The 262,694-nt window shown below is 60.8% G+C and overlaps 1 protein-coding gene and 1 long non-coding RNA gene across 5 annotated transcripts; one reads left to right on the top strand and one right to left on the bottom strand.

Moving 5' to 3' along the window:
- Positions 1–7,340: 7,340 nt before the first annotated feature.
- On the bottom strand, positions 7,341–159,280 carry TAFA5 (TAFA chemokine like family member 5). 4 transcript variants are annotated; one of them, XM_035696160.2, is made up of 5 exons: positions 159,087–159,280; positions 68,332–68,481; positions 33,690–33,817; positions 33,093–33,179; positions 7,341–9,337 (listed from the first exon to the last, which is right to left on the bottom strand). In XM_035696160.2, exons 1-5 carry the CDS (start codon positions 159,196–159,198, stop codon positions 9,329–9,331), a joined length of 486 nt encoding a protein of 161 aa, XP_035552053.1. In that variant the 5' UTR covers positions 159,199–159,280; the 3' UTR covers positions 7,341–9,328. The 4 variants fall into 4 exon arrangements, with proteins under 4 accessions (XP_035552053.1, XP_025311921.2, XP_025311929.2 ...); XM_025456136.3 differs by lacking the exon at positions 159,087–159,280 and adding an exon at positions 101,621–101,786; XM_025456144.3 differs by lacking the exon at positions 159,087–159,280 and adding an exon at positions 100,820–101,073.
- A 3,916-nt stretch (positions 159,281–163,196) lies between these two features.
- Positions 163,197–167,953, top strand: LOC112665912 (uncharacterized). Its single transcript, XR_004803111.2, has 3 exons — positions 163,197–163,272; positions 164,077–165,893; positions 167,594–167,953. It is a non-coding gene; the product is annotated as an uncharacterized LOC112665912 (long non-coding RNA).
- Positions 167,954–262,694: the final 94,741 nt, after the last annotated feature.

The following is a 262,694-nucleotide window of genomic DNA, read 5'->3' on the forward strand; positions in this document are numbered from 1 at the left end:
TTCTCCGTTTCTCAGATTGGATCTTTTTTATTGCTTTATCTTCAGGTTCCCTGGTTCTCTCATGTTTTCTACAATCTGCTGTTGGGCCCATCTGGTAAAATTCTCAGGTTTTTTTTCCCCCCCGATACTGTATTTTTCGCCTCTAGAACTACCATTTCGTCTCCTTAAAAAAAAAAAAAAATTTCCACTTCTCTGCTGAAATTCTCCACCTCTTCACTCATGAACACCACATTTTCCTTTAATTATTTAGACATAGCTGTAGGAGCGACTTTGAAATCTTTGCGAAACTCAACCTAAGGGCCGGCTCAGAGTTGGTTTCTGTACCTGGATTTTTCCCGAAGTACAGGATCACAGGGCACGCAGTTAACACACTTCACTGTTCCTTAAAATTTTGGTGGAAAGATCATCACTCTCATTAATATGTTGTGGACACTAGGACTGTCTGTGTTTTCCCAAGGGTTATTGGTTTTTGTGACGGAAGGCAATTATCTCGCCGGCGCTCAAACTGTGACACCCGGCAGCAGAGTCTGCTCGGGGCCGTGGCTTTCTGGGTTTGGCTTCCGTCTGTGCTTATTTTCTACCCTGACCCCGGGTGTGCATCCTACACCTGAGCGTTTGGACAGGGCTCACACTTGGATCTGGGGGCTCGTCCACTCCCAGGGTCGCGGGCTTCTGAGGCTACCCCTAGCCGTCACTCTGCAGGCCGCCCCGGGCTCCTCCTTGGAGCCCTTGAGCCAGACCGTGCGGGTCGGGGGACGCGCCTGGTCACAGGCATGGAACTCTTACCCTCCCCAGAGCCATTTCCTCCTGGCCTTCCTCCCGTGTGCCCCTTGGGGCAGGACTGGATGGCTCGTGAGACCTGTGCAGGGAGCCGGTTCAAGTGCTGCTTGGGCCGTTGCTCGGAAAGGCCCCAAGCCAAACCCTCCAGGCCCCCCCAGGCCCATCCAGGACCCCTCCAGGCCTCTCCAGTCCCCTCCAGGCCCCTCCAAGGCCCCTCTAGGTTACCCCAGGCCTCTCCAGGCCCCTCCAGGGCCCCCAGTCCCCTCCAGGTCCCTCCAATCCCCTCCAGGCCCCTCCAGGCACCCCCAGGCCTCTCAGTCCCTCAGGTCCCTCCAATCCCTCCAGGCCCCTCCAGGTCACCCCCAGGCCTCTCCAGTCCCCTCCAGGTCCCTCCAATCCCCTCCAGGCCCCTCCAGGCCCCCCCAGGCCTTGGCCAGCATGGCAAGGCCTGAGGAGCCTCTTGCTGTCGTCCTCCCAGCCCCTCCTGGTGACCATGCCCAGGAGGGTCAGTCGGGGGGCCAGGCCTCACCCCATCTCGGAGGCAACACCTACCACCCGCTCGTGGGCCATGTGCCCTCCCGACCCCCGGCCGTGCTGGGACGGGAGCCCCTCCAGCTGTGGACGGTTACCTGCTCTGCTCCCTGCCGTCCCAGGGCTGCAGTGAGCGGCCAGTGAGTGACGCCCCATGTGAGACGAGCGGCGGCTGCTGAGGGAGGAGGCCAGAGGGCAGGGGACACCTGGGGGGTCGTGGCCCTGGGAGCAGCTGGCCGCCAGCAGGGGCAGCCACGGCACCTCCGGAAGGCTGCAGCCTGGCTGGCTCCCCGGGGCACCTGCTCCTTGGGGCGCCCTCTGTGCCTTCTGGTTTGCGGGAGTGTCCCGTGTGGCCGAGCGGAGGCGGTGTCCTCGCCGCACGCCCAGGACCGGAGCAGGCCGGGCACACGTTCAGGCCCCTGAGCCCCTGGGACAGGCTGGGCCCGCCTCCGCCTCTTGGGGACCACGGCCGGGGGCACCAAGACGCCCCGACACTCACAGCCTCACACACAGAGACACAGACTCCTCCCAGGATGAAACAGCCACGCGAAGGCGCATCAGGAAAATGAAAATGCCCAGCGCAGCCAGAGCCTGCTGACGGGCCCGACGGGGTGGCCGCGGACGACTTCCCACCCTGCACGCGCTGCCCCGGGGCAGGTGTTTCCCTGCCTGGCCGACCCGCACCCTCCAGACGGGCCCTGAGGGGTGTTTGCAACCATACTGGCCGGAAAGGGGAGACGCCTGCTCCCTCCTCCTGAGACCTTAGCCTGTGACCCCGACACCACCTTCGCCTCCAGTAAACCTCGGGCCCTCCTGGGCAGAGCCCGCTGGCCCCCGGGCCCCTGCCTGCAGCTCTTCCGAGCACCCCTGCTCCCCCGGGGGGGGTCCCAGTTCCTGCAGGGTCGGGGTGCACCGGGGCTGAGGCTTGGACCCTGGGGGCGGCAGGGACGGGCCTGGACAATCCCCTGGGGACTCCTGGCCTGTGGTCTTTGGCCTTGAACATGGAATCTGGAAACCAGAGCACCTGTGGGCACAAGCAGCTGGTTGAGCCACTCCCGACCTCCTCCCACAGCTTCTGGGGGTCGCGCCCTGTCGGGATGGTTTTACCTGGTTCCCTGCTGAGCCGAGCACCTGTTGCCCTAGCGGGAGCCGCCCCGGGGCTCAGGGTGCACGCTGGGCTTCCCCCGAGGACCCCTGCCCCTTGCCGCCTGGACCGGGGAGTGGGGGGCTGTGCGGTCGTCATGACCGGCGGGTTTATGAATCCAAAGCAGAAAAGTACCTTTAATTACCTGGGAGTCAGGAAGCTCATTCTCTCCCGGTGACTGACGATGGGGGCTGCCCAGCCTCGGGGGTCCACGTGGGGGAAATGGGGCCACTGCCACATGTTGGGAATTAAATTGGTAACTGGACCAAATTGATTTCGTTAGTGAAGGTGTCATCTGTGCGGTTAATGATGGCGATGCCCCAAATGGGGTTGACAACTGCCCCCGAAAAACTGGGCGACGGAGATCCCTCGGGCCGGGACCCCCCATGCCCTTGGCTACCCCCGCGACCCCGCTCTCCGTGCCCGGGCCGTCACCTGCCCTTCATCCCTCCGCCCCGCGTTCGCCGGCCCCAACCGGAGGGAGCCCCTTGCCCAGGACCTCGGCAGGCGCCGGGTGGGGGGTGACCAGCTGTGGGGGATGCCCAGGGCACCTCCTGGGGGCATGGCCCCGACCTCCCCACAAGCACGGCCGCATCTCAGCCGTCTCCAGAAGACGCGGGTGCTCCCTTCCTGCTCACGGAGCCCAGGCCGGCGGTGGCCTCCCTGCTGCGGCCCAAGGGCAGACCTGGGGGTCCTGGCAGTGCCCAGCCTGAGCCAGAGCTCCAGGCTGCCCCGGGCTTTTGGCCCTGTGTGTCCCCACCTTCTCTGGGCTCGACCGGAACATACCCCGGGCCCCGGGGCTGGGAGTTGAGCAGTCGGGGCTGCTTCTTGGGGACACACGTGTGCGTGTGAGTCTAGGGCTCCCCCGAACCCTGGAAGGGAAGCCGGCCCGGCCTGTCTGCCTGGTGCTGAGGCCCTGTCCCCTGGGGAGGCTCCTGGGATGTCGGGCCCATGGACCCCCGCGGGCTGAGGTGCACCCGCCCTCCCGGGAGGAAGGAGGTTGGGCCTCTGGAGTGCGACCCTCCTCCCCTTTTCTCTGCAGCGGAGCGTCAGCGTTGTGGCCGTGACCGTGGGCTCAGCACCATCAGGCCACCTCCCCGGGTGCAAGCTCTTCCTTCTCCCGTGTGCCCAGAAGGAGGCCGGGCTCAGGGAGGGGGTCCTAGGTGCTTTCGCGTGGAAGCCAGTGTCTCACTCCCGTGTGGAGAAAGCTCGTGACCAAGACGCACCCCTCGAGCAAAATTTAGTCAGGCTCCCGGAGACCCCGGCCCGGCTTGCACCACTGGGGCTCCCACACGGCCTTGCCCAGATGCTCCTTGCATGGGGTGGCAAGGCCTCATCCCACCCTGGTGTCACGGGCTGTGGACGCCGCCGTCCGGGAGGGACTCTGGAGGCCCCTTTGCTGCCTCGGCCCTCGGTCCTGCTCACCTTCCTGCCGTCTCTCGAGCACAGAAAACACCTGACGTCTGCAGAGCGCTTGGGCGCCGTGGCGCTGGAGGCTTCCACAGGCTTCATGTTCCACCCTTGGGACAGGATGGGACAGGACAGGATGGGATGGGACGGGACGGGATGGGACAGGATGGGATGGGACATAGTGGGATGGCCTGGTGGACCTGGGTGGGTGCCCCTGGGCTCGCTCCTCTGGGCTCACGGGGTGAGTCTCCAAGAGCATCCCCATGGGGACAAAGGCCTCCATCACCCGCAGATCTACCCTCCCAGGAAGGAGACCGATGTACTCCCTGCAGCGCTGGCGGGAGGGACAAATGGGGTAACACTCATAAGAGCAGAAAATAAATGTGGTTATTACTTGAGAACAATTCCATGACTCTGGGCACAGAAGGAAGAAGCAAAGGATATTTCAGATGCGGCATGTCCGTTAGAGAAGCCCACTAGATGGACACGGCACGCATGGCCGCAAAGGTGGACCCGCCAGCACCAGAAAGGGTCTCCGAGGCTGCTGGGCATGTCGACAGCAGGTGCCCGACGCTGGGCACGGGGACTGGGGGTCACATGCCAGTGTGAGGCCAGTGGGGCGGGGCTAAGAGACAGATGGCCACACAGACAGACCACGGGGCTCCGGCGCTGACCCTGCCGGGACGCAGTGTGGAAACCGAGGCAGCGTGGAGACCCTGCGTCCCGCGAACACGGCAGCAGCAAAGGGCCTGTGCAGGGTAGGCGTGTGGGTGTGTGTGACCCGCCTACAGCCGTGTCCCCATCTCCCTGGGTCCCTCTCCACCAGGGGCCACAGGGGGGCTGCGGAGAGGCCACAACACCCAGGCAGCGTGTGCCCTGTGACCTGCCAGGTGGGTGGGGAGGCCGCCAGCGAGTCACAGCAAGGGGTGAGGATGCTGGGGGGCCGGTGGGGGATGACAGGGGGCAGGTGGGGGCCGACGGGGGGCCTACGGCCAGACACCTGACATGGGGCCTCAGGACTCGTGTGCGTGGGGAAGGCAATCCGGCCCTGCTCCCCCTGACTGGCACCCCACCCGCGGCAACTGCCCCCTCCCCGACCCATCGGCCTTCTCTGGTGTCGCCCACCTGTGCTCACCTCCCGTGGCCTCTCTAAGCGGCAGGTGGCCCCCTCCCTGCCCCATCATTGCCGGGGAGCAGTCCCTTCCACGGCCACACCGGTCTTGCGGGACCTGTGACCTCCCACCTTGGCAGCAGGCGAGCTGGGGCTGGGGGGCGCATGGAGGCCCCACTGCTCCTCCCTGAACATCTCGAGGTCCTTCCGTCCACGAGCCGCTGTCAAGGAAGCATGCTCCGCTCTCCACGGGCACCAGCTCTCAGGGTGACCAGGAGAGCCAAGTGGTCACCTCCTCAAGGCCCAGCAGGAGAGGCCCCGGGAGACGCAGGGTGGAGGGAGGCGCCCGGCGGGTGGTGTCCAGGGACGGCCCGAGGCTCAGACAACGGGTCCCAGGGCAGAGCCCATCTCAGCCACCCTCCCGATGGACGCCTCTGAGCGTGACCTCGGGGTCCCGGACCTTGGCAGGGGGTCAGGAGTTTGGAGGGCTCCTCCTCGAACCCTGGCCCACGAGGCGCTGGGCACACGCGGGTAGTGGTGAGAAGGGCGCTCATGGGCACCCACGTGTGGACGCCCCCCCCAGGCACGCAATCCCTGCCCCAGACGCACTCCCTGCCCCTGCGGGCTGAGCGCATCCACTCCTGGCCCAGCCAGGCCCCGAGCAGGACAGCCCCCCGGACGGCTGCTACCAGGTGGTGCTCTGGCCGCGGAGCCTCAGCTGAGCCCAGTGGACACACGGAAAAACGGCCCCACGCTCCCGGGTCACCAGGCTCCAGAGGCCCCATTCCCGGGGCTGTAGGACGCGGCCCACTCACTTCCCTCTACTGCATGGATGGGGAAGTCCAGGCGCCGCAGGAGGTGTGAGCCGCCGACACCACACGCCTAAAGCACGATGACGCAGCCAGGTAGCCGGCCCGGGCCATGTCCAGGGCAGGGGGGCCTCTGCGGCTCCGGTGCAGATGCTCCAGCCCGGCCTAAGGGCTGCGTGGACGGCCCTCCGTCCCTCCGTCCCACGGCAGCGTCTTCCAGCTCCGGGACCTGCTTGCAGCACGGCGGGTGCCGGGCACCACGGAGGGAGCACTTGCCACACAGGCCATGCGTCCGGGACAGGCCTCTGGCGGTGAGGCAGGCCCCGCTCACCCCGGCTGGGCCTGGGGGTGCGAGCCCAAGAGGACGCCTCTTCACATCCTGGAGGCTGTCGGGTGCGTGAGCACACAGGCCAGACGCTCTAGTGCACAGAGGACACAACCTGCGGCAGGAGCGGGGAGGCGGGCTTACCTCTGCACGGAGGCCAGGGGGCGGGGGGCGGGGGATGCTCGGCATGCGTCCCCGGATCTCGGAGACGGGACACAGGATGCCTGTTCCCACGAGGCGCCCTGGCTGTGGCACCAGGGGAGACGTGTGAGGCCGGGCTGCTTGTCACGGCGGCAGGACCCAGCCCACCTGACAGATACACCCTGGCTCTGGCTGGAGGCCATCGTCCTCGTTCACGAGCCCCGGTGCTCACGGCGCTCACCATCCTTTCCTCCATGGCCACGGTTTCTCGCCTCGGGGACAGCGACGTCGAGGCTCACGGGCCGGGCAAGCAGCTGTCAGGTGGCCGAGCCTCCCGGGAGCTGCCGCTTGAACCCCTTCTCGTCTCCACGAATGGACGCCACTCCCACACCTCCAGGCTCGTCCTCTCTCTGCATGGACAGTGCGAGGAGGAGTGGGGACCCTGTCCTGGTCACACCGGCCTGCCCCGTCGTGCTCTGACGGCACAGCCCCAGGCTGCCCCCTGCCGCCCAGGGGGCCCGTGGCCACCGCAGGACCTGCCTTCCGCCTCAGTCCCCCTCCCAGGACAAGCGCGCTCCGGGCCTGGGCGCGGGGGTTCGTCAACCCCCCACTGCGGCGCCAAAGCCGGGGACGTCACCTCAAAATCACGCAGCCCACCGCTGACCCACCCAGCCATGCTCCCAGGGCCGAGTTCCGTAAAGAGCAGCTGGACAGACAGACGTGGCTCCCTCCATCCATGTGTGGCCCGAGGACCCGGGTGGCAGAAACAGTCTGACGCCAAAACCACTGTTTGCAGATCTGAACGGGCTTCCCCGGAGAGGGGCTCCTCCCGACGTGGGTCTCCTTCGGGGTCCTGCTTCTCCGTGTCCAGGCCCCGGCCTCTGCGTGGGGCGGGAGCGGGCGCCCACCCACAGGGCGACCGACAGAGGCCCCCAAGCAGCGCCGTCCACGCACCAGGCCCCGGAAGACCCAGCCGGGCCCCAGGCCCAGGAAGGGGGTCCCGTGGCCACGTGCGCTCTGAGCCACCCCGCCAGCCGCACCTGCTACGCCCCCTCCCAGGACACCCCAGCCCGTGAACAAAAGCCATGCTTACCAAAGGATTTTTTCTTTATTTTCATAATTTAGCTGAATCAACACAAAATTGAATACTGTAAAACAAGGAGGAAAAAATAAAAAAAACGCTGTAACATCTTAATCCTCCAGTGTCTGCCTCTGAAGGAGCCCACGCTCGCCGTGGGAGGACGCGGGCTCGGGGAGGCAGCCGCGACCCTCCTGCGGCCCCGGCACCTGGCCGCGTCGCTCCCTCGGGGACGCTCAGCCCTCTGAACCTGCGGTGACCGAGAGGTGAATTAAATACTCATGGACATCGAAACGGGTCTTAAATAAATGGGTCTTCTCTCCTATCTTTAGTCTATGGGTTGCTGGGACGGCTTCTATATACTTAATATTATTATTTTTTTTACTTTTTCTTTCCTTTTTTTTTTTTTTATTTAGTAGCATAGAACTAGCAGAGTGCGCCTGTTAATTGGACTGTCAGGTAGTATAGTTCAGCACAAACTCAGGAGAATGAGGGGCCCTGGCGGACGACGGCCCGGGGTCGGAGACGCAGGAGTGTCCCTCGCGCGTCGGCCCGGCGGCCCCGTGCCATGGGGAGGGCAGGAGGCTGGGGCGCCTGCCATTCTCCGCGCGCCCTGGCCCGTCCCCGGCGACTCGGCCGCCGGCCGTGAGGACGGAGAGGCAGCGGGGCGGGCGGGCTTCAGCCCCAAGAGGAGGTCGGCGGCAGCGCCCGCGGATGGGCCCGTGGGAGGGAGTCACACAGAGGGACACGGGATCTGTCGGGAGAGGCGTGACCGACACCTGCCCCCTGGGCCTCCCCGCGGCCGGGCTGGACAGGGAGCAGCGCCTGGGCCCACGGTCGGCCGCGCACGACGGCCACCTCCCCGTGGCGTCAGGCGCGTCCTCGGCTGCTGTCCCCGGAGTCCGGCCCTCGGCGCCTGCCCCGCAGCCCTTCAGAGACGCCGGCGCTCCCGCCCGCCGCGCGGGCCGGGCAGGGCGACCACATTAATTGTTAAATAGGATTTTTTTTCTACAAATATACAACATATAAAAACTGTTAAATATATAACTTTAGGCTTTGCAAAATACATTTAATGATCTCTTTCAAACAAGTGTTACTTTAGGTTTCTTTAATTTGCTTTCTGGAGCTAAATGGTGCGTCGTTGCAGACAGCAGTCACGGGAGACCCAACATGCTCGCGGCGAATACTGGATTATCCCACTATCAGAAATGAGCTGTAGAGAGGCATGTGTAACTGGTTAAAACAGAAAGTGATTTTAGTCGGTCAAGTCCATCTAAGTACAGCGGGGCCGGCCGCGTGTGGCGGTCCGCGTTCCCGGCGAGGGGCGCTCGCCCGCGGGGCCGGCCTGGGGGCATCGCCGGCCGGGCCTGGGGTGCTGCCGCGGGTCCGCCCCGGCTGGGCCCCTCTCAGCACGCCCCGCAGCGTCCGTGGGGGGCACGTGTCTGCCGGGGGCCGCCCTCCGCGCCCTGCCGGGGCCGCCGGCGGATCTCGGCCCCCGTGTCCCCCAGTCGAACCCACGGACTCTGACGGTGAGGGCGAGTCCAAGTTAAAATAGATTTTGCTCTTTGGTCTATCGAGTATGCTGAAAGGGTACGAAAATAAAAGTGATTCGGACAGTCTGGGGCACAAGGCGAGGCCGCTTCGGGGCCCAAGGGCCAGTCCTCCCGCGGGCCCGGCGCCGACGGCCGCTCCCGGGCTGGGCCGCTGCGGCCGCCGCCTCGTCCTCCTCGCCAAGGCCCGGGAGGGCGGCTGAGGCCGGGCTCCCACGGACGCCCTCGGGGCCCCCGCGCGTGTCCCGGGCCGGACTCCTCGCAGCGGCGGACGCGCTCAGCTCAGGACGACGCCAGGGAGGCGGGCTGTCCTTGACGGGCTACACGGAAACAGGGTGGGCGGGTGGTGGAGAACAGGTGGCGTCCACAGCGGACGGAGGACCGTGGTCGAGGTGCGGACGCGCCGGGGAGCCAAGGCCACTCCCGGGGCCCCTGGGGGGCGGCGTCTGTCAGGAGACCTGAGGAAAGAGACAAGAGAGCGTCAGCCCCGCAGACCCCGCAGTCCCCACGGGCACTGGACGAGCCCGGGATGCACCCACCGGCCACGCACATCACAGGCCAGTCCTGTTCCTCCCCGGACCCAGGCAGGCACACCTGGCTCCCCCCGACCTGGGCACAACCGGGGGGTCCTGCCCTGAGCGCCGCGGGCTCAGCGAATCAGCCACTGTCCTCCACCCCACACTGGGCAGGGTTTGGCTCTGAGGCCCACCCTCCCGCTGCCCCAACAGCCTCTTGCTCTGCACCATGTACACAGCAGGGGCCGCATAACTGCAGGATGACAAGTGAGGGGAGTGTGTGAGCCACACACTATGGAGCCCACGGGAGGCCACGGCGGTGGGGTGGCATGTGCGCCCCTGGTGACCGGGCCCCTGCCCCCCGGAGCCCCGGGAACCCGTCAGACCAAGCACACGAGCTCGCGGCCACGGAGCACGCATGGGGGTCCCAAGCTGCTGCTCTGGGTGGGAATAACACGACCCTGAAAACCACGAAGGAAGAAAAGCGGGGTGTGGTTTGCACAGAGCAGCACACCCCACACCACAGGCCCCGACCCAGGTCCCCACCAGGCTCCTGTCACCCCCCAGGGTGACCCCAGTCCGAGGCAGGGATCCCGGGGTCCTGGTGAGTTTTAGGATCCCTGGGCTCGGGTCAGGGGCTCAGGGGCTGCTGGGCATTCTCCACACGGGGCCCCCCAGTCGGGGGAGAGGAGGGTGTCACGCTCCCCCCCACCACGTGGCAGAGATGGGACACAGCATGGGCGGGCCTGTCCTTGGCAGGTGGGGGAGGCCCCTCAGCAACCCCAGGTCAGCGTCCTTTGTCTGCACCCTGGCACCTCCCACCCCCGGCTGGCCCCATCCGCACCCCAGCCCTCCTGAGCACCCCGGCCCTGTCCCACCTGCCTGCGCTCTCACTACACTGCCCCCAAACTCCGCCCGCACCGCAGATCCCCATCCTCTTGCACTGGCCGCTCCGCGGCCTTCCCTCCACTTCTCGGTCCCACCAGGCTGGGCGCTAGGCGTCCTCGGTCACCTGGCCTCTCCCCGCAGGCCCCCTGGCAGAGCGGCCCCCCTAACGGCTGCCCCAGAGCTGTTCACAGGGCAGGGGTGGTGGGGACGCCGTCCTCAGGCCGGGCCCGGGGCCAGTCCTGTCCACGCCTCACTCATCTTTCCTGTCCCTGGACACCTGGGTCCCCCAAGCTGCCCCAGGCGCAGGAGGCTTCTCGCAGGGACAACTGGGTTGCACCCATCCCCCGCAGCCCCTCGGCAGCACAGCACAGGACAGCCAGCCCACTGCCCCCAGGGCACCCTCGGGTCCCCATCCCCCGGGTCAGATCCAACCTGCCCAACCCCAGGCCCCAGCCTGCCCTGACAGGGGCCCTGCCTGCCGCCCCGTCCTCCCCGTGAGGCCCCCCGACCCCGGGGTCTGGCCCGGCTCACGGCCTCCCCAGCACGCCCGTCTTGGACGCTGAGGACGGCTGTCACCCGTGGCTCCTTCATGGCTTTAGGCAACATGGTCCTGCCTACGTTCTTGCTGTTTCTCAGGGCCACGGGGTCCCCTTGCTTGTAATGTCGTGGTCTGGGTTCTCTTGGGCGTCTCACCGCCGAGCAGGGGCCGCGGCAATGTTCATGGCGAGTGACGGCGCCGGACTCATGCCTTGGCCCCCGTGTCACCCTGGCCTTCCTCTGGAACCGTGTTTTCTCTGGCTCAGAGCGGCCCCCTCGAGACTCAATGACGGGCACTGTTTCCACGTGGTCGGCGTGGCGGGGGCCGCACCACAGCCCGAGAGACGCCCAGACTCTGTGGGCCCGAGGAGGAGCCCGTCACTGTCCCCAGCGACACCGGTGCCTCCCAGGGCTCCACCGCGGGGGCCGCTGTCCCGGGACCCGGGCGACCCTGGCACCTGGAGCCTCCGTGACGATGCAGCATCTCCTCCTGCTTTTGCTCGCCGCGCCCACGGCCCCCACGAGGCTAGGAGGGGGACCCCAAGAGCCGCAGCGACCCCGTCTTGCAGAGCTGCGGTGACAGGGTCCCGGCGCTGGACGCAGGTCCTCAGAGGTGCTGGGAGGAACCAGCAGAGCCTCTGGCCCCGGGGACGCTCAGCCGGAGGCCTGTCTCAGGGCCTGTGTGGCCATCAGCGTGCCACGGAACCTGGGGGAGCAGATGGGTCATGGGCTGGGCCGGCTGCCCTGGCCCCCGGCCCCCTTCCTCAGAAATGCTGGCCTATGGCCCAGCCTGGGGACCCCGGGGGGCCCTCCTGCCGTCCTGGCTGCCATGCTCCTGGGGCCACACTGCTGAGCCCCCACCCGCTCAGGGAGCAGCACAGCCCATGACCCCCCGGCTCGGAGGGGAGAGTCCCCCGTGAAGCTCCCTGCCTCCTGAGAGCTCGCCCAGGCTGGGGGACCCTCTTCACCTGGACCCCGGACATGGCCCCTGGGTCAGCAGGTGGGTCTCTCCGGCCAGGCCCTGGCCCCCGGCGGGTGGTTTGTGTGCCCTGTTGGCCCCCAGAGGGTCCTCACGACACCTGACACCCGTCTGCCCGCCCCGGGCATCCCCGCAGCCCCACCCCAGGAAGCGTGTGTTCCCCACGGTGACGGGCAGGTACTCGGACACGACAAGCATCGTTCAGAAAACAGAACTTCCCAGCCCCTGTGGGTCCTACGGCGCCTTCTCTGTTCCTCATTAAAGGCTCGCGTGTGATGTCCAGTGGGGCCGAGTGTTCCGGGTGAAGGAGCACGCCGTCCTGGATCGGGAGCCCCGCACAAAAGGTCCTAATAAACAGCAGGCATGAGACACAGAGGCGGCGGCCCCCGGTGCCGACAGGCTCAGGACGACAAGCGCCGTTGCCATGGAGAAGGTAAAGGCACAGCCAGGGAAGAAGCTTCTGGAAGGGCGGCGCGTCGTCCCACCCGTGCCCCGCCATCCAGTTTCCCTGAAGCTTCACAGCCAGGCCCAGGCCCTGTGTCCTCCCCAAACCCACAGGGAAGCTGCAACTTGTTTCTTTATTTAAAAACAAACAAACAGGGGATCCCCGGGTGGCTCAGTGGTTGGGTGTCTGCCTTCGGCTCAGGGCGTGACCCTGGGTCCTGGCATCGAGTCCCGCATCGGGCTCCTCGCAGGGAGCCTGCATCTCCCTCTGCCTGTGTCTCTGCCTCTCTCTGTGTCTCTCATGAATAAATAAATAAAATCTTTAAAAAAAATAATAAACCAAACAAACCAACCAAACAGCACACCGAGGCTGGGGCGGCGCCTTCTGGTCACACAGCCAGCTCACGGCCTCAGAGAAGCCCCCGGCCACCCCCCCCCCCACACCCTCTCTTCCAACTCCAAGCAACACAGGTGCGTCCGGGCCGGGAGGACGCAGCCCCTGCCAGGCCGGCAGCACTGGGGACCCCGCACAGGACGTTGGTGTGCCGGGCGCTCTGTGCACGTGCACGTGGACAACCCCTCCCCGGGTGGAGGGTGACCGTCTACTGTGCCCCCGGGGGTATTTACCCAAGGCCTCGGCAGGGAGGAGGCCATGGGGGCCTCTCTGCCCTGCGGCCTGACTAACCTGGTCCCCCAGCAGCCTGAGAGCCACATCTGTCCCCTCCTCCGCTGTCCCCTGGGAAACAGCGCCCTGCCCTCTCCGGCCGCCCCAGGGACCCTCAGGGGCACAGAGGAAGCCCCTCATCACCCGAGGTCCCAGGCCAGGCCCCTCCTCTGTGAAATGTCCCCCGACCCGGGCAGCCAGCCACGAGGACCCCCGACACACAGCAGCCCGCGGGCTCTGGGGAATCAGTCCCGGGCTGTGGCCGCTGGTCGGAGCCGGCCAGGCCTCCCCTGAGGGCCTCCGTGGGCCCAAGGCCGTCTGGGGCGTCCAGGGCCCGGTGCACAGGGCAGCCAGGATGGGGCACCTGTCCCTGGCTCCTGGTGTGCCATGGGATCATGGGTCACCCCCTTGTGACCGCAGTCCGCGGCTGGCGCTGGCGTGTGTCGTCCCCCCTGAAGCTTGGGACAGGCCTGCGAGCAGCCCCTCGTCTACAAGGCCTGTACGCTGCCACCTGTCCCGGGGTCTGAGCGGACAGGCGGGTGACTGGCATCTCACCATGCAGGTCAGGGTCGAGCACGAGGTGGGAGGGCTGCCCACAGCCCCCGGGGGGAGCCCGGTGCGTCTCCAAGTCAGCATCTCTGGTGCTAATCAGACTCCCACTCGCGACGCAGACGCGGCCATCCCAGTGCAGGCGCAGAGGCAGGTCCCCGCGGGCTGACTCAGCACTCGCCTGCCTGGGCACGGACGGCGGCGGAAGCATGTGGGGCGTGCAGGGCGGTGTGCACGCACATGCCGTGCGTGAGGGCGCCCGGAGGACAGGCAAGCAAGCACACAGACCGTGGACGGAGCTGCCACGAGCCCCTCGGCCACAGCCGCCTTAATGTGCGTCCCTGTTAGTCATTCTGAGCATCGGCGTCACCTCTGGGGCAACTGACCTGCTGCGGACATCTGAGCTGTGTCGCCCTGGTGGCCCCCGCCCTCGCCCCCGTCCCCTCCACTCTGGCCGCCGACACCCAGCACCTGGACACAGCAGCGTCCGGTGGGGCAAGTGGCCAGCTGCTCTAGCCTGGGCCTCGGGGTTGCGCAGCCCTTTTGTGCCACGAGGCAGGGAGCCCCCTCCCGCCCTGCTCGAACGTCCCAGGCAGGTCTACACCCACAGGAGGGTCCCCGCGGAGGCCTCCCCCTTGGCTCCCTGCAGGGCACGGCCTGGGAACCGCCTCGTGCCCTGATCCCATCACTGGCAGGATCTGGGGTTTTACGAAGTGTCCGGGCCTTTCCTGCTTGTGTGGCCCTGGGAAAAGGGCTGTTTCTTTCTTTTTTTTTTTTTTAAAGGGCTGTTTCTACCTCCACTAAATGGGAATCTGAAAAGGGGTCGACCACATCTCCCCTCCACACGGGAGCAGAGAACGTGAGGATGGAGGCCGGTGTGCACACGTTCCCTGCGCGACACGCCCGGGGCGGCCAGGCTGCCCTCTTGGCTCCTGTGGGTCCGCGGGGCCCCCCAAGGAAATAACAGGAGGCTGGTCTCTCAGGTCCCAAACAGAGGGACTTCACCAGGGGCACAGCCCACCCAGGACGCCTGTTTTCACTGGAGAAGCTGGAGAAGTCCCGCTGTCAGGCGGCCGCTCCCCGCGGCCTGAGCCCCCCCGGCCTGCAGGCGCAGCTCACCGGCCACCAGGGTGCGGGCAGCCAGCAGCACAGCCTCGGGTCATGGGCTCGCGGGACGCTGCGGGGGCCGCGGAGGAAGACGGCTCTGAAGATCCAGAAGGACCCTGCTCCAGTTTCATAAGGAGCTTCAAGTTCCTATCCTACTTCTTAAAAACAGAAAGCTGAGCTCAGGGATGATGTCAGTGCAAGGAAGCCCGTGAGGACGCCACCTGTGGGGCCTGCGCGTATGAGGACAGGCCCTGGAGGTGACGCAGGGCGCTGGGAGTGGCCCCCGCCGGGCGCTGCAGGGAGCTGGGTCTGCCCAGAGCTGCAGGAGAGACCCTGCCCGGCCCTCACCCAGTGAGCACCTGTGACCTCAGTCCCGGGCTTCCGACCTCAGAGCCGGGATAGGGCCACCCCGAGTCGTGCTAGCTGCTGCTTGCAGTGATGCATTATGTGGCACAGAAAACCGGGGACACCCTATGTGGAAAACTCGGCTCGTAAAATTGCATTTTACGTTTTAAATAAAAACAATGCATAAATAAATAAATTAATTAATAAATAAATTAATTAATTTTTTAAAAAAAGCAATGTGTTTAGGAGACGTGGGTGGCGCGCGGTCCAGGGCCACCCCCTGAGCCTTGCTGCACCTGCTGGAGGACTCCGTTGCAGACGGCGTCCCAGGCCAGACCCCTCGTGCGTCTCCAAGGTGACACCACCCCTCCCCTGCCACACAGGGTCCTGCACACGCCACCTCTGCTGGAGGAGGAAACCCCCACTCGGCATCCAGCTGGCAGGTGAAGACCGTCCACCCTGAGCCAGGCCCCCAGACCCCAGGCTGCATCTGCCCTGCTGGTGGGTCAGACAGGCAGGTCCCAGGACTCGTCCCTCAGATGCTGATTCGGGGGGGGGGGTTCCTGGGAGGCTGGGGCCCCCACAGCCTCCTGCCAGGTGTGGCCCGGCTCCTCCAGGGAAGCATCCCTGCTGGGTGAGGACCCCAGGCTGACACTGACCCTGAGTCCCCTCGGGGCTGCTACAGAGTCTGCTCAGCCCCGCCCATGGTCCCCCCGGGAGGACGGGACCCCCCTCCCTGCCGCGCCGGCACCTCCAGCTCGCTGCCTGCAGGACTGACCGGCCTTCCGCCTCCCCTAAGTCTCGTGTGTGTTTGCACGAGCCCAACTCGCCACGCAGTTTTTCCAAAGGGAGTGTCGACCACTGGGGACAGGCTTTGCGGACTGGATTCCTGTCCTCTTTGTCCCCAAGGCAGCGCCGGCTTTGAAGTCCGTCCCTCGCCTGCGCTAATCCGGGGCCACTGCCCCTGCGAGCCCCGCACGGCAGCCCGGCCGGCAGCAGACCCGAGGCCCGCGTTCACGGGCGGAGGGATCAAGGGGATGCAGAGATAACAGGGCGGGCGGGTGGCGCTCTTCAAAGACGACACCAGAAACGTTGGGCTGCCACCTTGCTATCCACCGTCCGCAGCGCTGAGGGTGGCCCCGTGTGCTCGGGGAGCTCAGGATCCAACCCCTTCCCCAGTCTCCCTCTGGGGGAAAGCAGCCCCGCACGGTGGGGAGGTCACCTCGGAGCTGGACCAGGCACTGCCCGCAGTGCGTGGAGCCCTGCCAGGCTGCTGCCCGCCCGCAGCCTCGCTGCCCCACGATCACACTGTCAGGGTGGAGGCCGTGCCTCCGTGCAGCGAGCTCCACGGCCAGCGTGGAGCCCCCCACCCCCATGAGCACCTCCCGTGGGTGTCCACCGCCGCTCCCCGACGGGCACCTCTCTTCCAACAGTTGTTGGCCGTTCCCATCCGGGGCTGTGGGCTCCCTGTCCTCGTAGGCTCTACTCCTCTGCACCTGCAAGCTGTCCCTCCGCCACATGGACTAGAGCCAGCCGGGCAGCTCACCTGCCTCTGCTTCTGTGAAAGTGGGTTTGGGACACGGAAGTGAGTCTGGGCTGCCCTTTGAAAGCCGGCCCAGCGTGGGCCCTCGGTGTCCGGCCGACCGCGGGACAGGACTTGGTGCCTCTGTGGCTCCACATCCCTGTCTGTACCATGTGGATGACGATAGTCTGTAGCTCACGGGCGCCTGGGCCTGAACAGGTGGATTTACGCACCTGCTCAGAACAGCATCTGAGCACGCGTGGTTAGCAACAAGCGTGCCTGTGGTTTTTCTGGATTTTCCAGGCTGGATTTACAACCCGAACCCAGAGATTCCCTGGCGTTTTCTCCAGCGGCCCCTGCTGTTTGTGGCGCCACCGTCCTGTCTGCAGGAAAATCCATGGAAGGTGGTGGTAGTAAGGCTCCAGGTCCAGTTACCCCCAGATATGAAGCCTGTTACCACCACTTCTGCCCTGGTCCTTGCAGTTCGCCGCACCCCACAGTCCACTCCCCCCAACGGGGGCCACATGGTCCCCTCTGTGGAGCAGAACATAACAGGAGGAGGACCAACACTCTCAGGTTGTAAGTGCGTGTGTGGGACGGGGACAAGCCCTGTCCCTGTCTCAAGGACAAGAGGGGTTGGTCCCCAGAGGGGTGCAGCCCGGGGCTCAGCTGCTCACAAGCGTCACCTGCTCACCCGGTGGGATGCGGACATCGGGGTGGCTTCTGTCCCAAAGCCCTCCTATGCTGCGGCGGGCCCACACTCCCAGATAAGACGCAGAATCACTCGTAATGTTCCCAAGATGTCGCCGGGGACCAGAATGAAACTGTATTAAATCTAAAAATCAAATTTGAAAGGACAGACAACGAACGGCACAGGGTTTGGGCACCCCCCGACTTTACCCTGGTACGCGTGTGACAGCTTTGTTTACTGATTCAAATCGCTTTAAATTTCTCCTGGAAAGACGCTGCCATTATCTTTATACAGGTGACCAAGCTTTTCTTACCCAAGTTATTTCATACGTTTCCTGCTGGGTTTCAGCAGAGACCCCTCCTCCCTCTCATTTACTCAGGTTTGTTTTATTTACGCATCTTCATAAACCATTACGCTTCTGAAACGTATCTGCCCGGAGGTAAGAGCACAGCTGACTTCGTCGGGCCTCTCCCGTGGACACAAGGCTGTGTTCCAATAAAACTTTATTTATAAACATAGGTAAGGGGGCCGGATCTGGCCAACAGGCCACAGTTTGAGGACCTCTGATCTAGACCGCGACGTGTGTCTACGAAGACGTACGGCGGGATGAATGCCAAGTGGAGAGCCTTCTGTATTCACAATTGGTCCAATTTAATAAACTCTTTAATTAGTTTTCAAGGCACTTCAGCTGCTCCTACAGAATTCTGGAAGCACCTGTGCACCTCATCTGTAATAATGATTGTATTTTCTCATATCAAATAATTATGTGATTGCATTTGCCAGATCTTCCAAAAGGTCACCCTGGGAATGTCTGCAGGCCCGTGCACGCAGCCTGCCTTGGTCCCGATGTGAACAGGACAGGGGGCCGGCTATAAGGGCAATGCTGGCTTTCATTTCAGACGGACGTGGTGCCTGTCTGGTGCCTTTTTCAGCACCTACTGAATCAGAGCACATTTTTATCCGGTCATCCTTTGGGGTTGGTCACCTTTCCTGATTCTAAAATGTAAAAATGAAAAAAAAATTTTTTTTAAAATGTAAAAATGTATTTTAATCTCATATAAATCTATGGTGTGGTAGCCTTCTGCCTTGTTTTCAAGGGCTGCAGAACTCCCTGCACCATTACCTTGTGCAGGGATGCATCGCAGATGTGGCCACAACCCCAAGGCCATATGCGGTTTCCCGGGGGCCTCAAGGGCACTTGGCTGAACGAGCCCAAGGCTGGCACACTGCCGGACCCAGTCACAGGCTCGAGGTCCTTGTGGAACACGCTGGCTCCATGTGCACTCTTCGGGGACCCTCCAGCGTCAGGGTTCCACCAGGTCTCACAATGAACCAGGCAACTTTCCAGTACTTGGGGAAAGGGTACCTGCAGATCAATGGGTTCGAGAACGTGTCTCCTAAACCAGCTCTGTCTGGGATTTCTACTGGGGGACGTTCCCATCTTTCCACTCCTGAGATAGGTTGGTAATTTTCACCCCAGAAAGTCACTTTTATTTTATTTTACTTTTATTTTTTATTTTATTTTTTAAGAAAATCACATTTAATGACAGCCTGCAGATTCAGTGATCAATACGCTGGCCGAGTATGCACTCCTGAATAATCTGAGACCCCAATACAGGCTGGGTTTCCTCCTTCCTATCAGATATACTTTCTAACAAGAAAATCTGCACATGACAGAGCTCAGAGCGTGTGTTTATGTTCTTGCCAGATATACAGTGAATGATCGTGTCCACGTCTTTCTTTTAAAAGTTCACTATTGAGGCGCCTGGGTGGCTCAGATGGTTGAGCGTCTGACTCTTGATTTCAGCTCAGGTCATGGTCTCAAGGTCGTGGGATGCAGCCCTGTGTCGGGCTCCGCTGAAGGCAGATGGTGAACCACGGAGCCCCCCGGGTGTCCCTCCATTCTTCCTGATTTAAAACTAAAGTTATTCAAAGGCACAAGAATACCCAAGTCCATTTCTCACCGTGCCTGCAAACACACCGTGTGTCATCCTCACAACATTCAGAATGCGATCCAACGACTACGACGCGTGGACTTTATCGTCGGGGACGCGTTGGCTCCACTCGGACAGCGTTACCGCTCTAGCCCCTTCGATCCTAAGGCAGCCCCTAGGAGGCGAGGAGCAGCATCCTGCCCATTTCACAGATGTGGACACTGAGGCACGAGAGCCAGGGGACGGGAGCTCCACCAGCAGCATGACTTCAGACCCTGTGCACGGCTGCACAAGTGTGACTACACACCTTCCTTCCCCTTTCTGTCCCTATTTGACCAAAACATTGCAGGATGGTGCTGGCTGCTACGGTCATTATTAATTTCTTTTTTTTTGCTACATCTTTAATATAATGTAAAATGACTGGAAAAGAAGGTTGCCACATTTCTCTTCTACGGAAGTTCAATCCATGACTTGGGTTATGGATTCTTCTGCACAGATTTCATGAATGTCGAGAAATTAGAAGCACCCTGTTCGAATGTTATGATGTTCAATATGTCGGTGCCAATTCAGTGCTGGTACTTTTATTATTCAGAAGATTTACATCCTGGTTCTTTAAATCGTTGTCATTGTTGGTTTTTACTTGACCTTTACGCAGATTTAGGGGTTGTTTGAATTTCCAACTAAACACTGTGTTCCCAATCATTTTGTTAATCTGCAATTGAGCTTGCTTCATATGAACTCACACCAACCTGTGCACAAAGGTTTCCGTGACACTTGCAATACTCTGAACAGTAACCTATCGATAGGTGCCAGTAATCGCATGCACTTGTATGATCTCACGTGGAGCATCTCCACGTATCTTGCCTGTATCAATATATAACCTGGGACACCTGGGCGGCTCAGCGGTTGAGTGTCTGCCTTTGGCCCAGGTCGTGACCCTGGGGTCCTGGGATCGAGTCCCACATCGGGCTCCCCACAGAGAGCCTGCTTCTCCCTCTGCCTGTGTCTCTGCCTCTTTCTCTGGGTCTCTCATGAATAAATAAATAAAATCTTAAGAAAATACATATATACATGACCTGTTGTTCTGGTTTAATCATTTTACCTACCGATTTCCTTTTCCTGTCCTTGGCCTGGCATATCTTGATTCATTTTTTGCTTTAAAACTTGGTTTGCAGAAATGTACTTAGAAGGCAATGTATATTTGACTATCTTAAAAACCTGATTTAAATAGTCTTTGCCTTTTAGGAGGGGAGATTAACCTATTTACGTTTATTGTCACCGCTGGCATGCAAGTTCCATCAGGGGCAGCGGATCCCATTCTGATTTCTGATCATGTGCCTCCTGTGGTTCATTTCTTCACGCACACACACCATGTGGTTTCACCTGCTTTCTCCTCTGCCATGATTTGAAGAAATCATGTTCTTATTTGCATTAGGGGTGGCCTTCCTGTTAATCAAATGCACTTTTAATGATTAAGCCATTTCTCTAATGACTTAAGTCATTATGGCTCCTTCTACTCCACAAACAGACATTAAGTGGCTCTTCTCTTTACTTGGCAGCTGCTCCCCACCCTCAGCTTTTATTAATTTAGCCGGAGGTTACAAATCAGTTTACTGTTACACAGACGTTGTTTTTCCACAATATACACAGTAGATTACACAATACACTGTGGATTCTGTGTTCACTGTCGTAGCCACAGTCACGGGAATGATTCAATCAAGCTCCGTGTGTTTGTTGGTATCAAGAGTCACCATGATTCTTCTTGTCTGTGACCTTCTCCATCGTCAGCTCCTGATTTTTAATTCTTTGATTGGCTTGAGATGAGCTTTCATTTCATTTCAGGAAGGGGGTACACTTTCTAAATCCTTGCAAATTGGGCACCTGGGGTGGGGGGCTAAGTGGTTGAGCATCTGCCTTCAGCTCAGGGCGTGACCCCGGGGTCCTGGGATCGAGTCCCACGTTGGGCTCCCTGCATGGAGCCTGCTTCTCCCTCTGCCTGTGTCTCTGCATCTCTCTGTGTGTGTCTCTCATGAATAAATAAATAAAATCTTAAAAAAAACCCTAATAAATGCAAATTTAAAATCGTCTGTAGTCTCTGGGTGTGAAAAACAACCAGAAGTAGGATTGAATTTGTAAGTGAACGTATTTTTCGGTCGAATCCCTGGCTGTGGTCCTTCCTTTCCATCTGGTGCAGGGGGTGGCTGGTCCATGCCTTCGGAGGGTCTGTGGGTTCCTGTCCTCTCGTCTGAGTCTCATTTCCCTGAGTTAGCCTGGATTTTAGGAGGCAGCTTTCTCTCCTTCCTTCAAATCAAACACACCCGTGGGGTGTGCGGGTCGTGATGGTGTGGTCTTGTTAACTGGGGGTTTCCTTCCTGGTCCTATTTCCGTCCTGATGTGATCATCCCTCCTCTCCTGCTCATGGTGGCTTCACCTCCAGAGCACCCACTCTCTCAGCTTAGGCATCTGCCCTCCGTCCTCCACACCTGCCGACTTTTTTTCCTCCTCTTTCTCCTCTGAACCATCTCTGGGCTGGAGACCACATTGTTTTTCTGCGGGGACAGTTCCTTCATTTGCAGCTTCCAATACACACCTCAGGTCCACTCGTACTTTGGGCAGCTTAGCGTCTGTCCCCAGTTCACCCGCCAACCTCGATGCTCACCTTTGCCCCAGGGCTCCTGGGGTTCCTGGGTCATGGCAGCCGCAGCCCCCGTAGCTCTCGGATTCCAGCCAGCAGCATCTGTGCGCAGGAGAGGACTCCTTGGAGCTCACTCCGCCGTTAGTTCTTTAGAAGGTATTCCTTTCCAGAGCGTGCATTTCCCCACAGGCTCATGTTTGAACTTGGACTCTGATGCTTTTTTAATCTCCTTTAAATGGGCAGAGGCCTATCGTGGGCTGGAATGAGCCATGAGGCCCAGCAGTGAGCGAGTCTTGAGCCTTCGTCCTGGCTCCCTGGGGGTGTGGGAAGCCCCTCCGGGCGGGTCTGGAAGGTCTGGATGTGCAGGGACTCTCAGCTCCCATGTGACCCCCAATAGGCTCTCGACCAAGGGGAGGCACCCCCCAGGAGAATCCCACCCCCCTGGAGGTCACGGACTCTGCCTCTGCTGGACAGGTCCACCTTCTCTTGAGGATGGAGAACTGAGTGGGTAACACGGCCCCAGTGTGCCGCAGTCCTCTGCTGCTTCCTCCCGCTCACCCGACGGGCTCTTCCTGCTAACCCTGCCTTGCCCGTGATGCTCACCTCCACCCACCACCTCCTGTCCTGCGTCCCCAGCAGGACGGGGAGCGCTCCTGCTGCCCATACCCCACTGCGGCCGGCTGGCTTCCCGGGCAGCACTGCAGCCTCCATGTCCGGGTCAGGCCAGGCTCCTTCTGAATCTTCGGGGGTCCCTGTCACAGCCAGGGCTCAGAGGGTTGGGCACCCACAGGATGTCACCGGACTCTCAGCACGGGGCTCTCGGAGTCACGATGCTATGGACAGTTCTTACTTCTAGAAATATTCGAAATTGGGCAAAAGCTGGGCCGAGGCAGGCAAAATAAGCCTGCCGCCATATTAATCCAGAGAGCCAGGGCCACTTCTCTACACACTTGCCGGGAGGACTAGACGGTTCCTCTCCTCCAAATGTTGGATGAGCTTGCTTCCTCGTGGTGTGGATGGCCCGGTCATGGGGATGGGGGCAGTGGTCCCCCTGACTCATCCCACACGGGCCGCGACGACACAAGTGAGATGCGCCCCAGATTCCAACAGACCTGAGAGACACAGCAACACAACAGCGCCCTGGGGCCTTCCCAGATGGCAGGGGGAGCCGGGAAAGGGCGTCGGGTGTGGAGTCTTGCTGATGCAGGTGCAGGTGGTGGGAGCACCTCGGATACTCCAGGAGCCACTCAAGGGAGACAGCAACGCTTTACCCTCACAGAGACTCCCTGGTCTGTCGCAAACCCTCCTTTTCCGTTCCCACCACGCCAAGGACCCATGGTGAGGCCAGCAGGGGTGGGGGGCACTCTGACCCCTCCACGGGTAAGGAGATGGAGGCTAAGCATGCACCGGGATGGTCACCCTATGGGCAGGGGACACAGCCTCATGCGGTATGTGGACACAGTGGCTCCAGGGCACGCTCATCACCCTGCGGGCATGGCAGGTGCGCTCACACCGAGCTGAGCACCATGCTCTGGCTCGGGGGGGAGAAGACACCGGAGGGGATGGGCCCCAGAACCCGGCGACATCACCCAGCCAGCACTGATGCCACCCAGGAGCCCCGTCACGCAGTCCATCTCGGGTCTAGCAGGGAGGTGACATTTAAAGCAATTTGAGTTGAGACACAAATCCTCCCATTTCAGTTTTAAAGACTCATCTGAAGTAAGCGTCTGTGTCAAATGGTGCACCTCGGTCCCCGAGCCGTGAGCAAACACCGCTGGGAAGGGGCCGGCCTGGCTCCTGCTCCGGGTGCTGCCATCGGAGCGGCGGAGCTGGGTGAGGGTGCGGCACGTGGACCCCGCAGTGACAGGTGCAGCGGGACCAGACCAGGGGCATCGGGGGCAGGCTGGGGTGCAGGCGGCAGGGATGAGGCCGGACGGGCTTCCGCAGGTGCAGACTGACCCACTTCTGGCTTCCGGGATCGCCCCGTCTACCGCGCGGCTGAGAGGACCCGTGTTTACCCTTGTCCTTTCCAAAGAGACATAGCCCTGAGCAACGTCGCTTGGAAGATCATAAGGACTTATTAAACCAACAGGAAAAAAACATGTTTTCGACCACTTTGCCAGTATTTCTGCCCAATAAGCTCATGAAAGTGGATCAGAGGACAGAACGAACTCAAATGGCTCCTCCGGGGGCTTGGGGTCACTGTGAACTGCTCCATCCTAATCAAACGCTCACCGTGGACAAGGCGACTGCCTCACGCTCACGGGATCACAGAAGCCCTGGCTTCCGGCGTGGCGGGTGCGCTCCAGGCCCAGGGACTTGGCGGGGCAGGCCCAGGGCCGGCGTGGTGGGCTGGCCCCCGGAACGGGCAGCCTGGGTCGCTCCCACACGCTGTCCCATCCAGCCCGGTGTTCTTGGAAGGTCCCCTCAGGGCAGGACCGTCCCCTCCCCTGGGATTGCGAGGTCTGGGACCATTCAACGCTTCCGGATCCAGAGCAACCCCCATCAGGATGAGCTGGGGGCCTGGTGTGCGGCCAGCGCCCTCGGGTGGGGGGGGCATTCTCTTCCGTTTATGCAGCAAATACTCTGACCTCGCGTCTAAGCAACGGCCACCTGTGCAGCTGCGGATGGCACCACACGCCGCCCCTCCAGGGATTCCCCAGGGGTGCCCATCAGCGGTCGGAGAGCCAGGGGCTGCGAACGCTTCGCCCCTGCATCCCGAACATCCCACGTGGGAGCCAGAAAGGATGGGTTGGGAGGGAACGGCTTTGGGGGAGGGGGGAGAGGGCCCGTGAGAGGCCGGGGGACAGCAGGACATGGCCTCCCAGGCCCCCTCGCTTCTCCACTGGGCACATGCCCTCTCTGTTCAACCGCTTCCCATTCATGTATTTAAATCGACTCAAAGAACAACCACTTTAAGGAAAATCGGGACTAACACGGCACCATTGCCCTGAAGAGCCCCCTGCACGGAACTGGCCGAAAGTACCCACGGAAATCACGCGGGCTTGGCCCAACTGATTTTTTTGTTTCTGGGCTCCTTTCTGCCGAGAAAATGAAGCATGTTGCAGCTCACGATACCCACCGATGCCACACCGGCCAGAGACGTTTTGTGTTTACCCACGGAATCCATTAAAACGTCCGGCTATTACCGTGGTGATGAATAGCAGTGATTCAGAGAACACAAAATGGATCGCGGACACGGATCAGAGTAATGACTCGGGATTTTTCATTGTTTGTGCGGGAGGAGGAAGGAGCTAGGCGCAGGCACCGAGGTCCCCTGGGGTGGGCCCTGCCATCTGCCCTGCCTCCCTGGGCACTTCTCCTGGAAACCCGATGAAGGCCCCTTGTCCTTGGGAGGACGCCGTAGTCACTGACCGGCTCCTGGGAGGGCAGGTGAGAGGGGCTGGTTTGGGCTGGACTCTGCCCCAGCCTCCGCCCGCCTCCTCTCTTCTCTGGGACGAGCCCTGCACCATGTGGGCTCCTGCAGACCCGCCATAAGTGCCACCCCATCGGATTCCATGTGGGCGACGGATAGCAGCCCCTCAGCCCCAGACCTTGCAGCCCGCTGGTCCCCTGGTCCTCACCAGACACACAGCAGGAGGGACAAAAAATGCCAAGGACCCTCCCCAGGAGCAGAGGCAGAGCCGAGGAGCAGGGGCTGGGGCCGAGCGTCCAGGAGCTCTGGTCTCATCCCAAGGAGCCACTGCCCCTGCTCCACAGCGGAAGCTCCATGTGGCATCGGCTTCGGGAACAGACTCCAGAAAGCACGTCCTCCTGGGCGCCTGCAGGGCGGGGGCAGGGAGGAGCTCAGCCACAGGCCCCCAGCACACGGATTCAAACAGAAAATCTCCAGCCGAAAATCCTGTTTGTCCATTAGAGGCAAATCCATTATCCCCCTTGCTCTCATGCCAAGACGTGTCACGGCGTTCCACAAGTGGCGCGGGTGTTTGCTAATTCCCTCCGCCGGGACCCACGGCGTCCAAGGTGGGAGCTTCTCATGCAGCAGCGGCCGCCGGGCCGGGGATTATCCCACGCGGCCCCTTGTGCCCCCTTGAATGGTGAGGAGTTTCCTGGAGCCCCCGCGTTGCCTCCCGCACCCCATCTTCGACCCCCGTGGCCTGCTGGTCTGCACCGTCCTACCTAGAGACCCGTTTCCCAAGCCCCCCTGGGGCATCCTCACTCGCATCCCCAGTCTCCCAACGGGGGCCGAGCTGAGATGTTGCCCAATGTGCTCTTCAGGTGACTGGATGGACACAGAGCCCTGACCCCCCTCTGCCGTTTCCCCTCTGTCCCTCAGCATCGCGGGGTCCCAGGGCATGTTTCTCCGAGGTCGGCCTAGGGCAAGTCTGCAGAGGAAGCCCTGTCTCCAGGGAGGGGTGTCCTGGGAGGGGAACATGGCAAATGAGCCACCCCAGAGGGCGGGCAGGCCAGGAAGGCTCTCCACGCACGGGGCCGGGGGCGGCAGGACTCTGCTGGGGCCTGGGCCAGCTGCCCGGCAGGCTGATAGAGACCCCCGGATCCTCGGGGACCCCCGTCTCCCTGTTCCCGAAGGAGACAAGGGAAGACCTGCCACCAGGCAGCTGGCTGTGGCCTCTGGCCAATGAAGCCCCACGCCGCCTCACTCGGGGCCCAAAATCATTTCTCTTTTATTGGTTTTCAGAATGAGCAGCGGAACGGCAGCTGAGACTCGGCTCTGTAATAAACGCTTCTAATTGCTGGGATGGCTCATTCGAGATCAGAGACAAACCCAAGGTTCCCGACGCCTCCAGGAGGCACCGCACTGCCGCTCAGCAGCGTCGGGGTAATCCCGTCTGCGGGGAGGCTGCAGCCCTGAAGGCCTGGGCCCCCGAAATGGACCAGCAGCGAGCTCCTCCACGTGAGGGACCCAGAGGCGGGCTGGCCTGGGCCACTGGGGGGACAGCCAGACAGCGAGGGGAGAGTGGGCCTGGGAGCACAGTGCTGGGGGCCGTGACGACAGGGCGCAGTGTTCCCAGAAGTCCTGGCGCTCGGAGGGAGTCCTGGAGCTGCAGTCCAGTAGCTGCAGACAACGGGAGGAAGACTCTCGGGCATAAACCCCCCGGCGCGGCACAGACCCCTCGGCTGCCAGGTCAGCAAGGCCACAGGAGTCTCTAGTGGCCCATGGACCAGGGAATCTCTGGCCAAGACAAGGGGCGCAAGCACAGTGCACGCAGGCTGGCTGCTCTGTGCTGGGTCTGGCCTGCCAGGACACCTCTGGACCTTGCTCTGCAACCGGGGCCGCCACCCTGCCCATTGGGGCTGTGCCATGCTGGCCTCCTTTGGACCTCTGATGGCCTGTGCAGCCCACGAGGCGCCCATGGGCGTCCCCAGGAGTGACCAGGCCGGGAACCCGAGTCCATCCCCGTATGTGCCCCTCCTCACCCTGTGCCCTGCACCACATGGGCTGTCATGGGGACCCCTTGCACACCCACCTGGTCCCTCCTCTCCTCTCCAGCCACAGCTCCTCAGCTGTGACTCTGTTCTGGCCAGGGTGACCTCCAGCCCTTGGCCCCAGCCAGCCTCCCGGAGGCAGAGCTCACTGTGTCTCTCCAAAGCTGCCCGGCGACCCCAGTGCACTCAGAACGGACGTCCCCGGGGCCCTGCATCAAGGTTGGAGACGACCCGACCTCTGCACTCCTACGACGCCGGGCTCTCGTGGGAGGGGGCCGCAGGGCAGGCCCTGGGTGGACCTCTCTCTCCTGACAGCGTCTAACCACTTCAAGCCAGCTGTCACCTCCCGGGGAAGTGGTGCCCCACCACCCACGCGAGGCAGGCTCGCACCCACTGGCAGGTCCCGGGTCTCCCTGATGGCAACCGCACTGGCCCACACCCGCCGGGCTCACGGGGGAAACGCTGGATCCGCCTTGGAGACCCCACCCCTGCAGGGGGCTGTGCAGGGGGCTCCCTGGGTCCTCGTCCCAGATGGGGAGCCCTCATTCCCAGCTCGGGGGCGCACAGAGCAGAGGGGCCCTGCACCCCGGGGCGTCCCTCCAGCCTCGGATTCCAGGCTGCAGTCTCCTCTCTCCCCGAAGGGATCCCAGAGGTCTAGGTCCGGGAAGACGCGGGGCGAGGAGTCTTCGTATGTGACCCACTTTTCCGTCTGGGGTTCCACCTGCGGCCCCACGGGGACGCGCCCCGGACAGATGTGCACTCCTGCCCCCTCGGCGGCAGCCACGTGCCCTCGGAGACCACACCTGGGAGCTCTAGGAACTCTAAGCACTGCTCTTCTCCGTGTTTCTCTATTTTTGGAGCTTAAAGTCTTCAGAACCCCTGAACGGATAGTCTATTTTTTTCCGACTTCTCTTAAAAAATCAACTCCATGGTTTTCTGAGACTTCCTCCTGCTACTGGATTAACGAAATCTGTTATACACACGTGGGTGTACGTGCACAAACGCATGCTGCATCACAACATTACGGGTCTGCGTGCTCATATGTGCGATTTTTTTACGTATTTTATAGCTGCGTTCTTATAAAAAATCGTATCTATCCTTTCCGCAAGTGCTTCTGATCTTCTCAGCGTCCAACCCCGTGTCCTGAAACGACCATGACTCTTCTGCGCACACATCTGGGGCTCGGGGGCGTGAGCGTGACAGCTCACCCCTGCGTCACGGGCAGCCCGGCCTGGCGGGGGGCAGGTCGGCACGGCGGCCACGGGGTGACCGCACCTCCCAGGTGGGGCCCGGGAGCCAGATGCCGCCCAGGAGGGGCAGGGCCGAGGCCGGGGTGCGCAGCCAGGTCCGTGTGCTCCCCTGCTCCCACTTCCTGACCCGCCTCGGCTCCCGCAGGCTGCGTGCTAGCTTCGCTCCCCGCTTCTCCGTGTGGTGCGGCCTCTTCCCCCAGAGCCCCGGCTTCTCCAGCTCCGGGCTGGCGGCCCTTGTTCGCGCTCCTCCAGCCCTGATGCTTTGCTTTCCAGTTGGTGAGCGTGGTGTGAAGAACCGATGGGCAGCTGGCGGGCTTCCCAGAGGGTCCGCAGGCCCCAAACTGCAGCGACCACGGGTTCCTGCCTTGGACCTGGTGAGTGAGAAGCGATAGGACGCCCCCACCCCCAGATTCACGGTCGCCTGGAACCTCAGAAAGTGACATATTTGGAAATGGAGCCATTTAAGGTGCGATCAATGAAGTTCAGGGGCGGAATCGTTCTTGACTCGGCACGGCCTGGAAGCGACAGTGTCATCAGGAGGGAGGTCTGGCTCTCACGGGCTCACGGGTGACGCGTGCACACGTGCAGGAGCGTCTGGAGCCCCAGAGGCGGGATGAGGCCGGCCGGACCCTCCCGCAGAGCCTCTGGAGAAGCACGGCCCGCCACAGCTCGGCTTCCAGCCCCGGGGCCTCAGAACCCAGCGGGCGTGAACGTAAGCCTCCCGGCGTGTGGGCACTTGCTGCGGGGGCCGCGGGGCATGTCTCCAGAAGGAAGCTGGAGCGTCCGACAGACCCCGGGAGCTGCGGGGCCCATGGCTCAGGACATGCCCTCCATCCCGGTGTCGGCCTCACGGTGTCCAAGGGCCAGGCTGGTTCTCCCCTCGGTGGCTGAGCCCCCCCATGGGTCTGTCTGCTGTGGGGCTGGGCGGGAGGGCCTGGGATCTCCCCTGCAGGCCTCCCGGAGGGTCTGCAATCTGACTCCCAAACACCGGAGCACGGGCCTCGGCCCAGCTCATCCCCTGAGAGCATCCACATCCTGTTTTCCCCTTTTTGTGCGTCCAGATGGCAAACACGGGAAGCACATATGCTCTGTTCTCTTAACTGGGAGCCTGGAACGAGCGCTTGATAAGTTTCTACCAGCAGCCCCTGTAAGAATCTCAGCACTGGTGTGTGGGGCTGGGTCCAGGGTCCAGCACTCGGAGCCTCGTGTGCTCGTCCTGCACGACCACCCAGGCGCATGCCTGCACGAGACCCCTGCTTGTCCACCTGGGCGTGTGCCTACACGAGACTCCTGCTTGTCCACCTTGGGCGTGTGCCTGCACGAGGATCCTTGTGCGAAGACCCCTGCTTGTCCACGGAGGCGTCTGCCTGCACGAGGCCCTTGCTCATCCACCTGAGCACATGCCTGCATGAGGATCCTTGCACAAAGACCCCTGCTTGTCCACCTGGGCGTGTGCCTGCACGAGACCCCTGCTCGTCTGCCTGGGCATGTGCCTGTACGAGGATCTTTGCACGAGACCCCTGCACATCTGCCTGGGCACGTGCCTGCACCAGGATCCTGAATGCGGCTGACTGGAGAGCCAGGAACCTTGTGCCGCAGGTGCTCCCGGAGCAGAGGCCCCGCGTGTCGCTCTCACGGGCCGTCAGGGGGGCCCATCTGGCATAGGCTAGGCCCTCGCGTGATACGTGTAGAATCCAAGAACACGGAGACCTCCCGGTTAACTGAGCTGCCCGGACGGGGCACGTTGTCTTCAGGATGGTGCAGACGGGCAGTGGAAGTGGCAGCGGCCCCCAGCCTGTCCCACGCTCGCTTGCTTGTCCAGGACGTGGGCTTGGCACACAGACGCTCTGGCCTCTGGGAGATGTTAACCGGCAGAGCTTGACACGAGCACCTGAGAACATAACCCACCGAGGGCTTCTCCACTGTGTGGACGGTCTCCAGCGAGCCTGAGCCTCCGGCCAGGCGGCCGGCGTCCCCGCCCAGTGTCGTCCAACAGGCGCCCGGATGTGCGGCCCACCCCTCCGCTGGCTGCACTCCTGGGACACGTGGGCACAGGCGCTCAGGGCAGCTGCCGCCACGTCCCCTCTGGGAGCCTGGTCTTGGGAAGTGCGGTCTGGGGGATGCGAGTTTCCATGAAATCCGAGCTCCTGGATGCTCCTCACTCCCCACAAAGGGACTGAATTCGAGGATGGCGCAAAACAGCTCCTCAGAAACACGGGGTTCGGTCTGGCTGGTTCACTCTGATGTGGGAGATGGCACAGCTGCTCACGTCGGGCGCTGTGCACGTTCCAAGCTGGGGCGGAGTGCTGCGGATCACAGCATCCCGAAGGCCACCAGCACATGCAGCTCGTGGTGTCAGCAGCGACCGTCTGGGGAGATGTGCGCCGTGTAGGCTGGGGGGCGCCCCGCTCCCTGGGTGGACCCCGACCCCGTGTCGTCAGTGCCCACAGTGCTGCAGTCGCCTGTGGGAGAGCCTGCAGCGTCCCCCGCGTCACCTACCTAGTGCAGACCGACACCCGCGGGGCCAACACAGCGCGGGAAGCCGAGCACGAGAAGCCGAGCCCGGAAAGCCAACGCAACGCGGGTGCCAGGTGCTGCCCCAGGGTCGCCCAGGATGGTGGGGTCCCCGCGATGCCCTGTGACCTGCGGCAGCCCCCACGTCTCGGCTGGTGACCCCGTGCAGGCGCGTGAGCCTCAGGAACGGGCCCTGACCCTCAGGACACGGGATGCTCTGATATTTTTACTCAGTTTCTTCCTCCTCGTCTGAAACGCTGATCGTGATCCAGTAATTTCACGACCCACCAGTGGGGTGAAGACCTGCCCTCTGAGAAGCAGCGCTCTTGGAAATACACACGTCAGCACATCCTGGGGTCCCTCCAGGGAGCCGCACAGTCCCCTTATCACAGGTACTTGCGTGGCCCTGAGCAAGGGGCGCCTGTGCCTGCCCCCGGGGCATTAGCGGGCGGGGCCCCTGCGGAGGAGTGGGGCAGGACGCGGCGGGAGCGGGGCGCCACTCTGGACTCTTCTGTGGTCTCTAGGGGACAGGAGCCGCCACGCAGCCAGGCGGTCACGGGCGCTCTTGAAAAACCTCAAGGGGAAACATGAAACCGCGGTGCCGACCGACCAGGTGTCACAGCACCGAGATGCCATCTGGAAAATGGGCCTGTACGCTCCAGCCACATGGTGTTTGGGTCCAGGGCTCTGGTGACCGTTTACGAAAGCTTCGCAGGCAGGTCACCGCAGGCCAGGCCTGCTGCCAGAGCCCGAGGAGAGTCTGCACACCCCTGGGGAGGCCCCGGCCCGCCAGCACCATCACGCAGCCCCCGACGGGATGCACCAGCCCAGGATCCACCCCACGTGCCCTCCACGGCACAAGGGCCCCTATGGCGCACCCCTGGTGGGGCCGGGAGCCCCGAGAGCAAGCACTTGTCACCGACTTGCCCCGGGCGTGGCAGGTGTCCTGCACGCACCCCGACCAGCTGTGGCACGCCAGCTGCCCCCAGGGCGGGCGCCCCCAGGAACGGGCAGATGGGAAAACGTCTTCAGAGCTGGAAGACACGTGGGCGCGTGCAATCAGACCCGGCTTCTGGGGGGAGGGGAGCAGGGAGAGAGTCCACCTCTGTGGCCGACCGCCCACTGGGGTTTTCAGGGCCGTGAGACCAAGGTGCTGGTCCTGAGCGGAGGGCCTGGGAGGCCGCGGGACTGGCCCCCTGGCAACTGTGGGTGTGCAAGGAAGGGGGCACGCTGACGGACGCTGGTGTAACAGGGCTGCAGGGGGGCTGCAGGGCACAGCGGGCCTATGACCCCGATTCACCCGTGAGGTCAGGAGGGCACTGCTGGATCACTTCCCCTGGGAGAGCGACCTTCAGCACCCTGCTCAGGCCTGGGAGCACCCCTGACCCCCAGCCACGCCCGGGGCCCTGCCGCGGGTGGGCAGCCTGGAGCCTCCCCATCACCCAGCAGGTGCTGCACTCGGGGCTGCGCTGGGTGGGGTCTCCACGCGCTGACCTGCAGGTCCCGGGGACGGGGACAGCGGCCCTGAAAGCGGCCCTCTGCGTGTCCCCAGGTCTCTGCCGTCTGGGAACAGCACATGGGGGGACCTAGAGAGCTCAGCCTCTCCGTGATGCCCTGGAGGCAGCGGCCACCTGCGAGGCCCCAGGTTCCCCAGGGCTGCCAGGCAGGTGGTGGGAACAAAGCCCGCACACCTCCCAGGGTGAGGACGGGGTGGCCAGCTTCCGGCCTGGGAGGCTCCCGCACCCCTGCCTCTCGGCCCCCAGCAGCCCGGGTGCCCTGCCTGATGCCCGCAGATGGACGCCCATAGCAGAAGGTCCCCCGCAGGGCCTGGGTGCGTCTCCCTGAGGGGCCGTGGCAGCCAGGCCCCTGTGTGCACAGCTGACCCCCACCCTGGGCACCCCTGCAGGGCCCAGCCCGCAGGTAGGGGTGAAGCAGGCAGGGTCTCCCTCGGGTCCGTCTCTGAGGTCCTGCGAGGAGACTTGGATGCCCACAGGGCTTTCCAGATCCTTCTCTAGGGGCCCTGGGCTTCCCTGACTGCATGTTCCCAAGGCACGGAGGTGGGAGTCACAGCCAGGGGCGCACAGCCCACTTCGGTTCTCAGCTCCTACAAGGAGAGCCAGGGACGGGGTGATGTCGGCCAGAGAGGAGGAGAGGCCACTGCTGGGGGGGCGCGGTCTGCGGGGCCGGTCCTTTGCCCCACACCGTCGCTGCTGTGCCCGGGGGAACTTACCTTTGGAAGAGGGACCTCAGACAGCGGGCCCAGGACTCTTTCCCGTCCTTCCCTCTGGCCCCCTGGGGACCAGGTGGGTCCTGGCTCCTGGAACGGAGGGCGCACCATGTGCCCCTCAGAGGGATCTGGGGGTGACGGGGGCGCCCTCGGGGGTGTTCGGGGTCACTGTTCTGAACGGCCATGATGCAGTGCCCAGGGCAGGGGCGACCTGGATGACCCCCGCCCCTCCCCAGCCCCTGCTCCTTACAGAGGCGTCACCTGCCCCAAGGGGCATCCTAACCCATCCTCCTGCCCGGAGTCGCGGGCACGCTGTCCGCCCCAGACACAAGACGACGTTACCAACCACCTTCTGTGTGGGCTGAAGCCCCGAAGGCGGGTCTGTGCCTCCCTGGGCCCAGACGGACCCAGCCCCAGGCATGCAGCGGCTGCGGAAGGTAGGCGGCGAGGCCGGTGGCCTCCCCATACAAGGCAGCCAGGTGCTGCGTCCCCGTCATCCTCACCGGCGTGGGGTTCACCTTCCCCTCCCCCACCAGGACACAGCGCCCGAGGCCAACCCACCCTCCCCGTGTGGTGGGGCGAGCAGGGCCGCGTACGCACCGTGGTGGTCTTTATCCGGCCGCCGGGCTGTGTGCACGTCCAGCCGGACCTGTTGATCAGCAGGTCACAGCCCTCGCCCTCCAGACATGGGAGCATGTCACACCACTGCTTCGTCTTGATGATGCGAGCTGTGGAGAGAAGAGAGCGGTCAGCCGCTGCTCACCGGGCGCCCAGGCAGACACGGGGGACAGCAGGCGTGGCGGGCAGCACCCAGCGTCCTCGGGGGCGGCCCCTCAGGTCCAGCTCTGCACCGGCCCATCAGTAAGTGGCCAGGGGGTGCTGAGGACAGTCTCCTCTCCGACAGAAAGCCCTAGAAGCAGGGGCTGCATCCCGAAGCGAGTGAGGACTGTGACCCTCCCTCGAGGACCTTCAGAGGACAACCGGCTGGTCGTCGAACTGGGCCCGCACGGTCCTACGGTTGACTGGCTGCACGTCTGTAAACGCGGGACTGATACAGGGAGAGGGCGCTGCAGCGACGGAGTCTGGGCGGGCAGATCGGACGCCCACCCAGGCCGACGCCAGGTCAGCTCAAGGCTGAGTCGTCAGCACGCTGCCCACTGCCAAACACGGCATCCTCCCCAGCTCTGGGAGGATGCACAAAACCCGGGGTTTTCCAGGAGACGAGGAGTCAGGTCCTGCGAGGACAGACGCGTCTCAGTGCATGTGCCCGGTGCTCGCCGTGTGGACCATCCCCTCGGGGGCAGTGGTAAAAGGCAAGCGGGCTGGGGAGAGAGCCCACCGGGCCACGGTGTGAGTCTTGGGGCCGTTCCTCCCCAGGCTGTGCCACGGACGGGACTGTGCCCCCCGGAGTCACATGGGGAAGCCCTAATGCAATGTGGGGGTCCTCGAGATGGTGCTTTTACAGAAGTAACTCAGCTTAAGAGATGTCACCAGGGTGGGTCCCGATCCCATAGGATTAGTGCCCTCATGGGAGGAGCCTTCAGGGCTCCCTTTCTCCCTTGGCGCCGAGTGCAAGGACGCGGCCAGACAGCCAGGGGAGGTCGCCCCAAAGCCCCGGCCCCCAGGGCCGAGAAGCCGAGTGTCGGGTGCTGAGGCCGCCCGGCCCGGCCCGTGGTGTTGTCAGTGCAGCCTGGCAGGCTGTGACCCGGGGGGGTACCTGCCACCCAGACTCAGCCGGCTGGGAAGGTGCGTGGAGACACCGCAAACGAGCACCCGCACGGTTCCCCAGGGCGCGGCCAGGACGCACCAGGTTTTGCTCACGGCTTCCCTGGCACGGTGGACCCCTCGGTGAGAAGCGGGGCAGGTGTGAGCCCCTCCCAGGAGGGGCTGTGCCTGCACGTCCCCGGGGCCTCCCCTCCGCTGCTCATCATTCCTGCTGGAGCCCGAGCACCGTCGCCATCCCCGAGGCACTGTTTTGTGAGAGTAAAAGGCCCGAAAGCCTTGCTGGACGTCAGCGAACGTGGCCCTTAGTGGATCGAAGCACACGCACGGCCAGGCCCCGGGACGCCATGAGTCAGGCTCTGGTGGATCAGGGGGCATCCGAGGGATCCGCATCAGGTGCTCCCCGCCCATCCCCGAGCCGCGCCCAGGGCAACGCCATCAGCGTAGCCTGTAGCACAAGGAGGCCGGGGCTGCGCCATCCCACCCCAGCCACCAGGAGTGGGAGTAAGGAGACCTACCTCCTGGGGCCAGAGAGCAACGGGGCTGTGGAGGCCAGAGGGCCGAGGCCCTGCACACTGGGGCCAGGCCCATCCAGACGGGGCTGCCCAGACGGTGTTGGGGGGTCCTGGCCCGGGCTGCGCGGCCTGGCCTGCAGGACACGCAGTGATGCGGTCACACCCCGATGCCAGCAGGGGAGGCAGTGAGCCAGGCCTGGGTTGGCCCCTGCAGGCATAGGAGGGCCTGGGTCCGTGACGCTCATCCTCATGCTCGGTCCCCCCCGGGTCCATGGTGCTTACCCCCACCCCCTGCTCGGTCCTCCCAGGGTTGGCAGCGTTCACCCCCTGTGCTCAGTCCCTCCGGGGTCCAGGGTGCTTACCCCCACCTCCTGCTCGGTCCCCCTGGGATCAGTGGGGCTTATCCGCCCCCCCCGCCTGCCATGCTCAGTCACCCCTGGGGTCCGCTGCTCTCATGCCCCCCCCATGCCCAGTCTCCCCCGGGGTCCACTGTGCTCACCCCCACACACTGTGCTCGGTACCCCCAGGGTCGGCGGTGCTTACCCCCATGCTCGGTCCCCGCCCCCGGGGTCCGTGTGTTTACCCCAGTGCTCAGTCCCCCCAGGGGTCGGTGGCACTCACTCCCCATGCTCCGTGGCGCTTACCCCGCCCCCCATGCTCCGTCCCCCCAGGGTCGGCGGTGCTCACTCCCCATGCTCAGTCCCCCGGGGTCTGTGGCGCTTACACCCCCCCCCCCCCACTATGCTCAGTCTCCTCAGGGTTGGTGAGGCTCACACCTGTGCTCGGTCCCTCCAGGGTCGGTGGTGTTCCCCCCCCCCACGTGCTTGGTCCCTCTGGGGTCGGGCATTCCCCCCCCGCCCTGTGCTCAGTCCCCCCAAAGAAGCACAGTACAGAGGTGGAGGAGAAGGTGCAGGTGGGAAGCACCCGCACGGGGCTGGACAGGTGAGCGCACAGACACGCAGCCCTCACGGTCACGGTCAGGCCACCCACGGTCAGGGGCTGAGTGGGGACAGATGCTGGGGGTCCCCGGCCGTCTGTGCTGAAGACCAGGGGATGCTCCTGTCTGTGGCCCAAGCAGCCTCCGTCTCCCTTGTCAGGCCCTTGGCCGAGGCCCCCTCATCCCGCGTGCCACCCTCGGCTCCACACCCTCGGCTCCACGGGTGCCTGTTTGCCTCTCGAAGCCCCGTGGGGCCGCCGAGCCCTCTCCATTCCTCCCTGACCGTCCCGCCCTCAGCTCTGAGAGCCAGGGTGCGTGGGAGGGAGGGCACTCGTGGCCCCATAAGGCCGGCGTGACCCGCACGGGGTCAGCGGTCAGGAAGGAGACGGGAGGCAGGACGGGATCCTGCGGCGGGGGAGGCCCGCGTCCTGCCCCGGCAGCCACGGCGTCCGACCGCACACGTCCTCGCCTGCACGCGCACGTACACACCCCGTCATATGTGTGAACACAGGCACACATGCCTGCACAGACCTCGAGTGTGCACACGCACACATACGCGGAGTCAGACCCCCCCCCAGCAGCGTGGCCGCCTGGGCGTGCCGAGTGCCAGCCCTGTTGGGGACACCGCGGGGCCACCGCCGAGCACACACGCCCTTTGTCTGCCGCTGGGCTTAGCTCACCCTGCCCGAGCCCACTTCCTGCTGGAGGCGGTCGGAGGCACAGCGCTGGCCACCACATCCCAGGGACAAAGGGACCTTTCATGCCACACGTCACTGCTTCGGTGACACAGAGGCAGCTCCAGCGCCGCGGAGGGCACCCACCCTCCAGGAGCCGACCGTGCACAGGGGGCACGTGCGACGGAGGCGGACTGCTGGCCTCTGGGGGTGTGGTGCAGCCCCTCGTGTGCCTCTGCCACGGGAGGCTCCGGGCCCAGAGGACATCAGGGGTCATCACCCAGGCCTAGAGGGAGGGTGGTGCGGGCGGCCGGGGACTGGCGGCTGGAATGGGGCAGCTCCACTAACCCCGAGCCTGACGGTGCTGCTTGGCCTTGGGGTGGCCCCACCGTCCCTGTGTCCCCAGAGAGGCCACTGGGCACCCGTACTCGCTCCTGCACTCACCAGCCGGGTCTTGCTCATGAACACGCTTGCACGTCCACACGTGCAGCCGTGGCGTGGGCTCTGTGCACCTGTTGCTGGCCAGGCCCGGTGGGAGCTCACCGTGCTGCCCCAGCCTGGTGTGGGGGGCACTGAGGGCCCCTGCTCTTGCCCCGCACAGTGGCTTGGGGACACGACGCGCACAGCAGTCCTGCCACTGCTCCCCCACTTTCCACCGGGCCACCCTCGGTGACGCGGCCTGAGACCCAGGGCTGAGCAGCTCTCCTCGGGCCGACCCCCAGGGAGACTGAGCCCACTGGCTGGCGTCAGGGCCCCGTGACGGTCTTCTCCCGCGAGAGTCCCAGACTTTAGACGCCCGGCGAGGTCACATGCCTCCCCAGCTGCTCCTGTCTCATCAGGATGACGACTGTCACAGAAGCTCGGTGGCTCCTTCCAAGGCCTTTTCTAGAGACAGTGAGAGACCTGTCCCTACCGGGAACCAGCTTGGCCATTCTTTCCCGGGTGAGCACCCCACACCAGTGAGTAGGGCTCTGCAGTGTTGGCACAGGGAGGGGGGTGAGCGCCAGGGCACCCCGAGTCACACATGGGGCCATGGGGCGCAGCGCCCGGGGGCCACACGCCCCATGCACACATGGCTTGCTCCCTGCCCGCTCCAGAGGAAAGAGCGTGGCAGGACACCCGCGGTGCTCTGACCCCGTCGCTGTCGTGACGGGACCGTGCCTGTTGGAGGCAGAGCTGGATGGCACAGCAAGGCCAACTCTCCTCGTGCGTGAGCAGCTTGGGAGAGGGACCGGGCGGCCTCCGGGTGGCCTGGGAGGAAGGCGAGACTGCAGCGACCCGGCAGGTACGCCTCTGCGGCGAGCCCCGCGCTACAGCTGTTTCTTCCCCAAACATCTGCCTCGTAAAATGAATGCTGCAAATTTAAATTTTATTGGTTTTGCAGTTTTGTTTGTGTTTAATTTGTAAATGGTCTCAGTTTATTCCAGTTTATAGTCTGGTGAGGGCTCCCAGCTTGGCTTTTTTGCTCTTGTTCCTGCAACATCATAATAAAAACGATTTAGGTCAATAGTGAGGGGCCCAAGGAAGTAGGTTTCCCTTAAAAGGAGTTTTCAAATGATGTAAGCGTGAGGAACACAGTTGCCCGCCCGGGGCAAGCTGGTCAGAGAAGGAAGCAGAGCCGGTGCCCGACACTGTCCAGCGAGGGGCTGCCCGGGGCGAGCCCTGGCCACACGCGGGGGCTGCAGAAGTGAGCCCAGGAGGAGCCTGCGCTGCCCACACCTCTGCCCCAGGTAAAGGGGCCTCGCTGTCCTGGGACGGTCTCCTCTGGGGTCTCCCCGCTGTGGCCCGGGGCCGGAGCCACATGGATGTGGACGCAGATGTGTGCGGTGCACATGGACCGTGGGGTAGCCTGCTTCCCGCCGTCCCTCTAGTCCCTCCGGGGCAGGGGGGAGGGGAAGCGTCTCCCCTGGGATTCTAGTAGATTCCACATTTATTTTACTCATTTGGGCAACAACGTGCTAAGTTGCTGGCAGCGTCATGTGGTAATTAGATCTGGCCCCAAACTCGATTAAGCACTGATCGATCCCTGCCCGCAGCGGGGCCCACCACTCCACGGGGCCTGGTCAGCCACCTCCTCCTCCTTCATCCCGATTGACCTGCGAAGGGCAGGGCGGACGTGGGCATGAACTGATGGTGCCACACGGCAGCACCACGTGGAGCCCGGAGGAGGCTCAGTCCTGATTCTCTCTTTCCAGAGCACATTCCAGAAGCCTCAAAGGCCCAGGAGTCTGGCTGCAAAGTCTTCTCTGGTATTTTATCCCTATTCTCGGCAGATCTAGCTTCCTTAGGCTCAAGGCCTCCTCAACACCACCACTATCACCACCACCATCCCCACCATCATGACCCCCACCATCAGCACCATCACCATCATATCAGCATCACCACCATCATCACCACCATCATCCCCACCATCAGCACCATTATCATCATATCGGCATCACCACCACGACATCATCATCACTATCACCATCACCACTATCACCATTATCACCACCACCACCATCACTACCATTACATCACCATCATCATCATCCTCATCATCACCCCTATCACCACCACCACCACCATCACCACCATCACATCACCACCACCATCATCATCACATCACCATCCTCATCATCACCCCTATCACCACCACCACCATCACATCACCACCACTACCATCATCACCACCATCACCACTATCAATACAATTACATCACCATCACCACCATCCTCATCATCACCCCATCACCACCACCACCACCACCGCCATCACATCACCACCAACACTGCTGCCACCACATCACCATCCTCATCATCACCCCTATCACCACCACCATCATCATCACCACCACTATCATCAACCATCAGCAGCATGAGCAGCTCCTGGTTTGAGCCCTTGTGATGCTGGGCACACTGGCCCCTGGATTCCCACCACAGTTCCTGGTGGAGGCTCTCAGGAGCCTCTCAGACTGTAGCTTGAGTGCCCCCGGGGACATGGAATTGTGAGAACCTGGGGCTCGAGCTTAGCGGCCAACCTGTAACTGACCCTGTGGCCCCTGTCATTCCAGCCCAGGTCTCCCCCTCTTTTCAGATACTCCCGCGGGTCTCAGCCTGGCACCTCTGGCCTTGCGCCCACAGTGCAGCGTGGGCAAGGCCGGTAAAGAGTCTCAGACCTTTTCCACAGCATGTGGATGGAGGAGCGCCCTGCGTCTCATTCCTAACCACCTCCAGCCTTTGGAGGACAGCTGAGTGGGAGGCCGCAGAGCTGAGTCTGCACAAACCTCACACCCAGCTTCCTCCCACCAGCGGAGGACTCTGTTGGAAGCAGAGAAGCCTCAGCAGCTGCAGGAAGCGGGGCCCCAGCTCAGCACACCCCAGGCCCAGTGGTGAGCACACGGCCAAGGAAGGCCCACGGGCACAGGGAGCAGCCAGCTGGGACCTCCCACCTGCCCAGACTCAGCCTGCAGGGCCCACGTGTCCTCCCCAGCCTGCGGATCCTCAGGACTCACGGTGGAGGGCGAGCGGGGCCAGGAGGCAGGAGGCCTGGGTTCGAGTGTCAACCCTGCCACCCTGGACTCCTTGAGCCTCTTGATTCAGCTCCTGCTCGGTTTCTCCAAATTGGTCAACAGAGAACGCCCCGCACTCAGCGCTGGATGCTCACCAAGCAGGACCTCCAGATGCCGGGTTCTGGACAGGGCCTAGGGCTCCCGCCTTGTGTGTCCAACTGGCAACACGCCAACCTGTGTCCCCACTGCACAGACAGCAGCCCCAAGGCCTGACCCTGGACAAGGGGTAAGACAGTGATGCCCCAGGTCACCCAGGAGCCTTGCAAATGCGATGCCATCAGCTGCAGGCTTCCAACATGCCCCTGAGCAGCTTAAATGAGCAGCAGGAAAGGGTCCTGTGCTGGCACCGGCTCCCCGCTGTGTGTGCCGGAGGACACCTGGCCCTACAGAGAGGCTGGTGGGCACAGCGGGGGCGCATGGCAGCACCTGTGCAGCGCCCACCTGAGCAGGTGCTCGGCAAGTACAGAGGAAGCGCCCAGACACACCCACGAGTGAGCCACCGTCACCACAGCCAACTTCACGTGTCAGCTGCCTGCGCGCGTGTCCCTGGCAGCCCCAGGGGACCACCAGATCCAAGCGCAGACTTGCCTACTTGGCCCCTAACGTCATGAGAGCGCAGCATCCCAGAGCCGGGGTTCTGGCTCCATAATCTCCGGCCAGCCTCTGGGACCCTGTGCCCTGAGCCTAAGCACATCTGTCCACCTGGCCTCCCAGGCCACCCTCTCCTCTGGCCCCTGAGCCCATGGGGCCACCTGCCAGCCCAGTAGGCACCACTCCTCGGAGACACAGCCCACTGTTGCCCCCAGCCTGGCCACACTGGCAGCGGGACCCAGAGCCCACGCAGAGCCTGGTGCACCTGCGGGGGTGCAGCGGGCGTACCAGAGGTCACAGAGCACCCCCCTGACTCTCATCCTTCCAGGGGGAACCCCTCCATCTGACGCTCACTATACAGGCAGGAATTAGCATCAGACCTGAGCCCCTGACAGCATCCTCATCCCAGGGAACAGGTGAGCAGAGCCTGCCAGGGGCTCTCGGCCACCCCCTCGCTGCCTGGGGTTCCCCGTAAGATCCGCCCTGGGTTCACCCGGGTCTGCGCTCACCCAGACCCAGTGACAAGCAGAGCGCTGAGCTGTTTGCTGAGCCACTTGCACCCCCCACGTGTGCCTTCCCCCGAGTCCCCCGAACAGCCGCACCTGCCTGCAGGAGGCCCAGGAGACTGCTCTTCATGGGGGCTCAGCCGAGCACTGGTTCTGGGAGAGCGGCATCCCCCAGCCCCGGGCCACCCGGGCCCCTCCCGCCTCCACCTCCGGGTCAGCCCCGCTCCCCCATGTTGCTCCGAGGCGGGCTGTGGGCCTTCCGCGAGGCCCCGCACCCAGCCTGTGCACCCACTCATCGCTCTGTGGTCCCTGGGGGAGGAAGGGCGACGGGTGGAGGGATGGGGACATGGAGGACAGGAAGGCCCCCGGCCGCCTAAGTGGTGGTGGCTACAAAGGGGCTCAGAAACGGTCTGTGCGGGTCTGCCCCCGGCGTGGCATCGGCGTGAGGGGGCCCAGGGCTCATAAAACCACCTCGATTTCGCTCCTCGTTCCCATCGATGGGGGTCCTCGGGACGTGGGGGCCAGGGGCTGAGTGGACCCCAGTCCACTGGGGTGAGCAACCAGCTCACCATGGGCACCTCCTGTGGCCAAGGTGCTTGTGCATCAAGCTGTTCATTGTGTCCATAGGCGACTGAGTTGGGCAGTACAGTTGTTCGTACACGTGTGTGCACATGTATGTGATGCTGTGCGTGTGTGTGCATGCGAGTGTGCCCCTGTGCACACGGGCACACACAGCTGGTGCATGCACACGTGTGCATGCACAGTGCACACACATGCGCTAGCGTGCAGACGTGTGTATGTGTGTGCAGGTATGCACACGTGCGTGTGTGCCCCGTACCCGCCATCTTCTGCGGGAACTGAGCGACACGGGTGCGAAATGTGGAGCCGGCCACAGCCCCGCCAGGTGGGAAGGGCGTGGATGTGCCCTCCTTGCTCACAGGCACAGAGACGCTTCAGCGCGACCTGCAGTGCAGCTCGGACCCCACCCCAACCCGGGGGGCCGCAGACGCCCCCGAGGGTCCGGAGCCTGGCGAGGGCAGCGTCCGTGGCAGCAGGCACAGTGGCAAGCACGCAGCCGGCTCCCGTCTGGACAGACGGACGGGGGAAGACGCGCTAATTTGCCCGGGGACCCCGCATGGCTCCTCGCGACGCCAGGCTCTTCGCTGCTCATAAAGCGCACGGTTCCCTTCGGAATAAGCTGTGTCTTCGTTTCCATTAGCAGATGAATCTGCTTACTTTACTCAACAGCTTGGAAAAATGAATCATCCAGAACAAAGCCAGTGAGGCCGCAGGAGAGCTCGGCCCCGTGCCCCGAGGTGAGCACACATGGCCCGGCTCGTCCGAGGCAGCGGTTGGACCCTCTCCGGGAGGCCTGGCCCCGAACGCCCGCACCCCCAGTCTCCCAGATCTTGCCTGTGACACGGGGTCAGGCCGCACGCCGGGAAGGGGGTGGCTGACACCGAGTGCACACGCACAGTGGTCAGTATGCACGCTGAGTGGGACACACCAGGCTTCCAGAACAATCTCCCCTAGGAAGACCCCAAAGTCTTAACTGAGCCAGGATCCTGGAGCGATGGTTTTGAGGATAAGGAGGGCCCTGGGCTCCCACCTATCGGCGCCTCGGGGCCGTACATTAAGGGCCTCCTGGCAGGAAGGCCCACAGGGCTGGGAAGTCAGAGGGCACCCTCGGTGGCCCCCCAGCCGTCCGCAGGCAGCTTCCCCCAAAGAGCCCTCCCTGGGCAGCCGGGCCCGGGGACGCGGGAGCGTCAGACGAGCACTGCCCCGAACGATGGGACAAGGACAGGTGACTGGCACACAGGGACACGTGTGCAGGGTGTGGGGGGCACGGCAAGGTACCGCCCGGCCTGGGGGTTGGGGCCATGGGGCTGAGCTAGGACACCCCGATCCCCCGGAAGCCCCCAGGCTCCATCCTGCCGACCTGCCGGGTCAGCCACGCCGGACTCAGATGACGAGAACAGAATATCCGCAGGGACACCGCCCAGAAGCACCTTCCATGCCCCAGAAACGATCACTGGGAAGGCCAACGCCTAAACACGGGGGGGGGGGCGGAGCAGGGCCACCCGGTCCTTGGGGACGTGCAGGAAGCCCGAGGACACAGGGACACCGTGCGGGTCCCCACAGGGACTCCCACGCTCCTCCGTTGCTATAGTCGCTGCCGTTACTCAGGAGGGATCGACTAGCCGCATCCTGACACCACGGGGACACGGAAGCTCGGACGGCTTAGGAACTTGCCAAGGTCCCACAGCCAAGCAGCGACCGTGTAGGGAGCTGAGCCCCAGGCTGTCTGTACCCCGTGAGGCCCTTGGGCGGGAACGTCCAGGACCCACCGACCGGCTCCCACGGGCAGCAGGAGCAGGAGCAGCCAGATGGGGCGGAAGGGCACGGGGGACCGGCCTGAGGAAGGGCCCGGGTCAGCGTCGGCAGGGCTGTGTCCATCCTCCGTGGGACCCGCCTTCCCCTGCTGCCCAGACAGCACGACACGGCGGGGCCGGGGAGGACGGAGCGGGCGGGCATACAGATCCGAAGCCAGGGCCCGGGTGCCCGACACTGGACGGACGTGGCACGCTCGGTGCTGCACGTGGCCCACGGCCCGGGCGGGGGTGGAGAGCCAGCATGGCCACACCCCGTGCCCAGCACCGGGGCCACCCGGGGATGACAGCCTGCTGAGCCCCTCGCCGGGGCAGATGTCCCTCCCCGTGTGCTGCAGAAAGGGCCCTGCGGTGGAAGCTCTGCAGTGACGGGGCCCCCCGGTTCCACTACAGAGGCCCTGTCTGCGTGGACGCCGCCTGTGGCCCGGCACCAACCTGCAGCCAGAGAGCCAGGGTGGTCCCCGCAGGACAGGTGACTGGCCACCTCTCTGCCTCGTGCTAGCGCGGCCACAGTACAGAGTAAGCAGGGGGGTGAAGGATGGGCGCCCCAGCTCGGGACGGCCACGGGGACGCTGGCTTGCCCTCTGGAAAGGTGGCTGTGGACACCCGGGCAGGGCCAGTAGGGCAGGCAGGGGCTGGAAGCACAGCAGGGACCCGGCGGGAGGGCTGGGCTGGGCCTGCAGTCCACGGCACCGTCCTGGGCTCCATCCCCTCTGTTCCTTCCCAGAGCTGGGGGTATAGCCTCTGCCCCGAGATCCACGGGCTAGCAGGGGGCGGGGGGCCCCGCAGCCCCTGACACAGCGGACATGCTCACAGCGCTGTCAGTGCAAGTGCGTCCATGGAGAACGCGGGGCGGCGAGGGTGGTGGCCACAGTGACCGCACCCCAGAGCCAGGCCGGAGCGTAGGCCAGCTGAGGCGGGGTGGGGGCAGGGGGCAGGCTCGGGGTGCCCCCGTGGTGCTGCCGGCTGCCCTGGGTCCACACACACCTCCCCCTGCAGCCCAGCTCAGCCCCGGCCCCCGCACCGCTCCACGGCCACCTGGTCCTGCGCCACGCCTCTCCCTGCTCTGCAGGTCTGCATGCCATGGAGGGAGGGCACTGTCACCGCCAGGCTGCCGTGTGACGCTGCTACAAACATGCCTGTCTTCCCTGCTCTCCGATTTTCTTTTTTTTTTTTTAAGATTATTTATTCATGAGAAACACAGAGAGAGAGGCAGAGACACAGGCAGAAGGAGAAGCAGGCTCCCTGCAGGAGCCCGGCGCAGGACTCGATCCCAGGACCCCGGGGTCATGCCCTGGGCCCAAGGCAGACACCCAACAGCTGAGCTACCAGGCGTCCCTCTCTGATTACTTTCTCGAGACAGACTTCTAGGAGTGGAATTACGGGATCAGGGGTGTGAGCATTTCCGGGGCCCTGGATGCGTCCCGCCAAGCTGCATGCGGAGTGGCCTTGACCCCGAGCGCCTCCCTCCATGCGCCCGCCCGTCTCCCCACGGGAGCTCGGCCCCGAGTCACATCCCGCCCCCGCGTGTGAGTGTGGGCAGCTTAGGGTGCCCTTGGACCCGAGCAAACGCCTCCCATGAGCCTCTGACCTGGCGTGGCGTCGGGGACAGTGAGCATGGACCAGAATCGCACACCACGAACAGCGGGCCCTGCCGTCCTCAGAGGACGTGCGCACTCGGTCCCTGCGGGGACCCGGGACCACCCAGGGGGCCGCCCCTCCCCACTCAGCACCTGAGGGGCGCCTTGCCCCAGCCCTGCGCGGTCGGCACGATGGGAAGCATCCGGGGTGTAAATGAGGGTCTGGGGTCCCCGGGGCCCCATCGCGGCGGGAACACGGCAGGATCATGAGGGAGCATGGAACCCTGAGGGGCCTCCAGGTGCCACCCCAGGCTCCGGCTGCCCCTGCCCCCGACACCCACAGGCCCTCGCGAGCATCCCCCACAGAGACACCCTGTCTGTCCATCTGTCTCCTGCAAAAGCGTCCAAACGCTCCCTACTCCCCCTTTATTTCCAGTAACCGCAACCCACCGCGTGTCTGCAGTGCCTGGGTCTGGGGGTGCTTTGCTGTTTCATCACGACCTGGAGGAGTCGTCTCACGCTCTCACCCCTCCCCACTGCCAGGCTGTGGCTGACTCCAAGGAACTGGGTAAATAGGACAGCCTCGAATGGCCCCCAAATATGGGTCGGATTCTCACCTGCAGCTGGGTCTCTGCCAGTGACTGCGGCGAACGTGGGGCGCTGGGGGGCAGCGAACCACAGGGTGGGTCCCCCCCATCTGCCCACCTGCCGTCCCAGTGACAGTGTGGCGTGGCTTCCCCGGGCGGCCGGCCAGCGAGCGCCCTGGGGAGGAGGGTGCTGGGAGGATCCCCGGAGACTCTGGCCGCCCGGGGAGGGTGGTGAGGGGCCGCGCGGCGGACGGGAGCAGGCAAGCGAGCTGCTGAGAGCCCGCCAGGTCCAGCTCCCGGTCTGAGGCCCCACCTGGCAGCAAGAGGACTTCAGCCCAGACTCAGGGCACGAGCGCAGGGCGCCCAGGGGCCCCGCTGGGGAGGTCTTGCTGGGCTGAGTTGGAAGAGGTGAGAAGACATTGGCTTACTAGTGTCCGGGCAGGGGACGTGGCCAGCCCTGGCCATCCTAAGTCCTTTACGCGAGAGCACCCAGCCCGGGTGACGGTCGAAGGGCTTACTCTCTGGCACATGGGGTGTGCACTAAAGGAGGTCCGTGGGTGCCAGGGGATGGGAGCAGGCTGCCGTCACACAGAGGGGAGCCGGCCAGCGGGAGGGCGGCTAGGACACAGACCAGGGCACACGGGAGAAAGTCAGGAGGTGCAAGAAGGGGTCAGGGAGGGACCACGTGCAGGGTCTCAGGCAGGGCCTGGCCCTCCGTCTCCTAGCCTTCCAGAATCTTCTGTGACCTGCCCAGTTATGCTCCTGGTCCAGGGTGGGTGCCCCTGTACATGTGCCCACCGTTTCCATCAAGGTGTGGGGGTACCCGACAGCAGGTGTGTCTGCTGGGTCACAGCCTGCCCATGCTCACTGCCGCACGGGCCCCCATTTCCCCAAACCTCACTCAGACGGGCATGAAGTTGAAGCCAAAATCATCATGGGACCCTCATCACCTCCATAAACTGGTTTGCAGAGAGGTCCTGTGGACCCCACGCCCCTGGATCCTCAAGGGGCCACAGCAGGAAGGATGCTCCCTGCTGACCGACGTGAGGCTGCCCAGTGTGCACGCTAAGGCAGGAGCCCGCAGGCCTGTGGCCTCCCTGGGATGGGGCCTGGCCGAGTCCTGACCCCTGTGGTCTCCTGGGTTATAGGAGCGGGGAAGGGGAGATGGGGGGAAGGGGAGACAGGGGGGAGGGGGAAATAGGGGAGGGGGAGATAGGGGGAAGGGGAGATGGGAGAAAGGGGAAATGGGGAGGAGAGACAGGAGGGGTAGGGGCGTGGGAGGAGGGGAGACAGGAGGAGGAGGGAGATGGGGAAGGGGGAGATGGGAGGGGGGAGATGGGAAGACAGAGGTGGGGGAGGGGAGGTGGGGGGAGGAGGGAAAGGGGGAGGGGGAGATGGGGGAGACAGGGGAGGACGGGGAAGGGGGAGGGGAGGGGAGGGAGGAGGGAAGAGGGGAAGGGGGAGGCGGGGGCAGGGGGAGACAGGAGGAGGAGGGAGATGGGGGAGGGGAAAGATGGGGGAGGGGAGGAGGGTCTCAGGGCTCACAGTCCGTTAGCCAGGCCTCCCCGGGCCCCGGCCCTGCCAAACCGGCCCTGGACCCTCAGGCAGCACTTTCTGGAAGGTGGTGCCCATCCTGGGTGCATCCTCTGTGGGTTCCAGCAGAGGCAGTGACACCCGGTCAGGGGTCAGCCCCCTCAGGCTCATCCCCTGGGGAGGACTGGGCCCGGCTAGGAGCCCCCACCTGCGCAGAGAGAAGGGCTTTGCTGGGGCAGCGTCCCGGCCCAACAGCCAGACGACAGAGCAGTGACACAGCACCTCTGGGGCCCAGGGGAGGGCGAGGGAGGGGCACCGCCACCTGCCAACCCCAGCTCCCATCGGAGGAGCCCTGTCTCAGGACACACAGGCCAAGGCGTCTGCTCACAGGGCGAGCCCCCTAGAGCACCCCTGCGCCCCTCCCACCGGCCTGGGGACCCCGCCAGCGCCAGCAATGGAGGAAAGCATCTAGCTGACGGCGTCAGAGGGAGGGAGGGAGACACGGAGCTGGCAGGTCAGTGCCATCAGGCTGACCAAAGCAGGCCAGGTGCCCTGAGGGGTCGGGGAGCATGCCGGGGCGGGGAGGACCCCCAGGCCCCCCGCAAAGCTACACACCGGCCGGCGCCTGTCCACAGCCGTCCCTACAGTGAGCACACCTGCTTTCCAGGACCTGGTGAAGTCAAGGCCCGCCCCCCCATGCTAGGAAGGCGGCAGGGGGCTCCCCACCCCCGGAGAGGCCTGGGTGGTGAGCGGCTGCAAGGCCTGCTTGCTCGGGGGCATGTCCCCAGGGCAGCCGGGCCCTGGCCCACGCGAGGCTGGCCCTCCACACACCCGGGGCCCTGCGGGCAGGAAGCCGAGGCCACGCTCTCCCCCTGGCTCCCCAGCGCCCAGACCTTTAATCACTCACGAGAAGAAAAATTTGCAAAATTCGGATTCCATCTCAAAATTAGACAAAATTTTCTTTCTACAACTTCTAGACAGCATAATTTAGCGAGAACAGTCTCAATAATTATTTTTTCTTTAAATAGTTACAGTAGAATGTATTAATTTTCAAGATGGTTCTCTGATTAGCGTGATTCATTAGCTGCCGAGGAACTCTCCCCAGCACTCAGGAGTGCAAATCTTGCTTTGTGATGAGTGTACCGCAGCACACCAGTGGAAAACACTCCAAATTTGTGTAATCAAATTAGATTGAGAGGAAGAAAGGGGAAAAAAACACAGTTGTCATGAGCTAGCTGTTTCATTATTTCATTAAGATTAAGAAATGTAAGTAGAGGGGGAAAAAAAACACTCCAATCATTTTTCTTGGGCAAATTCCCACAAATTGACAGGAGCTGCTTAACAGGGAGGACGGGAGAGGCGGCCGGGTTTTAATTCCAGTGTTTGGAGAGGAAAGCGTCCCCACTCTGGTTCCAGGAAGCTGCTGCAGCTGCACCTGGAGCCTCCTCGTGTGGGGACCGCCCCCCCCCTTCCTTCACGCAGAGATGGGACGTGTCCTCATCAAGAGGCTGTCGAGGGCCGCTGTGTGTCAGTCTGTGCAGAGGTGGAGGAGGTGGGCGAGCAGCAGCAGGGGGTGGTCCTGCCTGTACAGGGACGCCCAGGCCTGGTAGGGAGAGGCTGGGGCAGCAACACTGACAGCTTCCGGGAGGCAGCCAGTGCCCTGCTAGCACTCGGACTCACTCCAATCACAGATTTCATTCACTGTGGAGCCCATAAGATATTGAGAGGGCCACCCTCTGTCCATCCATCCCTCATCCCTCTATCCATTTATCCAACCACCTCCCCACCCATCATCCCTCTATCCATCCATCCATCCATCCATCCACCCACTGATCTATCCATCATCCCTCTATCCATCCATCTACCCACCATCCAGCCAGCCAGCATCCAAATAAATAACCATGCATCTATCTACCCATCTATTCACTTACCTATGCATCAACCCACCCACCCACCCACACATCCATCCATCCATCCATCCATCCCCCTCCATCCACCTACCCATCATCCATCCATCCACCCAACTATTCATCCATCCATCCATCCATTTTCCCTCTATCCACCCAGCTACCCACTCATTCATCCGTCCATCCCCCTCCATCCGTCCATCTACCCATCATTCACTCATCCACCCATCTACCCATTCATTCATCCATCCACACATGCATCCTTCTATATTCCCTCCATCCATCTACTCACTCATCCATCCATCTACCCTCCAACCAGTTACCCACCCATCCATCTATCCAGCCATCATCCATCTATCCACCATCTGTATGTCCACCTGTCCATCCACCAATCCATCCGTCCATCTGCCCATCCAAACCTTTGGTGTGCTGAGCACCAAGAACCCTTGAACTTGCTTTACTTCCCTCAATGGCCTGAGGTGTCTGGCGGCCTCAGATGGGGTCATGCCTGCTGCTAAGGGCCAATGAACCCCCCCCGCCCCCGCCAGGGATGTCTCCCCTCCTCCCACCCTCTGAGCAAGCTTCAGAAGGAAAAACAAGGAGGCTGGTGTCCCTAGCCGTGCAGCCACTCTGTCTCCCTCTGTCTGACCCTGCAGCACACCCGGCCTACGTGCTTGTCAGGCCCAGCATCCTGGACTCCCAGCTCCTCCCTCCCCTCCTCTGGGCTCGTCCCACAGTCCACAAGGAAGGTCAGCGGGCAGCGATGGGGGAGTGGCCACAGCCCATGGGCTCCGCAGCTTCTGCCCGTGGCTCCCACCTGGCTGGGGGTGGGGGGTACTGTGAGGAAGGACTACGTGAGCACCTTGTGGGGGCAGCCGGGGGCAGAGGGCTTGAGGTCTCCACTCTAACAGGGAGAAACCACTGCACGTCCACAGAACGAGCCTCGACCCCCCGAGGCTCCTGGAGCATCTCCTGCAGGCCCAGCCCCTCCGTCCTCTGACAGCCCTGCCCTCTCTGCCTGCTGCGGGTCTGTGCCCATGGGGTCCACTGTCTCGGGGACCCTCACCTGCCCCACAGAAAGGGCGCCCGGGGGCCTCTCGGGCTCAGGACGCTCCAGGGTCATGGCGGGTCCTCTCTTAGGGCACAGCACCAACCTCGCTCCCCTGGGGAGTCCTCGGTGCCCTGAGCTCTGAGCGGGAGAGATGGCGCTGCACTTCTGGGCTGTACTTGGTCACGTCCCGAGAGAAGGAGCCTGTTCATACCGAACGGTTCCCGGAAAGTCTCCGGGAGCCCACCCTGCTCAGCCTTCCTCAGGAAGGCAGGAAATGGGAGGACTCTCCAGCTGACACTCCCGTTTCTGGGTTCAGTGCTGCCCATTTCCCTGCTGCCCAGCCTCAGGGAGCCTGCACCTCGTGGTCCAAGGGGCATCCCCACAGCACAGAGGCCCGCGACTGGCCATGTCCTGGTCCCTGGCCCCGGAGTGACTGTTGCCTTGATTTCAGGATCTGCTCCAGCATGAGAATCATGGCCCCTGGAAAAACCAGGAAATTGAGGAAAAGTCTGACAGCTTGTAGTTATTTCAAAAGCTTTCTGAGACACAAAAGCTTGAATGAGACAGGTTGGCCTGGCTGGGGAATGGGGGTCTGGCAGGGGACTGGGGTGCCATGGTCTTGGCTGCAGGCATAGGTAGGGGTGTGGGCAGGGCAGGGTTAGGGGGTGGGGACCTCAAGCTGGGGCAGGGTTAGGGGGTGGGGACCTCAGCCTGGGGGAGGGTTAGGAGGTAGGGACCTCAGGCTGGGGCAGGGTTAGGGATGGGGGTCCGGTGAGGGGTGAGGTTAGCTGGTGGGAACCTCAGCCTGGGGCAGGGTTAGGGGGTGGGGGCTGCAGCCTGGGGCAGGGCCTCCTCGGAGGAGAGGAACAGTTCCAGCTCCCCGAGCAGCAGGGCCACCCAGCGAGCGGTCGCCCGGACCTCCCGAGAGGCCGCCTGCAAGAGAACTCACACAGCTGCTGCTCACTCCCTGGTGGTATTGGACGAAGAGAAAGCAGGTGGACGTGGACGGCTGGGAGGAGCGGTGTGTGCAGATCCCAGGGCCTGGGCGTGCGAAGGGACCCTACAGCTGTGGCCACGTGGGGCCCTTGAGGGGCCAGGGCTGCCAGGGAGGAGCAGACTTGTGGCCCAGGTGTCCTGTTGGTGGAAGAGGTGGGGCCAGGGCACCTCCTGGGACAGACATCATGTGCCAGGGTCCTGGGGCCTCTGTGACACAGCACCATGGAACCACCGGAACGTGTCTCCAGGGCTCTGGAGCGGGAAGTCTGAGACCAAGGTGTGGGCAGGGCCAGGCTCCCCCGAAGGCTCCGAGGAGGGTCCTCTGTGCCTCTTCGGCTTCCAGTGGGGCCGGCACCCTCGGCCTTCTTGTTCCTGGACCATCCCTCTGCCCTCTCCCCTGCTGACCCATGGCCTCCTTCCCGTGTGTCTCTATTCACAGGGTGCCTCCCTCTTCTCACAAAGACGAAGGCCCAAGCTGAGGACCCATCCTAACCCATTTCTCCGCGAGTCTGCGTGACCAGGTGCCGGGGTCAGAACTCGGCGCATCCCTGGTGAGTTGAACCCCTCAGACCCTTCCTGGGGCTCTGAGCTCCGAGCATGGTGCGAGCCACCTGCCATATGCTGTGTCCCACGTCCACAAAAGGCTGTGGCTCTGGGAAAGCAGACTGAACTGGGTGCCAAGGTGCCCGGGATCCAGGACCCGTGGAGCACGGACCTGAATCGAGGGCGCTGGGGTCTGACCAGGCATGTGCAGAAGACGTGGTGTCTGGACGACACTCCACGATCCCAGAGCCGACCCCAGAGCCGACCCCAAGAGGAATGGGGCAGTTTGCTGCATCTACACCTGGACCCCGAGGCAGGTGTCGCTACCGGAAGCTGCTTGCCCGCTCTGAACTTCACAAAGCTCGACTGAGTAAGAGGAGGTCAGATCTTCCAATGACCCGTCTGCTCACTGGTGTGACCCCCGCGGCGTCCGAGTCTCCCAACCGGGGCTGAGCTGGGTTCTGGAGGGCGGGTGTGGGTTCCCAGGAGATGGCCCAATCCGCGGGCTCCCTGGAGAGGACCGTGGCCGCCTTGCTGACTTTCCGAGGCGTCCGCAGGGCCCTGCCCACGTCCTGAGCTGGGCCATGCCGCCAAGAAAGGGCCCCAGAGACCAGACTGGCCTCCCACTGCGACTTCCGCGGACCCTAAGACCACCTGCTCGCAGGCCAGGGCCCGTCTGGAAGCGCTGGGCACCGCGTGGGGCTGGGGCCTGAGCCTTGCCCTGCACCCTGACCCCGGGGATGGCTCATGGCTCCGAGCGCCCCCGAGGCCCCGCAGCAGGTGCAGCCGCCGCTGCGGGACACACCCCAACATGTCCAGGTCATCTGACTCCACCCCAGCTGGACTGTGACCCTGGCCAAGGGAGGGCCACGCCGGCCCGACCCGACCCTGGACACTCTCGGCGTCCGAGCACAGCTGGAAACTGCCAGCCCAGGGCGGCCGCTGTGCCCAGGCCCTACCCCCACCCCCGGCCGGGCCCCCCTCGGGCCGCCCAGGACTCCACGGGGATCCAGTGCCCCGGGTTTCGGGCAGGCAGCGCAGGGGCAGGCGCTGTGAGCAGGGGGCAGAAGCTGAGCTGTCTTGTCCATCCTTCCCTTCCTCCGCGCCGAGAATCGGGCACGGCTGGCGGCCACCAGGGCCTTAGGGCGATGGCTCCCAGGCCTGGACGGAGCCCCAGCTGGGGATGTCCATGACTCTGCGCCAAGGGCACAGCCCGAGCAGGGGCGCGGGTCTGGGGCGCAGCTGGTGGCTCTGCTGCTGCCCTGTGTGCACGTGGCGTCCAGACACGGCTCGTTCTCGGGACAGAGGCCCGCAGCCTCCCGGAGGTAGTAGCACTGCCCTCCCCCCTGGCTACAAGGGGAAACTGAGCCTGGGGGTCGGCTCCAGGCCCCACAGGGGTGGGGGTGGGGGTATCCCTGCATGCAGGGTTCCCCCAGAGGACGGGGGTGTGCAGGCTGGGCCCAAGGTGGGGGCTGCACTCGGGGGACGCCTCATTTTGTTAACAATGTGGTGCTTCCTCAGTGTCGGCCCTGAAGACGGGGATGAGACCCATCCTGACACCGGAGGGGAGCCCCTCGGCCCCTCCCCCAGCGTGGTCCCCGTGTCCCCCTGCGTGGTCCCCATGTCCTCGGGAAGCTCCGACCTAAGTACTGCTGCTTACTGTTCTTTCCTTTTTAAAAGTTCAAGCCTGGGGGCCCCTGGGTGGCTCAGAAGTTGAGCACCTGCCTTCGGCCCAGGGCATGATCCCGGGTCCTGGGATCAAGTCCCGCGTCCTGCTCCCTGCTCTGCCCCTCCACCTGCTCTTGTTCACATGCTCGTGCACGCGCTCTCTCTCATATCGATAAATACAATCTTAAAAAAGGAAAAGCTGAAGCCCGTGTGGGGTTTCCCTGCATCCTCAGCCGTCTTTCCTGCACGTTTCCAACAAGTGCAGGCTCCCGCCCTGCGTGCGCTGGCTGGCACCGGCTTGCTGTGGGACCCAGACCACCAGCCCCTGGCCTGCTGGCCGCCTGTCCCTGCACATCCCCCCTCCTGGACGTGCAAACACACGCACGGTTTGCAAACTGCGAGTCAGCCCACAACCCTCTGCCCCGGGTGTGCCCGGCCAGGCCCCGGTCCCAAGCGCCAGCTGCCGTTTGCACCACAGTCCTGTGACCTACAGAGGCCCCACCTGGGCGTCCAGGTCCATGTCCCACAGATGGGATGGACCAGGGACACGGGTGGCTCCCCACCCACACGTGTGTTCCTTTCAGGTGCCTGCTGTGGATTAACGTTCTTCGCTGACCCAAGGATGCCCCTGAACCTACAAGTTCCAAAATTGGAAAAGGCCCTGGGTCGGCACAGGGCATGGGGGCTCCCAGCACCAGACAGCATCACGGGGGAGCGAGGAGGCCGCTCGGGGGCCGACAGCCTGGGGCCCTGATCCACACGCAGCCGGAAGCCCCGCATCGCAGTCCGTGCCCTGGGGCCACGCCTCCCGGCCCCTCCACCGTCCCCTCCATGTCCCGAGTTTGGCGTCCGCTTCCTCATGATTTCCGGTGGAACTAACACTTTTAAAACATGGAACGGCCGTGTTCTTGGGTTTGGAAAAATGCTCGCCATCTCTTCCTCAAGCTCCACCCTTCTCCACTGTGCACGTTACCTGCTGCAAATACTTAGCCTTTCACACTGGTTCTAAAGATGGACACGAATGTAAGGCGGGTGACGGGTCGGGGTCACGGTAGGCAGTGCGTGTGGGAGGCAGCGTTCCCCGCAAACCAGGTGCCTGGGAAGCAGCAGGTGAGCCACGGCCTGGGACCCGGGAGCTGAGGAAGGAGCCAACCCCAAGGGGTGCGTGCAGCTGGTGCCGGGGACGGGCCTGGGGACAGTTGGGGGGCCCGCGGGCCAGGCCGGGTCAACCGGTGTGCTAACATGTGGTCTCAGGTCCTTGATGCAGGACCTCCGCCCACTTGACAGATGAGAAGACGAGTCAGGGAGGTCGAGGGGCTGCTTCGGAGACACACGGCCACTCACTGCAGGACACGTGGACCCTCAGGGCGCCGCTGCCCACGCCGGGCCACTCCCGGCAGCAGGAATTGCGGGTCTTGGACACGGGAGCTCTGCCACGTCCTGGATGGGGAGCACGCGACTCCCCCAGAGGTCATGGCTGTCGCACACCCCACGGAGCAGGGACCTGTAACACATGTCCGAGGCCCGTGCGGTCCTCCAGCGCCGGCCGCGTCCCGGAGTACAAGGATCCTCCAGCATTCCCTACTAAATCCCCGGGGCTGCAGCTTCCCTCCGGCCCCCTAACTGGCGGAGAACCAGCCGAACCTAACAAGGTTTAGGATTTTTGTTCAAATGGAGAAGTTAGGACCAACCATCCCAGCCTCTGGAAATGGTGCCTCCCGCCGTATTTATGACACGGAACATAGTCACCAGAGGCCTGTAAAGCTGCCCGAGAGACGCTGCCGTGAATCACAGTCACCACCACGTAAAACTGCTCTCATCCAACACAGGACGTGCTCTCTTGCCGTCCGCGCGGTGACAAAACACCTTGGCCCGGCGACTTCCCACATCCTGATGAGGCGGCCGATCTGGAGGGGCTGCTGCCCGGGGGCTCCGATCCCGCCTGCGCCGCAGGAGCCTTGACCTTGGGCCCGCGCACGTGGCCCTGCGCACCCCCCAACATGCAGGTCCGACCCCCTCAGGGTCCGCAGCACACGCGGGCGGCCTGTCCGCCCCGCAAGACCCTTCATGGAAACAAGCGTTCCAGGCCCCTCCCCGCCCGGCTCGCAGCCACCTCTCCGGAGGACAAACAGCCTCGATGGAGCCCTTGTCACGGACACTACGTTTGTGGACCACACGCACCACGGTTAGGGACGGGCACAGGCCGTTAGCCGCCAATTACGGGATTAGGGGCAGCGGGCGCCTGCCCCTTGAGCGCGCCCTGGGTCCTAGCAGCGTGTGCACGGGTCAGGTGTCCCGCCCGCAGGAGCCATGGCCGCCGGGACGCTGCCGGACATCCTGAGTCATCCAAGGACCCCTCTGTCCCCGTCAGCGCCTCCTTCCACCACGCGCAGCCCCAAGGACCAGGAAGGTGCGGCACTGCCCTCTGCACCCTGACTCGGGCTCCTGGCTCATGCCCCCCTGGGCTCGGCCCCGCCCCGTGTCCTGAGCGGCCCTCTCTCCCTCCCCGCTGACCTGCTCACCTTCGCAGCCCCCAGGCGGGCGGTCAGCTGCCCCAGGGCGCCCACGCACAGGCCCAGCAGGTGCACGCACACCTGCCAGGGTGGACGGGGCGCTCCAGGCACTGGCTGCACCACCTGCGCGGCCTCCAGCCTCGGGGCGGGCACGGGCCTTCTCATGCACAGCGCTGCACGCGCCCCCAGGGGCTGCCCCTCGCACCGCCCCGTCCTCATCTCTACCCTCACCACGCTGACCCCTCCCAGCGTCCACTGCCTGCTGCCCCAAATTTACTCTCTGGGGGCAGGTGGGGAGAGATTTTTCTAGAAGGCTTTAGGCCAGCACCCGGGCTCCCGCACACAGGAAGCAGGCCTCTGCCCTCCAGGAGCTGGATCAGAGACCTGCCCGGCCTCCCCCACTGCCCCAGCCCCCGGGGATGGAGCTGCCCAGCCTGGGGTACACGGTGGGGACTGTGTCCGGGGGCCTTGGGGCAACCGGGCCGCGCCTCCATCCTGCCCGGAGCCCAGCACCGGCGGTCCCCATCAAAGCCTCTCCCAAGATCAAAACAAAACTGTCTCGTCTAGAATTTCCCGGGCTTTGATTCCTTTTCTCATCACACAGTTTAATTGAGTTGGAAATCTCCGATGACATCGAAGACAGAGGGAGGGGCCTGCGCTCATCCAAGGAGGGCCCGCGCCGGGGGAAGGGGGCACATAGACCTGCGGCCTGGAGGGAAGGAGGGCAGGTAAGGGCCCCGGGCCTCGCCCCAGCTCGGGGTTCCTCCCGCAGGGACCCCCGCCCTCCCCCGGCTCAGGACCTCTCCTGTAGGCCCCACCTAGCTCGATGCCCCTCCTACAGGCCCCACCCAGCCCGGAACCCCTCCTGCAGGGACCCCCACCGTCCCCCAGCTCTGTGCCCCTCCTATAGGGACCCCCATCCAGCTCAGCACCCCTCCCGCAGGGACCCCCACCCTCCCCCCAGCTCGGCACCCCTCCCGCAGGGCCTCCCCGGGGCCCCCAGGCCGCACTGCGTCTCCAACACTGCCCGAGTCCGTCTGCTTGTCTACATTGCCCTCCCCGACAAGGGACAGGACTCGATGCGCAGAGGCCGCTCCCGTGTCCTCCCTGGACTCAGCCTGCAAGCGGCCGGCGGCACCCCTGTCCCCCCACCCGCAGCCCAGACGGGGACCGAGGCACGATGCTCAGCACGGGGGTGCATCTGTGTGGTGTGCACGTGGACAGGGGTACATATGGGAGGCCGGGGACTGCACCCTGGGCGCAGAGCCGGGCCTGACGTGGTCTCCCTGTCCCCCCCCCCCCCCACAAGGGGCATCGCGATGGCCCTGAGCTGAGCCAGCAGTGAGGGTGGAGGCGGCCGGCTCTGCGTGGTGATCAGCGGGGGCCCCGTGCCCGACCCCGACTAATGCCACAAGTGCCCCGGGTCGCGGTCCCAATCAGAGCACGTGGCTCCCACCCCACGCTGGGGCCCATCAGCTCCCGGTTTCCTGGAGAGAATCTCCTCAAAGACATTTCTTCTCGCACACACGCTGATTATTCTCGCACGCTGATTAAAATGTAGAAGATGAGGGAAAGGGTGTTATTAGCTCGGCTCTGGTTCACAGCTTCCGATGCAGCAGCCTGGCGCTCACTACATCTGTTTTTGACTATTTGGGCGTTTTTTTGAGGTTATTGTACATGGAATTGTTTTTTTTTTTTTTTAAAGATCATTTTCAGATCATTCGCCACCGTTGCAGAGAAATTCGATTTTTTTACATCGACCCTGTATCCTGTGACCTTGCCTGAAATCCTTAGTTCCCGGCGCGTGCGCAGCTTCCCTGAGATTTTTATTTATGGGGCAGCCCCGGTGGCTCAGCGGTTTAGCGCCGCCTTTGGCCCAGGGAGTGACCCTGGGGTCCCGGGATCAAGTCCCTCATCGGGCTCCCCGCAGGGAGCCTGCTTTTCCCTCTGCCCTGTCTCTGCCTCTCTCTGTGTTTCTCATGAATAAATAAAATCTTTAAAAAAATAAATTAAAAAAAAAAGATTATTATTTACGGAAGATCACGTCACCCGTGAACCCAGAGCTTTACGTCTTCCTTTCCCATCAGGATGACTCTTAGTTTTTTGTTTTTCTCTCGCCCGCCTGCCCCGGCAACAGCCTCCAGGACAATGCCGCACGGGAGCCGTGAGCTCACGTCCTGTTCCTGGAATCGGGGTGAAAGCACCCCGTCTCCCTCCACTGAAGAGGGGTCACGTGGGGGCATTTCCAAGACGCTGTTCATTATAATGAAAGAGTCTTCTTTTCCTAGTTTGTGGAACGCTGTGACCGTGACGCAGCGTCGGATTCCGTCACATCCTTTCTCTGCAGCTACGGAGACCTTCCCGTGACTGTTGTCCTGGATTCCGTGCCTCTGGGATCCTGATAGGGCCTTCCGGATGTGGAACCTCCTAGAACCCACACCCCGAGAGGAGACCCACTTGCTGCTGGCGGGCAGCCTTCCGGGCGCGCCCTTGGGCCCCGCTGGTCAGTCCGTGGTGAGGCTTTCTTCGCCAACACCCGGGAGGCCAGTGGTCCCCCTGCGTCTTTGCCTGATGCTTTGGCGCAAGGCGTGCACCTCACAAGGGCCTCCTCTTGCACACGTGGTTTTGGAAGTTTGAGGGTCTGTGCGCGTTTCTGGGAACGTGCCCGTTCATCCAGTCATGTGACATGTGGACAGGCGGCTGCTTGCGGTGTTTCAATGCTCCGTGTTGCTGTGAAGGGCACAGTCCTCCCCCGCACCCCTGACCCAGCGAGTCCAGTGCCCCCCCACTCATTATTTAAGCCAAAGGTTTGCAAATTCTGCCTATTTCAGAGAATTAACTTCTGGTCTCATGGGTTTTCTTTGTTTCTATTATTCTGCGTTCCACTACTTCCATCCTGATCTTCGTTACTGTCTTCCTTCTACTGGATTTGAGGCTCGCTAGTTCTTCTTTTCCCAGGATCCCAAAGTGAATATCTTGGTTTTATTTTTTTCTTAAAGATTTTATTGTGGGGGGGTGGAGGGAGGGGAGGGCGTCTCGAGCAGACTCCCCACTGGGCGCAGAGCCTGACATGGGGCTCGACTCCAGGGCCCCGAGCTCACGACCTCAGCCAAAACCAAGAGTTGGACGCTCACCCGACTGAGCCACCCGGGTGTCCCTGGATATCTTTGTTTTTAATATAATCTACTCACCGAGTACATTTATATGACTCAGTTTTTATTTTTTATTTTTTTTAAGATTTTATTTATTTATTCGTGAGAGACAGAGAGAGGCAGAGACACAGGCAGAGGGAGAAGCAGCCTCCATGCAGGGAGCCCGATGTGGGATTTGATCCCAGGACTCCAGGATCACGCCCTGGGCTGAAGGTGGCACTAAACCGCTGAGCCACCCAGGGATCCCCCCTGACTCAGCTTTTAATACTGACCGTACCAGCAGCTCGCAAGACCCCTGAACACCGCACACACGGCTCCCAAGTCACGGCGAGCCTGAGCAGCACCCCACGGGGGCGGTTCTGGCCGACGGACCCCACAAAGCCAGCAACCCCGCGGGAGGAGGGGGACATCACCGCTCACACAGCTCACAGGGCCCCGCTGACCCGCCGGAGGCCACACGCTGCCCAACGACACACACAAGTGTTTCTAAACAGACTTGAACCCTCACGCCCGCTTCTCCAAACACATAAAGGCTTTTCCCCAAGAGCCCGAGGCCTGCCGTCCACTCCATCCCACCCACCCTTCAGAGCTGCTTCCTCTCAGCGAGCGGCCGGGACAGGACGTGGACGTGAGGGGAGCCTCTCTCAGGCCCGCGGCCGGGGGTCCCTGGGATCCAGGCACAGCTGGGGAGCAGGAGCGGGTGGTGCGGCCGCCTCCCTCGACACAGCACAGCTCCCCCGGGACGCCCTCCCGAGCTGTCGTGCCGTGCCTGGGCCTGCAGTCCCCTAAGGTCTGTGCAGCCCGGTGACAGTCCCTTCCTCCCCTCCCCCGCCTCTGTCTCTGTGCCCCACCCTCAGTGTTCCTGCCACGGCAGCAGGAGGTGCGGGTGCTCCCAGCCACTTGGCTTCTCCCCCTCCGGGGGGGGCCGCTCCTTGCACAGGCCTTGTTCATGCTAAGAGCATCTGACCGCTCCACGCATCCCGCACCCCCACCCCGGGTTTCAGGACTGCTCAACTGAGGTCCCATCTTGCGCGGAAACAGTGAGAGTCTAGAAAGAGTCTGTTGGGGTCAGGAGGATGGGAGAGATGTGGCTGGGGGAGGGGGGCCTGCTTGGCGGAGGGCAGGGGGACATGGCGGGGAGGCTTCTGGGCAGCCACAGCCTGGGTCACAGCCTAGGAACACAGCCTGGGTCATGGCCTGGAGACAGTCTGGGTCATAGACTGGGGACACAGCTTGGGTCACAGCCTGGGGACACAACCTGGGTCATAGACTGGGGACACAACCTGGGTCACAGCCTGGGGACACAGCCTGGGTCATAGACTGGGGACACAGCCTGGCTCACAGCCTGGGTCACGGCCTGGGGACACAGCCTGGGTCATGGCCTGGGGACACAACCTGGGTCACAGACTGGGGACACAACCTGGGTCACAGCCTGGGGACACAGCCTGGGTCACAGCCTGGGGACACAACCTGGGTCATAGACTGGGGACACAGCCTGGGTCACGGCCTGGGGACACAGCCTGGGTCACGGCCTGGGGACACAACCTGGGTCAAAGACTGGGGACACAACCTGGGTCACAGCCTGGGGACACAGCCTGGGTCACAGCCTGGGGACACAACCTGGGTCAAAGACTGGGGACACAGCCTGGGTCATAGACTGGGGACACAACCTGGGTCACAGCCTGGGGACACAGCCTGGGTCATAGACTGGGGACACAGCCTGGCTCACAGCCTGGGTCACGGCCTGGGGACACAGCCTGGGTCATGGCCTGGGGACACAACCTGGGTCATAGACTGGGGACACAACCTGGGTCATGGCCTGGGGACACAGCCTGGGTCATAGACTGGGGATACAGCCTGGGTCACGGCCTGGGGACACAGCCTGGGTCATGGCCTGGGGACACAACCTGGGTCAAAGACTGGGGACACAACCTGGGTCACAGCCTGGGGACACAGCCTGGGTCACGGCCTGGGGACACAGCCTGGGTCATGGCCTGGGGACACAACCTGGGTCAAAGACTAGGGACACAACCTGGGTCACAGCCTGGGGACACAGCCTGGGTCACAGCCTGGGGACACAACCTGGGTCATAGACTGGGGACACAGCCTGGGTCACGGCCTGGGGACACAGCCTGGGTCACAGCCTGGGGACACAGCCTGGGTCACGGCCTGGGGACACAGCCTGGGGTCAGACCCTGGGGTCACAGCTGGCTGTGTTCACACCCCTCTGCTCACCTGCCCGGGTGTGCCCCTCCTCCCATCAGGGCGTGGTAAAGCCAGGAGCTCCCTGCCCCCCAGCCAGGCTGCCATGTGGTGACATGCAGCCTCCCTCCGAGTGCTAGCACCCTCTGTGTCCTTCGCCCAAGCCCTTGTGTTCCTGGGGCTCTGTGGTGGGGACCCCAGGGGAGTCAGGGTAGGGAGAAGGGCACCGGCGGCGACAGGCTGACCCTGTGATCTCTTTCCCTACACATCAAATGGCCACACAGCGGCTGCTATGTCACGAGGCACAACTTGCCACAGAACGAGTGGCTTTCTCCTTCCAGTAACATCGAATTCGTGAAGCCTGGGGCCGCGCGTGAGAGGTAGGGACACTGTGGGTGTAAGCAGAGGGGCCCAGGGCGCCAGCTGGCCCCTGAGCTGGACCCCGCCTGGGGCCCAACCGACCCACCAGCCCACCGTCCTCCTGGAATCCTGCCACCGCGCCGCCTGAGCCCTACATCGCCTCACCCACCCGAAGCACGACATCCCACGGCCTCTGTGGGTTTACTCCGCTGCGCCCCTGCCAGCCGTTCAGATCACGTCACAGCCTGGGGGGCAGCCCCGACCTCCTGGCCTGGCTCCCGCCCGCCTGCCACGGCCGCACCCCTGCCGTGTCACTCCAGAGACCTGCCCGGCACATGCGGACCCACGTGTGAATCGACTCTCACGGCATCCGTCCTTCCGCACCCGGTCCCTCCATGTCGCGGCACGTGTCACTCCTTTGTATGGTTCAATCGTGTTCTGTCCCATGGACACTGCCGCCTTCAGGGACTCAGCACAGATGGACGCTGGCGGTGCTTCCCCTCTGGTCCGGCAGCTTCGGGCCGCTGCAAAGGTCCATGCGTGGGGCACATGTGGCCGCCCGCCTCCACTGCTCCTCCGGGGGCACCCGGGTCCCAGGAGGGACAGCCCTGCCCGGCCACGTGATGCGCAGCCTTCAGCCCGACGGGTTCCCCAGGCAGCTGCACCCCGCTGCTCTCCCACCAGTGGCACGACGGTCCTGATTCTCCACATCCTCCCGGCACTTGTGACGGCCTGACTCAGGGGCGCTCCCCATGTCGTACTCCCTAGAGTGCTCCCCGTGTGGGTACTCCCTAGGCCAATGTCCCCAAGCACTGCTCCCCACACAGTGCTCCCCAGGCCGGCACTCCCCATGCAGTGCTCCCCACGCGGTGCGTGTGAAGGGGTGTCCCTCCGTGGGCCTGCGGGCCTCTTCCTCGCCCCACACAGCAGCTTCCCAGGTGCGCAGGGGCCGTGTGCACAGAGGTGTCTGAGGAAGCGGCCACTCAAGCCTCCGCGGACCCCTCAGCGGGGCCACCGGTCCTGGCCTGGTCGCGTTACAGCCCCTTCCATGTGCTGGAGACAAGTCTCGTCGAGTACGTGTCGTGCAAGTACCCCCGCCCCCCCACCGCGGGCGGCCTCCCTGCTTCCCTGCCGGTGTCCTCTGAAGCACAGGAGGTCTCGCCCTGGGCGAGGGCTCCCCGTCCATCCTCTCTCCCCGTGCGCTTTCAGAGGAGGCTCTAAGTGTCTGCCAAGCACAGGGCTGAGGACGCAGCCGTGTCCTCCCGAGCCTCTGATCCACGTTGCACCGGCGTGTGTACCCGGTGGGAGACCCAGGTCATAGCCTGTGACCCAGGCTATGACTCGGGTCCGGCCTCAGTGCTGGGTGTGTGGCTTCTGGGGACTCAGCAACGAGCCCACAGGACACGTAAGGCTTTATCTCTGGACCGTGACCCCCAGCCCCGCCCGACGGAGGACCCCATGCTCACTCAGAACCCCAGCTCCCACCCGTACACAAGGCCTCCCCAGCGTTTGCCCCTGGGTTGGGATTTGTGGGCCGGGTGCCCAGGCCGCGGCTGGGACACGTGCGTCACTCACTGCTGGGACACATGGGAGGGGGAAGGCGCTTCCCTGAGCTGGACACAGCAGGCAACAGGGCAGAGAGGCCTTGAGGTGTCATATCCCACGTGGAGAGCCCACGGCGTCCAGGCTGTGGATGGCGACGAGGGGCCCGCAGACGAGACCTTCCATCCGTCACAGGCGCGTCGGGCACCCCAGCCCCCAGGCAAGGACAGGCGGCGTCCCGCCGCGCTCTGGTCAGCTGTGTCGCTCAGGGGGTCCCGGCATGGCCGGCGGGGAGCCCAGCTGGACAGCACTAAAGGGACCCGTGGTGTCCTCGGAGCCTCTCGGGGCCGTGTGCCAGCTCCGGTCACCTCCTGCACCCCGGGCGGTGGCAGGGTGTGTGGGGCTCACAGGCCCCCCCCAGGCTCCCAGGGTCACGTCTCCGGCTCTGCACGCAGCCTGCTCTGCGCCTGACTGCCTGCGTCCTTGGCACCTGCTCCTTTCATGACTCCTCTCCACAGTCTGACGAGAAGCCAGCTGACGGAGGACGACTTGCTGATGACAAAGACCAACGCTCCTTCCCTGAGACGGACAGGACGTCGGTGGCTTCTGCTGCGCGCTGGCAGGGCGAGGCCTGGGGCCAGGACTGCAGGGCTCAGGGTCCTCAGGGTCCTCAGGGTTGTCAGTCCTCAGGGTCCTCACAGTCCTCAGAGTCCTCAGGGTCCTCACGGTCCTCAGAGTTCTCAGGATCATCACAGTCCTCACGGTCCTCAGGGTCTTCATAGTCCCCAGGGTCCTCAGGGTCCTCACGGTGCTCAAGGTCCTCAGGGTCCTCACTGTCCTCAGGGTCCTCAGGGTCCTCACTATCCTCACAGTCCTCACGGTCCTTACAGTCCTCAAAGTCCTCACCCTCCTCAGGATCCTCAGAGATTCACTGTCTTCAGAATCCTCACAGTCCTCCCTGTCCTCAGGGTCCTCACCATCCTCATGGTCTTAATGGTCCTCAGGGTCCTCAGGGTCCTAACAGTCCTTAGGGTCCTCCAGGTCCCCAGGGTCTTCATTGTCCCCAGGGTCCTCATGGTCCCCAGGGTCCTCACAGTCCTCCTTGTCCTCATGTCCTCATATTCCTCAATGTCCTCAGGGTCTTCATAGTCCTCAAGGTACTCATGGTCCTCACGGTCCTCAGGGTCCTCAGGGTCCTCATGGTTCTCATGGTCCTCAGGGTCCTCACGGTCCTCAGGATCCTCAGGGTCCTCACTGTCCTCATGGTCCTCATGATCTTCACGGTCCTCAGGGTCCTCACTGTCCTCAGGGTCCTCATGGTCCTCAGGGTCCTCACGGTCCTCACGATCCTCAAGGTCCTCACAGTCCTCACGGTCCTCACCACCCTCAGGGTCCTCACCACCCTCACTATCCTCACGGTCCTCAGGGTCCTCACAGTCCTCAAAGTCCTCACCCTCCTCAGGGTCCTCAGAGATTCACTGTCCTGAGGATCCTCACAGTCCTTCCTGTCCTCAGGGTCCTCACAGTCCTCGGGGTCTTCCTGGTCAGGGTCCTCATGGTCCTCCTTGTCCTCATGTCCTCATATTCCTCAGTGTCCTTGTGGTCCTCTGAGTCCTCAGGGTCCTCTCGGTCCTCAGGGTCCTCACGGTCATCATAACAGCTCTGCGAGGTTCTGCCGATGGGGACAGAGGTGCTCAGGGCCCCACAGAGCCGTGGGCATGACTGTGGTGTCCACGAGCGGGACATCCTGGAGGCGAGCCAGGGCTCCCGTATTTGTGCGTGAGGCCGCGGGGCCTTGCAGGGAGGCCCCGCGGCCTTTGCTTCAGGGCCTCCTGTCCTGACTGCTAAGTTGGAAGGACTCCCTGCAGGCCCAGTGGGTCATGGTGCTGCCACGTACAGGCCGGGGAGGTGTCCGCCTGGACACGCCTGGGGCCCAGGACGCAGCCAGGAGTTGCCCCTGCCTTCAGGATGCCAGTCTTCCCCGGCGAGCTCCCCTTCACTTCTCAAAACCCCCTCCAACGCTCCCTTGTGCATGCGGCTTTGCCAGGGCCCTGGACAGGAGAGGGCTGCCGCGGGGTCCTGCAGCCCCTGCCTCACAATCCAGCTGGGCCCCGCGGCGCCGCCCCCTCTGGGTATCAGGGATTTCAAGTCAATCGCCCAGGAGAACACGCTGATCCGAACAAGTGAATGAGCCAACAGGGCCAATTGCTAAATGAACAAATCGGTGCAGACGTGGGTGCCCCCACGTGTCTAAGCTGCTCTGCTCAGCGAATGGTAGGGTCTGCACAGACTGTCCCCGTGGAAACCCAGCTCACGTGGATCCCAACCAGCCCAGCGAGGCTCAGGGCTTCTCTTTAGCGGCCATGATCACACGTGAGGAAACACCGCGCACACAGAGCAGAAAACAGCAAAGCAAAAATTAAGTGAGACGCGAGCCGAGAAAATGCGCAGCACGCAGAACGCGAGCCGACAAATGTGTCCGGCCCCCCTGGAAGCACCAGGTTTCAACCTGGGTCTCCGGGACCGGCTCCTGAGCGGGGAGGACGGCGGGAGGGGCAGGAGCGCGGCCTCAGCGGGCAGACCCAGGTTCCCTTAGACTCGAGCCTGACGCCAGCTCTCCCTCGGGCTCACGGGGCCAGCAAGGGGCCGGGGGGCAGGGGCGGCGCTGGGAGCGTCCACCTGGGCGACACCGGGCAGCACCGGGCAGCGTGGGCGAGGAGGCACGCTCACGTCACGGCCAGCCTGGTCCAGTTTCGGGAGTCGGACAGCGTGGGACACACGGAGATGCATGCAGTTCCCCGGGAGTTAGGAAGGCCGCCCGATTGCACCCAGGGATCCGGTCGGCAGCACCCGGCTCCAGAATCCACAGGGCCGCCCTGCAGTAGCCTGCGCACCTGCTGGCTCCATTGCACGCCTTTCGTGGGATCCAACTGGTCGGTGTTTTTAATGAGGACAGACTCTGCATCCTAAAAACCAAACTAGCTCCGTGACGAGCCCCTCAGAGCGCCAGATCCTTAAGACACTCCCACTTGCCTGCACCCTGACACCAGAATTTCCAAAGGACCCATCGAAGCTGGTGGTGCACGGCAGGTGGCAGGTGGCCACGGGGACTAGAAGGCAGCTGACACAGGGCCTGGGGTGAGTGGGCCAGCCGGAAGCCTGCTGGGCGTCCAGGGCACTGTGGGTGCTGCAGGGCCCCTGGACCAGGAGAGGCCAGCTCGGCCCTTGAGGTGGGGCGCCCAGCTCGGCCCTTGAGGTGGGGCGCCCAGGGCATTGTGGGTCTGTAGGTGCACAGGGCACCTGGACCAGGCATCCCTGGACGGGTCTCCCCCCCCCCGCCCACCTGCCCTGCCAGAGGCCCAGAGGAGCTGAGCTCCAGAGCTGACTCACTGCCCCCCACAGCCCCAGGCCATCCTAGGATAGGCTCATCGGTGACACTGGGGCAGGGGCCCCCATCCAACCTGTCTCCATCCCCCAAGGTGGCCTCGTGCCTCTACTATTCCCTTTCCAGGGGGGGCTCTGTGGCTGTGGGGGCTGCCTGGGGTCCACCTAGACCATCGGGAAGCCTGCTCCAGTGACATTAGAGTCTACACCCCTGAGGTGCCCCCCCCCCCACTGCAAGTAGATTCCAGAGCTCCCGTGCTCTGAGCCCCGAGGATGTCCTGGCCGCATGCTCGGCACTTGCTGTCATTCATCGGGTGACCTCACGAGGGCTGCAAAGGTCACGGCCGTGCCAGAGGTCAGCAGGACGTGGGCTCCAGGCTAAGCAGCTGGTTTGAACCGGGGAGGTGCCCAGGGCCCCACGCAGAGGCTGCTAGGGAGCGACAGGCACGGCTGGGCCCTGGCACCTGGCTGCCGCGTCCTTCTGCGACCACACCTTCCGCAGGCCCCCGACACCAAGGCTTCATGCATCCCTGCGTGGGCGCCCCTACCCCACAGAGCCCGCAGCTGCCGTTGGCATGGCCTCAGGAGCCCCCAGGCCGCCTGCTCCGATCACAGGGCTCGGCCTGGCTCCGATGTGCCCCCCGTGGGGAGCCCCCCCCCCACTGTGGCCGCAGGAGGCCGGGTCTCACGTGGACCACACGCCGTGGCCTCGTCTGCCAGCGCATGCCCTCCGGATGGCGTGGCTGCTCTGACGCCCTGGTGGGGGCCTCCCTGCACCCTTTCAGGAACACCCTTAATTCTGCTGCCAAGACAATCCCCAGAGGCACCGCCTCACGAGGCGCCTTAGTTCCGCGAGGATGTTAACAGGGCGCATCTCAGCAGTCAGACGTCTGACTCCGGTGGCCATGGGGGGGCGACCATGTCCTCCCAGCCGCCCAAGGGGACGGGGCCCCCCCGTGGGTGCCCGACACCTGCCACACCCGGAGCAGGGGCAGCCCACCCTCCTGCCTGGGCCTCAGCCAGAAGCCACGGGCGATGGATGCAGCGGTGTCCCGATCCCCAGGCCTTCCTGCCCCAGCATGGCCTCCGCTCCCCTCTGCCCACAGCGACACAAGGGGCAAGTCCCCGTGGGCACGCCCGGGACCCTGGCTCCCTGCGCCCGCAGCTCCCCAGACACCACATGTGCAGACAAGCCCACGCTGCCCGGGGGCGCAACCACCCCACGGGACTGGCCACCCCGAGGCCTGACCCAGAGAACGGGGGCCTCCTCAGACACCCTGGGCCGGGGGCAGGACGGGCTGTGTCAGGCGGCATGGGTGGCCGGCCGTGGGCTCTTACCGTCCACGCAGGCAGGCCGGGCTCTCGTGGTGCCCGCGATCTGCCCCTTTCTGCAGGCACAGCGAGCCGTCTGCCGGGCGATCGTCCTCCGGGGCTGGCTGCTGTCCCGGTCCAGGGTCACAATCTCACAGGTGCCGGCGGCCAGCTGACCTGCAAGAGAGGCACAGGCGTGGGCTGAGTGTCGGGGCTGGGGGACGCACCGCCCGCCCTCCCACCCTCGGGGGCACGTCTCAGACACCTGAAAGGACGCTGCGCTAACACGCTCTGTGAGCGCCAGCGCCAGGTCAGGCCCGCGACCCCCACTTCACACGCTTACACGGCGGCATTCGAGGCCCCGCCCGGCAGACAGGAAATTAAATGGGGCCCCACCAGCCATGCCCGGAAATGAAAGGTCCTCGTCGCGCTGTCAGGCATCTGATGGAAGGATCCAGACCGCACAGAGCACAGCCGTGGAATCCGCGGGGCCCCGGTCTCCCCGCCCACCTGGCCCACGGGTGGTGGATGCAGCAAAGACCCCCTCCCGGGCCTGCCGACTGTGCAGGCCGCCCCATGGGAGGGAACAGCTCCCGGGCGGCACGGGGCTGGCGGGGAGCGGCGGGGACACACACAGGCCACCTCCGCGCATGGGCTGCACACACAGGCGCTGGTCGCACCCCTCACGCCTGCTTTCCCACGTGGATGCTGCCCCAGCCCCGAAGGATAGAGGCACAGGACGGGGGACAGCGGGGCCCCGTGGCCTTGGTCGGCCTCGGGGACAGCACAGCACGCGGAGGACGGATGCACTGACCATGAAGCTGACCAGTGAACCCATTTAAGCAGCGCCCCTGCCCCTCCTGTCTGGCCGAGGTCCACGGGCCCCTGCCCAGCACAGGGACAAACCTGCCTCCTGCCTGGACACTGGTGCGGCTCCACGACGGCCCGCTGCTAACTCAGAGGGTAAAGACGGCGCCAGCGCTGGATGGAGGGGGGTCCCCTCGTGGGAGATGAGGCCGTCCTTGCTCCATGCCGCTGCCCCAGTGCAACCCCAGGCTGCGACCCCGGCTGCCCCCTGCACGTCCACGCTGGAGAGCCCCCACAGGTCCTGTGCACTCATGGCTCCGCCTAGCACCTGTGTCACCCGCAGGCAACCAGCCCAGCCAGGGATCACGCACATTGGCAGGACGCATCACATGGAGTGACCACCCACCCCGTCGGCCAGGAGCTGCCCGGGCCACCTTGACCCCTGGGGGCGCAGGGTCAGGGTGAGAGCCACGAGCCACAGGGGCATCGGTGGGGGGCACAGGGCATGCCCGGCCCTGGGCTCAGCGTGGTGAGCAGAGCCTGTGTGGACAGCACACGCAGTTTGTGGGGTGCACGGTACAGGTGCAGGGCAAAGGGGCAAGCCAGCGGGGCCCTCCTGGGCACCTCCTTCCCGAGCCGCGGGGACCCCGACCGGGGGCTGTGCCCCAGCGCCCCCTCCCTGGATGGCTCGGCTGCACACCTGGGCCTCCATCAGCTAACAACACAAAGAATTACGTACCGCACAGAAAATGAGGCAAAAACAAACAGGGTGAGTAGATCAATGCACGCAGCAGAGAGAGGGTCCTCGGGATGGAGAGGGGGCGCCTCCTGTGACAAGAGCAGTGAAAGCCCCGGAGACGAGTTCAGGGGGCAGCAGGAGACTGAGCTGGTCCGTAAGCGTGGCAGACGACGCTGGACTCGCAGCCCGGGGGACGCTGTGATGGGCGGCTGGGCGCTGCTGGCCCGACTCCAGGCCCCTTGTGGGCAGCAGAGGCCCAGGTCCGGGGGACTGGCCCCCCTTCCCTGGACACCATGAGCCCTGCTTGCTAATGAAGCCGCAGACCAGCCCTGCGACTCCCCGACCGAGGAGCTCACCGGCCAGCGTGGCCACCCCTGCCTCCGAGCCCTGAGACGCCTGCGCCTGGGCCCCCGCACATCAAGGGGTGGCCAGGTGGGGCCAGAGCAGGGGCCTGATGGGGTCTGCACGTCCCAAAGCGCCCTCGCCCAGGGAGGCCGTGGCCACGCCGGCCTGACCCCATCATCCCCCGGGTGCCCCCATTCTGGGCCACACCCTGGAGCAGTGGTGCTGGGTGTGGGGTGACCTGGCCCCCCAGGGCCCCCCAAATGCTCTATGTGTGCGACCGCTTGGAGATGTGACCCAGGGCAGGGGCCTCAGATGGCAGGTCCACGTGCCAGGCTGCCTGGGAAGGGGTACAGCCTTGCGCTCTCCCAGGGATGGGCCCAGGTGCCTGCAGGACACGACCCCCTGCCCCCACCCATGCCCGTCCACAGCCGCAGGGAGCCCGCCCCGCCTCCTTCCTCAGCAGGCATCCCAGCGTGCCTCTGCTTGAGCGTGTCCCCGGCCGCCCAGCCACCCGTGTCACGGCCACGCAGACCAGCCCCTTGCCTAGAGCACGGTTGCGAGGTCCAACTGCACGGGGCCACTGTGCACACAGGGGGTCAGGACGTGAGCGTGGCCCCTGGGGCACCACTCAGCCCTCGGACAGAAGGAGGAAAACCAGCCCCTGAGAACACAGGAATGCCCGACGTGGGAGGATGACGATGTGCGGGGTGCACACTCCCCAGGATGGCCTGTCTTCCAGATGCCACTGCAGCGGGACCCCACGGCATTCCGGTCGGGCGTCAGCAGGAGCACGTGGAGGCTTCTGGGGCTGCATTAGGGGCGGCCCTCCCCGGCTGCCCTGGCTGAGAACCACGCTGGAGGCCCCTGGACGGGGCAGGAGCAGTGATGGTAGGACGGGGACAGGGACCCAGGGACAGGAGGGCTTATAGTAGGGAGGAGCTCCAGGGACGCCCTGGAGACTTGGGTCCTGTGGGGGCAGAACCGGCGTCCCCCACCATGCCATCCCTGGGGGGGGGCACAGAAGCAGACCATGGTCACCTGTGCTGGACAAAGGCCCCTTGCACTTCACCTGGCCAGTGTCACCCCCCAAGCTGACCTCGACCACACAGGCCCTCCAGCACCCGCAGGCCAGACCAAGACCAGAGGCAGCACTTCCTGCCCCTGGGAGATCCCAGGCAGAGACATCAGGGCCACAGCTCGGTGGAGGCACCTCCCGCCCTCCCTGAGCCTCTGTCCCTGCCTGGGCGGTGGGACTAACAAGGCTGAGACCACAGCAGGCAGCCTCTTTGCCCCATGCCCGGGGCTGTGGCTTGGGCGTCTCCCACCTGCATCTCCCCACGAAGCCCAGTGAGGCAGAGGACACCTCAGGAACGAGGCTACCCAGGTGCAGCTGTCCTAACGATCAAGGGGACAGCGCCCAGCAGCACCACGGGACACCCAGGGCTGCAGGTGGGCACCCTACCCACCGGCACGGTGGGGTCTGCAGGTGGGACCCATGTCATCATGCCCGGGGCACATGGAAGTTGCCCCTGCCAGGGACGGCCAGCTCCCCAGCGCATGCCGGCTGCAGGGGCAGGAGATGGAGGGGCTCCCTCACTGCAGGGGCAGCAGCACCGCTAACCCTCCTGTGTTGGGAGGACCCGCACTCGGGACACCCCGGATGGTTCAGGAAGGATGGATCTTTGGAAACCGCGTGCAGCCCCCTCTGCCGGGCCTTCTCTGAGCAGCACGGGCAGCACCCAGGTCAAGCTGTGGGTCAGCAAAGCATGTTTCCCAGGCTCGGCGTGCATCCTCTGGGCTCCAGGGAGCCACGGATCTGAGGGCTGGTTACCTAGGAGGGGCGGCCGGTGCACGCTGGGGGCCGCGGGGGGCACAGGCCTCGGACGGCCACGGAGTCCAGCGAAGGTAACTCCACAGAGGAATGAGCTCCGCAGCCAGGATCACTGGGAGCCTGATATGCAAACAGGGAGCATAGACTCAGGCCTCACACCATCCGCAAAAATCAACTCGGAATGGGGATTAAATAAGAAAAGGCAATAATATAAAGCTTCAAGAATGGGATCCCTGGGGGGCTGCATGGTTGAGCATCTGCCTTTGGCTCAGGGCGTGACCCCGGGTCCCAGGACTGAGTCCCGTGCGGGGAGCCTGCTTCTCCCTCTGCCCGTGTCTCTGCCTCTCTCTGTGTGTGTCTCATGAATAAATAAATGTAACCTTTAAAAACAAAAAAGCTTCTAGAAGACAACATAGAAAATCTACGTGAACTTCAGTTTGGCAGTGAGCTGTTACACACACGCCGACCATGTGCTCTAGGAAGGCTTTACTGACGTTGAACGCCCCTGCGCTGGGGGGGCACCGCCCAGAGCACGGAAGGGAGAGAATCCTTGCAAACCGCACACACCTAACATCGGGCTCGTGTCCGGAGGGTGCGTGGACCTGAAAACTCAACCGAAAGAGAATGGACAACGCAGTGAAAATGGGCACAAGCGCCGACGACGGAGCTCCCCCCAGGACGGCCCAGGAGAACCTCGAATGCGTGTCGCTCGGCAGAAGCCGGTGTGAGAAGCTGCATGTGGGGGATCCCAGCCCTGTGACGTCCCGGAAGAAACCATCTCACAGGGAAAATTATAAATGTGGCGGCCAGTGTGCAAGGAAGGAAGGAGGGAGGGAGGGAGGGAGGGGTAGTTCGGCGAAGCTCAGAGACGCTTGCGTCCAGGGGCCTATTCAGGGGACGCTTGCTGTAACGGGACACACAGCACCTTGCACCTGCCGGAAGCTGCATTACGTCAACGCGACAAGTGACCTCAAACGTGCAGACGTGAGGATCCCGGAACGGCGTCCAGATGCTGCTGGCAGCATCCAGCCACGTTAGAGGCGGTGGAACGTCTGCCTTCAGCCCCGGGCGGGATCCCGGGGTCCCCAGATCGAGTCCCCATCGGGCTCCCTGCATGGCGCCTGCTTCTCCCTCTGCCTGTGTCTCTGCTTCTCTCTCTGTGTCTCTCTTGAATAAATAAATAAAATCTTAAAAAAAAAAATGGAAGGACACAGCCTGTTGCACCCTGTGTGTGCTCAACACACACACAAAATCGGCGATGAGTGAGGCTGAGTCACGGGCCCCGGGGTTCCCAGGGGTTCCCAGGGGCCAAGGCCGAGGCACTTGAGCAACCAGATAAATAAAGCAGCAGCGGATCTGACTCAAAACATAAAAACACTCCCCACTGATGCCAATGCCCATAAATGGGGGGGGGGCATCATCAAATAGGTAGGAGGTAAGGAATCTCCATGCTGAGGAAGCCCCACCAACGTCCGCGGACATCTGTCCCCGAGGACGCGCATGGCACGGCCGCCACGCAGCCACTTCCTTCCAGAGAGAAGGGCCCGGAGGGAGCACGGAGACGCAGCTGCCGCCGAGGAGTCACGTGTCGGAAGCTGGGCCGCACTCAGGGCACCCGCGCGGACACGATGGGAGGAGACGGCGCCCTCCACCTCTGCGGCTTTCCTGTCCCGGCCCACAGCCCAGTGCGCTCTCGGGAATGCGTGGGGCAGACCCGAGCAAGCGCCCTCCTGGGACACCTGCCCAGGCCCTCGGTGCCGCCCCGCCGTGACACACGCGGGCCGTGGGAGAAGGTGCCGTGGGCGGGAGAAGCCCAGGGAGCTGTGGGGCCTGAGGTTCTGCGGGTCCTGGGTGGGACCCCGCGCAGATGGGGACAGGGTGCACAGACGACGGAACCCCGAGTAACACACGGACCGGAGTCAACGACTGAGGGATAAAGCGTTTCTCCAGCAGCAACCGAGGCCCAGGTCAGGGTGAGTAAGATGTTTCCAGCACGAGGAGGTGGGCACTTCCTAACCCACCTCCACGATCTTCCCATAAATCTAGATGCTTTTGGAAGCCACGAGGTCTCTTAAATACGCGTGGACAGCAGGAAAGAGCGCGCGTGCCGAGGAGCCCGCCCAGCAGGCCGCCCGCAAAGGCCGTGCCAGTGTCTGACACAGGGGCATGGGCTGGGCCCTGCTCCCCCGCCACGCGTGTCCCAGGATTCCCAGAGCTGTGCTGAGCCCGGGAGTGTGAGGCCTGCTCGGCCTGGCAGCAACGACCTCACCCCTTCACCCTCCCACCCCCCCGAGCCTAGAGTCGGCGCGTCTGGTCGCAACGTGACTCGCCTCCTGCAAACACGCATGAGCTGCACCCACAAGTGATGGGGACCCCCCCCACCGAAGAAGCTGGTGAGAGTGTGTGAATCCTCAGCCATCCCTCCATCAGCGCCTCTGCTGAGGTCCAAGGTGACAGTCGCAGGGGTGCTCACCCCAGGTGCCAGGGGACAGCTCGGGGGACAGGGCCCCCCAAGATTCTGAGCGCCGTGCAGAGGTAAGGTGCGCTCGCCTCGATCCACGCCTATCCACACAGCAAGTTTCTGAAGGGCCTGGCGGTGGGCACCCCCAATGCCCACCCAGAAGTGCCCCTGATATGCTCCGGGCAGCCCTGACCTCAGGGCTCTGCTGAGGCCACCCCACATTCAGGTCAGCACATCCCCCATCCCCCAGCTCTGAGCCACGGCCGTGCCCCTGCATCCGCTGGGCCACACGGGGCTGGGTACGCACCGAGTGCGGGGGGGGCCAGGCGGGCAGACCCTGCCATGACCTCTGACCTGTGGGGACCCAGGGCTGGGCGCGCTCCGGGCTGCAGCCTGGGGAGTCCGCGTTGCCAGGACCCCGAGGCAGAAGGGAGGCAGCAGGGGGCCATGAAGGGCCTGCAGGGCTGGGCGGGACAGGTCAGTCAGAACCTTCTAGAACCTGGGCCTCAGGCTCAGGCCCTGCTGTCAGCTCTCAGGGGAGCCCGAGGGACCAGTCACGGGACACACGAAGGCACGGGGCAAGGAGGAGAAATGTTTGCAGGATGACAAGGGCTCCGACCGCTGGGCGCAGGGGAGGGGCGGAGGGGCAGAGGGGGGGGTGCAGAGGGGCACGGGGATGCTCCGGGAGCCGCGCCCTCGGGGACGCCCCGCACGGCCCAGCAGAGGCCCAGGGACCCGGTTCCTGACGACCCGGGACGACTGGGGGCCAGCCAATCCATTCCCCGACACCCCACTGCGTGTCCACCGCCCCTGTAGGAGCAGGTAAGGCCTGAGCTCGCCCAGTAAGGCATTTACGAGGCCTCGTGGCCACACCACACGGATCCCCTTCTTCCAATTCCACGTGCCGTGGGGACATACACAGAAACACAGACACTGAGCCGCACATAGGAAGCGCCACCCACACACGCAGCGGCGACCTAGCTGGGACCCACACGCTGCAGCTGGGGCACCGTGTCCAGGGCCCCTCCATCCTGGGGGGGCAGGGGCGCCCACAGCCTCCCGCCATTACCTCCTGTTTCCATTCAGCCCTGGGGTCCCGCACAGCCCAGACTCTCTGGGTTCACATCCTGCGCCCGACGCGCACCGTCTGCCTCGGTCTCCCCGTCTGACACACGAAGAAAGGCGTCTGGGCACTCAGGATGACGGGCCAAGGTCTTCCGTCGCCAAGGACTCAGGACGGGTCCCCGCCCCACATGCCAGGTGAGGGGCGCTCCATCAACGGGCCACGGCGTGCCCACAAGTACCTGTCCGCACAGACCACGGGCCACTGGGCCGCCAGGACCGGCCCCGCTGGGGTCTCACGAGCAGCACGGGGCCAACTCTGGATGCTCAGCGTGTGTCTGGCCGCACGTCTCCAGCCCCGGGACCCCCCTCACATCGCCCACTGGCCCCTCTGACTATCCTGCCTCCTCCTCAGAAGGACCCTGTGACTGCGTCCCGGGTGAAAACCACAGAAAAATCCATGATCTCCCTGCATCTGCAAAGTCCCCGTGGCCCGGAGAGGGAACAGGTTCCGAGCTTCTGAGGGTCAGGACGCGGAGGTCCCAGGGGTGGGGGGCACGCTCTCCGTCTGACCGCACGCCGGGTGTACCTGGAGCGTGACCCCCAATGGGCACAAAAATCACAAAAATCAGGGCTCCCAGCACCACTGTCCCTGCTTCTCGGCCAGTGAGCTCCCTGGGGTGGAGACGGACCCACTGATCCCCCAATGAGCCCGGGCCCCGCTGACCTGCATGGTGCCCTGGCTCTGCTGGGCTGGCCTCACGGGCCCTGCGGGGCTCCTCGGGGGTCCAGCTGCCCTGGCTGGGGTGCCCGCAGTCCCCGAGCAGGGGTGGGAAGGGCAGAGAGAAGGCCTGGCCGTGACCACATCCCACCGCCCATGACTCGGGGCTGTCACTCCTGACCTGCACGCCCAGGAGACCATCCTCAGGACGCCACAACTCCGAGGACCCTCGGGGGCGCTTCAGACAAGCTGGACGGCCGGCCTCCCCTCTACGCCCTGCCTGATTGCTCCCAAGGGCGGGACGCTCACTGCCCGTCAGGGCCCACCCCACTCCCCAACACCTCTGTGGCCGGCGGGTCCCGTCCCCGGTGACCCCAGGCCACCCGGCCCCCCGGCCCTGCGCCCCCCTCCACGGCCCTGAGGACAAACATCCGGTGGGCGGACAGCATCCACGAAGCCTGGGCGTTGTGTCCATCCACATGCCTCCCAGCATGGAGGACGTGACAGGGTCCCCTCCGTTTCCCATGAACCACTGACTCCTTGCTCGGGGACGGGTCTCAGGACAGGGGCCCCGCTGCTGCCACGGTTGGAGGAGGGGGATTTTATTACACCTGCTGGCACAAAGGAGGAGTGGGCACATTCAGGCAGGAAAGGAGTCCAGCCCCTGGGGAGGGGCCACCTGGCCACCCCATCGAGGACAGGCAGGTGCCCACGCACAGGGAAGCAGCACCTGGGACGGGCCAGGCTGGGGCCAGTCTGTGTCCAGGGAGGCGTCGAGGGAGGCGCTGGACCGTGCGTGTGCGTGAGTGTGTGTGTGAACACGTGTGTGCACATGTGCTTGGGGGTGTCCTCACACGCCTGCAGCCGTCGGGGGGGCGACACCCCCATTCCAGCCGGGCCTCGGCCTCCGATGCCGCCAGACTTCCCAGACCCCACCATCCTGGCCCCGCATCGTACGGATGAGAAAACTCCAGGTTATGACAGACGCAGTGGCAGGATGTGTGAGCTGCTGGTAAAACACAGGATCCAGGCGCCCGTCTCAACGCCGACGCGTGCATGGACCCCGCTGTCACCCCGGGAACCGCGTGCCCAGCCGCGCATGAAATCCAGTCGTTCACAGCAGACACGGAGGGACGAGGAGCGGATGAGCTGCCTCCTGGGGACGCCTGGCAAACACGGGCGGCGCCTCCCCAGCCCCAGGGCTTCTAGAATGTGGCTCCAGGCGAGGGTGGGGTCCCCTTGGGGCCTGTGACCCCCGCGCCCCAGGCCCGGCTGCAGCTCACAAGCCCAGAGCCGCCGTACAGGTGCATCAGGATGCCTCGGTCTCCCCACTCTGCCCAGAGCCGGCAGCCGCTGTGCGTGCACACCCAGAGGTTCCAGCACACCTCCCAGTGCCCCGCTCCCCACACCGGAGCCACAGCTGGGCACACGAGCTGTGCCACAGGGCAAAGCATGTCGGGCTGCAGACAGCCACTGGGTCACCTGTGTGTCTCCAGCCGTGTGATGGCAGTGAACACGTGGGCACACACGCAGCCTCCTGCCCAAGCTGGAGGGAGGGGGGCATCTTCCCACTGGGGGCAGCAGGTCGGGCACTGTGTGGGGCAGCTGCACTCCTGCCAGGTCTGCCCACGGCAGTGCGGGGGCCCCCAGCACCCAACACCCCCCAGGACGCCCCCAGGCGCCACCCTCCACCTGATGCCCCGATAGGACCAGGACGCACACGTGTCACTCCCAGAGCAGACTTCAATCTGGACCCTGAAAAAAAAATTAAAAAAAAAAAAATAAACTGGACCCTGGCTCTGGGTTCAAGGCTACAAAGTCCCTCACGTGAGACATGACCTAGGTGGTCGCCAACGTCCCGATGGAGCTGGAGCATCGCTGTGCAAGGACAGTTCCACGCTCAGGACGTGCCCACGCTCACCCACCACCCTCTCAGCGGTGCTGACAGCCACACCCCGACCAGGCCCCACCACCTGCCCCCTCGCGCCCCCGCGTCCCACCTCACTGCATCCAGCCTCAGACCCAACCTCAAGGTCCATTCCTGAGAGCAGGTGCAGGCCGCGCTCCCCCGTCGGCAGGGTGGGGATGTCCGCCCGGTGCCTGCAGGGTGCGGCCACCCACGCTGTCCTCTGGGGCCCCAGGGGTCTCACCCCACGGCCCTCGGCAGGCAAGCAGACCCCAGGCGCCCCCAACCGAGCAAGGAGTCTCACGTGTGCCCATCACATCAAGGCACCCAGACGACACGAGGACCCAGAGACACGCCCGCCCCCCGCCTGGTGCACGTGCTCCTTCCACGTGACCGCGAGGGTGGACAGGGCCAGGCGCCGCAGGGCCTCTCCCCCTGCACGTCCCTCCTGACCCCAGAGGCGCCCGCTCAGCACCGACATGCCCGTCTGCCCCTGACGTCAGGTCTGGCGGCACCGCTGGCATCACCTGTGGCCTGAAGAAATCCTGTGCGTGCGAGATGAGCCCTGCAGGGACAGTCCTCCCAGCCGAACGCCGGCAACATCACTGCCAGGAGGGGTTTAGGTTCTCTTTGCTTCTAAAGACGTAAGGCCTCACCATCAGGTGCCCCTTCGCTGCTGACGCACCTGGCGCGCCCGGCATGCCCGCCCTCCCCTCCTGCCGCGGACACAGCACCCGGTGTCGTGTCCTACCGGGAGTGGCTGGTCTGCTGACGGGAAGGGAAGGAGGCCCTGCCTGGCTCGGGGACGCCTTGTTCCTGGCCCTCTGAGATGTCAGGCCAGGGAGGCCTCAGCAGGTGACACAGCCACAACCCCAAGGCCGTCGGCAGTGCTGGGTCCTCAGACCTTGACCCAGGCTGCCCCCCGGCACTCACCCCTCCTCCCTGCCGAGGTCCTACAGGTCAAGGCACAGGGGCCCGGCCCACAGGGACAATCAGGGCACCACAGGGCAGGGCTTTGGCTCCAGGGACACGGAAGGACAAGAATCACCAGAGACGCCGGCAGCACTGCAAACACTGGAACCGGCCCCGGTGCAGTGCGGCACGCTGTGTACCCGATCCATGCGCTCTGACCCCCACGCGCCTCTGCCTGGCACTCGGCCCCAGACTCCGGAGAACCGATCCTGAATAGAGGAAGGCCGATCTGTGAGGGGCGCCCGGGCGGCTCGCTCGGCCGAGAGTCTGACTCTTGGCTTCGGCTCAGGTCATGCTTTCGAGGTCGTGGGATCCAGCCGCGCACCAGGCGTGGAGCCGGCTTGGGATTCTCAGTCTCCCTCTCCCCCTGCACCCGCCACCCTGCCCCAGCATGCTCATGCTCTCTCCAAAATAAATAAATATAAAACCTTTGAAAAAAATTTAAAAAATAAAAGAATGGAGGTTTCTAGAAGCTGTTGCATCTGCTGCTCAATAAGAGCTGAAATACGGCAGCTAATAAAGAGTGAGCGCATGAATACCAATAAATAATAATAAGTAAATCGGGCATAAAGCTGCACCGCAGAAGCACACGTAGGAGGCAGAAGGCACAGGACACAGAGCAGCAGGGCCTCAGGGCGCCGGTGGTGGCTGTCACAGTCCCGGGCGCCAGCAGCGAGCATGTGGGGTGACGGCAGGCCTGGCACCATCCCCATAGCCCCCAGAACCCACATACTTGAGTGCAAATCTAATGAAATGGGTACAAGACCCCCCACCACCATCCCATTTGGGATGAGGACCCCTCGGGGACGAACCACCCCATGTCCCCCAATATCAGGGGCAGACTCCCCGCATCGTGCTGGGGACAGGTGCCTCTCCATCCACTGCCCTTGCACACGTCGGGGCAGTAGGCGATGCCCAGCGTACTAAGAGCCGGGACCTCTCCTCCTGTGGCAGCCGGGGGCGCCAGGCACACTCGGGGACGGACTCAACGGGGCCGAGCTAGGAGCTGACCCCGGACAGAGAAAGGCCACGAGGCATCACTTACAAAGTGGGGGGCCACGCTGCAGAGCGGTGCCCCTCGGGTACCTTCCTCCCAGAAGCCTGGCCCTCCTCTGGAAGGGTGCTCAGCCCACCCCTGCCCCGACCGGTGACACCACGGGTCTCAGGCCTGGAAGCTGCCCGCCGCAATGACCGAGGTCCCTTCCTTCACACTCAGTGTCACCCCAGGGCTTGGGGGCACCCCCAGACCTGCCTCCTCTCTCCAGGCCTCAGGCAGAAGGCAAGCGCTTTCACTGCCTCTCAGCGTCCCCTTGGCCTGCGAACTCAGGTGTCCACGCCGGCTGTGTGTCCAGAGGCTGGACCCACCCTGGTGAGGGGCCACCTGTCAGGGCCCGGGAAGTTCCTGAGAGGTTCCAGGACGTGGACAGCAGGGTTTGAGGAGGGTATTAAGGGCCCTAACCCATGCCCAAGGCTACTGTGTCTGCGCCTGAGCAAGGTGACGGCTCACAACCAGGGGCTCCTGCGCCCTCTGCTGCACCCCTGCATTCCCACAGCGACGGCTGCTCATCCGCTGACCAGGCCAGTTACTGAGAGTGGGGCCTGCCCTCCCCCCAACCACCCTCCTCTTTGCCCCTGTGGGTCGACTGAGTCAGGGCACGACGAGCCCCCACCTTCCCCAGGCATTGCTAGGAGTGCCACTCCCTTCGGGGATCTGTGGCACGTGGCTGCTCAGAGGGCGTGAGCCTAGAACACGGGGGAGGCCCGGAGCCCCACACCCCACCCATCTGATGCCCCTCTGGGTGCCAGGCCAGAGAAACGAAGCCCTCACTCCCCATGGCCTCTTCCCAACACGCCGGGTGCCGGGCTCCCTTCTGGATGGTGCTGGTCTCATGCTCACGTCCTCACGCAGCTCTCGACTTCTAATCGTCATACGCTGCTGTTCCAGCCCTGTGTCATGGCATGTCCGCGGATGTTCCCTGAACCTGGATTTGGTGACGGCGCTCCTGCGTTCCGGGCAGAGCGGGTTTATGATTTTCTAGAAGCTGGATGGGAAGCATTGTCTGCACCAAAGATCAAGGCGAGTCATCAGTACAGACCCTCCTGCGAGCCCCGGTGCACATGCAGGGCCTGGAGGAGGGGCTTCAGCAGACCCTGCGGACCACAGGGCACGCTCAAGCTCACTTGCTCAGTGGAGCTACAGCCCTCGAGAGGAAGCGCCAGTGGCTTCCTGATAGCAACCAGATGTCCCTGCTTCACTGCACTGACCCACTCTGGTCACCACCACCAGGAAGAAACCCCCAGGACCTCAATCCAGGTGGGCTCTGTACTGCTCGGCACCTGTGTGCTCCTGCATCACACAATCTGTGAAAGCAGATGTGCAAACATCTCCACCACGGTGTGCCCCTCTGCATCCAGCCTGGACATGCTGGGCCTGGACTGCCCCTCCTGCAAGCTTATGGGGCTCACCAGGCAGAGGGGACCCCCCCCCCAGCAATGCCCACCGTGCAGGCTGGACACTCGCCTGCACGGGGTTCCCATCATGGATGCTGAACCTGACCCTTATCCGAAGCACGATGCCCACACCGCACACACGAGAGTAGTCGTCCCTCCTGGGATCCAAACAGAGTGAACCCGTGTGCTTGTGCACGTAGCTCCGGAGCCCTGCCATGCCGCCGCTGGCCCGGCGTCCTCAGGCCTGCCAGCTCCAGGATGTGGGACAGGGGCCTGGGACGTGGCTGGCTCCAGCAAACACGGGAGCCTCGGGTGGAGCACCCTCAGGACGTTGGCTTCCCCCACCAGGCAGTGGAGGCCAAGGGAGGGGCCAGCCAATAAACCCATGTGCTTGGACACCCCTGGTCCCAGGTAGCTCATCGCCGCACTTCCAACACCTGAAACTAAGAGAATAATCCGACCTAACACAATCCAGACACCCCAGGCAGAAAGAGAGAAATGGCGGGAGGGCACTGATTCTCTCTGGACCCTGGGAAAATCAGGACTTTGGGGCACTTTTCACCTATATTTCTACTTTTCTGCTATGAACATATCATATGTTTAAAAGTCAACATGTTTTTTTTTGGTCGAACGAACAAGACGGCCTCTGGTTCTAAACTGTCACACGTCTCTTCACTCATCCCTGCTTCAGATTCCAGAAGGAACCTCAAAGTTTCGGTCCCACTTGTTCCTCAAGAGCAGCTGGGGTTTGCATCATGCTACCTGCAGCCAAAGGGCTTCCCGGCTCTCTCCAGTATCTTCAAATTCACGCAAATCCACTTTCCTTGCACAAGTAAGTGCCCGCCACACACAGCTCCTAGGGATGTCCAAAACCCAGTCCACGATCAGATACTGTGGGTCCAAACCAGGGAGCAGAACACACGCCCACACAGCTATGGGCTGCACCCTAACCACGGGGATAATGGGGAAAGCCCTGTCACTTGGCAAGGAGCACCCCCGGTGTTGGAGGAGACTTCCCTGTGCCAGAACAGAGGTTCCCGGAGCTGCAGCTTCCAAGGCACAACAGCGAAAGCCAGGGTGCTTCCACAGAAGGACCTCCATCATCCTATTACCCAGTACACACGCCTATACACACGTGCACACAGGTACACAGAGAGGGAGGGTGAGGGCAGAGCCAGGGATGGGGAAAGAAGAGGTGAGGAGTAGGAGGACTTGGGGGAAGGTGCTAGATCTGACCGGGGCATCCTGCAGCAAGACGGGCAGGCAGGGGCAGGAGCTGCCCAGTGGGGTGCTGAGCTGGCACTGGGGCACCCACGGTAGGCGGACAGCAGCGGAACAGGGGTTCTAGCCGTGGAGACATGCAGGTCCTGAGCATGCACCTAACTTGCTCATCACAAGCGTCATCATCATTGATCATCACCATCATCACCACCATCCACACATCATGATCATCAACCATCACCATCAGTAACTATCATTAAACATCATCATCGACATCACCACCATCATCGCACCACCATCACCATCATCTCTGTCATCAGCACCACCACCACCATCATGATAATCCACATGATTATCAACAGGATTATTACCACCATTGTCACCAGCACCAGCACCATTGTATCATTACCATCACCACCATCAACCATCATCACCATCAAGAACCATCATTATCCTCGTCGTCACCTTCATCACCATCATCATCATCACCACTGTCACCCCATCATGATCATCATCCATCATTAACCATCATCGCCACCATCACCACCACCATCATCACCGTCATCAGTCATCACCATGACCACAATCATCTACCCGATTATCAACTATTAACTTGATTATCACTACCACCATCATCACCACCACCATCACCACCACCACCACCATCACCATCACCGTCACCATCATCACCATCACTGCCACCATCATCACCATCATCACCACCATCACCATCATCAGTCATCACCATGACCACAATCATCTACTCGAATATCAACTATCAACTCAATCATCACCACCATCACCACCATTGACACATCATGATCATCAACCATCACCATCAGTAACTATCATTGACCATCATCACTGACATCACTGCCATCATCACACCATCATCATCATCATCATCACTGTCATCAGCATCACCACCGCCATCATGATCATCCACATGATTATCAACAGGATTATTACCATGATTGTCACCAGCACCATCATATCATTACCATCACCACCATCAACCATCATTAACATTCATCGCCATCAAGAACCATCGTTATCCCCATCGTCACCTTCATCACCATCATCATCATCACCACTGTCACCATCATGATCATCATCCATCATTAACCATCATCGCCACCATCACCACCACCATCACCGTCATCAGTCATCACCATGACCACAATCATCACCTGACTATCAATTATCAACTTGATTATCACCACCATCACCATAATCACCACCACCACCATCATCACCATCCTCAGTCATCACCATGACCACAATCATCCACCTGATTATCAACTACCCACTTGATTATCACCACCACCATCACCACCACCATCACCACCACCACCAACACCATCAGCATCACCATCATCACAATAGTCATCTCCTCCCCAGAGACTCAAATGAAAATGTTCTATAAACAGAGCCCAGAGAACGACTCCCTCCCAAAAGCACTGCTTCCGGCTCATACCCCCAGAAGGGCGCTCAGCCTGCCCCTTCCACCCTCCGACAGCCAGCAGAAGACTGGAAGGAGGAGCTATCTAGGGGCTGCAGATAACCCAGAGGCACCACTGTCTGGGAGCTCATACAGCTCACCTTCCACCAGTGAACTTGGAGAGGACAGAGGAGCAGGGCCTGCCATTCTCAGCTCACAGTGCCATTCCTGGCAGGCTGTCAGCACAGAGGTGAGTCGGAATGTAAGTAAGGAAGGGGATCTTTGTCCCAAAGCCACCTGTCCCCGGGCCACAAGAGTCCACAGCCAAATCCTCCATCAGCCTGGGAAGCAGTCTCCATGGAAAACATGAGCAGCTGAGCAGCCAGCAAGGGGCACCCCAATGAAGCTCCACGTGGGTGTGTACAGGCTACTGGTGCCAGGGAAGGTGTCTGCCGGTGTCCCCTCTCCGGAGCCTCAGCATAGAGCACCCTGACACCTTCAGCAGAAAGACAAGAGGGAAGATGCTGGAACCTTCCCATGCACCCACAGGATGCCCCCTGCACCTGTCCACCCTGCATCATGACTCCACGTGGAAGTGGGTCCCTCATGCGGCCCAGCAGCTCCCAGGCTGGGTGGACTCTGGGCCTTTGTGACCTCTGGCAACTGAGAGGCAGAGGGGGCGCCTCGTGGGAGCAAGCAGGATTTTTCAGGGGATGCTCCACCGTGCAAAGCCTCCTCCTAAAAAGCCCAACATGGCATTTGGAAGCGATGGTCACTGCGGTCCTGCAGCCCCGGCCCCGCATCCTGGCAAAGCCCATCACAGAACATCTGGGAAGTGGTACTGCTGGAGACGCTGCCACCATCTGCCTGGGGACCTCCTGGCCCTGCCCTCTCCTGGCATGCGGGAACACGGAGCGGGGCCCGCTGCCGCTCAGACAGGCTGGCCCTCCAGAGAACCACGCAACAGCGCCAGAGCCAAGAACGATGCTGTGTGGTAACACAAAGTCATGTTTTGGTAAATGAAGTTACCTGGGACAAAGGGGAGCGTGGCACAATGAGACCTGGATCGGATCAGCTCTGGGTGTCCTGCTGCTGCGGCACACGCAGCTTTACCACGGGCGCCTGGTAAAGGCACAGCCCTACAGTGACATCAGGCCCTCCTCAGAAGGCCCAGCCCGGTCCGGTGGCAGCTTCTGGCCACTGTGCCTCGGAGCCCGCTCCTGAGACCAGCCCTGCCAGCTCGCAGCTTCCTCGGCTCCCGGGCACCGGAACCATCACCTCCACCCCTCCTCGGAGCCATTCCTGCAGAGGCTCCTCATGGGACCGAAGTCAGAGAGACGGGCACCACCTGTTAACAGGGTAACAGGGACTCCAGACTGGGCAAGCCCAGGGGCTGCTGGACACCCCGCGCCACTGGCCCCGGAGAGGACAGCTGTCCCCCAGCAAAGTGGCCTCGCTGCCAGCTTAGCCAGGGCTGCTGCTGCTTCTGCACGGCCACCTCCACCCGGTGGGCATCTAATAGGTCCGTGCCTCCGCGCCTCTGCCCCTACACATCACAACTCCCCCCACTGGAAATTGAGGCAAGGCTAAACCGGCCTCTTGGACCCAGCATCCACCGAGCCTGCACCGGCCCCACCAACGTGCATGGCCACAAACACGACCAGGGAGGAGGAGGACACACGCGGTCCTCGCAGGTGCGGCCACAGAGTCTGAAACACGCGGATGATGGGCAGGATGTACCTGTGTCACCTGCAGGAATTTTCTGTAACATCTGCATGGCAACAAAGACCAACCCGGAAAACGGTGAGCCCTACAGTCGGGATACGGTGAGCACCCCACACGACGCGGCCGTGACCATACAGAGTAAAGCGAATAAAAACGGCCCATCGGCCTTGGAGGAGAAGCGAGGCTCACAACTGCCCCGGGAGCCTGGCTGCCGCCTGCGTCTGGGAGGAAGACAAGGGTCCGAGCATATGGCGCAGGCCGGGACTCGGGGAGTCATCCGCGCATGAGCCCCCTGACGGGGTCCCCAGGGCCGGCCTCCAGGGAGGTGAGAGGGAGCACAGACCCCCCCGGGCCCGCGTGCTGCGAGTACCCCTTGCGGCACCTCGGAGGTGAGCACAGCCGCTCCCGCCGGCATGTTCCCCGACAGCAGGACTCACAGCAGAGGCGCCCGCAGCGAGGCCGGTCACGCGCTCCAGAGCCCACGCCGAGGAATGCTACGCAGGATCAGAGAAGGCCCCTCCCCGCGCTCCGATCCTGAAGGAGCTTCAGGAAACGCTGCTAACAGAGCAAACTGAAGCGCGACTTTAACAGCAAGTTCTCACGAGTGCGTGTTCCGGGGTAAGGGGCGTGGGGCGTGGAGAAGATACGGCGGGGGGCGGGTGTCGATCACGGCTCGGCAGGGAGCACGGATTGCTGGGGACGTGGCACGTACCCCGCCTGCGCCCTTCAGACTGCGTGCAATGTGCGGTGTCCCCTCCTCACTCACACGTGCACACGCATGACGGCATAAGACGCCTGAAGGAGCCCGTATCTGTCTACACTCACGTGCGCACACCCGCGTACCCGTACAAAAACACAGGATTAGAAACAGAGCACACGTGCCTCCCGGGGCAGGGACAACGTGGCCACACGGGCTGCCAAAGACCCCACTCGGCTCGGCACCCGCTGGTGGGGGCTCCGGACTCCCCCCTGAGCCTGCCGGGCTCCCTGGGGTCCCTGCGGGGCAAGCGGGGCTCTGCCCAGACACACACCCCCAGCTTCGCGCTGTCCCCACAGGATGCGCCAGCTGCCCCAGGTCCCCGACCGCCCGCTGCTCCCTGGGGAGTCATGGTCCCCAAAACGGCGCCGTGACAGAATGTGCAGGGCCGGACACCCAGGGCCCAGGAGGGCAGGGCACCAGGACGGGCCCACGGTCAGCTGCAGGCTCCCGCTGATGCCAGTGCATCGGTGTTGGCTCATCGCCCGCAGCGGGGGCACCCGGGCCACGACAGACGTTAACCGCGGGGGAGGGAGGGAGGGACAGCACGAGAGGAGCATCTCTATCTCTTGCTCAATTTTTTTCTGACCCCGAAACTGCCCTTTAAAAGGCCTACAATTTTTAAAAACGGTAACATACCAGCGCTCTTCATGCCCCTTCACACGACTGAAAACGTACCTTATTATTATTATTGTTATTTTCACTGCGCTGGATGCACTAACATGAAATCTACCGTCTTAAGCACCTCTAAGTGTCAAGCTCAGCGGTGTTAAGCGCATCCGCGTTGTCGTGCCGCTGACATGCCCCTTGGCCTCCAGAACCCCGTCACCTTCCGGAACTGCAAGCGCGTCCCCACGAGCCATGACCTGCCCCCTGCCCCCAGCCCCTGGGGAGCCCCACCGGCCGCCTGGCGCCATGGCCTCGCCACCTGCGTCCCTCATTCAAGCGGAATCATTTCTCCTTATCCCGTCGTGTCTGACTGATGTCCCTTCACACGGGGCCTCCCGGCCGCCCGCGTCCCAGCAGGTGTCGGAAAGCCCTTCCCTTTAAGCCTGAGTAACACCCCAGGTTCCACTCCCGTGCCCGCCGCTGTCTGTCCACCCGTCCATGGCCACTGTGGACACCGCGCCTTCTCGGGACTCGGGAAGGCCGTCGCCTGCCCATCCGTGGGTGCACGCCGGGGCCCAGACCCGCGGAGACCACAGGGCAGCACACCCCGGGCCCCCGTCCACCGCGTCCCCTTCGGCCGCCCCTCACCTCCTCTGGAATGACTCTATCTTGGGAAATTTCAGGACAACAGCGTGTTGTTTTTAATTAGAGAAAAAAAAATCCTACTGGCACAACCACCCTAATTTCCACAGATTAGTGAGCTCTGCGGTTCCTCACGCTCACTCCCTTGTTAAACCGTGAAACGCAAGGCGCTGCCTTCAAGATACGTTTCAAAAGCTCTGGAATGCGCCTGCTTAACACAAAAGTTAAGATTTAAACAGTAATGCCACTAATTCCCCTGGAATCAAGCGTAAGTACAGCAGGACGGGAGATAATGAACGTCCCATAAGAACCACACGGAAAGTTGCGTAATCGTACTTAATGATTTTGTTTGCATAATCTTGCCACTTAATAGGGTTACAGGATATCATGTACCAGAAGTTTTCATTTATTTGTCTTGGAACTCAGCTGCAGTTGGAGATGGGGTCTGTTCTCGAAGGATTAGAGCCCAGGAAGTTGGCCGCACAGACGCGGATGCGCCACAATCGGCCTCCTCCTCGGCCCCAGAGGGGCCCTGGGTGCCCGCATCTTCACCTCCGGGCAGCAGCTCCCCGTATCACTGACCCCACTGCCCATCCCCGAGCATGTCACTTCTCACCCACGGCACTGGGACAGTCTCAGCAGCCCCCACAGAGCCCCACCTGGCCGCCTCGGCCCGGACAGCAGCTGCCAGCACCCCCGCCCAGCAAGGACCCCACGACGGCTGGTGGCACACACACACCGTTTCCTCAGCCTGCCGTCCCCCCAGCAGGAGCACCCCGGCGTCCAGGCCTGCAGACCCCAGCTGGAGCCGACAGTGGGAGGGTCATCACCTCTGCCTCCACCCCCACCTCCAACCCCGGGGCCTGGAGAAGCAAAGGCATCTAGGGTGCAATCATTTTGGGAACAGGGAGTCCCCCAGAACTTAGGGTTGGTCTCCTTGCAGGGACCCAGGATTGTGTTTCCGCCAGAGAAGGCATAACGAGATTTCCTCTGCATTTGGGGGCAGTGAAGGCTGTAGATCTGGGCACACTGCTCCCCAAAGGGGAGACTCCCCTCCACCGGGCCATGGGCTCAAGGAGACACTTCCAGTCTCACCGACCAGGACGTGAGGCCTCACTGGCCCCTGCTGATGGGCACAGCACACCCGGGAGTCTCCCTGTGGTAGCAGCAGCGCCCGGCAGGGCGAGGGTGCGCTCGTGGAGCTCCAGGGCCAACAGGGCCAAAGGGCTCCTTCAGGCAGAACAGGGCACGCCCGGAAAGGGAACCCTGCTCCCCCAGCCAAGTCCATCCCAAGGCCCAGTGGCAAGCTGGACCGAGGTTCCCTGGGCATGGCGGCCAGAGCTCCACACCAAGAGGTCCGAGTTCCCATCGGGCTGGACCGTGGGGGCCCTGGAGACACCGACAGGGTGCCTGGTCCATGGTAGACCCCAGAGAGGCAAGGACCGCATGCCACAGCCCAGCCCCGAAGCTCTAGGGTCACACTCATGGACAAGCAGGCACCTGCTGGGAAACGGGGACCCGCAGGCCAGCCCCCTGAGAACCATGAGTGGCCTCAGGTCTCCGGGCACAGGGGACAGCGTGTATGTGGACAGGTACACACTGGACACCAGAGTGAGCCAAGAGGCTGCCGGGAGGTGCGAGCCCTGCAGGGCTGCTCGGGCTCCCTGGCCCATGCCATCGGCCCCCCGGGGCTCAGATGCACTGAAGTGTGCGTGCCCCTGCTGCCCCCCGCCCCGAGCCTGGGTCCCGGCTGCACTCCAAGCCTGGGGCGGCCCTGCCAGCCAAGAGCATCCCCGCCCCCCTGGTGCCCGAGAACAGACGCATGCATCGCCGGGTGAACACAGAACGTGCAGCTCTGAGGCCCCGGGAGGGTCTGCAGGCCCCTGCACAACTGGGGGGTGGGTCCTCTGCACTCTAGCCACTAGCCAGGCTCTGTCCCGGGCCCCCCCAGCAGTCCCCGGGTGCCCCCCACTGCTGCTGCACCAGGAAGAGCCATCCGGAAGCCCCTGGCCACACCAGCCTCCCTGACGTCAGCCAATGCCATCAACAGAGACCCACGTGACCCTGGGCGAGTCAGCCCCTGCCTCAACTTCCCCATCTGTCAAGTGAAGCAGCCGGACCATTCCACGCACTTCTTAGCCCTCATCGCCAGCCTCTGCATCAACGGGTTCTGAGGCTCCTCTTTACAAACAGAACCTAGAAGCCGCGGGGATGGGGCAGGGCCTGGATGGTCTGGGCACAAGGACGCGCTCGGGGAGCTCAGTGGGTGCCCCACGGGTGGAGACGGCTTGCAGGGCGGCCACCCCACGTCTGCTCCCTGATAGCTGGGTCACCAGGGGACAGTGCCCGCCCACGGCTGCAGCCAAGGCCACCACTCTGACGGCTCCCCTTCCCTCGCTCAGCAAGCCCTGAGGGAGCCCCCAGGAGCCCGCTGGAGGCTCTGCAAACACCAGCCCCGTATGACCGTGGGCTCGGCCTCCGGGGCCCTGACGGCGCTCCCAGCGACCTCCGGAGACCAGCCCCAGAAAGCACAGCTGGGACCTCACGGATGCCCCTCTGCCTGTGTCTGCTAAGTATTCTGGAAAATTCTGTCTTCCAGTCCTCCCCAACACCGTGCTCCTCCCTCTGCGCCCCTCCGCCCAGAGCCCCCCAAGAATCGCTTCTCAGTACCCGAGGGAGGGCCCAGCACGAACAACAAGGAAGCCAAGGGGCGGGTGGAGGGCGGGCCGCGGTGGGGCCAGTGCGGGTCGGAGGACGGGCGGGCAGGAGGGTGGCGGGGCCGGGCGGGATGCAAGGACTGCACCTTCCACGCGTGGCTCTGACCTCCTGGGTGCGTGCACTCACCTCACCCTCGCCCTCGCCTCCACCTGGAGGACCTGCTGTCACAGCTTCCCGTCGGGGGTAAACTGAGGCACAAGGCACACCAGGTCACCTGACCGGGAGGAGAGCCGAGACGGCGCCTGGGAGGCCACGGGGAGGGGGGCGCTCAGTGACTGGTGGGCAGGAAGGGCAGGTCCCTGGGAGGGCGTTGGCCCAGGGCCCGTGCACGGCAGCTCAGGAGGCCCCTGGACTGGGAGATGCACCCCCCCCCACGGGGGCTCAGGGCCACGTGGCCTCAGCAAGCCTCACCCGCTCACCTGCCTCCTCTGAGGACATTACAGGACACAGCACAGGCTGGCGCGCAGGGGGACCCAGCCCCCCCACCGAGCAGGCCGGGGCACCCACCGTTTCCTTCCACCCCGCACAGCCCCTGCAGGCTACGGCCATCACCTCGGCCTCGGACACCCCCGGGGGTACAGTGCGCCCCTCGTCCTCACTCACCGGGACCCCTGCCCGGCCCAGGCCTCCCGTGTCCCTCCCCAGCCTGTAAGAGGAGAGAACCTTCCAGACACTTCCTTGGCCTCCCACAATGTGCTGAGCCAACCGGGGCGGGGCGGGGGTGGGGGGAGGCTGCAGCCAGCCTGCCAGCCTGGGGGGCAGAGGCACGCGATGAGAGCCCCCGGGAGCGGGAGCCCAGGGGACAGCCAGGGACCGGGCCTGGGGACCCCCTCCCACTCCCTGAGCTGCTGCTTGAACAGTGCCTCCCACCCAGGAGGACCTGCCTTCCATTCTAGAAGATTCTGCATGGAAAGTGGGGTACGGTCTCCCTGTTCACACCCTCCCAGAAGCAACGGAGGAAAAACTCAAAACACCAATGTCTGCACTTCGCTTTTGTTGCCAAACCACGCACTTAACGGGAAAAAAAAAAAAATAAGTACCCTTCAACTAACAGGAATTAGGGCGCTAAGGGAAAACCAGGAATAAAAGAAGAAACACCAGAAACAGGTTCTTAATAACTTACCAGGTAACAGCCAAATTGGCAAAAGCCTATTCCAATTGGAATCAAAAACGCTTTGGGGCAGGCCAGGCACAAATGTCAAACTGGTTTTCACAATTTTCTTTTAAAAAAAAGATAGATTAGTTTTCAAACGGTCCCGGGCAGGCTGGCTCCCAAGGTGGCCCCAGGGCGCCGAGTGGAAGCCCCCGCACGGCCCGGGGAGACACACCCACAAGGGCGTGGAGCCGCGGCGTCCACAAGGGGCAGGAGCCGCTGGCCGCCCGCCCCACCTCCCACCCCCACCCCCTGCACACCCACAGGCCGCAGAACCCCGGCGCAAAGGGGGGGCACTGGCCTGGAGCAGGGCTGAGCTGCAGCTCGACGGTCGCCCAGATCGGGGCCTCCGGCCCAGGGTGATGGGGTTGGGGCCAGACGCCAGGGCACACCTGCTTCCACCCCTAACACGGTAAGACAACGGCCCCCCAAAGAGGGGTCCACCCAGAACCCAGAACGTGGCCTCAATGGAGCAAGTGTCCTTGCGAATATGATGAAGCCTCTTGAGATGGGATCATGCTGAATCCGGGTGGCCCTAAATCCAGGGACGAGGGTCCTTGCAAGAGACGAGCGGGGCATTTGGGAGGGGTGAGGACGCAGGCGCCCAGTCCAAAGACTCAGAGACGGCAGCCACAAGCCAGGGGTACCCAGACTGGGCGGTCCTCCCCAGAGAGAGGTCGGGGAGCATCAGGAGCCCCAGAAGGAACAGCCCTGCTGACACCCTGCTCTAGAACGTGGTTCCGTTCCGCAGTTGGGACCCCACGTGTCTTTCTGTGCTTGGGGCGCCCCATGTGCGGTGCTTAGTGCCGTGCCGTCAGAGCCACCGTCCCCTCTGACGTCCGCCCTGGAGCCCGGGTCCCCCAGCGGAGAGCCTCTCGGTCCCTGGCGAGCCTGGACACCCAAGGAAGCGACCAGGGCTCCTCAAGCGCAGCCCCCTACACCTGCGGAAGTTTCCGGAGCTCCCGGGGCCTGCAGCCTGACCCCCGCCCACCGGCGCCCGGTCCTGCACACCCGGCGGGTGCTCAGCAGATGCGCATCCCGCCTGCGAGGTACCTCTCCACGCCTTCCCCACGCCCAAGACCACGTTCCCACCTGAAGGCAGCCCGCGTCTCCCGTGACCAGGATGCAGCACCACCACCACAAATAGAAGGTAACCGTAAAAACACACACACGTGCAAAATGTACAAAATGTGCAAAACGCCGACCCGTGTCCTGCATAAAGCCAGCCCGTGGGCCGGCAGCGGCGCGTGCCGCACTCTGGGAGATGCTGGATTTGCAGCATCTGCTCCACCCGACGGCTGACCTGGGGAGGCAGCGTGCACCCCGACTTGCAGCTCCAAGGGCGTCGCTTCCGTGGGTGCAAACACCCCGAAGAGAAGCCACTGTGCGCGCGTGTGCCATCCCGGCCCCCTGCCTGAGCCAGAGGGGAGGAGCACGGCGAGCCCCTGCACCCCCGAGAGCATGCCTCCCCCTCCCCCGAGCCCCGGCACATGCACGTGACTCCCCGGCCATGTGCTCCCTCCACCACCTGCCCTAACACGTCACCACAAACACGGGGTTCAAGCAACAGGAATCCACTCTCTGGGGGGCCTGCAGGCCAGAGGTCCCTGTGCAGGGAGCAGGGCCCCTCTTCCTCCGGAGGCTCCTTCCTGCCTGTTCCCGCTCCCGGTGGCCGTGTCACCCCCCTGCACCCCCAGCTCTTCTCTCCTAAGGACACCTGTTGTGGGATTAGGGTGGACCCTCACCCAGGATGATCCAGGGTGACCCTGTCTCCAAACCCTTAGCTAAACGACCTCTGCGAAGACCCCATCTCCAAACACGGCTGCATCCACACACTCTGGGCACACACGTTTGGGGGGCCCCACATGTGCATTTCTCACACGTGCACACACTTGAGCTCCGGCCCCACCTCTCCCCCCGGGGCCACTGGCTCCCTAGCACAGAGCCTTGCCCGGCATACAGCAGGCGCTGGGTGTGTGCTCGGCGCACGCCTATCAAGGCTGTCATGGAGGCAACAGTCCTGGGAGAGGGGTGCTGTGGCTGCCCCTGGGGTCAGAGCGCCGAACACCCCCTGAAGTCCTCGGGGCAGAGCTACTGACATGCAGGCCTGGGCTCCGCTCGTAGCGCAGCAACCCAGAGGGCCTGGCTCATCGCCGTGGTAGTTGGAGAAGACAGGTCACGAGTTAATAAAACCTGCCTTCTGTGTTCCGGAAAAAAAAAAAAAAAAAAAAACCCTGTTTTTTTTTTTTTTTAAGCCTCAACACGGGGCTCGAACTCATGACCCAGAGATCCTGACCTGAGCTGAGATCGAGAGTCAGAGGCTCGACCCACCAAGCCAAAGAACGTGCATTTTAAAGTGAGAACAATAAATAAATAAATAAATAAATAAATAAATAAAGTAAGAACAGCCTCTAAATAGACGTGGGTTAGAACCCACAGGGGCGAGTGTGGACAGGAACAGTGCGGGAACAGGTATTCCCGCAGGGTCCTCGGGCAGCACCCCGGACGGACACTCACTAGGACCCGCCCCACACAAGCTGGGGGCACCTGCAGGCAGGGCAGGGGCGGGGCAGGGCAGAGAGACCCCCTGGGCACACCCAGCTGCAGGTCCTGTTGTCACCAGGAGACTGAGGCCCCGGCCCGGGGCCCTGGCATCCAGGGAGCTCTAACCCCATGGCCTCCCCAGAGGGCAGGCGTACGGCCTTGAGGATGACACCACCTGTCCCAGACGGCCAGGGCCCTCTTCCTGCAGGGGCGCTGCACACCTCGCCTTGGCCTTCCCACGCAGAAAGGGAAAGCAACCCCCCCGCACGCAGCACCGGCGTCCCCGGGGCCTCGGCCCAGGCCCAGCTGGGAGCGAGGGCCTCCCCTCTGCGGATCCGAGGGGCCGTGAGCTGGGGGCTGACGCAGCTCCACGAGCGGGGCGCTGAGCTCGAGACCCAGCAGAGCCCAGTCTGTTTCCAAAAGTGCAGAACAGGAAGAGAGGAGGACGGGGCGGGGTGCACCTGGGGCAAGCGGGCGGGGGGTGGCAGCCCCAGCATCCGCCAGCCAGGGAGCAGTGCTCGTCCTTCCGCCACGACTCGGGGGCTTCGGGACGGATGAGCCCTATGGGCGTGGGGCCGTCTGGCACCGCAGGCCTGAGAGTCAAGTCCGGGGGAATGTCCTTTGCTCCCGCTCCCGGCCCTCCCCCTGCAGCCGGCCTCCACCTCCGCCATTCAGGGAGAAGCAGACAAGAGCAAAGTGACTCGACGAGCCCCTAGGTGCAGGGGAACCGCACACACCATTGCTCAGGTGACACAGCGGCCGGTCCCGCAACACTGCATGACCACGGCAGCTCTGGCCAGCCCCACGGGAGGTGGGTCCTGGGATGCCCCTGCGCACGTGCCCACGTAGCCCAGGCAGGGCGCCCAAGGGATGCATGTCAGTTCGCCGAGAGCTCCACCACGACGCCCCACGCAGGGCTCCCCAGGTGATGGCCCGAGTGTGCAACACACAGGACATCAGGGCTGCAGGGGAGCTCTCGGTGGGCTGGGCCAGAGTCCTCAGACCTCTTGGCTGCGGGGAGGAGGTGCAGGGCACGTGGGGGGACCTCTACCACCACTTCCCACAAATCTGTTTGGACAAAAGGGTCCCGTGCCCTCGGGGATCAGCGGGGAGTGGCCGTGGGCACCGTCAGGCCGTGGGCACCGTCAGGTCACACAGCTGAGCGTGGCAGGCGCAGACGGTCACAGTGGCCTCAAGGACACCCCACGACGGGAAAGCAATCTGTGCACCCTTGCCCGACGTCTTCCCTGGGCTCGGGGCAGCAAATCGCACAGGCAGTGTGGACGGGGGAAAGCAGAGCGATCCAGTGCAGCCAGGACTTCCGGGGGAGATGCTCACCCTCCTCCCCACCTCCCCGTCCAGAGAGGTGCCCCCCGCCCCCCAGCATGGGGACGGCCTGTCCCTGGGCTTCTTGCCGGCTCGCTGTCGGGAACCTGGGTGTGTCCACGGCAAGGGCCTCCCTCTCAGCCCAGGCCCAGCTCCATGACACCCGTTACCCTCCCTCCCTGCCCGCAGCCGTGGGCCGCCTCTCTCAACAGCATCTGCGGGGGGACGTCGCCAGGGTCCCCGAGCACTTGGTAACTAAGGAAACTCCTGAAAAAGCAGGTGGATCGGGCCTACCGCCCCCCTCGGCCACCTTCCCCCCGACCCTGTCTGCTGGTCCTGCTGCTCCCTTCCCGTGGGGACGCCCTTCCTGGAGGCCTGTCGATCTGTCCGGGGAGGGCGCGCCGTGGCCTGGCCATCAGCACCCCTGGAAGGGTGGGGAGCCTGGCCGTCCCGCACCGGCCGCCCTGGAAGCCAGGACCCCGGGAAGGCCTCCCGGGCTGGGAGCAGCTGGGAGCGTAGGCTGGAGCTCAGACGGGCAGGGAGTGGGGTGCACTCAGCAGGGACGCTGTGAGCGGCTGCGCACCGACCAGATCAGCTGGCATCCCGCATCCTCTTCGGCTTGAGCCCTGAGCCCCTCGCCACCACCCCGAGCACCATCCCGTCCGGCTGATGTAACCCGGGGGTCGTCTGCCCACGCGTGTTGGTGAACCGAGCCCAGAAGGAGCACAGCCGCCAGGCGCCCGGCACGGGGTTAGAGACCCATCTGCCAAGGACCCTGCGTAGCCGCCCGAAGCTTCAGCTTCTCTGCCTTCCCATCCTGCCGGCCGGGGACGCGCCTGGCACCATGCCAGTCTGACTTCCGCATCCCAAAGGCCATCTGCACAAGCGTGTGTGAGCCACGGCTCGGGTCTGCACGAAGGCATCCAGGACGTGTGAGGGGAGTAAGTGTGCAGGCGTGCAAGGGGATGGGTGGGTCCTTGCAGAGAAAAGGGCAACGTGAGCACACACGTGGTGCCTGTCCTGCTGACCTCTGTGACCTCGCTGGGCCTCACTCTGAAAACACCCCTTCCACAGGATGGAATGTGGCCACGCGAGGCGTGGAACCTTCTGGAGATGCTCGGCCATACACGATGTCAGGCGTAATGGAGGGAAACGCAGAGGCCTCCCCTTCCACGCCCCTCATCGGGCTGAGAGGCTGCAGGTACAGGGGCCGTGTGCACATCCGTCCGTGTGTGCACGAATGTGTGCGCGAGAGAGCGTACATGTGACCAGGGCTGAGGCTGTGCCACACACCCAGGGTGGGGGGGGGGCCCAGGGACGGGTCTGGCCTCCACGCAGGAAGAGCTCCCAGAGGGCAGGCTGGGCACCCTGCAGCAGGCAGGGCAGCCACGGGAGTCACTAATGTCCACCCAAAACACACCCCGAATCCATTTGCTAGAACACGCGTGTGAGGAGCAGCCCCACGTCAGGGGCAGACGCACCTGCGTGCATGTCCATGTCAGGACTCCCTTCACACATGTCACACGTGTTTGTACGCTTATCTCTACGAGATGGAGAGGAAGGACTGGCGGCCCCTGCCTGGGTCCTGGTGCCACCACCCAGGCGCTAGGCCCCCACGTCCGCAGCTGTGCCTCAAACCCGGTTCATGATGCACGTCACCGATTCCATGCACCGAAGGGCGTTACACACAAGCCTGGGGAACCTTCGAGTCATCCAACCCCACGTCACTCATCAGTCCTTGTTACAACCGCCGAGGGAGGGGCTGTGGCCGCCCCATAGCCTCTCCACTCCTGGGGTCCCCACACTGTTTGGGGGCCTGCCCCCCATACACGGGCGCAAATGTGGATGTGCGGCCCCGGGAGGGGTCCTGCTGCCCTCTGCGCGCCTCTCCCACCAAGCGAGGCCGAGGCCTGTTCCCGGGGCTGCTGCGGGGGGGCAGCATCAGCTCAGTCCCCCCCCGCCCCCATGTGTGTGACCCCAACGCCGCGGGCTCTGCGGGCCCCAGGCAGCGCGCCCACCTCCCCAGGGGCCTCCGCAGGCTGCCCCCACCGCCCACAGCAGGACTGAGCCACATCACGTCTGAAAAGTCACCTCCATTTCCGGTCCTTTTAGGTGTTAACTTTCACGGCTGTCAGACACTCTGCGCCCAGCCTCCCATTAAGGTGAGTGTGGGTTTTATTTAGATTCTCTGTCACACGAGGAATGATAGTAAATGATAAAAGAGCCGGTTACTCTTTGAGCCTTTCGATCCCACCCCCCCGCAGCCACACGCACTTGCCGGGCCCCCCCAGGACTGTGCTCCCCATGCAGGGAGAAGTCGCCAGGACTCGGTGGGGTCGGGGTCATGGGCCCACTGGGAGAGCCCAGGGCTGGGACCTCCCGTGTGCGTGTGCACATACACCTGTGTGCGGCACCCCAAAGGCACAGGGCACGGCGCCCAGCCTGGAGCTCCCAGGACCACCACACCCTCACCAACCTGCTCATACCTCGGGGGAGCACACGTGCTCTAACCGGGAAGATTTTTGTTTTCATTTTTTTTTTTGATTGAATCAATATTTCCGATGGAATCATACATTCGAAAAGGTGCCGTTAGCCCTAAATTCTCTGTTGTTTAAAATTAGCTGCCGGCTGTGACAAACACGGGAACGCTCCGTGCTGGCGGCTACTCTTGTGACCAGAACAGCAATTAGTGATCCGCGCACAGAGCCACATCCATTAACGGGAGGCCGCCCAGGGACTCGACAGGGTCAAGCATGCCCCCCCCCACCCCGGCCTTGGGTTCACAGCGAGCAGCTAACCCTGCGTGTGAGTGTTGAGTCGTGTTGACTCAATCACGCTGCGTGTGCCCCAGAGCGGCTGTCCAGGCCCCGGGGGCCACGGCGAGTGCCCAGCTGCAGACGTGGGGCTCACCCATCTCACGCACGCCCCTGCTGCCGGGAGGACTTACAGACACGGACCTCTACCTCCCGACCGTGTTACAGACACAAATCCCGGAGTCTCCCTCCCACTCGCACTTCCTGGCCCTGCTCCTGCCTCGTCTCCTGCGCGACCCCAAGCACCCAAACCTCGGCGCCCAAGGGGCCGGGCCCAGTGAGGGGTCGGCGCTCACATCTCCCTGCCGCTCCTTACTGGTTTTGTTCATCTTCACATCAACACAAAAGCCGTTAATCTGCAGGCAGGGCCGTAATCCGTCAAGCGAATGAAAGATGGGAGAAAGATCTATTAAAGTCCCTCGAAGAGGGAGGTGGGAGCTACAGCTCCAATTCCAGCGGTTCCATTGCCCCCACGTCCTGAGACCACGCGGAGCGAAGGGGAGAAAGCAGCGGCGGCCCTCCTCCACCCTGGGCCTGGCTTGCCATCCCAGAGGCGCCCGGCCCCTTAAGTACGCGGCTGTGTTTTGAACCAGGTCCTAGGATCCCCAAACGTACATTTATTTGCACGCTGCGTTCAGGAGCTGAACACGGGGCCTCCTGCATCCCAGGGCAGGGTCCAGGTGTCCCGAGGAGCGAGCTGGGAAGGTGCTGTCGGGGCCCCGGCACGCCCCGGCCTCCCACGCCCCGGCCACGGCCACGGCCATGGCCACGGCCAGGGGCTCTCTCCAGCTGCCCGAGCCAGGCCCGCTTGCTCCTACAAAGGCTGGGCCAGCCAGGGCTGCAATTAGGGAATCACAATGCACATCCCTCCCCAGTCACAGCCCTATTCATCTTCCCAAACAGTGGGAGGCGGACTGGCCAGAGGGGGACCGACCAGCCACAGGGTGACCTGCATGTCTGCACAAAAGGCGAAGTGTGGACAAACGGCTCCCCGCGTCCCCCATTCTTCATCCCTGAAACACCAGATTCATGGAAATGGCTATTGAAACAACTCTTTCCCGCTCATCTGCGGACGACGAGCCCCAGCTGCCTGCCGGCCGCCTCGCCACCTCCCTCCTGCTGACCAGCACGCTCCCGGAGCAAAGCGGCCCGGCGCCTGCAGCTTGCGTCTCCCGTGCAACGAGGGTGGGCCCCGACAAGGGGACGAAAGGGGCAGGTCAAAAGACAGGGATGCTGCTGGGCCACCCCCAGGCCGCGAGAACCACCGTTTCCAGGCCGACTAACGGGACTTCCAGGACCCCTGGGTGGTGCTGCGCAGGCAAACACTGGACTTCCCGTCTGGCTAAAGGATTCGGTGGCATCGGAGCTCGCACCTGCTCCACGGCCCCGTGTCCTGCCCGGCCCCCATTCTTACACCGCTTTCTAGAACATTGACACGTATGTGTCTGCTTCAAAGTAAACGCCGAGATCTTCTGCAAAGGACTCTCAATAACCGGCCCTCAAAAATACTTCACTCCTGAGCCCGGTGATTTGCTCAAACATTGACCTGCCCTGCACGCAGCATCTTCGAACCCAGGGATAGAAGCTCTTGCCCCTAGACCAAAAGAAACCGTCCTTAAGGCTCGAGGTCTCAGGAGGATGGCACCGTCCTCCGAAGGGACGGGGACCGGTCAGCTCCCGTGGGGCACACGGGAGGGAATCGTTCAGCCACACGCCATCAGAGCAGCCAGTGGCTTCAGTCGCTTACTAAGTCACAGCTTCAGAACCAGGGACGATTCCCTCCATCACACAAACTCCCCACACAGACGGGCACTTGCGACCTTGGAGAGACGCAGTGAAACTTTAGCACGCGTTCCCTCTCCAAAACGAATCCCTTCCCCACCCAAAAAAAGGGAAAGAAAAGTAAAGGGCATAACATCTGAACAAGGCTCAGCTGCCCAGGGGACCCTCTGGCCACCTGGTGGGTCCTCGGATCCTCTGGGTGAGGACACAGCTGAGAACGGCCCTCTGGAGTCGTGCCAGCCCAGCCGGACCAGCCCAAAGCAGAACCACCCACTTCTGATGCAGGTCAGGTAGCCAGTGTTGGGGGGAGCTGGCCTCCACCCTCGGGGGGCGATGCATCAGGCCCCTGCAGGGCAGGGCAGGCCTGCAGCAAACCCCTGGGACGGCCACCTCTCCCCTTGGGGCCTGGACCCAAACCCAAGGGAGAGGAACGGACACGGGGCCGCTGTGGGGAGGTCACCCGGCCTGGGGCTGGCCTCCCACACCTACCTGCTTCCCTGGGAAGCCAGCAGCAGCTCATTAATTAGGCAGGGAAGCAGCTGAATGTTGCAAATCCTTCCTTTGTAGGAACCCGGAGCTAATGAGGATCCGCCGGCATTTCCCAGCCACACCAGCTCCCTCCTATGCTTCGCCTTCCCTGCCGGCCAGGGGGAGCGCGGGGCAGCACGGGTGGGTGGCAAGGTGCCTGAGGGCAAGGGCACCCGACAGCCGCGGGGGCAGTGGGTGCAGCCGGGGTCGGCTGTGCCGCCAGGCTGAGCCCAGGCTGCGGCAGGACGGAGCTCCAGGAGAGCCCTGCTCCCGGGCCGGGAAGTTTGCAGGGGTGCCCACCCGACCGCGCCGGCATCCGGGGAGAGAGGCTCCCCTGTCCCCAAGAAGAACCGCGCAGCCTTCCGGGGCCGCCACCCCGCGCGCCTGAGCACGTCGCAGGACCGGGACCCGGGCGGCCGGGGAGGGCCGCGCGCGCACCCCGGCCCGCAGGTCCCCGGCCCGGCCCCGCGGGCACAGTGGGGAGCGGCCGGCGGCGCGCAGGCCTCGCGCCCGGCTCGGGGAGCCCAGCCCAGCCCCGCGCCCGGCCGGCCGCCAGCGTGGAGCGCGGGTGCCATCTACCGAGGGCCGCGGGGAGCCGGCGGGCGGCGCGGGGAGCGGGCGGGGGCGCGGGGCAGCCTCGGCCGGGCCCGGAGCCCGCGCGCCCCAGCTCCCGGGGAGGGGCCCCCCGCCGCTCGGGGCGCAGCGGCGCCGGCGGATCGTGCTGGGGGCCCGGCGGCCAGGGCAGGGCGCGGGGACAATTACCTTCTTTGAGGAACTGCGCGTGGAGGAGCAGGACGAGGAAGCAGCAGAGCGCGGCCCCCGCGAGCGCCCAGAGCGCCTTCGGGAGCTGCATCGCGCAGTGCGCGCCCGGCCGGCGCCCCCGGAGCCCCCGGAGCCCCCGAAGCCGCGCTGCGAAGGTGCAGGCGCCGCATCCGCGCCCCGCCGGGTGCAGCCGCCCCGCCGCCCGCCCGCGCCCCCCGCCCGCCGCCGCCGCCGCGACTGGAGGCGCCGCTCCGGGCGGCGATGCGCGTCCCGCGGGCAGGGGGGGCGGGGGGCGGGGGGCGCGGGGAGGCGGGGGGCGGGGGGCGGGGGTTAGCGGGAAGTCTCGGGCCGCGGCGGCCGCCGCTCCGGCCACTCGGCCAGCATCGCGGGCTGCGGGGCGCCGGGGGCCCGGGCGCGGGGGGGCGGCCGCCGCGGCCCCATGAATCAGCCCCGCCGCCGCCCCCGGAGCCGCGCCGCCCGCAGGGCCCGGACGGCGGGCCGCCGATTGCGCAACGGCCGGCGCACGGGGTCCTGCGCGCTCGGCCCTCCGCCGCCTTCCTCCGCCTTCCGCCGCCTTCCTCCGCCGCCGCCCCCGCCGCCCCCGCCGCCCCGCCGCCCCGCCGCCGCGCTCGCTCCGGCCGGGGCTCAGGGGGCCGCGCCGCCGCCGCGGAGAGCCGGGCTCGGGGCCGGGGCTGCGCGCAGGGCGCGGGGCCGCCGCAGCATCGCCGCCGCCGGGGCCCGGCCGAGCCCGCCCAGGTCCAACTTGCGCGGCCCGCGCGGCCCCGGACGGAGCCGGCCTCCCCGCGCCCCGCGCCCCGCGCCCCCGCGCCCCCCGCGCCGCGCGCCCGCTGCGGTCGGACGAGGCCCGAGGCGAGGCCGCGAGCAGGGCCGGCGGCGGTGCCGACAGGTGGGGCCCGCCCGGCCGCCCGCTGCTCCGCTCGCCCCAGCCGGAGTCCGGCCCGCGCCCGCCGCCGTCTGCGCTCCGCCCGGTCCGCGGAGCCGCCGATGCGCACTGGGCCGCGCAGGGGACCCGGGGGACCCCCGCCGCCCTGCAGCGCCCCCGCCTGGCGCGCCCGCGGGTCAGGCGGGGCCTGTCCAGCCCAAAACCGCGGGTCGGGCTCCACCTAGGTGCGCAGGGGCCTCACTGCAGAGCCTCCGCGGCGGGCGGCCGCCTCCAGCGCGCCCAGCCCCCTCCGCGCAGCCCCAGCGGTGGGGAGCGCCCGGCCCAGGCCTCGCGGCGGCCCTCCTGCCCTCCGCTGACCCGCGGCACCTCTGCCGGGGGACACACGCACACCAAGTCCGGGGCCGGGGCCGGGGAGGTGAGGGCGCACAGCAAATGCCCAGATGTCCACGACAATCTGGAGGCAACGGGGGCACCTCCCTGCCTGCCTGGTCCGGTCTAGGCAGGGGCGCTCTTCCTTCTGGCCACTGGCCTCGCCTGCGGTGCCCGGGCCCAGGAGCACCCGTGTCCTGCTGAGGGTGGCTGCCCGGCACCGAGGCTGCTGTAGTAGGTAGGCCTCCGGGCAGTTTTGGCTGAATTGAATTCAAAGGCCCAGCAAAGAGCTGGCATGTGGAAGAGGGCCGGAGGCTCTGCACCAACCTGTGCCTTTGCCTTGCTCCAGACAGGTGGGCGGCAAGGACACCTCCCCCTCCCCAGGGCATGAGGGGCTTTGTGAGGATAAGGTAGGGCTGGCAGGAAGGCGGCTCCTTCCTGCCCAGACATCTATGTACCAGGAAGGGAAAGCCGGCAGACCTGGAAGGGGCTCCCAGAGGTCAGGTAGGTCCAGGCCCCCACTGTGTGTTTGGGGAACCTGAAATCCGCAGACACATGGACGCAGGCACCAAATCCAACAAAGAAGGGCAGGCCAGGACTAGCGCCCCGTTCGCCACTGCCTGCTTCCCATGATCCTCGGGTACCAGCCCCTGATCAGAGGGGAGGCCACCTGAGAGTCCCTCCCACGCCTCTGGGGACATCAGTCCCCAAGGCCCCTGCCCTCCTGGGAAGCGTTGTGAGATGAGGGTGCCAGTCCCAACCCTCACCCAGAGAAGTGGCCCCAGTCTCGCCCCAGCCAGCGACTCGGGACCTCAGAGAGGGCTGGCGTTCTGCAGCCCCTTCTCGGAGCCCCGTTTCCTGTCCTGCTCCCCTGCCTTCACCCCCTAGACACTTTCCAGTAATACCCTACCTGTGGCAATCACTGGGGGAACCGTCCTGCCTCGTGTGCACAGTCTGACCTCCACCAAGGTCACTGCCGTCATTCCTCACGCGGAGCAGAGCTGTCCGCTTCAGAAGGCTTAAGGGTCACCGGGGCGCTTATTCTGTTCGCACACCCAAGACCCCAGAGAAACATCAATTGGGAAACAAAGCCCACCACTGACATCCCATGTTCCCAATTAGGTGCATATTATTTGAAATTTGGAAAATTGAAAAATACTTTAAATTCACCAGGGGAACTTTAAAAACTAACCATTTGGAGAATCTTTCTGTAAAGAGAATTAAAGAAAAGGAAGTTCATAAAGAGAAGCACGTGGGCATTTATTTGCAACAGGTAGGTTAGGAGGACCTATGAGTCCTGCTGTGGGGGCCAAAGCACCTCCTCCTCTGGGCACCAAGTACTTCTACCAGTAAATGTGTGTAGCATTGCTTGTACCCCTAGAGGCAGTAACGGGAAGATCGAGGGACCCTGTGGCTGGCGCCCACAAGAGTGGGTCAATAGTGCACATGATGGAGGCCCCAGTGCCACTGGGAAGTCTGTTCAAAAGGCCAGGGTAAGCATCAAGGCAGACCTTGGACAGAGACTTCCAGTTCTCACCAGAAAGACGTTTTCAAAATTGATAAAACTGTAATGGTGTTGAGAGTCAAGAATGAGGACAATCTGGAGGCCAGAAAGGGTGAGAAATTCAGGAATGATGCTGCAGGACAGGGCCTGAAGCTGGAGCCACCAGAAGCATGCCCAGGTCCTCCCCTACTGGCCTGTGTTGCCAAAGGAGGAAGCAGCGCGTCCAAGGCACGTGGGCACGTGCTCACAAAGTGGACACTCGCTGGAAGGGGGTTGTATTTCCACAGTGCTGCGTTGGTTTGTCGCCCACTCCCCCGCCACACACAGCTGGTGTCAGACAAATTTAGCTCAGGCTTGAGAGAGGGGAATGCTGTCCAAAGAGAAAGGTGGCCCCAGCCCGGAGAGGTCCCCAGATGCTGGAGGCTTAAGACCCTGGTTGGAGAAAGTCTGCATCCTGTGTGGTATGTCTCTGGCTTACGATCGGCATTACCTTCGAGTGGGCACAGAGGCAGTAAACACAATAGTGTAGATATAACTGTGATTCCGCCACTGACAGAAATCCTAGGAATCTTCATATCACATTACAGCTGTTGCAAATATTGCAAAATACTGTTTCTGTTCACCTTGACTTCAAATTACAGTTGTCCCACTGCCAGACGTTCTTACATAATGTTTTAATAAAGCAAACATATTACTCTATCAAAATCAACTTTCCAACATTTGATAAAACTCGTTTTGATATAATTGGTTTTCTTGGTACTTTATATGTTTCTATGTTGCACTGAGAAGGGTCCCACTGGCTTCCCCAGATTGCACAAACAGGACTGGGAAATACCCCCCAACCCAGATTCTCCCAGTCAAGCAAGAAGCCTGCTGGGCTTCACAAGACCATGGTGACCCACACTGACCAGTCACTGCACACACCTCAGCCTTTATTCCTAGACAGGGAGGACCCGGCAGGCAGGACCACCAGGTAGCTGCAGAAAGGCAGTGGCATGAACAGGAAGGAAGACTCAGGATGCTGATAGTCTACACCTGAAATGAGGTGGCTGAGATCAGAAATGATTCGAGGAAGAGAGAAATCATAATAATCATTCTAACTAGCATCATTCAGGCTACTCTGAAGTAAAGGAAACTGAGAGAGCAAAAAAAGTCAGGAAATGAATGTGCTAACCACCTTTAAGCTCAGGGGCTTGGGCATTACTGAAAACCGGGGTGCAAAAAAACCGGCAAAGGCATGTCCCAGAACAGAGAGCAAGTGGAAAGCACCCCGAGAAGGTAGGTGAAAGTCGAGACACACACGAGGTATAGCCTGGCTGCCAACCTTTCACTCACTAGGCATTCTAAAGGAGAAAAACAAAGGGAACAGAGAGCAGGAAAAGTCACATATGTGAAGTGAACACCCATCATCCAATACTAGGGGCCCCATATTCTGAGCAGATCCACCGGGCAGGCCCAGACCCAAGAAATGCAAGAAAACCTCAAAATCGGTCAGAAGAAACAGAACACCAACAACTAATAATGACTTTCCATTTAGCAAAACCAGCTTCTGGGAGCAATGGGAGCAGGCTTTTTAAGTCCTGACGGGAAAGGATACGGCTTCCAGAATTTTATACCCAGCTCAACTGTCCACATGGCAAACCACTGAAGGGCATTTGAGAGTTCAGTTTAACCCGTGACAGACCCCAAACAAAAAGCTGACATGCCAGCAGCCAGAGGAATCCAGAAATGGGATGTGGGAATATGGGATCAAGAAAACATAGCCTCTCTGACTCTTCAGAACCACAGTAAACTAAAGAAAATGCGTACAAATGCATGAGGCCCTCACACATGGAAGAATCTCCTTCCACTGCTAAAACCCTTTGCAATAAATCCCTCTTTCTCCACCGAGCTCACCACAAATGTGACATATGCATAAAATCTGTGGAGTAATACCATGACTGCCATATTTTCATTTTCAAGGTTTAAAACCAAGGTGTAGATAAAGCTCAGAAAATTATTTATAGTAGAAAGATAATTAGAAGTTCTTAATTCTTGTGTTTTCTTAATTATACAGAGGAAGTTAGGTGGAAAGTGGAAGTGGAGAGTGGGCTTTGTGCATCCTCCCCAGCTTGGAACACAGGGGGCAGGTGCCAGCCCGTGGCGATGAGACGCAACATGTCAGCAGGCACCCGAAATCAGAGGGTCAGGTAAAAAAAAAAGTAAGTAAAAACTACAGCTACAGCGGAAGGGCCAGAAGGGGCAAAGAGTACACTCTTCACAGTTTTGCTCCTGGGGAAACGGTCAGGGAGGTAGAATCATAGAATCTTGTCATTTCAAAACTTAATTGGCTGCTTGAATTTTTTAACACACAGGCCATGTGGTGTTCTATGACTTGAGAAAGTGTATTATCCCAAAGATAACGTGACGTGCGTTCTATCCATATAACGCAAAGGTTTGCAGTAGCTAAAGAGAATAAGACAATGGTGTACACGTCCACGGGTGTGTGTGTGCAATAGCCGTCTGCAGGGATTTGTTAAAATAGTGTGAGCACGTGCACTTTCCAACCACCAAAGGCCGTAGGAGTGGTTGGGGCGGGACTCTGGCCTTGGTTAATGGGGAGAAGTCATCTCAGTGGAGGAGAGTCCGGGTGGCATCCTCAGAGGGAGGAAGACGCAGTAAATGCAGCAGGTAGGGAGCTAGCAGGCAGGCTTCGGGAGTGGACAGGAGCAGTGTTGGGGCCTGCATGCCGACCCAGACGGCCACACCCTTGGGGAGGCCTTGGGCACAGGAGGCCGTGTGGGAGTGGAGCTGCAGGTCGGGACACCGGGCAAGTCTGGCATCGCCTTGATGGCCTACAGACACCCTGGGAGGGTAGCTCCTCCTCTTCCTGGGTCCAGGATGGGGCAGGGACAGGAGGGCAGCGTCTACCTCAGGAACACCAGGAGGGGAGCCCCAAGCCCCCCAGAGCTGCGTGCCTCACACTCACCCAGGATCAGAGCAAGGGCTGGTGCAGACTCTACCGAGGTGCCCACACTGCTCCCATGTGGCTGGGCCCGCATTCTCATGACACCGTGAGACCCAGGCCCCACTTCCACAAGAACAGTTGATGCAACAAACAGGCAGGGCCTGGCCCTGGGCAGCACAGTGCGGGGTTTCCATGGAAGCCGCAGGGACACCTGCCAGGACAGAAGAGCCAGGCTTGTCCACTGAGGAAGGGCTGTCCTGCCCAAAACGACACCGTGATGCCTTAATTACAACCGGACTCCCAGTGTCCTCGGGAGGCTCCATCCAAGGACGGACACGCCATCCCAGAGGCCACCAAAGAGAGAGCCTCCTGGACCCAATCAAGTGGTCACCTGTATTCCTGCAGAGCGTATTCGAGGGGAGAGGATGGGTGGGTCAGCGGGATGGGATGGGCGGGGAGATGGCCGCTGCCCAGGAAGGCCGCGCTGGCTGAGCCACAGCAGGGCTCGTGATGGTGAGACACTCGGGGCAGGCGCTCTCGGCCCCCAGCTGGACAGCCCGGGCGAGCCCTGTGTCTCTGGCCGTGAAGGGGACCACAGCACAGCGAGAGTCCTAGGAAGGGACCTCTGGGCACTACTGAGGGGCCAGGCAGGCCGCGCGGCCGTCAGTAACCCAGAGCAGCGGGAAGGGACAGAGGAGACGTCAGAAGTGGGCAGACCTGGGCGATGAGCCGAGGCTAGGCCCAGCGACACGGGCGGAGGGCTGGAGGTTGGCGGGGGAATGTGCCGGAAGCCTGCTGCGGGCGCCGGGAGTGCTGACAAGTGTCTGGTTTCCAACGAGCCAAGTCTGGGCCACCTAGGAGGTGAGGGCAGGCGCGAGTGCACAGCAGGTGTCACGAGTCCGGAGTGGAGGGTGCAGGTCCTGGCGCACAGAAAGGAAGCGAACACCCGGAGTGGCCTGTGAGCGGCCGGCAGGAGCCCCATGGCAGGAGCCCGGATGCCAGCAGGACGCGCAAGAGGCGTCTGGCTGGCGCCACCTGAGCCCAGGGGTCAGGCTGGCTCGGCATCTGGAAGCGGCCAGCGCATTCAGTGCCCACACAGTGGATCCTGTGTGCAGGGAGCACGCAGGGCAGGTCTGCTAGGCACACGCGCACCGTGCACAGTAGTGCACGCGTGATGGGGTGCACGGAACAGCTGTGGGAGCACGGGAACACGCACACCACTGGCACACATGACATCTACCTGGCACATACACTGGGCACACACACCGCATGCAGGGGAGGATCATGACATGCACGTGAAAGAGGCATGTGTGACACACGTAATGGGCACATGTGGCAGCTGTGCCATCGCACGGAACATACCCGCCGGGCACACATGATGGTGTGCCAGTGCCCGAGGTACACACTATGGCACCACGCTGAACACATACAGCGGGTGCACACAACCCGCACGCCAGGGGGCACCCACCCGCACATGACACAGGTGACACCCATCTCCGGGAGAACGTGATGGGGGCCAGGTGAGCAGGAGCCACCCCCTAAAGACAAACTGTCACAACGGACGGGGCTGGCTCCTGTATGCGAGCCCAGGTGTGCGTGTGGATGGTTACACGCATGTCCTGTGGGTGCATGCCCACGTTTGTACTGTTTGTGGGTGTGTGCATGTGAACACATGTGCATCTGTGCGTAGCTACGTGTGTGCACGTGCTCTGCCCGTGTGCCTGTGTTTGTGTCTGAGCGTGCATGCTGCGTGTACGCGGGGGTGTGAACGGGGTGTGTGCACGCACGCACCACTCTGGAAATCCACACCACAGAGGGTTTCGGAGGATAGACACGAATTCCCCGGGGCCCGTGCTCCTTCTTAAAGCCTCGAGTTTCAAAAACGGGTTTGTCAACAGCGGTGAAACACATCCTCACGCAGAACCTCTGCTTCATGAGTCCGCGCCGCAGCCGTGTGCGCTGGCCCCGCACCCCAGGCTGGCCGCACGACGTGGGCTTCCTGGGGGGCGGGAGGGGGGCCCAGCTCTTTTATCTTAAATTCTGTTTCACCATCTGGAGTCTTCCCAGCTGGGCTGGACTTCAGGAAGCCAGTATTTGTTGCCATTATTTTTAGTATCGAAAGGAGAAGAAACTCACTCTCGATCCGTGTTTCTGAAGAGCTGGGACCCGAGTCTGGCACTGAGGACCCAGCGGGAGCTCCGCCCCCCGGGGAGCCCGAGTGCAGGGTGCTGGTCGCTGGCCGGGACACAGGGGGACACCTCGAGCTGGATGCGCGTCCCGGGGGAGGAAGCCCCGGTCCCCGCTCTGCCCCACGTCCGTCCACTCTCTGGAGAGTGGGAGACGCGCGGCGCCCACGGGCCCCGTTTTGGGGGCACACTGGCGGTGCTCTGCGGGGCACTGGAGATGCTGTACAAGCGGCTCTGCGCGAATCCCCACCTCGTACCCTGTGCTGATGCCTGTGGCGTAAATGCACCTGCTGCAGCCCCCGTGGGGACACGGAGCTGACTCGGCCTGATCCAGGTCACCTCGGCAGGCCCCCCACTGAGAACGCAGCCAGGCAGCAAGGGGACAGCCAGGACCCCCGAGCACACACATGTACAAATGCACGCGTGTCCTCGGGCCGAGGTTTGCCAGGATGACTTTGAGAAGGTCACAATCAACTAGCACTCATCCCGGTGACCGAGGCGGAGAGGGCTGTGGGTCACCGGGCGCGGCCACGCAGCCACTGCTCCCTCCTGATCACCGCTCCCCCCCGGGGCCGTGACCCTGTCCCAGAACTGAGCAGGCTGGAGCCTCCCCCAAACTGTCCCCTGTCACAGAGAACACAAAGCAGCCGAGGGCACAGCCACCCATTGTGGGGGCGGGCGGAGGGACCCCCACCCCAGGCCCTGGTGTGGCTGGGCACCCCCCACCTGCCCCCTGCCCGCTGGCCCAGCGGTGATCCCTGTGCCCCCCTCCCCCCCGCCTCCCAGTGATGCTCAGGGCACAGATCGCAGCTCCTCGGGCAGAGCTCGTCACGCGTGGGGGCCCCTGCCCACTGGCTCTTCTTTCCCCTCCGTGTGCATGTAGAGGAAGCAGCGTCGTACCCCACAGGGAGCTCTGGGGGGACACCCCCGGCCCTCACCCCAGAATGGAACCTCTGGCTATGCTCGCAGTTTGCGTCTTCACAAGGGGCGTAGGCCCTGGCCGGGCTCCAGCTGAGCCGTCGCCAGCCCCGCACATCCCAGGGCGACTGAGGTCCACGTCCTCACTCGGGCAGAGCGTCGTGGGGCACACGGGGAGGACCGGGGGAGAGAAGGGCCCCCGGCTCAGGGAGGGTGCACCCCGGGCCCCTGAGTTCAGCCGAACCGCAGGACAGCGGGGCACAGGCAGGCCGGGCACCCAGCACGCGGGGAGCACGCGCCTCTGCTGGCCTGGGGTCTGGGGCTTTCCCCGCTCTCTGTGACCCCCTCCTGCCCCCCCAAACACACAGGTGACACCTCTCCCGGCCCCCGGCTGGGACTGGGCCTCTCCACGTGGCATCCATGGCTGCCGGCAGGCCCTCGCCCCCCACCAGCCCCGTCTCCTGTTCCAGGCACGTGGCCCCTCAGGTCACACCCGCCTCTGCAGGCTCAGCCAGGAAGCCCCCATCTATGCCTCATCCCGTGTAAGCCACTCTGCAGGGCCGTGCGGCACCTGGAGGAGGGGGCTTCAGGGAGGGGCAGGCTCGCCCCCGGCTGACCCCCCACCTCTGCCAGCCCTACCCACCGCCCCCGCAGCACGGGCACGGCTCTTACCTGGCACGCTGGCCACTGTCGCCCAGCTCCCCTTTTGCAAATTCTTATCTCCGCTCCACACACATCATCTCACACTAGCTGAGCTCACGGCCTGTTGGCTTATGGTGGGAGGATGCGCCTGGGAGGGTCACCCTGGGGGTGCCCGGTGGCCCCCGATCCTCTGAAGCTGATGTGTACCTGTGGCGCCTCCCACGGGCCTCAGGGGCCTGGGCGGCACTTGGGACGGAACGGGATGCAGACCCGCTGCCCAGAGCCGGCCCCCCGGAGGAGAGGGACGCTGCTCCCGGGCATTGCCCGCCCCACCAGCCGGGCACCTGCTGTGATCAGGGCCAAGGGGCTGGGTGGGCGGCAGCCAGGTGTCCAGCGTGGCCCGAGGGCTTCCAGACGGGACGACCTAAGGAGGCCAAGGCTTCCACGCAGGACAGAAAGGCCTCATCAGCGGGAGAAAACACCAGCTTCTGCTCAGAGCCGGCACTCAGGTGGGCCGAGCTGGGCAGGGCTGCCAACGGTCCAAGATCCGGGCCTCGGCTTTTGGATATTTTTTAGAATGTTGCTGGACGGACAGCCTCGTGGCTTTAATGCTGGAATGGGAGGTCTCCCCCCAGGGAGAGGAACCTGCTCGGTCTAGCAGCCCGAGTGCAGGTCTGGGAACATCTGGGTCCCCGCTGCTCTAGGCAGGCCTGGCACTCGGCCACGGCAGCGGGTCCTCCCGTGGTCCCGGAGCCCACCCTGTGCCTGAGCTGGCACCCTCGCAGGGACACGGGGTCCTCTCCCGCCTGCCGCTGGCCGTGGCTGTGCCTCCAGGGAAGCTCCAGCCGGCACCATCTGGCTCCTGCTCCAAGCCCACCTGGCCACCCCAGGGCCCCACCCCTGCCATCCATCCAACCGTGGCCACCGGAGAGGCAGCGAGACAGAGGAAGACAGGCTTTGTCTCCTGGGGTTTCCGTTCTCTGCCCCTAACTCCCTGCACGGCTGTGGATAGAGGCTGAAAGCTCTCGGAGACTCAGTTTCCCCAGGTTGTCTCCTCTACAGGGCTGCCCAGAGGAGTCACTGCAGCTGGGGCTGTCCGGGTTTTGCTCTCCGTGCTCAGATCCCCATGGGCTCTGCGTCTCTGCCCTTGAAACAGGAAGGATACTGGTGCCCAGGGAGGGCGTGCCAGGCCAGGCCCTGAGCCCCCCAGACACCCCTGCGCGGACGCCCAATGCAGCGGTCACTGCTGTCACGCGTGCGCCATGCCACAGCTCAGGGCAGGGCTCCGTCCTGCCCAAAGGGCAGGAAGCAGGGACAGCGGGGCTCTGGAAAGGCCCCGGCCAGCAGGGGTTGGCCGGGCGGGGAAGGGGCCCATGGCCAGGTGGGGCCTCTGTTTCGGGACAGACACTCCCTGGGGCCTGAATGAGAGCTCCCGGCTATGGCCCACGTCCCCAGCAAGCCCCATCCGTGCTCAGGGTCCACGGATGCAGGAACATGAGTGCCCGCTGTCCTCCTCTGCCCGCAGCCCACACACCTGTCGCCCACGGCTCTGGGTGGCGGGACCAAGGCGTCAGCAGATCCATCTCCTGGGCCAGGCCTCCTCCTGAGTGTAGACGCGGTGTCCAGACACACAGAGGTCACTGCTTTCCCGTCTCTTCCAAGAAGGGCACTAACACCACACGCCTGCCCCGACCGCCTCCCAGGGCCTCACCAACACGGGGTTAGAGTTTCAGCATATCCGTGGCAGGCGCAGGACTCAGGCCCGTCCCCGCAAATGGCCCAACACGCACCTGTTCATGCATCTGTTCCAGGAGCCCGCAGGCTGGGAGAGGAGGTGCAGAGGGGGGCCGGCCCACATCCGCCCGTGGGTCCATCTGGACCGCGTGGGTGCTGCACGCTGCATGCCCCCCTCACCACCCCCTGCTCCGCTGAGACCATGCCCTCCCACAGCCCCGCCCACGTGTCCACACTCGCATCTCCCGTGGCTGTGCGTGGAGATGCTCAGGACACGCCCCCCCCCAGGTACCTGGGAACGAAGGGGGATGCTCCCCAAGCCCCCGGCGCTCGGAACGGCCGCCCCCAGAGCGCCGGCGGCAGGACACAGAGTGGCAAGGACCCGAACAGGCCCGACTCCATTTAATAACTTCATTACTGGCTTTGAGGATGCGTCCCTGTAAGTAACCTGCAGCTGGAAAATGCAGATGATTATGGGCTGGAGACACTGGAGAGGTGTGACGACGATTAAACCACATTATGTCAGCTCCGGAGAGGGACACATTCAAACCAAGATTTAATTTGTCCGTGTGTAAAACGCGAGACTTTAAGAAACACCTAGGGCAAGTAGCAAATGAGTGTGTGCCGCGGAAAAGCAGACGACGATTTGCCGGCTCCCAGCAAATTGGACATAAGCTCTCATCATAATGCAGCCACAGCGCGTGAGCACGCGGTAACGACTACATCGGGACGGTGGGGCCCTGGCCCTGAATGAGAATGAACTGCACGTCCCGGCTCTCTACCCACCCGCGAGTTCCTGACACCCCGCCGGCCCCCAGGAGCCTGTGCTGATCCCGGATGTCGGGGAGGGGGGACGCCAGGGGGTGGGGACTTGCCCATGAGCACCTGACGCCGCGGGCCACGCATCTCCCACACCTCCGTCCCCAGAAGGTAGGCCATGGCCCCGAGGGGGGTGAGCACCAGGACTCGGGGGTGGGGGGAGCCCAGGGGCTGCTCTGGCAGGAGTCCCCACCCCCCGGGCCCCTGCATTGTGCCCGTGTACTGGTCCCCAAGGCGTCCCGCATCTCCCAGGGGAGCCCCTCCGTCCCCAGGACGTGTCCCTGGAAGGCGCCGGCCATGCCTGGAGCAACCCCAGAGTGTTCACTGGAAGGAAGGCCGCCCTGCAAGGTCACAGCGAGGACGCGGCAGGAGGCTGCGTGTCCAGGCCTTCCCCACACGAGGCAGGCGGGCAGGACAGACAGGGAGCAGCTGGGCCAGGGAAAGGCGCTCAGCGGGGAGAGACACCTGGAGGTACAAGGCCGGGTGGTAAAGCCTCAGGGCTGCCCCTCGAGCCCCATGGATCTCACGTGCTGAGCACACAGCCACGGCCGCCAAAGGCCAGGCCACACCAACCCGGTGCCCGTAGACACCCACGTCCCCTTCGTATCCCTCAGAGCTGCTGGCCAGTGGGCGGGATTCCCCGCCAAACCTTCGGGTGGTGGCAGGTACGAGGTGTTTGGGTTGTTTGCTGAAATCTTGAGCCAGAACTGGAGCCTGGGGCCCAGCTTCCTCCCTTGCAGGTGAACATCACCTGCACGGCCAAGACCCCTTTGGTTCCGGCCAAGACCTTGACTCAGGTGCAGCTCCTGGGACCAAGACAGGTCCTCCAGGGACGCATCCTGACACTTCTCTCCAGCGGCAGGGTCCAGGGAAGAGCCCTGGTCAGCAGCACCGATGCTCAGGCGACCCGCCCCGCAGCCTGCTGCTCCTTCTGGACCACCCCCAGCAACGGGGACGCCACCTCCCGGGCACAGAGGGGGGGGAAGACAGAGGGCCGAGAGCCTGCAGCCTGGAACCTCTCCCGGGGAATCCTGGAGAGAGGCCCAGCTGGCAGAGACCCTGGCCGCGGCCACGGAGAGACAAGGGACAGGTGCTCCCAGGTCCCTGAGGTGCTGCTTGGTGCGTTCAGTCCTGGGAGCAGCCTCCGAGGGGCCCTGCGCCCCCGTGCACCTCACCGTGTCCGGCCGTCTGCAGGGACAGCCTGGCCGTGTCAATCAAGGTCGCGGCCCGTCACGCCCGCTGGGAGTCAGCCCCCTGTGGTCCCCGGGTTCCCGGCCACCGGCAGCCTCTTGCGGGATTCGCTGCTCCCTTCACAAAGCAAAGGTGTTCCAGTGCGGGCCTCCCTGGGAACATCTCTCCCCCGATGAATGCAGATGGCAGAGGCTGATTTAAATAAATCTATTAATTATCCCCAGCTTAGCATGCGTGTGTATGTGTGTAAGCTGGAGCTCCTAAATAATGTAATTTCAAAAACCTCAGCATCTATTACATTTAATTACTTCTCCCTGCGGTGTGCGGGATGGAGGCGCGGCGATAAGTACGCAGGCCCCTGGAGCCCGCGAGCCCCAAGGGGGCGGCTCCGCAGGAGGGGCAGGCTGCTCCCTGCATCCCCAGGGACCCGCCCCTGCCCGGACTCCTCTCCTCCGCCCGAGAGCCCCTCTGACAGGAGCCTCCCCCAGGGTCCCAGCAGCGTCACCTCCCACGGGGGGTGGGGGTCACAGGCCACCCTCGCCAAACCCCCGATCCACCAGACACCCAGTCAGGCTTCCAACGTGAGGTCTCGCCAGGACCCTGGGTCCCCGCTAAAGCTCCCCCCCGGAAGCCGGCCTGGGAAGAGGAGTGAGCCGCGGAGGACAGAGGACGCTGCCCTAGCAGCAGGACCAGGGATGTCCAGGGTGTGACCTGGCCCCACAGCGGGGCCATCGGCCACCTCCAGCCCCGGCCTAATGCCCCGGGGACGGGTCCTGAAGGCCTCCACCCCCGCCCCCCACTTTCTCAGCTGCGGCAGGGGGTTTGGACGGTGGTGCTGGCAAAGGTCACCCCTCCTCTGAAGCCGTGTGGGGACAGGGTCCCCTGGCGGCATGGGGTGCCCAGAGTGTGGGATGCTCCACGGCCCCAGGCACCCCCAGGGTTAGCCACTTCCTTTTGTCTGTGTTAGCTCACCCCCGCGCCACGCCCCGACTCTCTGTCTCTCCAGAAAGGATCAGAACTTCTGAAGACACAAATACACCTGAACGTCCGTTGTGTGAAAGGAACGGGGTGCAGACAAAAGCCGCAGCGGGAGCTGGAGGGGGATGCAGCCTCCCTCGGCCCCTGCCCTGTTAGGAGCAGGAGTGGGTGAGGGCCTGCAGGGGAGGGGGTACAGGGACACAGAGGCTGGAGGGGGTGCAGGGGGTGTAGGGGGAGGAGGCGCAGGGGCACGGAGGCTGGAGGGGGCACAGGGGGAGCAGGGGGTGGAGAGGGCGGAGGTGACGGAGGGGATACAGGGAGTGCAGGGGGCACAGGGGACGTAGGGGGCAGGCGCCCTGGGCCGAGGGCCATGCTTCGGGGTGCAGGGGGTGGAGGGGGTGGAGGATATGGAGGGGGTGCAGGGGGAGGGGGTGCAGGGAGCTTAGGGGGCGCAAGGGGCGCAGGGGGCACAGGAGGCAGGCACCCGGGCCGAGGGCCATGCTCCGGGGCCACGAGGCAGGATGAAGGTGTGTGGAGCAGGCTGTGTGCATGGATCTCGGAGCCCAGGCCCTGCCCCACCCCATCCCGCAGTATCACCCCACCTCCCACCCCTCCCCCTCCCCCTCCTCCCCACTGGGGCAGTGAGGAGGACCCGCTGCCCTGCCCAGTCTCCACCGTCTTCCTCCTGCCTCCACCCCCCTCCAGCCTCCCCTACCTCGGGGCCCCCTACCCAAGGGTACCGCCCAGGGACCTCTGCAGACGCACAGGAGCTACCCTGGGGAGGCTGTCTGCGACCCCCTAGCCCGCAGATGAGACACCTGACCACAGGGCTCTCCGCAGAAACCGCCTCGAAACCCCATGTCCAGGGACGGAGGCATCCACAGTTTGGGGAACACTGACCCTGCACGAGGGGCGTTCTGGGTGTTGGGGGGGCGGTCTCGGCATCTAGCAATTCCGAGATCTAACCCCGGACACCTGGGAAATTATGAAATAATAATAATCTGGAGGTCTAATCTGTTAAAACAATAGCTTTTAATATTCACTTGTTACTGGCCATAAATGGCCGTAATAATTTGCTGATTGAGCCGCGGTGACCTTCACTGGGCCTCACTGGGCCTCATCTGCATTCTCATTAAATGACAGGCTCCCGCTCATTCTTTGAAATCTGAAATGCTCTCCTTCCCAGAACTTCCAAAGCCTCCCTAAAGAGTAATTAACTCATGTGATTAAAAATGTAATATGTTGGGAACATTTTTTACTTTACGAAGGTACCAGGTTAAAAGTTTTAATATGCACTATATTAATCATAAATCATTTTGATTAAAATAAAAAAAAACCTCACAGAATGAGAAGTAAATGGGAAAGCTTCATTGTCAATGTTGGATTATGATAATTTCTTTCCTATCCTAATTTTTATTAATGGGAAAAAAATGATGAAGTGAAGCGGCCGTCAAATTCTTGCACCTTCAGAGCTAGGGGCCTAGGGGTCCTTCCAGAACGTCCCGGAGACACCCCCTGGCCCCGCGGCTCCGCTCTGGGGGAGGTTCCGCATCCCCTTGCTGCTCACAATCAGAGGACAGTGGCCTGAGCACTCACGCCGGTCCCCAGTGGCCTGGGAAGGACACCACAGCGGGCGGGGTGCACCTGCCAGGTGCCGCGTCCTCGGCACGTTCGGGGCTCCCAGCGAGGACAGGTCTCAACAGACAAGGGCCGGCCCCACACGGCCAGTGGAGGAGGAGCGCGCCGTCCGCCGGGGACAGAGCCCGAGGGCGTCGGGCCTGCACTGCGTGGCCATGAGAGGTGAGCTCAGGAACCCTGCAGGAAGCTTCCAGAAGGCTCACGGCACCCTGGGAGAGACCAGGGGCACCAGGCAGAGGAAGACGCGGGGACGGGCGGCGGGCATGTTGCAGGACCCCAACGGAGGCACGCACAGCCGCATCAAACACCAAGCACTGAGGGTTACCCCGGCCCCCTAAACACTCGCGTGTCTGTGGCCGGCCTGCGAGACGCCCTTCCCCCGAACCCGCCATCAAGGGCACAGGAGCCTGCTCACCTGGCCCTCGACCTCCCCGCCCTGCTGCCCCTTCTCGCCCTTCCGCGCAGACCCTGAGGCTCCGGGGTCACCCCAGGACCCTTCCTCTCCTCTTCCGCTCTCCTGCCCTGAGTGTGCTCCCGTCACCCAGCCAGACACAGGGTGAGAGGCCCGACCCCCCGCCGCGGGCCCCCAAGGGGTGTGGGTGGAGGCATCCTGCATGTCCACTACACTCCCACGTCCCCACAGGGCCCCATGTCCAGGCTCTCAGGAGTGTCCGTCCCCGGCCCAGGTCCTGGGGATGCCGCCCTGAGCACAGCCAAGCCCTGACCGACTGTCTGGATGCCCAGTCACCAGCACCATGTACCTGCTGGGCATGAGGGATGTCGCCACGGAGACACAGGTAGCAGGGCAGGGACGCGGGGGGGGGACGCGGGGGGGGGGGCGGGCACCGTGCAGGTGGTTCCTGGGTGGCCTCCCCCAGGAGAGGACACCTGGCAGAGGCCAGGACACCCCAAGTGCTGCAGGGGGGTCAGCAGAGGGCAGGTCTCCGAATTGTGGGTGAACCCCTGGGCTCTCGGGGAGGGCACGGACCCCAGGAGGGCCCCCTGGGAAGCAGAGCAGGTCAGGCCGCAGGGGGGACCCCGGAGATGCCTCTAGTGTGTGGATCAAGCTGACGCCGGGGCGGAGGGGGCGTTGGGGTCTCCCCGCCCCCCACGGTCTACACACGGTATAGGATTCGCTTCACATCCCAGCACAGATGGGGACGAGGGGAGGCCCGGGGAGCTGGAGAATGAAGAGCGTGGATGCCCCGGGCAGCACCATCAGGTGAACAGCGAGGGGCCGAGCGCCCCCCAGCACCCCTGGGGAGCCCACCCTGGGCACCAACGTCCCAGCACCGGGCTCCCCACCTCGGGGGCCCAGGGAGGCCCAGTGGACGCCATCCGGCTCCTCCTCGTCCTCCCGGAGCCCAGAGAGACCCCCTCCGTGCACGATAAATATTTATTTAAGGTTTTTCCAGTTGTCAGTGTGATAAACGGACCCTTGACGCGATCAATGAATCAAGTAAGCCGAGTTAATCTACAGGAGGCCCTCCCGAGGGCGGGGGGAGCGCGGGCCGTGGGCCCCCCATTGCCCTCAGAGCGGGGATCGTGGGCTCCGGGACTGGACGGGGTGGAGGCACAGGGCCCGAGCAGGTGCCCGAGCAATGAAAAGACGCAGATCACGGGCAAAGCCCCGCCGGGGACAGGCAGGGACACGGATCTCCCACAGGTTCCCTCGGCATCGCCCCACCTGCTACATCAGCCGCCCACAGGAGGGGACCCCAGCCCAGGCCGTCCCCAGGCCGTCCCCAGGCCGTCGGGGCTGCGGTCACGTCCGCGTGCAGAGCCAGGGAGCCCCGAGGGGGGCTGGTCCCTGGTGGCCCCTCTGCAGCCCACAGCTCGCCCAGGCCAGCGTCCCCCGTGCCTCTGAGAGGGACGTCAGGACCAGCAAGACCTCACACGGGAGGCGTCAAGGTAAGACGCGACTCGGCTGGCGGCCAAGAGGCAGGAAGGGACCAACAAACGAACACGCCCGTTAACAAGGCCACCGCCTGTGGGTCCCCCCCGCCCGATGGACCCACTTCACACCCAGGCCTGTGCCGCGCTGGCCAGTGTCACTCACCATGCCCAGGTGGACCCGCCCTGGACGCCAAGACAGCCGTGAGAACGGAGGCCTGCCCTGGCCTCGGCTGGGCCTCGGGGCAGCTGACCCCTCGACGCCCACGCCGGCCGAGGCCAGCGTCACGGGTGCTCATGTGCAGCCCTCGGCGAGCACCACGAGGGCCCCCCTGATGGCGGGAGCAGAGCTGCTTCCCTGCAAGGCCCCCTCCGGGATCCGATGGAGACAAGGGCGCACGCTGCACACGCCTGACACAGCGTCTGGCACGCGGCCCCAGGACACGCGGCCCACGTGGGCTTCAGCCTCAGGAGGGCTGGGGCGGTGGTGGGTGGCTCTGGCCGCGGGAGCAGGGAGGCATGGCCGGGCTCCACGGGACGGGGGTCTTAGGAAAGACCCCACCCGTGCCTCCCCTCGCCTCCTGTGTCTTCCTCCCCACGCCCTCCTCAAAGCCCCAGAGAAGCCGCGGCCGCCCTGTGCTCCACGCACGTACGTACACACCCACCTCCAGACAACACCCTGTGATGGGACCCGAACTTCAGGTCAAATGCCAAGGAGTTCTGGAAAGGAACCTTGATGGGCTCGTCCCTGTGCATGTGCTCAGAAAACCAGTGAGCCGCTGTCCCTGCCCCGCGTGTGGGTGGGATGTGCCCGGTTGTCCATCCCGAGAGACTGGCCTTGAATCACCCGTCCCTCCTCGGGGGATTTGCAGGGCTGCACCCCCTGCTGGATCGGACCTCGCCCCTGCTCTTCAGGGCCGTGGGGGGCTCTGGATGGTGCTGAGCCAGGGGACCCAGCGCACCCCTGGATGGGCCGCAGGGGACAGCGTACCCAGAAGGTCTTGGGAGGTTGGGGTCGCCCCCTGCCTTCCGAGGCCGTGTTTTTTCAGAATGACATTTTCAGCAGTTCTTGGAACCTTCCTGCCTCACTCCTGGCGGCATAGGACCTGGGCGAGCACGTGGAGAAGCACGTCCTCCTGGAGCCCAGGGGCGGCCCCGTCATGCCTTCCCTCCACGCCGCGGAGTGCCAGGTCCTCACCGGACCCTGGGGACACGGGGCCGGTGACACAAGCAGCCTTGCCCTGGGTGGCTGAGGATCACCGCGTGGCTTCAGGAGGCCCTCACGCTGCCCGTAAGGAGGCATAAAGGCTGCAGGTGATTGGTGCAGGCGGTTCTGCATGGAGGGCGGGCAGGGCTGTGTCCGTGGCGGGAGCAGGCAGGGAGGCCCAGGGATGCGGCGGCCCGAAGCGGGCATCTGCATAGCCCTGACGCCAGCACGCCGGCCTCTGGAACCACTTGGGGCCCGCGTTCTGGTCGCTGGGTATATTGTGACTCAGTTCCTCCTCGGGAGAAAGGGGCCCTTGCTGGTACCTCGTGGGGGGGCGCAGCGACAAGTCACCGCATGTGAATCACTGGGACGGGGGCTATGTCATAGCTGGACCCTGAGGACCCGCGTTGTTCAGGGCATCGGGTGCCCCCAGTGCCAGGCCTGGCCCTGTTCACCTGTGTGTGTGTGTGCGTTCGGTCCTTGGACAGGGCAGGGGCGGGGGCTGCTTCCCCAGCACACGTGGGGACCTGCGGGTCTGTCCACCGCCCCAGACCATGTGGCTGGTGAAGCCAGAGATGATCCCACCCGATGCAGCAGCCCCAGACACCCCCCCACACACCGGGAACACGCCGCCTGCCTGGGGTGGTCGGCCCCAGAACACGAGACCTGACACGGGCCAGCCGACCCCTCGGTGACACTGTTCTGCTCGAGTCCCCGGAGCCTGCTGCCTGGAAAGCCTCAGTCCCCTTCTCCAAATGCCACCACATGAATACGATGAATAATATTTAAATTCCAATGAGGGCCCCTTTCTGAAATGTGTGCAGAAATCATTCGCCGCACCAAAGTTCAGGATTAGCACGGATCTGGAACTAGTAATCCACCTCCAGCTCCGAGGTGACGCGGTGGGCGCGGTGGCACGTGGCACCCGCACCGGTCACGCTGCCGCGGGTGTGCAGGGACGGCCTGTGCCCCCCTCCCCGCCCCGCGGCCAGCACCGAGCGTCTGCAGACCAGGCGGCCGTTAATCTCTGGGGACCGTCTGGGAAGGACGGAGGTGGGGGGACAGGGGGACGACCCTGCTTCGGGCAACGCCCGGCTCCAGCCGGCAAAAGGTGACGTGTGTTTACCCTCCAGGCTTGCAGCTCGGGGGCCATCTACGGTGAGACGGGCGGTGTCGTTTCACGCCAGCGAGGTCACGTTGGGCGTCTGGAATTCACCTTCAGGTCAGTTTGACTTCTGTAAAAAATGTCTCTTCAGCGTGGGCGTGAGCACAGCCGACAACCTCATTCCCAGAAAGACGATGGACGGAGAGCACGGACTCCGGTGCAGCAACGAGGCAGGAGGTGTGACGTCCCTGCCAGGTGACACGTGATGCCGGGAACGGGACGGAGGACTGGGGAGGGTGTGGGCTGCTGAGCAGGTGCCCGGCTGGGCCGCGCGGCCCGAGGGATCTGTGACGTGCAGGGGCAGGGAGGGGCCGTGGGCCTGGCGTGCGTGCTTCACACACAGGGCGGCCCTGAGCCCCACCTCAGCCTGGAGTCCCCCCCGCCCCCATCAGCAGCGGGACCCCGTCCGTCCAGCCCCGCCGCCGCGCACCCACCGACGTGAGCGCCGCACCCGGGTTCCCGGCTCGCCCCACAGTGGCAGCGGGGGCAATGCTAACTGCAACAGGTTCCGGCGTGGGCCGGCTGAGAAGCGGAGCTCACGCTGCCCGTGGCGGGGGACGGGGGACTGCGGCAGGCGCGTCACCTCCGGAGACTCAGCCACATCCCAGATGCCTTCCCGGTTACGTTTCACCCCCAAGAAGGAGCTGCCGCCGGGATCAACTCCCGCAGGCACTGGTTCTGGGGAACGTCGGGGGGCAGGTCCTCCAACCGCTGCGCCTGGGGTCGCCTCGGCCTGGGAGCCGTCCTTCAGGGTCCCGGGTGTCCGGGATAGTGGAGGCTCCGAGAAGGACGAGTGTGTGGCACAGACACGCGTGGGGCGGAAGGCGCGGGGCTGAGGCTCTGGACGAGGATGGCTCTGGTTCTATCACGGCTGAGCCATGGAACACCGGGCAAGTTACCAGCAGCCTCATTTCCTCGACTTGTAAAACAGGTACGTTACCCAGGTGGGTGCAGCCCCGGCTGAGCAGACGTTTGCACCAGGAGGGCAGGTGGCCATCGGAACAACGGCCCCAAGAACTTTGAAACCCAGAGGGCATGGTCAGGGTGACGGGGTTCACAGCGCTGCTGGAAGGGCTGCGGAGACGGTGCCGAGAGAGGACAGTGCGCTCGAACAACCTATTGTTGTATCAGGACTCGAAAACTGGCTCAGGGCCTACATGCTGGAGAGCAATTCGGAGGTGGCTGGGGGTTCCTTCCACGGCTGGAGCGCAGGGCACTGGCTGGCGCTGCTCCCCCCGGCAGGAGGTCACCCCAGGGGCCAGCCGCCACCCGGCTCGAAAGGCCGCCACGTAGGCTTCAGTCCGTACCCGACCTGGAGGGGCTGTTGGTCCCGAATCTCAGCACCACACCCGACCTCCTCCTGGATGCTCCCCCGGGGGAGCTCGTCGCCCCGACTTCAGCACGAGACCCCCCCCATACACAAACCATGCCCTTCCCAGATCGCCAGAAAGACTAAAACTCAGGAAGCTGGACGGGCAGCCGCTCCCGAGGCCTGGATGGTGACGGAGACTCCCAGGCCTCACGGGAAGGAAGCAAATCTTCAAAGCTGGATTTCGTGAGGGGCTTTAAAACTGTGGGACACCTGCTCCCCTGCAGGCGGGAGGGCGCCGGCGGGGGTTCACCTGCCTTCCGCTTTCTACTCCCCCTCCTGGCGCCGCTGCTCCTTGGAGTGAAGCCCAAACTAGCATCCTCCGCGGGGTCCACACGTCTGCAGGTCACACATCACCTCGACAGAGGCCCAGTGGGGCCTCCGGCAAACAGATTGGCCTCACGGCAAGGTGGAGGCTGCAGCTGCCCCCAGGCTCCCAGGGGTGATGGGGCCCAGGACGCCCTCGGCCAGCCAGGGGGCTGCTCACAGGGAGCTGTCAGGTCAGGGCCACGAGTTCAGGGCACGTCAGGGCTGCAGGAGAAGCCCCCCGCCCCCCCGGAAGGCGCCCGGGCCACATGTCCTGGGCAGCCCGCCAGTGCACAGCCCCAGGCCTGAGGGTCTCTAGGCCCCCCTGTGCCAGCCCCACTGGGTACCAGGTGGCTGCACGCCGATGGGGCTGGCCTCGCCACCACGACCCCATGCCCACGCTATAGGTCGCTTGGGGCGGGATCTCCACGGCCCACAAGCCATCCTGGGCAGAGCCTGGTGCCTGTGTCAGGTCTCCTTGGGTTCTTAGGGACCTCATTTCCCTGCCACCCCAGCCCTGGGGCTGCTGGAGTCTGGGTGGTGGAGAAGGAGGGCCCCTCCGGACTCAGGGGTGGGTCCCAGCCAGGACACGCCTGCCCGAGGGAAGCCGCCCCCGACCCTGACCCCGTGCCAGCCTGTCCGGCGTCCGACCCGTGGCCCCGGCCCTGACTTCCCGTTGGTGGCAGCGGCCCCTCTCCTCTCCAGACGGCGCTCGGCGCAGGGCAGCTGCTGAGGGTGCCCCGGGCGACGGCCTGCCTGGCGGGAAGGCCATCTCGGGACGCAACACCCAGCGCCCGCTCTCCCGGGTGACATTTCCTCCGGAGTGGCCGGAAAGGTCGCCTCCCCCCCAACTCGGCCGGCTTCATGGCTGCGATTACATTTTATGATCCTTTTATGAAGATTTTCGTCTTTAAGTTCCACAAACGTTATTGCAAATAACGAGTCGGGTCAGGTCTCCCGCCCTGGGCAGCGCGGTTCTCCTGGCGGATGGGTGGTTAGTGGGAAGGGTTCCCACTGTTTGAGGTTCTTCCTTCCAGCAGAACTGCAGGAGACGGTAAAGGTAGGCGGGACGGCCCCCGACGGCGTCCCTGCAAATACTCAGCGGGCATGAGTGGGTGCCGGGCGCCCGGGCGGGGCTGGGGATGGACAGGGAGGGTGGCCTGCGGCAGGGGCCTCCCTACCTGCCCCTGGGCAGACCGGGTCGGGGCCGTCTGTGCGAGGAGGCCTGAAACCCGCCAAGGGCATGCGGGGTACAGCTGGGGCTCCCCGGCCCCTCCTGTCTGTGCGCTGTGCGTGGGGCTCCGCTACCTGCCGTCCCCCCGCCACGTGGCTCTCCCCGCTGCAGGCCGTGGGCAGGGCGTTGCCCCTCCATCCGGTCCTCACACACGCACGCTTGGCAGGCTCGCTGGGTGCTGGGGCTGAGCATTTGCTTCGTGCGCCTGGGTGGGGGTGCGCCTCCCCGGGGACCACGGAGGGGCATCCTAACCCCTCTGGTGCCAGCCCGTGTCCCCAGCATGGCCCCCTGGAACTGGGGGCTTGGCCGGCTGCTGCAGACAGCTGTCCCCCACCAGGCCACGCCGCCAGGACCACCGCTCACCCCATCCCTGCAGCGGCGTTCCTCCCCCCCCATCCTGGCAGTGGGCGTGCAGGGAACGGGGCTGCCTCCTCGCCTGCTGACAGGGGGACCCCACGCTCTGGGATGCGAGCCGGAGCCAGTCACCACCCCACCCACGGTTTGTCTTCCACCAAATCACGCCTGTCCCATGCTGAGTATTTTTTTTTTTTTTTTAAGATTTATTCATTTATTTTGGAGACAGGGAGAGAGAGCGTCAGCCTCTGGGTGCAGACAAGGACACGTGACCATGAGACCCCAGGAACCTTCTAGACACCCGGCCCGGGCCAGAGCTGAGGGTGGACAGGCACCTGGAAGGCAGGTCTGAGACCAAACGTGGAATCCTGGCCAGAGACACAGGGACTGCAGGTGAAACTGAGTCCTCACGTGCAACCCGGGGCCGTGGGCGCCGGGAGGGCCCCTGGTTGCTGCACACACCCCAGGAAGCAGGGGGCCGTGGGGTCCTGCGCCCCTGTGTACACGCACCTGGGAGGCACAGGCAGCAGGGTGCCGGGTCCCTTGCACACCCCCGGGAGGCCCGGGGCCATGGGAAGGGGCACCGTTGGGCCCCTGACACCCCAGGGCCTGGGTGCTGGCTCTGCTTCCTGGCCAGGGGCCTTGGGCACGTCCCTCAGCCGTGTCCCCATTCCCAGTGTGACCCCCCTGGGGTCAGAGCACCGAAAGCTTCACACCCACACGTACATCACCCGGCATCCCTGACACGACCCGGCCGGCCTTTAATAAGCGGCCCCTCGGATCACCGACGATGCAAAGTAGTCCACGGCCGACATGGGACAAGCCCCTGCGCCGCACCCTGCAAATCTCCCTCTGAGTGCCGGAAGCTGAAAACGAAGCTGCGTGTTTCACGGCACGTTAGTGACTAAGTTCTAAACAGCATTTTGTAGAGAAGGAATAATTGGCAAATGATGAGATTATTTCAGCGAAGTAACTTGAAGAGGAAAGAAAGGCGGGACCCGAGGCTTAGATCCGTGAGAAGAACAAGGAAGGCATCGGAGGGAGGAAGCGAGCCGTGCAGGCCTGCGCCCAGGCTCCAGGGGGGCCGGGGGGGGACTCGGAGGCCAGCGGGGTGCATGCCCCATGTGACGCTGGGACCCGGGGGCGTGCAAGCTGGGCATCTGCACCCTCTCATGGGCCTGTGATCCCTGGGCTTCAGGACGCCCCGAGGAAGCGGCCTCACGTCCACAGAGTCTCCTCGTGGGCGACCACAGCCCTGGGCAGCGGGGCGTCCCCACTCGCTCCAGCCTATCGGCACTTCCCCGGGGCAGCTCGAGGCGCAAGAACGGGGTTCGACCTGTGCCGGCCAGGCCTGGACGCTGCTCCACCCTCCGCCGGGGCACCATGAGCCAGCCTGAGAGGGGCGAGGGCCCCAGCAGCCAGCAGGCGGGCCTGGACGCTCACCCCCGCGGCCCCTCTGCCGTTTAAGCCCGTTGGGGCTGCGCGGTCTTGTCACCTGCAACCAGAAGCATCTCGGGTGCTGTGATCACCTGGGGGTGGCTCCAGCAGGTGCCCCGAGGCCGCGGGCAGGCATGCCCTGATGCTTCCGTCAGCCTCCCCCGGGGGCTCCCCATGCGGGGGGCCTGGTGGGGCTGCAGGTGCCGGCGCCCTGGCTCTGGAGAGGCAATGGCCGCCCCTGTCCCCGCACCTCCCACGGGGCCCGGGCCTGGCACCTGTGACACAGAAGCCCGTGTCCTATTACGGCACCTCCTTTGCCTCTGATTGCCTGGCAAATAAACCAATTTGGGGTCCCCCGGGGTCACTCCGGCTGCCGCTGCAGGGCTAAGGCTGAGCCGGCCTGGCCTTCACTCCACGGAGACAGCAGCCTCGGAGACACGAGAAGTCATGATGGACCACGAGCGAGGCCTGAGAAGGGCAAGGACTCGGGGGCCCGCGGAAGGCCCTGCCCCGAGGTACGGGCCTCGGTGGAACCGGCCTGGCCCCTCGGAGCTGGGAGGCGCAGCGACACCTGAGCACAGAGCTCAGTGAACCTCCGAGCGGTGCTGACGGCACGGTTGACAAATGACCGTGTGTCCCCCTGTGCACGACGTACTCACACCTGAACGTGGACATCTACTCGCACCTCATAAAACCCACTAGGACGGGATATAAGAGGAGGAGGTTCACGTGACAGCTCCGCTTCTCTGTGGACCCAGGGGTGTCTCCGTGGACCCTGGCCGATGTCTCTCTGTGGACCCTGGGTGTGTTTCCATGGACCCTGGGGAGTGTCTCTGTGAACCCGGGGGGTGTCTCCATGGACCCGGCGGTGTCTCCACGGACCCTGGTCAATGTCTCTGTGGACCCTGGCTGGGGGTCTCTATGGGCCTGGGGGGCTGTCTCCATGGACCCTGGGTGTGTTTCCATGGACCCTGGGGTATGTCTCCGTGGACCCTGGTTGGGTGTCTCCATGGACCCAGGAGTGTCTCCACGGACCCTGGTCAAGGTCTCCGTGGACTGTGGTCAGGTGTCTCCATGGGCCTGGGGGGGATGTCTCCGTGGACCCTGGTTGGGTGTCTCCGTGGACCCCGGGGGGATGTTGCTATGGACCCTGGTTGGGTGTCTCCATGGACCCCGGGAAGCATGTCTCCGTGGACCTGGGTTGGATGTCTCCATGGACCCTGGTCGATGTCTCCGTGGACCCTGGTTGGGTTTCTCCGTGGACCCCGGGAGGCATGTCTCCGTGGACCTGGGGGGGATGTCTCCATGGATCCTGGTCGATGTCTCCGTGGACCCTGGTTGGGTGTCTCTGTGGACCTTGGGGGCTGTCTCCATGGACCCAGGGGGGTGTCTCTGAGGACCCAGGAGGTGTCTCCGTGAACCTGGGCGGTGTCTCCGTGGACATGTGCAGGGACCAAGCAGGGACACATGTGCTCAGGTCCCAGGGACCCAGCCCCGTGGCTGCCCAAGGACACGGGCGCCCAGCGGAGCCGCAGAACCGCCGGCCCCATGCGCTGGCTGCCCAGCCCCTGCCCTGTGTCAGCAGGCGCCCCCGGTGTTCCCAACCACGGCCCGCCCCCAGCCCCTCCGGGACGGGCATCCGACGCCGGGAGGTCCCCAGGGTCCGGGTCCTGACTTCCCCTGGGGAACTGGGCCAAGCCAGGCCCCGGTGGCCACTTCTCACCTCCGGGCAGCTTCGCCCTTGCAGGCCCGCCGGCCACCGCCCCGACACGGTGAAGCGCCTCTGTCTGCGTGCGTAACCCGTCCTGCGCCACAGACAGCGCCACCATGGCCCTAAGCCGCCGCCGCCATGGTGGGAGCAGGACCGCCCGTCCCCCACGTGCAGGCCCAGCACCGGAGACCACGTGCCGTGGACACGGAAACGCAGGAGTCAAACGTTCCTCGGGCGGCTTCAAAATGTCAGATTTTGATAACCAGGCGGGACTCCCTGTCCCCGCAAGGGGAATGTGTGGCAAACAAGCCCCGCCGCGGTTCCTGACAGCGCGTCACGGGCCCCACGACCCCCTCGCTGGCGGGCGTGCTCGTTACCCGGCGGCTCCTGGCGCTGACACGCTGTCACAGCTGAGACCGGGGCCTGCTGCGTGGCTGCTCTTGTGTGTACACAGACCTCGTGGGCGAACAAAGGGAATCTGCTTGTTCCCTGGCTTCAGGAAGGGAAGCCCGGGGACACACGGCTCTCCCTCTCGCTTCTCTGCACAGCCTGGGCGGGCTGCACGGACCGGAGCCGGGGTGGGAGGGCTTAGGCCCAGGCCGATTATCTGACACACGCATTCTTGGCAGGGGTGGGTGCGGATGCTGGCTGGGCCCCAGGATGCACCCTGGGCTGGGCGCTGAAACCTGCTTGGATCGGGTGAGGCCTCTGGGATGGGGCATCCGTGACAGCCAGCCCACAAAGGAGGACGTGGATTTATCATCTGCCTCCTCCATCCCCGAAGGGCAAAGGGTGGTCCCCTGGGTGCCCCCAGCCCCTGAAGCAGCTGCTTACCTTTAATGCAGAATTACTGACTCACCTCAAACTCATTATTTAAAACCCTAAGACCAAAACCCCAAAAAGTCCTGGAAACGGGACTGTTGTCTGGTGAGCACGTGAGCCGCTGTGGGCCTGGGCGCAGGTCTCAAGGGAAGGCCTCACCTGCTTGCAGGGGGGGGGGGGCTCCCCAGAGCCCGGGTGAGGCGGGGACCCCAGGGGGGGTTGGCCGGTGCCCACAGCCTGGCCGGAGGACCACATGCAGGTCCCTATAATCCCTCACGAAGCTGCGACCACGTGGGCGCCCAGGCGAGGGTGGCATTAGCACAAGGGGCCACCCGGTCTTCCGTCAGGTGCACGGCCTCGTCTCCCACCTGCCCTGCCAGGCCTAGGAGGGTGGGGGCAGCAGTCCTGGGGTCCCCCTGGATGGCCACGCTCTGGATAGTGCTTTCTGTTCCCAGCTTCCCGGTAGCCTCGTGGTTCCCAGTGCAAAGTTGAGCACCCCCAGATGGTATGTGGGGCATTCCCGCGGCAGCCCCCAGGTAAAGGGCTGAAAGCTATGGGTCCAGGACTGGAGCATCCTGCACTGAGATGGCTGGGGGGGGACACAGCCCGCTGCCTCCACCACCCACGCACTCTCCGTAACCGACCCATGCATGCACCTGTTCCTAGACAGGGAGCCTCGGGGTCACCCCATCCCCAGGCCTCTGGGGTCACCCCATCCCCAGGCCTCTGGGGTCACCCCATCCCCAGGCCAGGGCACAGGTGCAGGAGGAAGCAAGGCCCGCTGCACTCGCTTCAGGGAGACTGGTACAGCCGACAGCCCCAGGACAGGAGGCAGGGCCGGGCAGGATGCCAGGGCCGGTCTCAGCGTCCTGCAGCTGCACATCCCGGTGGAAAGGCCACAAAGGGCCGGCCAGCACCTCCCAGAGGTGGACACGCTGTGTGCCCCTCCAGGCTCCCCCGGGCCGTGTCTGGCTGTCCCCTACCATCACCCACAAGCATGAGGCCTGGCTCCTGGCAGGAACGACATGGAGCCCACGAGAGTCAAGGGGGCCCTGGGAACTAAAGCTCGGTGACTCCAGGCACCACGATGCCATAGCCATGATCGCTTGAGCCCAAACGGCTTTTCTCTCCTGTCCTCTGCACATGCTGGGTCACCCCCCGCCCCACACCCCCTTTCTCACTGGAGAAAGGTCTGGACCAGAGTGCACAAAGGACAGGAGTCCCCGCACCGCGAGGGCTCGTCAGCAGGGCAGGCACCAAGCAGAAAGGAGGAGGCAAGGAGCTGGCCACGGGAGGCTTCTGGGTTTCTCGTCCCACCCAGGCACAGAGGAAGGAGGCAGATGCCAGCCCTGGGACCCACCCCGGGACCCACCCCGGGACCCGCCATGGGACCCACCCCAGGACCCACCCTGGGCCTCCGTTTCTCTCCGTAAAACAGCAGCAGCTTGGACGAGATGATCCCAGGGTCCCCAGGCAGGCCTTTGCCGAGGAGCAGAGGCTCATGAATGATCCCGGGAGAAGCTCTGCTGGCGCCAGGCCCAGGCGGACCCTGGGGTCCAAGCTCTGATGTCGGGAGCGAGGATTTGGGACGTTGGCTCAGCCTGTGTCCTCTCAGGGAGCCACACGATGGCCCGGGCACAAAGGCTGGAGCTTGTCCCTTGTTAGTGGGTCCTGCTGGGTCCTCAGGGGGCAGGGAACCTGGGAGAGTCGCCACACTCCTCCAGCTGCAAAAATGCAGATGCGGCCCGCCCTCCTCCTGTCTCCATGGTGACAGAGCAGGATGTGGGGTCAGCTCAGGAGAGGGAACCAGGCTCCCCTGCCTGGTGCCTGATGTCTGAGGACCTGGGGCCCCGTCCAAAGCCCTGTCCACAGTGGGCGTCACACGGGGGCCTGGAGGAGAAGCTGCCCCCAGCTGTCCTGGATGCCCCAGCTCTCACCTCGAAAGCCCCTGGTTCAAGAGCTGACCCCCGTCTCGCCCCAGGGCCATGGTCACCTCCGAGTGTGAGCTGTGAGGGTGCATCTCCCAGGGGAGGCCTGCCCATCGCCTGCCATGAGCCCCGCACCCACAGCCACCCCGTCGCCACGGAGGACTCTGGTGGAAGACCCCCCACATCCGCCTGGATGCCCCTCATCACCTTCACTCAGGCCTCCAACGCTCTCACACATGAACAGGGTCTGACAGGCATGCCTGCCACCCTGCTCTGCCCCCGCGGGTGCTCCTCTGGCCCCCGAGGCAGGCCACACTGCAGGCCACACCATGCACGGCCGCCTCTGCGCTCCCGGGACCTCGAAGGGCAGCCAAGGCCCCCTGCATGTCCTCCAGGGTAGCAGGAGCCACTCTCCCCTCAAGGGGCTGCCCGCGGGCCGGAGGGGCTGCCCTGGCCTCTGATCCGTCCTCTGCCCGCAGACGACCGCGTCTCCCCGGCCCCGTCCTCCGTGGCCCCCTCTTCCCGCCGCTGCCCCGGCCTGAGCCTGCGGGAAGCTGGGAGACCAGGGCGCGCCAAAGGCCGTGACCTAGCTGCTCATTCAGCAGGGTGCAGAGGGACCCCAGAGAAGCCCTGGGAACCCTTCATCCATGCTGGGGCCGGAGCCGGGGTCTGCACAGCCAATTTGGAGAAGGGAGGGCAACCCCGTGGCCCACGTTCTCCCCTGGAGGTTTGCGCCTCGGTGGCCGCAGCCATGCAAAGCGCTGGCTGGAGCCCGCGGGGCCCGCCGGGCAGGGCTGAGGGCACCCAGCCAGGGCTGTGGGCAGGGCAGGGGTGCAGTTGCATGGAGGGAGCTCACACTCATGCCTGTGTCTCCCTCAACCACACCCTGGTCTGTTTTCTGGAAGGTTCTGGGGCCCGGTTCCAAGGTGATCTATCCTCCAGGCAGGAGGGAGGGGGAGGGGGAGAAGAAGGACCCGGGGGCAGCTGGGAGCTGCCCATCACCTGGGCCCCAGGGATTTCCAGGGTCAGCACACAGCCCTCCCCTGCATCTGGTCCCGCTAGGCCGTTCAGCCCGCCTCGGCACAGGGCATCATTCATTCACCCGCTGATGCAGACACACCTGCCTTCCTGGACGTCGCAGCACCTGCCCATCCGTTCCCAGGCGTGTTCCCCAAGTGTCCTCTGTGGGCAGGACTATGCGGGGCTCCGAAACACACCATTGGTTCAGAGAGACCCCAGAGGCAGTGAGAGGCCACCGTGGGCACGCTGGGCACGCTGCCACCAAAGTCCACCTCCAGGGGCTCAGATCCCAGTGAGGAAGACCCCCACCCCCTGCCCTCCAAAGCCTCCAGGGCTGGACAGGGCCCCCACACTGGGCAAGGGGGAGGCGGTGCTGACCCGGGGGAGCACCGCGGCCCCAGTTTGTGGCATCTTACATCTGATTTCTCCAAACGCACACATCTGACTTTCACAAAATGAAAAAAAAAGCTTCTGATGAGCCTTCCTAATGAGAAATCTAATATTTAAAGGCAGAGAAATCATTTTTTGAAATGACAAGGACAACTCCACACCCCTCGCCGAGGAGCTGCAGCCCGTCCCACAGTTGATGCCATTGTTAATTTTTCCTAATGACACATTCAAGAAACAAAGCAAAACAAAAGAACCATCAACTCAGCATTTAGAACAACATATTTTGACAGCATATTTTTAAACTAATTCCCCTCTTCCAATGAAAGTGCCATCTTGCAATCTTTTTAAGTCTATTCAGTATATACCAACATGATTATCTCATTCTTCTCTCGATAAAAACTCTGAGATACATAATGACAGCGTGATCAACATGCAAATGCATTCGCGGGACATTGTCTCTTCTTGCAAGGACCAGGAAGGAGGAAACAATGCGCGATGTCCCCCGGGAGCTCCCGTGCAGCAGGCGCCCTGTGTGGTCAGCTGTGCAAAGCCGCTCGCCGCGCGGAGTCGGAGGAGCAAGCGCGCTTGGACGCCCATCCTGGCCCTCCCGGGGACAAAGGCTCCAAGGACGGGTCTCCCGCTGTGCCCACCAGGGCCCTGGTTCGGGAAGCTCCTCCAGGCTCCTGCAGGAGTGGAGGGAACCCCCGCCCCCCAGCTGCACAGACGCGGTGTCCCCTTTGCCTGGAGGCCACGGCTTGGGCCTCACAAGGTGCCCTCTTCCCTGTCAATACGGCAAGGCCGGTGGCATCTCACCTCCCACCCACGGGGACTGTGAGCACATGGTACAGAGGGCGCTCCAACCCGCAAAGGGTGGCCCCCCGGCATTGTCAGGAGCCCCCTGCTGCCCCAGCCCCGACCTGCTGCATCAGATACTAGATGGGGAGAACCACTGTGCCCTCCCAGGCTGCTGCTCGGGGACCTGACCCACGCCGGCTTGAGGGCTGCTGGCAGAGCAAGGGTGACGTACCCAACAGCCAGGGACCAGGGGGCTCCCCGACCCCCAGGGGTCAGCCAAGGTGGGACCCCACCCCTCGGCATGACCTAATCCCTGGTCTTTGTGGATGTGACAAAGTCGGGAGTCTTGACATGGGGGACGACGCTGGGTTTTGGGGGCCCAGTGTCCTCACAGGGTCCTCACAAGAGGGAGGTGGGGATCTGCAAGCAGAGAAGACAGGGCCACAAAAGCAGAGGGCAAGGGGAGAGCAGATGTCCCCGGCCCGGCTGTGAGGTGGAGGAGGGGGACGAGCAGGGGATGCGGCCCCTCCAGGGGCTGGAAGGGGGAGGAGCCTCCAGAAGAGAAGAAGGCCGAGTAGGCACCTTGATTTGGCACCAGGCCAGGGGGCTGCTCACCTTGCTCACATGGACCCTGGTCTCAGGCCCTGGCTCCCAGCAGTCACAGGGCCAGCAGGGGACCCATGTCCCTGGAGCAAACGGGCAGCATCCCCACCCAAGAAGGAAGCTGACCCTCCCAGAACCTCTGCAGGGCAGGGACAGACCCCAGGACTAGGGAAAGCTCACAGTGACCCACACGTGCAATAAAGGGAAAGAGGAGTGGTTTCAAAGAGTCTGCATCCACCCAAGGAACAGTTCCTGCCCCTTGGGCCGCGTCCCCGCTGGGACCCCGAGGGTGTGGAGCCTCGCAGACAGCCCTCTGCCCCAGCAATGCCGCAGGGGCCCAGCTGCAGCCAGAAGGCGGTTCTCCATCTTCCCCACATCGGGGGTCTGGAGGTCAAGTGAACAAATCTTCAGGTGGCAGCTGGTTACCCACACCTCTGGCAAGGCTGGCGGGTGCTCACCTCTGGGGGCACCCTGCACCGGCCACACCGGGGCGATGGGAGCATGCATGTGTGCTTGTGGATGTGCGTGTGTGCATGTGCACTGTGTGTGTGTACTGTGTGTGCACATGTGCAGTGTCCATGTGTGCCTGTGTGCATGTGTGTGCACTGTCCATGTGTGCATCGTGTACTCTCCCAAGTGTGTCCACGTGTGAGTGTTATTTGTACATGCAAATGTGTGCACTGGGTGTGCATTGCATGTTGTGTCTGTGTGCACGTGTATACTGTCCACGTGTGTGCATGTGTGTACTCTCCATATGTGCGTTGTGTGCACCTGTTGTGTTTGTGCATGTTTGTGCCCTGTCCATGTGACAATGTGCCATGTGCTATGTACCACATGTGTCTGTGCATGTGTGAGCACTCTATGTGTGTGTGCTGTGTTTGGATGTGCATGTGTACGGTCCATGTGCATGTTTGTGGTATCTGTGTGCAGATGTGTGAAATGTCCATCTCTCTGTATGATGTGCCCATATGTATGTCTGTGTTCATGCATGCATGTGTGTACACCATGTGTGTTGCCTGTAGCACTGCCCACGTGTATCTGTGTGGTCTGTACATACATTGCATACACTGTGTGTTGCCTTATGCACATGTGTGCACTGCCCACGTGTCTGTGTGGTCTGTGCGTGTGTGTACACTGTGCATGCATGTGCACTGTGTGTTGTCCATGTGCACTGCCCACACGTCTATGTGGTCTGTGCGTGTGTGTGCACTGTGTCTGCTCTGCGCGTTGAGTGTGCTGCCGGCGTGAACGTGTCTCCTGTCCTCCGGGCAGCAGAGCTGTAATCTCTGGTTGCTCTCGGTGCTCTTTGCTGTGCCCCCGCCCTGCACCCCACCCACCCAGCGCCGGCCCTGAGCAGCGCCCCCGCGCCCGGGCTCCCCTGTGTATGACCCCACCACCCGGTCCCTGCTCCTCAGCCCGTGCCCCCAGCACCCAGAGCTCCCAGGCATCCAGGGCCGTCCCCCGCCCCACCTCCGCTGCAGCCTGCACCTGGGGAAGCTCTGTGCTGTGGGGGCTCCACGCAAAGGCCCGAGGCCGGCCCTTCCTCCTGGGTGGAGACGGGGCAGGGTCGGGAGGGTCACCTGCTGGCCGTGACCAGGGAGGCATGAGGGCATCTGGCAGACTGGGGCAGGTGGCGCTTCCCCCATGCAGCACGGCCAGGTGACAGGGGACCAGGGGTGCGGAGGCCGTAGCAGGTGGCGGGCCCAGGGCCAGGCTCAGGCAGGATGGACAGTCCGCCTGCCAGTCAGGGGCAGCTGCAGGCTGGTGGCTGATGCAGGAGGCATGGCTTTCTGGGACACCCACAACGAAGTCCCACTGACGGGGCGGCTCTCCAGCAGCTCTGGAGGCCCAGCGTGAGGAGTGGGCAGGCTGCTTCCTTGCGGGGCTGTGAGTGGAATGTGTGCCCTGTCCTCCCAGCTCCCGGGGCTTTGCCGGCATCTCGGGGTTCGGGGCCAACCCCTGCCCTTGGATTCAGTGCCCGTCTCTCCATGGGTGTCACACATCTCCACGCTGCCCTGTTGTTGTGGGGACACCAGTCACGCTGGAGCACCGCCGCCCAGCTCCACTGCGGCCTCATCTCAGCTGGGGATGTCTGCGACGCTGCTCTTTCCATAAGGTCGCCCTCCGAGGTTCTAAGGGTCGTGACGTCCACACATCCGTTTTGGGAGACAGAATCCAGCCCGGAGCAACAGCCTCGCCCGTGTGCAGAGGGACCTTCAGCTACACGTCGGAGCAGAGCAGCTGCGGCTCTGCAGACAAGCAGCGTGCACCCCCGATCCAGGGCTGTGCACACTGTGTCCCGAGTGTGGTGTTCACGGGAACCTCTGCACGCATCCCGCCTCCAGGTCTCACCCCACAAAAGGGAATTTCTCGGTGCATAAATATCTTCACATTATTAAAAATGATCCTGACCCTTCAGATTGATTTTACATCAACAAGGGGTCAAAGGCCACAGTCGGAGAGATGCTGGGCTTTGCTGACGCCTGCAGGAGCCTCCTCCGGGGAGAGACCAGCACGCTGGGTGCCAGGACCTGGGTGGGGAGGCACGGGGTACAGCCGGGTACGTGGGGTGTGTGCGTCTCCCTCCCGCCTGCGCCCACGGCACACACCATCGCCTCTCTGTCCAACCCCTTCATGTCGCATCTCACTTCCTCCTTCACACAAACCATTTTAATTCAGCAGATCACACACTGGGTGGAGTCACGGCCTGTCCCCATGTCAGTGTCACGGGGGCTGAGCCCATCACAACCACCACCTTCCAGACCCTACGTGGTGAGCACAAGGTCAGAAACGGGCCAAAGCCAATCAGTGCCCACGGTGGGAGGTGCTGGGACCCGCCTGTCCCTGGCAACCGACGCCCCTGACATCCCCTGCTCCTTAGGTCTCCACCCCAAACCCTCCAGCACCCGATCCCAGCCAAAGAGCGTCCATCCGGGGCCCGTTCAGAGCCTGCCCTGGCTGCTGCTGGCCATGGACACCTGGCCGCTGGGACCTGTGTGGGTGAGGGGGACGGCCCAGGGCAGGCAGGCCCCATGCTGGCACGTGACAAGAGCAAGACACAGGCCAGGGAGCGGGAGGCTGGGATGAAGCGGGGGGCGTGGGGCTGATGCTGCCCCCAGCCCGTCCACGCGGCCCCTGGCCGTCCTCAAATGCTTGCCGGTCCTTGGTGTCCTGCCCAGCCTCCCGCGGGGGTCCGGGGATCCCAGCCCCTCGGGCTTCTCTGGCTGCCCGGGCGGCCGCATCCTCCATCCCCTGCTGCCTCAGGACAGGCCGGACGCAAGGCAGGTCCCCGCAGGCCCACGGTGTCGCAGAGCCGCGGAGAGGCGCATCCCGCTTCAGCAGGCCCCCTGCTTGCTCTGGCCTCACCGCCACGCGTGCTCCCTTGGGGTGGCGGGCACACACCCATGGGCTCCCAGGGCTCCCTCCCGGCAGCAGGGTCTGCTCCTGGGTCCTCCCAGCAGAGCCCCGAGCCCGGGACGATGGGCTGTCCTCCCCATGAGGGCGGACGACGGTGCCACGCAGGCCCAGACCGCTGGACGGCAAGTGGCTCCGCTGCCCTCCTGCCCGACCTTCCTTCGCTCCCCTCGGGCCGGGCGCCCCCCACATCCTCGCGTCCCGGCGCCCGGGCAGATCCCTGAAGCCCCACAGTTGGCCTCCACACCGCACACCACGGACACAGCAGCCACCCTGCGCACGGTGCTCCGGGATCCCTTTGTTTTTATCCCCAGTTAACGGCGACTAATGCCCGGGCGATTATCTCGAGCTCTCCCTGTGCGCGCCGGAACGAGCCAGCCCGAGAGCCGCAGCGGGGGCGGAGGCGGGAGGCCGGGGCGCACGGGCCGGGCACAGGCGCGCTCAGCGTCCAAGCTTCGCCCCCGGGGGCCCGGGCCGTGACCTGCGACCCCCTGTTCCTCCCTGGCCGACGTTGCAAAACAAAGTAAACCCATACCAGGGAGAAATGTCTCCCTGATGCACTAACGTTATTATTTTTAAAGTGCCCGGGTGTGCACTTGAGAGCAGCATCCTGCTGGTACGGGAAGCCGGAGGACTGTGTGATACCGGGTGATGGGTGAAGTGGGTGGGCCGGGGAAAGCCCACTCACAGCCCTGCCCTCCGAGCCCTGGGTCCCGCGGTGTTACAGCCGCGGCGGGAAGATTTCGCCAGCAATTGATTTCCACAAAGAATTCCATCCAGGGGCACGACCCCCCTGCAAACAGACCCGTTTTTGCGCGTGGGCATGCCGCAACTCACCCCTGGGCTCTTCCAGCAGCCGGCCAGGGAGCACGGACGGGGCGGTGACCTGCTGGACCCTGGCCCTCCCCGCAGTCCCCGGGACCCTCGCAGGCCCCAGCTGGAGCCCGGGGTCAGCTAGCAATGGCAGGCCTGTGCTGACAGAAACTTCTAGACTGGAGCCTCTATACCATTCGTCGAGGTGTGTCTTGTGCACCTGCCCCTGGCTCTCCAGAGAGCTATGTCCTCCCTCTGCGGCTGGGCCTCTGCACCTGCGGCCACTCAACAGCTGGGAGGGAGGAGGCCAGGACACAACGGAAATGGGCCGTTCCCGCTTCTCACTCCCCAGACCGAGGGAGGAGGAGGCACTGTGGCCTGGTGGGGAGAGGTCTGGGTCCAGGCGTGGGCGGGGCTGAGTCTCTCTGTGGCTGCGACCTTTATGGGTTGCCTCCTCCTCTCCACGTGCGAGAGTCTCTGTGTCCCCTCCTCTTCTTACAGGGATCCCGGTCACAGGGTCACAGAGGGCAGGTCCACCCCACCCCAGCATGACCTCTCCTTAACTAGTTACACCTGCAAAGACCCTACTTCCAAACAGGGCCATTCTGAGGCCCAGGTGGACACGGCCCTCGAGGGGACACTATCCCGCCCGTCTCGGTGAGGCCACCAGGCACAGAGAGGCTGAGTGCCCGCTGCATGTCCGCACCCCGGGCCTCCAGGCCTCAGAATCGGGCTCCCGCCACTTCCTTTGGAGGAAAGGCTGGACGTAAGGCGTGCAGCCTTAGGGCGCGGGCTGTCCACGCTGCAGATGGGGACACCGAGGCCCCTGGAGGGCACAGCCTGCCTCCGCTCGCAGCATGCTGGGGCCTGGCGGCTTCTGGGAACCGGGTCCAGAGCCTGCATCTCCCCGGACGGTCGGGAGGCGCTCAGATGGCGCTCGGCCCCCTGGACGGCCGCCCTTGGAGCTGCAGGCCTGTTTCAGGCATCCCAAGCAGGTTTCTGGGGAGCGTGAGAAGCATCGCCCCTGCTACATGGTTGCATAATAAATAGATTAGGGCATTAGGCACCAGAGTTATTAAAAGTGAAAGATCCTCCAAGAGAAGGCGAGGGATTCTTGGAGGCTCCATCTCCTACAAATATGTAATGAAATTTAAATTGAATCTGGTTTAAAATCATTTACCTTTTGACATCATGTATCAGTACACTAAGCATCAGCTGAGAAAGCAAATAACCTTTCAAGCAGAATGAAAAATTACTCTGTCTCTTTTGATTTCATGTTAATTTTCAAATTTAAACTACCCCAGAGCTCTCTGCTTGGGGTCAGCCCCTAAGAGCCTGTTGATTGCACAAGGTCCCGGCTGTCCCCAGGCGCCCTCACTCCCAGCCCACTCTGCAGACTCAGGCCCGCCCTCCAGAGCTCCTCAGTGACTCCCCGGGGACTGGGGGGGGGGGGGTGGCGCGTGCGGGGCCGCATGTGGGGACGGACCTGGGATGGGATTGGGATCGCCGGGAGGAAGGCGGCCCTCTCGTCCTGTTAATGCCCTGTCCCTCCTCTGGGCACACATACGGCTTCCGCGCAGGTGAGAGCAGCTTTCAGGGCACCAGGCGAGAGCATCCGCCTGTCTCAGAGTGACCGTCCGCCCAGTGCCATGGGGACATGAGGGGCCCCACAGCCTCCCAGTGATCTTGGGGGGGATGGTCCCCTTCTGAGGGCGTATAAACTGGCCGCAATCACCCACCCGCCTGCCTCTGGAGGACCCTGCAGCTCGAGGAGTCCCTTGTGGCACGTGGGAGGGGCGGCAGGAGGGTCCCTGGGTCCCCGCGCGATGAGGTTGCAGGCGGGGATGGCTGGTTCTGGGCACGTCACTCCCTGTGCCACTGGCCACGGAGGCCTCACGGGGCTCCACCTCCCTCTGCTCCCGCACCCATTACACAGACCCATAAACCGAGGCCCCAGGGCACCGAGCAGCTCATCTGGGTCCCGGTCACCATGCGTCCAGCCGAGCACTGGAGGAGCTTCGGGGAATCTGTAAGAGTCGGAGCCAAACGCCAGCGTCGGGTGGGTCCCATCAACACTCAGAGGTGAGAGCTCTTTCGTTCCGACGCCGATCAGAAGCTGCAGCCGCCACCCCCAGCCCTGGCCGTGACGGGCGAGGGGCAAATACGGGGGAGCCCCCCTCAGCCAGGCACAGCCTTGTGGCTCGCATGGTCAGGGGCAGGAGGAGCCTGACCCCCAGGGACAGCCTCCGAGGGAGAGCGTGCACGCGAATGTCCTCGTCCCTGAGAGTCCACGCAGCTGAGCAGACGGGGGCTTGGAGGATCATCCACTGGGCCGAGGACGGGGACCCCAGGGGCCCCTTCAGACTCTCCCCGCCCCACAGGTGCAGAGACCACAGCCCGCTGTGGGGCCCCCGGGCATGGGCGTGCAGGGAGAGCCCTAAGCATCCTCAGCGCAGGCACAGTCCCATTTCACAGACCCCGAAGCTGAGACCCGCCCCTGCCCCGGGGCTCCCAGCGCGCCCCCGGGGCCCAGACCCTACACCCACCCACAGTCATCTCAGCTTCCCAGCCTCTGCAGGACAAGAAGGCCGAGCCTGGGCTGGAGGCCGGCGGGCGGCCGCAGGTCGCGGTGCTGGGCCCGAGAGGTCCTCCCCGAATCCTGCTCAGCCGCTGGCTGTGCCCGTCCAGCCCCTATGACCATGGCCGACTTCCAGAGAGGACGCGGAGCCGGGGCCCCCTTCCAGGCCTGCTGCTATTTCTTAATTAGCCAGAATAAACAAAGGGGCTTTTGAGGAGGACTGTCCCCTCTGCTGTCACATGTGAGCGTCACTGGGCTGGAAAACAGAGTGGGCTTTGCCAGGACTTCACCCCCTCCGTGCCTGCCCAGAGATGCCGGCGGGGGAAGGAAGGAGGAAGGGGAGAGGGTGGGAGGGAGGGAGGCCTGGCCCCGGGGACCCACAGAGCCCTGGCCCCAGGGATCACGCCCTCCAGCCTCCCCGCTGCCCCTGGGTGAAAGGATCCAGTGTCCAGGCTGCAGGACGGGAGGGGGTGGGGGCGCAGCCGGGGTCTGCTGCCTCCCGGCCTGGGGCTGCCTCCCACCCGGACATGATCCAAGCCCCGGTGGCCCCGAGCCAAGCTCTCAGGCAGAAGCCCCGGATGTGTGCGTGCTGGACACACCGGCCTCAGGGTCCCGGGCGGAGTCAGGTCCGCAGGCCGTGTGCCCCCAGACATCCGCGGAAGGGAGGAGGACGCAGGGCGGGGGGGCACGCGTGCTGGCAGGTAGGCGGACGGGGCCAAGGAGCTCGGCTCCCACCACGTGCCTGCCGCGCATGGAGCACCAGGCCGCGCATGGAGCACCGAGGAAGCCGCACAGCCAGGCCCCCAGCCCAGCCTGGAGCAGGGTCGCCGTCTTTGTTTCCCTGCCTGGGGCGGGGAGGGCAGGCGACAAGCGTCTGCCCGAGTGCCCAGACCCTCTGCTGATGTCCCCCCGCCCCGTCCAGGGAGGGATCCCTCGGCCTTCACCTCCAGGACGGTGAGGGTGGGGAGGGCGGCTGGGGCTTCCTCAGGGAGATGGAAACCTCCGTGAGCGGGCAGGGGTGGCCGCACACACCGGGACCTGCCCAACGCCGATGGAGCGTGTGCTCCAAAACGGCCAAGTGTGTCCTGTGAACTCCGATAAGAACACGACCCACACGGGTGTTTCTAAGGGCAGCAGAGCGGAGTGAGCGCCCCGTGCTCAGAGAGCGGGCCCAGAGGCAGGTAGCGTGCACCCGGGGCCCCCGGGGCCCTGCCTGCCCCGCACCCCGGGGCGCCCCCGCCCCACCGTGCACGCGGCCTGGAGGTCTGGGGAGAGGTCCCCCCCAAGCCTGCACCCCGACTCCCAGAAAGCGAGAGTCTGCCCTCCACCAGCCAGGGGCGCAGTGACAAACAGGACCCGGGGTGTCCCGCAGACTCAGGCTGGCCCTGCAGAGCCACAGTCACTGCCGCATCGCCGCGGAGACGGCCTTGGGACAGTGTCCACCCCACCCCGGGCCTGGGGGAGGTCCCCGGGCTCCCGATGCCCATGGGGGGGTCAGGCCCCGTTCCCACGCAGTGATGTTGCACCTAAACCGGGGCCCTGAGGTCCCCGTGACACCGAGGGGACCGTGAGGGGGCAGGGCTGTGCTGACATCACCAGGACGGGGATGGGGAGAAGCCGTTAATATGTAGTTAAACGTCCTTAATCTCCGCCAGCATATGCTGTGGCACCTAATTTTGATCAACTTAAATGTAAAAGTGTCTGTGTGCCTGCACTCGGGGTTTACCGCCATCTGGTTTAATTAGTCCTCGGGTAGCACCCACCAAGTTAACGGCGGAGCGTCCCGGGCCGATTGGCGCAGCGTTCCAGCCTTTGCTTCTCCTCGACCCCCTGACAGGAGAGGTCAAGGCCGAGGCAGCGGGGCGGGTACGGCGGGCGCAGGTGGGGGGCCGGGCGGCTGGCAGGACCGCGGCCTGAGTGGCCCCACACAGGCCAGGACCTGTGCTCCACCCTGGAGGACGGACGCCCACCCACAAAGCCTGGTGGAGGTCTCAGCTGGGTCAGCTGCCGAGCGCCACTGGAAGACCCGACAGGATCATCTGCCGGAGCCACGACGATCCATGAGGCCTTGGGATGACGCCCCCGAGGAGCTGGGCGCTTCTGCTCATCCTGCCTTCAGACCCTACCTACTGTGCAGGGGTGGGGGTGTCCTGTAAGCAGTGACGGGGCCACCCCAGGAGCAGGACCACCAGCAGGCTGCAGAGGAGCTAGATACGGCAAGGCCCCAGCACAGGAGGCCTCAGGGGCAGCCCAGGGTTTGGCCACTGGGATGGTGAGCATGACAAGGCCAGTGCAGGGAAAGGAGGGACAGGAGGGTAGAGAGCAGGTGAGGGGCAGGTGGAGGTGGAGTCTGCGGAGAAGGTAGGAGGGGAGTCAGGGGCCCAGGGCAGGGTGGAGGTCACAGTGCAGGGGAGAGGGGGTGGGAGGGGAGTCAGGGCCCAGGGCAGGGTGGAGGTCACAGTGCAGGGGAGAGGGGGCAGGGGGACGACCAGGGGCAGGAAGCAGGTTCTGTCCCAAGCAGGCACCTGTGCAGCTGAGAGCAGCCCCGTGACCCCGTGTCAGCAGGGGCTCCGCTGTGCGCCCCCAGGAGGCCAGGCCCCGACCCTCAGGCTCCCTTAGGTCCCACCAGGCGCTGGACGGGGCGGGCCCAGCCCGGACTCCGTGGGGACAAGGCTGTTGACCCACGTGGGTCTGCGGTGGGCGGTGATCGGCCGTGGTGGCGCCGCAGAGACGTCCCAGTGGACAGTGAGAGCCGTACACCCAGGGGACTTCCCCGCTCGCCTTGGCCGCCAGGAAGCTCGGAGCCAAGTCCGTGCCCAGATCAGGAGGAGCAGAGCCCCGCTGGTGACGCTCATGCGGGATGAGTCCCCGGCCTGAGGACCCACGGGGCGGGCTGGCCCAGGCCCAGGAGGCACAGGAGCCGCGAGACCCAGGGCGCCCTTTCCTCGCACCTCGTGCCTCAGGTCGCGGCTGCATCCGCGGAGAGGCAGCTGACGCTACTTTTAAGGGACCAGGGATTGTGGCCGCCCCACACGTGCCCTGTCCACGGGGAGAAGGATGACCCCACGCAGGCGCCCAGAGAGCCACACTCAGAGGTCAGAGCAAAGTCATCCCTCAACTACCAAGATTAATTTATTAAGAGGTAATGGGTTTTCAGCGAATTTATTAATCAATCTGACAACGCCTGGGGATCGTAATATAAAAATAATCAGCTGGCCTTCGCGCCGACGTGAGATACCAAAAGGGGCCGCTTAATTTCCAATGCGAATTTTCCTCCCCAGACTTATTGTTAACGTTAATTGAGATGAAAATTTCACAACTTGGAACTTCGGAGGAGCAGGTGTTCACGGCGTCCCGGGCCCGCGCACGGCGCTCCTCACGGTCCAGCCGGCGCAGGGCTGCCAGGAGGGGGACGCGCGCCCAGGACCCGGCCACCTTGGACCTGCAAGGGTGCGGAGGGCGGGGTCTTCCCTCCCCCCTGCCCCGGGCAGCCATGCGTCCTCATCCACGTGGGCCCCTCCTGGGCCGGGCCCTGTCCTGTCCATCCCGGCATCACCAGGCAGGGAGCAGGGGCAGCACTAGTGGGATTCAGGGGGTGACTTTTACTGTCACCTGGTGTCTGACAAATCTGCAGGGCAACCCGAACCCGTGAACACAGCTGTTTTAAGTCTGTAAGTAGACGGGGCAGGACGGGGGATGGGGCAGGATGGGGGTAGGTTGGGGGTAGGACAGGGGCAGGTTGAGGCAGGATGGGGGCAGGATGGGGAATAGGATTGGAGCAGGACAGGGGGCAGGAAGGGGGAGGACAGGGGAGGACAGGGGAGGACAGGACATGCACGTCCACACCCCCGGGCCCGCCCGCCAGCACAGCCGAGCCTGCCCTCATCTCAGACGTGCGTATTTTCCATTTTTCCTCACGTGTCTGAGCAGAGCAGAGGCCGTGACCTCCTGGCCGGGGTGTGTCCGCGATGCTGAGAGGCAGTGGGAGGCAGGCCGTCCCGGGCACCCTGGGGACACCCTCTTACTCAGGGGACGTGGGTCCCAAGGGAGGGAGCTTTGCAAACAAGCAAAGTCCTTTCCTTACGTCCCCGAGGGCTTCTGAGCATGGGAAGGGAGCCCATGAAGCACGGTCAGCACCGTCCAGAGCCGCGGGGTCGGAGCCTCCGGGTCTCCGCTCCTCATCATCTCCTCTGCCACCAAGGCCTCGGGCCGCCAGGTGGGGAGGCGAGTGCGGTGGGCACAGTGTGGCGGGCAGAGCCAGGAGGGCTTCCCGGAGGAGGGGCCTTCCCCCAAATTTCACAGTGGCCGGTTTCTGCTCCCCACGGACACTTGGGCTCCCCAAGCAGCGCCCGTGGAAGCCACGCCTCACGCCCTCTCCAGCCTGAGGCCTCCTGTCGCTAAGTGGAGCTTTGCCCTCCACTGGAGTCGCAAGGCTATCGCCCCCGGCAGTCTCGCCGGCGAACGCCACCACCGCTACACCTGTATGAGCGATGCCGCTGGCACAGGGGCCGTGGGAAGCTGGGGGGTCTGGGGCCTGCACCCCCACGCTGCTTCTGCAGGGGTGTCCAGCCCCCTCGCATGTTCCCATCCGGGCCCCATCCAGGACAGGGCACAGCCTGCGTTTGGAGAGCCCCACATGCATCCCCTCCCCGGAATGGATGCCCCCTTACCCCGGAAACGTGCCCTTGCTGAGGCCAGGGAAGACCCTAGAGACTGCTGTGGCACAGAGCGGGGGGTCACGAACTAGTGAATACCTTCCAGAACATTCCTCAGGGCCAGTGCTTCAGGGAACCTAGCACCTGGTCGATGCCATCAGGCTGTGAGGACTTTCAGGGACTGCCCAGGCCTCAGGTCTCTGCAGGGCACCGGCCCTGGGTTAGGGCCACAGGGGGCTGCGGGACGGCGCAGGCCTCCCTCCCTGGGTCCTTCCAGGAGCCCAGCCATCCGGGCCGTCAGAGGGCATGACACCTGTCCTGCCGAGCAAGCAGGAGGGGAGTGTGCGTTTCTCACTGAGCCATCGCCCCCAGAACCTCTGGGGGCCCAAACGATGGGGCCTGTGCATAGGTCTCCCCTATACCCCACTTCCCTAAGGAATGAACCCCGGGTACATTGCCCCACATGGCAGCAACCGGAGAGTCTGGCCTATGCTGCCAGGCACGGGATGTGGTCACGTATCATTAACCTGTGCAGGAGGCCGGCCGCCAGCTCCACCCCCGCAGGCCAAGGTCCCTACCTGTGCCCAGGTGGACGAGGTCAGAGTCCTTCACGGACGCTCAACTGTGAGGGCTGCACTGAGCCATCCTGGTCTTACAGGTGAGCGAGGCCGAGCTGGGTGCCCAGCTCTAGGTCGCTGCTACGCACCGGCCCATCCTGACGACTGAACCTGGCCAGGTAGTTCCGGGGCAGGGGGCTCAGGTCCAGGAGCCGGGCTGGCTGCATGCTCGGTCGGTGGGCAGACCGGCCGCTGGGGCCTGTGACCATCCTCGGCCGGCAGGGCCAGCTGTGCACCTGGGAGGTCAGGGGGCGCGGGGCAGGGCACGAGAGGCACCCCAGCACAGACCCGCAGCCTTGCCCTGCGCCCTCCCTGCAGCAGAGGCACATGTGGAGACACGGGGAGAGGCCACGGCCCAGCACTGGGGCCCAAGGACAACCTCGCACGCTCACTCTGTCTCGGAGCCACCAGAGTACGACCGACTTACTTCCCTCACTGTGATTTTTACCATTGTATGTCCTACGGCAAATATAGATTTCATAATTAGAGGGGAAAAGAGGAGCCAGGTGATGTCACCTGTCAGAGAGCTCTGACCGTCCCTGCCATCTTCCACCTGGGGGCTGCGGGGAGGGTCCAGGCAGCCAGGCCCCCCACCCCGGCCCTGGACCCCAGCTCGGGGCCCCGCAGCATCAGCCACCCTCCCCACGGGGTCCTCGCCCAGCCTGCACCCCAGTGCCGTCCTCACATGCTCCCCTGCTGCTCCCACAGGAGGTTAAGGACAGGGACCTGCTGGGACCCCACCTCCCTGTGACCTCATCACTCAGGTGTGAACAGGACAGGTGAGCTTACTGCTAAGGCTTTAAGGTAGAAGGGACCAGAGCTAGCTGTAAAACACTCACCCAGAGCGCAGGGCCCCGGGCAGGGGTCTGGACTCCAAGCGACCTCGGTCCCAGCCGTGTCATCCTGGGGCTCATAGTCTGATGGGGGAGGCAGGCGCCCGGAAAAGGGGCCCTGGCAGCCGAGGAGCTCGTGCAGGAGCCCAGGAGCAACGGGAGGTGAGCCCCAGCTGTGCTCCTGGTGATGGGACGAGGTCCCCGCTCACGCCAGGAGCAGGTGCCGGTGTCCCCTCCGCCCCCCGCCCCTGGCAGCGGGGGAAGCCAGGCGGGCACCCGGGGCTAATCCATCTTCCCGCTGCTGGGGGCCGCACGACGGGGCTCCTAACGTGGTCTGAGAACACCGAGCCCCCTCCTCCCTCCATCCATTTTTTTTCAAAAATTCTGACTCAATTTTAACCTGGAAACGGCAAAGATGGCATCTGGGGGGCATCTCCCCACTTGTCAAGACCCAGTTGTCACAGAAGCACCCAGCCCCTCTCGCGGAGCCGTCTGGTACGTCAGGTCTGTCTCCCGTGACCAGGCTGGGGACCGACCCACCGGAACAAGGCTCCAGGTTGGAGCCCTTGGCGACCGTCCCCTCCCCAGGCCCAGGATGGTCAGGGGACTCCGCGGACGGCCAAGGGAAGGATGGACGCGCTCCAGGGGCCCAGCGTGCTTCTCGCTCTGCTGGCAGAGCCATGGCCGGATGCCCAGAACCCCAGAGTCAGAAGCACAGGCTCGGGGTTCCAGTCGGCTCCGATGCCACCTGCCAGGGGGCCCGGGCGTGTCCCGTACCTTCCCTGAGCCCCATTTACCCCGAAGAACAGAAGCATCCACCTCGGACGACGGTCACGAGGACCCCGGGGAAATCGGGCACGGGGTGCGCCGGGCTTGCTGCACACGACCCATGAGGCCGGTGGCCGAGCGGCACGGAGACTCCAGAGCGAGCCTTCCCGACCGTGGCCCACAGGGACCTGGGAGCCTGCTCGGCCGAGCCTGGTGCCAGGGCTCCCAGAACCCTGACGTGGTGGCCACATGTGCTCCTTCCTGCCTCAGATCCAGCCTCTGCCCCCAAAGCCCTGAGTGTAGGAACTGCCAGGAATTTGAGAAGGATGAGGGTGTCAATGGAGACCCCGGAACAGGCGAGAGCCCTGCGTGCAAAGGGCACATGAGGAGTCCCGGAGGGGCAGGCTCTGGGGCGACGGGTCTCAGCCTGGGCTGCTACTGGAACCCAAATACATGCAGTTGACAAGGACCCCCGTGGGCTTGGGATGTGATGTCTCCTCCTGCGCTTAGTCCTTAGTGGATCAAAAGTTGCTAAAAGCCCTGCCACCAGGCAGGTAGCCACACCTGCTACAGCTACTCTTCCGAGTCAGGGTCTGACAGGGTGCGACCCCACCTCCACACTAGCCCCCGAGCAGCCAAACCAGCATCCACTGGCACTGACACTGGCAGTCAATCCAGAGGAGCGCTCTCTGACTCGCAGTGGGAGAGAGCAGGGCGACGGAGAAACCTTGGTCCGCAGCTCCTCCAGGGTCACGGCCCAGCGTCGGCACAAACCCACGGGGCGCGGACTCAGGAGGCCCAGAGGCACTGCTTTCCCAAGGGCTTAAATCTCCTCCCGAGTGGAGATGCCATGCAGGAGGGAGGCACGGTCCCGCTGCGCCTCGCCAACGCTCGGGAACTGTCAGGCCTTGGGTAGGGCCACCAGGAACCCTCCCTGGACTCCCAGGTCGGCCCTGGAACCTTGCACCACGCGTCGTCCCCTGAGCCGCAGGGAGAACCGGCTGCGCCAGCAGCCTCCACCCCCCCCCCCACCGGTGGGAATCTGACCCGCGGAGGCCGTGGTTACGCGAAGTGCAGAGCTGCATCCTGCCTGCTGTGTGGACAGAGGTCTCTGGGCATCCGCAGCCCCCTCCTAGGGCCATGTCCCTGGCGCCGTGTTTTCAGGCCGCTGATGGCACCCTGGTTCTCCAGGTGACCCTCCTAGGGCCGCTGGGAGCTCCATACCGTGAGGGGTCCTGGCAACCCGGAGCACTCCTACAGCCAGCAGAGCCCCCCGAAAGAAGCCAGCGAAGAAGGAAACGCAGCGAGCACTCAGGAGCACAAGGAGACCCCGCATGGCCGGCGAGCTTCAGCCACCGCCACGCAGCAGCGAGGAACATAAATTAGCATCAATTAATTAACGCGAGTCCTATACACCCCGTTAATGGTACCAGCTCTATCTGGGGACGTGCTATCAGGTAACAGATACTACAGCAGAAAAATCATTCAAAAATAGAGCCAAAGTGCTTTTTTGAAAGAGAGGCCACTCGTGTCGAGTCCGCCGGCATTTCAGATAGCTTCCGAGGCCTTAGCGTTCTCACTGGGGAAAAAAAAGAATCATCCTATGAGAGCGCTTCCCAGAACCGCTCAGCCCCCTGCCAGTGGAACCCCAAAGCTTCAAGGTCCGGGAGTGCTTCACACCAACCGTCCTCGACATTTAATGAAACCAATCAAATCAGATGCTGAGAAATCAGATGCTGAGAAGGCAGCAAGTGCATTTCTCCGGCCCCCTCTCCCGGCTGGCTGTGGACGGGAGACTGTGGACCCCGGCACACGGGGGGGCCAAGCCACAAAGGCCCCTCCATCGCCACGACCTCCAGCGGGCTTTCAGGCCGGCGCGCGATCTCAGACATTCACCGGCACAGCGGCTCCCGAGCCCTCATGCAAACCCTCGGAGGAGAGGGAATGAGAGGTCAGCCCTCCCCGCCGCCAGAGCCCCCGTGCTGGCGGGGACTAGGTGGGCTCGGTGGGGGCGGGGTGTCCCTAAGGGTTCAGAGGCCTGGCTACCTGCCGCCCATCCCTGCAGCCACGCTCAGAAACCCCCGCTGCAGCCATCGGCTCCTGAGGTGCTGAGCTCGGGCCCTGCGCACTCAGGGGGGGGGGGGGGGGCGGCGGACGTGCCCTCACCCGCTTCTGGGGGGCCGGCGGTGCTGCTTCCAAGGCTGAGCGCACAGGCCTGGGGCCCAGGGCGGGAGCCGAGAGAAGGCGGGCCTTGGTCTCCCTCCTGCTCGGGCCTGGAGCTCCAAGGCAGGGAAAGGAGCCCCCCCACCCCAGGCTCCCCTGCTCTGTCCGGGGTCCCGCTGCCCTGTCCAGGGCCCGGGGACAGCACCCCCCGTGGGCAGTCGGGTCTGCTGGCCACTGGTTGGGTGTGGCAGGGCCGTGAGGCCTCCCAGGTCAGCAGCCAGCATTTACCCGCACCCCCAGTGTGAGAACGGCTTCGGCCTTGCTCCAGCAGAGCCCCTGTGCCTGCACAGCTGACCCCGAGAAGGCCTGCCCCACAACCTTCCTGCCGCCTCCTGCACCCCAGGATGATCCGCTCAGAGGCCAACACAGGAGGTCAGCAGAGCCCAGTCCTCCCCTCTCCCCGGGGACCTCAGGCACCCCCTCCCACCTGGACCCCCAAGCCTGGACCCCAGGGCATTCAGGAGGCAAGCAGAGGCACCAGAGCCCTCCTCGTTCTAGCAGCTTCTCCAGAGCACATCCCGCTGCAGGAGCCAGTATCAGGGGCGGTGGACTGAGCACAAGCGTAGAAAGTGCGCTCGGGACCAGACCGCAGGGTGAAGGGGCCTGGGGTCTGCTCAGTGGGGCAGGAGCCAGGCTGGGCACACAGGGCCAAGCCTGGTCCACAGCGCTGCACCTGCCGGGAGGGTGAGCCGGGTCCTGGGGGGCAGGAGGGGCTCAGCAGGAGGAAGGCGAGCAGCCCAGGCAGGGAGCTGCAGACTCACAAGCCGCTGGTGTGAGGGAGCGGCGGCCAGGCTCGCGGGGGCTGGGACACCCGGCCGGTGGGTGCAAGGCTGGGGTGCGGCCCAGGGGAGCTGGCAGGGCAGGTGGGGACCAAGTGCCTAGGAGGGCCGCCGGGCTGGGCTGGAGTCGGGGAGCCCTAGGCGGAGGCCAGGGGGTCAGAGAGACAGGGCCCCCTAGGGCAGGAGCCTCTGGCTGCCAGTGGGGACACGATGGGGAGTCAGACCTTCCGGGCTGTGCCTCTCCCAGGACCCCAAGCATGTGCCCCCATTTCTCCTCCTCATTTGCTCCTCTCAGGGCGAAGAGACACCCGCCCAGCACCAGCCACCCGTGGGCAGTACGGCAGGGCCCAGCTGCACCCCCAGGCTCCCCCGGCCCTCGCAAGAAGGCAGGGTGGCTGCAGTGGGGGGCGCTCTGTGATACAGAGGGGTGTCGCAAGACAGGGACCAGAGGAAGGTGGGAGCCAGTCCCCCAGCGTTACTATGCGCTACATCCCCGATGACTCACTTCTCAATTAGCCACCTCGTTATGGGAAGAGCCTGTCATGCCTGCTACGTGTCAAGGAATGTTTTGACAAGGTTTACTCTCCAAGTCAGCCAGGGCGGAAATGGGCACAGCGCTTGTGCCGCGGGCTCCGCTAGGCGTGGGGGGCCCTCGATGTGCAGGGAGCGCTCTCTGCAGCAGGGGACCCAGGGGACCCACCCCTTGTTTGAAAGCACACCAGGGCTGTTTGTCCAGCGGTGTTCCTACTTCATTATGTGAACTACAAGTGAAATCCCACTGGTCCTTCAGCCCACGGAGCTGAGGCAGAAAGCAAACAACAGTCCCCGGGATGCGGGGGCCGGGGGCGCCCCGGGGGCTGCTCTGCAATCTGTGGCCTCCACGTGGGACTCTGCAGAGGACATGGAACCCCTGCAGGCCCGGGGTCTCAGCTCCGTTCTTCTTGCTATAAAACCTCAGCACCATCAGCTTGGGGAGGGAAACGGAGACCCCGAAAGGGAAGCTGCAGGATGTGTCTGTGTTGCTTGTAGACACGTATGCACACACACATACATGTGCGTAGAAACACAGACACGGCACGGAGGGATGGGGTGGGGCAGAGGCCTCCCGTCACGCCATCTCCCTCTCCTCGTCGGCAAAGGATGCTGATGGGCCACACCTGTGGATGCCATCTCCATGGCTGGGAAAATCTTCAGGAAGAGTCAACCTTAACCATTCCCTGTCTTACCAAATCGGGGGTCTCCCAGGATGGCCGACGGGGCAGGGTGCCAGCCACAGGTTCAGCTCAGCACACGTCTGAGGGTGACAGTGACACGTGATGTGCACACCGGGTCTGGGGGCTGCAGGGAGGCCCATGCAGGGGTGTGCGCGTGTGTTTGCAGGAGTGCTGTCTGACGCACCAGAACGTGCATCTTTGCGGGGCAGCACCCACAGAGACAGCAGCACCCTCGTGCATGTGAGCTAAGTGACTTCTCCGTGCCCACCCGTAGACAGTGCGAGGACTAGGGAGGGACGGTTTATTTTCACCCTGAAGAGAAGGGAGGAAGAATGTCAGGAAGACGGCGCTGGAAACGCTGACGACCTGAGTCACACCAGGCATCCTGGTGGGCGGTGGGTCTGAATGCTTTGCCAGCGTGAGCCCGCTGGCCCCGGGAGCCACCCCCCCCCCAGCAGAGGGCTCACGGGCCCAGCCAAGGCCCAGCGACCAGTCAACAGAAGGGGCACGCTGGAGCCCCGCCAGCCTCCCCCACCAGGACTGAATTGAAGGCATTTCTAGGCAGCCAAAGGTCCTGCCAGCAGCAGAACTTTCTGGAGGGAAAGGCACGTATGAAATGTGTTCCACTGAGCTAGAGACAGAAATCTGTGAATCCTGTCCAAGGACTGCACCGCCCCCTCAAAAGTGGGATAATTGGGTAGGTGGGTCGACGACGAGAAGGGCGGAGGGGCTCCCTGCCACGGCAGGATCAGGAAAGTCTACAGCCTCCAAAGGGCGCTCTCACCATCGGAGACACAGCTATGTGAGAAGTTACAACGCGTGAACCCCGCGCTGGTTCCGGCTCTGGGGAGGGGAAAAACGTGCAGAGACCCCTCCTCCCGCAGCCCTCAGCCTTTCCAGAGGTCTGGGTCCAGCTGGGAAGGGCCGGCTGAGCAGAGGGGAGAAGCCAGGCGGGTCCACCTGCTAGGGGGGTGCCTGTGGCTGAGCACCGTCCACCCCCCAACCCCGCTGGCCCCTCGGCCACAGAAACAGTCATTTGCTTGTCACCCCCGCGAGCTGGGCCCCAGGGCCAGAGTCTTCCTCTATAAACCAGGGAACACCAGCATGGACAGTGAGCTGGGGAGCTAGAGCAGGAGCCCCGGCCTGCAGGGGAGGTCCAGGGATGCTGTGTTCACAGTGCTGAGGGGAGAAACCCCAAACCACAGGGACATGGGAAGGGACAGGTGCTCAGGAGCATAGGGCGGTGGGTGGTGGAGGCCCCAGGGCAGGAGCCAGGTACTGGAGGGGACGTCCCGGTCACAGGGACACTTCTGGCATCGTGCATCTTACTCAGGGATGCTTTATAAAGTACTGAACATTTTGTCAGGTTCCACAGTCTCACTCTGTCCCTCGTTTCAGTCCTTCTGATCAGTTTTAACACTTTAGAAACAGGGATTCTCAGAGTTTCAGCAGGCCCCGCTTCAGACAGCTCTCCAGCCCCGCCCCTAGCCAGCAGGCCACGCCCCCAGACTTAGGCCACGCCCAGCCCCGCAACCCCGCCCCACCCTTCGGCCACGCCCCTTGTCACTTGACCACGCCCCCAGCCTTTGACCACACCCCTAGGCACTCGACCACGCCCCCAGCCCTTCAGCTAGGCCTTCAGCCCTTTGGTCCTGCCCCCAGCCCTTAGGCCCCCAGGTCCCCAGGCCCCCAGGCTCCCAGCCCCCACCCCAGTCACAGCGCACAGTTGAGGCAGTTTGCTGGGGCATCAGGCCGCCTGTCCCCTAGTGGCCTGAGGTTGTGCCCAGAGCTCAGAGCCTAATATAGGAGGACATGAGCTTGCAGTGACAGCCAGCACCCAGATGAACACGCCCTGCGCTGGAGGGGGGAGGGGGCAGTGTGTTCCTGGGAGGCTTCCTGGAGGAAGAGGCTCTCTAACACTGGGGGACAGCCCCAGGCCCAGTCCAGGTCCCGGCTCCCCTCTGCGTTGGACAGCAGTGCAGGGTGCTACTGTTCGAGGGGACCTGGCAGCAAGCGGAACATCGCGGTGACACAGACCGGGCTGTGCAGGTGACAACGTGCGCGCACACCAGCTTCCTAAGAGGGGAGCCCCATGGTGGAGGCCTCGGCGCTGGGCTCGGCCAGGCCAGGACAGAGGGATGGACAGTCCCACCCTGACAGCAAGGTCGGCTCCAGGAGGCCTGAAGGGACCTGAGCAGGGGGGCTAGTGCTGCGTGATGGGGGGGGCGAGGGGGAGCACAGGCGGGGGTCTCAGGCGGCCAGCCTGGAGGCAGAGGCAGCAGTGCGGACAATGCAGGTGTGTCCAGGCGGGGGCACAATGGAGGGACCCCGCTGCAGACCAGGCAGGGACACAGAGGCTGTGGGATGCAAGGGGACTTGGGGCAGACCCTGGGCTGTAGCCCGCCCCCACCCCCCACCACCCGCAGGCCGCGAGCCCCCCCCACCGCCCCCGGGGCGCAAGCCCCCATCTGCCTCTCCAGCCCAGGGCCCCTAATTCCTAGTTACAGGAATCAGCTGGAGACACAGAGGCCTGGGGCCACCACCCGCCTCCTTCAACAGATGTGCAAGGTCGGCCAGGTGCCCTGGCAGGAGCCCCGGGACCAGGCCCTCCACAGCAGGAGACTGGCGGGGACAGGAGGGGAGGCGGCAGTTCTGGGGGACGAGAGCTCTCTCCCAGGGTCCCACCGGGCCCAGGTCACCGCCGGAATGGAGCTGGGCCGCCCTCCCAGAGCCGCGGGAGTCCCGTGCACCCAGTAGAGACAGCAGGGCTTGCACACTGGGTCCTGGCAGCCATTTTAATAAGTGCTCGTGACAAAGCCTCCAGAGCCCTCTACCACATCCGCCACGGTGCAGAGGACAGTCGCCCCGATCTGCTGCCAGCTGCTCGGGTTTCTGGAAAGCCCAGCCATCCAGATAGCTTGTGCTGCCTGCCCGGAGTTGCAGTCCGTGCTGCCGGGCAGGGTCTGGAAAGCTGTGGACCAGAGTATGTAAGCTGCAGCCTCCGGGAGCTGGGGACACTCCGTGGGGCTCTCAGGGACGGGGAGTGGGGGCTCAGGCACCGAGGGAGGCCCTGCAGAAGCCAGGGCACTCTGGGGTAGCCCTGGAGCCCCAAACTCCGGCTCTGAGGGTCCACGAATGGTAAGCAAAGCACCATTTAAAAAGGGACACCACTGTGTTCTGTGAGCCGCGTGGGCCGGCGTGGGCCCCAGAGCACAGCCTGTGACAGTCCCCCCAGACAGATGACAACGAGCAGGGCCACCGGCCCTCGTCCTCTCTGCAGCTCTCACTTCAGTCTCCAATCCCCGCAAAGCAGGAGACCCCGGTCCGGGTCCTCCCCGTCGATCTCCTCCCCATCTCTCGGCCGTCACCCACGGCGCTCTGGGTGACAGGTGGCATTCTGTAGAGGTCATTAACTCCAGAGCACCACATTTTAATGCAGAAACGAGCCCTTCTAAATCGGCGCAGCTGCGAAGCTATATAAAGAAATGGGGATTTTAATGTTTTGCTTTTCTTCTCTTTTCTACTGCCACATTATCATAACATTTCCCTATAATTACGCCCATAAAAGTCACCTGAAAATACTTCATGCCACAAAAGTTGATCTACACATGTCATTCCGTGGATGTCGAGTGGCGAGTCTCGAGCAGGAACTTCGAGGGTCGGATGCAGCCCGGAGGCCCGGTGCCAAGCAGACCCAGCAAGTCGACAGTGGAACGAAGGCCCCCTTTATGGGATCGGCTGTCCTCTGTCCTCAGTGACAAGAGGGATGCTGGAGACAGTCCTGGAAGGGTGTGGGCCTCCTGTCCCCAACATCGTTCCCCAGAACCCTTATCCCCCGGGGGATCTGTGCCTGGGTGGACACTTCCATGGGCAAAACCCCCTTCCCTCACTGATGCTTGGGCATCCAGCTCAACTAACAGAAATCCCACAAAACAGAGGCGACTTCTCTCTATGAAGTTGAAAGAAACCAACACCACATCCTCTCCAGCCAGAAATTCAACAGACAAAAACACACAGGAGAAAAGGGGGGGAAAAAGAAAAAAAAAGAACCCGAGATGAGAGATAAACCTATGAGTGGCATCACTTCATTAAGCCCAGTATTTTCAAATTTAGCTCTCCAAGAACTCCAGATATAAAATCTGAACAGCAGGAAAGTAGCATAGTCTAATCTCTCCTAACTATGCAATAAATTATATTTATAAAGAAAATGCAACATCCGAGAGCCCATGCTCGGTTAGTATTCTAATGGATTAAAAACAATTCAGAAGTTGTAGCTTGTCATCATTGCAGCCGAAGAGGTGAGATTTGACTCAGAGCTACAAGGCAATTTTGATGGGATTAATTGGCGAAGAAGTGCATGTCGGAAATAGTTACGTGTCAGCAATGTCGGTCGACAAGCCCCTCCCAGTGGGGACAGCACAGCGCCCTCCACCTTTTCGCCAAATACTGCACACGAGTGTCAAAGTCAAGGCGTGGTGTCCCACGACACTCCACTAGCTCATCCACCGTGTTCTCCATCCCCCGGTGGCGGGGGAGCCCCGCTGCCATAGCCAGAGAGCAAAGACGACCACGTCACCCACGACGAGCACCCCGACACCGTCACACCGGCCTGGTGGCCCCGGGGCCGGCCCGACCCCTCCCGAGAAGCACGTCCCTCTGGGCCAAGGCCTCTGCTGCAGATCCGCCGAGGGGCCGACAGCATAAGCCAGCTCTCTCTAAGCCGCAGGGAAAGAGGTTTCCCCAGACAAGATGAAGGAGTTCCAACTTCCTCCTCCAGGCTCATCATCCGCCAAACCGACGAGTCACGAAGCGCCTGCCCTGCTGTCCACGTCCCCAGACCACCGACCGCGCGCCTCAGAGAAAGCCACGGAGGACCCCCGTCCTCTTTCCGCTTTTCCTGGCAATTCTTCCCCGATGGGAGAAAAATGACAAGACTGTGTCACTATAGCAACTAACCTAATTGGTGGACTGCAGGTTTTTCTCCAGCCAGAGGATGGAGCCCATCTCCTTAAATATGAATCTCTGCCGCCTGGGCCCCCAACAGAAGAACATCCCCTAACTGAAAACCAGGCCAGGAAACCATCCAGTTTTCCTTTCGCCGCGCACCAGAAAGTGAACACCTTATGTGCTGCAGAGAAATGCTCAGATTTAATAGGGAGGATAATTGAATCCTGTATGATACTTATCAGTTTCCCTAATTAATATGATACAAATATATCTGCTCCATAACACAAAAAACATTTTGGGTAATAAAAATCCTGACTGATAACAAAAACAATTTACAAACAAGGATGCTAACTATTCTTATTCATCCCAGATATATTGGAAAGGGGAACGGAAATCATAAGAACTGTTTCATTTGCATTTTACTTGCTTTATCAATTCAAAAAAAAAAAAGAAATGTGTTTTTATTTTCCTCCAGGACTGCTGTTCCACCCTATAAATTATTATTATGTCTATTTTGTATTTTAGTAAAATGTTTTAATTTCTCCAAGTGCATTTCCGGTGAAATGGGGTGTGTCTGAAAACGCCTTATCTTATTGTCAATTATTCCATTACATGGAAATGGCAACCACCATGAAAATGTGGTTAACCCAAGCTTTCGTTATTAATGATTTCTGCTCTTCCGAATAAGACATTTTACCAAATGTCCTTGTCCTGGTGGAAGAGCTGTTTCCAGAACACTGGGGAGGCTGCTAAGGGCGGGCTGGGTGTGCGAGTGGGGATCTCAGGTTCCACGGTGTGTCTGGGCAGCTAGCAGCCGCGTGGCCGGCCGCTCTCCGACCCGGGCCTGGGGCAAGCAGCCATCCTGGGAGGGGGGTGTGAGTATGGGGATAGGGGGCAGGTGGTGGGGAGAGCCGGAGCAGGTGCTGCCGGAGCTGACCCGTAAGGAGCCGGGGGCGCGGGGCAGGGGGGTGGGGGGTGGGGGCAGTGGGGGTGAGGAGCTTGAAGCCACCGCCAAGGTGTCCTGTACTTAACCATTAGCTGTTGCTCTTTTTCTCACCTGAAAAGTGGCTTCCACTGCCCAGCTGCTGTCCTGGGTTGTCCCCTGGGCCCCCAGGACCCTGTCCCCCTGTGGGCCAGCGCTAGCCGCGCTAGCCAGGGACAGCAGCCCCCCAGGGGACAGGGGCTCAGGGAGCCACAGTCCCCTTCCCAGGCTGTACCGGGAGCCCCTCTTGCTGGGGAGAGCATTCAGGAGGCAGCCTGGGGAGTTCATCAGCCAGCAGCCCTTTGCACAGCGGCCAGGAACACCGTGCACCCTGCACCCCGCTGGAGGGCCGAGGTGGCGCGGGAGCCGGGGAGACCTGCGCGACCATGCTTCGAGCCCGGCCCAGGCCCCTCCAGCCGCCCGGGGTCGGGGGTCCCTGCTGGGCAGCTCGGGTCGCGACCCCGCTGGCGGCCTTCAGCCCTGGGCCCCCGCCCCTACCCGCGGGGGGCGCAGCCCTGCCTGCAGTGGCAGCCGCTGCACAGCCCCCCCCCCCCCCCCCCCGCCCTCCATCCCCGCGGCCCCGCCGTCCCAGGACCGGCCACCGCGCCTGCCGGGTCTGCACGGGCGCCGCTCGGGCTCTGGAGGCGGCCGCGGAGGGTCCGGGGGAGCGGGAGGCCGGGCTCGGTGCTGGCGCGGCAGCCAGGCTCGGCGCTGGCCTCTTTTTTTTTTTTTTTTTAAGAATCCATATTTTTCCATCACCTCCCGCGCCCATGGCAGCTCTCCATGACAGGTGTTCCCCAGCGCCCGTCCGCTCCTGCCGCTAGGACGGGAAGCGGCCCGAGCCCGTGCCGGCGGCCGGCCGGGACCCCAGCGCCGCGCACCCCCGGCCCCGCTCCCCGCCGCCCGGGCGCGACCCCGTGCCCCCCGCGCCCCGCGCCAGGTCCCGTCCCCGGACCCGACTCCAGGAATGCCCGCGGCGGCCGCCCCCTCCCCGGCCCCGGCCCCGGCCCCCGCCCCCGCCCCCGCCCCCGCCCCTCACTCGTCGGCTTCGGAAAGCGCCTGGCGAGTGCGCTTCCCGGGCGGCAGGGGCCCCCGCGCGCCCCAGCCCGGCCCCGGCCCCGGCCCCGGCCCCGGCCCCGGCAGCCCCCGCCGCGGACCCCGCCGCCCCCTCCGGAGCGCGCGGCTCGGCTCGGGGGCTCGGCTCGGGGGCTCGGCGCGGCGGGGCTCGGCGGGGCTCGGCGGGGCTCGGCGGGGCTCGGCTGGGCCCCGCGGGCTGGGCCGGGCGCGGCGGCGGCGGCGGCGGCGGGGCGGGCAGCTCCGGGCAGCTCCGGGCAGCTCCGGGCAGCTCCGGGCACCGCGCGCCTCCCGGGGCCTGGCGCTCGGGCCCTGCCCCGGGGCCGCGCGGGAGGCTCGCTCCCAAGTGCCGGGCGGCGGGAGCCCGGGCGGCGCCGTCCCTCCGGCCCAGCGGGAAGCGCCGGCAACTCCGCGCCCGCCGACTCCGGGGCCGCGGGGCTGGGGCGGGGGCCGGGCCGGGCCGGGGCCGGGGGCGCGCGGGGGGCCGCGGCCGCGCGGTACTCACTGCAGTAGGCGACGAGCAGGCCGGCCAGGATCATGAACGCCCAAAAAGTTGAGGACATGCTGGGCAGGGCGGTCGCATCTTGCCGGCTGCCGGTCCTGGGCGATGGCGCCATTGAAGCCGCGGCGCCCGCGCGGGGGGCAGCAGCGCGTCTCAGCAGCCGGCCCTGCCCGCGCCCCCGCGCCGGCCTCCACGTGCGGGCCCCGCGCGCGCCATCCTCCGCCGCCGCCGCCGCCGCCGCCGCCGCCGCGCCCGGGCTCCGGCCCACTGCGCCCCGCGCCGGCCCGCCCCGCGCCGCGCCCGCGCCCGCGCCCGCGCCCGAGCCCGCGCCCGCGCCCGCGCCCGAGCCCGGGGACGCCGGCCCCGCGGCTCTGGGCGTCGCTGTGCGCCCGGCTCGGCGCGCCCGGTGCGCGCACCCGAGCACGCGGGGTCCCGGCGCGGTCCCGGGACTGGCGGGGGGGCGGGGGGCGGGGAGGCGGCGGAGGGGCCGCGGAGCCCCAGCCGCGCCTCTGGATGGCGACAGAGACGGCCCGGCTCGCCCTGCCCTCGCCCTCCCCTCGCCCTGCCCTCGCCCTCGCCCTCCCCTCACCCGCCGCCCGGGCCCCCCGGGACAGGCCCGGCCGCCAGAAGTTTGCGGACTTGGGCCGCGCGCCCCGGGCCCTTCCCGCGCGGGGGCCCCGGACCGCAGGGAGTCAGCGGAGGTCAGCGCGGCCCGGCGGGGACGCACGGCCCCAGAGCGCCCTCCTGCTCCTTCCTCCGTGTGGCCTCCGCCTGCCCACCGCCCTGGGCCTTGGGAAAGGGTCCCCCTGCCTGTGTCCCCAACCCCCGCCCCCCCGGAGCGCGGTGAGCGGGGTGCGGGGTGCCCGGGGCGCGTGCGGAACCAGCCTCCGCAGAGCCCTCCAGGCCCTACACGCGGGAGGGGAGTGGAGCCAGTACCCCGTGGGGGCAGATTCCCCAGCCCCACTCCACCCTCTGGCGTCCCCTCAGCAAGACAAGCTCCCAAGACCAGATGCTCACCAGATGGCCCTGCCACCCAGGGAGGCTGTGGCCCCCGCGGACCGGGCCACACTGCCCACCCCAAACCCCGGCTTCCTGCGGGTCGGTGGACGTTCTAATATGAGCTCATCCTGCCAGATTCAGAGGATCTACTGATCCTGCACGGGGAGGGGGCGCGCCCGGGACCCCATGAGGTCTGAGGTCTTCTTGGAACTGGAGGCTCTTTCCCAGGAGCCACTAGAGGGCCTGAAGCAAAGATGGTCACAGCATCACCCCTTCACCTCAGGTCCCGGCCGGCTGGGTCTGTAAGGAGACCACAGAGCCTGTGATCACCGCCGCTCAGAACCTGCTGTGGGCGCCAGGGACCCGCACACACCGTACACACATGCACCGCACACACAACACACATGCATCATACACACACACCCGACACACACTACATATGTGCATTGTACATACACGCACCATATACACACGCTCCACACACAATACACTATGTGTTTGTACCATACACATACCATACACACAGGCCATACACACGCATGTGCCACACATGTGCACCATCCACATCTGTGCACTATGAACACACAACACATGTGCACCACACACACAATACACACATGACACATATGTATACATACACTCGTGCACACGTGATACCGACACAGCACACACACATCCTTTCTCTCCCTGGTACACACACGCACACCGCGCAGAGGAAACCAAGGCAGGCAGAGGCAGGCCCAGGCCAGGCCACCTCACCCAGTCCCAGTGGGTGTCTGCATGAGGAGCCCACACCAGAGGCTCGGCAGGACTCCTGCTGTAATGTGATTGTGTCCAGGATGGTTTTTTTCGTAAATTGTCTATTCCTGTTTAATTAAAACCGTCTGACTTCCTTCGAGGTATCTTCCCAGTGTGGCCTCCGGGTTCCCTTTGCTGGCCTGGAGGCGCTGCGGGGCCGGGGCTCCGGAGACCCTGAGGGTGGATGGGCAGGCACCCCGGTCTCCAGTGTGCTGGCCTGGGTAGGGGCTTCCTCACTCAGAGTCCCCACGTTCCCCCCCACCCCCGAGCCGGCCTGCCTCTCTGGCTCCAAGTTCCCTCCTTTGACGGGAGCCTTTTATCCTGCTAAAAAGGATGTGACTCTTTAAAACGTGACACATCCCGTTTCATCCTGTCCATTCTGAACTCCTGTTATGTTCTGGACATTCCTTCATCCTGCATCTAATTCTCGAGCACCTTCTAGATGCCACTGCTGGAGGAGGGGAATTAAACAGGACACATGCTTTCTGTCCCCCTGGCTGTGTGTGCTTGGTTTGGGAGATGGATGAGGAAACCAGCACTTACAGCGCCCTGTGGCGGCTGTGGCAATGGAGCAGGGATGCAGGCCTGGCTGGCAGGTGCAGGGGGGCGCGGTGTGGGGAGGGCAGGGGTACAGGCCTGGCTGGCAGGTGCAGGGGGTAGGGTGCAGGGAGGGCAGGGGTGCAGCCCTAACTTGCAGGTGCAGGGGGGCGGGTTGCAGGGAGGGCAGTGGTGCAGGCCTGGATGGCAGGTGCAGGGAATGGGATGCAGGGAGGGCAGGGTGCAGGCTTGGTTGGCAGGTGCAGGGAGCGGGGTGCGGGGAGGGCAGGGGTGCAGGGTGCAGGGGGTAGGGCTGCAGGCCTGGCTGGCAGGTGCCTGGTGCTGGAGGACAAGGCCCAGGGTGAGAGGCCAGGGAAGCTTCCAGCAGAGTGCTTTTACAACCTGTTTAGTGCCATCCTTAAGACAAGCACATGCACACACACGCACACACACACAAAACAACGGTTTCGCAAAACAATACTTACACTCTCAACACTCTGTTGTGTTTCCCATTTTGTCCTAATTCATTGCTTAAAATACCGGTTGCCTACCGATGGTTGTGTTTACTGTCATTTTCTCTGCTTGACAAGCCCTGCTCCAGGAGAGACATGGTCTGTGTTGAATTTGGGAGGATAAATTGGAGCTGTCACACCAGAGGTCGGAGGGCACGGCGATGGTGGGCAGTGGGGAGCGCCCGGAGCTGGGGGGCGGCGAGGTGAGCGGCCTGGTCAGCTTTCTCTTGGAGCACACACCCCGAGATTTCTGTGGCTGTGACATTAGGAGGTTGACATGTTAAAGGAAAAAATCTTCAAAGACACTTGTTAGAGATGGTGAGGCAGGGGCCCTGGGTGGCTCAACAGTGGAGCATCTGCCTTCAGCTCAGGTCGTGACCTTGGGGTCCCCGGATCGAGTCCCGCATTGGGCCCCCTGCAGGGAGACTGATTCTCCCTCTGCCTGTGTCTCTGCCTCTCTCTCTGTGTCTCTCATGAATAAATAAATAAAATCTCAAAAAAAAAAAATAAAGACAGTGAAGCTGACCTGGTACAGAACCATGGGGATGGGCCTGGAGCCCATGTGATGCAAAGGGGCTGGGCACCACCGGGACCAGAGCGTGGGCCAGTGGGGGTTTCTAGATGAGGGGCAGGTGGGGCAGTGAGAGGAAAATTGGTGAGAGGAAGTGTCGTGGGGATGGGGCAGGATTGCGGCTAAAGGCCGGCCAGGTGACAAGACCCCAGTGGAGGATGGGGCGCCTGGGCACATATGGAGCGTGGGGGGCTCTGGTTGAACTGACTTAGCAGGTTCTTGCTGAAACCGGATCATACAAGGAGGTGCACAGGTGTGCCTCGGAGAAGGGTCGGGAGCCTGACCAGAGTTTGGCCAAGCACAGAATCTTTGTCAGACAGGAGCACGTACGTCGTGAATGTGGCAGGTGTTGACCAAGTTCCTGGCGGCTGCCGCTGACACCTATGATCCCAAGAGGAAGAGGAAAGGGAGCAGAGCCCGTGCTGCCTATAGCTTGAAATCTGAGGGTGCTGGAGAGTCTGGAAGCCAGCGAGCCGGACAGGGCCGGGGCAACGGGACGTGAGTGCAGGCTCCTGACCAGGGGAGGCCAGAGTCATGACAAGGCACAGCCAGGATGTGGGACGCGGCCCAGAGTCAGGCCAGGTGCTGGTGGCTCCGGGCCTGGGGAGAGACCACGATGGGAACGGAGGGTGGGGGCTGAGCAGAGCGCTGAGTTCCGTTGCTAGGAAACCAAAAGCGCAGCTCCAGATCCCAAAGCGCTGCCAAGTGACCGAGTGTTGTTATTGACTGGCTGGTGCTGGGGACTGGCCGGAACGGACAGTTCTGAAACCGAGTAAGTTGACCGGAGACTCCGTGTCCACCCTCGCTGCCCGCCTCGCTAATGGAGGATGTGGTCCTGCAGCCTTGGGCAGGTCCTGGGTCTCCCCTCCCCCCAAGCCACGGCCTGGCCCACAGAGGGGGGCGTCCTGCCTCCCGATGGCTCAGGTGGCCCCGAGAGCCCCAGAAATGTGGTGCTGCCCCTGGGGGATGGGTGGCGCCCAAGGGCAGATGACCGGGGTGCTCACTCCAGGTCTGGGCAGGGAAGGGCAACGTCCCCTCCACGGGACACGCGGGGACATTGTCCCTCCACTGTCGCTCTGCTTCCAAACACAGGGATGCGGGGTGTGGTTCCTGTCCCCCACCCCTCTGAACTGGCTGTGGGACATTTGTCACTTTAGTCATGGGGTGCCAGACTGACCGGGGCATTTCAAGGTGGATGTTTATTCAACTTGGGGGACGCCCACTGGGGCAACGGGGAGGGAAGCATATTTTATGGAAAGGTAGGCATGTTTCTGGGGAGGAGATACAGCGGTCTGGGGACGGTCGGCCGCTAAGGGGGTGGACTGTCCTGTGCCTGGTAGACTGTCCTGTGGAAATAGTTGTGGGTTTTCCTTTGAGGGCCTACCACCTGCCACACGCATGCAACGTGCACTCTGCAGAGCCACCCCTGAGTGCTGAGGGATGGACAAGCTCGGGGAGTCGGCAGCAGGTGTAGAAGCCCTGGGGGAGATAGGCCCTGACCAGGTGGGGCCAGGTGGGGCCAGGTGCGGGGACAGAAGATGGGGTCCGAGGCCAGCCACTTCTCTTCTCCCATCAGGTGGGAGCCGTGATGGGGCAGCAGCTCAGGAGGTGCGGACCAAGGACTGCAAGCCCCATGAGGAAAGAGGGGCCTGGATGAAATTCAGCCCCTAAAACAGCCGGTAGATGTTCACAGAGTCGGTAGATGAAATCCTGGCGTTATTTTTAGGAGTGATTACCCATTTCATCCCCTGGGTGTCAACAATGATAAGTCATATTTTTCTGTTCCATAGTATGTTCCAGGCACCATTCCAAGTGCTTTTCCTAGGACGACAGAGCACTGGACACCGCTGCCTAGGTGCCCGGCTCCACACAGCGCCCTCCGAAGCTACTGACCTGTGTTTGTTTAAAGACAGTTCTGTAAAATGGGCGGATGAGACAGAGAAAGGAAACGTGGCTCCGCTCCACCCTCGCAGTGACCCACTCTGAGCGTTTCTTTTGGTAACGTTGCTCGTTTTCTCTGCTCATCGCACTGCAGGTCTGTCGTGAACAGAGTCCTTTCCGATGTGACGAGCGTTATTTCCCGCTAGGACATGTTCCGGAACACCGTTCTCACGGTGGTGGGAAATTCCATCGTGCATAAACACCACCCCTTATTTAATCCATATTTTATTTGGGGGTTTCCTAGACTGTTTCCTAGAGTTCTGCTCTTTCAAACGTTCCAGCAGCGAACGCATATCCTTCCCTTGTTTTCTGTGGCTGTGCCTATTTGTAAGACAACCTAGAATGCTTGGGTCCAAACAAGAACACAACTTTGAGGCCTTCCTCTACATTTGCCAAGTCAGTGTCCAGAAAACGTGACATTAATTTACATTAATTAAGGTAAACATTGATTTAATTACTGTTCACATGAATCCCAAGGGCTCCTGGGAGCAATGCTACAGGTGACCACCACTAGCCCAGGCATCATCCCCGACACGAGAGCCACGGCCAGCTGCTCCAGTGACAAACACCGTTACTGTCTTTCCGTCTGCGGCCCGTGACCTCACGTCCGTTACGATTTCTGTGTGTACGTTGCATTCGCGTCTTCAACCTCTGCTGAGTTTTCTCCTCGCGGCTTTGCCTCCTTATTCTTGGTTATTCAGAACTTTGCAGGTTGGAAGTCAATTCCTTTTAAACTTTTCGGAAATTTGAAGAGAGCAGAAATAAGACGACAGGTGTCGACAACCTTTTGGTTCTGTCCCACGTCATCAGCAAACTGTCTTTGCGGCAGGCCCCGTGTGCCAAGTTTGCCTTTTGCAGACTTATTTAATTTTAATATGTTGTCAGTGCGATCTGGGGGAGGGTTCTCATCTTGCTTTGAAACTTTGATATTCCTTACAGCTTTACGGAGCTGCGTTAGCAGAGTTCTCCAGAGAAACAGAACCAATAGCGGGGAAAGAGAGAGAGAGAAAATCACTTGAAGGGACTGGCTTGTGCAGTCATGGGGGTGGCCCGGCAATTCCAGAATTTTCCAGGAAGGCCGACAGGCTAAGGACCGAGCAAAAAGTTGCTTTCTGAGCTCTGGAAGCAGAATCCATTCCCCCTCAGGAACCTCAGTCTGTTTTCTTTTAAGGCCTTCAACTGATTGGACGAGGCCCATCCACATTATGGAGGGCAATCTGCTTTACTCAAAGTCGGCTGATTCAAATGCTAATCACATCTAAATAAATAATCTTTTTACAGTCACATCTGGCCTGATGTTTAGCTAAGCAACCAGGTACCATGGCCCAGCCAAGTGGAGGCAAACAGCAAACTGACGCAGGAGACATAATTGGCATATGATTAACGATACATATTTGAAGTGGGACATCTGACGGTTTGATGTCTGCATGTGCCCCTGAAAACATCACCGAGGTAAAGATAATGAGCGTCCCGGAATGTTCCCAGGGGCCTCCGTAACCCTTCCACTTGCACCTCCCTGCCGCCTCCAGCTCCTGGCCAACCTCTGGTTCCTTTTATCACTGTGCATTTATTTGCATTTCCCACAAGCCTATAAGCATGGAATCGTACAGCACCGTCTCCTTTTATATCTGGCTTGTCTCACCCAGTTTAATTTTCTTTTTTTTAATTTATTTTTAATTTATTTTTAATTTTTAAAATTTTTTTATTGGAGTTCTATTTGCCAACATATAGCATAATACCCAGTGCTCATCCCACCAAGTACACTGAGGGGGGCACTTGCCAGTTTAATTTTCTTGAGGGTCATCCCTGTTACCGTACATATCAGTAAATTGTTCATTTTTCGCTCCTGCCAAAGGTGGACCCACAGCACGGCTACTGCGGGCTTTTCGTGACTTCGCCGGCTGATGTGCACATGGGTTGTTTATGGTTTGGATTTGTGCAAATACAGCTGCTACGTGCATCCCGGCCGACGTCTGTGCACGTGGGCTCGTGCCTCCGTGTCTCGTGCACAGATACCAGCCTGGAACGTGTCTGGATCATATCGGAGCCATACCCTTAGTTTTCTATGAGAGGGTCAAACCGTTTTCCAGCATGATTTTCACATTTTATATCTGCACCGGCAGCGGGTGAGCGTCCCGCTCGCTCCATCTTCTCCCCGCGCCTTGGCACGCTGCCTTCTTTATCGCCGTTATCCTAACCGGGGAGTGGTATCTTAGGAGGTTTTAATTTGCCCTTCCCTGATGACTCACAATGTCAGAACCTTTTCCTGGGCTTCCTTGCCTCGGTGCAAGTGGACGCTTCTATGGTGATGTGCCCCCGATATTTTTTATGTGGTTGTTGATTTTTTTGATATTTGAGAGTTCCGTATATATTATAGATACGAGGTTTTGTTTTGTTTTGTTTGTTTTTTAAATCAGACGTGTAATTTGCAAATACTCTCTCCCAGGCTATGGCTTATCTTTTCTTTTTCCCAATAAGGTCATCTGAACAGCAGGGGCTTTTAGTTCTGATGACTGTTACGTCTTCTGCTGTTATAGTTAAGCCATCTCCACCGAGCCCCAAACCATTATTTTTTCAGGTGTGTTTTCTTCTAGAATTTTTTTAAGATTTTATTTATTATCCATGAGAGACACAGAGAGAGGCAGAGACACAGGCAGAGGGAGAAGCAGGCTCCCTGCAGAGAACCGGATACGGGACTCGATCCCAGGACCCCAGGGTCATGACCTGAGCTGAAGGCAGATGCTCAACTACTGAGCCCCCCAAGTGTCCCTCTCCTAAAAGTTTTACAGTGTTAGGCTTTATGTTTCCATCTATGATGTATTTGGAGTTAATTTTTGTACATGGTCTGAGTCATAGATACAAATGTAATCTTTCTGAATATGGACATTCAGTCATTCTGGCACTGTTTGCATGAAGGGTTATCCCCTCTCCACTCACTGTTTTCTGCAACTTTGTCCAAAATCCACCGACGGGGTTCGCTGCGCCGACCCTAGACTCCCTGTGCAGCCCCTCGGATCTCTTCATCCACCTTGATGCGCACTGTCCTGATTGCATATGAAGTCAGGAAACCTGATGGTGTTTTTCCACGACTTCATTGCTTTGAAAAAAAAAAAAAGTGTTTTGACTTTCCTAAATCATTTGCATTTCCACAGGAATCTTAGGATCAGTTTGTCAACTTACACGAAGAAGACTGCTGGGTTTTTAGCTGCGATCCCACGTAACGCGGAGATCGGCTGGAGACAATTCACATCCCATAAGTTTCGTGTCTTCTGCCCCACGGACTCTGCACGCCTCTCCCCCTATGACTTATTTCTCTGAGCAACATTTCATAGTTTCCAGGGTACGTGTCTTCCTCATATTTATCGTATCTCTGGCTCTATTTTGTAAGGCAATTCGGGTATTATTTTAAACGCTTTTATTTGAGGTCTGATGATCTGCTCCAGTGGTGTGAACCCCACACGGTTTTTATGTGGATCTCGTATTCCGCGCCCTTGGTGAACCCAGTTTTACATCTAGCAACTTTTTCCTTGATTTTATCAGATTTCCTAACATCTGTGATTAAAGACAGAATCACATCTGGATGACTTTTATTTCGTCTTGCAGCCGACCTCACGGGCCAGAACCTCCAGGACCGGGTGGAATGGGAGTGTGGGGAGCGGGTCCCCCTGCCTCATTTCTGATTTAGAAAGGGAGACCGTCCATCCTTTTCCGGTGACGTGTGATGTCAGCTGGAGGATTCGCACGGATGCCCTTCCAGCTTACAAGGTCCCCTTCCATGCGTAGCTTTTGGGGGAGGTTTATTAGAAACAGATACCAACTTTTCCAAATGTTTCTGCTGCGTCTCCTGAGATAATCCTGCCCTCCCCCCACAACTCCCTCAGCTGAGTCCCATTTCCCCATTTTCTCCTTATTTCTACTGTAATTCCACATCACGGGAGCTCAGGCCTGGCCTAAGCTGAGCGCTTGAACCTGAGACGTGCTTCAGGCCCAGAACGTGGTCTCTTGTGGCCTGCGTTTCGGGTGCCAGGGAGACGTGTGCACCCCCACTGCTGTTGGGAGGGAGGGAGGGGTGCTCTGTCAACTTCGTGGACAGCACCCCCTTGTCAGTGCCCCGCGATCCTCTCTCTACTCTGGATTACACAGACTGCGTCACTGCGGCCCCCGGCGCACCTTGTGAGTTTGTCTCTTGATCCTGCAGGTCTGTCCGGTTTGGCTGTGAGTGTGTTGAAATTCAGCCTTGAAGGACGTGACCATTTAGGATCATCGTGTCCCCCTGACAAATCGGTCCTTCTATCATTAGAAAATGACCATAGCTCTTCCTGGTAACACTTGGCGATGGGATGTGCTTTGCCTAAAAACGACACATCTGCTCCATTTAATATCATGTAGTTTTTCCCACCTTCTTACTCTTGGGCCATTTGTGTCTTTACATTTGAGGTGAATTACTTCCAAACGGCATGCCCTTGGGCCTCACTATTTTACCCAACCCGGCAGTCCCGGGGGTTAAGTGGAGCATTTAGACAAGCTGCGCTTACAGGTGCGGGCATCAGGGCAGGCCCTGGGCCACCGCGGATTCCTGCTCCGTGTGGTGCCTCCACCTCCCCTAAGACCCGTGAAGCACTTTCCGGAAATGGCCCTAACAGGGGAGCAGGCTCTGCGGGGCCGTGAAGGGGCGGCTCAGGCACCCGGGGCCCCACCCAGCTGCCAAGGTGTGAAGATGGTGCCAGGAGCTGCCCTTGAAGGGTGCCCGGTTCTGCAGGGATGTTCACCCCAAAATTGCACTTACTTTTAAAAAACCAGCTTTTTTATGTTAGAAGGTTCTAGGTTTATGGGAAAATCCCAGTGATAGCGCACGGTCGGCGTATACCCCGCACCCACTCTCCCCTAGCTTGAACGCCTATTTTTGACGATTTCATTTTTTTACTAGTAGATATTTTTTTATTTTGAGCCCAAATCCATATTTTCTTCAGATCTCCCTGGTTTTCACCTGGTGCCTTCTGCTTCCTGGTTTTCTCCTTCGTTCCCAGGACCCCACCCGGGACAGCCCGTCGCGTTCAGTCCTCGTGTTCCTGCGGCTCCTTTTGGTACTTTGTGCCTCTGCCCACCTTGGCGACTTTGAGGAGGCCTGGGCGGGAACCCGGCAGGGCTCCGCGGAGACTGAAGTCATGGGTTCTGGGGGTGCAGTGCCCCCATCACGTCCTGTCAGGGGCACGGGTGTCGACACGACCCGCCATCTCGGCGTTGACCTTGATCTTGGGGCTCATATGTGCACGCCAGCTTCTGACTGTCACATACCCCTGCTGCCCCTTCCCCCCGGCTACCCCATCCCCTTATCTCCCTATCCATCCTGTCCCTCCGTCCTCCGGTCCACCCTGTCCCCTTGTCCCCCCTTCCACCCCCTCCCCCATCACCCCGTCTACCCTGTCCCCCGTCCAATCCATCCACGCCATACCCCCGTCCACCCCGTACCCCCATACCCCCATCCTCCATCACCCCATCTACCCTGTCCCCCATCCAATCCATCCACCCCATCCCCCATCCACCCCGTTCCCCCATCCACCTTGTCCACCCCATCCACCCCGTCTACTCTGTCTACCCGTCCACCCTATCCCCTTGTCGACCCTGTCCCCCCGTCCACCCCGACCACCCCATCTACCCTGTGCCCCATCCACCCCATCCACCCCATCCCCCCATCCCCCGTCCACCCCATCCCCCTGTCCACCCTGTCCCCCTATCCACCCCGACCACCCTATCCCCCATCACCCCATCACTCCATCCCCCCGTCCACCCCGTCCCTCTGTCCTCCTCTCCACCCTGACCACCGCATCTACCCTGTGCCCCATCCAGCCCGTCCACCCCATCCCCCTATCCACCCCATCCACCCCGTCCCCCCATCCCCTCATCCACCCCGTCCCCCCATCCCCCCATCACCCCACCTACCCTGTCCTCCATCCAATCCATCCACCCCATCCACCCTATCCCTCCGTCCACCCCGTTCCCTTGTCCACTTTGTCCACCCGTCCACCCCATCCCCTTGTCCACCCTGTCCCCCCATCCCCCGTCCACCCCGACCACCCCATCTACCCTGTGCCCCATCCACCCCATCTACCCCGTCCCCCTGTCCCCCCCGTCCCCCTGTCCCCCCATCACCCTGTCTACCCTGTCCCCCATCCAATCCATCCACCCTGTCCACCCCATCCCCCTGTCCACCCCATCCACCCTAACCACCCCATCTACCCTGTGCTCCGTCCCCCCATCCACCCCGTCCTCCTTGGAAGGAAGTTGCTCTGCAAAGCCTGCGTTAAGCAACTACAAAGTATCCGGGCTGTTTCTGCCTGAGAGATCTGTCTCTTCTTCCTATTTATCGATTGATTCAATCATGTAATTGTGTTAGCATGGATTCATGGGTATTTATTTACACTCGGGGTTGTAATGAAATGCCATGTGATTTGTCCTGCTGCCCCGCTGTCCCCACCGTCGCCGGCCACCGGGAGCCCTGTCGGCCGGCCCCTGCATCCCTTTGGCGTCCTCTCCCCAGTGCAGGGCATTTCTTCTTTACTGCTCTTATTAGGTATTTTTAAATTACATTTTTACCCATCTCTTGTGCTGTCTGCACAGCAAAGCAGCTGGGGGACACCCCGAGTTAGGGTAGCCCCGGGGAAATCACAGTGGGCTGACAGTCCAGAAAGGCAAGACCACTTTCTTGTGGGGGGAATTATATTCCCCGCTGGCCTTTCTCCTGCCTTATGAGACACAATTTTTAAAAAGATTTTAATTTAGGGATCCCTGGGTGGCGCAGTGGTTTGGCGCCTGCCTTTGGCCCAGGGCGTGATCCTGGAGACCCGGGATCAAATCCCACATCGGGCTCCCGGTGCATGGAGCCTGCTTCTCCCTCTGCCTGTGTCTCTGCCTCTCTCTCTCTTTCTCTCTCTGTGACTATCATGAATAAATAAATAAAATCTTTAAAAAAAAAAAAGATTTTAATTTATTCATGAGAGACACACACAGAGAGGCAGAGACACAGGCAGAGAGAGAAGCAGGCTCCCTGCAGGGACCCCGATGCGGGACTCGATCCCAGGACCCCAGGGTCATGCCCTGGGCCGAAGGTGGGCGCTCAACCGCTGAGCCACCCGGGCGTCCCATATGAGACATAATTGATGTATAATATGCATGAGCTTATGGTAAACGGTGCACTGATTTTACATATGAATCTGCTGCAAAACGATCACCACAGCAAGGTGTGTCAATATGGGGTTTCCTCAAAAAATTAAAATAGAACTGACCTATGATCCAGAAATTCCACTCCTAGGCATGTATCCCAAGGAAGTGAAATCCGGGTCCCAGAGATGTTTGCACCCCCACATTCACTGCAGCCTCGCCCACTGCGGCCAAGACGCGGGAGCGGCCCCTTGCACACGATGGATGAGTGGATACAGAGACCGGGTGCACTTGCGATGTGTGTGTCCAGTGGGGGATCGCTCGGCCACGGGACAGGGGATCCTGCCTTTTGTGACAACATGGATGGACCTTCAGGGCATTTGCTCTGTGATGTAAGTCAGAGAAAGACAAACGCTGTGTGATCTCGCTTATATGTGGAACTTAAAACAAACAAAGAAAAACCAGGCTCGCAGAGACAGGGAGCAGAGTGGCGGGGTTTTCTTTGGATGTGGTGGGCTGAGACCCCAGGCCCCAGGTTGGGGGTGGTGGGGAGCTTCCGTGGATCGCTCTGGGGGTGGTCTTCAGGTGAGAGTCCCCAGGTGCTTTCATCCGGACACTGACTTTGGGGTGACCACTGCTCCATGATGGTTCCTTCCTGTGGCCGTTAAGAGAGGAGAATATTACCGGTTTTCACCCTGTTCCTCCGAGCCCTGGGGGTTGTGGCCTCCAGGGAGGGGAAGGAGAGGTAGATTCGAGGGTCTGAGCACCACCATACCCTCTTGTCTGGAGGGCATCTTCTGTTTGCTTGGAGCACTGAGCTTCCCCATGAGACTTTCCTTGTAGAAAATCCCAAAGCCACAGGTCCGGGTGCCTCTTTGAGGCCTCGGCCACTCTGCAGCGGACGTCCGTCCCCTGGCTGCCCTGCCCCGGTTCCCGCCGTGACTGGATTCTCCCGCGGGGAACTGAGCCCCCTTCTTTGCCTGCATATTTGGGGAGGGGCTAGTCCATCCGCTCACCCAGTTAGCAGGACCCCCCGCCTGGAACCAGCTCAGAGCTTCTTGCAGAAACTACTGGGAAAGAAGCGTCAGCACATGCGGGACACACGCCCTGAGCTATCGAGAGGCCGTCGTGCCAAGTTCCTGCCTGAGGCTTGGGTCACCCAGAACCAGAGCCCTGGGTCAGCGAGGTGGTCAAAGAGGTTGACCTTTGGCCTCTGAAGTCAGACTCATCATCCTCTGGGAGACCTTTTGTTTTTTTCTTTTTTTTTTTCCAACTGTGCAAATACCCTTCTCTTTAGGAGGAAGTGGGTCTGAGTAAGGTCCTTCCCTCCCAGGAAATGATTCCAACCTCGACAAAGTCACAGATCCCAGTATTTGCTCCAACCCGTGGCGAGAGAAAACCCCACGCGGGCTGCCCCTCACTCATGGGACGCGGTCTTTGCCGCCGAGCCTCTGCCCTGTGGCACCGCGGCCCTGGGAGCCGCCCCTGGGCTGTGACGTCCCGCCCCGAGCACAGCGAGGTGTCCAGGCTGGAGAAGTGACCACCCCAGAGTGGGGCCGCGTCCCGCCAGGCAGACAGTCGCGCAGCACGGCAGAGGGACCCCAGGCCCAGTATCCGAGGACCCTGCTCACTCCCCCCCTTGACCTGCAACACCTTCTCCAGAGTCTGTTTCCCTTCTCACACTTTGAGACCCAGAGATTTATGGGCCGAAGTCTTTTTCAGGGGAGCTGTCTTTTGAATTATCGTGTAATTAAGATGCTAATGGCTGTTTATAGAACCTTCTCTTCTCAGCCCCACTGCTTTGTGAATAATAAGGAGCGTCCCCTTCCTTGTGGTGGAGAATAGCATTGAGAGCAAAATCTTTCATTAAATCACAGGTTGCATCTTCTACTTCTTCTTTTTTTTTTTTCCTTACACTATAAAGGAATTTACTAATGCTCATTAATTTTTCATTGTGTGGATAAATTGTAGGGGGTTCTTTTACTTACAACCCATTTCCTTTGTAAATAAGGGTAAAAGCCTTAGTGCCGCATTGGGGCGTTGGAAGGTGCCCTAAGAGAACGGATTCTTCATCAGGGTCCTTCACATGAAATACCTGGCCAGCCTCATTCAGGAAAATATTTGCAGGACGGGTGTGGGGTCCATCCATCTGCGGTGGGTCATGGGGGCTGTGGGCGCCACCCGCCCACCTGGGACTGGCTAACCTGAAGCCACAGGGTCTCCAGCCCGGGGCCACATCCACTCATCCAACAGCAGGGCTGAGGCCCAGCCTGGCGCGGCCGCCTGAGTGCAAGGTGACCCTCCAGGACACGGGCAGCAGGGCCGGGAGCCAGGTTCCACTGCTCGCCTTCGCTCCCAGGCCGTGGCCTGAAATGGCTGCACCATTTGTTATGCTCAGAGCCAGGGTGCTCCTTCCAGCGGGATGGGGGGGGGGGGTAAGTGGGGGGAACACCCTCTGGATGGTTGCAAGGGGAAAAGCGAAGGCCCATGAGCAGCGTGTGCAGAACACCTGCGCCCCTTCCACCCCAGCATTGCTTTCCCTCTGGTGGGTGACCTGCAAAAGCACCTTTTGGGACGTCTCTCTGCAGAGTCTCCTGACCCAGGTGCCCCCACCTGCCCTCCTAGGACTCAGTCTGTCCAATTTCCAGTGTGGTCAGAGCATCATGGGGGGAAAGGCAGGGCTAATTCATTGGTTGTAGAGGGAAGGCCTGACCCGCCGCTGTCAGAACTGCATTCTGGCCACCTTGCCTCCCGAGAATATTATCTAAAACGTACAAGATAGAATCCTGAGGTCTGCCCCTTGGCAGAAAGAAGCCTCTATTATTGTATTATTGTGAAAAGTAGAGTTCTGTCCTCTAATGGCTCAATGTCCCGAGACCTCATCTTGACTTTTCTGCTGCCGTTTATGACAACGTGGGTCTCACCTCCTCCAGGATGGCTTCCTGCCTCGCCCATGCCTTCATATCACTCCGAGCCCCCTGCTCCCAGGCTCTCCGTCCCCATTGGGTCTCTTTCCTGGGTACAAGACCACACTGCCTCCTCTGTAGCTTCTGCACGTGGCTTGGGGAGCCTGGTGGTGCAGTTGGTGAAGCGTGTGGCTCTTGGCTTTGGCTCCAGTCGTGATCTCAGGGTCACGAGATGGAGTCTTGCGTTGTGCTCTGTGCTCAGTGAGGAGTCTGCTTGGGATTCTCTGCCCCTCCCCTCTGCGTGTGCATGTACTCACTTTCTCTCAAGTAAATAAGCAAACCTTAAAAAAAAAAAACTGGTTAAAAAAAAGAACTCTGTGGCTTCACCCACTGTTTTGTTCAGAAAGCTTCTTTTTTTTCTCTTTCAAATGCTAATGTTTTAATTTACTTTTTTTTTATTATAAATGCTAAGATTCTTCTAATTGATATCCCAACTGCCTGTAGACTTGACTTATTTCTTGCAGTTAAGAAAAATCACCTAGTCATTAAATACAATTATTACTTTGTTCTTCTCTCTCTTCAACCTACCAAACTATTATAAACTCTTGATTATTGTAACATTAGTCAAAATAAGAATCAAAGAGAAATGTATCCAGAAGCCATCACAGCCACAAATGGAATATCTAAATCTCTAAGTTCTGTCTCAGACCTTGACCGCAGATATGTCTATTCCCCTCCTATCCCACATTAATTCTGTATTCTTTTCTACTTCTTTCTGCAAAATAACCAGTCTTTGTGATGTGTCTTTGTTTGAAATATTCTGAATAACAGGCAAAACTAGGAATTATTTAGATTCCTATCACTTAAAAACAATTGCATGATTTCCTGCCGAGACAGCACAGCAAGTGTGTGTCACAATAATGCCTTTTGCCCCACACTCCTGGGGATGACGAACAGCATAGGAGTAGAGGAAAGGCAGAGATGGTGTCAGGCTCAGAAATTGGGATTCGTGTCTCCAAGGCCAGGAGTGGAGAAGGATGCACAACAGTTGAGCCAGGTGAGCTCCAAGGCCAGCTGGTCTCTGGGCCAGGGGTAAGCACAGGTGGATGAGGGGCACAAGGTAATGGTGACCAGAATATCAGACTGAAGGCAAGAGCCAGGCTCACCACCTACAGCCATGGGGGTGACGTGGAGCCCTGACCCCACGAAATAAGACTGGAAACAACTTGCTGTAGAATCCAGGCTCTGTAGTTTGAGGGGAGCGCAGCCCTGGGAAGCCAGTGGAGACAGACACGACCCTGTGACCAGGATGCAAGCCAGTCCTGCCGGCATCATGGGTCACCCGGCAACTTCTCCAGTGTCCCTTCCAGGACATCACGTGATTCCTGTGACAAGACCCAGATCTAGATGTGCCACTGTTGGCGTGGACATGCCATCCTCAGTCAGGGAGGTGAGCACCGAGAGGAAAAGGCAAGTGAATGAGAGGGGGACACAGAAATCTGGGGAAAAACCCAACTCCTCCCACTCATCTGGCTTAGAGGTCGAAACGCAGAAACGCTTACAAAAATATAATTCTCAGGACTATAACCTCCTGGAATATGAATTGACTTTCAGTGAAAATCATTCATGCCCTCACGTAAAGACCAAGCTTTAAAATAAATATGTTGCTGTGTCTAAAGAGATAACTGAAGTTACAGTTTCATTTACAAATGAATAAAACACTTGAGGGGGAAATGCTAACTGCTATGGGGACTCTTCTTTGGGAAAAAGAACTGGTTGGAAATCTTAAATTTAAACTAAAAAGGAGTCACTGAAATACATTCTTGTATAAAAGCAAAGTGAGTTGAACTCTAGCTTGCCCAAATGCAGTCAGGCCAAAAGTTGTGGATTGGAAGGAAATCCTCCAAAATTCAGTAGAGTTGCAGCCACATGCTGAAATAAGCTTGCTTCAGTTTTAGCTTAGACACAATGACAGTAAATTCTATGTTTCAAATGGAGACCACTACGCAGAAATTTCAAACTCAATGGTCAAGAACTGGTGGCATAATTCTTAAAAGCATCACAAGTATCAAGACCATGTAAGGTCAGGGAAGTAGAGGCTGATGGAGGAGAATTTTTGAAGAGACCTATCAGTGTCTTAAATTCCCCACTTTGACGACTGTCTACTTCATTAGGAAATTAAAGTTTAAAAAAAGATCATCTACAGATTGCTCCGAGCTCTTCATGTTAAGTGTAGTCTTGATCCCATGTATCTATTTCACTGAGTAATGTATGGAAGTGAGGAATCACTATATCATACACCTGAAGCTAATAAAATACTGTATGTTAACTACACTGGAATTAAACCCATAAAAAAAAAAAAAAAAAAGATCACCACAAGAGTTTCAATAAAAAGTACTGAAAAAAAAAAAAAAAAGCAAGGTCCATTCAGGATTAAAAACTTCTTGCCAACTAGGAATCAAAGGAACTTCTTAGCCTAGAGCATTTACCAGAAATATAAATAAAAATCTTAATTAGTGATAACTGATAATGCCTTAAAACCATTATTTTTGAAGTTGGGAACAAGCTAGAAGCCACCTGCCACTGCTTCTCTTCAAACCTTCAAACTGAATTCAAGCCAATGCAATAAGGCAAGAAAAAAACTGGATTCAGAAATTATATATCTATATATTACGTATATAATAATATAAGATAGAATTACATGTATTTGCAGAAGATGTGATTATATACACGGACAGTCAGAGAAACAAAACTACCAAGAAATTTTCTGGATACACAACTTAAAAATATGTCAGTGGCATTCCTAAACAATGAAATAAAGAGAAAATACCACAGGACAGAGTTTCCATTTATGTCCCAAAACATACTCTAACATGTCAAGGATCGACCAGGTGTTTATGGTGATCCTACGCCTCTAAGGACATATAAATTTAAATAAATGATGAGATAGTTTTGAATTGAATGTCTTAGTAGTAGAAACAAGATGATCCTCCTTAAATTAGTGGGTAAACGTATTAGCATTTTCCAGGAAGCACGACAAGTTGATGATGACATATTAGAGAAGGACAAAGAGAAATTGTTCCTCTATTTATCAATATATATTGGAAAGCCATAGGGAGAGGATGATGTGATAGACAAATCAACCAGAATGAAATCGTCCAGAACAGACCTACGATGATGGAATCAATATGTAGCAGAATCAGTACAGCCTCAGTGAGAAAAATACAGCTTTCTTTTCTTTCTAATAAATGCTGTTTGGACAATTGTTCATCAATATTGAAAAACCATATCATTGTTATATACCATACTCAAAAATAATATCCAGGCGGATTGAACATTAAATATTAAAAAGTAAAATTTCACATGTTTTAGGAGAGACCGGAGCATTGGTAGCAATGTAACGGGTGACACGGTCTGTTCCAATGCTTCTCAGAATGGTGGGTAAAGTACAAAGTACGTGCATGTTCATCTTTACTCAGAAATAGTTAAGTGAAACCTTCAGAAATACAGAGTACCAGGGAAAATCCAAGACCAGGCTCTGTACACATCGTCACCGGTTCGGCTCCTGGTGGTTACAGTAACGTGGCTCCCGGGGCTGAGCAGTCGTGCAGGAGGCAGGACCCGGACGGGGAGATGGCTCCCAGAGGTGCACGCTCAGAAAGACAGGACGCCAGACAGACAGTTGTCTCATCAGCTCTGATTCTGGGTAGAGGGCTGGACGTAGATCCCTTTGATGGCCCGTATCTGCAAATCTGCAGGTTTGGAGCTCATATTTGTATGTCCTGCATCCTCCCCCAAACGCTCTCTCAGACACATTATTTTACACCCAGGTTCCCAGACATGAAGGTCCCAGTTGAAGGGAATGCAATGTCCTCTGTGATTTTACACCCACAAACCCGTCCTGAGCCTGCCCAGAGCGTGACCTGACGCAGCGCCTCCCACTAGGCAACCAGGCACAGCTGCACCGTGTTCCTGCGGGTGCCTTCCATCTGGGGTTGGCGCACATGTGGGTTCTAAACACCCATGTCCTGCATTTAAAGTTAAGAGGGAAAAAATAAAAATAAAAAAAAATAAATAAAGTTAAGAGGGGATGTAAAGCGTGGATAGGAACTAGGCCACTATTAAGGAGAGTTTAGTAAAGAGAAAAAAAAAAAAACGAGTTAATCACCGGAGATGAAACCTGTAACAATAAAATGAAAAGCCTACGCACAGATGAAATGTCAAAGAGCCTGACAAGTGGACGGAGCGAGGGAGCGGATCAGACATGAGGTGACCTTGCAGATCTCCGAGGAAGCAGGGCTTTGGCAGAGTTGATGCAGGAGACGCTGGCGCCCCGCAGGCCTGGCAGGGTGGCCCAGCAGGAGGGAGCGCAAACGCACAGCAGGGGTCATGGGGCGGGGGCGGTGGTGGCGCGGGTCAGGAGAGCCCTTGGGGAAACCGAGGAAGGCTCCAAACATGGCACAAGTCGTCAACTGCGTTCCTGCTCTGAAATGATGGGAGAGGAGTCTCCGTGTAGCATCCCGGGGTTTGTGGAGAAGAACCACTCGGGAAGACCCCCGATCAGCACCTGGATCCTTTATTGTTCCTTTGGGCAATGGGGATGAGCTTGCCTTGCAAACTTCACTGTGCAAAAGGTAACATAAAATTGTGTCTGTGGTCTGTACACATCCTTAATGATAAATTTTTATCATCCTTAATGATAAAACCCAAATTAGACTTTGAAATAATCAGCAACGATATTCCAATTTTTTTATTTAGATGGTAAGTGAGTGGTGCTTTCCCAGGACTGGTGTTTCTTGGACACCTCAACTCTCAGCACCGACCAGGGACCCTTCTGCATCCGAGGCAGCACCGATTCACATTTATATTTCCAGCCCCAAGGTACGAGAGTCCTATCCCTCCTCATCCTCATCACGTAAGCAAACATGTAAGTGACCCGCAATCCGAGCAGTGAAAGGTAGTATGGCTTTTTAAAAAATTTTATTTGAATCCCATTAATTACAAATACTGTTAAGCAAATCTTTGCACGTGTTCAGAGGACGTGCGTATTTCCTTCATCTGAAAATGTCCCGTGGCTCTCTGCCTGGTTTTCTTTTTGGGTTGTTCATCTTTTACTTTCGGCTTGGACACACTTATAAATTAAAGGGGCAGCCGATCATATATAGTGAAAAACATTTACTTCTCTTTCATTTATGTTTTGTGGTTCTTTCTGACTTTTTTAGTTCTGGAGAAAAAAAAAGTCCGTTTCTATGCAGTTAAAATACAAAGACTCTCCTTCATGGCATCTCCTTGGCATGCTTGTCAAAAAACAAAACAAAACAAAACAAAAAAAACCCAAGACTTTGTATGTGTTTGGGTCCATTCTGGACTCCCTAGACTGTTCCGAGGCCCTGTCTGGACATCTTTGTTTGAACAGAACTCTGTCCTCATTGGTGTCGCTCTGGGGGCAGAATGAGGCCATGGCTGCTCCCCTGCGGGACTCCTGGAGAGTCCGCTCCTTCTCAGGGTTCCCTGGCCTTCGTGCCCGGTGTCTTCAAAATTGTTTTCATTATTTTACTCTTTGTGGCTACAGGTTTAGGTGAGAGGTTCATCTGGCATCTTCACTCCATCCCGGTCAGAAGCGAACATCCGCTCCGTGTCTGACCCTGAAGTTTGAAGATGATTTAACAACACGTAGGATGAGCGGGCATGAGTCTCTGTGGACACGGGTGGGGGCGGGGGGCGATGGAAAGAAATCCCAAACACGGGGTGCAAATGCTCCTCCCTTCAGGAAGCAGAGTCAGGCCCATGGTGGGCTGGGCGTGGGGCTGGTCTCCAAGGAGTGGGCTGGGGAGGCTGAAACTGGCCAAGGACACAGGACTGCAAGATGGAAGTCAGGTGCGGGGGTGACGGGCACGCGGACGGAGGTCAGGTGCAGGGATGATGAGCACGCGGATGGAGGTCAGGTGCGGGGGTGTTGAGCACATGGCCATCACGTGCCCCTGACATGCTGTGTTGACAAGGGCCTTTTTCTCTGTGCTATGATTTCCCGAACCCAGTCACCCCGGTCCCATCATGAAAAGATCCGCAGGAAGACCTTGACTCAGGGACATTCTATAGGATGCATGGAGCTACGCGCTTCGGGCCATTCAAGGTCATGGGGAAGTGAGGAGGACTGAGACATTGGTGGACAGAGACGGGGAGATGTGAGAGCTCAGTATGACGTGCGATGCTGGGTCAGAACCAAGGAGAGAAAGGGGACGTTAGTGGGGAAACGGGGAATGAGCTGGAGTTTCATTTAAAAGAGGATCCGAAACATCGCCGGCAGGACGCAGGGAGAGGACAGGCTCTCCAGTAAATGGGGCGAGATCAATCGGGTGTCTGTATGGAAAAAAAATCATCTTGATCCCTACGTTCCACCTTACATAAAAATCAATTTCAGATGGATTAGTGGTCTACACGTGAAAACAAGAGGGCTTTTAGAAGGAAGCGCAGGAGCATATCTCTGAGGTCTTAGTGAAGGCAGTTTTTTATAAAACAAGACCTAAGCTGGAAAACCGATAAATTGGATTATATCAAAATTCAGGACCCCCGTTTGTCAGAAGCCACCGTGAAGAGAGCCAGAAGGCAAGGGACACAGAAAGGAGAGACGTTCACCACCCGGGTGTCCCACTCTGGCCTCGTAGCCAAATACGGAAAGAACTTCAAATTAATGAGGAAGGAAAGACAATCCCCCAGAACACAGGGCAGCCTGTCGGAACTGGGACTCGCACGCGGCCCACGCACATGTCCACCTCCAGCAGGGTGGGGACGACCCAGCAGAGAACCGCACCCCGCTCGGGGAAGACGGCCAGCAGCTGGGCCCCAGCCCCCTCGTGCTGCCGCAGAGCCGTCCCGTTCCCAGTGTAGACCTGATCGAAACGACGTCTTCACCAGCAGCCTCGACGGAGGGATTCGGAGGAGCACGCGTCCTGACGGCCCCCAGGAGTGGCGAGGTCCTCCCGCAGCGGGACCCTCCTCAGCTGCCAGGATGGAGGAGACTCGGCTTTGTGCAACAGGATATGGAGAATCTCACAACCGTTACGTTAAGCAAAGAAAGCTGGACGCGGAGGACACGTAGGCTGGACTCTATTTACATAAAGTGGAAAACGGGTGAAGGGAGTCTCAGCGGTTACAGGCGGGATGGTGGCACCTCTGAGCGGAATGGGGTGTTCCCTTGTCAGGAGCCCCAGGGCCTTGGGGGTGGATCCCGCCCTGACTCGGGATTTGTGTTTTGGTCACATGACTGTGTGACCCTTTTGACATCTTGGGCAGCAAGAAGTTGTGGAGAGAGATTTTATTTCTTCTTTTTCTTTCTTTTTTTTTTTTAAGTAGTCTCCATGCCCAATGTAGAGCCCAACCTGGGGCTCGAACTCACAACCCTGAGATCAAGACCTGAGATCAAGAATATGACATGTAGGGACCCTGGGTGGCTCAGCGGTTTAGCGCCTGCCTTTGACCCAGGGTGCGATCCTGGGGTCCCGGGATCAAGTCCCACGTCGGGCTCCCTGGATGGAGCCTGCTTCTCCTTCTGCCTGTGTCTCTGCCTCTCTCTCTCTCTGTCTTTCATGAATAAATAAATAAATAAAATCTTTAAAAAAATTTAAAAAAAGAATATGACATGTAACCACTGGGCCACCCAGGCGCCCCTAAGAGAGATCTTACAAATATCATATTTTGATTTGCTAAAGCTAGGTGGAGGGTACAAGGATGTTTGTTGTTTCCCTCTGTATTCCTGTCTTGGAGTTGAAATAATTTTAATAATGTGTATATATTTTATATAATATATATTATGTACGTATTTTACATAATATATTACATATATTTTCATATTATATGTTACATGTGCATTTTTACATAAGCTATGTAAATATGCATTTTTTAAAGATTTTATTTATTTATTTATTTGAGAGAGAGAACAGAGTGAATGAGAGAGAGAGAGCACACGAGTGGGCGACAGGGGCAGAGGGAGAAGCAGACTCCTCGCTGAGCAGGGAGCCCGACCCAGCACTCGATCCTGGGACCCTGAAGTCAGGACCTGAGCCAGAGGCAAGCACCTACCAACTGAGCCCCCCCCGGTGCTCCACATATGCTTTTTTTATATAACCTGTATGCTGCCATATATGTTTTATATAATATATATGTTGAATACGTAACATGCATATAAATGTAAAATGAGAAGTGGACATCTCATGTCCTTGTATCGGGCACCCAGGCAGGCAGACATTTGGGCCGAAGATCATTCCAGAAGGCCCCCCGGGGTGGGGCGGGGCTTAACGGGAGGTACCCCCAGTGCACCCAGAGCCTCAGCGGGAGATGCACCTGTGATCCTGGGCTTTGCAGCAACTTCCTTAAAACTCCACAGGCTTCAGTTTCCTTTTTTTCCCTGAAAACTGGTCATCATTCCAGCTGTCTCTCCACCGGTTCGGGTTTTTCAGGGATCCTCTGGGATCCGTCGCTGTGGGATCTGACTGTAGCCCCAGCACCAGGCCGCAGCATGGGACAGAGTGACGTCCCTTCGCCCTTGGTGCGGACATCTTCACGCCAGGAGCTTCTCAGCTGATAAGCCTCCGTCAGCATCTCCGCGGGAGCACTGCGTGCTTGCCGAAACCACAGCGTCCGGGCGGCCCCGATGTGTCCGCGCCTGAGCGTCCTGCACAGGCACAGGCCGGCAGCCCGCGCGCCACCCTCCCCACCCCCGGGACAGGCGGCCGGTGCATGGAGCTGACCGGTCACTTACACTCGGGGCCTTAGACCCTTGAAAGGCGGAGTGAATTCATGTTACCAGGGGGCCGCAGTCCGCCAGGCAGACCTGGGCCAGTGGATGCACCTCGGGGGCCCCGTGGCCTGATCCGTCGGGCGGAGCGCATGAGGGTCCGTCCTTCCGTGCTCCGGGGCTGGCCCGGCTCACCCGGGTGCAAACGAGAACCACAAGTGAACCGTCTCGAACGTGTGGATGTCGTCCTAGGACTAACACGCATCCTCGGGTAGAGAATAATCATAATCTTCAGTGAACAAGAAAACTACCTAAAATGATAACAAATGCGAGCAAATCCCCTTGATTACAAAATACAGATACGATTCAGACACGGTTTTCTCTGGCTGCAAAATGATATGTTATTAAGGTCTCGGCGTAACAGCAGAGATTTTTCATCATCGACTGTGCGCGTTTTGGAGGGACGCTCTGTGCCACGGACGTCTCCTCGCCGGCTGCCCAAGGAGCTGAACTGGAAGATATTTAATACGGAACTATAATAGAATTCAGTGCTCATTATTCAAGTGCAGGCACGGGTTCTGGCCCACGGTAATTATTAAAATCATGTTTATGCCAAGTAATGCAATGAACGTCACCTATTTTTGACCTGGCTGTGCACAGAAGTGGGGGAGGCGATGTTTTACATCTTATCAATTGGATTTAGAATGTGTTTGTGCTGCGGCAGCGAGCTTGAGGTCTGTTCACGGTGATTAGCGGCGCAGCTGGCGGACACATGGCTGTCAGGGCCCCCACCCTGCGTGGGGTCAGGGACCCCGGGGCCAGGGCGACCTAGGGCCTCTGCAGGGGCTCAGGCGTCAGCAGCCCTGGGATACAGACGGTCGGGCACGTCCGCATCAGTCGGGCCCAGCCCTGGGGTGGGGGTGGGGGTTGGGAGTGGAGGTGAGCCGCTTGTGGGCCCGTGTGATGCTCGCCCAGCGGTGGCAGGAGCAGTAATGGGTATGGGGCTGGGTTCCTATAGGAGGAAGGACCTGAATGTCCCCCGATCCTGCTTCACCTGCTCACCCTGTTGCCTGTTTCCGTAAGCCTGCCTTGCTGTTTCTGGGGTCCATGTGCACAGGGTCTTGCCGCTGCTTCACTGCTCGGCTCTGGTTTCCCCTCTCCATGCCCGTGACGGTGCCGGGCTCCAGCCGATCCCGGAGGCTCACGGGGGAGCCGTGTCCCTGGGGTCTCTGATGCCATGTCTCCGTGGACATCGGAGATGCAGGGAGCCGGGCCCCGGTTCCGCTGCCCGGCCCTGCAGCTCAGCCTCTGGGGTGCACAGGTACTCCGTCTCTCGGGCCCCCCACTTGTCCCACTCACCACGGGACTCAGCCGGAGTCGGGGTGCTGCACCGCCTGCTTCCCCCCAAACCTCCAGGGTGCTCCCCAGCCCAGGCACTGGGTGATGGGGGCCTGGCCCCGAATGGGGCTGCTGAGAGCTCAGATGCTTCCTGCAGCCAGGCCGGACCAGGGCCTGAGGACCGCGGCCCGGAGGCTCCTGGGGGAGAAAGGAGGAGCGTCTACAGAGTGGCTGCCTTCCCGGCCGTCTCACGAGGCTCCCGGGGGCCTGAGATCTGGCTCTTGGCTGCATCTTCCCCAGAAGAGAGTGTCCTCCAAACCCCCACCAGGTGCCACTCGGGGCCGTGGACACGTTGTCCTCGTTACTCGCCGTAACGGCGTATCTTGATTAAGTGCAAATAGATGTGTTTTCAGACTGAAAAACCTGCGATTCCAAATTTCTTAAAGCTCGTTCACCGTTCTGTTTCCATTCCTCTGCCGAACGCCTTTGCGGGAGGCGTTGTGAGTGCTGTGGGTGATCTGTGGGCTGACGACGCCAGCAGATTGGGAGCCGGGTGCTACAAGGTGGCGTCTGTGTCTGCTGACTCATGGGGGAGGCACAGACAGGATTGGAGGGCGTAATTAAAAATTCGATTGAAGAACATTCTTAATTTATAAAGCACAGTACAGATCCCTTACGGGCTGTGGCCGGCGAGCGCGCCCTGCCGTCTACGTGCCCGTGTGTGCGTGGACACACGTGCGGCTTTCCTGCCTGGGGACAACTGATCTGTGTGACTTGCCTGTTACTTTTCTTTTCTTTTTTTTTTTTTTTTTTAAGGTTTTATGTATTTATTCATGAGAGACACAGACAGAGAGAGGGGCAGAGACACAGGCAGAGGGAGAAGCAGGCTCCATGCAGGGAGCCCGACGTGGGACTCGATCCTGGGACCCCGGGGTCACGCCCTGAGCTGCAGGCAGACACTCCACTACTGAGCCACCCAGGGATCCCCTTGCCTGTTACTTTTTGAAGACCATCAGGTGGCCCTGGACAGAGGTCCGTGAAGACGGGCTTCGGGGCTCCGGGGCTCCGGGGCTCCGGGGGTGTGAGTGGGAAGGTAGAGAGTCCCGGCTAGTGGGCGGGGCGGGGAGGAGAGGGTGCCTCGGGCTGGTTGGGGAACAGGAACCCTGGGCTGAGGGCTGGGGTCATGCACCGGGCGGCTTGACCTGCTGCCTGCGGTCACTGCACAAGGGCGCTTGGGTCCAGGCTGCCGGGTGGGGGCTCAGGCCCTGGGGTGTCCCGGCCTGGAGGGACGCTGCCAGCAAAGGAAGCTGGGACAATCTCCAGAGGGGCTTAGGTTGCCGCTCCTGCAACCCCGTCCCTGCCGAGGTCGGGCAGGTGCCAAGTAGGGATCCTGGGTGGGGGGGGGCAGCATGAGGAAGATGCTGGAGGGTGGAGGGTTAACCTGACGTGGGTCAGAGACCCAGGGGCCCTAAGGGAGGAGCAGATACTTTGCCACACGGACATGCGCTGCGATGCCCCAGGCTCCTGCGGTTCTCCTGGTGGATCAGTTGCTCCGTCGGGGTGGCAGTCAGGCCCCCACTCGGGTTCCTGGACTGGGAGGCGGGGGGATCCATGGGGCCATCCAGGACCCCTGAGTGTGAACCACCACAGGAGCTGCACGGGACCGTCCAGCTGCTCCCCACCCCGGCCCCCAGGCTGGCAAGCCCCTGTCAGAGGCTCTCTCTTCCTTCCTTCTGACCCCCGCGTGGAACATTGTGCCTACAATGAGGGAAACTAGTGAAAACCAAGCATTCCAGCCCAGAGCTGCCCTGGAGCCGGGGCACAGCCTCCAGCCTCCCCCGGGAGTGGCCTGCAGCCCTGGGGACGGTCACCCCGCAGCGCCTGTCTCTGGCACACCCACAAGGTTCCCACAGCCGCCTTGAAGGACGCAGGTGTCTGACCTCGGGTGGCCCCCTGCCATGGCGCCCCAGGTTCACGTGTCCACATCCTCAACCTTGAAGACACGGTCCTTACACAGGTGACTGAGGTAACATGAGGTCACAAGATCCAAAATGACTGGGGTCCCTAGAAGAAGGGGAGGGGTCAGGACACGGACACACTCAAGGGGCTGACCACGTGAAGACATGGGGAGGGGACGGCGTCTCCACGCCCAGGAGAGCAGCCCCAGGAGGAGCCAGCCCGGCCGGCCCCTGGATCTTCGGACTCCAGCCTCCGGGAGCCGGAGACAACGAACGGCTTTGGTCAAGCCGCCTGGCCTGTGGCCGTCGTTTGCACCACCTCCAACGTGGTTTTGTCACCCGCACAGTGACCTGCTTGGAACAGCTGTTAGGTGTGTCAGGGCTGGGGCAGGTGGCTTGTGGGCTGGGAAGCAGGTGCGCCCCAGCACCAGCAGGTGTGCCTCCCGCCCGTCTTCCTACCTCTCGCCTGCTCCCCACGGAGCCCGAGGCCCAGGACAGCGAGGGTGCCCCTTTCACGTCCACGTCCCACTCCTTATACACCGAAGGCTTTGCTGACCCGGACATTCATTCTTAAGGAGCTTCTTCCCCAAGGAAACTTTTAACGAGGTTAAAAAAAAAAAAAAAAAAAAAAAAAGGATTCTAACTATAGAAATCAGATAAAAAGGGAAATAAAACACCAGAGCTTGTTGCTGATCAGTAAAAAGTTCAAAAATAGATAAATATTATACATTCCATCAAAGATTTACAATTAATTACCATCTTCATACCATTGAAGTTGTCAACGAGTTTGATTACTATTCTGAATTATAGACTTTGCAACCCCCCCCCGTCCTCCCCAAAGTACAAGTGACATTTCTAATTGCCGATCTAAGAGTCTGCTGCCCAAAATAGATTGAGAAGACAAACACAAGCGTGACGGATGATGAAGCTCCGGGATGCGGTGCTGAGCCACCAGCCACGGCCGTGGAGGCAGCGTGGGCGGCAAGGGGTGTGGGCGGCCACAAGCCCCACACCCGGCGGGGAGGTGGCCGCAAGCCCAGCCCCATCACCGCATACCGCCCGGCTGCTTCCTGCACTCGGGGCAGCTGTCCCCGGGCCCTCGCGGGGCGGCCGGGCCTCAGCGGCGTTGGCAGGGCTGCCACCTGGATTGTCTCAAGGTCCCCGCAGCTGAGAGCCCAGGTGGCTTCCCCAGGGTGGGAGCTAGCTGCCCAGAGCCGGGTGTGGGAGCCGGGCCTCCCAGGGCAGGACCACTGCCCCCCATGCTCCTACCTGCAGCTACAAGCCCCCTCCCCTGGCAGAGTGTGCTGGTGGCCCAGATGGCCCAAGTGGGGCGTACTCCCCAGGCCTTCGTCCTCCTCAGCAGCCCTCAGGTATGGCTATTTCCAGTGCAGTCGCCCCCTTGAGCCGTAGACCCACCCCTGCCCACACTTGCAGCCCCTGGCCCCCAAACGTCTTGTGCACCCACAGGCACACACCCTCCTCCTCCGTGCACCTTCTGCCCCGTCTCGTGGTCCCTGTGTGGCTCCTGGTTCTGCACCCCAGGATGCGGTGTAGGAGCCCCCTCACCAGGTGCCTACACCTGCTCTCCGCCTCTGCACGTGGTCAGCCAGCCAGCCCGGTCCTTCAACCCCACGAGCAGCTGTGGAGACCACGCGGCCCCTGCTCAGCGCTGCACTGGGTTGTGCCCCCGCCCTGCCTCCCCTGGGTGCATTTTCTGGCCTGTCCCCCTCTCTGGGGCTTGTGGGCCTCTGAGTCTACAGAGAAGCCACCTGAGGCTCTAGGACGTGCCGCGGGACACAGCCAGGGTGTGGCAAAGCCAGGATGGAAGCTCGCCCCCTGCCCCTCCGCTGTCTCTGTGTCTGTCCTCCCGGCAAGGAAACGAACAAGCGGACGCCAGGTCCCTGTAAGCTACCCCAGACCACACAGGGGAGGACAGAGCAACCTCGGAAGGATGGGTGAGGAGCAGGCTGTGTGGCCGAGTGCCTGGGAGGGATGGTGCAGTGCTCACACCCTTCTGACATAGGTCGTCCCAGGTGAGGGGCCCGGTGGGGGCACAGGTACCTGGGCTGGGCTGGCCTGGCTGCACCCCCGGCTGCCCCTAGCCGCCTCAGGCTGGCGAGCAGATCTCCGGGTGCCAGCCTCTCACCTGTGTGCAGGTGCGGCTCAGCCCCACAGCCAGTCACTATGCTCGGATGTGTTTCTGTTCCTTTATGTGGTCGGCAGGCGTGCCCCGCGGGCATCTAAGCTTCCACCGGTGAGGTCGAGGGAGCACATGACCCTCGGCACGCAGCGTGGGGCACAGGGGTTGGATTATCTGGGTGGAGGAACACGCTCGCATGCACCGTGTACCTGCACACGGGCAAACGTGAGGGAGGACGCTTGCAACAACCCCGCGGCCGTGCCAGGCCGGGTCCTGGACACACACGGCCTCGCTCATCCCTGCTGCCATCCTGCAGCATCCCAGGCCAGCCTGGCCCCTTGAGGGAGGAGATGTGGTCTCAGAGGGGTAAGGCGAGTCCTTGCGGCAGGACGTGGGGTGGCTGGGGTGGCCCAGGCAGAGAAAGTCCCACCGTCACCCTGTGTGGTGTGCATGGGCACACGCTCTGTGTCTGGTGCAGCGCCCGGCCCGGCGGCTATGCATGCTGCTCGGGTCGATTCTATGTGTCGCTTGGCGCCAGATACTTGGGGTGTCTCTGTGGGGTGTTTCTGGGTGAGACGAGCATGTGGATGGTGACTGACTGAAGCAGGTGCTCCCCCCCCGCCCCCGGCCTGCCATCCACCGAGATCCCATATAGACAAAAAGGTGGAGGGGGGAAATGTGTGCTGTCTGTCTGTCTATTCCTGATCGATAAGCTGGGCCCTCGTCTTCTGCCCCAGACTGAGACTCACACCGTCAGCTCCCCTGGGTTCCCCCTGGGCAGGCGTCAGCTCCTGGGACGAGGTCTCGGCCTCCATATTCACATGAGCCAATTCTTAAAATAAACCTTTTTTTTTAAAAAAAAAAAAAAAGATTTTATTTATTTATTCATGAGAGACACACAGAGAGAGAGAGGCAGAGACGGCGTCACGAGACCCGCGACGGGTCAGCGTCTGATTTTATTACTCAGCCTGGGTCAGCTATTTCATTAAAAATTAGAGTTTCTGCTTAATCATTTGTGCGGCTCTGACTCACATCTGATGAGAGATTTTCATGATCACCCATAAATTTGAGAGCTTATTTAAGAAAAGAAAAAAATCCGTGGTGGAAATTTATGAACAACCGTGTAAATTTTTAGGACCCGACATGGAGCTGCCAGAGGTGTGTGAAGTCTCCCGGCCCGGGAGAGGCTCAGGGACGCCGAACGCCCTCCAGGAGCCTCCGAGTTGCTGGCCGCGGGTCCCAGTCACCCCCCGCCCGCCCCGATGCTGCGGGTGAAAGGGTTGTGGGTGCGGCTGGGGCTCTAAGGAGCTGCGGGCCAGTGGGGCCAGAGGCAGGCAGCGCTGCAGGTGGGGGCTGGGAGACGTAGGTTCCCCCATTCCTCGTTTCCACGAAGTCCCCCAACCTTAGCTGCCCCCGGGGGTGGGCCGGGCCGGGGCCTCGGAGCATCTTTGCTGCAGAAGGCCACGTGCTTCCGATCGGCTGCCCCGGCCCCTTCCCCGCCCTGCACGGCCCGGGACCCCAGCACCTCTGTGCTCGGAGCGGGGTCCCAGCTCAGCCAGGGCCCTGGGGGCGCCTCCCGCAGCCACGGTAGGTCTCCGTGGTTGGGGGGCTGCGTTCGCTCGTTGGTGTGGGACTGCAGCTCGACTCCCATTGCCTTGGACCCTTCGTGTCTCACGAGCTCCCGCGTCAGGACGGCCAACCTGCCTCGGCGCATCCCGGGCCTCACTTGTCTGACACCTGAAGGTCCCCGATCCCGGGCACTCGGCAGCCCCCTTCTGCACGCGTTCCTGTCTGTGCCCCCCGCACCCCGCAGGCTGCTGCCCTGAAGAGCGCCCGACTGTGCCAGGTGGCAGTCTTCATGGTGTGTCGCCGGCGTAAGTACGTAAAGGAGAGGAGGCGCCCAGGCTCGCCGACCGCCCAGGACCCGCCGGGGAGGCCTTGATCAACCCCTGCCCCTGGTTCCCGCAATCCTCTCTGAGATCCACGATCGGGGAGGACCGGGCACTGGGCTGCAGGGGCGAGGGTGGGCCCGGGACAGCCCCACTGGTAGAGGGTGGGTGGCTCTGCGTCAGGGGCGGGGCCGGGTCATCGGCGGGGCGATAACAGGCCGTGCTGCCCTGGCGGGCGGGCGAGCCCCAACAGCTGCCAACCCGTAAGACCACGGGGAGAAGCAACACAGCTTTGTTATTCATGGGCTGAAGCAGCGCTCCCAGAACATTCCTCATTCTGACTTAAATGTATCCTCCGCCCACTTGAAGCAAATGCAATTTTCCTTTTTATGACTATCAGTTATTTACATGGAAAAAATTTAAATAGAGCTGAGCTACCAACGGCCACTGCTCCCATCGCCCTGGCACCAGACACATCACAGCGTCCTGTCCACACGCAGGACCCCGGAGGGGCCGAAGGGGGAGGATGAGGCTGGTGACAGAGGCGGGGGGCGGGGGGAGGATGCTTGGCCAGATGCCCTTCCCTGTGCAGGCAGGGGGCTCCCCGAGGGTGGCCGCTGAGCCCGCCCCCGCCCCCTCCACCCTCCCTCTCCCCTTCCTCCCTTCCCTGTGGTCACTTGTTTCCCGTCCTAACGTCATGTCCCTCAGGCCTTCCTCTTAGTCCTGGGGAAACAGGCAGGAACAAAAGGTCCCTCCACCACGATGTCACGCAGTCACAGGTAACTGTCCCTCCGGTCACGGCTCCCAGTCCGTGGCGGGCACCAGCCAGGCTCATGGAGGTGGTGGGACAGTCTTAACTCAGCCTGGAGCTGCCACAAAGGGAGCTTCAGGTCGCTCTTTTACGGAGGATGCACCTGGGAACAGAACACAAAGCCCCGCCCCCAGTGCTTCCCACCTTCCCCGGTGCTCGGGGGACACACGTGTCCTGGGTCCAGCGGCCAGTACAAGGAAGGAGGGATGAACACTCCTCCCTTCTGGGCCATGTGCCAGAGCTGGGCCTAGAAACTACGCCGAGGCCTGCCCCTTAGTCGTCCTTAGTTGGGGTGGTCACAGGGGGCGCCCAGCTGGCGCAGCAGGTGGAGCCTGTGACTCGTGACCTCGGGCTTGGGCGTTCGAGCCCCATGCTCATAGGCATAGGCATCACTTTAAAATCAAATCAAGAAAGAAGTGAATAAAATGGGGGTGCTCATTGCACTCACCATGGGGAAAAATGGGGTACGGGCGAGGGTTGTATGTGAAGCACGCAAACGGATTTCCCTTGCAGGTGTTGCCGGCCGCGCCTTGGCACAGGGACTGCAGGGCTCAGGACCCAGGCCCCAGGCTGCGGGCAGTGTCCTCTCTCTCCGGGCTTGCCCGGGGTTGGGAGGATGGAGCTGAATGGGGCCACCCTGCCAATCCCCTGGGCCGTGCCCTCTCCTGTATGACCCGGGAAGCTGCCCGGCCTCCACCGGCGTGGCTTTCGCATCTGGGAGACAGAGAGAAGGATGCCACCTGCTAACGTGGCGCGGCGGTGATCTGTGTCTCTGCTGTCGTAGGGTAATGGCGCCGGTCATTGGTGATGGGTATTGATAGAGCATGACAATCTTATCTATCAATAAAATACTACGGGGGACGTAATATTATTATGGAGCCCATGCAGGTGCACGTGCCAGGGGGCTGAGACTTTTCCCGCTTTGCTGTGACCCCAGCTTGGTGAGGGCCCTTCCACCATGGGAGCCCGGGGGACGGCCGGAGGGGTCCAGTGGGACACGTCTATGCAGATGCGAGAGGCTAATGAGCCGGGCAGCCGCTGGGGGTGGGCAGGGAACCCCGCTGTCACCTGGGGGGACACAGGCGGGAATGGCTGGTGCCAAGCACGGGGTCTTGCCCTTGGGGCACCGGTGACCCAGGTTGGGGGCAGCAGCAGGTGGAAATGACCAATGATGCCATTAGCAGAGCGCCCGAGGAAGGGCCACAGGGGGACGGGGTGGGGAGGGGACGGGGGGCTGACCGGAGGTGCCGCAGTGGGGCCAAGCGGGACGCGTGTCCCATGAGCACTCTGTGGAAACTGAGCGGATGAGCCAGAAGAGACAGCACTGGGGATGGGGGTGCAGGCGGGGACGCTGCGGCTGGTTTCATCACATGGTCATTTGTATGTTCTTTGGGGACCCCGGTGATGCACTAGCCCCGGGACCTCTTTATAAGGCCGCCGCGGAGAGGCGGTGCTGCCGTCTGTGCACGTCAGTTACAGTGGGGGACGCGACTCTACGTAAAGCACATCTATTTTACTCTCAAAAGCCACTTTTGGAAGAGTGCGTGATGAATTATGTGCCTCCCTCGATCACGCCGATAAAGCCGTGTCGGCCGCGGCGCTGAGCGATCGGAATGGAGGTGTCGCTCTGTGACCCGGGTGACGGGACTCGGGTTCCCCTGTAGACCTTAACGCCAGTGGGATCGGGCTACCTCACAGAGATGCTGGTGATGAAAAACGGGGAATAGGCTGTTTAGCAACGTTATAAAAACAGGAAGCTGAGGACGACGCCGGTCTGTCGCGTGGAAAGTGAACCCTTCATCCCTGCAGGACGATTCGGGACTGGGACGGCCTGAGCCAGGATTCGGAACGGGGCGTACAGACAGCGCATGGAGGCGCGGTGGCTGGGGTGCCGTGCGGGGGCCCAGGGGGTACAAGCTGCGTTCGCGGGGCCTCGGGGTGGTCAGCGATGACGGGAGAGGATGGAGCAAGATGGGGCTGGCCCTCCGCTGCTGTGCGTGGCCCCCGATGCACGTTTTCTGCCCAAAAGCAGTTCTGAGAATGACATCACCAAGCGCAGGAAGCTGGGGTCTCAGTGTGGACCCCTTTGCACCCCATGTTCCCTAGGCCTGCCCCTGACTGTCCTCCCCCACCAGCCCCCCCGCTTTCTGCCCAAAGTCCAGTCATCTGAGACAGGACCCTTCATCGTCCGGGCACGAGCCTATGGGAGGACTGGGGGCCAGGGGCTGAGCGGCGTGCCCCCCGTTCCTGTGTGGATGCGGAGTGGGACTGCCTTGGACACAGGCTCTCCCCAGGACATGATGATGTCCCTTGGGTCGTCCTGAGGCAACCTGAGCCCATCTTCTTCTCAAAACAGAGTAGGACTCCGAGGGCGGCCACTGAGCCCCTGCCCTCCCCTTCCCCTCCTCCATCCCCCCCCCTCCCCCCCGTGGTCACAGGAGGGAACCTTCCTCAGGAGCTGGGAGGACCCAGCCGTGTGGAGGACAGGAGGGGACAAGCGGGTCCCGCGGAAGCAGCGTGGGGTGGTCTGTGACAGCTTCCCACCGGCGGGCGCTCGCTGTTTGTCCTTCTGCCCACACAAGTCCCGCCCAGCGTGGGTCGAGAGCCGAGTTGTGTGACCGTGGGAGTTTCCTGTGGCACCTGCGTGGCCTGGGGACACCTGGGCCGTTGTCACCAGCTGGGCCTCAGTTTCTTCCAAGTTGAAATGGGAATGAGAAGAAAAAAATAAAAAAAAAAAAATTTTAAAAATAAGAAATAAATGGGAGTAAGAATATTATTGTCCAGGATGGTCAGAAAGAGTCAATGAGCCAACGAAGTAGAGGAGGCAAGTGTTCAAGCGCGAGGTCCGTGGAAGTCGCTCGTAGATGCCCTCCCTCCTCCCCTCTCCTCCTCCCCTATCTCCTTCCTCCTCCCCCCTTCCCCATCTCTCCTTCCTCCCCTCCTCCCCCTCCCCCAGAGCACCTGCCAGTCAATGTGAGGCCTCGTCCTCGAGGCCCCTCCCTGCTTGCTCCCCCAGGGAGAACAGCCTGTCTGCAGAGAGGGTGAAGTCGAACTCGTGCTGCAGCATCCACGGTGGAAGGCTCAGCTTCGTGTGGGCAACGAGGTGCGGGGAATCCTGAGGACACATAGAAACAGGGAAGCCGGTTCTGGGGAGCGTGTCCCTTACCCACGGCCATCTCCAGGGCGCAGGACGGGGCAAGAGTTGCCTGAACACTGTGTGGGAAGAGCCGCAGATGCTCCTGCCTCTGAGCCGGGAATTCATGCCTGGGTCTCGGTCTTCAGAACGTGATCTGAGATGCACTCAGAGATTTCCTCGCAGAGATAGTGACGCCACCAATACTTGGTAGGGAAACATGGCCTAATTGCCCTCCGTTTATCACAGGAGGCTGTGTTATCTCCGCTGAAGATTAATCACTCACAGTCTAGTCCCTTGTGCACACATTTGTTCACTCGTCATTGTCCCCCCCCCCTTGGAATGCCACCCAGCACGCTGAGACCTGATCCGTCCCTGACATCCACCCCTCTCCCAGGGCCCCCACCCCATTGCCTGGACCCCTTACCTCTCTCCTAGGCCTTCACCCCATTCCCGAGCCCCCACCCCTCTCCCAGGCCCCCACCCCATTGCTGGACCCCTCACCTCTCTCCTAGGCCTTCACCCCATTCCCAGGTCCCCACCCCTCTGCCAGGCCCCCACCCGGTTCTGAAGGCAGCCCTGAACCTGACTGTCTCCATCCCTCCCCCAAGTATCAGATGGGGTTGAACTACACCATTCCCTTTTAACTCTAATATTCTTTGAGTCTTTTATTTTATTTTTGAGTAAAATTAGATGAGAAGAAAGCTTCCTCTGTGCAACAGTCACTTCTGAAGAAAAGGCAAATTAAATTATTCCTATGGGACTGTGTCTCCTTTCACGTAAGAAGAAATAAAATTTGTACAGAGCGTTTCCTCCCCGGGACCAGCCTGGCATGCTGAGGAAGAAAGGCCTTTCGCTCATTCACTGCAGGTGTGGATGGACGGCTGCCTGGGCCCGGGGAGAAAGGTGTGTGCATGTAGGAGCGTGTACACCGCACATGGAGTGTGTGCACTGCACGTGTGTGCGTGTAGGAGCCTGCACACCACACGTGTGTATTCTAGGAGTGTGCGCACTGCACGTGTGTGTGCAAGGAGTGTGTGCCCTGCACGTGTGTGCCTGTAGGAGCGTGCACACCGCACAGGTGTGTGTGCGAGGAGTGTGTGCACTGCATGTGTGTGTAGGAGCCCGAGCACTACACGTGTGTGTGCACTGCACACATGTGTGCCTGTGGGAACATGCACACCGCACATGTGTGTGCATTGGTGCATGCGTGCACCTGTGATTGTGCATGTGTGTGCATGTGCGAGTGTGTAGGTGTGTGCGAGCGTTCCCCGTGGAGGGGCTCGGCCACCTCGGGCAGGATGGGGTGGGACCCGATGTCTGTGGAAAACAGACCCGGAGAAGAAGCGTCAACGGCACAAGCTTTGTGCTTCCTTGTTTAACAGAAGAACAGACAAATCCCACGTGTTAAAGTTCGCAGATTCTAGCGCTTTTTTAAAAAACGGAATAAACACATTATTCTATAAATAGAATAAATACGTGAAACGGAAACGTCCACGTGCAAACCCCACATCCACGAAGGGACGGGTGTCATCGCCGTGGCGGGCGAGTGCCAGCAGGGCTGCACCCGGGGCTCCACGGGAGAGCCCCCTGTGGACGCAGGGTGGACGTGGGGCCTGCGTCCTCCCCACGGGCCTGCGTCCTCCCCACGGGCCTGTGTCCTCCCCACGGGCCTGTGCTCCGCAGCATCGGGTGCTGGCGCCGCGGCGGTTGTCAGCACACGGCTCTCCCACCAGGACTAGGGAGGGGGGCGCCCGGCAGGCCCCTCTTGGGGCCAGCGGTCCTGGGCAGGCCCCTTCCGGCTGTGGGGGTCAAACAGGGACCCAGACCCAATCAAGTGCAGGGCAGAGGCGTTGGCCAAGGACAGCGTGGGGACACACCTGTCGTTCCTCGTCCCTGGCCCCCTTCCCTGGGAAGCATCACCTCACCCCACGATCGTCGGGCTCCTTGAATGGAGGTGCAGGGTTGGGTGTCATGTTCTTTCCACTCCTGGGAGTGAACCCCCCGGGCCTCGTCCTCCCTGGCGCGTCCTGCAATCCGTGCTCCGTGGGACCTCCCGATCCGCTCCAGGGGCTCCTGCTTCCTTCCCTCCAGCCGGGGTCCCCGGGGGGACTGCAGGCCCCCACGCCCTGCCTCCTCCGCCCCCCCGGTCCCGCCCCGCCAGCCGCCCTGAGGTCTCAGGTGAGCCCTCGGGCTCCCACGGTGAGAGTCGGGAAGGGCGTCCAGAGGCGCTCAGAGCCTCCCTGTGGCTCAGCCCCGGAGGATGCTTCTCCTCGTCACGAGGGATGTTATTTTTGTGAAGTACATCTGCAAAACACATCTGTTAATTTTCTGTATTTGTTTATCCACAGTAAAAATCTGAATTAGTAACCGTTTCACACTGTAGCTCACAAATAAACACGGAAAAGACAACACAACAGAAATACTCAAAGATGACGAGCCCCGGGGTTGTCACACAGGCCGGTGGTCCGGAGAAAGGGGGGGAGGAGGCCGCGCCCAGAGAGGCCAGCGCGGGACACGCCGAGTGAGGGGCATGTGGAGCCAAGGTGGGCGCCCCTGCCCAGGGCCCCCCCGCACTGCCTGGCTTACAGAGCCCGAGAGCCCAGAGGGGAAGGAAGGCAACGTAAGTCACCCCAGAGCTGGTCCTGGTGCAGCTGGACCACCAGTAACCACCGGGCGCCCCCAGGGCCTGAGTGAGGAGGGGTCACACCCAGGATGCCCACCCCGCTAGGTCCCCGTCCTGGTCAGCCCAGGAGCCCCGGTGGCTGCTGCTGTCTAGATGCTGGAGCCCACAATGCGGGGTCTGGGGAAGCTCCATTGGACCTGAGGTGCTGACCCCATCACGGGGCTCCACCGGCAGGACCTCATCTCCCCAAGGCCCTGCCTCCTGAGCCCCGCCCCCCGGGGGCCTTAGAGCCACAACCTCTGAACTTGGGGCACAGCCATTCCCGAGTCCCCATGGGCCTGCCTGCTAACCTGCGTCTGAACTCTGCAAAGCGGGTCGTTCTGGACACCGAGGCTCAGGGGTGAAGCGCTGCATGTGCACCCGTGTGGGTGTGCATGCGTGTGCATGCGTGTGACCTGAGTTAGCCTCACCACAGATGTGACACCCGGCTCATGAGGCCAGGAGAGGGAGGGACCAGAGACAGGCGGGGACAGGATGCCTGGGGACCTGGGCATGTTGCCCCCGGGGACCCTTGGCAATGCCAGGGAGAATTTTTGGTCCTTAGGTCTCAGTGGGGGGTGTTCCTGGGCAAATGACACCCTGCGGGGCAAGCAGCACCCCAGCTCGGAGGTCAGTAGTGCGAGTGACAGCCGTCACCTGGGGGGGAGCTGGGACCCCGGGGGGCAGCGGGGTGCGGCCAGGAGGGACCCGTCATCGCCCAGGCAGCGCAGCCCCTCTGCACGTACCTGAGTGACAGGATCGCTCAGTGAAGGATTGCACATCTCCAGAGTTTAATTACGAGTCCTGTCGTCCTCAGATTAATGGCAAGGCAGGTGTTTTGGGTTTTTTCCTTTCTCTTTTTAACTTCAGATGATTGCCACTGATGGAAGCCATCACGATGCGACCACTGGGGCCCGGGAGGGCCGGGTTGGGGTGGGGGGATGGTGGGACCCTCCTCCCCTAGGGGCAGAGCAAGGGGTGGGATGGACGGGCAGGAGCAGGGGAGCCGCTGAGGGGACACAGGGCTGAGACCCTCCTGCCCTGGGGAGCAGAAGGGACTCAGGGGCCCCACAGCCCAGGGAGGGCGATGGGGGCGTCAGGTTTCCGCAGTCCCGGGCTCCACCGCAGCGAGACGTCTCTTGCTGCTCCAGGCGTCCTGGGGGCCGTCCGGCCTGATGGTTCCCACGGCCCACGTGCCATGCCGGCGGCCAGCCTGGCGGGAGTCCCGCGGCAGGACCCAGCTCCCATGCTGTGGCCAGACCCAGCCCATCCGGCTGACGCGGGTCCGTGGGTAGCGCAGCTTGGTGAGGCCACTGAGGTCCAGGGCGGCCCTGCTCGTGACCTCTGCCTGGCCCTGGGGTCCCGGCTGCATGGAGGGGACGTGGCTCCGTGCACAGCCCTCATCCTGCCTCCCGGGGGTGGTGGGGGTGCCAGGAGCGAGGCGCCACCCCGGGGCTGCTGAGGCCGGGGATGGTGGGGGGCTGCCTGGGTCCGTAGGGCTGCTCTCACACAGCTCGGCACGTGGGGTCACGGCCCTGTCAGCTCCAGAGGCCGAGTCCAGATCCGGGGGCGGGGGGAGCCCTGTTGGCATCTCCCCGCGGCCTCCCCACCTGCTGTCCCCGTGTCCTCAGGCCGTCATCCCGCTGCATGCGTCTGCGTCCTGAGCTCTGCTCTCACAGGGATGCCCCACAGACGGTGCTAAGGTCACCCCAAGGATCTTGGCTTACCTGGGGCTGCTCCAGAGACAGGTGCCGTCAGGTCCCGGGGGGTGAGGACTCCAGCAGGGGATTCTAGGGGACACAGTTCACCCCCTAGCTGGACCTGAACCAGACGGCGCTGGGACGGGTGGTGTCCCCAGGAGCAGGATGCGGGTCATGCCCGCTCGGCAGGCCGGGAGCCGGGAAGGAGCCAGAGCAGGACGGTGCAGGTGAGGGCACGGGCCCCTGCAGCTGGGGACTCCGTCCGTGGCCGGTCACCTCCGGCGCCCCTCTGCCCCGGGAGCCACGCGGAAGGCCCCCGAGCCGGTGGCTGCATTTACGGCCCTGCCCTTAGTTTCTCCGAAGACGCAGTACTTGCGTGTGTCTGAGAGCAGTCGCTGAATTACCAGATCGCAGGGTTGTATCCGGCCCCCGTGGAGATCCCATTATCCATTTACATAAACAAATGGCACAGACTCATTAAGATATTAGTATCTCACGAAGGCACAATCACCCTGTTTACATCTTGGAGCAGATCCGTGACTATTACCGCCACGTGCCCCCCGGAACCGAGCGCACGGGGAAGCAGGGGCGTCGAGGCTAGGACCTGGGTGAGGGGGCGGCTTGCCACATGTTGGGCCGGAGTCGCGTGGCCGTGGGCTCTGATGGGGGCGTTAGCCCAGAGTGAGGCGTGCTCGCCCCGTCGCCCGCGGGCCTGACTCCTCAAGGCCCCTTGTCCGGGCATGGAGGTCGTCACTGAAGGGTCCCCACCGCCCCCGCCCCGTGCGCTCCTGGCTCCCAAGGTGCTGCTCCCACCGCGCAGCTGCTCAAGGTGGAGGGGGCTTCAGGGGGGCGGCCGGGTGCACAGCTGAGCCTGGGCGGGGTGAGGGGCGTCACCTTCCGGGAGCCGTCCAGCTGGGACGGCAGGGCTCCCGGGGTAGCCCCCCCGCCCCAGAACATCCCTGGCTGGTTTTCAGTTGCGTGTGTCCCGTTCACAGCCTTTCACCTGCTCAGCCAGGCGTCAGCCACCTGCGGGCAGGGACCGCAGCTCCAGAAGCCACCAGGGCGCAGGGTCCTGTTCTCGGCCCGATGGCCCTGAGCGCTGCCCGTACGAAGCTGGTCACGCTTGCTCCGATGCCGGCACAACCCACAGCCCCGGGGACAGAGCCCAGACCCCTCAGGGGCATTCTCTGTGCATGTCGTGGGGTCCCAGGCTCTCCCACCCGCCTCCCTCCCGTGTCTTCCCCTTTCCGCAGGCAAGTGTCCTTCTTTTAAAAATACCAGATGCCATCGTCCTGTATTTTATTTGAAACACACGACAAGGGCAGCCCGGGTGGCCCAGCAGTTGAGCACCTACCTTCAGGCCAGGGAGTGACCCTGGGGTCCCTGCAGGGAGGCTGCTTCTCCCTCTGCCTGTGTCTCTGTCTCTGACTCTCTCTCTCTCTCTGTGTCTCATGAATAAATAAATAAAATCTTTTTTAAAAAAAGAAAGAAACGCACGACAGCGACCAAGGTCTGTCCCTCTCTGGCGCTTCCCCACGTAAATTGCCACCAAAGGATAACTTCCCATCTTGCGGAATCTCTTTGGTCACCCAATGTTACCTGCCTACCTGCCGAGGGAAGGTTTTTCATGCAAATGACCCATTTCTCCAGCGTAAGGGGCCTGGGGGAGCGTCTGACTTCTCAGGAGCAGCTGCCAGCTGCCCCCCGAAACCGCGAGGCTCCAGGCGGGCCGGGGCCCACCCGGGGACCATGAGGCCAGGAGGCAGGGTTGAGGACCCCGCCGCGCCTGGCTCGCTCTCCCCAGGAGAGCATCCCTCAGAGGATGAAGGAGGAGACTAACCAGAGGACGCGTGGGGCGGGAGCGATTTCCCCGGGTGAGCCGCGGCCCCAGGACTTGGGCGGTCAGGGTGGCTGCAGCGGCGCTGCCAAGGACGCTTCCTCACCTCGCCCGGCGTCCAGGAAGGAAGCTCATCTATCATCCTGCTTACCCGCAGCATAAATTTAATTACGCAAACCTGATCTAAGGCCTTAATTAAATTTTTAAAAATGTGGCCTGTTCTCTCTGGAACAACGGGGTAGCATTTCCACCCTGCTTCCTACTGAATTAGCTCCTCTGCGGAGCCGGTTTCTGGGGAGGCGTTGGGAAGGCTCGCCCTGCACACCTCCTTCCCTGCAAATCTCCGCGCCCCGATGGGCGGGGGAAGCACCTCTGATCGACACCCGCAAATCGGAGACCGGAGCCCAGCGAACCTTCGCTGTTTGTCAATTTAATATCCTAGAACAAACAGCCTGAATCTCTGTCAACAGCCATTACGCGGAATCAGATTGTGTTTCCTTTTCTATAAATCCAGCTCATTACCCCGCCTGACGGATGGGGGCCGTTCCTCTTGTTTGCCTTCCTCGGGTGCACCGATTCTCCGTCCTGGGCGCGCGGGGAGGGGACAGGTGGGCACACACGAGGCTCCCCCACGGCTCACGGCAAACCCGCCTCCTGTGGCCCAGAGAACCGGGGCCGGGGGTCCCCGGCGGGTGTGGGGCACCCTCCCCTCCTGCCCCAGGCCGGGCGCGTGGCTCAGGGCTCGGGCACCCTGGGTCCTGTGCCGCCCCATGTCCTTACACGTGCCCCCCTGCTCAGTGCCAGAGGGCCCCCCCGGGGAGGCGGGCGGGGGCCACTGTCTCCAGGGCCTAGCGCCCAGTGCAGGTGTCTGACCCTTTAGGAGGCCACATTGCCCTCATCCTGAAAGGCCTTGGACAGGCCAGACGGCTGCAAACACAGATGCCACAGGGGCGGGGTGGGGTGGGGTGGGGAGCTGGGCGCCTCCCATGTGGGCTTCTGGGGGGTTAGATCTCTGCTTCCTCATGTGGCCCTGAGGTCCCCTGGGAAGTGGGCAGGTGGGGTCCAGGGTGCCCGGCCGACGGTGGAGACAAGAGCTCTGGGGTGTGCTTGAGGGCAGATGCAGGACACGGAGCTCTGTGGGGGGAGGAAGTCGAGCTCTGAGGTGCTTCTGTGGCCACAGAGCATTGTGACATTTCTAGGTGACAATCAGGGGTGTAGCATGATGCTGCCCATACGCACACTCGCTCACGCCCCTCCCACGCTGGGGTGCACCCTCCTGGGGGGCGTGGGGAGAGCCGGCAGGCAGCTGAGAGCAGGGTGGACCTGCCCAAGGAGCGCGCAGAGCCACACGCAGTGCAGGACACACGTCACACTCGGGCTGGCTCTGCGACCATGCAAATCTCAGGGATTTCTCATGATGGAAAATGCAACTGGGAGAGACGGTGAGCCCTGTGCAGATGCGTCCCAGCCCAGTCTCCCGGGCGCCCTCTCCATTTGCCCTGGGGCACCGCCCCACCCCTCCCCCACCTCCGCCCCGGGCAGAGGCTGCCCCTGGGCACCCGGCTGAAGCACGGTACCCTGCATGGTCCAGGGGCTCTGCAGGGTCAGGAAGGGCGGGAGGTGAAGGGGGTCACCCTGGGTGATGTCCGTGGGCCCCCAGAGCCACACGGGTGCTGGCAGGGGATGTGGGGGCCCCTCCAGAAATGCAGGCCGACAGGAGGGCCTCCCCCACACCAGCCGAGGGAACCATGCGCTCCTCTCTGACACCCGGTGGAGGGTGCGCTCTCCACACCCAGCAATCCCAACCCTGAGCACTGCCAACCTGAGGCCCACCGCAGTCCAGGTGTAAATAGGGGGTTCCCGGACCTCCCCAGGGGTTCAGGAGCCCCTAGAGCAGCTCCCAGGACTCAGGAAAACCTCACGGACGAGATTACTGGGTTTTTATAAAGTATGTAACTCAGGAGCGGCCAGACGGATGGGACGCACGGGGCAGGGTTGGGGGCACCTGCTGTCCACCCCGGAGCTCCCGTGAGGGCCTTCCCAGACCTCTGCAAGCCTGCATGACTCCTGGCCCCAGGTGATAGTCAAGCCCCATCCCCTCCCTTCTCCCTGGAGGTCGGAGGTCAGAGGTCAGAGGATGGGGCTGAAAGTCCCGAGCTGGACCTGGACCAGGTGGTTGGTTTCCGGGCAACCAGTCTGGGCCCTCAGGTGTTGGACTCCAGTCCCCTCATTAGCATGCGCTCAGGTGTGGTGGGCGGGGCTTCCCCTACCTGGGGGAGGATCTGCTTTCTCCTCCCCTGGTGCCTCATCCCCTAGGAAACCCCCAGCCTTTAGGGAGCCCAGGGCCAGGACCAAAGGAAAACCAAAATCCACCGTTCTTGCTACAAATCCCCGGGGCACAGCCCGGCACCCGCCCTCCCTGGAGCCTCCAAAGGAGTGTCGCCGCTCCGTCTGATTGGGGTGCAGAGCCGTGCCTGACCTCTGACCTCCAGCTGTGCGTTTGTGATAAGCTGCATTTTCAGTTTTCAGCCCCTTGGGTGGGTTCCTGCAGCGGAGACGGGCTCTCCCGTTCACGCCTCTTCCTTCCCAGACGAAATCCCCCCGGGCTGAGCTGGCCTTCCTCAGGTAAAAACCCTTCTTGATCCATGCTTTGCTGATTTTATAATCACACAGATTTGGGCCTTTGAATGGACCTCGATTTCCTGTTCTTGTTTGATCACACACCACCTGCCCGCGTGCTCTCCGAGAGCCGGACCCGGAGGACGAGAGCCCGCACGACCCTCCACAGGCCTCCAGGGACCCAGGTTACTCCTGGGAACCCAAGGGACCAAAGCCCAGCAATTCCACCTGCTGGTCCCAGCCCAGGAGTCAGTGGGGTCACTGGCCTGTTGATTTTCTTAAGATTTTATTTATTTATTCATGAGAGACACAGAGAGAACGAGAGGCAGAGACACAGGCAGAGGGAGAAGCAGGCTCCCTGCAGGGAGCCCGATGTGGGACTCGATCCCAGGAACCCGGGGTCATGCCCTGGGCCAAAGGCAGCGCTAAACCGCTGAGCCACCGGGGATCCCGTGGCCTGTCAATTTTTGTCACAGAGTCACCCCCAGGGCTTGGGAAGGAATGCTGCCTGCTGACCCATCTGGACTCTGGGCCTCCAGAACCGGGAGACAATAAATCCGTGTTGTTTGAAGCCACTCAGCCTGCGGATGTGAGTTACTGCAGCTGCCCGTCCCCGATGCGTGTGAGGGACCAGCGCCCCAGGGCCGCACCCCCCGTGACCCCCACCCCACTGCCTCGGTGGGTGACAGGGCCCAGGGAGCTGGGTTTACATCCCGTTTGGTGTCTGACCTCAAGCCCTCCGTGAGAATGTGAATCGCGTGGGCGTGGAAGGAATGGGCTTCCCCACGCAGCCCGGCCTCCCTGGCCTCCCGCCACACCGCGGGGCCCCGTCAGTGCTGGGGCCACTGTGTCTGACGCCTAGAAACCACTTCTGCCCTTGCTGTTGGGGGCACTCAGGCAGTGGGGCGGGGGGAACCCAGCAGGGGCCTCGGGGCCTCGGGTGGAAGGAGCCCTCCAGCCCCAGATGTGCCCGCAGACACGCGGACCCCCTCCAGACACGGCCTGGAGGACGAGAAACAGGAACAATGCCCAGAGATTTGGGGGGCAGCCAGGGTGCAGACAGGCTTGGCTGGGACACTCCCTCCCTCCCAGCCTCCCCACCCCTTCCCCATCCCCTGCCCTGGACCTACGAGCCCCTGGGGAGCCTGCTGATGTGAGGGCCTGCCAGAGCCGCGCTGCCCCTCCTCCCTCCCCGCCGTTTCCCCGGGTCCCTGTCCCGACCGGAGCAGGTGAGGCCTTCCCAGGAAGGCCATCAGCGTGGGGCCGCGGAGCCTCCTCCGGCTGCCCGGCCAGGGGGAGGCCGCCTTCACCCGGGGCTGGCAAAGGGCTCCAATCTGACCTCCCCTGTGGGGCCGGCCCTCAGGGGGCACCAGCCCGAATCCTGGGGGGAGGGTGCCTCTGCCATGAAAGAGCTCGCAGGTCCAGCACCATGCGCACCCTGTCAGGGCCTGTGTCTGGGGTCAGCCCACCTCCCCAGGGGCTCAGACTGTCCTCCCTGAGCCAGACCCCTGACCCCATGCTCCTGACCCCTTTCCTGCTGCCCACATGTCCTGCATACCCCCGCATGCCCCTGTGTGCCCCAGCGAGCCCCAGCATTCCCCCACGTGCCCCAGCATCCCCCTGCGTACCCCAGCATGCCCCAGTGAGCCCCAGCATACCCTTGCGTGCCCCAGCATACCCTATCATACCCCAATATGCCCCAGCATACCCCCAGCGCGCCCAAGCGTGCCCCAGCATGCCCCAGTGTACCCCAGTGTGCTCCTGGATACCCCATATGCCCCAGTGAGCCCCAGCATCCCCCCTGCTTGCCCAGCTTCCCCCAGCGAGCCCCAGAATCCCCCCCGCGTACCCCAGCATGCCCCTGCATACCCCAGGGTGCCCCATCGTGTGCCAGCGTACCCCAGCATGCCCCAGGATACCCCATATGCCCCAGCATGCCGCAGCATGCCCCTGCATACCCCAATGTGTGCCATTGTGCCCCAACATACCCCCATGGTGCCCCAGCATGCCCCAGCATTCCCCAGCGTGCCTCAGGATACCCCAGCATTCCCCAGCGTGCCCCAGCATGCCTGCATGCCCCAGCAGGCCTCGCCCATCCTGCAGCCGGCATCCTCTTCCTCCATCCACACACACGTCTCTCTCCTCCCGGACCGCATGGCTCCGGAGGGGTGTCGGTTCTGCTCATTCGCTCTGGAGTCCGGGGCCTGGAAGTGAGTGCGCCTGGCCCATCCGTGCGCTCTGCAAAGCTTCGCCGAGTCCCCGGGGGAGGAAGGCCTGACACGATGATGAACAGGCACCTTTTGCCCAAGACAGAGGATCAACAGTGGCTCCTCCTTGGGTCTCAGGTGTTGGAAGGCCGACGCCAGCCTCAGGTGGAACCCAGGGCCGGTTCCTGCCAAGTGAAATGTCAGAGGGGACCCCGCTCCCTCTCCTGCCCCCGAGGAAAGCTCTGTGCCTCACGTGTCTCCGTGCTCGCCGAGGCCCCGTCTCGTCAGTTCATAAATTTAGCCAACAGCAGAGTTTCTGAAAGTGTATAAAGGAGAATTAAGGCTCCCTCCAGACAGCAGGGCTGTGCGGTGTAAATGAACCTCTTTTCCCCTCGGGCCTTTTATGGGGAGGGAGACGGAGGCCCCACCGCCATCTCCCCCCAAATCAGAGCCTCGCTCCTAAATCACTCCTGCCGGCGAAACCAGTGTGAGTGGTGTTATTTCCAGGATGCTTCTCAACAAAATGCGGGATGTGCGACGATCATTATTCTAACGTGGCTTGGGCCCCCTGGTCAAGTGGGGATACTGCACACGCTGCATTTCCAAGTCGAGGCTGGCTGCGAAACATTCAGGGCCTTCCACGGAAGAGCAGGCAAGCCGTGCATCGGAAGGGCCACACCGCAGCGCAGTTCACACCCCGACAGGCCTCCCGTCCGCGGGAAGAGACGTTCTCGTGTCTCCCGGTCCCACCGTCCTCTCCGTCCAGAGCGCCAGCACTCTGCGCTGTCCCTGGCTCTGTCCCCAGTCCAGCATATCCAGGGGATAATCGCGACGGGAGCCCTCGGGGAGAGGCAGGAGACAGCCGTGTGCGCGGAGCAGCTGCCCTTCCCGTCGGCCCTCCCTGCCGTGGCCCCGGAGGGCGGATGTGCTGCCGTCTACGTGCCATCCACCCCCGTTCCCCCTTCAGAAGGCAGAAGGGCCCTTGGTGGCATTTCTTCTGCGCTGAATGAGCCCCCAGGGCCCTCCGGAGCCGAGACGGCATGGCTCTGGCCTGTGGCTGGGTCTGGCCCCCTGCCTGTTTGTAAATAAAGTTTTATTGCACATTGTGGCCCCTGCCACCGGCTTTCTGGTTCTCTGCAGCTGCTCTCGAGCTGCAGAGATGGAGATGAGTGGTTGTAACGGAGCCTGCGGGGCCCAGAAGGCTGCGATCTTCACTCTCTGGCCATCGCCGAAGACATTTGTGTTTGCAGACAGCTGGGCTGTCTCTTTGGTGACACTGCAAGGCAGGTGGGGAAGGTGCCCTGCTGCACCTGGTGAGTCTTTGTGCACACGGTCCCCTGCCTGAGGGACTCTTCCAGACAAGCTTTGCTTATCTCCAGGCTGAGGGCACCTGTCCCAGCAGCCAGGAGGTTTTCTTACTCACACCCCTTCCCTCCTCTCCACTCTCCAGGGGCTGCAGAGGGCTCCCCTCCACCTGTCTCTGGGGCAGATGTCCCCCCTGTGCCCCCCGCTGGAGCCTGCTGTGCCCGGTGGAGGGGACACCCGTCTGCAGTGGGTGGTCAAGGCCCAGGCCGCGGGCAGGGCAGCTCTGTGGGGGTACCCGGTGCGATGGTGCCCAGCACCCACACACGTAACGGCCTCACCGGCCACCTTCACCCCTCGTCTCTTCCCGATCCCTCTTCCCCTCTCCCCCCTCCCCAGCTTCTCCTGGGATTGCCTCCCTCCCAGACACCCTGTTCTTGTTCTAGAAGAGCCCAGAGAGGAATAGACTGGGTTTTAGGTAGTGGTTGCCAGGGGCTGGGGGAAGGTGCCGTGGCCGGAAACACTTCTGTGGCCTGTGTGTTATGATGTGTGAGCTCTGGGAGACCCCAGAGCGCAGCTTCTGGAGTCCACGGCAAGTGGAGGCTCAGAGCAACCCCGTCCTTGGCAGGGCTGGGGCTTCTGGGAGGGAGGCCGGGACGGGTAAGAGGAACAGAAAGCAGAGGAAGTTGCTGAGCCAGAGCCAAGAAGAGGGGACAGGCTGGGGCGGAAGAGCCTCCCCTGCTCATGCTGCTTCTGGCCGACGGTGCTGGCGTGCGGGGGCGCTCCAGCTGGACGGTCTTACGCAGTGCACGCCCAGGCAATGTGTGACTGGTCATTCAGTTCTTGGAGACAAGACTCAGCCTGGAAAAATGGATTTTTAAGGCTGCCCAGGGACGCGATGCGTTTCAGGAATGCCGAGGGGGCAGGTGAGCTGTCAGCCAGCCCCCGGCAGGGGACAGAGGGCACAGAAGTGAGGCCGGGACAGTGGACGGGCCTCCGGGTGGCATCTGGGTGGGTGAGGGGGCTGCAGGGTGGGGGCTGGATGAGGAGAGGGTGTAGGGCACGGACGGCCAACGGCCAACGGAGCAGCGAGCGCTTCCCGCCCTGCAGGTGCCACCACCTTCCCAGAGCCACTCCTGTGGGGACCTTGACGAGGACCTCCTGGGTCCCCTCTTCCTTCCTGGAGTCTGCCCCAGAGGACAGCCCATGACCAACCCCGGGTAGACCCTATACCTGCCCTCTGACCCTCTTGTGTGGACATCACCGATTTTAACTCCTCTGTTTGCTTCTTGGTCTTCACAAAAATGGCAACAATGTAAAGAAATCCTGAAGCAAACAGTGAATCTAGAATATCTGAGGGGAATGTCTCACAATTTTCCTTTGAAATAAAAGAGACATATGGACTCTCCATTTTATTTATTTCATACTGAACACTGCTGGTAGAAATAACACAAAATAAATGTGACAAGGAATAAAACTTCACACAGTAAAATGTATTATTATCGCTTCCACAAAATTTAAATATGCAAAATTTAACTAGGGAAATCTGAACGGTGTAGAAATTATGCACTTAAAAAGCAAACAGTATTTATCGTTGGTATAATGGGCTAAACCTTGTATGGCCAAATGGATCTTTGAGTCAGATATCTGTTATATAATTTACATGAAACAATTGATTCCCACAGAATTAATTTCAGTAAAATTAAAATGAAAACGAAACTATTTCTCGGAATCGTGTAAAAAATAATGGGGGCTTGTGGTAGATTGAAAAATTCTGTTCTGGCAAAACTTGACCAATAGTTGTAATTCTATGTTTAAGATTGATATTTATTAAAATTGAATCAAATGTCCACATGGTTTAAAAATATCCTATTCCGGAAAATTAGCCACCCACCCATCCATCCATCTGTATGTTCACCCATCCTCTTATCTGTCTGACCAACCATCTTTCCATCCATCCATTCACCCATCTATTTATCCATTCACCATCCATCAACCCATCCATCCTCCCATCCATCCATCTTTTCATCCGTCCATTTATTCATCCAACCATCGAACCATCCACCATCTGTTGATCCAGCCAGCTAGCCACTTTTTTAGTCCCTAATTCATTCCACAAAGTTTAAACTCACTTAGAAGAAAATGTAGTAAATAAAATAACCAATATGTTGGAATCTGGGGAAATATCAGAATTAGATGTCAGGCCAGTAGGAAGATGAGAACGAAGCTATTTAGGTCTTGAGTTCTGGATCTGTAACAAATGGAAGCATACATTTCATTCTGAGCTTCTTGGTAGAAAAAGGAAAGGCGGCCAGTTACGTTTCCTTACTTCCTAGTAGGAGAAAACACACCAGTGTGTTAAGAAAAGCAAATCCTCACTTAGCATTCAGATCTGAAACATTTTCATCAGTGATGCCTCATTGGGGCAATCATAGAGCAGATAATATCCTCTGGCACTTCCCTGTGGGCCACGCTAGAGTAGCATGCAGCTGTGGATGACACGATAACAGGTCACAAGTCAGGAAGAATGACCTCTGGGCCCCATCAGATCTGCTCTATGGAGCTCAAAATAATGAGATTATATTTCTTTGTAAAATGTGATAATTCAGACCCTCCAGTCACTGAGAGCAATCATTTCAACAATGAATCTGAATTAGTGAGATGAGGTTAGATTGCCAAAAACAATCCCTGTCCCTGGACCCTCATTCCGGTTGTCTTGTTAAATCGTGGTGTAATCGATGAGCGAGTTGACGCAGCCACATGCAGTGAGTGAAATGGCGGGGCCCCCAAAAGTATGTCCACCTGCAACCCACGACTGCGACCTTATTGGGAGAGGGAGTCTGTGCAGATTTCACGAAGTTAAGTGTCTCCAGCTGAGTTCATCCTGGATCATCCAGGTGGGCCCTAAAGCCAATGGCAGGTGTCTAAGTGGTGGGAGAGGCCAGAAGGAGAGAGAAGGGGGGAGGCCGTGGACGGCGGGCAGAGCCTGCAGCCCTGCATCTTCACCACAAGGAGCTGGAGGACGGTGGCACCACCAGAAGCTGCAGGGACGTGGAGCAGACTCTCTTCAGGGTCCAGATGGCACGGTGTCACAGAAAACCTTGATTTTGGACATGCAGCTTCTGGAACCACCCATCTGTGGCCGTTCGTTACGAAAACCTTAGGGAATGAATGCACCACGTATCAAAGTATTCATTTTTGGCTCCAGAATGCAGCTAGCTGCAAAGAAATCTGCAAAACAATAGATATAATCTCTGTATGGAAATTTTCTTCCTCCTCCAAGCCCAGGGACCTTAAAATAAGAACAGCAGAACTTGGTAAAGAGAAATACGCTGCCTCTTCCAATACCTTGAACAAAGAGCTGATGATAAAAACCCATGTCCCTCATCTGTGAAGTGCCTTTGGAAGGTTTGCTGTGTGCCAGGACTCTGTTGGGGACGGCGAGATGCGGGCAGGGGCCGGGGTCCCACTGGCCAGCTCGGGGGTCTGGGGGAGATGGCGAGCTTGCTGGGCAGGACCCCGGGCTGCTCCTGCCACCTGGACTGGGGGCAGGTGTGTCCAAGGGAGAGCTTCCAAGGTGGAGAAGGTGTCAGGTTTAAAGGGACCACGTTTTGGGGGACCCTGGGTGGCTCAGCAGGTTAGTGCCTGCCATTGGCTCAGGGCATGACCCCGGGGTCCCGGGATCGAGTCCCACATTGGGCTCCCTGCAGGGAGCCTGATCTCCCTCTGCCTGTGTCTCTGCCTCGCTCTCTGTGTCTCTTGTGAATAAATAAATAAATGAAAAATAAAGGGACCACGTTTTCGTGCATAATTTTCAGCTGGTTGCAGGCTCTTGATTTGAGATTTCAGATAAAAACTCCCAGCGCCGCACTTTCAGAATTAACCTGGTCTGGGTTCTTCCTCATTCCCACCATTTAAGGCACCCTGTTATCTGTTCCTGCCCAAAGATGATTTTTCTTTTTTTTCCGCCTTTAACACTCAAAGCAATGCCTCACCAAACTTCATCCAATTATCTCCCTGCAGCTTAATCGGACTGTTCCTGAGTTTCTTTTTTTGGAGCCATCTACTTTTGTTGCTAAAATTACACTTGGCTATCCTGAACTTGGTTCAATTATAATTCTCACTTCTGAAGATTTATTTCCTCAAAAAAAAAAAAAGAAAGAAAGAAAGAAAGAAAGAAAGAAAGAAAAGAAAAAAGAAGAAAGAGAAAAAGGAACAAAAAAAAAAAAACAAAAAAAAGAAAAGAAAAAGGTAAAAAAAAAAAAAAAAAAAAAAACACCCTGGTCTCTGAAGCAGCATGGAGATGTTTCTGCTCCTCCTCATTGCTGCCTGCTGGAGCCCGGCCCCCGACGCCCCCCCCCCCCCCCCCCCCCGCTCACCCCCAGGGACCCTCCAGAGGGCACAGCAGGGACCTCCCTGTGGCTCTTTCAAAGGAATTAATAAAATAACAGATACTTGATGGAATGGAGTCACAATCTCTGTTGGGTAAATGTGCTTCTTCTCTTACTCGTGATCCCTTTCAAAGAAAAACAGCAGAACTGGGAAAGGAGTTCATGAGACTGCTTCTGCAGGATGCAGGGGAGATTGGAAGACAGATCACACAGCCCTCTGTCTCGTGCTCCCGGAGCCCGGGGGAGAGCCGCGTCCTGGGGGCCTGCTGTGCCCTGTGCACACACCTCTGCACGCCGACGTCCGGGCCACTGCGCACAGGTTGCTCTCTTTATTCCAGAGTGGGAATCCGAGGTCGGACGGAGGTCAGCATCAGCTGCGGAGGGGCCGACTGAACTCCAGCCCGGTCCGGGGAGGGCTCCAGCCCCGCACCGTGTTGCTTCACAGCGCAAAGTCCTAGCTCGATGTTTCCGGGGTGGTCGTGCAAGGAGACCCCTGAAAGCAGATTGTGCGTTAGTGAGTCTGTGAATCAGAGCTCGCAGCCCCCTTTGTTAGACACCACCATGTGCATCACTATTTCAAGAGCCGATTAAAAAAATCAGTCAATTTTATCATTCACATTATCATTCTTATTAAAATATTTTATTTATTTATTTGAGAGAGAGAGAGAGAGCATGAACAGGGGTGTAGTGGGTAGGGGCAGAGGGAGGGAGAACAAGACTCCCCACTGAGCAGGGAACCCGACTCGAGACTCGATCCCAGGACCCTGAAATCATGATCCAAGCCCAAGGCAGATGCTTCACCAACGGAACCACCCAGGGGCGCCTACATTTTATTTTTCATAATCCCGACTGACCCACCCAAACTCATGTCCTAGGGTCAGGCTTGGGACATGACGTTGTAGAGCAGGAAAAATAATTTCTCCTGGGCCTTTGGAGTTCTGGGTGGAGGCCCCCTTGCCATGCCCAGACCCCATAACAAAAAAAGTGATTAACAAGAGAAAAACAGGAGTTTATGAACATAGATACCTTGTGTATCTGTGCAGAGACCCAGGGAAAGGGAGTAACTCTGCAAAATGCCCCGGGCCTCGCACCGTCACCTTCGTCTCCAGCTAAAGACAGAAGGAGGATCTGAGGGTGGTGGAGCCAGCGCTGGGGGGCCACCAGGAAAGAAGCCGGAGACGGTGAGACTGGGGGCAGGCAACACCCTGCCTGCCCCACTGGCAGGAACCGCCGAGATCGAGCGTCCTCCTCCTCTTCCCTGTCCCCGAACGAGGCAGCCTCCGAAAGGGAGAGGGCCCTCGTGAACGTGCATCTCCCCACAGAAGGGAACCGCTTCTCTGGCTTCAGAGCTTCTCTTGCTTCTGCTGTTTCTTAAAATAAGCAGCTCAAAATATTCCTTATGGCAAAGAAGCATATTCCGAGGTGGCATCCTTGCACATGCTGGGCCGGGTCAGTGTGCGGAAGGGAGTGGGGGGCAGACCCGAGCCCCCCGCCCTGGGCCCGTGCCCGCCTCACCTGCTCCTGCTGCCGCCCCGGGAGTACCTGCCTGGGCCACTTGCACGGTGTCAGGCTTTCATATAAAATATCAGTAATTTCACCAGCAAGATGCGTTTATTGGGGAACAGCAGGGGAACTGTGATTCTAGACAAGAAAGCCCGGAGGCGAAGAGACGGTCAGCTTTCCCCAGGATTTTAGGAGGAAACCGGGGAGGGTGGTTTGGGACAAGGGTTGGTTCACACGCACAAGCGCGAGAGGTGTGGCGGCTTCTCCTCGAGCCGTGGGGGCAGGAGGGACTGTCCCTCCTTCTCTTAAGAGGAGGTGATGCGGGGCACCTGGGGGACCCAGTGGTTTAGCATCTGCCTTCAGCCCAGGGCGTGATCCCGAGGTCCTGGGATCGAGTCCTGCATCTGGCTCCCTGCAGGGAGCCTGCTTCTCCCTCTGCCTGTGTCTCTGCCTCTCTCTGTGTTTCTCATGAATAAACCAAACAAACAAACAAACAAACAAACAAACAAAAATAAGCAGGCAATCAATTCCTGCACACCAGGCGTCCCTTGTCAGGTCCTTACCTGTGCGACTGCCTGGGTGGTTCCCGTGGAGACGCTCTCAGGGCTTCCCGCTCCATCTAATGAGGTTTCACACCCAGTGACACTTTCAGGTTTTGTCCTCCTGATTCCCCAGCCGGGTTACACGGGAGCATTTTCTCCTGAGCCCTACACCTCGCTTACAGGTAGCCGCTGGCCACCGTGGGGGGCGTGGGCCGGCCTGGGAGCCAGGACTACGGCAGGCTCAGCCGGGGAGCTGGGTGGGTGCAGGAGGGACCCTGCCCCGAGTGGAGCCTGCTGTCTGGTTGCTCAGACTGAGGGTCCCACCTGCCCCAGCCCGTCCTCTACTGGGTCCCCAGATGGGGGCTCAAGCTCCTGTAGATATTTCCTTTTTGGGGTAACAAGGTAGAGCAAAGGGAAGGCTTAGTATCAGAATGACCAAGTCTAGGGGCACCGGGGGGCTCAGCTGGTGAAGTGTCTGCCTTCGGCTCAGGTCATGATCCCGGGGTCCTGGGATCGAGTCCCGCATCGGGCTCCTTGCTCGGCGGGGAGTCTGCTTCTCCCTCTGCCTCTGCTCCTGCTGGTGCACTCTCTGTCTCTCAAATAAATAAATAAAATCTTTAAAAACAAAACAACAAATTTTTTTAAAAATTAAGAAGATTTTAAAAATAAAAAATTAAAAAACAAAAAAAGAGAATGCCCGGGTCCAGCCCAGATCCAGCCCAGTGGCTTTGCAGCAGTCCTCGGCCCTAATCCCAAAGGTGCTGCCTCCAAGCAGGTGGCTGCAGTGCCTTCCCCGCAGGCAAGAGAAGCATGTGGGAGGAAGCTGGTGCTCTGGCCCCTCTGCCCCCACCCCTGCAGCCCCCCTACCCCGACCCCTGCCCTGCTCACTCTCTCCCTCTCATCTGGCCTGTGGAAGGTCACGGACTGGGTGGAGTGGGTCACCTTGCCTCGATGCCCTCCCGGAGCCCGAACCCGCAGGCGTCCCGGACGAAAAGGACCCAGGCTGCGTGGACCCAGGCTGCCGTGGCCAGGAGACGCATCTCTTCTTCTGTCTCGGTTCTTTGGCTAGAGGGTTGGTTACACTGACATAAAACAGAGTCACAGAGACAAGCCTGTGGGATGTGGGACGCACAGCAGCCCCATGAGGACAGCAGGCCCTCAAGGCCGGACGTGGGGTCTGGGTGTGGAAGGCGGGGACCAGGTCACCCGGGGAGATGGGAGGAGTGGACACGGGAGGAGCGGACGCCTGGGAGACACCTACCAGTCTTGGGGATGCAGCTTTCTGATATAAAACAGGGAGCTGATTTCTGACAGCAGCTCTCTCCCGGTGCAGATCCCCAACTGAGGCCTCCCACCCGGAGGGGGGAGTTATGACCCCGACGTGCGGAAGCGAGCGCCCCCAGAAAAGCCCTTCCTGCCCACCTGTCCGCGGGCTTGAATCAAGCCGCCTTTGTGCCCCAAAGACTTCCCCAGAATGCTTTCTTGGCCGTGGCCTTCGAACCCTAATGTCTCTCCTACGTCAGCCATCACTCGACTGCTGATGGACAGACGCCTGAGCGGCCCGCTCCCTCCCGACTTTGAACACTGACGCTGAGCCAGTTCAGAAGGCCCATCGGGGCCCAGGCGGGGATCGACCTGGGGAATGTGCGGGTTCGCGCGGGATGGGGTCAGGCCTCCAGGAGGCTGCATGGGGAGGCCCCGGCCGTGGGCAGGGGCACGAGCGGCCCTCTGGATCCCTACAGGGCGCGCCCACCCCTGGCCCCATCGGGGGCCGTTTTGGGGGCCGTTTCGGGGGCACCGGGCAGGTTGGTGCCGACCCTTGTGTCTGTGGTCTTCAGGCCAATCCCATAGAAACAAAGGAACTCACCGGGAATGTCCTCTGCCCCGGGTGTCCCTGGATCCACGTTTAGCACTGGGGGCCTCATCCCAGGACCCCTGACGGGACACCCCCTGGCACTGAATTCAGGGAAGGAAAACAATCAGCCTGGCTCCTTAGCAAATGCTAGGACGGGTATGCAGAGCTGTTGGCTTTGTAATTCACAGCTATTAAATTCCTGAGAGAGGTGATAAAAACTTTTCCTTGGGGCAAGAAAGTACAGAAGAGATGAAGAGAAGTGTAAAATCACTCTTAGACCCGGGGCTTTGATACAGTTTGGTAACGTGATGAGTAGCTATCAGCTTGGAATTCACACACAATCAATTCAGCAACTAGTCGCATAAACCAGGCTCCCAAGTAAGTGGCGCCAGTCCCAACGCAGGATTTCATTTGAAGGGACGTAAGCAAAATACTTTCAAATGCAAAATTTATTTTTTATTTTTTGGCAATCAAACCACTAGTGTAAAAACATACATTCAAACATTAAATTAGGGGATCCCTGGGTGGCTCGGCGATTTGGCGCCTGCCTTTGGCCCAGGGCGCGATCTTGGAGTCCCGGGATCGAGTCCCATGTTGGCCTCCCGGTGCATGGAGCCTGCTTCTTCCTCTGCCTGCGTCTCTGCCCCCCCCCCCCACTCTATGTCTATCGTGAACAAATAAAAAAAAATAAAAAATAAATTTAAAAAATCTTAAAAAAAAAAAAAGCATTAAATTAGGTTTAAAGACGAAGAAGCCTGTCCTGAGAGGCGGGCTCAGGAGTCCGCAGGCCTGGGCCCACGGGGGCGCCTCCCCGGCCGCCCCGACTCTGCGGGGAAACGGCGTGTCGCCCTTCCTCCCGTCTGGGGAATAATCACGCTCTGATGAGCTGTAGTTTGACTTTCTCGTTTCACTTCTCAGGAGAGTCTGCCGCTGACATGCTGCGTGTGGGACAACGTCACCGGGAGGCCTACCTTCCTTAAATTCTTACCTGAAGTTTCTGAATGAACAAAAGGATTCCGAAGGCGCGGTTGTTCTTCGTTTAAACAGGCCTTGCTTGCTGGAGCGCAGGAGGCAACGTGTCCTTTGGGGCGATTCGGAAAGCCGTTATAGCGAAGACGGAAAAGGATCTTCAGTTTCTGTAGCCGTTTATCTCCAAAGACGCCTTGGGACCCACTTGGGTCCCTGCTCATTTGCCAGATCTCAGATTAGAGGGGAAGCTCACGCAGCCTGGCCCTGACGAGTGTTTGGGGACCTACAGCAAGAGAACGTTCTGTGCTACGTGTCTAAACATCCGAGTTAAGAATCTGTTAAATGCATTGTGTCTTAACCTCCTACTTGGACATATAAACTGCCATGATGAGCTGGAGGCCAAGGGCTGAACTGAGGATTCTCAGACCCCGAGGAGCCTCACACATGTGGCTGCACGTGGAGAAGCAGACCCCCATCCGGGGTGCAGGCCCGGTGCTGTCCCTGCCCACTCCACTGGGCGGAAGTCTGCATCCTGGGCAACTGGGGGCCTGGGCGGGAAGGTGACTATACCCACGAGCCGAGCGAGCACTCTGAAGTTCTTGCGCAGGTGTGAGAGCACCACAGCTTGCCTTGGTTGCCCCAAAATGGAGAGAAATGAGCATCATCACCAGGGATGAGCACCTCAAGCATCTCATCCACGGCAGCAGTCACGGCGAGGTTGGGTCCACGAGTCTGAAAGTGATGGAAAGTCCTTTACTACCAGCCTGCTGAAGACCGGGCATGGTCTGGGGGGCCCGGGACTCTGTGTGGACCATTGCCAACTGTTCACCTGTTTAGGAAAGTGACTATGGGGATCATATCTAATTATTACCAAATGCAATACTGAGCATGAAACACATCCGAAAACCCCTTTGAACGAGTTCTATTGGTATTCTGAAAACCATTTACTCACACACTCACACAGAGAAACTTTTTATAAACTGGCATCCGTCAGGAAGAAAGAGGTCCCTGACATTTAGCAGAAATCCCCCTAAAAGCTTGGTCTGGGGTGGATTTGCCAGGCTGCACTCCCAGCACGGTCCCTCCAGGTGCCTGAGAGCTTGCCCGTGACAGCTGCGACGAGCATCCACACGCAAACGTCTCTGTCTGCATCCCTGTTGCTCTGAGGATAGGTTTTTGGAAGTATGATTATGGCATTAAAGGGTATAAACTCTTTTAACTCTACTCCCATATATTACCAGATTGCTTTGGAGAGAGGCAATTCTAGTTTATATTTCCAGCGGCAGAGAAGAATATAGCCATTTCCTCCACCCTCCCTAACATCAAATACTATGCTTCTAAATTGCCAATTTGAAAGATGAAAAAAAAAGTTCCATAATTGTTCCCATTTGCATTTTAGAATTACTTGTGGGGCTGAGCATTTTTCATGCTGGATGCTTCGTCTGTGACTTATCTGTTCAGTCGTTGGTTTCCTTAATGGCGGATCAGCACTCCGGAAGTGCTGAGGATATTAAGACTTTGCTGGTTTGTTCTTAATATTTTCCCTAACAAGCTCTTTATGCCTTAATGACAGAAGAAAAGGCAAAATATTATTTAATGGCAATAAATATTAATGAGTTAAACCCTTCTATTAAATGACAGAGACTACCAGATTAGGGTAATGCGTAAAATGCACTTACAGCAAACACACATGAAACCAATGGTAATTGATAAGCAGTGATAGAGACAAAGCTGCTACATCTTGGGCATTAATTACCGGGTGCAACGTGGTGTACAAGCCTTCTCTAATGGGATTTCCCTTTGGAAATGCTCATGCAACCTCTTACTTCCCATCAATGGCATTTTCACGCAAGATCTCCCATAAGCCCGTCTCCCAGCACCATCGCGAGGTCCTGGAGAGCAGCAGGTGCCTCCCTCTCTCCTGCATTCTTGAATCCCTGCATCCGACAGGGCCTGGCACACTGTGTGCTCACTAAGTAATTGTTCACTGATGGGCCCTAAATTCTCTATCTCATTTAATTCTTACAACAACCCCGCAAAGAGCTATTACCGCTCCCGATTTACAAGTGGAGAACAGGCTCTGAGAAGCTAAGTGATTTTCCTAAGGCCAAGTGTCTCCTAAGTGAGCCGCCCGGATAGAAGCCCCAGTTTGATTGATGGCAAAGCACTGTCACTGCACCGTGGAAAGGCTGGAGATAAAGCAGCAAGTAAGATTTATTGATCAAAAGCAAAGGAAAAGAAAGGAGGGCTGGCCATAAGAATTTAAAATAAAGGTCAAATTCAAGGCGGCAACCATACAGTAGACAAAGAGAGGCATTGTGTGTTGATGGGAGCCACGTCACGCCCCTCAGTGAGGACATACCAGACTTGAACATTTTGTAAGAAATACCAACAGCTAAACATACAAACGAAACCCTAAGCAATACAGATATAAGTGAGCAGCAGCTCATTTATAGGACATTATGTATCAAATAGAGCATCTATAAATTAAAGACCTGATGACTCTGGATAGTCTTACAAGGTTGTAGGAACTTGTTTCTAGCAAACATTGAATGGCACAAAATTATAGTCTCATCCTTTTAAACTGCTATGAAACATTTGCAAAATAGTGAATGTATGTTAGACCACAACAATAATATCAATTAATTAATTCTAATGCATTAAACTAGAAATTAATAAAATAATGGCTCAGAGTGCATTGCTTGTAAAGTAAAAAAAAAAAAAAAAAACAACTCCCTAAAATGACTCTTACATCAAAAGATACATGAAAATAACCAGAGCAGGCGAGTCAGGCTCTTGGAACCGCCGTGAGCCCCCAGCACAAAGCCACTGGTGGGAGGACACCATGACCTGTGTGCAATGCAGAAAGATGGAAGGATCCCCTTGATCAGCCCTTCCTTTTTGAAAAACCTTTCTCCCTCTAATTAGGCTTTTGTGCACAATTCTCGAATCTCACAGCATGAAAACTAAGCTCCCAACTCCCATCCCCTGTGCTTGCCACGATTTTTCCCTGCTCCCTCCTGTTACACTTTGGAGTGGTGAGTGAGTTCTTGGCCTGCAAGACCTCAGCTCTCAGCTGGAAGTTCCCCGAGTCCCCAGGGCAGGCCGGGGCCAAGAAGGCATCTCCTGTCCATTCCCGGACAGAACCCTATGGACTCTTAGAGCAATGAACTATAGGAGTGGGTTGTTCTGCCCTGATCTCAGCTCCCCCTCCCCTGAAGAAAGTTCCTTGAGAGAGCAGGTGGGGACATTTCTGAATCCCTGGAGTCTAGTGGCCTAAAAAGGACAAATTAACTAATTAACCAAGTTGTCTCTAATTGGGATTTAATAGTTAACAATGCATGACGTATATCAGAAATTACTGGGGACTTCCAGTTTCTGCTTCAACATGTCAAAACCTTGGAAATCATCACTCCCATCCTGATAGGAAAAATAAACTGCAAAATCTAAAAATCAACAACTTGGGATGCCTGGGTGGCTCCATGGTGGAGCATCTGCCTTCAGCTCAGGGCATGACCCCAGGGTCCCGGGATTGAGTCCCGTATTAGGCTCCTTACAGGGAGCCTGCATCCCCCTCTGCCTCTATCTCTGCCTCTGTCTATGTCTCTCATGAATAAATAAATAAAATCTTTTTAAAAAGTAAAAAAAACAAAAAAACAAAAAACAAAAAACAAAACAACTTTTCGGGAACCATCAGATGATGGAGGTCAAGGTCAAATCACTGCACATCAGAGATAGGCATATCTAGAATGATGAAATTTGAGATCTGCTTACCCAAGTGGAAGCCCCCGAAGCCGTAAGCGGGTGGGAATATGTAGATGGTCATTCTGACACGTTGCTGGAGGTTGAGGGTGGGTTGACCAGAGAGACAGAAACTTCTGGGGGCCTGGATCGGGCCGCCCTGGCCGGGGAAGGGAAGGGCAATCCTTGTGAAATATGCCAGAGCCTTCTCTATAGCAAACACCTACTCTGCAAGGCAAAAAGGACTTTACCAGGGGTGATTGCAAGTTCTTGTCCCAGCTGGAGAGAAGCCCTCTGGGCCGGAGCCCCCTTGAGCTGTCCTGTCTGACCCAAAGTGGTGGACTCATTGTCCACGTGACACAGTGCTCGAGGACGTGGATTGGGAGTGCCACACGTGGGTGAGAGGAGGGAGGAAATGCTGCTGAAGAACATGGCCCAGAGACACTCGCCCGCCGTGGTCAGTTCTGGAGGCTGCCCTCCCAAAGGGCCACATGCATGCAGTTTCCAAGATCTATTCTCTCCCAGCTCAGGGGAGCAGATGTTTGAAAACCGGATGCCCACAGGGCAGCGCTACCTGCAGAACAGGCAGGGGAGGGCTCCTTCCTCACCTCTTCCAGCTTCTGGTGGCTCCAGGAATATCTCAGGACCCGAAGGGAGTAACTTGGGAGCCCCGAGGAGCCTGTGCGGGAGATCTGCACTCTACTTGCAAAGCTCCCCCGCACGGTGTGGGTTAACAAGTCTAATACTTGCTACGTCTGTGTCCTGGAACCAACTGGTTCGGGAAACGGACGGTTGGTGAGTTCACAATGTTAGAGCGGGATTTACAGATAAGCTGCAGGAAGAGGCTGGAAGAATGATCCATGAGGTGATAGACACGATGAGCTCATGGTTAGCCTAATATAGATACAGATGGCTACATATCGGATATTTATAGGTATGCGGATATTCATGGGTTTGTAGAACACATATATTCCCTCACTCTGGAGCTGGAGGGTCTGGGAGCACTGACACCCTAATGGCAATGACGAGATGTATAGATACACGCATACGGCGTCAGATTGTGGGTTCTGGTACCATTCTCCAAAAACAAACCAATGAACCAAAATGAAAAACGAAAAGCAGGGCTCACTTGGGGAAGTGGCTGATTCCTGGATCCAGGGCAGGAAGGACAGGAGATGGGCCTGCAAGTCCGTGCTCACGACGGTCAACAATCGTTCTGGAGCCACATCAGGGAGCTCCCGACAGATGAAGGCAGACACATTCGGATGACAAAATCAATCAAGCCGTGTTGGATTACAACCCAAAGTATAAATATCCACGAGTACACACAGATGTAAAGAATTGCACAGATCAATAAATGGGGGGGGGAGATGAATACCTGGTTCAGAATAATCCTGAATGATTTCTGCAGGTGCTGTGCCCTTGGATAGATGGAGCAAGGCTCCCACCTTCTTACGCGTGGTTGCACGTCATGACTTCCTTCCACCACGTGGCAAGGGGAGCCACCCGGTAGCAGGGAGGCCTGAACGATACACCTCGGTCCGGTGGTCCAGGGCGACACTGGCATGGTCAGTTGGGTGATGGCGCGTGTCCTCCACAGGAGGTGACAGGAAGGGCACGTCACCTTTGTGGCCTTCGTCTGCCAAATCCAGAACCCCAGTGTAACCATGAAGAAAACATCAGGCAAATCCCAACTGAGAACCTTCTATGAAATAGTGGTCAGTGTTCCTCAAAACTGTCAGCTTCACAAAACAAAAAACAAAAAGCAAAACAGGGAAAGTCTAAGAAACCGCCCAGGCCAGGAGTCACCCATGGGTAGGTGGTGACGGAGTAACATGGCACCGCACATGAAATCTTAGAAAAGAAAAAGACCTTAGGTTAAAAATTAGAAAGTTTTGGAGTATTGACTTTAGTTATGAGTATCGTATGAGTCTTGGTTGGTCGGTTACGACAAAAGTACCTTGTTAATGTAAGATGTTAGTAAGACGGGACACTGTGTGGCGGAGATGGAAACTCTTGGTATTATCTCTGCAACATTTGTGTCGCTTCTGAAATAAAAAATTTATTAAAGGGCAGTCCGGGTGGCTCAGCAGTTTAGTGCTGCCTTCAGCCCAGGATGTGATCCTGGAGACCTGGTATCGAATCCTGCATCGGGCTCCCTGCAGGGAGCCTGCTTCTCCCTCTGCCTGTGTCTCTGCCTCTCTCTGTGTCTCTCATGAATCAATAAATAAAATCTAAAAAAAAAAGTTTATTAAAATAGATTCATCAAGGGCAGACGTATTTTAATAGCAAACCACGTTTAATTGGCAAGAAAGGACAGTCTTCAAAGAACAAATTACCTTTTCCTGCAAAAGAAATTTTTAAGATTTTATTTATTCATAAGAGACACACAGAGAGAGGGAGAGACAGAGGCAGAGGGAGAAGCAGGCTCCCTGTGGGGACTCGATCCCAGGACCCCGGGATCCCGCCCTGAGCCGAAAGCAGATGCTCAACCACTGAGCCACCCAGGGGCCCCTTTTACTTGCAAAATTATTTTACAGGCGAGCAAGGTAGTGTGACGACAAAACTAAAGGACAATGGGAAATTGGGGGCAGGCAAGGGACCGCATCGTGATACTGGGTCTCTAGCTTAGCTGACGCTGGCTCAGTGCACGAGAGGGATCAGAATCCACCCGAAGCTGACGCTTTGTCGGAGCCAGACCTTCGCGGGTAGCATCATGCGCTGAGCACCTCACATAACTTCAAACGCTCCCCCGCGCGCCTCAAGCCTGCAAAGGTAATGCAGGGCATGCAGCCCTTAGGTAGATTGTCCTATTTCCTTATTTCTCTCAAAGCATTTCTTAAAAGAAATAACGCATTACACTTCAGTGGGATCCCACCTCTTCCGGCCTCTGATCCCGTTCCCTCCTCGGTCTTCCGAGACTGGCTTCTCTCCGGCTCTCCCCCATTCCTACGTGTGCCTTTACGAATAAACAAGACATGCTATTGATTTCTATTGCTCTACGATTTTACGTTGATAGAACTGTTACCTTACCTTTCGCAACTTGTTCTTTCTTGCTCCACATCACCTTTTGGGTTTTATCCTCGTGGAAATCCACGTGATTTTAGCCAATGCATTTTAAGTGCGGATGGTATTTTTTTTTAAGATTTTTTATTTATTTATTCATAAGAGACAGAGAGAGAGAGAGAGAGAGAGAGAGAGAGAGGCAGAGACACAGGCAGAGGGAGAAGCAGGCTCCATGCAGGGAGCCCGACGTGGGACTCGATCCCGGGTCTCCAGGATCACACCCTGGGCCGAAGGCGGCACTAAACCACTGAGCCACCCAGGCTGCCCAAGTGCGGATGGTATTGTTTCGTAGACATGTAACAAATTCTCCTTGCGTGTAGGTTGTTTCCAAAATTTCTGGATTGAAAGGTCTGTGTGTCTTTGGCATTACTTGACGTTTCCAATTTAATTGCATCCACATGATTGGATGGAAGCACCATCCAGTGCCTGGCAGCGTCTGAGCCCTGCAGCCAGGCCAACTCCAGAACCCCTGCTCCCCAGGGTTCTGCTCCCCTGGACTCAGCTCTGGGCCCGGCCCCCACGTCCGGCAGGGTCAGGCAGGCAGGTGGGTGAGATGTGTGATGCTTGATCATAACACACGTTCTCCGGGCTTCTTTGGAGGGGAATTCAGGTTTGTTCCAACACTCCTATGTCCTCGGGGTCCGCGCATCTTTGGCTTCATCTGATGCTGCCACAGGCTCTTGAACCTGGTTGTATCTGCTGACCGTGCCTCACAGACATGCGAGCGTCCAGTCCACCCTCGTGAGCGTCAGGTGCACGTGGGTTGAGAGGCTTCCAGTGGGAGCTGCACTTCCTGCCATCATGGTGGGGCCGGGGAAGGTTGGGGAAGGTTCGGGCGGGGAGGGTGTCACGGGAACACAGCACAGCCCTGAGGCTGGGCAGCCACAGAGGGGACGTCCCTCCGGCCACCTCCCTGGGCTGGCGGAGGGAGCGCACGAGAGACCGTGCACGGGGAGCCGCTGCCCCTGGGGGCCACTGGCGGTGCAACTCCAGCCAAGTCCTGGGGCCACGGGCCTGCAGGGCAAGGCCCAGGAAAGAGCCGGTGCAGCCGTGCGGGGTGAGCTGGAGCTGGCGTCCAGCGGGGCTGTCGGCCTCCTTCTCTGGTCATGTACATCCGAGAACCGTGGCCTCGGCGTTACTTTGCCTTTTCCCAAATCTCACACTGGGTGGTGGGACCCTGAGGGAAGACGGTGGAGGAGAAGAGATTTAAGCAGGTGTCGACCTGGGTGGCACTGTCTGCCCTGGCGAGCTGACCTCTGACCCAGTGTGCGCCACACTCTCCTCCTCGGCTTCTTGCTCGCGCATCTGTCCCCCCCACCCTCCTTCTGCACACGTAGCTATTCTATGAAAAATATGTGTTCATAGCATCTCATCTTACATTTCGAGAGGAATTGCATTAGCAATGGATTTTTAAAAATGTGTTGATCTGTCCTATTGGTGAAACTAGAACTTTGACTACGGTATGTAATACCCGGACCCGAACCTCCAAGGTGCCTATTTATGTCCATATTTTGCAGATGATACTTTGTCCAGGCCTAAGAGGGGTCACGTGGTGCCATGTCAGCACGGGGACTGTGTCCGCAGATCCCCAAGCGGATGCTGTCTCCATGGGCAGGTGTCAGGAGACCGCGCTCCGTCCAAGCTGCACTCTGTCCATCCCGGGGGTGCACCTGCAGGAAGGCGCTGGCTCCTGCCCCACCTGAGTCCACCTGCGGCTGCGTCTTGTGGCCACCGGCACCGGTGGGCGGGGTGAGAGTGCGGGGCCATTGGCTCGTGGCTGAGGCAGCCCCGCTTTCAGGTGTCCTGTCTATCCCTTCCTCTGTTGTCGATCAGCTTCTGAAGCCTCATCCTCTTTATAGTGTCTCCTACGTCAGATTCAGCCTCTTAGTCCGGTAAAAACCCCAAGAGTTCACTGCTCCATGTGGTTTGTAGTCATGGCGGGATGACCCCTCTCCCCCCGGAAGGTTCAGGGCGAGCTGTGCGTGCGCGGTGGCACAGGCTGACGTGTTCCCTCCAATTCCATATGTCGGAGTCCCGACGCCCAGGATCTTAGAATGTGACCGTGATTGGAGACAGGGATCCTACAGAAGTGATGAAGGTAACATGAGGTCATTAGGGTAAGCCCTGGCCCGATCTGGCTGGGGTCCTGGTAAGCAGAGGTGAGGACACAGACGTACCAAAGGATGGCCACGTGGGGACACAGGAGAGGACGGCCACCTGCAGGCCAAGGAGAGAGGCCTCAGGAAGAACCGACCTTGCCGACCCCTTCCTTAATCTCAGACTTCCAGCCTCCAGGACTGTGGAGGATGAATGCCTGTTGCTTCAGCCACCTGCCCACACCCATCTGTGGTATTTGTTATGCAGCCTGAGCTGACTAATGCACTGGACCAGTGACCCCGACCTCCTGAGTGTGCTTGGGGGTGGGCACGTGACCCACACGGGGGCTCTCCCTGCAGCCACTGAGAAAAAAAAGCTCCCTGTCCCCAAAGATTCTGGGGTAGCCGGCCTGCAGGCCAGGGCTGCTGGTCGCCAGCATGGTTCCTCATGGAGGAAGGCTGCCTGAGTGAAGGTCGGCGCAGAGTAAAACAGTACTGGGACGTGGAGGGACAGAGGCCCCGCAGCAGAGGCCGGCGTGTGTGCAAGTCCAGCGGTGTGGCCCGTCGGGCTCTGCCTTAGGGGGGGGCTGCAGCCGTGTCCTGGCCCCGCCCGTGGCTGGAGCAGGTCTGGAGATGGGGCCCTCCCCGAGCCGTGGGTGGCAGGTCACATCCCAGCGACCTCCTGCCACCACGGGAGCGTGAGGAGCGTGATGGAAACTCAGGCCGACGTGAGTGATCTGCATCTCCAGCTCTGTCTTCCTTTTCTTAAGCAAGTGGCCTGATTTTTGTAGAATGCGGCTTTTCCCGGAGGGTAAAGTGAGCAGATTTCTGGAGCTTGAAATGGCAGTAGTCATTGCATTAACTTGCCTCCCCTTAGAACATCGTCCTGGTTTGTTCTGGAAATGACAGGGGTGACCTGGTGGCCGGGCTGGGCTCCTGGACCCAGGGACGGAGGCGGATGCTGGGACCTGGGGCCTTCTCCGGGGGGCACACCAACACAAGCTCCTGACTCTCCTAATGTTTACCTCACCCGGAAAAACTGCTCAGTTTCCCCCTCAATTTGCTGGGACGACGGTGAGACAAGCATTAAATCAGCTGGGGCTCACTTGTTCATTCATTCCTTCATTCCTTCATTCCTTCATTCCTTCATTCCTTCATTCACTTCTGGAGGCAGGTGAGGACCACACGTGTGAATACAAGCGGTCTACACAGGGCCCCTGACTTTAGCACTGATGTTTCCGATGGAATTAAGACACGGCAGCCACGCAGAGGCAGACACCGTCCCGTGGCTCGTCTGGAAACTTTGGGATGCTCCGGTGACCGCTTCACAGGATCCTGCCTCCCAGAGGCCGGCTTTGGCTAGAACGAGCCCAGCGGAAGCAGACGGGCAAGAAGGTGCCAAGTGGCCGGCCCCGACCCTGCTCCGCCTGAGACCTGATCAGGCAAGTGCTCTAGGAGCGGGAAGCAGGTGCTCGGTGGAGTCCGAAGACCCCAGTGTCGCCCCGGGACTCGATCTGTGTGAGGGTGGGGCGGCTGCGGGGCAGAGGAGACGACGGGACCCATGACACCCAGGTCAGCCAGGATGCCTCCCGCTGGGTCTTGTTCGTGCGCAGCCGCCTGACCAGGCCCTGGCTTGTCGCTGCGGCCGGGTGGCACCGTGTTCTCTGAGAGCTGCCCGGGGTTCGGTGGGGTCCCTGAGGTCCACCAGGAGGAGGCGGCCTGGAGGGAAAGCCAGACTCGGGGAAAGACACACAGACACAGATGTCCAGTGTTTAAGGGGGACCGCTCCGAAATTCTTTGGATCTGACCTTGAATCTCAACCTCCTCATTTGCTACCTTTTCTGAACTTGAGTGAAACAAACTCTCCAGGTCTGGTTGTCCCGGAGTGACCTGTAGAGGTGCAGAGAGCAGGACTGAGCCCTGGTCGCCCCGTGGGGACCGGGTGGAGGTGCAGAGAGCAGGACTGAGCCCTGGTCGCCCCGTGGGGACCGGGTGGAGGTGCAGAGAGCAGGACTGAGCCCTGGTCGCCCCGTGGGGACCGGGTGGAGGTGCAGAGAGCAGGACTGAGCCCTGGTCGCCCCGTGGGGACCGGGTGGAGGTGCAGAGAGCAGGACTGAGCCCTGGTCGCCCCGTGGGGACCGGGTGGAGGTGCAGAGAGCAGGACTGAGCCCTGGTCGTCCCGTGGGGACAGGGTGGAGATGCAGAGAACAGGACTGAGCCCCTGGTCGCCCCGTGGGGACCGGGTAGAGGTGCAGAGAGCAGGACTGAGCCCCTGGTCACCCCGTGGGGACCGGGTAGAGGTGCAGAGAGCAGGACTGAGCCCTCGTGGCTTCTCCCAGCGCCAGGGCCTAATGGGCACTCAGTGAGCACAGGCTTGGCTCCGGATCTGCAGAACATGGGCCAGCGTGCCCCCTCCACAGCACACAGGCCTCTTGTTGCCCCATGTGCTCTCCCGGGCTTCCTCTTCCACTGACTGCCCTGGTCCACCCTCCGGGCACTACTGTCTGATATCACGTTCACACTCCCCACCTAACCCCCGCACAGGGTTCCTCCGACTGTGGCTGGCAGGTCAGGCTCTGCCTGGATGCCCACAGGCCCTTTCCCGTCCGAGGCGGTGCTGTCACCGCTGTGGCTGGCACCTGCAGCCCTTCCTTCTTTGGGGACTGGCCCCGGGCTTTGGGCACTGCATGCGCTGCGCTGGCCAAGGGCCCAAAATGCCTGGGAGATGCTGGCCTGGCTCCCGCCCCCCCTCCCCCGGTGTGAGATGATGGCCTGGCCCTCTCCCCTTGGTGTGGTCTTCATACCTGACACTCATAACCACAGTCTAACCATGTGCAAAATGTCAGAGCAACCCAAGTTGAGGGACAGTCTACAAAATGCCTGCTCCGTACTCCTCCAACCGTCAAGGTCATCTAAAACAAGAACACGCTGAGGACCTGTCATAGCCCAGAGATGTGGAAGCGGACTAAATGTAATGGCGCATCCCTGGATGGGATCCTAGGGCAGAAAAAGGAAATTCTGGACAATCTAATGGCATCTGGATAAAGTATGAACTTTAGTTAATAATAACATATCAATATTGGTTCATTAGCTGTGACAAATGTACCACAGGAATGGAGGGTGCTAACAATAGGGAAATTGGATGTGGGTGTATATAGGAACCCAGTGTACTATTTTTGCAACTTTTCTGTAAATTCTAAAATAAAAGTCTATTTAGGGACATCCGGTTTCAACTGTGACAAGGAAGGAGCTTGAAAGTTGCCACTCTCGTCTTTACAATGAGAAAAAAGCTGAACACACTGAAAACCAATGACTTTTCTTGAACCATCAGAGAATGAGGGGAGCAGGACAAATCATCACCCACAATCCATAGGGACAGAAATAAGGAGAATCATGGCTGAGATCAGTTTATTTGGAACAGCAGCCACTGGAGCCGCAAACTGAAAGGAAGGCCTAAGTGCTAATTTTGACAAATGATAGAGGCTGAACATGGAAGCAGGGGGTGAGAAATTGCCTGGATCTCCACAGGAGCCCCCATATGTCCTCATAATGAGGAACTCAGGAAACCCTCCTGGAGGCTCTGGCTGGGGAAGGCAAGTGGCCCTGCTGAGATGCACCCAGAGCATTTTGCGTCACAGAGACCTACTCCCTAGGGAAACACCTTTACAGAAAGAGCCTCCTTTCACGTAGGCTGGAGGGGGAAGGGCAGCCGGCAGATCCCAGTCCCCTGAAGCCCTCCTGCATCACCCAAGGGGGAAAAAAAAGCTAAGAAGCCCCCATGAAAGGGCACCTGGGTGGCTCAGCGGCTGAGCATCTGCCTTCAGCTCAGGTTGTGATCCCGGGGTCCTGGGATCGAGTTCCACATCAGGCTTCCCGCAGAGAGCCTGCTTCTCCCTCTGTCTGTGTCTCTCATGAACAAATAAGTAAAAATCTTAAGAAAAAAAAAAAAAGAAGCCCTGGTGAGGGTCACAGCTCAGGGCACAGCACCACTGACAGGCAGAAAGCTGGTCCTAAGAGTAAACATTCCCCCCTCTCCACCCCCCACCACCCCATCAATGGGACTGCACCACAATAACAGTGGATTGCAGCCGAAAGAGGCAAAATGTGCATATTTGTAAGAAAGAGTTATTAGGAAAACCCAGAGACATCAGAGGTGACAAAAGCAAGGACATTATAGGAATTTGAAGACTCTGATGCCTACAGCTACAGGGAGTATGAAATATAGCTCAACTCCTAGTCAGGTTAACATGAAACACACCAAAGACCTTTTATCTCCATTTTTACCCAATAAACCATGTCCAGATTTCGACCAAAAAAAAAAAATTTATAGGACATGCTAAAGGCAAAAACAAACAAAAAAACGAACCCACAAAAAACAACAAAAACACATCTCAAGACACAAAGCAAGCATGAGAAACAGACTCAGATATGACACAGATATTGAAATTTTCAGACAAAGAATTTCAAATAACCATGATTAAAATGTTAAGGGGTCTAATGGGGAAAAAAAGTCTGTCACATGGAAGAACAGATGAGTAAGGTAGCAGAGAGAGAGAAATTAGGAGACAGTATCTAAAGGAAATCCTAGTTTTGGGGAGGAAATTTTTTTCTATACCCTTCAAGATTCTTCTAAGAATTAAACAGACAGGAGGTAGATTAACAGGAAAAAATAAAAATTAATGACATAGAAATGCAACTCCAAAGACAGTCTGGCAAAATGAGGTCTGTATGCCATCCTGAGCTAAGGAGAAGGGGATGAGGGTCTGGGGCCACAAAGAGGAGGAAAGCAATTTATGGGAAGATGAAAAAGAGTAAATGTTTGGTAAACAGATGTTTGTTGGGCCACTCAGAACAGTCGGACCTAGAGAGAAATTTTAACAATCAGACTTTACTGGGTTGCTCCATGTCTCCCACACCTCGTTCATATCATTCTGTAGTTATCTGTGGTGAAATCTCTCTTCCCAGGGCAGGTCCTCTATCTAAATTCTTTCAGGCAGTAAAGGGGAAGATCAATGTTCCTTCCTGAGCTTTCTATCTCCTAAAAATAATCAGCTTAAAACAATCCACGTGCTAAGGGACACATTTTGGGGTGGCCAACTTTCCTCCCCACACTAAGGAGGACATCCTTCATCCTGTCACAGAAATGACAAATGCCTTGGGACTCACAAGTAGACGGGATACAACTGAGAAGAGGAACAGTGAGTGAGGGCATGTCAATAGAACTTCCCAAACTGAAATGCAAAGAGAAAAAAAAAAGAATGAAAGACAGGGCAGAGGGTAGAGGATATACAAGAACTGGAAGATAATAAAAAAATTATTTGCACAATAGGAATACAAAAGGAGAAGAAGAATAGAAAGGAGGAGAAAGAATATTTAAAGTAATAATGGCTGGAAAATTTCCAAAATTAGTAGCAGATACCAAACCAGAGGTCTGGAAAACAAGATAAACAGCAAAAGTCTGCATGAAGCATATCATATTTAAACAGAGAGACAATCTTGAAAGAAGCCAAAAAGGAAAAGTATCTTATCTTTAGAGGAATTGGCATAAGAATTACAATGGCCATCTCTTCAGGAGCCATGAGAACAAAGAGAAAGGAATAATATATTTAAATAACTGAAAGAAAACAAACAACGCTCTAAAATTTTGCATCCACTGAATTATCCTTGAAAAATAAAATAAAATAAAAGACTTCCGCAAAAAGACATGCCAACATGAAACCCTGCAACAAATGTTAGGAGTTCTGCAGGAAGAAGGAGGATGATAATGTCAGATCTACAGAAAGGCGGAGCATCGGAGAAGAAATAAGTGAAGGTAAAATAACTTACATTTTGTCATGTTTTAATTGATCTAAAAGATCATCATTGAAAGAAACAATAGTCATGATATATTGAGTGATTAGGAAATATGGATAAGTGATAGGGCACCTGGCAGGCTCAGTCAGAGGAGTGCGCAACTCTGGACCTCACAGTCGTGAGTTCAAGCCCCACTTTGGGTGTGGAGTTTACTTAAACATTTTTTTTTTAAAGGAACATAAGTTAAAAAAAAAAAAAAAGAACATACAGATAGGGCAAAAAGAACAACAGCAGTGTTATGAGGGCCAGTGTTATAAGCAGTGTGAGAAGGGTCAGGAATTAGGATACTTTGTTATAAGGCATCTGCACTATAGAAGCAGCATACTGTATAAAAAATAGTGAAAGGGAATAAAGGGGAAAGGAGAAAAAATGAGTGGGAAATATCAGAAAGGGAGACAGAACATGAGAGACTCCTAGCTCTGGGAAACGAACTAGGGGTGGTGGAAGGGGAGGTGGGTGGTGGGGGGAGACCAGGTGATGGGCACTGAGGGGGGCACTTGATCGGATGAGCACTGGATGTTATTCTATATGTTGGCAAATTGAACACCGATAAAAAATAAATTTATTAAATAAAAAAACTGACCTGGATTAGTTATACATGTAGAGGCCAACTCTAGGAAAACCACTAAAGAGTTGATAGGATTGATATACTAAGGGATATGATTGATATACAAAGACAGGAGAGAAAACAATATACAAAATGCTCAAAAGAAGAAGAGGGGAAGAAAAAAAATGGAACAGAACAACAAATAGAAAACAGAAACACAGTAGATATCATTCAACTGTGTCGGTAATCATTTTAAATGTGAACGGTCTAAATCTCTGTCAAAGACAGAGCTTGTCAGGGAGGGAAAAGAAAAATCCCAGAAGATGCAACTATAGGTTGTCTACAAGAAACTCACTCTAATGATGAAGACACATAGGGATTTAAAGTAAGGAGCTGGAGAAAGATACGCCGTGCTAATACTAATCAAAAGAAAGAGAGAGTAGTTGCATTAATTCCAGACAGAATGGACTACAGGCAAGGGATGTTATCAGAGGTGAAGAGGGGAAATATGTAATGATATAGGGGTCAATTCTTTAAGAAGACGGAGCAGCCCTTGTGGTGCGGACGCCTAAAGGAAGAATGTCAGCATGAGAGGCAACTGCTGATAGAACTTCAAAGAGAACCAGATGCATCCACCATGACGGTCGAAGGCTTCAACACCCATCCTCAGTAACTGATGGATCCAGCCTGCTGACAGTCAGGACGGAGAGCTGACGGGAACATCACCATCAATCCACCAGGTCTAATTGGTGTCTACAGAACGCTCCACCCGGCAACAGCGTGATTACGCATTCCTCTCACGCTGGCACGAACATTCATCAAGGAAGACCCCATCCTGGGCCATAAAACACACCTCAACAAATTTAAAAGGATAGGAATCTTACAAACTATGCTCTCAGACCACAGTGGAATTAAAATAGACATTAAAAAAAACAGGGATCAAAGCTGCCACGGACCAAAATATTTGGAGATTAAACACACCCTTCTAAATAACCCATAAATCAGGGAAGTCTTAAAGGAAATTAAAATATACTTTGAACTAAGCACAACTTGCCAAAATTTGTGGGATTCAGTGAAAACAGTGCCTAGAGGGTATTTTTTAGCATTGCATGAATATGTGAGAAAAGGAGAGAGATCTAAAATCAATAATCTAAGCTACCATCTTAGAGGGACCAGAAAAAAAGAAGGACAAATTATGCCTAGAAGAAGTAGATGAGAAGGAATAATAAAAATTAGAGCAGAAAGGAATGGAATTGAAGACAGGACAACAACTGAGAAAAATCAAGAAAGCCAAAAGCAGGTTCCTTGAAGCAATCAATGATAAAACCAATAAAGCTCTTGCCAGGCTAACCAAGATTGGGTGGGGGTCGGGGGGGACACAAACTATTAATACCAAATGGAAGAGTGGTCATCACCGATTAAAGGATAACTAAAGGAACACTGTGAATTATTCTATACCCACAAATCTAATACGTTCGATAGAATGGAACAATTTCTTTAAAAAGAAAAATCCACCAAAACACATACAGGGAAAAACAGATCATTGGGACGGTCTGTATCTATTAAAAAAATTGGATAAATAATTAATGACCTTCCGAAATAGAAAGCACCAGGCCCACACGGATTCCCTGGTGAGTTCTGCCAAATATTTAAGGAATAAATTATACCAATTCCTTACCATCTCTTCCAGAGGGAATGTTTCCTTAAACCACTTTATTTATTTTTATTTTATTTATTTATCTATTTTTAAGATTTTTATTTATTTATTCATGAGAGACACACAGAGAGAGGCAGAGACACAGGCAGAGGGAGAAGCAGGCTCCATGCAGGGAGCCCAATGCGGGACTCGATCCCAGGACCCGGGGATCACGCCCTGAGCCGAAGGCAGATGCTCAACCGCTGAGCCACCCAGGGGTCCCCCTTAAACCATTTTATAAGGCCCACCCAAATTATCCTAATACCCAAATCAGATAAGACATGACAAGAAAGGAAAACTTAAGATCGATATCTCTCATGACCATACATGCAAAAATCTTCAGCAGTGTATTCGCAAATTGAATCCAGCTATGCATAACATGAATTATGCATCATAGCCAAGTGGGATTTGTTTCAGGTATGCGAGATTTGTTCAGTGTTCAAAAAAGTCAGGTAATGTAATCCATCCAGGGTAAAGGAGAAGAAAGAAAACCCCATATGATCATATCAATAGATGCAGAAAAGGTATTTGACAAAATCTTATACCCATCTATATCAGAAAACTAGGAATAGAGGGAAACTTCTAGATTTGGTAAAGAACACCCACAAAATACCTACAGCTCGTAGTTAATGGTGAGAAATGTGATGCTTCCCCCTGAACATCAGGAGCAAGGCAAGGATGGGCTCTCTCAACAGTCCTATTAATCGAGTTACTGGAAGTCTTAGCTAGGCCAACGAGACAAGACCATGTAGACAGGTTCGGAAGAAATGAAATTTTGTTCACAGATGACATGATTGTCTCGGCAGAGAATCCCAAGGAGAAGACACGCCAACCTCTGAAACTAATACAGGATTAGAGCAGGCTGTGAGGATACTAGGTCAATACCCAGGTCAGTCGATTTCTTAGGTACCATCTATGAACAGCTGAAATGTGATATTTGTAAAACTATGTTAAACAAATGTGAAATATTTGTTAACAGCCCCTCTCCCCAAATGATACACTTAGGTATAAACTTAATAAAATAGGCACAGGATCGATATGCAGCAAACTGTAAAACTCTGGTGAAATACATCAAAATTCCAAATAAATGGACAGATATTCTTGTTTCCTGAATTGAGAGACTCAACATTTAAAAAAAAAAATGTCAGCTCTTTCCAATCGGATCTGTGGATTCAGTCGTTTCCTAACAAAAATCACAGGGGTCTGTTTTGCAGATATTAACAAAGTGATTATAAAGTTTACATAGAAAAAAAAGCAAAAGACTGGGTCGCCCGGGTGGCTCAGTGGTGGAGCGTCCACTTTTGGCTCAGGTTGTGACGCCAGGGTCCTGGGATCGAGTCCTGCACCGGGCTCCCTGCATGGAGCCTGCTTCTCCCTCTGCCTATGTCTCTGCCTCTCTCATGAATCAATAAATAAAGTCTTTCTAAAAAATTACAAAACTACCAAATAGAAAGCACTGACGAAAACAGAGCTGACCTAGGGTTTCACGACAAGACGTTAGATACAGCCGCAGAAGCACAACCCATGAAGAAACAAAGTCAGCCGGGCTTTGTCAGGAGGATGAACTGCTCTGCCAAGCCCTGTCTCAAGGGGAGGAGAAGACAGGTCTGCAGCTGGGAGAAAACCTGCAAAGCACGTGTCCCAGAAGGAGCCGCGTGCGGAGACGCAGGGGACCCTGCAAGGAAACAGCCCCGTTACAGAGGGAGTAGGACGTCGGAATAGATGCGTTGCAGATGGATGGGTTGCAAGGGAGCACCCGAAGGGACGTTCAGCATCACGGCTGTCACGGGGCTGCAAACTGAAACGATGGCGGGACGCAGGTATACCTGCACGCACACGCACACGGCCGGCCGCGCGGAGCGCTGGCGGGACAGGAGCCGCAGGGACTCGCTTTCATCCGTGGCTGGCGGGGACACAGAGCGGCTGCAGCCACTCTGGAGAGCGGTCAGGGAGTCACCATGGGCTCACAGAGCAGCGGTCGTACATCTCAGGGTCGGCTCACCTGGGGTGTCCACCTGTGTCCACCTAAAACCTGCACGTGAATGTTTATAGCAACCCAATCACCCCAAACCGGCAGCGTCCGTAATGTCCTGCGGCAGGTGAGTGGCTCGGCAAACACGGGACGTCCAGACGACAGGATGTCATCCTGGAGTTAAGAACACATGGGCTACTGGGGGCGTGGGAATCATGGCTCAAACATAAGGGCATCTCCCTTGATGAAGGAGCTCAGTCTGAAAAACCCACACGCCGTCTGAGTCCAGACCTTCTGGAACGGGCGAGATGATAGAGGCCACGAGATCAGTGGTTGCCAGGGTCCCAGGAGGAGACGAGAGGGTTAAGCAGACGAAGCCCCGTGCTTCCAAGGCTGCGAGACGGGCTGTGTGACAGCTGTGCACGTGGTGGGTGATACGCATCCTGTGCGTGCGTGTGGGACGGATGAGGGTCCTGTGAACAGATAACATGACGCGTCTGTCAAAGCCCATACGACGTCACAGCACCAAGAGTGGAGCGTGATGTGTGCAAATCTGAGCCATCATCTGGGAGGCTCTGGGGTCCCGGGCAGGCACGCTGTAGGGGCCGCAGGAGAAGCTCTCGCCCCCATTCTCCCAGAGCAGCTCACCAAACACCCTCGCTGCAGCTCCCCTTGCGCGGGGCGAGGTGCTGAGCTGAGTGACAGGAGACGAGGGGAGTGGAGTCCGGAAGCCGCCGGAACGGCATGCGAGCACGGAGCTCTGGCTGAGAAAGTCCTCCCCGCTGACCCCCGGGCCGCCGTGGGTAACGGCCTGAGGCTCCCGGCACGGGGCGCGGCGCTGGGCTGCAGCAATTCAGCAAATGGGTGGCCGGTGGTGGGAACGGGCTTGTCACGCTGGAGTGGGAATCCCCAACACGCCGGAGAAGAGGCTAGAAATACTCAGGTGCTGATGGAGGAGCGGCGGCCGTGGCGGCGACACACAGTCAGGTGCAATGGGATTTAAGTGCCAGCGGCTGCACCGGGAAATATTCATAGCGGCCCGTGCTCGCGTGGGCGCACGGGGTGGTGCGTGAACGTGCATCTCCCGGGCCTGCCAGCAACGGGGAGGGTCTGACGGTCGTGCTGCCCAGCAGCGGTGAGTGAGCCCGCTGTGCGCCCAGGTCGTGCTCTGCCGTTGGAAGAGGAACTGTCTCCAGGAGAAAGGACTGATCCGGTTCTGAGGTCAGCCCGTCCGTGACCTTCAGTTCCGCGACTTGAGGAAGGACTGACCAAAAATAAGAAAACAAAAGAGAACGCGTTGATGCCAAAATGCAACACAGAGGGAGGAAAGGCATTTCAGTGGGGACACGAGAGCCCCTGAGATTGTTCCCGGAGGCCAAACGTTGGAATACTTTGAGCCAAACAAAGAAATGAGATTATATTAAAATCATAACCTGGAGTCCAAAGTAAGTTTCCACATCCACATCCACGGGAATAAATCATCGCAGAAATAAACATGCGGGGTGGAAGAGACCGACCAAATACTTGATGCAACTACTCTACCCTCGTGGAGGGGGCGTGACACCCGGCTGTTAGGTGTCATGTCTGCAGGGTGACCTCGTGTCTGACGAGGACAGTGGGATGGGCACAGGGGACAGGGCCATGTAGCTTCCGGAGAAGGAGCATGAGCAAGAGGGGCTCGGGCAGGTGGGAGGGGCCGTGCATTCGGACGGCAGGTGCCTCCCCCGATCCGGGCCCGGATGGCCCTCTGCGCTGCTCCTCCTCCTCGTGGGCGTCAACCCCGTCCCATCGTGGCGAGAGCACCAGGCAGGTTCCGGGAGCCGTTCGCCCTACTGAATGCCAGCCCAAGACGGCTCAGGTCACCAGACACAGGCGAAGCGTGCGGAGCCGTCACCACCAGGCGTCCACGCAGACCCGGGTAGGGCCCTGGAATAGAAATCCGACCTGCGGCAAAAACCAAGGAAACGTGAAGAAAGCCTGGGCTTTAGTCTCTGCGGACATGAGTTGGTTCATGAGTCAGAACAAAGGCACCGTGGGTGGTGGGCTGTGGGTGCGGGGGAACTCCCAGAGGGACCACGGGACTGCAGCCCCTGCATCGTGGGTTCTGGACACTGGGATCTGCAGGACGCCCGCCTGCACACGGCACCAGCTCAGCTTCGGGGCGCAGAGCCCTGCCCCTCCACCCTGCTCAGGGCGACCCGCGCATTTGAAGTATGAGCGACACTAGCTACTGAGCTCCGGGTCTGCTCCCGATGCTGATGCTCCTCCAGGGAAATCAGGCTCCCCTGCTAATCTCTGCTTCGACGGCATCAGGAAGAGGCGCCTGCTGGTTCCAGGGGTCTCAGGATCCGCATGGATGAGCCCCCAGCAGCCAGATGCCCCCACGGTGCCCGCCACGGTGCCTAGCAGTGTGGGCACGGAGCCTCGCCGAGCCCCGGACAGAGGCTGCCGTCCCCTGGGGCCGCCCTGGAGGGTAGGAGGCCACGCCAGGCCGCGGGGGCCACCGCCCAGACCGACTCCACCAGGGCCGGGAGCCAGGCCTGTCCCCCTCCTGCCTGACCTGGGGTGACAGCTGCTGGAGGGTTTCAGCCCCCATCCAGCCCCCGCGCTGCCTGGCTCCTGGGAGTCCTCCAGCCGGGGGAATGAGGTGCTCCTGATGCACAAACGAGAGAACGCGGGGGTGCGGGAAGGAACCCCAGCCCCACAGACACACTGATGCAGGCCCAGCTTTTCAGGAGTAACGGAACCAGACTCTCAGGGGAGCTTGTCTCCAAGCTCCGGGAGACCTCGGGGGCCCCTTCCCGGGCTGGTGGGCGTGCCCCCTGTGTCCATCTCAGGGGCTGCTCGATGCTCCCCTCACCACGACCGGCTGGGGTCCGGTTCTGCCCACGTTGAGCGTTTCCCACAGGCCGGCGGCGTTCTGAGCGCACGAGGCCGATCCGCGTTTAGATCTGCAACACACGTGTGATCCCCGTGGACACGGGGGACGGAGGCCTGAAGGGGTTAATACCTCGCCCAAGGTCACACGGCCAGTCGGGTCCTCGGCGGGTCGGCCCTCAGAGTCCGCACTCCCACCGCTGACCTCCCGCCCCGCGGCCGATCCCAGGACAGGCGGCCGACCTGGGCCTCGGTCGGTCAGTCATTGATGCTTCCAGGCCAGGAGAGGTGGGGCCACTCAGACAAAGCGCGGGTGCGCGGGGAGGTGTTGGGGGAGTTTCCAGGTGTTCAGGTAGGCGGAGGTCACCGCGTAAGGACCCGCCTGCCCCCCACTGGACCCGGGCCCTAGCAGCACCTTCTGGACCCTGTGGGGCCACGGCCGGCAGTGGGGCAGCTCCGGACGGGAGGGTGAGGCGGGCTGGCCCGGGCGACCCTGTCCTTCCCGAGGCCCCAGAGGCCACCACGGACCCTGCAGCCTGCCTTCTGCGCCTTCTTTGCTCAGGTCCGGTGGCTGCCCCGTTGTGTCCCCATCCCGTCCCGTTTTGTCCCCTCCGAACCATGACCAAATCTCACCTGTCGTAGTGATGTATTTACTACATCAGCCGTTTGACTCGGCTTCCACGGGGGTCACTGTCACACGGGGAGCGATTCATTCATTCATTCCTTCAATGACTACTCTGTGCCTGACCCAGTCCTGGGCCCTGCGAGCTCATTAATGGGCTAAAGATGCTTAAAAAAAAAAAAAAAAAAAAAAAAAAAAAAAAGCAGGTCAGGGAAAAATACAATGTAGAGGGAAGGAAAAAAAAAATTGTGATAGAGAAAATGATGTTCAGGCAGCAGAGTCCGGGGTCCTGCACTGTTGTTAAGGCCATGCTGCGTCCGGTGCCACGCTGAGCTTCCTGGCAAGAGAAGCAAAAGAGGAAAGAAGATGACCTTGTGCTGTGTGCTCCCTGTGGGCAAAGCTACCAGGCCTGGTTCTCGTTCCATCTTTCTCCCCAGGGCCCTGCGGATTCCCCCAAAGGAGTTTGATGCTGTAACGGAAACGGAGAGGGAGGTTGATTCGGGTCAGATCCCGCAGGGGCCCCAGGGCTGCGCTAAGGCTTTGGGACAAGGGCGGTGAGCACCAGGAAGGGTGGAAGCCAGCCCCGAGCCCCGAGCCAGCGGCCGCCTTCCCTTAGCTGGTTCCGTGTTTCTTTCAATATTAAGTGACTTGGGGCAGGTCGCATGGCTTCCCTGAGCCTCAGCATTTCTATATATATTTTTTAAAGATTTTATTTATTTATTCGTAGAGACACACAGAGAGAGAGAGAGGCAGAGACACAGGCAGAGGGAGAAGCAGGCTCCATGCAGGGAGCCCGACGTGGGACTCAATCCAGGGTCTCCAGGATCACGCCCTGGGCTGAAGGCTAAACCGCTGCGCCACCGGGGCTGCCCCCAGCGTCTCTATAAACGTAGAATAGGAACCTCCCGCTGTAACAATCGCTGTAGTTAATGAATTAGTGTATTTGATAACAACGTTTGGATTGTTGAGGGCTACAAGGGGTACAATGAGAGCGCGCGCCCGGACGGTGGGGGTGACCAGTACCTGCCGGGGCTACCTGCAGGGGCTCGCAGACGCCCCCGCCCCGGGGGACTGGGGCACCCTGACAAGCTCCCACTGCCCCCGGGCCCCCGCGATGAGGTGAGGTGGTGGGAGCCCCCTGGGCGGTCTGTGACACGGCTGAGGGCTTGTGCGGGCGGCAGTCTGGGCAGGCAGGAGAGGGCTGGGGCGTCGTGAAGTCCCGTCGCCAGGACTGGGGACCCCAGCTCCTCTGAGGCCTCTGCACGTGGCTGGGGCCTTCCCTAGCCTGGTGGCTTGTATTCCGGGGGGAGCACGTTGGGCAGGTGACAGTGTGGCCTCCCTGTCCCCGCCCCCGGGGCTCCTGGGCTTATGTCGCCCTCCGTGGGGGCTCCCCCTGTAGCCGGAGCCTGCAGCCCCCCCGGCCGAGCTCCCTCTCCATGTTCTTGTGCAGAAGCTGCGCTGCCCTGGGGGGAAGGGGGCTCCATCCTGCCCACCCTGCCAGCCCCTGGGGCTCCAAGTCCCTGAATCAAGATGCCGCATTAGGAGATGCACCTTTGTTGGCCGTGGCCTCTCGAACTTCTTCTGGGGAGTCCGCCCCCCTCGGTAGACAGGTGCTTCTTGTTTAAGCGCACAGATACGAACAAGCTGCCTTCCCCGTTCCAGCATCCTCTAAAACCTCAGGTGCCGGAGCGTGTTGCCATCAATGCCTAGAAGTTGAAAAAACACACACCCTGAACCCAAACACTTCCGTCCATCCGGCAGGCAGCAGCGGGTGGGCGCCTGCCGCCTCGTCCCCCACCCTGCAGAGGGCCCGCGGGTGCACAGTGGCTTCAAGGGGTCAGTGGTGCTTCCTGGGGGCTCCTGTCCCTCCTCTTCTCTGTCTGGTTGATTGGGTCTGGTTCGCTTGCTCCAGGAATCCCTCCACCGGGTGTTTCACGGGGCCGGAGACCCTCGGGGGTGCAGGCTCCCGGATGTCCTCCTGCGTGCTGGTTGAGCGCCCGGTGACCCGAAGGCCCGGTGAGCGGTCGCCTTGGGGAGGGTCTGAGCCACATGGGCGTGGCGAGCTCGGGACCGTACTAGGTGCTGGGACTCCCTGGTCACCCCTCAAGCCTTCTGGCAGCCCCACCGGGTGCTGAGCCCCGGGAGCCACCTGCAGGGACAGCTGCTGCTCGGGGATGCGAGGACGCCCAGGGCAGCCCCAGGGTCTGGGATGGGCATGAGGACCTCTCGTGCATCAGCCACACCACGAGGGCTGCATTCATGAGGCACAAAGCCAGCATTTTGGGTAACACCTCCCCCTGCACCCGAACCCCGAATCCTGTTTGTTAGCAAACAGCCACGTTCTGGAGAATTTCTTGAGCAAAAGCGGGAACTGTCTCCTAATCCGTCTCCGCAGCTGGAGAAGCAAGTGCCTGCAGAGCACATTTAGCCAAATGGACTTGTTCTCGGGAGCAGATCAGACCAAGCCCCGCTGCAGGCACAGAGCTTCCTATTTAAATGACAAACAGCCCTGCTTCCAGTCGGGGAAAAACTCGCTTACTGACTTTTACATCTTGTGGAAACAAATCATTACCGGGGGTTTGCTCCAGGCCTGCGGGTGCAGGTGGGGTGCGGGTGGGGAGCATCCGGGGGATGATTATGCACCTGTAGACGGACGCCTGTGGGTGCGCCGGGCCCCTGGGAGGAGGAGGGTCTGCGGGGCCGAGCTCCGTCTGAGCCTCAAGTCTGAGGAGAAATCGCCAGGTCCACCCGACAGCGGGCAGGTTCAGCGCCAGCACTCCCAGCTTGTCCAGGACGGCGCCTCTAGATCTGGTGCGAGTGCGCGCCCAGCAAGGCCGCCCGATGCCTCTGCCTCTGGGTCCGGGGTTTGACCCCCTCCCTGTCCCGTGTGTGCCTCCCCAGCCGCCAGCTGGTGTGCAGTGGGCGCCCCTGCAGCTGAAGAAGGGGGATGGAGGAGGGAGGACGGCTGTGAAGGCGGGCTGCGTAGACGAGACCCTTTGTGGGAGGCACACAGAGAGACAGGTTGGAAGCCGTAAGAAAATGTGGGGCTGGGATGCTTGGGTGTCTCAGCGTTGGGGTGTCTGCCTGGGGCTCAGGACGTGACCCTGGAGTCCTGGGATCGAGTCCCACATTGGGCGGGCTCCCTACAGGGAGCCTGCTTCTCCCTCTGCCTGCGTCTCCGTCTCTGCCTCTCTCTCTCTGTGTCTCTCATGAATAAATAAAATCTTAAAAAGAAAAGAAAAGAAATTGTGTGGCTTTTGCCAATTAAAACAATAAAAAAAGAAGAGGCAGAAAGAGCCTCTAATTCCCAGTATTGCTCAGCATTGCTGAAACTGGAGACTTTCTGTGAGAGGCTGGAAGTGCTGGCTCCTGACCCGAAATTGGCCCCCGCTGTGGGGTCCCCGGGGCCCACCAGCATGTCGGCGGACTCTGCGTGTGGGTGTTCAGGCTCGAGAGCTGAGGTCAAGGTCAAGGCCGAGGCCGCGGGCAGGATGGAAGCAGCCGATCGTCCCGGGCACGCACGTTTGGGGAGGACGCCTGACCTTGCGCAGCCTCAGCGTCCTCATATGTGAAATGGGAGGATGAAGTGACTCCGCCAACACTGAACCCTTATCACAGTGGCCCCGTGGCCGGTGATCCCACAGACGGCTGTGGCTCAGGACTAGATTACAGAAGTCTACTTCAATCCATGCTGTTCTAGAAGCATCTGGGGCCTTTTGGGGAAGCTTTGGGGGTGATTGGATGTCTGGGTGCTTTGGGGTTTGGGGTCCAATCTGCGTGTGGCCTGGGGCAGCTCAGGTCCTCGAGGTCAGCGGCGCTTCCTGTTCTACTAACCCCGCCCTGCCAGAGACTCTCCCGCCGGTGCTCCGTGACAGCGAGATAAGCCACGGAACCTGCGGGCCTCAGCTCACCTGCTGCCACCTGCCACCCTTCCTGCTAAGGCACCGCAGCAGGTGACAGGGACCCTTCCTGGGAGGACTGGGTGGGGGCCCAGGGTTGTACCGCCGGGCCCTGGCTGACCCCATGGGCCCTACGCCGTCAGCCAGGTTGGCGTGGGCTCTAGGGGGATGAGCTGTGTCCAAGGGTCCAGTTCTTTCCAGGGCCACACAGGATGCTGGCCTGGAAAAAGAGCCTTTGCTGTGACACCCACCCTAGGAGGCCCGGCTGTCTGCACTTGAGATAAACTCCACCACCGTCCGCGGGGCGCCATGAGCTGCACGGCTCCGGCCCTCACACCTGGGCGTCCGCACGGGCCCAGCCTGTGCTCCCGCCGGCCTCCCTCCCAGGTGCAGGGGGGACGCCGGGCCAGCGTGGGCCACCCGGGGGGGCGGGGGCAGGAGTCCCCAGTGGACAGTCGGCAGCCTTGGGTCAGGGGCTGTGAGATCTTCATTTAAATGTAGATTTTGACTTTCGGCTCTCGCCTAGTTGGGAATACTAAGTAGAGCGAGGGCTTGGATCATTTAAAAGGCTGCACATTTGCAGATTTGACATTTTATTTGTCTGTCTCCCCTCGTCCTCCCTCCCTCCCTCTCAGGTTGGGAGAACGTGGTGTGGAAAGTCTAACGTAAAATCCCAACCGCCCCTCCCTGGAACGCACCCGTGATGGAGGCGGGGCTGCGACCCGGGAAGGGTCCATCCCCGGCTCAGGGCCAGGCTGAGCCCCGAGCTCGGGGCCGGAACCGTCCGAGATGACGCGCAGAGCGAACGCAGGTGCTGAGCAGAGGCCCGGCCTGTGACCATGGGCCCCCCCCTCCCCCTGCCCTCCTTCTGCTCCTATTTGGGAAAAAGAGACTTTCCCTGTCCTCGCCCGCCGGCCAGGGCTCCCCCGTCTGCCGCTCTGGGCTTGGAAGATGCGTCTTGGCAAAGGCCGGGACGTCAGCCTGGAAGGACTTTGGCGAGAAGACCCGCGGTCCCGTCCCCTTGCTGGGCCCTCCGGCTCTCCGCGCGCTTTGCGATGGCTCCTCCGCCCCACGGTGAGCGGGGAGGCTCCGGGGCTGCGACTCTGTCCCATGACCGCGGCCCCGCGGCTGGACCCCCTTCACCGTGTTTGCAGCGCCCCGGGCGCTGCGGCGTCTGGAGGAACCGTCTCCCCACTGGCCTTCATTTGCGCACGTGAGGGTGTTCGTGTGTGGCCCCCGCGCCCCCAAATACACAGCAGTGGTTTTACCCCTTTGTCAGAATAATCTCCACGGAGGGTTGTTTTTTTTATTATTATCATTGGAATCACATGAAATGTGCACATTAATATAGAAAAGAAAATATTCACCATTTGCTTCTCACTCAGCACCATGGGGCGCGGCCCCCTGGAGCCAGACCACCTGCCTCCCCGCCGCCCCCGCCCGCCGTCCGACTGCTCACGGGCCCGTTTCCAGCCTCGTCAGGAAGCTTGGGCAGCGAGGGGCCAAGGAGCGGGGGCCGGTGAAGGAGCCGCTGCCCCACCAGGCTCCGGCTCGGGGTGACCGGCGCTCTGGCTGCACCCACCCCCGTTTTTACTCCTTCGAGTCTCTTGGCCTTGCCTCCTCCTGAGGTCAGCGTGGACGTCGGGCCGGCCCCTGGGTGCAGGAGGCTGGATGGGGTAACGTTTGCGTGGGGGACACTTGGCCACCGGGACCCGGGGCCCCTGATGGTGCATCACACCCCACAGTCGGGCCACAGGCTTAGAGCCCACCCGGGAGGTGGGGGTGCTGCAGGTCCCTCCAGGCATGAGGTGGCTTCTGGGGGGACGAGGAAGTGCCAAGGGGACATCCGTGGGCTCCTGGCAAGAGGGAAAGGGTGAACGTGGGCTTGGGGACCAGAAAACATCTCCAACATCTGGAAAAGCTGGACCGAGGGATTTTATACAATACGGGGCGGGCTGGGGAAGCAGTCATCGAGGATGCAGGTGGGACCCCAGGCCTGATGGTGCCCACAGTCAGCGGGCAGGGGTCAGGAAGGATGGCTGGACACAGATGGGAAGAGGAAAGGCTCTTTCCGGTGTCACCCCCCGGGTCACCCTATCACCCTGCAGCCCTGATGTCTCGGCGGCCAGCGTGCTGGGCCTGGGACTGAGAGCGGCCCCAGCAGAACCTCAGGGGGCCGCGGGCTCCGGGCACCCCGCTGCAGCCCTGTGCCAGGAAGGGAGCCCGCAGACCAGCGTTGGGGGGACGCCTGCAGCAGCTGCCAGCGCCTCCGAACCGAGCCCGGCACCGAGGCCCAGGACACTCTCACTGTCCGCTCCATCTTGAGAGGCCAAGTCAGGACAGGAGCCTCCCAGGCAGGGTCCCCGTGGCTAGTGCAACCAGGACGGTCACCTGGACCCCACCTCCCACGCCGAGTTGTGCCATCATCACAGGAGGATGAGCCCGAGGAGTGTCAAATCTCATTCATTTATTGGGTGAATCCGTAGGACTGTGTTGGGGACCGTCCTCGGGTGGAACGGGCGCTGTGGTGCGTTTAGGGAGGAGAAGGCCTGGGCTTGGGGCTGTGCGAAGTGGGCACACAGACGCACAGCAGGGCACGCCAGGGCCTTGGGGGGGGGTCTGTGCGGCCCCCGCTGGACTGGCCATCCGCAGCCGCCCTGGGGATGGGGGCCGAGTCTGCACCCCGAGGACACGCTCTCATGCCCAACTAGAGGGAGTGCGGGGCCGAGGGTCACAGCCCGGGCCTGGGTCTTCCCAGGGATGACACCACGCCAGCCATATGACATGCCCGACCCTGAGCAACGCCAGCCCCCCGGGCAGCCTGGGGAGCCCTAAGTCCTACTCCAAACATTTTATAATTTAATTCACCTAATCCTCACGATAACCCTGTGGCGCCAGGAATCTCCATCTCCATCCTGCAGGAGAGGAGGCTGAGGCCGAGGGCTGGCGGGTGCAGGGGTGGCTCCTCCAGCGGCCCCGGCACCTGGCTGCATCGTCAACGTCCTGCCGCTGCCCGACGGGGGGACCGTGTGGCCGTCGTGCCTCATCGCAGCGCCAGCCCGGCCCCTTTGGAACCTCTGCTCTGGAACAAAGCCCCCGCGTAGTCCTGTTTTCAAGGACACTCAGCTCAGGCTTGGGTCACTCTGTTACCTGTGAGGTGCAGCAGCGCCCCTGGCCTGGGGGCCGGGGCGGGGGTCAGTGCGGCTCCGATCGCCTTCCTCATCAGGCCTCACTAGGGGCTTTGCTGCTCAGAAGGGCCGCCCGTCCTCCCTGGGTTCTAGAGCATTCCCGGCTCACTCCCCCAGGGCTCCGGGCATCTGAGCATCCGAGCAGGACCTACTGGGTGCTCCCCGGACCCTGCTCCCTCTCCTGGAATCCCCCACATGGGTGACTCCTGTCTCTACCATCATTGTCCGTGTCAGGACTCGTTTCCCACATCTCGGCCTTGCAGCGTCCACTGTGTCTCTCTGATTCCAAAATACATCCAGCATCCTCATACTCTCCCCCTCCTGCGTGGCCCTTCCCCCTCCTGCGTGGGCTCTCCTGGTGTCCTTGGGTTTCATCTCCGTTCCTGCTCAGGGGGCTTACATCTGAATGGTGAAGGGGAGCATGCGCAGCACCCGTGGAGGGGGAAGCAGGGACACAGTGGGGTGAGCCAGTGGCCAGAGTGGTGTCTCTTCCCCAGTGACTCTCTCTGTGTGTGCCCTGATGCCAGCAGGGGACAGTCCCTCCTCCTTCCTCCCTCCTCCCTCCTCCCTCCTCCTTCCTCCCTTGCTCCCTCCTTCCTTTTCCAGGAAGAGACCAGGAACCTGCACCTCTGAGCACAGTTTGGGCCTCTGTTCCCCAATTTTAGGCATAAACACTGTGTGTATATCTGTGTGTTTGCTTTCACCATAAATCCTAATTTTAGCAAGAGAACGTATTCCGTGCCATTTCTGCTTTCACAAATTTGTTGGGATTTTTATGGAATAGACTAAGATAATTTTTGCAATGTCCAAGAATTGCTGGAAATAATGCAGAGTCTCTCTCTGTCACTTTGCTTGACAGTCACATCGTTCGAATGATCTTCGGCTTTATCAGTTTTCTCTATTCTGTGGCCCTCAGAGATTTCCAGGCATTGCAGGCTTTTATTTTCCTGCCGTTTTGGACGGCCCGTGTAGGATTATATCCCATCCACATTGTAGAATTAAGATACTCGCAATGCATGTGGGTAGTTTTTTCCATTTAATCTTGTTTAAATTGAACGACGCAGTGTTGGAGATTAAAATTGCCAACTCTGTGTTTTACTTGCTTTGACCGGTCACTCCCGGATGGTGCCGAGCGTAACACCCCACAGGTGTCCTGTGTTTTCTGCCTGCAGGCACCGGGCACCGTGCTCTCCAAACGGCCCTCACTTTGGACATCTGCTGCGGTGCCAGCTCTGGAGGCCTCACCTCTGACCGGGGGTCTCCGCAGGCTTCCTCGGGCCCCGCAAATCCCTAGAGCACCTCGGAGAACTCATGGGAGCACGACACTTGGGCTTACAGTTTTGTTAGAGCAAAAGGACACGGTGAGAAGGTGCCAAGAGAAAAGATGCACAGAGGGGCTGGGAGGGCCCACCGGCGAAGCTCCCGTCGTCCCCAGGGTGGCCACCCACCCCCCCACCCCCCACAGGTGCAGCCAGGTGTGACAACACAGAAGGTGGCCAGCCAGGGAAGCTGACTGAGCCTCAGGTCCAGAGTTTTAATCTGGTTTCATCCGGTGAGGCTGGTGGAATCAGGGGCCAGGAGGCCTCCAACCCGAGCCTCTCCCCAGAGGCAGGGAGGCTGCGCGGCTAGCCAGTGGCTCAGGGCCCTAACCCACCCATCCCGTCGTGTTTCTAGCGTGACCGGCCCTCATCCTCATAGGGGCCTGGTGACATCGACTTAGTGTAAACTCTGGGTGATCCAGGCACCCCCCTGCCCCATGAATAATGCAGACCCTGCTACCCCTGGGGACATTCCAAAGATTTAGAGGTTCCCCTCCCAGGAAGGGGGTCCAAGGCCAGCCAGCTGCTGGATTATACGGTGCACCGTGAACCGCTTCCTTCTGCTTCATCCTGACCTCAGCCTTTGCAGTCTGGCTCTTGTTAGGAAAGATTAAGCCTCCTACACCCAGTGCTGCACACCAAGGGGCCGATTTCCATTCAGCGTCTGCATGCGGGTGGGTGTGTGAGGGCCGTGGGCAGTCCGCTGACCTCCTCAGATCTACGACGTTCCCAGAGCTTCCCCTCTCTGCCCTGCTCTTAGAACTCAGCTTGTCCGCTCCCCTCTTCTTGTGGATGTTCTGGAAATGCCCACCCCACCCACTGGGCGCAGGTGCAGTCTGGGCCGACGGTGGGTGGGGAGTGGGGAGTGTGAATTCTGGCTGTGTGTGTGTGTGCATCTGTGAGCCAGGACGAGGTGCAGCCTCACCGACCCCGACTCAGTCGTGTTCGTCGGGGATGGCATGCGGGTCACCCACAGTGGACACCCGCTTTGGGCTGGCTTGTGTGCAGCCCCTCCGGGCCCTCTTAGCCTGCAGGAGACAAGCCTTCCTCGTTAACCAGACCCGGGTCACCCCTGGCCCAGTGCCCTCTGAAGTCTGCACTCAAAGAGGGGCAGCGGGGCCCCCCCCGGGTCCCAGTACCCCAGGGCTCCCTTCCCTTTGTTTCCCTCCCACCGCCTCCTGCTAGGGACACTCAGCGCTCTGATGGCAGATGCCCGCTCAGACTCGAGTTTCTGACACTTCCCGTCCTCAACACAGCTGAGCCAGGCTGGAAATTTCCAAAAAGACTTTGCTGAGATCTGAGGGCAAACAGAGGAAGAGCCGTGGAGGCTCAGACAGACCCCCTGCCAGCGCCCAGTGCTGGTCCTCAGCGCCGCAGCCTCGTGGCTTCTGTGCCCACCCGCTGGATGCCCACCCTGGAGGCTCTCTCTGGTGCCCGGCTTTGACGTGAGCATCACCTCCTCAACCTGTCCCCACCAGGGACAGCATTCCACTCTCTCTGCACGACAAGGGCATGAAGCTCAGAGTCTTTGTGACACCGGCTCAAGTCTGGGAGGGGCATCTCTACTGTTTCGAGGACGGTGGGCATCTGGCAATGTTCTGGTTGACTCTGGGGAGTGCCTCTCTTTTCACTGCAGGGCCCTCGGGTGACCTCAGGGGAGGCTCCTCTCCCACAGCACACACCCGGAGAGGGAGGGACCATCGGGGTCCAGGGGGACAGACACAGGTCAGAGGGCAGGACCTCCTCTCTGCACCCCGGGAGGTGGAGAGAGGTCATCTCCCAGTGAGGAGGCTGGGAGCCCTTCTGCACTCACCATTCCGTTCTTGGGAGATTTCTAATGCCTGCAGCTGCACTGACCCCATGTCCCTTTCCTGCTTCTTTGACAAAGGGGCAAATCATGCCAACCTAGGGGGAAAGGCCCCTTCCTCGGGGAGCACATGGTGCCCAAAGAGCCTCTGCTGAGATTGTGGGCCCCACCCACCCACTGACCGCCCTACCATACCATTAAGGTGGGAACTCATCTGTCCTTCAGGGATTCTCATGAAGCCATCCTGTCTGATGCTTCCCATGAGGATGGCGTGAGGGGGCCCACTGAAACCCTCTCCCAGGTGAGGAGCCTCGTGGCTGGAGTCAAGGATGCTGCCAGTAGAAAGAAAAGACCACTCAAGAGAGCACTGCTGTCTGCCCACCTGCTTCAGCTTAACAATGGGAAGAAGCACTTTGCCAGCTCCTGTTCCCCCGCTGGCATCTGTGCTTTGCTCACAGCTCAGATAACCCCAGAAGAGTTTAAAAGACAGCAAGCACTCAGCACTCCACTTGGGTAGTTTTCAACCAAAGCCAATTCCTTAGCAATTGAGAAAAACAGAAAAAAACATTTTCCAAAAGGAGTCCTGTGAAACAGCTTGCCTTCATCCATCTGCCTGCTGTCCATGCATCCATCCTGCTTCCCTTCCTCCCTCCCTCTGTTACCCACCTACCTGTGCACCATGCCTCCTTCCCTCCATGCATCCACCCACCTACCCATCCATCCATCCATCCATCCATCCATCCATCCATCCATCTTGCTTCTCTTCCTCTCTCTCCCTCTGTATACCCACCTACCTAGGCACCATGCCTCCTTCCCTCCATGCATCCACCCACCTATCCATCCATCCGTCCATCCATCCATCCATCCATCCATCCATCCATCCATCCATCCGTCGACCTACACATCCATCCATTCATCCTTTTATCTATCTATCTATCTATCTATCTATCTATCTATCTATCTATCCATCCACTTTCCTTCCCCTCTTTCCTTATATCCACACATATTAACCCTCCCTCCCTCCATCCATCCATGCCTCCCTCCATATTTATAGAACTCCCTTTTGATGATCTTTCCCATCTACCTTACTATGGATATCATGGCCTACTGGCAGGTAGCGCCTGAAATTCTAATATTAGATGTTTGTTACCCTTGCTAAAATTTCTGATTCCTCTTAAAAAAAAATACTTCCAAGAGATTTTTAGGTATTGGCAACTCAGGGTGATTACATTTCTGAAGGTGAAGCCACACCCTCCTAGGCCTTCTTAATGGTCTGTATTTAGACTCTGTTCCCACCTCCAGCTAACAGAGCCTCTAATAGTCCAGGGAGCTGTGAGGGATGCAAAGTCCAGGCAGGACAGTGTCCACTCCACCCCTGGGAAGGAGGCATGATCGATCTAATCCAGTTAATGCTCATTTCATTTCTCCTGGCCAATGATTGGTCTTTGGAGGCTGTGTGGCCTAGTTCTGAGGTGTAGGAGGAAGTGAGCGGGGGAGTGCTTCCCTTCTGGGATGAAGACGGAGCAGACTGAGGAGAAAGCCTTTGTCCATCCCTCTTCTTCCTGAAGGAAGTCGTGCCTGGAGGTGGATCTGCCATTTTGCAAGTGTGAGGCAATGGGCCACTTGCTGTAGATGGTGGGATGCAGAAGAGCTTGGGCTCTTGGTGGCGGTTTTCAGTCACCGCACAAGCCTGGGCTGCCTACCCCGGAGTCTATAGCCACTTCTTTGTTTAAGACACCGCTGGCCAGTCATTCTGTTATTTGACCTGAAGGCAATCCTAAAAGATACAGAAGGGTAAGCGGAGAGGTTCCCCTCTGGGAGGGGCGCCTTTGCCACCCGGGGCAGGGCATTTGAAGTTCCCTTTTGCAAAAGGGCCGTTGGCAGGGCTAGTAGAGGGGTCCTTTGGCCCTGAGAAGCACCTTTAGGACCGCAGGTGCTCATTTACAAGAGAAGGTAGCTTTCAGAGTCAAAGGGGGTGAGTCTTCATCAGCATCTCCTCCTCCGGGGGGACCCTGGGCGAGCAGTGCACCTCTCTGAATCCAGCTTCCTCATCTTCAACGGGAATCACTGTGCTTTGACCCAAATAAAACAGTCGACAAACTGTGTGTCTCTTAAGTGGCAGCTCTCCCTCTGGGTTGCGGAGGTGGCAGGGGCGGGGCGCGGGGACACGACGGCTCCCTCCAGACACACGAGGATCTGTCCCTTTCCCCGGGCCCAGGGAACAGATCTGTTCTGAGTGGCTGACTGACGGGGGTTGGCAGAGCTTCGACAGATGGGAGCTTCGGGACAACGGGTTCTGATTAATATAAGAAAGAACGTTGTGACTTTGGAAGCGTTCACATGTACCAGGCTGCCAGCGGGCTCCCGGTCCTGGCGTCGTTGAGCACGGGGTGGCTGTCCACTTGTCCAGCCTCCTCTGGAAGGGTCCTGGACTGGAAGGAGCCAGTGTGCTCCTGATTACCGCGTGCTCCTGTTGTCATCCCCAAAGCCTCATTTTAAGTAAGTAATCTAATTGGATTAAACTCACAGCAAATGATCAGCAGCACCTTTTTATTTTTAACAAGTTCATTTGGGCTTCATAGATGTTGGGTATTCAGGACATCAGCAGTGTTCAGGAAATACTTCTCTTCCCAGGAGGCTTGAGGTGCAGTGGGTCAGATGCACTGGAGGAAGGGCCTGCATAGATGCCCCCCTGGAGGGTCCTTGTAAGGATGGGCTTGCATAGACACTCCCACTGGAGGGTCCGTATAAGGATGGGCCCTGCATAGATGCTCCCACTGGAGAGTCCTTGTAAGGAAGGGCCTGCATAGACGCCCCCACTGGAGGTTCCTTGTAAGGATGGGCCCTGCATAGAGGCCCCCACTGGTGAGTCCCTGTAAGGATGGGCCCTGCATAGACACCCCCACTGGAGGGTCCACTGGAGGGTCCTTGTAAGGAAGGGCCTGCATAGATGCCCCCACTGGAAGGTCCCTATAAGGATGGGCCTGCATAGATGCCCCCACTGGAGGGTCCCTGTAAGGATGGGTCCACGTAGACACCCCCACTGGAGGGTCTGTGTAAGGATGGCCCTGCATAGGAGCTCCCATGTGGCCTTATAGTCAGGACACCAGCCAGGCTATTATGAGGATTCATGCTGGAATCTGGGGTAACAGAGAGAAAGGAAGAAGGAGGGACCTGATGCTGGGTGGGTGGCATGGTCTACAGGAAACCATAAGGACTGATGCAGCTCCCCCCCACCTTGGGCCCAGGTCTTGGGCTGCACATGCCTGTATTGTGGGAGGGACAGAGAGACCCTGGACAGGGCCCGGCTCCTGGGGAGGATTGGGGATGAAGGGCTGGCCAGAGAATGGATGCCAGTTGGCTACTATCTAGCCCTGTGCTCCAGACTTTGGAAAATGTGGGGCCTGAGAGAAAGCTAGGCAGAGGAGGACCATCCTGCTTTGGGTCTGGGCCATGTAGGTCCTCTTGTCTCTCACAGTCCAACCTATGTTGCCAGGATCAGGGTTTTCAAGTGGAGTTGGGCCCAAAGCCTTGGGTGGATAAGCAGCATGGAGCTCAGGAGACCTTGGATCCAGCCTGGTTCTGCTGCTCAGAGTGAGAGCCATGGCCAATGAGGCTGGGCAGAGCTCAGAGTCCGCAGGTGGCTCTGGAGGAGAAGCCTGTGTGGCTTCCAGCATTTCCCTTCCCACCACTTAGCTGGACCTCTCCAGACCTTGGTCCTCCCCCAGGCCTTGCTCAGGCTCCGTCTGCCCCTCTCAGTACGCAGATGTGCAGCCCAAGGCCCTGGGGTAGGGGGTGCGAGTCTGAACCAGCCCTTCGGGTTCTCTGCAACCGTGCTGCTCTCCTCACACCACGCTCCTCCTTTCTCTCTTGCTTCCCGTTCCCTCTACACCTGAAGCTACTGCAAAGATGGGATTTGCCCAGTACCTTCCACTCAACATCATATCATAATATTTTCCAGTCTCTTTGTAGGTCCTCATCATCAAGATTTAATGGTCGCAAAAATATTCACAAAGATGCACACATGCAAAAAAAAATGGTCTCTACACTGATCTCACACGTGTCATCAAACTGAACTTGTACTAGATCACAGACTTCAATGTAAACTAGAAGAGGAAATTAGGGGAAATACAAATGACCTTGAGTTTGGTGATGAGTTTTTAGCTACAACACCAAACATACGATCCATAAAATAAGAAAAAAAATACTAAGTCAGCCTTCATTAAAATTAAACATGTCTGCTTTGCACACGGCTCTGCTAAGAGAACAGAAAGACAATCCACCAACGGGCACAACACTTGCAAAGCCATGTCTGATGAAGGACCTGAATCCAAAATCGACAAAGGACCACAGAAGCCTAGTAAGAAAAGAACCCAGTAAAAAAACGTGGCTGGAAGTTTGGAACAGAAACCTCCCCCGCGAGACGGCAGGCAGGAACAGATTCGTACGTGGCGTGGGGGACTGTGCACTGACACGTGAGACGCCACCACGCACCCGTGAGCTCAGTCAGAACGGACCCGCTGACAACAGCTGGTGCTGGTGTGGACGTGAAGTGACGGGAACGGCCTGCTCGCGGCTGGCGGGGGGCGTGGAGTTTTCTCAGGAAGCTGCACAGACCCTTACCGTCCGATCCACAATTGTGCTCCTTGTGTATGCTCGAAAGAGCTGAAAACGTAATGTCGGCACCAAACCCTGCACGCCTCTGCTTTTCGGTGATCACCCGAGGGGAAGGCCACCTCGGGGCCTTGGAGGAAGCCCACGCAGCCTGCGGTCCAGCCCAACGAGGGACTCCCACGCAGCGCTAGGAGGAAATGAGCTATGGAGCCGTGGACAGACAGGGAAGACCCTCAAATGCACGTAATGAAGGGAAAGCAGCCCATCGGGGAGCACCGCATACTGACTCCAGCTCTACGACACTGTGGGGACGGTGCTAGGACCTGCGGTGGCCGGGGTGCGGGGAGGGAGGACAGGGGGGCCCAGAGGGCTTCCAGGGCAGTGAGACTTCTCCGGGTGATGCTGTAATGGTGAGTCCGTGTCATTACACGTTTGTTCCAGCCCATAGAAGTTACAGCACGAGCACGAGCACCCTCAGGTGAGCAGTTAACATATCGAGATTGGCTCATCAACAGGGAGACACGCCCCACGGCGACCACTAGGAGGAATTTTGTGTGTGTGTGCGCGTGTGTGAGCATTGTGTGTGAGTGGACATGCGTTCACGTGCATGTGAGGGTGAGCAGACGTGTGCATGTGAGAGTGTGCATGCATGAGTGAGTGTGCGAGTGATTGTGCGTGTGCACGTGAGTGGGAGTGTGCGTGCGCGTGTGTGCATGCGTGTGGTCACGCAGGTGAGTGCACGTGAGAGCGTGTGTGCATGCGTGCACGTGTGTGTGAGAATGAGTGGGTGCCTGTGAGTGTATCTGTGTGTCACGTACAGGAATTCCCTATGCTTTGTGTTCAATTTTTCTGTAAACGTAAAACTATTCTAAGACATAAAATCTGTTTACTTTCAGCAGTCTACTCATGAAAGAAGGAACACGGCGTACTTAACTCTGTGCGCTCAAAGGTCACTGGATGTTTGACACTAATGCACGTTAGCGGTTGTGAAAGCGGCTGCTGGAGGCGCCGACACTCACCCCCCCGCGTCTCGTCACAGCGCCCCTATTCCCAGCTGGACGCCAGGTTGCCCGAAGCGGAGACGGCTCCCCCGGCTCCCTTGCAGCTGGATGTGACCGGAAGACAGTTTGGGCCGTTGAAACGCCCGAGGTGGTGTGCGCGGCGGGAGGGACATGGGGCTGCTCCTCCCCGAGGTCCTTGCAGCAGGGGGACCGCGACGTGAGCACGGGGACGGGGCGTGGGTGGGAGCGTGGGGCCGGGGAGAGCCGGGGCGCCCCAGCCGTGGATCTTTACTCCAAAGCCCTCCGAGGGTGGGAGAGTCAGGACCCTCCCCGCGGGCCGTCCCGCTCGCTCAGCCTCCGCCAGGCGCGAGCACGCCTGCTGCCCCCTCGGAAGCTCCCGAGCGCGATGTACCGCTTCCCCTCGTGAGCGCAGGCCTTGGGGGTGGGATCGGCCAGCGCGCAGCACGCAGTGAACGTGGGCTGGTCTCACCAACTGGCTGAAATGAGAGGGCGCGGCGGTGGCGCGGGAGCCGGGCTCCGGGGCCCTTGGAGCGGCCTTGCGCGTCCCTGTCGGGGTCTACGGGCGACCGCCAGCTCCCGAGGCCCCCGAGTGACCTGGCGTCTGTGGTGACAGCGGCTCTTGCAGGATGGCACAGCGGGGCGGGCACACTGCGTGCACACACACGCATGCACGTATACCCCACTTTTCAAAATATTTCTGTGCAGGCTTGTATTAATTCTCAAAACAAAAGTGAAGCTAGTTAGCATGTTTACCCCCGGGGAGCCAATTTTACTTTTCCCGAAACATCCCTGTTTTGTGGCACAGGGTTTAGGAGAAGGGAGAGCCACCTTCCCCCGCTGAGTGGCAGAGGGGTGGCCTGGGCCCACCTGTGGAGGCCCCGGAGGCTCCTGCCGACACAGTCAGCACCCCAGGTGCGGGCTCCGTGGGGAGGACCCACATGACGTGGGTTCCCGAGGAGAGAGGTTACTGGATCACCACATGGGGGGGGGGCGGCATCCCCATGACCCTCTGGTGCCCGGGCGCTGCCCTCCCACACCCTGGAGGCTGGACCCGATTCCAGCCAGGGGTCTCCAGGAGGGTCCCAGCGCAGCCGAGGGGCGCCGAGGGGTCTCCCAGCCTCAGGGCGGCTGCACAGCTGGGTCAGAGGAGGATGGGGTGGTCTGGAGCCGGGGCTGGGGAGCCCGACCCTCAAGCGGCCTTCGGCCCTCTTCCCTCTGACCGCCTGGCCTTGCCAACAGCAGATGGCAGGGGCGCAGGTGCAAGCAGCTGCCGGGGGCAGTGACCCAGGCCTCAGCGTCCCTTCTGTGCGGGGACAGCCCGTCCGAGGTCCGGCGCTGCTGTGGGCTCCCAGGCCTCACCCCGCAGGCTGGTGGCCACCCTCAGGGGGCAGGACGGTAGCTTTCCTGACGCTCTCCCTGCCCCGCCGGCTGGCCTGCCCGGGGCCCTGTCTCCATCACTCAGGCCCCTTCAGGAAACATTGTGCCATTGAGGTCGCCGGTGCCTGGAGAGGGGAAGACGGGGATCCAAGGGCCCAGGGGGCTCCTGTCCTGGGAGGACAGATGGCGCCAGGCTGACCCCCACGCCCGTGGCTCACCCGCCCCAGCACATGTGCACGGCTCCAGCCGGGACCCCGGCCCCGGTCGCCCCCCTCACGTGCTCCCTCTCCCCGGCACTGTGGACGGGGCCCCAGCGTGAGGGCACAGGCCTGGTGGTGCCCCTCTCTGCACGGGACCTTCCGCGGCTCTGCACTCCCTGGGGATGCTCCTCAGGTGTGCGGGACGTGACCCAGACTGGCCTGTCCTGCCTCGAGGGGATGCGTGAGTGGTCCAGGAGGCTGACCTCACCGTGCCCTCTGCCCGGCTGACCCCGGTGCCCTTGGGAGCCCCAGGGCGGTCGCCCCGTCCTCCGTCCTCCAAAACTCATCCAGCAGGCAGCCTGGAGGAGGCACAACGGCGAGGGAGCTGGAGCTGAAGGGGGCCTGAGCGCTCTGGCCTGGGCCTCGCCGGGCGGCCTCCTGCCTTTGTGAGGACGGAGGGGGATGCCGGCCGGAGCCTGGCTCGCGGAGGATGCTTGCCAAGCGTCCCCTGCCTTCCTTCCCAGGTCTTGCCTCGGTTCCTGGGCCTGCGACCGTGTGCTCACCCTCGATATCGCTGATCTCGCCGCTTCGCTCGGTGCAGGAGGCAGAAGGAAGGAGCCAGCGGGCCGGTGTGGACTCCTTTGCGCGTCCTCCTATGTGCCACTTTCGATTTCGTTTCAGGAAAGTCGGGAATCTGTTCTTTCCTCTCTGCCTGTTTCTCTTCTCCATCTTTGTCCATCTTCTTCTTTTTTTTTTAACTTACAGGGGCGCCCCCCTCCCCGGTACTGAGGGAGTTGGGTCGTCAGAGCCAGAGCTGGGCGAAGCGGCCCCGGCCCGCCGTCCGAGCCCAGGCCCCGGCGCCCTCTGAGCCTGCGGGCGGAGAGCGGAGCCCTGTTGTTCCTGCCGGCTCCTCGCCTCGGTGCGAGAGGCAGTGTGGACACAGGCATATTTTTGGTAAGTAGGGCTGAGTTTAATACACTCCCAGTGCTAGAGAATCACAACGCTAGACTGCCTAAAAATACCCTGGTTGAGACGTGATCTCAATAAATACAGGCATTGACTTAGCCTGGGATGCAGGCAGCCTCCGCTGGTTACTGGCCTCTCGACTGCTTCCCGCGTGTGCGCTCAGGACGCCGAGCAGGGAGTCTGAGCGTGGACCATGGAGGCACCAGGTCCGGGCTCCGGGCGTGGCCTTCACTCCCGGCAGTGTGACCTGGGGCACATCGTGCGGCCTCTGTGTGCCTCGGTCTCCCTCTCTGGGACACGGGGATGCTTGCTTTATTTATTTATTTATTTATTTATTTATTTATTTAATTTTTTAATTTTTTGATTTTTTATTTATTTTTTTTTAATGGGGATGCTTTAGCAGCCATTCCGTCGCCTGCAGCGAGCCACGACCCACTCAATGTCTAAAACAAAGCCTGCACGCAGTAGGGCCCCGACGGTGGTCGCGGAGAACCATCCAGGGCCAGGGAATCGTCAGCTCTGCCAGTGGACACGATCGCCCCCCGGGCTCCGAGGAGACTGAGGCCCCTGTGGGGCCTCAGGCTGAACAGGGAGGCACACTTGTCACTCTGGGCCGCACCCGGTGTCAGGCAAGCCATGAGCGATGTCTCTCGGCACCCGCGTAGGCGGCTACGGCGACTCCTTCATGGGGATGGAGGACCGGCCTCGGATGTTAGGGGGTTTCGTCACCTAGTTAATGCTCGAGAAGCTCCAGCGCATGCTCTTTGGGGGCTGCCTGGCTTTAGTGGGACGCGCAGAAGACCTGCTCGTGGGAAGGGATGCACGGCCCCCGGGGGCGACCCGCAGCTGCGGAGCTGGGAGCTGTGTCGGCTGGCTGCAATCAGAGACCACGCTTCAAAGAGGATTTTGTGCCCGGGTCTCGGCCTGGGGTCCCCCGGGAGCCAGAGATTCAAGGGTGAGGAGCACGTGGCAGCGGGGACGGGGCTCGCATGGTGTGGGGAAAGGCACGACAGGGCGTTAGCTCAGCCTCCCCTGGAAACCGCAGGAGCTGGGGGCACACTGGGGGACCGTCCCCCCCGAGGGCAGGGCTTCTGGGAGTCGGCTGGCCTGCACAGGCATTGGGGGACCCACAGGGAGTCTCCCCCGACCCCGAGCCTGGGGCCTGAGGACTCCGTGTCTCCCCCACAGGCGCCAGGTGTGCAGAATGTGCCTATGGAGGGGGCGGTGGATGGAGGGGACCGTGGGGGCCCAGCCTGGGCAGGACACAGAGCACACGTGTGGGCGTGCTTGTGCTTCCTGGAATCTGGTTTAATTAACGCCTCGGTGTTTCCTCTTTGCCAGAAGCACGATCTCGAGGCTCCTCATGGGACGGACTGTCTCTGCCATCGTGGAGAAATGTCTCAGATCTGGGCCCGTAGCAGGTTTCATGCTCTGCTTCTAAATCACGGTCCCCTAGAAGGACCCCATCGGTCCAAGGACGCCAGCCGGGGGACCTGGGGCACGTCTCCAGCTCTGGGACTCACTGTTACTGACCCACGAAGGCGGTGGCGGGTGGGGGCTTCAGGCTCCACGCACACCTGGAGCGCCACCATCACAGCATCGCCTGGACGGGGCTCCCTCCGGGCTCTCCCGGGACAGGCCGCGTGCCGGCTCATCGTCCTGACCACGCGGCATCGTCCTTGACCACCGGCCTCTTCTCCCTCTGGGCCTTCCAGGTGCATCTCTGTGACCTCAGAACCCAGGACAGACCCTGGTATACAGCAGACACTCTCTAAGTGCTGCAAGTGTGTTCACCCACTCCGAAGCCCACAGTGCTCATGTGTGTCTGTGGTTTCCCCTCTGCCCTGGACTCCCCAAAGGCAGAAGGACACGTCCTGCCTCAGGGCTCTCGGTGCCCCCGCCGAAGGGCTCGTGCCTGGGGTTGCGCCTGGGGACCCTCAGTGGCCTCCCCGTGATTGCCGGCTGCCCCAGGACCCTCCGTCTGTGGCTCTGCGCAGGGCTGGGGCTCGCAGCTTCCCCCCTGTGCCCCCAGCCTCTCGGCTCCCAGACGCGACCTCAACCTTTCAGGTTTCCAAGGACTACGAAGTGTGTTCATAAGTCCACGGAACGTGGGCTGAGCCCCAGACCTCGGAGACAGACACCCAGAGCAGTGGGGAGCAGGGGGACAGAGGCCCGGAGCAGGGGACCCCCAGGGGACAGACGCCTGGAGCACAGGGTGACCTGGGGGACAGATGCCCGGAGCAAGGGGGGCCGGGGGGACAGTTGCCCAGAGCAGGAGGTCCCCGGGGGACAGACGCCCAGAACATGGGGTGATCTGGGGCACAGACACCTGGAGCAGGGGGGCCTGGGCAACAGATGCCCAGAGCAAGGGGGGCCTGGAGAACAGACGCCCGGAGCACGGGGGTGCCTGGGGACACACGCCCGGAGCAGGGGGCCCAGGGGTCAGATGCCTGGAGCAGGGGGGGCTGGGGGACAGAAGCCTAGAGCAGGGGGGGGTCGGGGGTACAGATGCCCAGAGCAGGGGGTGAACTGGGGGATAGACGGCTAGAGCAGGGGGTCCCAGGGGGACAGACTCCTGGAGCAGGGGGTGACCTGGGGGACAGACTTCTGGAGCTGGGGGTGCCAGGGAACAGACGCCCAGAGCAGGGGGCCAGGGGACACCAGCCCAGGATTCCCTCCCGTCTCAGTCTCTCCTGTTGGGCCACCTGGCGAAGGTCATCACCCCGTGGCCTCCAGCCCTCTGGCCACGTGCTTCCCACGGGATCCCCGCTCTCGTCGAAACACCCCAGCTCCTCCCAACAGAAAACCCGGAGCGTCAAAGGAAACTAGAAGCAACTTTGGGTGTCTAAGTAGTCGGTGGGAGGGAAGATTCTCTGGGAGGACCTGCCCTGTGCTCCGTAGGGTGGCGGGGGGACCTGACCCTCTGGGTCAGGCGCGGGCGGGCGTGGAGGGGAAGCTCCTGTCTCAGAGGAACCCATGGGAGGCGGCCCACAGCCCCGGTGCGCGGGTCAGCGGTCAGCCCTGGGGGGACCCACATCCCATGGTTCGTTCTCGACCCTGGATCCTGTGCCGGTGCAGGGGACGCAGGGACAACGCCTGGCTCCCCGTTCTCTTGACACCAAACTCTGCTGTCTCGGCGACGTTGGCTTTGGGCGCGATGCTGTGGCGGGCTTGCTATTTTTACAAGGTTCACCCTCTTCTCTGCTACTTTTAAAAATAAAATTGTCAACAGCTTTTCCTTCCCCTGTGACATTTCCGCCACAACCGGGGATCTTAATGAACTGCGACAGGGAGGAGGAGACTGGGCGGGTGGGCGGCGCAGCATGAGCACCTTCGGAGGACTGGTCGCGGAGCCGCTGTCCCCATGGAGAAGCCTGGGACTCGGGGATGCTTAAAACGCATCCAGCTTGGTGTCAACCCTGATGGTTTGAGGAAAAACCTATTCCTGGGGAGAAAAACACCTATATTTACTCAGCCGCGCAGATCTCTGGGGAAGGCCTGGCTCTCCCCCGCGCCGCGGGGCCCCTGGCAGCACCGTCCTTGCAGTCAAGCCACCTGTGTCCGGCAAGTCTGTCGCAGCCACCCTCCTACGGCTTCCCTGTGCCGTTCGGACAAGTCTGACGATCTCCTTTCATGGTGGAAGTGATTCCTTGGCCCAGGAATCGTTCCGGGTCTCATTTCCGTCATTTGCAATAAAAGCGATGCCCCTCGTCCTGCTGACGTCCCTCACTCGCTCCTTCCCTCCTTCCTCGTTGCCACTGAGCTCCCCGAAAGCAGACCCTGAGGTGGCCTTGAGCATGCAAATGGCCCGGGGTGCCCAGGGCTGTAGAAAGGACAGGAGTCGGTGGCGGGAAGCAGGAGGTGAACCAGGCGCCAGCTGGTGGCCACCTCGTGAACAAAGGGTGAGTGGCGAGGTCTGGGTGTGCGCGGCGCTGGCGATGTGTCCCTCCTTGAAGGGGTCCGGGCACGTGCCAGCACTGCCGAGCCTCTGCTCTCCTTCATTCGCTCGGGTGTGGAAGCCCACGGGGCGCCGTGCTGCAGGGACCCAGCCGCCGTCCCATCTGCGGGGGCTCATCTAGCGCTGGTCGGCGCAGGAAGGCGGGAAAGGACTCGCAGGAGGAATGGACTGTCCGCCGCACTGGTGACGGGGAGGAGTGGTTTATTTAGGTCACTCGCTGCCCAGCGGGGGTGCATTTACCTCCGAGGATGATGCTGCGTCCCCAGGGGCAGGTGGATAGAGGTTCGGTGGCAGGCACAGGCTGCTTCTGAGGGAAATTAGCTCACGGAGGACCACGAGGAGGGGCTGGTGACCCCACGGTGATGCTGCCACAGAGGGCGGCCCGGGGGCCACGGTGAGTACCTGGCACCCACCAGGGGCTGCTTCCGCTGGTGCACATCACAGACCCAGGTGCGGAGCCAGCAGGGTCCTGGGCGGCAGGGCAGGGCACCAAGGCTGTCACCCCGCGGGAGGCTCGCTCTTGTCCATGCCGTTGGGTCTCCTGACCTACAGCTCTTCAAAGCTCGGGACCTCAGAGCTCGGGGACATGGGTCCAAGTGCAGAGGAAGCTGGGCCCTGCTTCGGTTGCTCTGTCAGCGCCTCTGTGCACCTGGGCCGCGGTCCTGGAAGCTCCCTCCGTCTGTCACACGCTGTCACCATGCGGGGGCACGGCCGTGTTCCCCACGCTGCGGTCTCTCCGGCTGTGCCGGCCTCTCCTCCTGCCGTCCCCAAAGCCTTGTCGCTTCCGATCTGCATGTGTTTCTGCCGAAATGTGCCCTCCCGGAGGAGGATGAGGGGGCAGCTGAGGGAGCGGAGTGGGGGGCCCCTGGAGGAGGCAGGGATGGAGCCGGGGATGGAGAGCTGCTGCCCCGACGTGGGGAACAACACCCAATCACCACATCTGGAAAACGCCAGTCCTGAGGTCGTCAGCCAGGGCAAGGGGCAAAGGTCACATGCTGTGCATCACAGAGTCTGGCCCAGGCCCGTCCCCCCACCCCTGCTGCCCCTGCCTCCTCCCCGTCTTAGGATCCGCTCCTCACTAACCCCCACCTCCCACCACACAGGCCCTCGCCCGGCCATCCCTGCAGCTTCCCCTCTGGCTTGGCTGCCCATCCCCCAGGCCTCCCTGTCTCTGTGGACAGGGGTGGGGGCGTCGGGGCTAAAGGAGCCCTCGCCTTTCTGGGGCTTCCTGATGAGTTTCTCAGGCCGAGTGGGAGGCCAGGGAGGGCGCAGGCCCCAGCAGGGCAGCCCAGTCCGGTGCATCCCCGTCTGGCTCCCCGGAGGCCTGCACACCCCTCCCCCTCAGTGTCTCAGCCTCAAAAATAAGTGAGACCGTCGTTCACAGGTCTGCGACCTTCCTTCGCAGGAGAGGAAACGCTCAGAACGGAGCCGTGTGAAGGCGCTTCCCTGCGTCTCTGTGGCTCTGTCCGTTGCCGGGCTGGAAGGAGGTTGGGATCCCACCCGAGGGACTGCGGGGTGGGGGGAATCTGCCCCGGTCCGGGGCTGCGGGGTAGTGCCTGGGTCCCCACGTTCATCTCACCCTACTCGCAGCTCCTGGAAGGAAGGGGCCGTTCTTTCACATGGTAAGCATGTCCCTGCTTGGCACCTTGCAGACACCTCCCAGCGTGAACAGGGCAGAGGGTTTCGGAGGGTAACAGAGTCCCGGGGTTCCCCCTGAGGTCCCCAGTGTCCGCCCCCACCAGCATCTTCCTTTCCTGGTTACTTCTCATCATAGAC

The sequence above is a fragment of the Canis lupus genome, chromosome 10 (assembly GCF_003254725.2).
Source record: "Canis lupus dingo isolate Sandy chromosome 10, ASM325472v2, whole genome shotgun sequence".
In the NCBI taxonomy this organism is placed as follows: Eukaryota; Metazoa; Chordata; class Mammalia; order Carnivora; family Canidae; genus Canis; species Canis lupus.

Bases quoted from the DNA above. Each gene is read 5' to 3' on its own strand.
- TAFA5 (XM_035696160.2), bottom strand. From the start codon at position 159,198: ATGGCGCCATCGCCCAGGACCGGCAGCCGGCAAGATGCGACCGCCCTG. The intron at 68,482-159,086 runs GTGAGTACCGCG...CCTCTCTTGCAG, and splicing joins CCTGCTCGTCGCCTACTGCA to GTCAGCTGGCCGCCGGCACC. The intron at 33,818-68,331 runs GTAAGAGCCCAC...TTCTCTCCACAG, and splicing joins CCGGCCTGCCTGCGTGGACG to CTCGCATCATCAAGACGAAG.